Source organism: Salvelinus fontinalis, chromosome 12, assembly GCF_029448725.1.
Source record: "Salvelinus fontinalis isolate EN_2023a chromosome 12, ASM2944872v1, whole genome shotgun sequence".
In the NCBI taxonomy this organism is placed as follows: Eukaryota; Metazoa; Chordata; class Actinopteri; order Salmoniformes; family Salmonidae; genus Salvelinus; species Salvelinus fontinalis.
Window position 1 is genome coordinate 38,460,462 of NC_074676.1, and position 229,349 is coordinate 38,689,810.

Consider the following 229,349-nt stretch of genomic DNA (forward strand, 5'->3'; position numbering starts at 1 on the left):
CCAAGGCAGCGTCTCTGAGTCTTTCAAAAATAAGCAACACCTAGTCCTCGCACATGCAAAGAGGGTGATCCAGTGACCTAGAGTTCTTTTTCAAGTATTTGTTTCGGTATTTCACTTATGGGATATACTGACTCCTGTATTGCCAGACAAGCTCCGGACGACCGACTGCCCTGTGCGATATTTCACACAAATGGGCTTTGCCACCAGAAGATCCAACACGTAAAACAGTATGCGCCAGGGTCGGTGCAGTGACATCGAGCCTATAAAACTTCGCAAATGTATGAGGTGAAGTCCAACTCGCTGCTGAGCAAATATCTTGGATAGATATGGCCTTAAATAAACCGCAGAACGTAGCCATTCCTCTAGTGCAGTGGTTCCCAAACTCTTTACAGTCATGGCCAAAAGTTTTGAGAATGACACAAATATTAATTTCAACAAAGTTTGCTGCTTCAGTGTCTTTAGATATTTTTGTCAGATGTTACTATGGAATACTGAAGTATAATTACAAGCATTTCATAAGGGTCAAAGGCTTTTATTGACAATTACATGAAGTTGATGCAAAGAGTCAATATTTGCAGTGTTGACCCTTCTTTTTCAAGACCTCTGAAATTTGCCCCTGGCATGCTGTCAATTAACTTCTGGGCCACATCCTGACTGATGGCAGCCCATTCTTGCATAATCAATGCTTGAAATTTGTCAGAATTTGTGGGGTTTTGTTTGTCCACCCGCCTCTTGAGGATTGACCACAAGTTCTCAATGGGATTAAGGTCTGGGGAGTTTCCTGGCCATGGACCCAAAATATCGATGTTTTGTTCCCCGAGCCACTTAGTTATCACTTTTGCCTTATGGCAAGGTGCTCCATCATGCTGGAAAATGCATTGTTCGTCACCAAACTGTTCCTGGATGGTTGGGAGAAGTTGCTCTCGGAGGATGTGTTGGTACCATTCTTTATTCATGGCTGTGTTCTTAGGCAAAATTGTGAGTGAGCACACTCCCTTGGCTGAGAAGCAACCCCACACATGAATGGTCTCAGGATGCTTTACTGTTGGCATGACACAGGACTGATGGTAGCGCTCACCTTGTCTTCTCTTGACAAGCTTTTTTCCTGATGCCCCAAACAATCGGAAAGGGGATTCATCAGAGAAAATGACTTTACCCCAGTCCTCAGCAGTCCAATCCCTGTACCTTTTGCAGAATATCAGTCTGTCCCTGATGTTTTTATTGGAGAGAAGTGGCTTCTTTATTGCCCTTCTTGACACCAGGCCATCCTCCAAAAGTCTTCGCCTCACTGTGTGTGCAGATGCACTCACACCTGCCTGCTGCCATTCCTGAGCAAGCTCTGTACTGGTGGTGCCCCGATTCCGCAGCTGAATCAACTTTAGGAGACAGTCCTGGCACTTGCTGGACTTTCTTGGGTGCCCTGAAGCCTGCTTCACAACAATTGAACCGCTCTCCTTGAAGTTCTTGATGATCCGATAAATGGTTGCAATCTTACTTACGTGCAATCTTACTGGCAGCAATATCCTTGCCTGTGAAGCCCTTTTTTTGCAAAGCAAAGATGACGCACATGTTTCCTTGCAGGTAACCATGGTTGACAGAGGAAGAACAATGATTCCAAGCACCACCCTCCTTTTGAAGCTTCTAGTTTGTTATTCGAACTCAATCAGCATGACAGAGTGATCTCCAGCCTTGTCCTCGTCAACACTCACACCTGTGTTAACGAGAGAATCACTAACATGATGTCAGCTGGTCCTTTTGTGGCAGGGCTGAAATGCAATGGAAATGTTTTTGGGCGATTCAGTTAATTTGCAATGGGACTTTGCAATTAATTGCAATTCATGTGATCACTCTTCATAACATTCTGGAGTATATGCAAATTGTCATCATACAAACTGAGGCAGCAGACTTTGAAAATGTATATTTGTGTCATTCTCAAAACTTTTGGCCACGACTGTATAGTCCCGTACACCTTCAAACATTTAACCTCCAGCTGCGTACCCCCTCCAGCACCAGGGTCAGCGCACTCTAAAATGTTGTTTTTTGCCATCATTGTAATAAGCCTGCCACACACACACAATATACGACACATTTATTAAACATAAGAATGAGTGAGTTTTTGTCACAACCCAACTTGTGGGAAGTGACATAGAGCTCTTATAGGACCAGGACACAAATAATATAATAAATCATTATGCTCTTTATTGAACCATCTTACGTATGAAACCTTATTTGTTAATCGGAAATTGTGAATAACTCACCACAGGTTAATGAGAAGGGTGTTCTTGAAGGGATGCACATAACTCTGCAATGTTGGGTTGTATTGGAGAGATTCTCAGTCTTAAATCATTTCCCACACACAGTCTGTGCCTGTATTTCGTTTTCATGCTGGAGAGGGCCGAGAATCCACTCTCACATACAGTGCCTTGCAAAAGTATTCACCCTCCTTGGCATTTTTCCTATTTTGTTGCATTACAACCTGTAATTTAAATGGATTTCATGTGATGGACATACACAAAATAGTCACATTTGGTGAAGTGAAATGAAAGAAATTACTTGTTTAAAAAAAGAAACAACAGAAAAGTGGTGCATGCATATGTATTCACCCCCTGATCTGTCACATGATCTCAGTAGATATACACCTGTTCTGAAAGGCCCCAGAGTCTGCAACACCACTAAGCAAGTGGCACCATGAAGACCAAGGAGCTCTCCAAACAGGTCAGGGACAAAGTTGTGGAGAAGTACAGATCAGAGTTGGGTTATAAAAAAATATCCAAAACGTTGAACATCCCAGGAATCACCATTAAATCCATTATTAAAAAATGGAATGAATATGGCACCACAACAAACCTGCCAAGAGAGGGCCGCCCACCAAAACTCACGAACCAGGCAAGGAAGGCATTAATCAGAGAGGCAACAAAGAGACCAAAGATAACCCTAAAGGAGCTGCAAAGCTCCACAGCGGAGATTGGCGTATCTGTCCATAGGACCACTTTAAGCTGTACATTCCACAGAGTTGGGCTTTACGCAAAAGTGGCCAGAAAAAAATCCATTACTTAAGAAAACATAAGCAAACACGTTTGGTGTTTGCCAATAGGCATGTGGGATACTCCCCAAACATATGGAAGAAGATACTCTGGTTAGATGAGACATAAAATGGAGCTTTTTGCCCATCAAGGAAAGCGCTATGTCTGGCACAAACCCAACACCTCTCATCACCCCGAGAACACCATGCCCACAGTGAAGCATGGTGGTGGCAGAATCATGCTGTGGGGATGTTTTTCCATCGGTAGGGACTGGGAAACTGGTCAGAATTGAAGGAATGATGGATGGTGCTAAATACAGGGAAATTCTTGAGGGAAACCTGTTTCAGTGTTCAAGAGATTTGAGACTGGGACGGAGGTTCACCTTTCAGCAGGACAATGACCCTAAGCATACTGCTAAAGCAACACTCGAGTGGTTTAAGCGGAAACATTTAATGTCTTGGAATGGCCTAGTCAAAGCCCAGACCTCAATCCAATTGAGAATCTGTGGTATGACTTAAAGATTGCTGTACACCAGCGGAACCCATCCAACTTGAAGAAGCTGGAGCAGTTTTGCCTTGAAGATTGGGAAAAAATCCCAGTGGTTAGATGTGCCAAGGTTATCGAGATATACCCCAAGAGACTTGCAGCTGTAATTGCTGCAAAAGGTGTCTCTACAAAGTATTGACTTTGGGGGTTGAATAGTTATGCACGCTCAAGTCTTCTTGTTTGTTTCACCCCCAAAAAATATTTTGCATCTTCAAAGTGGTAGACATGTTGTGTAAACCAAATGATACAAACCCCACAAAAATCTATTTTAATTCCAGGTTGTAAGGCAACAAAATAGAAAAAATGCCATGGGGGGTGAATACATTCGCAAGCCACTGTAGGTTGCAAAGGGCATCAGTGTCTTAACAGCACGATTTGCCAAAGCAGGATACTCTGAGCGCAGCCCAATCCAGAAATCTGGCTGTGGCTTCTGATTAAATAAAATTTTCCCAGAAGCGCATGTTGCAATTTCGATGAGGCTCTCTTGTTGAGATATCGGTAAGTGGACTGGAGGCAGGGCATGAAAGAGATAACAAATCCAGTTGTTTGTGTCATCAGTTTCGGGAAAGTACCTGCGTAATTGCGCACCCAACTCACTCAGGTGTTTCGCTATATCTCATTTGACATTGTGCGTAAGCTGGAGTTCATTTGCACACAAAAAATCATACAATGGTGGAAAGACCTGTGTGTTGTTCTTGTTAATGCAGACAAAGAAGTGCTCCAACTTATTAATCATAGCCTCAATTTTGTCCTGCACATTGAATATAGTTACGGAGAGTCCCTGTAATCCTAGATTCAGATCATTCAGGTGAGAAAAAACATCACCCAGATAGGCCAATCGTGTGAGAAACTTGTCATCATGCAAGTGTTCAGACAAGTGAAAATTATGATCAGTAAAGAAAACTTTAAGCTTGTCTTTCTAAACAACAAAAAAAATGTCAATACTTTGCCCCTTGATAGTTAGCGCACTTCTGTATGTTGTAAAAGTGTTACATGGTCGCTGCCCATATCATTGCATAGTGCAGAAAATACACGAGAGTTCAGGGGCCTTTCTTTAACAAAGTTAACCATTTTCACTGTTGTGTCCAAAAAGTATTTCAAGCTGTCAGGCATTCCCTTGGCAGCAAGAGCCACTCGGTGGATCCTGCAGTGTACCCAGGTGGCGTCAGGAGCAACTGCTTGCATGCACTTTACCACTCCACCATGTCTCCCTGTCATGGCTTTTGCGCCATCAGTACGTTTACCAACATGAGCAGCAGGAGCTACGTTTGGCTACATACAGACCATTAGTGGAATTCCCACGAGAGAGTAATGGTTAATGTGATTGGATGTTAATTATTTGACTAGGCAACCTGTATCTGACATTGTGTTGTTATTTCGCTGAAAACTAGATGGTTTAATTTTATTTTTGGCAGTGAAATGAGGCTACTCCGGCGAGAGAAAAAACTCACCCAAATGTATAACCCCGTTGGAAAATATACATGGACTGTTTGAAAATGTGAAGAAATAAAAAATATATATATACGCGCAATGCCGTACCCCTGACGGCATTGCGGGTTCCCCAGTTTGGGAATACCTTCTCTAGTGGAATGAGCCTGTAGGCGAGCAGGAGACTGAAGACCCATAGTTGTGTAGGCCAAAGGATAGCCCCCACTATCCAGTAGGAGAGGTGTTGTTTAGTGAACGCTTTACCTGTTCACATTTTCTGAATCCCTTAGTCCTGTCCATGTAGATTGTCAGAGTGTGTACTGGGCACAACATATGCAATTGTTGATGTTCCGGAGTGGAAAACGGTGGGGGATAAAATGCTACCAGCCGCAATGATACCCTATTACTGGGTGCAAATTGTGCACATGGTGAGTGCACTGAGAGTGCGTGAATGTCACTTACATGCTTGACGGAGGCCAATGTTAGTAATAGCAAGGTCTTAAATTAAAGCCTCTTCAGTTCCACCTGATCCAGGGGCTCAAGCCATTTACAATTATAAAGGGACCTGGTGGATGAGGCTCTGGCACTCTGAATTGTCAAATTACATTTTGGGGAAGGCCAGCATTGTTCAAGTTGAACCATTCACGGGCCAGGCCCAGAGTGCCAACCGTTCTGGTTGAGGATGGAAAATCTACCCTCGCGCCTGGCACAGTAGGTCCCGACGCAGGGGAGGGGCCACGAATGAACGCATAGTAGGTGAGTGATCTCCACTAACCAGTGTTTCTCTGGCCAATGTGGGGCTATTAGTATGAGCGATAGACCCTTCTCCCGCATCCTGGCTAGGGTGGGGGAAATCAGGGCTAGTGGGGGGAATGCAAACAGGAGGATGCGTGACCACCCGTGCGCCAATGCGTCCACACCCATCGGTGCATCCCGATCCCTCAGGGAAAAGAACAGTGAACACTGAGTATTCTCCATTGATGCATAAAGATCTGCTGGCATGCCAAAGTGCATCCAAGCCTGATTAGTTACCTCTGGGGGGAGCTTCCACTCTCCGTATAGAGGGTTCCCCCTGGAAAGTAAATCTACCCCCAGATTCAGTACTCCCGGTACATGAGTAGCTCTCAGTGACTGGAGATGCACACTGCTCCACATAATCAGTCTGTGTGCCAGTGTGTGTAAGTGAGGGGATTGCAGTCCCCCGTGTCTGTTTATGTAAGCCACAACAGTGGTATTGTCTGTTCTGACTAGAACATGACGACCCTCCAGAAATGGGAGGAATTACTTTAATACTAGGGACACTGCACGGAGTTCCAGGCAGTTTATGTGAGTAGATTGGAGATGGGGTCCCCACACCCCGTTGACTGTTCTGCCATCATGGGTCGCACCCCAACCCGAAAGATGAGTCCATTGTGACTACGTTTCTGGATAAAACAGTGGCCATCTGGGCACCCTGTGACAGAAACGTACGGTGTCTCCAGGAGGACAGTGCTACCATGCAGTCAATGAGATCTACACGGTGATGTTTGTGACATATTGGGGTCAGACCTAGAGAAGAGACCCAGCCTTGAAACCCTCCCATATGCAACCATCCTAATGGGATGACTACTGATGCATCAACCAGCGGCTTTCAGCAGACGCAGGTTGAGATCTGTGGCAATATAGATCTCATCCCACAGACCTGGCTCCGGTGTGACCGCTAGCTCCTCCTGTAGCTCAGCTTGGTATGCCAAGAGCATGGAGGCGGTGCTGAGAGCCCTCACCGATGTGGCGACCGATCTGTAGACCTTCCCTGTTGCAGAGGACTGGAAGCACTCGTACTTGGTTGGTAAGGTGGGGCCAGTCAAGGTCATTGAGGACTTCTGGCTAGGGTGTAGATGGGAAGCCACAAAGGGGTTCGATGGGGGGCATGTAGGCAAGCCCAATCCCCACCATGTCAACACAGTCCAACACCGACCCACCTTGGACAGGGTACTTGGAGGAGAAAGGTGTACTCCAGGTACGGGTAACCTCTTCCAGGGATTCTGGGAAGACTGGTAGTAATTGCCTGTTTTCCCATTTTATTTTTGGGTAGCGGGGCGTGGTGGTCTCTGCTAACACATTTGCCAGGGAATCACTAGTTTATTCGCAGCGCGCTTGCACACGTCCTGCAGGTTCACACCAGGAACTGGTAGGGATGGCGCCCCGCCTGCGTGACCGGTTTCAGATTCCCCGGCAGGAGGCTTGATGGTCTGACGGGGATGAATGAGTCTTTGTCTCCATCTGATGATTCTGAAAGAAGGCTGTCGCAAAACCCTGTGGAGTCGTTATCATCTCCAATCAGGAAGCCTGGCAGGGAGTCCTCCAACAGCGGGGCAATGGCGTTGAGCTGGTCGCCCCAGCTAGCATTAGCCGTCGATCCACGATTCCACGTGGGGATATCCATCGCCTCTGGTGAGCCATCGGGGACGCCGGCCCCCATGTTAGGGCCCTGTTGACTCAGGCTAGCTTGGCGTGCTAGCCTGCGATGGAGGCTCTTCACATTGAAGAAGGCACAGCGTGGACAGTAGCCAGGGGAGGCTAAGGCTTCCTGGGCATGTTGCAGCACAAGGCAAGCAGAGCACACCGAGTGGGTGTCTTTGGGCGATATCTTGTTTCCACAAGAGCAGATTTGTGCCAGGAGCTTCTCCTTATTTGGGGTGGGAGATGCTTTTGTTGTCATAGCTTGGATGCTATGTTTTTATTTTAGCTGTCAGAAAAACACTAGAGTTGTAGGCTAGTCCAATAGCTAGCGATTAGTGGGTTATGTGCGACGGTGGCACTCGGTGTGATGGCCGGATACCGTTTTCAAAACAACAGGTTAGAAAAGATAGCTTGGTGTAGCTATCAAAAATGTTTTTTGTCGAAGTAAAACCACAAAAGCTAGCTAGCGTGGTGGCTTGCTTGCTAACGACTAGTCGCTGTTTGGATACAGCTAACTTGGTTGTGAACAAGTTAGCCGTGTCACAGCTGTACCCGTTCCTCCCTCAAATAATTTCCTCTAACTATGGTGAAGGAAAAGGAAAATTGTGACCACCACACAGTCCCGATGAATAGCGCCCGGTGAGCGAGTTGTAAGCTCACGTCTGTGGACAGTTTAGCTAGTTCTGGAAAATGCAGTCGTGTCGAGGTGAGTTTTATGATGAAAAGCGAGAAGAAGTGTTTGAATGACTCAGAGATGCTGCATTGGACCCTTTATAGGGTAGGAGGGACACCCTTCCCCGACGCACATGTCTCGACGTCCAGCCAATCAAGGCAGGCGAAGTGTAATAAAGGCTTCTGATGAATACGCTGGGGGCATATCCCATAAGGGAAATACCGAAACGAATACTTGAAAGAAAGTTGCGCACACGTCAGTTATGTGGCAAAACAGACAGGGTTGGCTTGGATTGCGGACAACATATAAATTATATTTTGGCTCCAATGTTCGTTGAAAACAAATACATTTGCACAAGGAGCACTTGTTGTCTCTCAAATTGTCACGCCCTGACCATAGTTAGCTGTTTTTCTCTGTGTTGGTTGGGGCGTGATAGTGTCTAGGGTGGGTCATCTAGGGTTTTTTGTATGTCTATGTTGGCCTGATATGGTTCCCAATCAGAGACATCTGTTTATCGTTGTCTCTGATTGGGGATCATATTTAGGTAGCCATTTCCCTTTTGTGTTTGTGGGATCTTGTCTATGTCTAGTTGCCTGTCTGCTCTATTTGTATAGCTTCACGTTTCGTTCGTTAATTTTGTTGTTTTTTGTGTAGTGTTTATTCATTAAAAGAGAATGTACGCATACCACGCTGCGCCTTGGTTTCACTCATACGACGATCGTGACAGAAGATCCCACCCAAAATGGACCAAGCAGGAGGAGTGGACTTGGGAGGAGATCCAGGATGGAAAAGGACCCTGGACGCAGGCCGGGGAGTATCGCCGTCCTAAGGAAGAGATAGAGGCAGCAAAAGCGGAACGGCGACGTACCGGTCGCCGGTCCCACGCATCAGGTCTCCAGTGCGCCTCCACAGTCTAGTAGGTCCTGTGCCTCCTCCCCGCACTCGCCCTGAGGTGCGTGTCATCAGCCCGGTGCCACCTATACCGGTCCCACGCATCAGGTCTCCAGTGCGCCTCCACAGTCCAGTACGTGCTGTGTCTCCTCTCCACACTCGCCCTGAGGTGCGTGTCATCAGCCCGGGGCCACCTATACCGGTCCCACGCATTAGGTCTCCAGTGCGCCTCCACAGTCCAGTACGTCCTGTGCCTCCTCTCCGCAATCGCACTGAGGTGCGTGTCATCAGCACTGTGCCACCTGTACCAGTCCCACGCATCAGGCCTCCAGTGCGCCTCCACAGTCCAGAGCTTCCGGCGACAGTTCCCAGTCCAGAGCTCCCGGCGACAGTTCCCAGTCCAGAGCTTCCGGCGACGTTTCACAGTCCGGAACCTCCAACGACGGGCCACGGTCCGGAACCTCCAACGACGGGCCACGGTCCGGAACCTCCAACGACGGTCCACGGTCCGGAACCTCCTGAAACGGTCCACGGTTTGGAGCCTCCAGCGACGGTCGGCGGTCCGGAGCCTCCAGCGACGGTTGGCGGTCCGGAGCATCCAGTGATGGTCGGCGGTAAGGAGCATCCAGCGACGGTCGGCGGTCCGGAGCCTTCAGCAGGGGTTCTCAGTCCAGAGACTCCTGCGACGATCTACGGTCCGGAGCCTCTGGCAACGATCCACGGTCCGGAGCCTCCGGCGGCGATCCATGGTCCGGTGCCTCTGGCGATGACCCATGGTCCTGACAAGGCCCAAATCCCCGTTATTCGCATGAAGAGAATCCGCCGATACAGGGCACACAGGTCCGGGTGCCTTGTGAGAATTAATTTGCGAGTGGGTAACCCGCCATCTGTCCTATTGGCCAACGTGCAATCATTGGAGAATAAACTGGATGAGTTCCGTTCAAGACTATCCTACCAACGGGACATTAAAAACGGAAATATCTTGTTTCACCGAGTCGTGGCTGAACGACAACATGGATAATATACATTTGGCTGTTTTTTCCGTGCATCGGCAAGACAGAACAGCTGCCTCCGGTAAGACAATGGGTGGCGGTCTTGAGGTTTTGCTCACCTGAGGAAGAGTATCTCATGATAAGCTGTAGACCACACTATTTACCAAGAGAGTTTTCGAAGCTGTGTATTTACCACCACAAACCGATGCTGGTACTAAGACCACACCCAAGAAGCTGTATAAAGCCAGAATTTTTTTCTGAAAATTCTAAATGGTGGAAAATCCTTCACGGTGAACCTTATGGGTTCTTGAGGCAAATGTGTTCCTTATGAGGAGATGGACCCACAGTATGTACCATATTTCATGACTAGGTCACACAGGGTGAGGGGCATGGCCTTTCAAAGTTTGCATTTTCAATCGCTTGTTATAGGCCCACCATGTTGCCAATTGTCATGGCATTGCATGGGAGGGTGTGGCTTTCGGCCCTTTACCATCATGCCAGGTTGCACCCTTCTGGGACTTACCTTCTCACGAAATGTGCATGTGAATTTCGGCCTTACAGAAGATTAAACAGAAGAATGAACCGGAACAAAAACAACAGTGTTTCACCAGCTTTGCTGCTTGAACCCCTAACTAGCTGAAACGATCCACCTACGATTCCCTATATGGCATCTTCTTGTCATTAACCACGTTTCCACTCAATTTTTATGCAAGAAAAGTCATACCGGGCTCCTGAATGGCGAAGCGGTCTAAGGCACTGCATCTCAGTGCTAGATGTGTCACTACAGACCCTGGTTCGATTCCAGGCTGTATCACAACCGGCCATGATTGGGAGTCCAAAATGGGTGGTCCTATCGGGTGGCACACAATTGGCCCAGCGTTAGGGTTTGGCCATGGTAGGCCGTCATTGTAAATAAGAATTTGTTCTTAACTTACTTGCCTAGTTAAAGGTAAAATAATACTGTCATGACAGCTGTGATGGGAATAGGAAGTTTCGGTCAAATCTTATAAATGCCGACACATAATTTGTTCGTTTGACATGGTGGGATCTCTTTGTGTCGGTAATTAATTATATGAGAAATCTGCCTTTATGCGCAAATATTGACCAAATAACCATCATATTGAAGTAAACTTGGAGTCACGTGATGGTATGGCGTGTGGCCTCCCACTGCGACTCTTGAAACCATGCTGTTTATTAGGCTGCAGATTAGATACAGTACATTGGGGGTGGTGAACGTGCACGATGATGAGCTTGATGCTCATTTCCAATAAATATTGAGGTTCTTATTCTGGTGACATGATGATGGATGCTTGACTGCTTTTTGACAAATAAAAATATTCTCGCTCTTATCCATAATAATATCATCATGTAAACTAGCCTACCCGCACCGTATCTGCGAGCTGTTGGCTAGAGCGCACGTAAAACCAGAGTATGCACATTTGCTATTTAACGCAACCGTTTTTGTTGCAAAACTATCCGTAGAGGTGAAAATCAGATGCAAACAATTCACTTTAGATATTTATTCGGCACATGAACACGAAAAAGTACATTTTGGTTACACTATGTCATTCATCAAGCAATGATTTCTAATAGCAACAAAACAGTTTGTTGGGAACACCACTTTTTGTGGTGTTCCCCACAGATTTTTGAATATTCGCATGAAAATCTTTCGCCAATTGGATGGAAACCTAGCTATTGTTACGAACTATCTGGTCACACAGAATCACAAGACCCAGACTTTTGACCCCTTGAAGCGTGCGCATCTAAATTTATCCACCATCTTTGATAATATAGTCAATGAACAAAAATATAAACACAACACATAAAGTGTTGGTCCCATGTCTCATGAGCTGAAATAAAAGATCCCAGAAATGTTCCACGTTCTTATCTCAAATTGTGTGCACAAATTTGTTTACATCCCTGAACATTTCTCCTTTGCCAAGATAATCCATCCACCTGACAGCTGTGGCATATTGAGAAGCTGATTAAACAGCATGATCATTACAGGTGCACCTTGTGCTGGGGATAATAAAAGGCCACTAAAATGTGCAGTTTTGTCACACAATGCCACAGATGTCTCAAGTTTTGAGGGACTGCAATTGGCATGCTGACTGCAGGAATGTCCACCAGAGTTGTTGCCAGAGAATTGAATGTTCATTTCTCAACCATAAACCGCCTCCAAAGTCATTTTAGAGAATTTGGCAGTACGTACAACTGGCCTCACAACCGCAGACATGAACGGCGTCGTGTGGGCGAGCGGTTTGCGTTGTGAACAGTGTCCCATAGTAGTGGTGGGGTTATGGTATGGGCAGGCATAAGCTACAGACAATGAACAATGGCAATTTGAATGCAGATACCGTGACAAGATCCTGAGACCTATTGTTGTGCCATACATCCGCTGCCATCACCTCGTGTTTCAGCATGATAATTCACGTTACCATGTCGCAAGGATCTGTACACAATTCCTGGAAGCTAAAAATGGCCCAGTTCTTCCATGGACTGCATACTCACAAGACATGCCATCGATTGAGCATGTTTGGTATGCTCTGGATCGATGTGTACAACAGCATGTTCCAGTTCCCGCCAATATCCAGCAACTTCACACAGCCATTGAAGAGTGCGACAACATTCCACAATCAACACCCTGATTAACTATATGTGAAGATGTAGCGCTGCATGACGCAAATGGTGGTCACAACAGATACTCACTGGTTTTCTGATCCACGCCCCTACTTTTTTTTTAAAGGAAGCTGTGACCAACAGATGCATATTTGTATCCCCATGTGAAATCTATAGATTAGGGCCTAATTAATTTATTAAAATTGACTGATTTCCTTGTATGAACAGTAACTCAGTAAAATCTTTGAAATTGTTGCATGTATATTTTTCAGTATAGATTTTACAACCAAACCAAAAATTTCAAAGCTGGAACTAGAGCACCCTTGGGAAAACTGCCCTTCGAATTTCTAGAGAAAAAAAGTCACCCAAAAGTTCTGTGCCATGATAATGTAGTTAGGCTAATGATAGGTAAAATAATCTTTCATGATGGCTATTCCACGGTATAAGCATGAGACCAACTGGGTTTGAAAATGTGTGGTCTGCACAACGCAGAATTGTTAGCCCGCTGAGCCTATTGGCATTACCTTGGGAGAGAAAACCATTGACATGTTCAGTGTTTATATGTATGCAAATATATATTTTTGATAATCTAGGGGGGCCTACCTGATTGGGTGTGACAGAACATTCAGGTTTTAGTTGATATAGTAAGTGAAACATGGTCCATTATTATAATTCCACTGTATTTCACCCTTGAAAATGTCCATGGATGTTTTTTGCCCAGACTGTGGCCCTGTCCAGAAACACAGCTCCTACCCCTTCATGATTCATGTAAATACAAAATAATTTGATAGGTGTAAGCAACATGGTATTCAATCCAAGCTGATACCAAACATACAGTACATTGTGATACTAGATCATTATTTTTAGCACTGGTACGCCATCTACTGATGATTGTCCAAATCATTCACTTCCATGGAGGACTCAGCAGTTTAAATGCATCATATTGTCAGGGTTTAGGAAAATGCTATTATCTGGCTATTAGGCTATTATCTGGCCTAGTAAGTCATTTGTACAACTTTAACTCCACACTATGTGGTCTTTTATCTAATTTATTTTAATGGTTTTAGTCATTTTTGTGTAGTACAGGTACGGTAGTGCATGAGTAAGTAGCCTTGCACGAGCCTTGGCTTGTCCAAGTCGGAACAGCTCATAGGGCAAGAGCCTAAGTGCCAAGCAGAGACGCATCAGGTCCCATTTTTACAGTCTTCGGTATGACTTGGCCGGGGAACAAATGCACAAACTTCCAATCTCAGGGTAGCAACACTAACCCCAAGGCCACTGGGGTTAGAAGAATCCGGTAGTCTTAACCAATACCTAGTAGTTATACTCCAACGTATTTTGTGACATTTAAGTTGAAGCATTTATGGCCAAGATGCAGGACACCAACAAGAGGCAGGATATCTTTTATTTGAAATAAGTTCCTTTTCTTTTTGCATAAGTGCAAAATGCACTCAAACAGCCACCTGAGGGAAGTCTACATCTTTAAATAAAAAACAAGCAAAGTGTACATTTTTAGTACAAAATTGTCTTAAAAAATTGCACAAATTGTGTATAATATATATTCATATTTTCCATTTTAAACAAACTTTAAAATAAAGGCTCAGAAAGTAAACAAAATCCACCAAATGAAAAATAAAAACATTTTCCCTAGAATTTAAAGCTGAGGAAACTTGAGACCCTGTTTTCATTTCTGTATCCAGCATAAATATACATATCCTTATATATATATATATATATATATATATATATATATATAATTTTTCCATTCTCTGTGCTATTGTTTGACCAGAAAATCAAAACCTATTGCAAAGTAGTTAAGTCCTACTATAAAACATGGGGGGAGAAACAAAGGTTCTTTCATTTCAACAGGTTATGCAAAAGTCCTACATCAACATTTACATCAAGTGACATAGTAACAGAAGTAATTGGAATCCCTGGTTTTATGAGTTCACTTTTTCTCAAATTGTGTGTATTTGTGTTCCAAAAAACATCAATCCAGAAATCCAGTTTTGCTTATCACCAGAACACATTTCCCTGACTTTAGAACTGAGCGCTGTGGCGGTTGAAGACGCTCAGCGCCGGTATGGATGGAAGCCCGTTACGTTGTGATTCTGTACTCGAGCAAAAACGGCTGCGGTAGCCTGGGGTCCCACTGCCGGTTGTGCTGTTGGTGCCCCGTAAGGGGCAGTCTGCTGGCTGGGGTCTGCGAAAGTATGCCCAAACCCACTCAGGTCCTGACCATAACCTGTGAGGGTGGGTAGGTGGAGAACAGGGAAGAGAGGTTCATTATCAGGATCGTAAATGGTGCTAAGTGAAAGTCCCTTATTTGACCTATAATAAATACATTAATCATAGTTTCAGAGCCTTCTAATGTTCATGTTAAATATTGTATTCCTTCCTTCGTGAGCCTCCATGAACCTACATTCAGAGTTTGGTTAGCCAATTAGGAATGAGCGCTTCCAGTGTAAATCAATTGACTTATAATTGAGGATTCAAAGATGTAATCTAAACTCTTGTGAAAGGCATAAACAAAAGGAAAACAGTATAACAAATACTTAAATCAGTTTTCAGTCACACAAGCACACACGTTTTTTCCCCCCAGACACTGGATGGCACCATCTCCCTGCAATCCACTGTAGTCAGAGAAGCAGGGAACTGCATACATTCAGTGAAGACAGGTCTGAACAGTTCCAACTCATGTCGGACAGTACAGAGTAACAAAAAAATTAATGAAATGAAACAATAGAAATGGTAGAATACAAGGCTGGAAGAAAGAATTAAGAAGAGCTAATAGCAGAGGGGCTAATATGACCAGAGAAATCAAATATAATTGGGTATTCGTTCACCAGCCAAAAGTAATTTTTGCTTCATACCCTTAGATTATCATTCTTTTAGCTGTCATAAGGAGATGGCATATGAAAAACAACAAGTGAATTGACTGCCATCACATTGAATAACAGCGCAAAATAACAGAGAGCAAGATAAAAAATAAACAATGTTGAACATAGTACACCACGAACGCATTTTGCCAATTAGATCATCCCCTTTATAACAGCAAAGCTATGCAGAGAGAGAGTGGACAAAGTGAGGATGCAGATGTTGTTAGTATAACAAACTACAGCTACTATAGGAAATGAGATGTGTAACAGTTAGATTTAATATTCATACCTTGAGATATGGACAAAAAGAACTCAACCTCAAGTCAATGAATACTGTAGCTGTATTTTAGTATACTCTAGAACAGTGGTATTCGAAGTCGGGGTCGTGGGGGAACAAAAGGTCATGTGTAGAGATTATTGAATGGGACAATATACAAATGTTTTTGAGAAGGAATTAGAAAAGTTATTTATTGGTTTATTTTAATTTTGATAAGAGATGAAAATTAATGTAAGATAATTTGTTGATGTAAAATGTTAAAGTTAACAATTTTAAGGCTGTGTCATTAGATTTGGGGTGGGGTCCCTAGAAATTCTGGAGGGGGAAAAAAATGGGGTGCCCGCTGAAAAAGTGTGACTACCACTGATCTAGGAGTATGTACTTTGTATGCACAAACATACCAAAGTACATGCAGGGCAAAAGTATGCAAGGGAACATTAAAGTTGCAGTTATATGTCTATGTACTGAACTGTACTTTTGGTGGTTGGAAAAGACGATGCTCACACCTACCTGCACTATTTTCTCCCTGCACATCCTGACCATTACTGTGAGAAGGACGCGTTGGTCCGTAGGAAGAGGGCTCCTGAGGGTAGTTACCCAAGCCTATCAGGGAGACGAGGAGACTAGGTTGACTGAACCCAGATAGAGAGTCTACTTTACTTTAAAATTGTCCCCTTCTTAGACCTGCCACCTGGGGCTTGGCTTAAATTAACACTATCTCTGACTGCTGTGAGACTCCTGCTAAAATCAGTGCACCCATCCTTATTACACACTCTCTGACTGCCGTGAGACTCCTGCTAAAATCAGTGCACACATCCTTATTACACACTCTCTGACTGCCGTGAGACTCCTGCTAAATCAGTGCACACATCCTTACACTCTCTCTATCTGCTGTTAGACTCCTGCTAAATCACATACATCTGGAATTAGAAACACATAGGGTAGATGGGCTACTTGCTAATGCCCTTTGCTGCCTGTGGCTATGGTTACTGTACTAAATTATTCTAAAATCAGTCAGCTGACGCTAATGGTTAAGAGCAGGATGGGTATGCAAAGCACAAGCATGAAACACCGAACAAGATGGGAATCTCACACCTGACAGTTAGAGGGAAATATACAATTTATATAGTCAAATATAAATTATGGTAGAATATAGATATACACACAGTGACCAGTTTATTAGGTACACCACCCCGTTCACGAAAATGGTTAGCTCCTACAGACAGTGAGTCATGTGGCAGCGGCTTGCTATATAAAGCAGGCAGACAGGCATCGAGGCATTCAGTTACTGTTCGATTGAACGTTAGAATGAGCAAAATGAGTGACCTAAGCGACTTTGGGCGTGGCATGATCATTGGTGCCAGTATCTCAGAAGCGGCCGCCCCCTAAGGCTTTTCACGCACCACAGTATCTAAGGTATACCAAGAATAGTGCGACAAACAAGAACACATCCAGTGAGCGTCAGTCCTGTGGACGAAAACAGCTCCTTGATGAGAGGTCGAAGGAGAATGACAAGAATCGTGCAAGCTAACAGGTGGGCCACAAACAGACAAATAATGGAACAGTACAACAGTTGTGTGCAGAAGGGCATCTCGGAACACACAACTTGTCAGTCCTCGTCACAGATGGGCTGTTGCAGCAGACGACCACACCGAGTTCCACTCATATCAGCTAAAAACAAGAAGCGGCTCCAGTGGGCACCTGATCACCAACATCGGACAATTGAGGAGTGGAAAAAACATTGCCTGGTCCGACGAATGCCGGTTCCTGTTGCGCCATGCTGATGGCGGTCAGGATTTGGCGTAAGCAGCATGAGGCCATGGCCCCATAATGTCTGGTGTCAACGGTACAGGCTGGTGGCGGTGTAATTTTGTGGGGAATTTTTCCTGACACAAGTTAGGTCCCTTGTTACCAATTGAGCAACATTTGAACGCCACACCTTGTAGGATCCATGCCCCAAATAATATGGCTGTTCTGGAGGCAAAGAGGGGACAGACCCAGTACTAGATGGATGTCCCTAATAAACTGGCCACTGAGTGTATACTGTCTTGAAGAGCTATACACTAACAAAGCAATATATCCAAGTCTGTGTCTCCCCATTGTATTTAGTTTACGAAGGATAAATGCCAGTAGGAAATGAGGGGGAACACAGAATGAACTAAATAGGCTACATAAATTAACCTTCCAAAAAGCAAGGATTTACCAATGCATTTTGTTTAAAGAGGGAGAGACCTTGTGCAAAAGCCCCACAATTGATGACAATGCTGGATTTATTGGTACAATAATTATAATTGGAGAGTAATTGGAAAAATCCTGATACATTTCATACTGATGTATTGCATTGAGTCTTCTCATAACAGCTGTAATCGGTTTGTAGGAAAATATTGGTTTCAGGACAATTACGCTCAAGAGAAAAATAACATGCAGGATCCATCGACACCATCTGCCAGGAGAGAAAAGCCAACCAAGTCAGTGACAAAAAGGGAACAGTTGGCCAAACTGCCTGTCACTTTTGCTAGTAAAATATCTACCTGGTTTATCTGCAGTTTGGTGGGCATTCAAACTCCTCTCAAAAACATTGAGGCAGGATGATCAAATTCAAACCTACCATGGGTTACCCATCCCCATTATTCCACAGCCCCACCTGGAAAAATGCTGAAAAAGGTGGCACTGAAGATTCCTGGGTATGGTGGGACTTCTATAGCATCTCCATGGCCTGGAGGGTATGTATGCAAGCGTGTGTATGCTTGTGATGCCATTAAAGCTAAATTGTACCAAAAGGCAAGCTCCTGCTTGTTTGAGGATTGCAGTAATGAGCTTTGGCAAGGGAGCGGTTGACCCAATAAAGCATCCAACATAATGGATCCATCCAGTATAGGCCATAATAACAGTAGAGTTGAGGGCGGGGCTGAGGACTGCATGGAGGCTCTACTTACCATACTGGCTGTAAGGGAAGTCCGGCTGTCCCGTGGGTGCTTTGCTCATGTCCTGAGTAGGTGTGGTGGCTGGAGCAAACCCTAGCGGCCCTGTTCCTGGAGTCGTGGGCGGGGGCGGCACTCCTTGTGGTGCATACTGGTCACCATGAGGCGTGCCAAAACTGTACCCTAAACCAGTGCCAGATGGAAGAATCATTATAATGTTGTACATTCTGAACTATCAATGATAAAATGTTAATATCTCATACAGGTTATAATAATCAAAAGAAACATAACATGATTATTGTTGTAGGAGATGCAACCCTAGGCAGTAGGGTTGGGCGATATTAGGATATTATCATATATTGGTAATATAAAGTAATATATTGTGAAGACTATATTAACGTTCTTGTGAAAACAACATTAAAATATATTTCAGAACCATAAACGTGTGTGTTACTGTTGGTGTTGCAGCACTGCTAGTGCTGCAGACCTGCTATCAATTTCTTCAAGACAAAGCTGGCAGTGAAAGTACAATGATTTTCCTCCTTCATTTTCTGTTTTAGCTGACTTTCATCAATGCCTGTATATGAAACTCGCACGGACCTTTCAGAGATACTTAAGAGGTATTTGTAAATGTGTGTAGATGTTTTTAACAAAGCAAAACACTGCAATCATAATTTGGCCCATAATATTGCTAATCACAATATTTACGATATGAAAACAAAATAATGTACATAAATGTAAACACTTTTTTTTTTAATGACAATACAGCACAGCTACTGACCAAACTGAGGTGGTGTACTGTATCCCTGTTGAGCGTAGGCCTGAGGTGCCCCAAACCCCCCCGCCGGGGCCGCTGTGACGAGGAACGCGTTGAATGGCGAGGGGGGCTGTGCGGGAGCTCCACGACCCGCAGATAAAGGGGGCCCGTATCCACCTGAGACAGAACACAACGTATAGTTACGTATATACATACACACACGATGACAGGTGTCTATTGCTACATGTTCAGTCTCAGATATACCCTAGATGAAACCGACCGTCAGTAGACACTGCACATTAGACAATATTTTCAACATGGGGAGAACAGTGTCAAAAATAACAAAAATGCAACTTGTATATGAATGTGGTGCATTCTAGAACTCCAGCATTAAAGCTACAATAGCACTTGCTTGACCTAAGATACAGGAACACCGCTAGGATTGTTTGGGGGTTGGTTGTATGATACATGACAAGCGAGGGTGACGGGAGGTAAGAATCATTAAGCCCATTATCTGTCTTGAGGGAAATGAGCAGTGACCTCAGCCATTACAGCTGACACCGTGATAACACTGGTGCTTAACGGACAATACCTAATTGGTCAATATGGAAAATACAAAGTGCAAGGCAATGTCTGTCACAATACTTTCTTGATAAGCTAACTGTCACAAGACAATTTACTATTTAAAACAGCAAGTTAGTGAGATGTCTGAAACGGTCAAGTGATTCAAGGACAAAACATACCCAAGGGCTGGCCTGTAGACACCCAAACTCCTTCAAAGAGAAAATAGTTGACAGTTTATTTATGCTGGCACAAAACCAATCTTGCCATATGTAATTGGTAACTACGGTACTGTTGTCAGTAAGTTGACCATTCCTCAAAGTTACATTTCAGTGCTGACCCAGAAATACAATGTTAATGTTATAACATAAGGCATCAGACATTGTAACAGTTTCCAATGCTATCTTTCTTCTAGTTATAAAATAATGTCATGTTCCTGGTCTGAGAGATCGAGCCGTGCCTGGCTGGTCTCCCACTCACCCGGAGGCCCATAACTCTGCTGCCAGCCCTGGGCAGGCTGTGCCGACCAACCATTGGCTGCACTCAGGATGCCTCTGGGTCCCCATTGGTTAGGTCCAAGCTGGCCAGGAGCGTTGCTGTCCCGAGGTTCAGCCTTTTTCACTTCCACCTGGACAAAGGACAAGGAGGACACACATTGCAAGACCAGTAATTTATCTCCAAAATCGCTTCCTTATCTAAACTCACCCATTACAAATATTTATCTTTAACATATCAGCTTGAGAGGGGTTCTGTTTTACATCTTACCTGGGCCAACACTGCTGCCTAATACAGATAAAAAGTTGCTTAACAATATGTTTCTCAGGTATATCAGTCACAATAGGGTTAAGATAAATCAATTGCATAAAAATTATGTAAAATGGTGCTAAAAACGTCATGAAAACTACAGTACAGCTGGTCTACCTGAGAAACATAGAATTCCTATTTCCTGTTTTTTTATGCCCTTTAATTTTTATAAAAACATCTAATGGAAGGTCAAGACTTACCTTTCCCGGGCTAACGCTTAAATAATCTCAATTATGTTTAACTTGGAGTAGAATTTCAGAGGGAAATGGATGTAGAAAGAAATGTGTATCATATCTATCAGAATAAGAGGTAAAACATGCAGACAATAGAAATGGATAGTCATAAGTCAATATAGAAATGAATCTTCATACCGTGTCAGATAATGGAGAAAATTGCAATGGTGCTTAATTGACTAATACCCATCTGATTTGCTCATCTCACACAGAATAGAAGCACCTGGTATTGGACTGGTCTAACATTCAATGAGGTTGAAAAGCCTGTTCTTTTAACATGCCAGATGGTTTGCGAGGCTACCAGCCATTATCTGCCCTAAAAAAAAAAAATATGGTAGTGTCACTTGCTGTAGCTAGCCAGCAACAGCGATACCAGCAGTTTACCAGAGCGAAAATGGGTTTAAAACTAGGGGGGAGACTAGATAGAAATAGACTAGGCTCTATAGAGGTTGAGTTATTGGGGTCACCTTGCATGAGGAAAACAAATTGCAATTCTTCCCCTGCTTTAAGGTGGTGCTACTTTCTTTGGCTCCCCTCTTTCTTCTCTGTCGACCTAATTACAGGCACGTTTCCATGAGTGGCCCCCCCGCCTATAGCGCAGATACCTGGGTCCTCTCCCTCGGGCATCGCAGCTGGAGTGATGGATACAACGACTTCGGTACACTCCAACAGCAGACCTGGGATTTGTGCCACAGTTTGATGTGCTCCACTTTCTAATTTTATAACTTTTATTCCCCAAAGCCCAGCCTAAGGTAATGTCAACTCAAGAAAAATATCTCAAGTCGAGCCCCAATTCCTGCTGGAAATCAGGACAAAGTCAAGGAGAGTCGGTATGAGTACAGCAGAATGTAGGTAGGGTCTCATACATCAATTCTGAACAGACATGGCTTTAGTTTGTACATTTAACGAGGTCAGAAAGGGTTAAACTATGAAACATTTGTAAATAAGTCAAAAACATTTAATGTTCTCTTCCAATAAAAGACGTTACGTATCCTCGCTTGGGGGGGCGGAGTATTGAACGCAATTTTTCCCAAATGTTTAAAATTGATTTTGTCAAGATAATTACTGCTATAAGAGAGAATGTCTCAGAAGTAGCTAAGCTAAAGTGTTTTGTTAAAACTATAAATGACGAATAAATAAACTCTGCTGGTATCACAAAAATTTGGCTTTAGGCACCCAATTAGCTAAGAAATCTCCATTGGGAGAAAGTAGTGAATGAATAGGGGCTTCAACTAGCCCTTGAAAAAGACCCACCCATTTTGGTTGTCAGAATTGATCGACACAGTATGGAGATTCTTAAACTGAGGTCACTTAATTGAGGTTGTTTCACTTTTTAACAAGTTGAATAGGAAATATATCAAATAGCTCAAAAAGTAAGTGACCTGCCAACAAAATAAGAAAAAAAATATAACTGAACAAGACCAATCCTTTAGGTGATTTCTTTGTGGTAAAATACACACTTATCTCCAGGGGTGAAAGTAAGCCGGTACGTCTTCCCGGCAAAAGAAAGTGGACTTACACCGTACCGGTAAAACATGAGCCTATCACAATAATTAAAACAAAATGTCAAGAAAACTGTAGGCTTTTACAACATTTATCATGACAGCATGTCAGCCGGATGAAAAATTAGCGAACGGACTTGAAAATGGGTGGTATACAGGCTTACGATGCAAATGCGGTGGTTCAACGAGAACACTGACATTTCTATAAAGGCAGATGACTGGCTGAGACTGACATGCGCAGACATCAATTCAGGCTACAAGTGTAGGCATAATGATAGCTGAATGTCATTACATTTTTGGTGTTTTAAAGGGATAGTTTGGCAATGTGGCCCTTTATCATCATCTTTTTGGCAATGTGTCCCATATTATCATCATCATCTTCCTTTTGGCAATGTGTCCCATATTATCATCATCATCTTCCTTTTGGCAATGTGGCCCATATTATCATCATCATCATCTTCCTTTTGGCAATGTGGCCCTTTATCATCATCATCATCTTCCTTTTGGCTATGTGGCCCTTTATCATCATCATCATCTTCCTTTTGGCTATGTGGCCCTTTATCATTATCATCTTCCTTTTGGCTATGTGGCCCTTTATCATCATCATCATCTTCCTTTTGGCTATGTGGCCCTTTATCATCATCATCATCATCATCATCTTCCTTTTGGCTATGTGGCCCTTTATCATCTTCTTCCCGAGTCTGATGAACTTGTGGATATAAATGTTTATGTACGGTGGAGTTCAATATGATTGACACCCTTGATACAGATTAGCAATTATTATACTGAGCTATATTGTATTAAAAAAAAAATCATTATTTTATACTAATACAATTGCCCAGAGAAATAGATTTAGTTGAACAAGTCACACTTTTTTTCCTCACAAAAAGGTTACGGTCAAAATATGACACCCCTTTTTTCAATACCTCACCATGCGAGAATAACAGCACAGAGTCAATTAACAATTTCTTCATGTGTGCTTGCGCTTAATGTCTTGCCAGAAGATCCACTTGCGGACAAGTTTCAGCCTCCTGGAAGAGGCAACCAAGTTTTTGGATAAAATGTCCTGGTACTGCCTCCCGGGTGGCGCAGTGGTCTAGGGCACTGCATCGCAGTGCTAACTGCGCCACCAGAGTCTCTGGGTTCGCGCCCAGGCTCTGTCGCAGCCGGCCGTGACCGGGAGGTCCGTGGGGCGACGCACAATTGGGCTAGCGTCGTCCGGGTTAGGGAGGGTTTGGCCGGTAGGGATATCCTTGTCTCATCGCGCTCCAGCGACTCCTGTGGCGGGCCGGGCGCAGTGCGCGCTAACCAAGGGGGCCAGGTGCACGGTGTTTCCTCCGACACATTGGTGCGGCTGACTTCCGGGTTGGAGGCGCGCTGTGTTAAAGAAGCAGTGCGGCTTGGTTGGGTTGTGCTTCGGAGGACGCATGGCTTTCGACCTTCGTCTCTCCCGAGCCCGTACGGGAGTTGTAGCGATGAGACAAGATAGTAATTACTAGCGATTGGATACCACGAAAATTGGGGTGAAAAGGGGATAAAATAAAAAATAAAAATAATAATAATAAAAAAAAAATAATAAAAAAAAAATAATGTCCTGGTACTGGGTAAAGTTCATGATGCCGTTGACCTTAACAAGGGCCGCAGGACCAGTGGAAGTAAAATTATCCTCGTAAGGTGAATTATTGAAAGGTATTGAAAACAGGGGTGTCAATTTTTACACAAAATTATTTTTTTATGATTGTCAAACAAAATCTTTCTCTGAGCAACAATTAGCATAAAATAAAAAAATGTTGTATACAATAACTCAGTATTTTAATTAATTATTTTACAGTCATTTTTGCTAATCTTTATCAAGGGTGTCAATAATTTCAGACTCCACTGTATCTGCGTCCAGTATGAAGGTAGAGATAGTTTCGCGAGCCAACACTAACTAGCATTAGCACAATGACTGGAAGTCTACAGGAACAGCTAGCATATGTTTGACAATCAGATTGAAAACATCATGACTGGTTGTGTTTATTTAAAATACATAAATTTAGTAAAATTATAGATCCTATTAAATTAATAGGGATTCTATTTATAATTCTATGATCAGGCCCTCGTAATCGCGTGCAAACATATGAGATCCCGTACCGGGAAGAAATAAAATCTACTTTCACCCCTGCTTATCTACCATTATATGCTCCAAAACTGGCAACTTGAATCTCCAATGCCAGAGTAAATATTGTATTTTAAATAAGATATGGAATACCTTTAACACCCTAAAGGAGAGGTCAAAATAAACAAAGCCTTGGGCGACTACAGGAGTTGTACATAATATTTCAGAGGGGAGACCAAGTCTTATTTGCAGCAAGTACAAGGCCAACCAGGCCATTGACAGGTTGCAGCCAAGAAAAAAAATTGTGCCCTGATCTTTAGGAAAATATTTGGAGTACAAAATTTCAGTAATCTTCAGCCGTGTCATTATCATGAGGTTTACAGGAGCTTTAGGCATTCATGAAAGAGGAACCAACCTCATTGGTGGCCCCTGGAAATAAGAGCTGTAACTCCAAAAGGTAACAGCGCCAAACAATGCTTCCCGTCGCCCAAGCCTCTGTTTGATCTTGAGGGTAAAATAAAACTACAACTACACACTTTTTTGCCCATGATGTCGTGAAAATGCATGTTGACAGCCTGGTCCACTGATTGTTCGGCCTCGAAAGTAATAAATCCAAAACCTAGCCAACGACCAAGAGTGAATCAAGGTAGCAGGGTGTTGTGACAACACAAGATGAAGAACAGTATTGGGGTCAGCAAGACAGGGATCCATCAAGATTGAGCTGGAGGCTCCTGGGGCTTGGATGCTCCTGGGGCTTGGATGCTGTCGCTGACTTGCAGCAATACACAAGTTTAAGTTTGGGGGCAGAGGCACTTTTATCATCCAATAAACTGTGCACTAATCCTCTCCATGCTAACTCTAGGGTTTCAGTATTTTAAAATATTTGTAAATACTTCTAACATAGCAAAGTAAATTTAAGTAACATTTGCTTGTACTGCATTCATGTATTATATAGGGGATTGAAAATGTAATTTATATACAACTGTAATATATTTACATGCAGTGTAGTCAGTGGAACTACTGAGGAATATAAAAACTATAGATTGAGACACATTTGAGTGGTCTCAAAGCATTCATTTCTATATTGGATTCCAATTTGACCTGTGCTATTGATGTGACTTCATGCCGTTTCATCCAAACCCCACCTTGATCTACCCCTTGGCATATTTCTGTGCAGCACAAACTGGCAGCATCCAATGTTAATGCATAACAAAAAATGGAGAAACAGAAACTGTACAATGTCTAAAGATTTCTCCAAGCTTTCCCAAATTTGGTTTTATGTTTTGAGTCAGCCAGGATAAGCCTAAATGGAAAATTACAATATTACTTACAACAGCAACACAAAGATATAGGCCATTTTGTCTTCCGAATGTGTAAGTAACAACTATTGATGCTGTCAAGAGTTTACATGGGGGATAAACAAAGTTCCCTTCAAAACAAGGAGAAAAACCGCACTCTGTGAGGATTTAACACTTACTATATAAAACAAAAAAAGTGAAATTAAGTAGCAAATCAACAAAGGCTTGATAAAGGATTGATGGTGAATCCTCTGGTAGCTTTACATTGAAATAGACAAAGTCTAACATAGACCCTAGGTTATTCTCACACCCTTTAAGCACAATGAATAGTCTCTTCATGATATGAAAAAGAGCTCTAGCTGAACTTATGGATATACAGCACTGTAATTTAGCATAGCCATACCATCTTTGATTCAACTGTACATTTAGAAAGCAAACATTGGCAAAATGTCCTGGTTCTGATAAGGTCTATGGGGATTTCACATCCAAGGCTCTAAAAAACTTTTCAGAGTTTGCCATTGCAAAAGCACACAACACTGAACCAGTTTAATTTTGATGAATGTATACCAGTGGCAGAATTGGGTTGTGAGAACATCTCCACTGAGGGACCTAACCTGATTCCAATTCAATGTCCTTTGAGACAAAATAGATTTTGAAACCTCTAATATCATGTCAAGCCTTCCCAAGCCGCCTGATCTACAACTAAAAATACCATCCATCGATGACCTGTCCTTATTCTAGATTCAAAACTTAGTTCAAGCATTTAGAGACATATTGGTAACATTCAAGTCGAACATTTGCTGCAAACTGAAAGCCGCAAACATTCCTAGAAAATAATACAAGTGTCAAAACATCCTAGGTCCTGCTCAGCGCAACAAAACTCAGTTCATATGATGATTCTAAACTTTGTATACACCCCAAATTGACAGCCTGCACATTCCATTTGGGGATTTTACATCTGGCCTGTACCTCTGTGATACCACTCAGTACACAATAACCTAAAGGAGAAAAGACAAATCTTAAGAGACACCATTAATCACATTCAAACCATTCACAAGAAGGAGAAGAGAGAAAGAAAAATAGAAAGGGCTTACTTACAAAAATACTTAACTTTCTACATACGGGAAAACACATGATATATATATTTTTTAGATATATCAGACATGTCTAAACTAAAAAAAAGAAAACTTAGTTCAATGCCGGACTTTAAATATATTTTATTAAAAGAAAAGTCTGGATATTATCCTTGATTATCTTAGGGTTATTGCTGTGTATCATCGTGTAAATTCAGATGACAAACTATTCTGTTTGTCTCCCCAAAGAGATCAATGGATTCTGAAGGAGAAGAGGGGGGAATAAATTATGGAATTCATTCATGACCACTGCATCATTGCTATGTAGGACAAGTGCAAAAGAAACAGCTCTGAGCAAACATACCAAACTAATGTATATTTAAACTGTTCTGAGAGAACTGACCAGCCTAAATTACATCAACCCATGCTTGTCTTGTCATTCTAACTGTCAACTAATTTAAACAGATGGAACTGAGTAAGGACTTCCACTTAAAGCATGTGTCAAACTCATTCCACGGACGGCCGAGTGGCTGTGGGTTTTCGCAACACCCTTGTACTTAATTCATCAATCAAGGTTACTAATTAGTAAAGAACTCCCCTCACCTGGTTGTCTGTCTTAATTGACAGGAAAAAACAAAAACCTGCAGATACTCGGCCCGCCGTGGAATGAGTTGAACACCCCTGACTTAAAGGGATACTTCGGGATTTTGGCAATGCACCCTTTTATCTACTTCCCAGAGTCAGATTAACTTGTGGATACCATTTGTATGTCTCTGTGTCCGGTATGAAGGAAGTTAGAGGTAGTTTTGCAGAATCATCTGCATAATTGTCCTTGTTTTCTATCAATACACAGGTGAAGCTCTGTTATTTCAACATTTAAGTCAAACTAAACGAGGAATGTTAGCACTTACGTCAAAGAATATGAAAGTTTGAAATGAGACCCAAAATCTATTCACACATCTTGAATAACAAAAAACAATAACCTTCATCTCAATAAGCTTATTTCATGTTAACATGTTCCTAATTGAACAAAAACTTCTAGGGGCTACGTCTACACAGGCAGCCCAATTCTGATATTCTTGCCACCAATCAGATGGGCTCTTTAGCCAATAATAGGGCAAAAGATCAGAATTAGGTTACCTGTGTAAATGTAGTCTATACGCATCAGAAGCTGATTCTGTCACACAAAGTCAAGGGAAGATGTCTTAAATGAATGCCAACGTCATTCAACTTTCTCACCATGTAAACAGGTCTGCATGGGGAAAGTTCAATGGTTAAGGATGAAAAAGATGTTCCACCACAAGACACAGGGGATATAGTTATAATTGAGGGTGGGGTGGAGGGGGAATGAATGTGCTTATCCTATTTGGGTCAGAATAGTTTGTCATGAGATTTAGAGATGGGAGGTATGGAAGAGAAAAACGAGATCAGCTTTTACCTCGGGGCCTCTGTTTCTCCGCGTCATAGATCATTACCACCTCTGTGACCTTGGATTACACAAAGGAGAACATGGGCTGCATTAGGATTCAGACTCACTAGTATTGCCATAGCATGCATCTCTCAGTTGGAACCATAGAATTAGGAATTAGAATACTAATTTAATAGGATCTCTATGGTTTGAACACTGACACGTTCTACATCCTCAAATTGATGGCATTTAAACAGAAAATTTTATTTTTCCTGTGGTCTTCCAAGAAGCAGTTCCTGTATTGGATCCTGGTAACTGTTTTAGGTATAAAACAAATATATAAAGCTATACAATACAGTATACAGCATCTTAACAAGACTCACCACTCCAAATCTATTGAAATATTCCCGGAGTTCTGGTTCACCACAGTTATGGGGGATTCCACCGACAAATATCTTCTTTGATTTATTGCTGTCAGCTTTGCTGCCCTTCTGAAACAAAGAATGGGGTCTCAAAGCCAGATCGAGAATCACACTGAAGACGAGGCAATTCACCATCATCTAGCTAGACAGTCGAGAAGAAATTAGCTTCTCTCTCCTTTTGCCCTGAGGTATAAATGTCACGTCGATGCAAACACTAGTCCACACAGATCAGGGTGCACTAGTGCCTTCGCTTCAGCATTACTGAGACAAGCTATTTCAGGATTGCAGCGTAATTCATTTTTACAGAATCACTTAGTCTAACAATTACATTTTAAGCTCTTTAGCAGAAGTCATGTTAACAGCAATAAGCCTCAGTGTGACAGACGCGATTTCTAGAGGCAGATAGGACCCAGCTTATCAAAGGACAAAAAGGATCCAATTCAATCCATTCTACCCAGGCGTGGTGCCCTATTTCTATAGAGGACATAGAGTACCTAGCCTCCGCGAAATGAAATACGCTCCTTACCCAGCCGTCCTTGGTTCGTACTTTTTCAGGTTGCATTCCTCTGGGGGTACATGGCTTGGGGTCAATCTAAAGGCAAAGGATGAAATCTCAGCCTTCATTGAAAAAGCACCTTCAAATGTTCTCTACAATTTATCAGGTGAATTATCCTACTCAATAAGGCCACGTACAAATGGAATAAATTAAATATGTGCAATACAATTAACTTGTAAATCACAATTTAAAATAAATCAATTTAATTGCAAGAAAATAACCTTCATTATAGAAAAATGGCCATGTTCATATTGGTGCATATAAAACGCACTGTCTGCAGTTAATTATCTGTTACATGTTGTTAAGCATCTGAACAGGCAACATTCAGCCTGCTTTACATATAGCTCATCAGAACAGTCCAGGGATGTCCTTCAGAGAGCCAGCCTTTTGTTTTCTGAAGATGCCAGTGTACGCTATGGGTTCACTATTACTTCATTAGCTCTGTGTAATACTTTACTGAAAAAAGTCCCCATTCCCATTCAGTGCTTAATCCTTCTCTCACACTTTACAAAAGACATCATCGGAAAGACACGTATTTCACACTCACATTTCTGCCATCGAGATTATGGGGTTTGGTCTCCAGTACAGTCCGGACACAGTTGGGGTCTTTGAATTTGACAAAACCAAAGCCCCGCGACTGATTTGTGGTTTTGTCCTTCATGATGACACAATCAACTACTTCCCCATACTGCGAGAAATAGTTTCTCAAAGTTTCTGATAGAAAAGAGGACATTGACATGAGTCGGACGATGCCGTTACAGAATCCTTCAGGGATATATACATTGCCTAGTGTCCTGACATTATGGGTAATGTGTTCAAAAGTTCACTGGATGCAAAGCATGAATAATACATTTACATTACAGGCATGTATCTTTGGAGGCAGGGCATAGAGATTTCAACAAATAAGAGTCATATCATTCACATTGAAAGCCCCCCCCCCCCCACACACACAAGGTAATCCCAAGGAAGGACACACAGAAATACATAGTACTGTGGCTACTGCTCATAACTTCAGAAAACACTGTCAGAGTGAAGAGTGTGGCGCAAAGACACACACTGTCTAATCAAGCATGATACAGAGAAGGGCTCTGAATGCCTGTGGCTGAAGACAAACTCATGTAAAGCTACTAGGTCTGAGCAATTATGAGAAAAGCCTGCATGTGTGGTTTAACTGCAATACATGATAACATGCAACCCTTTGGGTACTCCAGAACAACATTTCCATGCAGACACTTTCATGTACAAGCACAACACTATCTGCATTGCAATACACCTAATATTGACAGGTTGGTAAGTAGACAGCTGACTCACCCTGTGTTGTACTCCAGTCCAAGCCACCCACAAACAGTTTCCTATAAAATTAAGAAAAAAGCCGTCCTTTGAGGACACTTGAGATGGTCCATCAGTCCTTGGACACAATAAACCATTCTCAAATGGTTTGTGGCGTTAATGTGTGACTATTAGTTAAGTGACTGTGCCACATAGCTATACTTTTTATGCAACCTTACAATAGCTTGAGTTGTATTTGAGCGGGTGTTTCTGTAGGTAGCTGATGATTCGTATCAACACAAAACGTCCTATTAAAAGGCTGGAATATAGAGGGTGACTTGTTTAGCCCCGACAATACTTCAGGTCTTTTTTTGTTTTATTCCTCCTGCGACGTATCCAGGGCAGGCTAAAATAAACCAGGCAAGAGAGACGTTCGCTAGCTAGCTAAAATACATGATCCCCGCTGGATCTTGAAAATAGCGCTAACTGCACATCGATCTAGGCTAGCTAATGTTAGCTACATATTTGACATTATACTCTTATCAGCTGTATGCCGACATTCAAAACTAGGCAAGTTACCATAGCCTCAACTATAATTTCGTATGGATAATTTAGATAGATCAAACCAACATTATCCAAATCCTCTCAATCCAATGCCCTGAAAGAGTCCTCTATCAAGTTCATCAAGTGAGTAACAGGGCAATAAAACTCGCGCCAGCAACCAGCTACAATTGAAGACGTTAGCTAGCTAACGTTAGCTAGTTGTCTAATATTTTTTGGGGAAAATCTGTTAATCTGTCAACTTCAATCAAACTTCTACCATCACACTCAAAATAAATTGGCAACAACTAACGTAAACATGAAGATAGCAAAGCTTCGACCCCTGATGGTGCGGTGCCCACATTTTTACAACACAATAGCTAACGTTAGCTAAATATAGTAACTTGCTAGTTAGCCGCTAACATTGTAGCTGCTGACTCGTTTCAGTTTCTATTTAGCTAGGTGGCTTGTTAGCTAAATAGTTGAGTTGTTCAATGAATTATTCAATGACAACTTGAAAAGTAATGTTTAAATGGTATCTAAACCAATGTCATGCGTTTCCAAATGATTAGCTAGTAGTAGCTAGGCTAAAGTCAACTAACGTTCGCTTACTATCTAGCTAGCTACCAGTACATTTACTTAACAAAATGCTAGCTGAGTAAAAGTGGTGATGCGGGTGAGATCTATCACAGTAATAATTGATTCAAGTTCAAATGTATATAGCTATTTAACTAATTGTCATTAATTATATGGAGATCACATCTTACCCAACTTCATCTCCGGCTAAGTTGCTGTTCATTTCTAGGCTAGTGTGCAGGGAACTGGTGTGCTGTCACCTGTTCGGTGTATTGCTTCAGTAGCTACTACCGCCCCTCTACTGTAGCTACTGTACTGATACCAGAGGAAGGTCACTCTGCTTTTGGTTCAAACTGAATCTGCGCAATGACGACATGTTTGCCACGGGGCCAGTTCTGGGATATGTAGTTGAAATTCAAGATGTAGTCTCTTCATTTACAAATTAGATCAGAAAATAAAATAATACTGACCTGCACAGGCACATATACTGAGTGCATGCCCTTGACCATGGACCAAGGAGATAGAATGGGTGACTTTGTAAGCCTACTAGCCTACCACAAAATAAGCAGCCTGGTTGATTTTGTTCCAGTAGGTCAGGAGCTACATTTTTCACAAGGATCCCTTTAACAATAGTTTATAGCTTATGTTTTCTTCACAAGGACCCTTTAACAATAGTTTATAGCTTATGTTTTCTATGAGTGCAGATTATTGTGTAGTAGGCCTAGATCTACATCAATCAGGGGTGCAGATTTAGTTGATCAAGTCTTGACTCTCCAAGATGACAATCTTGTATCACACTCAGTATCCTTTCATTGCTCTTTGATCTGATTGACAATGACAGCATTATCATCAAAGAGTTCACTGCCAATTGCAACCATTGCTACACAGGTGACTGATTATACCTCTGACCTATTACAGTGGTCAACGTGGTCTTGCACTTTGACGCGCATTCATGGATTTACCTGAGAGGACAGCAGTGGAGGCCATGCAGTGACTTGGCTCTGAAGGGTTGACATAATGATATACATTGAACAAAAATATAAACGCAACATACAACAATTTCTAAGATTTGACTGAGTTACAGTTCATATAAGGAAATAAGTCAATTGAAATAAATTCATTCGGCCCTAATCTATGGATTTCACATGACTGGGAATACAAATATTTGTTGGTCAAAGATACACTACATGGTCAAAAGTATATAGACACAATTAGTGGATTCAGCTATTTCAGCCACACTCATTGTTGACAAGTGTATAAAATCGAGCACACAGCCATGCAATCTCTATAGACAAACATTGTCAGTAGAATGGCCCGTACTACAGTGGCTTTAAGCATGGCATCGTCATTTTTATTTTGTATTTTTATTTAACCATTATTTAACTAAGCGTGGCACCGTCATAGGATGCCACCTTTCCAACAAATTAGTTCGTCAAATTTCTGCCCTGCTGTTATTGCGAAGTGGAAATGTCTAGAATAGAATAAAACTAGGAGCAACAACGGCTCAGCCGCTGAAGTAGTAGGCAACACAAGCTCACAGAACGTGACCACCGAGTGCTGAAGTGAGTAGCGCATAAAAATCGCCGTAATTGGACTCTGGAGCAGTGGAAACATGTTCTCTGGAGTGAGGAATCAGGCTTCACCATCCGGTAGTCCGACAGACAAATCAGGGTTTGGCGGATGCCAGGAGAACGCTACTTGCCCAAATGCATAGTGCCAACTGTAAAGTTTGGTGGAGGAGGAATAATGGTCTTGGGCTGTTTTTCATAGTTCGGGCTAGGTTCCTGAGTTCCAGTGAAGGGAAATCTTAACGGTAAAGCATACAATGACATGCCAGACGATTCTATGCTTCCAACTATGTGGCAACAGTTTGGGGAAGGCCCTTCCTGTTTCAGCATGAGGTCCATACAGAAATGCTTTGTTGAGATCGGTGTGGAAGAAATTGACTGGCCTGCACAGAGCCCTGACCTCAACCCCATTGAACACCTTTGGGATGAATTGGGACACAGACTGTGAGCCAGGCCTAATCGCACAACGTCAGTGCCTGACCTCACTAATGCTCTTGTGGCTGAATGGAAGCATGTCCCCGCACAAGGAGTCACTAGAGCGCGATGGAACAAGGACATCCCAGCCGGCCAAACCCTCCCCTAACCCAGACGACGCTGGGCCAATTGTGTGCCACCTCATGGGTCTCCCCGGCTACGGCTGGCTGTGACACAGCCTGGGATCGAACCCGGGTCTGTAGTGAAGCCTCAAGCACTGCGATGCAGTGCCTTAGACCGCTGCGCCACTCAATGATTTTCACATTACTTGTGTTCCATTTCAGACAGTGATCATTGTTTTGAATCAGTTTAGTAGTAATTGACACACTCAAACACACCGCAAACAGGCCTTTAATGATTAGGTAGTCTAACAATAATAATAATAATGTAAACCTTCACTGTAATTACCTGCCTACAAGACTATGTAGGCCTAATTACTGTATTTAAAATAAACAGAATATATCTGGTGTGAACTTCAGGGGACTGGTTTATGATTAGGTGTTAACAATACGTTTTTCTCAGTGTTAGTCAATGGCAGCCTAAAGACTCCCACCGATGATTTATTCACTTCCTAGGATTTTTTTACTCCCTTACAGTCGGACAGACGGTATAGGAGCATGAGGTCTGATATCAACAGGCTCAGAGACTGTTTCTATCTACAAGCCATAAGACTGCTGAATAGGGTTGCACATTTTGGGGAATATTCAGAGGTGGAAACTTTCTGTGGGTATTAACGGGAATATATGGGAATTAACATGAATATGTGGGAATTAACAGAAAAATATGCAAATTAATATTAATACCATTTAAATGTAGATTTTTTTGCATTGGATATATTTACCATATCATATGGAGACAGAAACATAAACCTTTTACCTTATCATAAGTAGACATAATTGCAAATGATTAAATCCTTCCAATAGAAATAAAAACTATTTAGTTACAAATTGAAATGTAATTAAATGAGTTGACTCTTCACATGGGATGATTTCACTGAACAACAAAAGAAAGGGAATATTGAATGATCCCCAATGATCCATTGCATCTCCCAATAACATTTTCAACATACACCTGTAAAATAATAGTCTAGGAACTAAAGCCTTGGTTGTCTTCCTCTCAGGCTTCCATGTCTTTTCCCTGGACCTCCTCAATGTCCACCTCTTGAACATCAGACTCTGAGGCCTCATCTTCACTGTCACTTTCCATCCTTGTTGATGATGGCTCGTTGTCAGGCTCAAAAAGCCTCAAATTTGCCCGGATGGCCACCAATTTTTCAACCCTTGTATTGGTCAGCCTATTGCGTGCTTTGGTGTGTGTGTTCCCAAACAAGGACCAGTTGCGCTCTGAGTTGGCTGATGTTGGTGGGATTTGGAGGATGATGGAGGCAACAGGGGAAAGAGCCTCAGATCCACAAAGTCCCTTCCACCAGGTGGCTGATGAGATATGTTGGCACAACTGTCATATTGCATCTCCATCCCAAAGCCCTTGCTTGGAAGTGTACTTTGCCAGACTGCCAAGACCCTTGCCCTCATCCAGGCCAAGGTGACGAGGCACGGTAGTGATGACACCATAGGCGTTTTTGATCTCTGCACCAGACAGGATGCTCTTGCCAGCATACTTGGGGTCCAACATGTACGCTGCAGTATATGGGCTTCAGGCAGAAGTCTTCACGCTCTTTGATGTATTTTAGAACTGCAGTTTCCTCTGCTTGGAGCAACAGTGAAGTGGGCAGTGTAGTACAGATTTCTTCTCTTACATCTGCAAGCAGAGTCTGGATATCGGACAGGATGGCATTGTCTCCCTCAATCTGTGCAATGGCTACTGCTATAGGTTTCAGGAGTTTCAGGCTGCTTACCACTCTCTCCCAAAATACATCATCCAGGAGGATCCTCTTGATATTGGCAGACTGTGATATGGCCATTTCTTGGAGAGACTCCTTCCCCTCCAGGAGACTGTCAAACATGATAACAACACCACCCCAACGGGTGTTGGTGGGCAGCTTCAATGTGGTACTCTTATTCTTCTCACTTTGCTTGGTGAGGTAGATTGCTGCTATAACTTGATAACCCTTCACATTCCTAACCATTTCCTTGGCTCTCTTGTAGAGTGTATCCATTGTTTTCAGTGCCATGATGTCCTTGAGGAGCAGATTCAATGCATGAGAGGCACAGCCAATGGGTGTGATGTGAAGGTAGGACTCCTCCACTTTAGACCAAGCAGCCTTAATGTTTGCAGCATTGTCTGTCACCAGTGCAAATACCTTCTGTGGTCCAAGGTCATTGATGACTGCTTTCAGCTAATCTGCAATGTAGAGACCGGTGTGTCTGTTGTCCCTTGTGTCTGTGCTCTTGTAGAATACTGGTTGAGGGGTGGAGATGATGTAGTTCATTATTCCTTGCCCACGAACTATCGACCACCCATCAGAGATGATTGCAATACAGTCTGCTTTCTCTATGATTTGCTTGACCTTCACTTGAACTCTGTTGAACTCTGCATCCAGCAAATGAGTAGATAAAGCATGTCTGGTTGGAGGGGTGTATGCTGGGCAAAGAACATTCAGAAATCTCTTCCAATACACATTGCCTGTGAGCATCAGAGGGGAAACAGTTGCATACACAGCTCGAGCAAGACATTCATCAGAATTTCACTGACTACGTTCCTCCATTGAGTCAAAAACACTTCTGATTCCAGGAGGACCATGAGCTGTTGCTATCGATAAGGTGTCTGATTCATCATTTTCACCTCGAATAGAAGTAGCGGGACTTTTGTCAGAGGTTGCTTGTTGTGAGCGCTGAGGGAACTTTATGCACTTGGCCAGATGATTCTGCATCTTTGTTGCATAATTCACATATGATTTGGCACAGTATTTGCAAATGTACACAGCTTTTCCTTCTACATTAGCTGCAGTGAAATGTCTCCACACATCTGAAAGTGCCCGTGGCATTTTCCTGTAAAGATTTGAAAACAATTAGGAAAACCCTAATACAATTCCATGTACAGATAAATAGTTAAGCATTTAGATTAAACAACTCCTTTGTAAAATAAATGTTTTAAAATGAAATGTATGGAAACCGGTGAATTAACACCCCGCAGTTAGCTGGCTCAAGCAAGCTAAAACCCACATGGTAGAAAAACTAACTAGCAGAAATTGTTAAGAAGTTAGACATTATTTAAACACACTTTGCTGTAGGCTACTATTTACTAGTTAACAAAAAATCATGTATGTCATATAAAATATATTCACCCCACCCAGTATTGTAATCAAAACCTTAAAAGAAAGCATGTAGTTCTTGGCTCAGACAGTGTAGTAGTGTGGGCTCAATAGCATCTCATTAGTGTGCAAGATTTTGAGAATCAGCTGTACATGTGATGGAAGAGTGCAATGCACATGTGATGGAAGAATGTGTAACGGATGTGAAATGGCTAGCTAGTTAGCGGGTACGCACTACTAGCGTTTCAATCAGTTACGTCACTTGATCTGAAACCTAGAAGTAGTGTTGCCCCTTGCTCTGCAAGGGCCGCGGCCTTTGTGGAGCGATGGGTAACGATGCTTCGTGGGCGACCGTTGTTGATGTGTGCAGAAGGTCCCTGGTTCGCGCCCGTGTCGGGGCGAGGGGACGGTTTAAAGTTATACTGTTAGATTGATGCTGTTGACCCGGATCACTGGTTGCTGCGGAAAAGGAGGAGGTTGAAAGGGGGTGAGTGTAACGGATGTGAAATGGCTATCTAGTTAGCTGGTACGCGCTACTAGCGTTTCAATCAGTTACGTCACTTTCTCTGAAACCTAGAAGTAGTGTTGCGCCTTGCTCTGCAAGGGCCGCGGCCTTTGTGGAGCAATGGGTAACGACGCTTCTTGGGTGACTGTTGTTGATGTGTGCAGAAGGTCCCGGGTATGGGCGAGGGGACGGTTTAAAGTTATACTGTTACAAATGCACTGTGCATGCAGAGGGTTGCAATTCCATTGAATGGGGGATAGTTCAACCAAAATATGCCACAATACCTAGAATTGCCTAGTGAATCCCACAAAAACAGGTTCACTGTTATAAGCTAACTTTTTTCATGAATTTAAGCAAAATTCCCCAAATTCCCGGGCTTAATTTACCATGGGAAAGTTTCCTGAAATTTCCCGTAAAGTTTCCGACCCTTTGCAACCCTACTGCTGAACACAGGAACTGGACTGACCACCTGCTCTGATTCTCCGCACCTTAGCACACACTCACTCACGCACACATCCACACAGACATTCAGTACACACATCCATCTATACACACACACACACATCATAACTGCTGCTACCACTCTTATTATAATAGCTAAATACTGAACAATTTAAACATGGCCACCAATCTCCTCTTCCCTAAAATACGTGTAAATATTGGACTATAAATTGTGCCTTCCTGTATTATACTTAAAATGCTAAAATATGTATTATATTATATTCTACTGTGCCATTTCGCTACACTTGCAATAACATCTGCTAACCATGTGTATGTGACCAATACAATTTGATTTGACAGTTTGTATTCTTATCTTATATTATTTATTTTTGTTGTTGCATTGTCAAGAAGGAACCTGCAAGTAAGCATTTTGTTGGACGGTGTATTCCATGTGTGTCCTGTACATAAGTCTAATAAAACTTGAAACGTATGTGAAAGTTAGAAGAAAAAAGTGATGGCAATGGGGATCGCTGTGGAAACTGCTGGTAGATACAATTTGATAATTGCAGACCTCTCTCAGCCTGCTCCACTAAAAGGCTAAATTAGTTCTGGTCAGTATAATGTTGTTAATGAAATAGTTATAGTTGTAAATATGTAGCCCATCATACTTTCAAATTAATTGTACTTTTTATTATTCTGTGATTTTATGTTTTATGTAGCTGTCTTTTACCAAATAAATTTCCCCCTGTGGGATAATAAAGATGATCAAATAATCTAGACTAAACTAGGGTGCAATACAATGCTGTAAAACAGACTGTAATATGCCACGATTATGAAAATACAATGCATCATGTTTTTTTCCTCTCAGTTTTCCACACTAAGGACGTCAGTGACCCCGACGACACTCCTTGGAATGCCACCTATTGACCGGCAGTAGTACGCCTCGTTGACATTGCAAACACGTCTTGCAGAGTCAGCAATTCTGACCCATATAAATCCACACCGCCGCAAAATCTCACTTTCCTCTGGCACGACGTGGAAACAGCAACCGTCTATTCCCCAGCGATTAGAGAAAAACAATCACCAAAATGACCACGGGACAACCCATATTTTCCAAGGGAGAAGACTGCAAAGCTGGTTGGCACGACGCTAGTGCTGGTTACAATGAGACCGACACTCATCTCGAGATTTTGGGCAAGCCTGTAATGGAACGTTGGGAAACTCCGTACATGCACTCGCTGGCAACTGTAGCCTCCTCAAAAGGTACAACGCACAATGTGCAAGCTGGTGGTCCCTATGAACGCACTGGGACCACTAGATAGTAATTAATTCCAGTATTCTATGATAATTTATAGTTCTATAATAACCTTTTACATTATTGTAATACTTTTTTCTTACAAATGTGTGAAATAAATAAGCCGTAAAGGACAGCCTATTTGCCTATAGCGTAATCATTGGCTAGGTTTACACTTAATTCAGAGCTGCAATATAGTCAAATCAGATTATCAATAAATCAGCAATTAGGCTATTGGGAAAAGTTTATGAAACAAATGCATTGACTTTCTGTATTACTTCTGAGTTGTTTCAAGCAATGTACATGCTAGTGGAGTTTAAAATCATGGTGGAGTTAGACATATGTTGGACATAATGCTTGTGGTTGCAGCAGGTGTTACTCTACCCATGGAATCGTGCCAAGTGAGGACTTGGGAGTGCCAATCATTTATGACGACATGCCATTCAATACGTTTTATAACTACAACTGTTGATCACTGATTTGACTTTTTATTGCACACAATACGAGCACAGACTAGAATTCAAGGTTTTGCACGTAAAAGTTGTTTTGGAGTTGTTTGCGCGCTCATGTCACCATAGCACACACGTTGCTGCATGTAGTAGGAATACAGTCCATTGAGTTTATTAAATAGGGTATTATACTTTCTTTATATTGCTTTATATTGTAAAATACTCATATATGGTGGACATTTGAGTATAAGCCTGATAATAGTATAGGTCGATGCAAAACCAAATCGTCTTTTTCTCTAAATAATTTTTACACATGTATTTTATTATTATTATTTTTTTATCTTTATTTTAACAGGGAAAACAGACTGAGACCTGGATCTCTTTTACGGCTGTGCCCTGTGTAAACATCACTGAAAGACTATTCTATTCTGTGGAAATCCTTGAAGTGGCCTTTCTATCACGTGCCACCACCTCCTTCTTTCCCCCATACATTTCTATACTGTGGTTCTCAGAGAGGTCTCTCAAATGAACAAAAGTCCATTATTTTTGTTTATTGTTGTTTTGCTTTTCATGAAGGGTGCCACAGCATTGGAAATACTTCAATACAGGTCAGACCTGGGTTCAAATACCATTTCACGTATTTAAATTACTTTTCAATACATTTCAAAGCAAGTACTCAGATAACCTTTATTTGGAATAAGTAAGTAGTTGAATATTGGAATGTATTTGGAAATGTTCAAATACACTGAATCAAATGCGCTATGCATTTAACCTCGGAATTTAAAATGACAAATTTGGTTGACTATTTGTTTTTTACAAATAACCATTCAAATACTCAAATAAAAGTATTTGTTTTGGGCTATGTATTTGAAAATACTCAAATACCAAGAACAAATATTTAATAACAAATACAGGTATTTGAAACCAAGTCTTAATACAGGTAGATACTTAAACACCAATTGAGATCCTTGTTCTGCTTTCCCCCACAGGTGGACGGGTTCTGGAGATTGGATTTGGCATGGCCATCGCCGCAACTAAAGTCGAGTCCTTCCCCATTGAGGAGCACTGGATCATTGAGTGCAATGATGGAGTGTTCGCGAGATTGCAGGAGTGGGCCAAGGCTCAGCCACATAGAGTGAGACATCTTCAACTTCACATTAGGATCTATTTAGACTTTTCTCTCATTTAATGTGAATAAAATGTATCTAAATTATTCTCCACTCATAGATTGTGCCCCTCAAAGGACTGTGGGAACAGGTAGTGGGCGGCCTGCCTGACAACCACTTTGATGGTACGTTTCAAAAGGCATTCTATTGGCGTATCCATTGTATCTTTGTATTCTTAAGCGGGTAAATTGCTTCAGACACATAACTAAGTAATTTTAATAATGCCTCTTCTATCAAAGGCATTCTGTACGACACATACCCTCTGTCTGAAGACACATGGCACACTCACCAGTTTGACTTCATCAAGGTAAGTACAACACTTCTATGACAAAGACTGCACATTACAAATATATTAGCAAAAGCACCAGAACCAACAGCGGAATGGGGATTTCTCCTGTATTAAAAACTGTATAAAACACAAACATGTTTGGTATTACATATGATATTGTAGCTGAATCCAACGCAAACATATGGCAGATGTTTAGGGTGGCAACCAAAAGGTTGCTAGTTCGAATCCCAGAGCCATCAAAGAGAAAATAAACTGTTGATGTGCCCTTGAGAAAGGCACTGAATACTAATTGCTCCAGAGTTGCCATTGCCCACTTTTCGAGGGTGTCTCGGGGAGAGTTGGGATATGCAAAAAGCACTTTTCCAATTCACACATATGTATTAATACACATTTGTACATCTGAAATAGGACAAATATAAGCACCCACAAAATGAATTAATAAACAAATTAATCCAAATGGAATGAGATATTTCTTAATGGAATCTGATTCCTATCACTCATTACAAACATTGCCTATCGTGTCACAATGACATTTCCATTATAATAAAATGTTTGAATTGTGTCTCTATAGGGTCATGCTCATAGGCTGCTGAAGCCCGGTGGTGTCCTCACCTACTGCAACCTAACCTCTTGGGGTGAACTTCTCAAGTCCAAATATGACAACATCGACAACATGTTCCAGGTGAGCCGGCTCTCAGCCAATCAATGATCAACAACACCTAATCTCTCTGTGAGGTGCTTGTGTACACGTGTCCTCTCGGGCATGACACATTTCATTTCTTTGCACGTATTCTGTCCTTGTCTCAGATAGTACTGCACTTACAGTACAAGTCTGGTACAGTGTAATTGCATATCTGATGTTATACCGCTAATCGTTACTGTAGTATAACATGTCATTTAAAGTGTGGCCCTCCATTTTGTTTGGTTTGATGTTCATTAAATCATTAACCCATTTGTTTCATTCACGTGCAGTGACTATTTGTCTGTTGTATTTTTCTTATTTGGTCTGTCTGTAGCTTCAGTACTAACTAAGTTGCCTGCTACATGCTTCCACCATTTCTTTATAGTACATTTGATTTTGTTTACTAACTGCAGTACAACAGTAATTGGTTTAGTTTATCTATCACCGGCGTCTGCCATTTACTATTACCATTTGTATTGCACTTGGTTGTGGCACTGTTAGAATGTGTCCTCAATTACCTTTCTTGACTAAACAAAGGTAATAATTTGACCTTAACTACAAGATCTGAGAATTAAACTTTATTTTTTTGTGTATATATATATATATCATATTTTTTACAACCAAATCCCCCAAGAATAGGTAAATGGGATGTTATTGACAGGTCCAGACACTTTCATCCTCGTTGTGCAGTACGGGGCGCTGAAAAAAACATTAATAAAGGCTCCAAAAACATGCAAAAACGTAATTTTAGAAACGGAAAAGGTCTCAGTATAATGATGCAGGTCTTCAGATGTTGTACACATGAAATTGTGTCATTCCATTTTGTTGCTACTCGAGCAATAGCTCTACGTCCATTCTTGCAGCAGGCTACACAGAGAATAGCTGGATAGGGGAAACCGTTTGTCTCACAAAATGGAGTATAACGTTGCGGATAAAGTTTGGAATGACACAAGTTCATGTGTACATCTGAATACCTGCATCATTATACTGAGAGCTTTTCCGTTTCTAAAAATGACGCATTTGGATGTTTTTGGAGCCGTTCATGTTTTTTCAGAGCCCCGTACTGCACAACGAGTAAGTGACCCGCTGGTTGGGGTAAGTTTCTCAAAAACAAGTGAAATCGCAGCAACAACAAAAAGTATCTGGACCCTTCTATAACATGCCATATACATCAAAAATAGAGATTTGGTTGTAAAATGCAAGTTTCTCCTATGATGATTTTTCAGGAGACCCAGATGCCTCACCTGCTCGAGGCTGGCTTCAAGAGGGAGAAGATTAGCACCACAACCATGGATATTGTTCCTCCAAGCGAATGCAAATACTATGCCTTCCGCAAGATGATTACACCCACCATTCTGAAAGAGTGAAGTGGCTTGATGCCACCGTAATGTTTTTATTCCTTTAATTCTCAAGTGCCTCCATTTTAAAAGCCACATTGGTTTACTGTCAAAAATCCATAAGCACTCAGCGATGTCCATCTTACAATAAACCAATTGAAATAACATGTCCACTCTGAAAATGAATTTGTTTGGGTATCACCACAAACAATTTTGCACCTCTTGCTATGGAACCTCTTGAAATTCGTTACAGAATGCATTACATTTGAACTTCATTGCAATGTTAATGAGCACTATATTTTACATAATACTAAGTCTGCGTTTACACAGGCAGCCCAATTCTGATCTTATATCCAATTTAATTATTGGTCTTTAGACCAATCAGATCCTATCTTTTGCCAATAATTGGGCAACATATCACAATTGGGCTGCCTGTGGAAACACTTTCGATTGGCCACTTAACTAAATGTGAATCAAAATTTCATTAACATATTTCACTTCTGAAATAACAATTATTTCCTGAGGGGCTGCAAAATAAGTCAAAAACATGATTTTCCTGTTTTCAATGATATTTCCACACTAGGAGCATGAAATAACACTCAAATTGTGAAAATGCCAATGCCCTTGGCATTTGCAGCTTTTTGAAAAACATGCCTGGAATTTCAGCCTGTTCACCTGGGATGGAGTTTTGGCCCACAGCATATCACAATGAGATCAGATTATTTTGACCAATAACCAGTCATCTTTTATTATACACTGCTCAAAAAAATAAAGGGAACACTTAAACAACACAATGTAACTCCAAGTCAATCACACTTCTGTGAAATCAAACTGTCCACTTAGGAAGCAACACTGATTGACAATAAATTTCACATGCTGTTGTGCAAATGGAATAGACAAAAGGTGGAAATTATAGGCAATTAGCAAGACACCCCCCAAAACAGGAGTGATTCTGCAGGTGGTGACCACAGACCACTTCTCAGTCCCTATGCTTCCTGGCTGATGTTTTGGTCACTTTTGAATGCTGACGGTGCTCTCACTCTAGTGGTAGCATGAGACGGAGTCTACAACCCACACAAGTGGCTCAGGTAGTGCAGTTCATCCAGGATGGCACATCAATGCGAACTGTGGCAAAAAGGTTTGCTGTGTCTGTCAGCGTAGTGTCCAGAGCATGCAGAAGCTACCAGGAGACAGGCCAGTACATCAGGAGACGTGGAGGAGGCCGTAGGAGGGCAACAACCCAGCAGCAGGACCGCTACATCCGCCTTAGTGCAAGGAGGTGCACTGCCAGAGCACTGCAAAATGACCTCCAGCAGGCCACAAATGTGCATGTGTCAGCATATGGTCTCACAAGGGGTCTGAGGATCTCATCTCGGTACCTAATGGCAGTCAGGCTACCTCTGGCGAGCACATGGAGGGCTGTGCGGCCCCACAAAGAAATGCCACCCCACACCATGACTGACCCATTGCCAAACCGGTCATGCTGGAGGATGTTGCAGGCAGCAGAACGTTCTCCACGGCGTCTCCAGACTCTGTCACGTCTGTCACATGTGCTCATGTGCTCAGTGTGAACCTGCTTTCATCTGTGAAGAGCACAGGGCGCCAGTGGCGAATTTGCCAATCTTGGTGTTCTCTGGCAAATGCCAAAAGTCCTGCACGGTGTTGGGCTGTAAGCACAACCCCCACCTGTGGACGTCGGGCCCTCATACCACCATCATGGAGTCTGTTTCTGACCGTTTGAGCAGACACATGCACATTTGTGGCCTGCTGGAGGTCATTTTGCAGGGCGCTGGCAGTGCACCTCATTGCACAAAGGCGGAGGTAGCGGTCCTGCTGCTGGGTTGTTGCCCTCCTATGGACTCCTCCACGTCTCCTGATGTACTGGCCTGTCTCCTGGTAGCGCCTGCATGCTCTGGACACTACGCTGACAGACACAGCAAACCTTTTTGCCACAATTCGCATTGATGTGCCATCCTGGATGAAATGCACTACCTGAGCCACTTGTGTGGGTTGTAGACTCCGTCTCATGCTACCACTAGAGTGAGAGCACCGCCAGCATTCAAAGTGACCAAAACATCAGCCAGGAAGCATAGGAACTGAGAAGTGGTCTGTGGTCACCACCTGCAGAATCACTCCTGTTTTGGGGGGTGTCTTGCTAACTGCCTATAATTTCCACCTTTTGTCTATTCCATTTGCACAACAGCATGTGAAATTTATTGTCAATCAGTGTTGCTTCCTAAGTGGACAGTTTGATTTCACAGAAGTGTGATTGACTTGGAGTTACATTGTGTTGTTTAAGTGTTCCCTTTATTTTTTTGAGCAGTGTACATATCCTACTTTGGGAAGTAAGTGGGTAGGCTCTAGAGCAGGGGTATTCAACCCTTACCCTACGAGGACCAAAACCTGCTGGTTTTCTGTTCTACCTGTTAATTGGGGTGGCAGGTGCCTAGTGGTTAGTGTTGGGCCAGTAACTGAAAGGTTGCTAGTTCAAATCCCCGAGCTGACAAGGTAAAAATCTGTCGTTCTGCCCCTGAACAAGGCAGTTAACCCACTCTTCCTAGGCCGCCATTGTAAATAAGAATTTGTTCTTAACTGACTTGCCTTTAATAAAAAAAGAATTGCACCCACCTGGTGTCCAAGGTTTAAATCAGTCTGATTAGAGGTGAATGTAAAAAATGCAGTGGAACTGGCTTCGAGGTCCAGAGTTGAGTTTGAGGGCTCTAGAGTTGAGACGGTCCTATCCGACAATCAGGGCTGTGCATGTACGCTCACATGATTAGACTGAGCATTTCATTAAATAAAGTCATTTATTAGACATACAGTGATGCTTTAAACGGACTGCATGGGAGCTTTAAGAAAAGAGATGGAAAAAGTCCCTATCTGGTTAGAACTTGTTAATCATTAATTGAAAAGTTGTCATGGCACATTGCCGATCTCATTGCAGCTGGTAGATAAGTGTTAGTCATATCTTCCCCAAACTATGTTTTTTTTCATAGAAAATTGAGAACAGTAGGACCTTTGAATATTGGCCAACCGTCATAGCAGATCTCACAAGAATTTAACTCAATCTATACACATTTACTATTGGGTCACAAATCCTTAAGCCTAGTGAGATGAGTTACTGAAAACACTGAGAAAGTACATAAATTGTATTTATGATGCATGCTACATTTCTTGCAGATTTAGAGGGTGATTTATATATATATTTTTTTTTAATGTAGATTGTGTGATTTGTCACTATAAGTTACATCCAAAGGGTGTGTCTTTGTGCAAATATAATGTTAAAACGGTTTACACCTTTCAACTTTCCTATAAAATATGAACAGCTACACCCTGGTTCCTGATCGGCTAGGTGGAATAGCACCCCTATTGCTACCTTCCAATTATCTAAGATGTACACAAGTGCATACAGGGCCGGGGTCAATTTGGGATTGAATTTTGGTGAGTAGAACCAAAGACTGGCCCTGAGACAATACTCTTAAATTGTATCCATCCACATGTACTCTTAAGTAAACAGTGATGACATAATTGGTCAAAGCACTGCAAAAAGAAAGCATGCTTACACCAATTCAATGTCAGGTCAGTGATTACTTCAAGGAAGAAAGGAAACATTTAGGAGTATTTCAAAAAGGTACTCTACTCTCTCTTTGGTAGTCCCAGAGCTAATAGAAGTAAACGTCTAAACTCTGAATTTTTTGGGGTGCCAAGTACACCATCTACTGGTTCAGAATATACACACATAGAAAGTCTTCAAAACAAAGGAGTACACCAACATACATAACAAAAACTAATGGACTACTAAAGAAAACTGAGGTGACTTCCATCTACATAGTAATGACCATAATGTTTAAAATGCTCAGTTAAAATGATTATTGATAAATGTATTTAAATCCCTGCCAGTATCATAATCTGTGCAAGGCCAAGAACAGTGATACAAATGACAAGAAATTCCTTTAATGTTTCTGCAGAGAGGTGCCAGAGCTCAACCCAGAGTGATTCCTGAGGATATTGCCAACCGGTTTACTGGCTGATCAGACCACCAATAAATACAACATTTACAAAAAGCCAGACGTACATCATTTCACTTGCGATACCAAATCCTCATTTTCTTCTCTCGCTTTATTTTCTTTTGCAACTGTAGCGTCCCGTAGAGAAGGGCCTCTGCTGTGGGTGGGCAGCCTATGGGAGGACAAGTAAAACAGTCACTTAGAGTGAAATGTTTTCTATAAAAATAATAATTAAAAAAAAGGTAAATAAGATGATCTTCACAGCTATTATTGTGATTTGTTTCTTTTCCACATTGCTGATCATACAGTGCCTTCAGAAACTATTCACACCCCTGGACTTTTTCCACATTTAGTTGTGTTACAAAATTGGATTAAAATGGATTTAATTGTAAATCTTTGTCAATGATCTTCACCAATGTCAAAGTGGAAGGAAAATAAAACACTATATCTTGATTAGATAAGTATTCAACCCCCTGTGTCAATACATGTTAGAATTACTTGCGTCAGCAATTACAGCTCTGAGTCTTTCTGGGTAAGTCCAAGAACTTTGCACACCTGGATTGTACAATTTTCCCCCATTATTATTTTTTAAACTCTTCAAGCTGGTTGCTGATCATTGCTAAACAGCCATTTTCATGTCCTGACAAAGATTTTCAAGCAGATTTAAGTAAGAAAATGTAACTAGGCCACTCAGGAACATTCAATGTTATTCAATTATATGGCCTTGTGTTTTAGGTAATGGCCCTGCTGAAAGTTGAATTTCAAATCAAATGAACATTTTATTTACAACAGGTGTAGACCTTACCATGAAATGCTTACTTACAAGCCCTTAACCAACAATGCAGTTAAAGAGTTTAAACAAGTTTTAAAAAAGAATAAAAATGAACAATAAAATAACAAGGCTATATACAGGTGGTACAAGTACCGAGTCAATGTGCGGGGGTACAGGTTCGTCAAGGTCATTGGTACATGTAGGTAGAGGTAAAGTGACTATGCATAGATAATAAACAGCGAGTAGCAGGAGTGTAAAAACAAAGTGAGGTGGGGATCAATGTAAATTATCCGGATGGCCATTTGATTCATTGTTCAATCTTATGGCTTGGGGGGGGGGGGGGGGGGGGGGGTAGAAGCTGTTAAGAAACCTTTTGGACCTCGACTTGGCGCTCCGGTACCGCTTGCCATCCGGTAGTAGAGCGAACAGTCTATGACTTGGGTGACTGGAGTCTGACAATTTTTTGGGCCTTCCTCTGACACTGCCCAGTATATAGGTCCTGGATGGCAGGAAGCTTGGCCCCAGTTATGTACTGGGCCGTACGCACTACCTTCTGTAGAGCAGTTGCCATACCAGGCGGTGAAGCAACCGGTCAGGATGCTCCCGATGGTGCAGCTGTATAACTTTGAGAATCTGGGGACCCAAGCCAAATCTTTTCAGTCTCCTGAGGGAGAATAGGCTTTGTCGTGCCCTCTTCACGACTGTCTTGGTGTGTTTGGACCATGATAGTTTGTTGGTGATGGGGACACGAAGGAACATGAAACTCTCGACCGGCTCCACTACAGTCATATAGATGTGAATTGGGGCGTGTTCGGCCCATCTTTTCCTGTAGTCCACGATCAGCTCCTTTTTTTTTTTTCTTGCTTGCTCAGCCCATCTATAACTTAGCCCAAACAACTACCTCTTTACCTACTGTATTTATTTATTTTGCTCCTTTGCACCCTATTATTTCTATCTCTACTTTGCACCTTCTTCCACTGCAAACCAACCATTCCAGTGTTATTTTTTTTACTTGCTATATTGTATTTACTTCGCCACCATGGCCTTTTATATATTTTTTAATTTATTTATATATATATTTTGTTTGCCTTCACCTCCCTTATCTCACCTCACTTGCTCATATTGTATATAGACTTATTTTCACTGTATTATTGACTGTATGTTTGTTTTACTCCATGTGTAACTATGTGTTGTTGTATGTGTCGAACTGCTTTGCTTTATCTTGGCCAGGTCGCAATTGTAAATGAGAACGTGTTCTCAATTTGCCTACCTGGTTAAATAAAGGTGAAATAAAAATAAATAAATAAAACGTTGAGGGAGAGGTTGTTGTCCTGGGACCACACTGCCAGGTATCGGACCTCCTCCCTATAGGCTGCCTCATTGTTGTCGGTGATCAGGCATACACTGTTGTGTCATCAGCAAACTTAAAAATGGTGGTGTTGGAGTCATGCTTGGCCACACAGTCATGGGTGAACAGGGAGTACAGGATGGGACTAAGCACGCACCCCTGAGGAGCCCCGGTGTCGAGGACCAGTGTGGCAGATGTGTTGTTACCCACCCTTACCACCTGGGGGCAGCCTGTCAGGATGTTCTGATCCAGTTGCCGAGGGAGGTGTTTAGTCCCAGTGTCCTTAGCTTAGCGATGAGCTTTGTGGGCACTATGGTGTTGAACGCTGAGCTGTAGTCAATGAATAGCATTCTCACATAGGTGTTCCTTTTGTGCGATTGAATCATCGGTGGATCTGTTGGTGCGGTATGCAAATTGGAGTGGGTCTAGGGTTTCTGGGATAACGGTGTTGATGTGAGCCATGACCAGCCTTTCAAAGCACTTCATGGCTACCGACGTGAGTGCTACGGGGCGGTAGTCATTTAGGCAGGTTACCTTCGCTTCCTTGGGCACAGGGACTATGGTGGTCTGCTTGAAACCTATGCATCAGGGAGAGGTTGAAAACGTCAGTGAAGACACTTGCCAGTTGGACCGCTCATGCACCGAGTACACATCCTGGTAATCCATCTGGCCCCGCGGCCTTGTGAATGTTGACCTGTTTAAAAAGGTCTTGCTCACATTGGCTACGGAGAGCATGATCACAGTCGTCCGGAACAGCTGGTCCTTTCATGCATGCTTCAGTGTTGCTTGCCTCGAAGCGAGCATAAGAGGCATTTAGCCCGTCTGGTAAGCTCGCGTCACTGGGCAGCTCGCGGCTGTGCTTACCTTTGTAGTCCATAATAGTTGTGCAAGCCCTGCCACATCCGACGAGCGTCAGAGCCGGGGTAGTAGGATTCAATCTCAGTCCTGTATTGATGCTTTGCCTGTTTGATGGTTCGATATGAGGGCATAGCGGGATTTCTTATAAGCGTCTGGATTAGTGTCCAGTTCCTTGAAATAGGCAGCTCTAGCCTTTAGCTCAGTGAGGATGTTGCCTGTAATCCATGTCTCCTGGTTGGGATATGTACGTGCGATCACTGTGGGGACGACGTCGTCGATGCACATATTGATGAAGCCGGTGACTGAGATGGTATACTCCTCAATGTCATTGCACGAATCCCAGAACATATTCCAGTCTGTGCTAGCAAAACAGTCATGTAGCGTTGCAACCGCTTCATCTGACCACTTCCTTATTGAGCGACTCACTGGTATTTCCTGCTTTAGTTTTTGCTTGTAAGCAAGAATCAGGAGGATAGAATATTGGTCAGATTTGCCAAACGGAGGGCTTGGGAGAGCTTTGTATGCGTCTGTGTGGAGTAAAGTTGGTCTAATTTTCCCTCTGGTTGCACGTGACATGCTGGTAGAAATTAGGTAAAACGGATTTAGGTTTGCCTGCATTTATCTCCCAGTGTCTGTTGGAAAGCAGACTGAACCAAGTTTAGGATTTTGCTTGTGCTTAGCTTTATTCTGTTCATTTTTCTCCTAAAACTCCCTAGTCCTTGCAGATGACAAGCATACCCATAACATGATACAGCCACCATCATGCTTGAAAATTTGAAGAGTGGTACTCAGTGATGCGTTGTGCTAGATTTGCCCAACGAATACACTTTTGTATTCAGGACAAGCGGTGTGAATACTTTCTGAAGGCACTGTATATCAGGGCCAGAACAAATTTGTTTTATAAGAGTAAAAAAATAAAATACAAATTACAGAATGATACATACCTGGAACGTATATGTCCACTGGTACGATGCGGTCACACCCTCGGACCACGGCGTAAGAGTAGTGGTAGTAGCCACCCCCATTGGCACAGCTTAATAAGGACAGAGTAATAAGATATAGTGTGGCTCAACTAACAGCTGAATATGAAAAACGTCAACAGACACTGTAAAAGCAGTGTGTGTAATGCTAAAACAGTTTGGGGAATTAAATCCCAATAGGTTGGCAGTAATCTTTATATTAAACAATCAGGCATTCTTAAATGAAGTTAAGGACATCATGTGATCCATTTCAAACTGTACAACCACTAAAATCTTTCTGCTTGAACCTAATATTAGGACAACATTTTACCTGCCCATGGAAATTACATATCTTGGCTCAGGCATCTGGTCATAAACCTATGGGAAAATAAGCATGTTGAATTCATAGTCAATAAAAGACTAACTTGATTTCAAGCAAATGCAGAACTCCTTTCTCCAAAGAAACTTCAGTCAAATACCTTGCGCAGAGCGGGGGCCATCTTGTTGGTCAAGGTGCCTGCCACAATCATGACGTCGGCCTGTCTGGGGCTGGCTCTGAACACCACTCCGAACCGGTCCATGTCGTATCGAGGAGCCGCCATGTGCATCATCTCAACCGCACAGCATGCCAGGCCAAAGGTCATGGGCCACAGGGAGCTCTAATGTAGAAATCCACAAAAACAGATTAGATCAATTGTTTTGTTAACCTAACTGAACAAAGATCATTCAGTCAGTCAATCTTTTTCCCTAACTCTTCCTAACAATCCTCAACTCATCTTGAGAAAGGTGAAAAGGAAAGGTCAAGGAATAACATTTAGACCAATGGTTCTCAAACTGTTTATAGTCCCGTACCCCTTCAAACATTCAAACTCCAGCTGCGTATCTCTAGCACCAGGGTCAGCACACTCAAATGTTGTTTTTTGCCATCATTGTAATCCTGCCACACACACACACTATATGATACATTTAAACATAAGAATGAGTGCGAGTTGTCGTCACAACCCGGCTCGTGGGAAGTGACAAAGAGCTTTTATAGGACCAGGGCACAAATAATAATAAATCTATAATTTTTCTTTATTTAGCCATCTTATGTATTAAACGTTATTGTGAATAACTCCCCACAGGTTAATGAGAAGGGTGTGCTTGAAAGGATGCACATAACTCTGCAATGTTGGCTTGTATTGGAGAGTCTGTCTTAAATAATTTCCCACACACAGTCTGTGCCTGTATTTAGGTTTCATGCTAGTGAGGGCCGAGAATCCACTCTCACATAGACACGTGGTTGCAAAGGGCATCAGTGTCTTAGCGCGAATTTCAAAGTCAAGAAACTGAGCGCAGCCCAATCCAGAAATCTGGCAGTGGCTTCTGATTACATTTTCACAGAATCGCATTTTGCAATTTCAGTGAGGCTCTCTTGTTCAGATATCGGTAAGTGGATTGGAGGCAGGGCACAAAAGGGATAACGAATCCAATCGTTTGTGTCGTCCGTTTCGGGAAAGCACCTGTGTAATTGCGCACCCAGCTCACTCAGTCAGGTGCGTCGCTATATCACATTTGACATTGTCCGTAGACTTGAATTAATTTGCACAAAAAAAAAAAAAAAAATCATACAATGATGGGAAGACCTGTGTGTTGTCCTTGTTAATGCAGACAGAAAATAGCTCCAACTTCTTAATCATAGCCTCAATGTTGTCCGGCAGATTGAATATAGTTGCGAAATCACTGTAATCCTAGATTCAGATCATTCAGGCGAGAATAAACATCACCCAGCTAGGCCAGTCGTGTGAGAAACTCATCATCATGCAAGCCCCCTGATAACCAGTACACTTCTACACGTATGTTGTAAAAGCGTTACATGGTTACTGCCCATATCATTGCATAATGCAGAAAATACACAAGTTAGTCTTTATTCTCGCCCAAAACACTCCTGTGGCTTATTTTTCAAATTGTCATGTTTTGTTTATAAATGTCTGCGAGAGAGTAACGGTGAATGTGATTGGATTTTAATTATTTGACTAGGCTACCTGTATTTGACATTGTGTTGTTATTTCGCAGAACATTAGTTCACTGGTTTAATTTTATTTTTGGTAGTGAAACAAATCTACTCAGGCAAGAAAGAAAAGAAACTCATCCAAATATAGCACCGTTTGAAAATATAAAATGTACTGTTTGAATACATGAATAATTATTACTATGATTTTTTATTTATTATTGCCCCAGTTTGGGAATACCTGGTTTAGAGGAATGACCCCCCCCCCCCAAAAAAGTATTATTTGTGAAGGCATTGGCTGGAATTTTACTTCAAATTAAATGGAATTACAGGAGTCAGAGACAACTTCTTAATTTTCCCCCAGCAAAGGAGACTCAATATGGAAAACGTGAAACCAGACTATGCTTCCCTCTGTAGTTAGTTTAATCATTTTGACAGTTCCTTGACTGACAGCCAGCTGACCACATACTGTTTGTTTAGTAGATTACAAAGAGAAGTAAAGAAGGATGTGGATGGGCCTCACGAGTGGGGCAGTGGTCTAAGGCACTACATCGCAGTGCTAGCTGTGCCACTAGATATTCTGGGTTCGAGTCCAGGCTCTGTCGCAGCCGGCCGCAACCGGGAGACCCATGGGGCAGCGCACAATTAGCCCAGCGTCGTCCGGGTTAGGGAAGGGTTTGGCAGCAGGGAGGTCCTTGTCCCATCGCACACTAGTGATTCCTGTGGTGGGCCAGGCACAATGCACGCTGACATGGTCGCCAGGTGTACGGTGTTTCCTCCGATACATTGCTGTGGCTGACTTCCGGGTTAAGTGGGCATTGTGTCAAGAAGCAGTGCGGCCTGGCTGGGTTTCGGTGGACGCACGGCTCTCGACCTTCACCTCTCCCGAGTCCGTACGGGAGTTGCAGCGATGAGACAAGACTAACTACCAATTGGATACCACGAAATTGGGGACAAAAACATTTGATAAAAGTTCTATAAAAGCCAAATTGACACTCAAAACATACAAAAGGTACCATATGCCACTGCAAAAGAGAGATATTGTGTGGCATTGAATCTGAGCCCTAACTTACTCTGCGTGCCCAGTTCACCAGATCATCCAGTTTAGTGATGACATATTCTCCCTTGCTGCTTGCTACTGCAGCGGGCTTGGCAGCAGCTACCGCTGTGCTTTTCTCTCTGACTGGAACCACACTGGAGGGAAAGGGAATATTAAGTACTCGAGCAAATCTTCTTTATAGTTCTTGACAAATTCAGATGTTCACTGGATTTCCATTACCTTGTAGCATTGTCGCTTTTAGCAATGTGGTGTAGCGCTCTCTGTTGTATCGCAAATACTGAAATGGGTCTGTATGGTAAAAAAGACCAAGATTGGATTGGCACTGACAACTTTGTGATAACTGCTGATGTAAAAGAGGTTTATAAAATAAAGTTGATTGATTGACTGACTTACTGGCCATCAACACAAGCACAATGGCACTGCACAGAAATAACACAATACTCTAAACTATAACAAATGGAGCAAACATATTTAATGTAGACTACTGGTGCTTCCAAAACAGAAAGAACCTCTATGTTGCAAACTATAGAAAATGCCAGACCTGTCTTGGACAAATTACGCACTTGATACGGTGATTAATTAAAACCAGACTGCCAGAGACAGCAGGTATGCGTTCATAAATAATATCAGATTAAACTTTAAAAAGCATCCTTACCTTGATGAAACATTACCAAACGCGGCAAGGCGAGGGACTGCTAAGAAAATACAAAAAAAAGCACAGCTAGATTTCAACAAATGCAATTAACTCATTACGCCACACCAAACTCTCTAGCTAACACAATTTACTGGGGGGATAACGTTACTGCACAGGTTGTCATTTGTTACAACAGCCTAACCCAAAATCACGACCAAAAAGCGTATTTTTGTTTGAATGAATCATTACGATAGACAATATTGACATGTGTGGCTGTAGTAACTAGTGGAAACCCACTGACTGGCAGTCAATGCGCATTTCTTGAGTGGCATAACAAACAGCCGTTTGTGATATGGCTAGTTGTAACTTAGTCAAACTGACTTGTATCAAGTATTTGCTTATATAAATATTACAATGTATTTGCCATTAGATGACCATTAGCTAAGAGGTTGATCACACTGCATGTCTGACTGAGGAACTTAACGTTCCACGCGTGCTAGTTAGCTATTTACAAACAAAAATTTTCTCCCTGGCTAGCTAACGTTTGCTAGTTAGCCTAGCCAGAGCCGTTTCTGTTCAGATTTATGCCAGATATAACATCTAGCTACTTATAGCTAGATAGCAAGGTCAGTGATTACAACCGATGGTGGAAGCATACAATGACAAAACCTAGATAATACATTAATCAGGTGGCATAGGAAATACTGTAATGTTAGTGGGATAAATAAGTCGGATATTTAGCGGAACGATATGTCGCAGTAACTTGGGAACATTGCATATTATCCATAACATCACTCACCCACCAACGCCGCCATCTTTCGCTAAGAATGAGAAGACTTCCACTGACTGTGGTTACGTGATAGAACGGTCCGTCCTATCTGTGATCCTTGGGACGTCCCTACTTCTTTGAAGTTGACATTTAAAATGGTTAGGTTCAGGGTTGGGACGTCCCAAGGTTTCATAAAAAAATATATAGCAGTTAATTATAGGGGCTTACCGGTATATATTTTTTTGTTGACAGGGAGAACAATGTCTAAAGTAAGAGTTAAACGTATTGATTGGTCTGAACTTAAATACCAAAGATGTGGGAAATAATTTCACATTTGCAAGTGGTTCCATGGGGTGATCCAGGATCACTTTTTACAACCCAATCAACCGAGGTAAAGCTAGTTTCAAGTAGGATATTCGACGGATATTCGCGCTTTCAAACCTCAATAGCTTTCAAACCACTTGAGCCACAGACTCCAAATAAGTGTCATTATGTTGTAAAAAATTGCGCACAACATTGCACAGGTCTTATTTTCACGATTTGGACATTAATTGGCTTTCCAAAGCTAATAAACATGTGCAAATGTGAGCAACATGTTGAATTAGTTCGGGAGCGTAAACAAAGTACAAACCTTTTTTACATTCAAATTTCAATAGCTCCTTGGTCATGTGACCTAGGGACTTCAAACAAGGTTTAGAATGTACACTGACTGCCCTTCTATATTGCACACCCTTTAGTTTGACCATTTTCATCTCACATGGTTTTACATTAATTTTTCCAAACGTAGAATTTCAATAGCTCCTTGGTCATGTGACCTGGTGACTTCAAACAAGGTTCAGAATGTCCACTCCGTGGGCCTACACATTGCACATCCTTTAGTTTGTCCATTTGTATCTCACATGGTTTTACATGATTTTTTCAACATGTAGAATTTCAATAGCTCCTTGGTCATGTGACCTGGTGACTTCAAACAAGGTTCAGAATGTCCACTCAGTGGCCTTACACATTGCACACCCTTTAGTTTGTCCATTTTTATGTCACATGGTTTTACATGAATTTTTCAAAATGTCAAATTTCAATAGCTCCTTGGTCATGTGACCTACTGACCTCAAACAAGGTTCAGAATGTCCACTGACTATATCTTCATATCGCACACTCTGATGTGTGTCTACTTTCATCTCATGCTATTAGACGTAAATCTGTAAGCTTTTACAGGCCTTCATTTTACATGGGTGTTAAAAAAAAAAATTGAAGTCAACAAATGTTCCATCCTCGCAATAACTATCTTTCACATGGACACTGGAAAGATCTGCAAATGGCTGTATGTGGTATGGATCAAGGACAGGAGAGGTGTTCAAACAGAGGTGCTTAAAGGAAGGTGCACAGGTAGGCCTCATGAAAAACAATGTTTCATATGCTCTTTTTAATTACAGTAATAGGCAATGATTTGTCAGTCACAGTGAGCTTGATAACATGAAATAATCATTTTCATAGCATCACTTTCATATAGCCAGCAGCATACCACCCTGCATACCACTACTGGCTTGCTTCTGAAGCTAAGCAGGGTTGGTCCTGGTCAGGCCCTGGATGGGAGACCAGATGCTGCTGGAAGTGGTGTTGGAGGGCCAGTAGGAGGCACTCTTTCCTCTGGTCTAAAAAATATCCCAATGCCCCAGGGCAGTGATTGGGGACACTGCCCTGTGTAGGGTGCTGTCTTTCGGATGGGACGTTAAACGGGTGTCCTGACTCTCTGAGGTCATTAAAGATCCCATGGCACTTATCGTAAGAGTAGGGGTGTTAACCCCGGTGTCCTGGCTAAATTCCCAATCTGGCCCTCAAACCATCATGGTCACCTAATAATCCCCAGTTTACAATTGGCTCATTCATCCCCCTCCTCTCCCCTGTAACTATTCCCCAGGTCGTTGCTGCAAATGAGAACGTGTTCTCAGTCAACTTACCTGGTAAAATAATGGTAAAATAAAAAATAAATAAATATACTGTACATTAAGACAAATCCTTCTACGTTGAGTATTAGAACGCAGTTTACATAACCTTATAATGACTTGATATTTGAGTGCATTCACAACAAGCCACCTGCAGACAACTTACAAAATGCAATATTGCATTTGAGGGTTCGTTTTTCTGATGAAAATAGTTATTTGATGCATGGCCTACTATTTCTAACTGGGAAAATAAATTCCTAAAATCCTTTTTCCAAAATTGATTTAGGTACATTTTTATGAAGAGGTATGAGGGTTGTGATATGGGTCATTTCATAGTCAACTCATTTAAGGGATCAATACATTTCTATATTGCTTCCCCAGTATCTACATGAACCATCAGGCCAAGTGTTTTTGGTTGACCCTGCTGGACAGAAAGAGAAGGAGGAATCGGAACACGCTGCATTCAAATTCAGGTCTTAGTTATTCCATTGTACTGGATCAAATAAACATTAGCATTTTACATACATTCATAAGTGTAATACCTTTTTATGACATCCTGTGAAAAACTCTTGGCTGCTGGCTCTGTCACTTTCAGACATGTGCAGAGCAGACTTGAACCACAGGGGTTCTCTGTAAAGAGAGAGTAATCCAAAAGGCAAAGACACACCCCTTGACTTTCAATTGGCACCGTTGACCTGTATGTATTCTCTCCTGATTGGCTCTGTGGTGCACAGTCTGGCAGTCTGACTAAAGTGCAAGAGGTATGAGGAGAGACATCTTCCTTTGTGTTTATGGGAACAAATATTTCCCAACACTTTGGATCCTATTCTTGGACAGTTAGAAGACACAATGCATCAATGCAAAAAAATATATATTACTAATGACTGTCCATCAGTAACATCAACCTTGTGGGTCTATGGGTGTTTGGGCCAATAAAGTGACAACTCAATTCTACCAGTGACTAGTCTCTCATGCCCCTTAGAACGGAGACACAGGGCAATAGTTTTGAATCTAAACCAGCCCTTTTTTACTGGAGTACACTAACCCCTAATTGGGGCTCTTTTCTTGACACATAGTAGCACTTTACCAGATAAGAAGTCAAGAAGATCAAAAAGTAGATTGTTGTAAGGGTGTATTACATCCTGTGCTGGCCCCATTGTCACATCCATTCTGGATTCTGAGTGGTAAAATCATAGCTGAAAAAATGCCTCAATGTACAGTATGTGTATACATTTTCCGCCAAGACAGAACTGCCAAAGGGCGTGGAGTTGCAATCTACTGCAGAGACAGCCTGCAGAGATTTGTCATGCTATCCAGGTCTGTACTCAAACAGTTCGAGCTTCTACTTTTAAAAATCCACCTTTCCAGAAATAAGTCTCTCACAGTTGCCGCTTGTTACAGACCCCCTTCAGCCCCCAGCTGCGCCCTGGACACCATATGTGAATTAATTTCCCCCCATTTATCTTCAGAGTTTGTACTGTTAGGTGACCTAAACTGGGATATGCTTAACACCCCGGCCGTCCTACAATCTAGATGCCCTCAATCTCACCCAAATTATCATGGAACCTACCAGGTACAACCCCAAATCCGTAATCTCGGGCACCCTCATAGGGTGCCAGGTCGACCATCCTGACCAACCTGTCCTCTAAATACACCTCTGCTGTCTTCAACCAGGAACTCAGCAATCAGTGCCTCATTGCCTGCGTCTGTAATGGGTCCGCAGTCAAACAACCACCCCTCATCAAAGTCAAACGCTCCCTAAAACACTTCAGCGAGCAGGCCTTTCTAATCGACCTGGCCCGGGTATCCTGGAAAGATATTGACCTCGTTCCGTCAGTAGAGGATGCCTGGCTATTCTTTAAAAGTGCTTTCCTCACCATCTTAAATAAGCATGCCCCATTCAAAAAATGTAGAACCAGGAACAGATATAGCCCTTGGTTCACTCCAAACCTGACTGCCCTTGACCAGCACAAAACATCCTGTGGCGTACTGCATTAACATTGAATAGCCCCCGTGATATGCAACTTTTCAGGGAAGTAAGGAACCAATATACACAGGGAGTTAGGAAGGCGAAGGCTAGCTTTTTCAAACAGAAAAGTGTATCCTGTAGCCAGGGGCGAAAATCTGATATCAACCTTGGAGGGGACAATTACATGAAATTTTCTCAGGAGCAATTCCTGAGGGGGACACCAAAAGTAGTGCTGTAACACATAGACTTTGTTGTAATATGTTAAATGTATATTGAGGGACCATAATCACTACTACTGGATAATTGTTAGGTACAGTAGTTAACTGAAGGGTTGTCCCAACTTGTTTAAATCATTATAATACTACTAATAATAATAGTTATAGCAATGTTCCTTATCAGTGCAGTGTTCCTCTCTCTTGAAACGTTTGCAAGAGTTTGCGGTTCTATAAATTGTGGGTGTGGCTGATATGGTTTTGTGTCATCACTGAGGTAACTGGACGATGCTGTGCCACTGTCCCCTATACTGGTGCTGCTGGCAACAAGGGTGACACCTGGTCCTGCCGTGGCTGTGACACTGTCCTCAAGTCTCTCTCCTTGGCTCTTTCCCTTTCACCACCCTCACTGACTCACAGTCTGTCTCCTAGAAAAGAAATAAGGTGTTTGCTGTACTCCTAACTACCGGTACCCAAAACTACACAATTAATCACAACAGCAATACCATTGCCTTAAACAAATCTTGGTTCAGTCACCAGTTTAAATTGAGAGTGGGGGTATTCATGGCATTTTCCAATTATGTCCCTATTTTACAAATCAAAAAAATTGAGAACCTTTCATAATGTTGCCAAACAAAGACTCAACAAACTTACCTGAGACTCCCTGTCTCTGCCAGTCTGTCCCTGCATATCTGTCCCCAGCTCTGCTGTCTGTGTGCCATCTGTTGCCTGCTCTGCCTAATGACATCATTGTGAAATATTTCCATTAGCATTTCACTTCTTTCTTATGAACATTTTATCAACTGGTCTTTGAGATATTAGGCTACTAGAGTTCTTACTTTGCGTTTTGGTGTACTGAAAAATACTCTGATGTCCGTCTTTTTACTTTTTTCTGACATTTTTCTACCTGGCTGGCTGGCTGACCGGTCTAGCTGCACACACACATTTACACAACACATGCTGCAACGTTTTGAAATTTTAACATAGTTTGTTTCATATTGGCAGGCTTCCAACAATAGCTGAATTTGCAAAGCTAGCGAGCACCAATTCCGTTTCTGTGGTGTTTGCTATAATCTTTGCTACCTGGTTAAAGGTGAAAAAAAAAAAAAATTCACTAGCGACAATTTAGCTTTTGCAACGAGACCATTAAATATATTTAAGACAATGGTATAAGAGAGTGTAGTTTTGTTCAGTTTGGACTTCAGTTTATCGCTAACCTTATCACAGGGACTTTGAAGCACTACAGCTGCATGCTAATCTTGGAATAAACTGACGATAGCAAATATTCCATCTTTGACGACGCCACATAAATGGAATAGGTACTAGCTAGCTTGATAGTTAATGTTTGCTTTAGTTTGCGCGCTAGCTCTGCAAATTCAGCTAGTGTGTGAACCCTGCAACATGAAAAAAATATATACATTGCTAAGGCGCAATTGACTGGATTACCTCACGTCAGTTACGTACATTGAGTGCCTTTCGGACAGTAGATACGAGCCCTCTATTACCTTGCCAGCTAAAGAACTGGCAGTGGATCAAACCATTGTGAGGCAAAGGGCGGGGGGGTCGCAATCTTGTGAAATTTAAAAACGCGCTATTAAGTGTCTATAATCAGTACAAGTGCTTTCATTGCGTATTATTAATATTATTGAAATTACATAGTTATGTTTACAGTGATATATTGGGGGGGACAAATCATATTTTCCCCAGGATGGGGGGGTCGTGTCCCCCCCGTCCCCCCTGGGATTTCCGCCTATGCCTGTAGCACAAACTCCAAAAAGTTCTGGGACACTGTAAAGTCCATGGAGAATAAGAGTACCTCCTCCCAGCTGCCCACTGCTAGGAAACACTGCCACCACCGATAAATCTACGATTATCGAGAATTTCAAGAAGCATTTTTCTACGGCTGGCCTTGGTTTCCACCTGGCTACCCCTACCCCGGTCAACAGCTCTGCACTCCCCACAGCAACTTGCCCAAGCCTCCTCATTTCTCCTTCACCCAAATCCAGATAGCTGATGTTCTGAAAGAGCTGAAAAATCTGGGCCCCTACAAATCAGCTGGGCTAGACAATCTGGACCCTCTCTTTCTAAAATTATCGACCGCAATTGTTGCAACCCCTATTACTAGCCTGTTCAACCTCTCTTTCGTATCGTCTGAGATCCCCAAAGATTGGAAAGCTGCTGCGGTCATCCCCCTCTTCAAAGGGGGAGACACTCTCGACCCAAACTGTTACAGACCTATATCTATCCTACCCTGCCTTTCTAAGGTCTTCGAAAGCCAAGTTAACAAACAGAACACCAACCATTTCGAATCCCACCGTACCTTTTCCGTTATGCAATCTGGTTTCCGAGCTGGTCATGGGTGCAACTCAGCTACGCTCAAGGTCCTAAACGATATCATAATCGCCATCGACAAAAGATAATACTGTGCAGCCGTACCCATCGACCTGGCCAAGGCTTTTGACTCTGTCAATCACTGCATTCTTATCGGCAGACTCAACAGACTTGGTTTCTCAAATGACTGCCTCGCCTGGTTCACCAAAAACTTATCAGAAAGAGTTCAGTGTGTCATATGGGAGGGCCTGTTGTCTGGACCACTGCCAGTCTCTATGGGGGTGCCACAGGGTTCAAGTCTCGGGCCGACTCTTTTCTCTGTATACATCAATGATGTCGCTCTTGGGGCTGATGATTCTCTGATCCACCTCTACGCAGACGACACCATTCTGTATACTTCTGGCCCTTCTTTGGACACTGTGTTAACTAACCTCCAGACTAGCTTCAATGCCATACAACTCTCCTTCCGTGGCCTCCAACTGCTCTTAAATGCAAGTAAAACTAAATGCATGCTCTTCAACCGATCGCTGCCCGCATCTGCCCACCCGCCTAGCATCACTACTCGGGACGGTTCTGACTTAGAATATGTGGACAACTACAAATACCTAGGTGTCTGGTTAGACGGTAAACTCTCCTTCCAGACTCATATTAAGCATCTCCAATCCAAAATTAAATCTAGAATTAGCTTCCTATTTCGCAACAAAGCATCCTTCACTCATGCTGCCAAACATACCCTCGTAAAACTGACTATCCTGCCGATCCTTAACTTCGGCGATGTCATTTACAAAATAGCCTCCAACACTCTACTCAGCAAATTGGATGCAGTCTATCACAGTGCCGTCCGTTTCGTCACCAGAGCCCCATATACTACCCAACACTGCGACCTGTATGCTCTTGTTGGCTGGCCCTCGCTTCATATTCGTTGCCAAACCCACTGGCTCGAGGTCATCTATAAGTCGTTGCTAGGTAAAGCTCCGCCTTATCTCAGCTCACTGGTCACCACAGCAGCACCCACCGTAGCACGCGCTCCAGCAGGTATATTTCACTGGACACCCCGAAAGCCAATTCCTCCTTTGGCCGCCTTTCCTTCCAGTTCTCTGCTGCTAATGACTGAAACGAATTGCAAAAATCACTGAAGCTGGAGACTCATATCTCCCTCACTATCTTTAAGCATCAGCTATCAGAGCAGCTTACAGATCATTGCACCTGTACGTAGCCCATCTGTAAATAGCCCATCCAACTACCTCATCCCCATATTGTTATCTATTTTATTTTATTTTTTCTTTATTTGTGCTCCTTTTCACCACAGTATCTCTACTTGCACATTCAGCTTCTGCACATCTTACTCCAGTGTTTATATGCGAAATTGTAATTATTTTGCCACTACGGCCAATTTATTGCCTTATCTCTCTCATCTTACTTCATTTGCACACACTGTATATAGACTTTTGTATTGTGTTATTGACTGTACGTGTAACGATTGTCGTCTGGAGAAGGAGAGGAGGACCAAGGTAAGTGGTCATATTTTTTTATAAAATACGAAAACACTTGACAAACAACCAAAACGACCAGTCCTGAAAGGTGACACAAAACACTAAACAGGAAACAACCACCCACAAACAAAAGTGGAAAAACAGGATACCTAAATATGGCTCCCAATAAGAGACAACGATAGACAGCTGCCTCTGATTGGGAGCCACACCAGGCCAAACACACAGAAACAGAAAACCTAGACCTACAACATAGAATACGCAGACATAGAATACCCACCCACATCACAGCCTGACCAAACTAAAAATAGAAACATACAAAGCAATCTACGGTCAGGGCGTGACAGTACGTTTGTTTATTCCATGTATAACTCTGTGTTGTTGTTTGTGTCACACTGCTTTGCTTTATCTTGGCCAGGTCGCAGTTGTAAATGAGAACTTGTTCTCAACTGGCTTACCTGGTTGAATAAAGGTGAAATAAAAATGACATGACCAAAGAGCTATTGAAATTCTACATTTTGAAAAATTAATGTAAAAACGTGTGAGATAAAAATGGACAAACTAAAGGCTGTACAATGTGTAGGCCCACTGAGTGGACATTCTGAACCTTGTTTGAAGTCATCAGGTCACATGACCAAGGAGCTATTGAAATTCTAAATTTAGAAAAATTCATGTAAAACCATGTGAGATGAAAATGGACAAACTAAAAGGTGTGCAATGTGTGTCTATGCCATTGGGTTAGCTACAACTTATGAAAGTGTTAGGAGTAATGGTTATAGAGCTATTGAAATTTCAAATCAAATCAAATGTATTTATATAGCCCTTCTTACATCAGCTGATATATCAAAGTGCTGTACAGAAACCCAGCCTAAAACCCCAAAGAGCATTCAATGCAGGTGTAGAAGCACGGTGGCTAGGAAAAACTTCCTAGAAAGTCAAAACATAGGAAGAAACCTAGAGAGGAAACAGGCTATGAGGGGTGGCCAGTTCTCTTCTGGCTGTGCAGGGTGGAGATTATAACAAAACATGGCCAAAATGTTTTAAATTTGAAAAATTTGATTTGTCACTATGTTGACGGTCCCTAACTGCTGTTGGTGGACGTAAGGAAAACTACAGGCGAATATCCGTCGAATATCTAACTTGAAACTGTCTTTATATCGGTCCCAAATCATAGTCTTGTCAATGCCGTTACCCAACGCAAAAGTGACCAAACAATGCACAGATATTTGCGCGCCAGTCTTGATTATCCGTGGCGGGAATATTAGTTATTGTTCACGCTCGTGTAGTAGGCCTATTCGAATGTAAAGCTACAACCGTTAGTGATGAAACTGTCAACATCAGTTAAAATCAAGTTGTAGACATGAGAGTTAGCGAAATGAAAGGGTTGCTTCTCTATGACCAACAATGTATCAGCTGAACAGTTCAAACAGCAGACAGAATGAGGTATATCAGTTGCTTCTTGTGTATGTTTTATGTGTGCACAATGTATGCCGAGGTCATCTACACTAACATTTGGGCTTTACATTTGAATTGCACTCCTGGACAAATCAACAAGATTGCAAAGAAGCATGGTTTCCATAACCTGGGAAAGGTAAAACAATGTTAGTTCACTGTTTATGTCATATAATGATTTGTATTTTTATGTATAGATCTTTTGACATATTATGACTAGCTCATTTCTTCTGGCATATTATATTTGTAGATATTTCCAGATGGCAACTATTACCATATGGAGCAAAGACAGGTGGCAAAACAATCATTGCAGGCACAATATTTGCATAATCTTCGACTCAAAATGGACCCTAAGGTGAATAGCCAATAGGTCAATACTATTCAAAATTGTCTGGAATAACCAGTCCCAGCATTTCTCTTATTGTAATGAGTGTGATGATGTACTTTCTCTTTCTTAGGTGCTTTGGTTTGCACAGCAATCTGGAAGGAGTAGAAAGAGAAGACACTCTTTCACAGTACCAACTGATCCATTTTTCAATCAGCAGTGGTACCTGGTATGTCAACATTAAGCTTCCATTTTTGTTTGAAGTATATTTCCATAATAGAAGCTCTTTACATTTTTATTCAGCCTGTTTTAGTTTTTTCTTCCTTGAGTGAAAACAAATGGTTATCCCTGTTTTAAAACAGAAAAAATTATTTATTCAAACTGCTTTTCCAGAGTGAGGCCTTTGATCAGAATGTGGTGGCTGCATGGGCTCGAGGCTACACAGGAAAAGGGGTGGTGGTGTCCATCTTAGACGATGGCCTAGAGACAAGCCACCCAGACATTGCTGAAAATTATGTGAGTTGTTATTATACATTTTTTATTTCACCTTTATTTTAACAGGGAACACATTGAGACCTAGGTCTCTTTTACAAATGTGCCTTGTATAATACAACATAAATATACAGATTATACCCTATATATATATTAAAATACAAAAACACATTAATGGGAAGCACAAATCACCCAGAAAAAGTTACATTCCTCCACAAAAATGTCCCCAATCAATACTTTAAATTACCCGAATGGCACTAGAACATCAATATGAAATGTATTTAGAATTTTGTTCCAGCAATACACTGCTGGAATACATACATACATAATAAAATACAAGTGGCAAAGGATCCTTATAAAGACCTAATGTATTGTACCTGTAGGATCCACAGGCTAGCTATGACATGAACGATAATGACCCCAACCCAGACACTCAATACTCTCTGACCAGACCGAAGAGGTAATTTGCTGTGATGTTAAGATTTTAATGCAAGATATTACATCATGTATCATGTATGAAGTGCACTATGTGACAACATTCTGTATGGATGAACCCCTTTTGTCTTCTGTTCTATAGGCATGGAACACGGTGTGCTGGGGTGGTGGCAGCGGTGGCAAATAATGGGGTGTGTGGGGTTGGAGTGGCATATCAGGCCAAGATCGGAGGCAAGTATTACCCATACATTCACTCATTCAGTCTCTTTTAATAGCATATAGAACTGTACTGCAATTATCCTGCTTTAATTTGCATCCTGTTACTTGTTCTGTTTTGTCCAGGAGTTCGAATGTTGGATGGACAAGTGACTGACCTGATAGAAGCCATGTCCTTAAATTTGAATCAGCAACACATTGACATCTACAGCTCCAGCTGGGGACCTGAAGATTTGGGGACGAATTTGGAGGGGCCAAACACATTGGCCCAAGAAGCCTTTATCAGAGGCATTACCAATGTATGATACAACTTGTACTGGTTATCCTATATTACCTGTTTCATCAGTAGTGTCCATTTTGTTAGATAAGATAAAACAATGTAATCGGCATGGCAACTAAAGCGGTAAGATCATACAATAAGTCTTAAAAAACATATTCAATACCTTACAGGGCCGAGGTGGCTTGGGTTCCATTTACGTCTGGGCTTCAGGCAATGGGGGCGCCAGCTTTGACAACTGCAACTGCGATGGCTACACCAACAGCATTTACACATTGTCTGTTGGTAGTACCACTGAGAGGGGAACACTGCCCTTCTACAGTGAACCCTGCTCTGCCATTCTAACAACAACCTACAGTGGTGGCAGCTTTCATCACCGCAGTATTGTACGCCTCTTTGTCCCCAACTCATCCCACGTGTTTTTAACATTCATATAATTCTTTAAAAATATGCATTTAGAGTGACAAAGCATTCTGTTAAATCTTTGACTAGTTTAGCTTTAGTTTAATTGTGCTTAACAAAGTAGTCACATGAATGCAAAGGTTTGCTTAAGATGTGTGGAACTCTGAAAAAGGTCAATATTTATCTCACATGTACCACCTACAGCAACAGTAAGCAAAGCCTCAACAAAATACCTGGATGTTGTTTCCCTTCCAGGTCACCACCGACCTGCATCAATCCTGCACCTCAGACCATACTGGGACCTCTGCCTCTGCCCCTCTGGCTGCTGGAATCATTGCACTGGCTCTGGAGGCAAAGTAACCAGTCTCTTGTCTCTGTGCACCTGTAACTCAATAACCTATTTGTTGTAAGTTTGAGGCTTTGAGTCATCGAGAAAGATGATAATATCCCAACTTCTCCCACAGCCCGACACTCAACTGGCGTGATGTGCAACACCTCGTGGTACGAGCATCTAGACCGGTAGATCTTCGAACGCATGATTGGCGGACCAATGGTGTTGGAAGACCTGGTGAGACATAAAGCACTACCTTCTAGTGTTAGGTAGTTGACCATTACCCAACTGGGATGTGATTTGCTAAACTGTAGGGCCAGAAATTGAGTTGAAATGAATGAACTGGGCTGCTTTTAGACAGGCAGCCCAATTCTGATATTTTTTTCACTAATTGGTCTTTTGACCAATCAGATTGGTCAAAAGACCAGTTAGTGGAAAAAATATAAGAATTGGGCTGCCTGTGTAAACACAGCTATAGCATCATACACCTGATTTGCTTTATTGTAGTCAGCCATTACTATGGATATGGGCTACTGGATGCAGGGAGACTGGTGGAGTTGGCCAGTAAATGGAAAGCAGTCAAACCTAAAAGGAAATGCACCATTGACCTCATTACCAGAGCCATGTAAGGAAAACACCCTTGTCCTTTCATCTCACTTATGGATAGTTAGTAGGAAAACAGCCACTTAGTGTGTTCTATAGCTGTTTACAGTAAACATAAACATGATCTTCAGATTTTATTGAGCATAAACAGAAGTGGAGGCTGGTGGGAAGAGCTATAGGACGGGCTCATTGCAATGGCTGGGATGCAATGCTTGGAACGGAGTCAAACATGTGGTTTCCATTTGTGTGGTGTGTGATACCATTCCATTAGCTCCTCCCACCTAGCCACCACTGATAAAGTAATTCCACTAATTCATAATGCCAACTTGGCCAGTTAGATTTGTTATACCTGATGCTCTGTCTGTCTGATAGTGAACTCCGCAGGAAACTGACATTGAGGTGGAATGTGAAAGCTTGTCACGGCACCAGGAACTGGATTCGGTCTCTGGAGCACATCCAGGCCCGTCTTACACTGACCTATAGCAGACGTGGAGATCTCTCCATCACCCTCATTAGCCCAAAGCAGACCATCTCCAATTTACTCACAACCAGGTAAGGCACAGCCAAGTCAATGGACAGAAAGATTGAAAGCAATACATAGAAGTGATTTAAAAAGTCATAGTCAATCGATTAATAATATTATAATACTCTTAGCAAAAAAATGTCTTTAATTTACAATATGTAGAATCTATGAGAATAGAAAGGTTCAGAACTTTTGTGAAACATCAGAGCACAGTGGAAAAATATATGTTAAATAGAAATCAAAACTTGATGGTGTTCAGAGATAGATGGGAGGGGTTTAGTGGATGTCACGATCGTGTGGCGGATTGACGGACCAAAAAGCAGCAGTTGGAAAATAAGCCATCTTCTTTATTAAACAACACGAAGATGAACACGACACAAAACACTTTACAAACTAACAAAACAACAAAACGACCGTGAAGCTACAAACGTTGTGCACATACATACAGGCTACAAACGTTTTGACATAGACAATTACCCACAACCAATGAGAGCCTATGGCTACCCTAAATAAGGCTCCCAATCAGAGACAACCGAAATCAGCTGTCTCTAATTGGGAACTCATTCAGGTAACCATAGACTCTCCTAGATAACTAACCAACATAGACAACGCTAGACATATACACTCAACACAAAACCATATACTCCACCCCATAACCCCTTTACCAAATAAACACCCAAAACCAACAAAAACATAAACATTCCCCATGTCACACCCTGACCTAACTAAAATAATAAAGAAAACAAAGAATAATAAGGCCAGAGCGTGACATAACCCCCCCCTTGAGGCGCGAACTCCGGGCGCACCATACACAGTCTAAGGGAGGATCTGGGTGGGCTCCCCTCCACGGTGGCGGCTCCGGCTCTGGTCGTAGTCCCCACGTCACCACAGTACCTAACCACCTCCTAGGCTTCCTCCAAACGACCCCCCTCCACATTAACCCCATTGCATTAAGGGGGAGTTCCGGACTAAGGGACAGCTCCGGACTAAGGACCAGTACCAGGGTAAGGGGCAGTACCAGGGTCAGGGGCAGTACCAGGGTCAGGGGCAGTACCAGGATAATGGGCAGCACCAGGGTAAGGGGCAGCACCAGGGTAAGGGGCAGCTCCAGGGTAAGGGGCAGCTCCAGGGTAAGGGGCAGCTCCGGACTGAGGAATGGCAGCTCCGGACTGAGGGACTGCAGCTCCGGACTGAGGGACTGCAGCTCCGGACTGAGGGACTGCAGCTCCGGACTGAGGGACGGCCCATGGCTGGCTGACAGATCTGGCTGCTCATGGCTGGCTAACGGATCTGGCTGCTCATGGCTGGCTGACTGATCTGGCTGCTCATGGCTGGCTGACTGATCTGGCTGCTCATGGCTGGCTGACGGATCTGGCTGCTCATGGCTGGCTGACGGATCTGGCTGCTCATGGCTGGCTGACGGATCTGGCTGCTCATGGCTGGCTGACGGATCTGGCTGCTCATGGCTGGCTGACGGATCTGGCTGCTCATGGCTAGCTGACGGATCTGGCTGCTCATGGCTAGCTGACGGATCTGGCTGCTCATGGCTAGCTGACGGATCTGGCTGCTCATGGCTAGCTGACGGATCTGGCTGCTCATGGCTAGCTGACGGATCTGGCTGCTCATGGCTAGCTGACGGATCTGGCTGCTCATGGCTAGCTGACGGATCTGGCTGCTCATGGCTAGCTGACGGATCTGGCTGCTCATGGCTAGCTGACGGATCTGGCTGCTCATGGCTAGCTGACGGATCTGGCTGCTCATGGTTAGCTGACGGATCTGGCTGCTCATGGCTAGCTGACGGATCTGGCTGCTCATGGCTGGCTGGCGGCTCTGGCAGATCCTGTCTGGTTGGCGGCTCTGGCAGATCCTGTCTGGTTGGCGGCTCTGGCAGATCCTGTCTGGTTGGCGGCTCTGGCAGATCCTGTCTGACGTACGGCTCTAGCGGCTCCTGTCTGGCTGGCGGCTCTAGCGGCTCCTGTCTGGCGGACGGCTCAGTGGGCTCATGGCAGACGGGCGGCTTTGCAGGCTCATGGCAGACGGGCGGCTTTGCAGGCTCATTGCAGACGGATGGCTCAGATGGCGCTGGGGAGACGGATGGCTCAGATGGCGCTGGGGAGACGAGCAGTTCAGTCAACGCTGTGCAGACGGCAGACTCCTGCCGGCTGAGGCGCACTGTAGGCCTGGTGCGTGGTGCCGGGACTGGTGGCACCGGGCTGGGGACACGCATCTCAGGGCTAGTGCGGGGAGCAGCAACAGGACGCACAGGACTCTGGGGACACACAGGAGGCTTGGTGCGTGGTTTAGACACTGGTGGTAAAGGGCTGGAGACACGCACCATATAGCTAGTGCGTGGAGGAGGCACTGGTGGTACTGGGTTGGGGCGGGGAGGTGGCGCCGGTAATACCGGACCGTGCAGGCGTACTGGCTCCCTTGAACGCCGAGCCTGCCCAACCTTACCTGGTTCTATGCTCCCCGTCGCCTGACCAGTGCGGGGAGGTGGAATAACCCGCACCGGCCTATGTAGGCGAACCGGGGACACCATGCGTAAGGCTGGTGCCATGTACGCCGGCCCGAGGAGACGCACTGGTGACCAGATGCGTTGGGCCGGCTTCATGACATATGGCTCAACGCTCAGTCTAGCCCGGCCGATACGTGGAGCTGAAATGTACCGAACCGGGCTATGCACGCATACAGGAGACACCGTGCGCTCTACTGCGTAACACGGTGTCTGCCCGTACTCTCGCTCTCCACGGTAAGTACAGGGAGTAGGCGCAGGTTTCCTACCTGACTTCGCCACACTCCCTTTAAGGCCCCCCCCAAGAAATTTTTGGGTTGTACTCACGGGCTTCCAGCCTTGTCTCCGTGCTGCCTCCTCATATCGCCTCCTCTCGGCTTTCGCTGCCTCCAGCTCTTCACGAGGGAGGCGATATTCTCCAGGTTGATCCCACGGCCCCTTACCATCCAGTATCTCCTCCCATGTCCAGAAATCCTTTGTGGGTAGGTCCTGTTGCCGCCTTCCATGCCGCTTGGTCCTATGGTGGGTAATTCTGTCACGATCGTGTGGCGGATTGACGGACCAAAAAGCAGCAGTTGGAAAATAAGCCATCTTCTTTATTAAACAACACGAAGATGAACACGACACAAAACACTTTACAAACTAACAAAACAACAAAACGACCGTGAAGCTACAAACGTTGTGCACATACATACAGGCTACAAACGTTTTGACATAGACAATTACCCACAACCAATGAGAGCCTATGGCTACCCTAAATAAGGCTCCCAATCAGAGACAACCGAAATCAGCTGTCTCTAATTGGGAACTCATTCAGGTAACCATAGACTCTCCTAGATAACTAACCAACATAGACAACGCTAGACATATACACTCAACACAAAACCATATACTCCACCCCATAACCCCTTTACCAAATAAACACCCAAAACCAACAAAAACATAAACATTCCCCATGTCACACCCTGACCTAACTAAAATAATAAAGAAAACAAAGAATAATAAGGCCAGGGCGTGACAGTGGAGCTGAAGGATGGTACTAAAAACAAACAAAAGATAACTATTGTAAACCATACTGATTCTGTAAAATGTATAAAGTATGTATAGGCTTCTACTTCCAGCTTAAGTGTTGTCGTCTACTACTTTACTCTAATTAGGTGAGGGATTGTAGGGTTAAGTGTGCCTTGAATTGTAAATAAATCACTGACAGTGTCACCAGCAAAGCACCCCCACACCATCACACCTCCTCCTCCATGCTTCACGGTGGGAGCCACACATGCGGAGATCATCCGTTCACCTACTCTGCGTCTCAGACATGGCGGTTGGAATCAAAAATGTCAAATTTGGACACATCAGACCAAAGGACAGATTTCCACCGGTCTAATGTCCATTGCTTGTGTTTCTTGGCCCAAGCAAATCCCTTCTTATTGATGTCCTTTTTTAGTGGTTTCTCTGCAGCAATTCGACCATGAAGGACTGATTCACACAGTCTCCTCTGAACAGTTGATGTTGATATGTCTGTTACTTGAACTCTGTGAAGCATTTATTTGGACTGCAATTTGAAGCTGGTAACTCTAATGAACTTATCCTCTGCAGCAGAGGTAACTCTGGGATCATCCTTTCCTGTGACGGTCCTTATGAGAGCCAGTTTCAACATAGCGCTTGATGGTTTTTGCAACTGCACTTGAATAAACTTTCAAAGTTCTTAATTTTCCGCATTGACTGACCTTCATGTCATGATGGACTGTCGTTTCTCTTTGCTTATTTAAGATGTTCTTGCCATAATATGGACTTGGTCTATTACCAAACAGGGCTATTTTCTGTATACCAACCCTACCTTGTCACAACACAACTGATTGGCTCAAATGCATAAAGAAGGAAATAAATTCCACGATTTAACTTTTAAATAGGCACACCTGTTAATTGAAATGCATTCCAGGTGACTACCTCATGAAGCTGGTTGAGAGAATGCCAAGAGTGTGCAAAGCTGTCATCAAGGCAAAGGGTGGCTACTTTGAAGAATCTCAAATATGAAATGTATTTGTTTTAACACTTTTTTGGTTATTATATGATTCCATATGTGCTATATCAAAGTTTTGATTTCTACAATGTAGAAAAGAGTAAAAATAAAGAAAAACCCTGGAATGAGTAGGTGTGTCTAAACTTTTGACTAGTACTGTGTGTGTATATATATGCACACACAACTTATTGTGGGAAGCTTGTAGAAGGCTATCCGAAACGTTTGACCCAAGTTAAACAAATTAAAGGCAAATACTAATTGAGTGTATGTAAACTTCTGACCCACTGGGAATGTGAAATAAAAGCTGAAATAAATCATTCTCTCTACTATTATTCTGACATTTCACATTCTTAAAATAAAGTGGTGATCCTAACTGACCTAAGACAGGGAATTTTTACTAGGATTAAATGTCAGGAATTGTAAAAAACTGAGTTTAAATGTATTTGGCTAAGGTGCATGTAAACTTCCGACTTCAACTGTATATTGAGCATTCAAGACACAATGTGCAGAAATAAAGGGAGGAGCTATGAATATTTTCCACAATGGAAAGATCAGCTGACTCCCTGGCTTTCTAGAAAAAGACATTATCTCTAAACTAGACTATGTACAAATCATAAACTCAGAAAAAAAGAAACGTCCCCTTTTCAGGACCCTGTCTTTCAAAGATAATTCGTAAAAATCCAAATAACTTCACAGATATTCATTGTAAAGGGTTTAAACACTGTTTCCCATGCTTGTTCAATGAACCATAAACAATTAAAGAACATGCACCTATGGAACGGTTGTTAAGACACTAACAGCTTACAGACGGTAGGCAATTAAGGTCACAGTTATGAAAACTTATGACACTAAAGAGGCCTTTCTACTGACTCTGAAAAACACCAAAAGAAAGATGCCCAGGGTCCCTGCTCATCTGCGTGAACGCGCCTTAGGAATGCTGCAAGGAGGCATAAGGACTGCAGATGTGGCCAGGACAATAAATTGCAATATCCGTACTGTGAGACGCCGAAGACAGCGATACAGGGAGACAGGACGGACAGCTGATTGTTCTCGCAGTGGCAGACCACGTGTAACAACACCTGCACAGGATCAGTACATCCGAACATCACACCTGCGGGACAGGTACAGGATGGCAACAACAACTGCCCGATTTACACCAGGAACGCACAATCCCTCCATCGGTGCTGACTGTCCGCAATAGGCTGAGAGAGGCTGGACTGAGGGCTCGTATGCCTGTTGTAAGGCAGGTCCTCACCAGCCATCACCGGCAACAATGTCGCCTATGGGCACAAACCCACCGTTGCTGGACCAGACAGAACTGGCACAAAATGCTCGTCACTGACGAGTCGCGGTTTTGCCTCACCAGGAGTGATGCCGGGATTTGCGTTTATTGTCTAAGGAATGAGCGTTACACCGAGTCCTGTACTCTGGAGTGGGATCGATTTTGGAGGTGGAGGGTCCGTCGTGGTCTGGGGTGGTGTGTTACAGCATCATCGGACTGAGCTTGTTGTCATTGCAGGCAATCTCAACGCTGTGCGTTACAGGGAAGACATCCTCCTCCCTCATGTGGTACCCTTCCTGCAGGCTCATCTTGACATGACCCTCCAGCATGACAATGCCACCAGCCATACTGCTCGTTCTGTGCGTGATTTCCTGCAAGACAGGAATGTCAGTGTTCTGCCATGGCCAGCGAAGAGCCTGGTTCTCAATCCCATTGAGCACGTCTGGGAGCTGTTGAATCGGAGGGTGAGGGCTAGAGCCATTCCCCCCAGAAATGTCCAGGAACTTGCAGGTGCCTTGGTGGAAGAGTAGGGTAACATCTCACAGCAAGAACTGGCAAATCTGGTGCAGTCCATGAGGAGGAGATGCACTGCAGTACTTAATGCAGCTGGTGGCCACACCAGATACTGACTGTTTTTGATTTTGACCCCCCCCCCCCCCCCCCCCCTTTGTTCAGGGACACATTATTCCATTTCTGTTAGTCACATGTCTGTGGAACTTGTTCAGTGTATGTCTCAGTTGATGAATCTTGTTTTGTTCATACAAATATTTACACATGTTAAGTTTGCTGAAAATAAATGCTGTTGACAGTGAGAGGATGTTTATTTTTTTGCTGTTCATATATATATATATATATATATATATATATACGGCATAATGGTGAAGTATCAGGGTTTCAATATGCAACAAGAAGTCCAAGTGTGACTTATATTGTCTTCAGTGTACTAAAATATTCTAATCCAATGTTGCTTCACAGGCCTTACGATAAAATGTCTACAGGTTTCTCAGACTGGGCCTTCATGAGTACACACTGCTGGGATGAGGATCCCTGCGGATATTGGGTTCTACGGATAGAAAACAACGGAGATTCAACCAACAGAGGTACACTGACAAAAACAAAGATTTTTCTATTTGAGGTGTCAACTTCAATAACACAGCGAATGTCTTAAAACCCATCTCTAGTATTTCAATTCAATTAGTTACTGAAAGAAATAGTACACAACATTAATTAGAAACAGAACATTTGTCATCTTTAACTAGTATTAGAAATCAAATGCACTCAGTGCTGCTGTCACGCCCTAACCTTAGAGAGACTTTTTATTTCTCTATTTGGTTAGGTCAGGGTGTGATTTGGGTGGGCATTCTATGTTTTCTGTTTCTTTGTTTTTGGCCGAGTGTGGTTCCCAATCAGAGGCAGCTGTCTATCGTTGTCTCTGATTGGGGAGCCCTTTTTCTCACCATTATGTTGTGGGATCTTGTTTTCTGTTTAGTTACTGTTGCTTGACAGAACTGTATGTTTTTGTTATTTTGTTTGAGTGTTTTTTAAATTAAAATCATGAACACTTTCCACGCTGCGCCTTGGTCTACTCTTTCTACCACCAACGAGAGCCGCTGATGTGACGGAGGCTGGCACGGTTTGGCTCTCGCTTTCTTCTTTTGTAGTCCTTCCCGTTCAAGCGAACACCTCATCAAAAGTACACTATGTACTCATGACATGAAAATTATTTGTTATTGTTCCATAATTTCTCACACAGTTACAATTTAGGACAGGATGTGTATGCTTTAGATTGTGCAATGGACATTTTCTACAATGTACTCAAGCACAAACTCGTTTTTTTTTCTTTGTCCATAGGCGTCCTGTTGAAATTTCATCTGGAGTTGCATGGGACAGATGAACGCATGGCAGGCCGTCGCATGGAGAGGGCAGTGATACAGCAGTGTGCAGTGGGGAACTCTGATGGCAGCTGTGAAGGTAGGCAGCAACATCAACCATACCCTGGATTTATACTGAACAAAAATATAAACTCAACATGCGGAAAATTAATGATTTTACTGAGTTACAGTTCATTTAAGGAAATCAGGCAAAAAAATCTATGGATTTTAACTTGAACTGGCAGGGGCGCAGCCATGGGTGGGCATAGGCCCACCCATTGGGGAGACAGGCCCAGCCTATCAGAAATAGTTTTCCCTCACAAACGGGCTTTATTTATTTTACGGTCTCCTAACCAATTGTGCTATTATGTGGGGTTTTTTCGCGATATTTGTAAATTATTTTGTACATAATGTTTCTGCAACCATATCTTACGGAAGAAAAGAGCTTCTGGATATCAGGACAGCGATCACTCACCTCGGATTAGACGAAGATTTCTTCAACAACAACAACAGCAGCAAGCAGGACTCACACGATATTCTCCAAACACCCCACAGGGCAGATATCCCAATTATTCGCAAAAGGAAGCGACGAAGAGCCGGATGCCTCGTCCGTACCCGCAGAAGACAACTAGGAAAGCTGCCATTACCGTCAATATTACTCGCCAACGTGCAATCATTAGACAATAAACTAGACGACGTAAGATCACGAATATCCTACCAACGGAACATCAAAAACTGTAATATCCTATGCTTCACGGAATCGTGGCTGAATGATGACATGGATACACGCTGCACCGGCAGGATAGAACAGCACACTCTGGTAAAACGAGGGGGGGAGGTCTGTGCATATTTGTAAACAACAGCTGGTGCACAAAATTTAAGGAAGTCTAGATTTTGGGAAGGCCCTAAAGATTATCAGACTCCAGCCACCCTAGTCATAGCCTGTTCTCTGCTACCGCACGGCAAGCGGTACCAGAGTGCCAAGTCTAGGTCCCAAAGGCCTTCTTCACAGCTTCTACACCCAAGCCGTAAGACTCCTGAACAGCTAATCAAATGGTTACCCGGACTATTGCATTGCCCCCCCTCTTTTACACTTCTGTAACTCTGTTATCTATGTATAGTCACTTTAAATCTGCCTACATGTACATATTACCTCAATTACCTGAACTAACCTGTGCCCCTGCACATTGACTCTGTACCAGTAGTCCCTGTATATAGCCTCGCTACTGTTATTTTGCTGCTGCTCTTTAATTATGTTATTTTTTATTCATCCATTTTTTAAAACTTAACACTTATTGTTCTTAACTGCATTGTCGGTTAAGGGCTTGTAAGTAAGCATTTCACTAAGGTCTACCCCTCTTGTATTCGGCGCATGTGACAAATACAATTTGATTTGAAATACACTTTTTGTGGATATGGAGAATATCTGGAATCTTTTATTTCAGCTCATGAAACATCAGACCAACACTTTACATGTTGCGTTTTTATATTTTTGTTCAGTATATTTTACAATTAAACAGTTGCACACTGTAATGTCACATTCTATAAGACAGTTTGAAAATGTTACTAACCAAGTAAGGATCCTCCTTTTTTTTTTAGAGTGTGTCTACCCATTGTACGTGTTTGAGAGCATCTGCCTGATGTCCTGTCCACCTCACTACTATGAGTCAGATGGAAACAGCACCCGCTCCCATCGGAAGTGCTTACCCTGCCATCACAACTGCCACACTTGTTTTGGGAAACAGGACACAAACTGTCTGGACTGCCCTCCGTATTCAATGTTGGATTTTCGTCTTGGTACCTGTAGCCCCCCTGTCTACCCCTGGGACCACAGAGGTAAAGTGACCAGTGGCATGGAGCGGACGGCAGCAGTTCTTGGTATCCTGATGGGAGGGCCGCTGGTGATTTTGTGCATCATGTGGGCGATTACATGGATGGTGAGCAGGGCGTTCCTTCCACGTGTCGCTGCCAGGAACGAAGTGGACAGCAGCACCAGTCATAGCAGCAGTGAGGAGGCTAGGGATGTGGAGATGGTGGTCTTCCGTATTACAGAAGACCAGGCAGAGAACAGCGAGAGAACATCTACATTCACCAACATTCCCAATACTTCACTTTAAGAGGAATTTGACTCGCTTCAGTCAACATTAAAGTAGCCAAAAATCAAATTATGTCGACTAACAGAAGCAGAAGAAAATATTTTCCAAATAGCTTTTATTGTTACTTCAGTATCATTTACAAACTTTTGGATGGATAAAATAAATGTCTATTTTGGACCCAAGTTGCATTCAGTGGTTTTTATAAGAACACATCAATTGGTAGAATATCCATCCATTTGCAATTATAACTTTTAAGTCAAAGTACTTCACAGAACATTAAATATAGGCACTGGAATAGCTTAAAAGGACACACATTTAGAAGTAGAACATTGTTCAAAGACTTCCTCCACAACTAAAGGGAGGAACGGCTCTTGCATTTCAGATAATAAGCATGAATCCACATAAAAAGGTCCTGTATATGAGGAGCAAAATACAACTTAAGCCTTTACAGACTTAGAGGTTAGTGGCATTCTGTGAAGCTCTGCTGAACTTCAGACCACAGGAATGGGCTATTTCTGGGTTCTAAGCTTTCTCTTTAAGTTATAAGGGACAGTGCTCTCCTCCTTACTGAGTTTCCAAGATGTCCGTGGGTATGACACTATCTGATTTGCCACTGGAGCTCTGTGACACCTCCAGAGGCCAGGATGAAGGGGTGGTCTGATAATAGAGTGTGTCCTCCGACCCAAAGAGCAGATGTCTGAGGCTCAAGTCGTACAGACAGTACAGATTGAAAGCCGCCATGGCAAGAAGTGGGAAAAAAGTGAGCCCCGATCCAAAGCCTCTCCAGGGGCTACACATGTGGAAGCAGAGCCAGTAGATAAGCCTATAGGAATAAAATTTGGATAAAATTAAAACATGTTCAGCTTTATAATAATTAATAATTAGGTGCTTACATTTGTCCTATTTCACACATGTACAAGTGCAAGATATTTGATTTTTGCATATCCCACTCCCCCGACACCCTTGGAGAATGGGGTCAGAGCCAGGGATCAGCCATTATTCATGGGCACCCTGGAGCAATAAGGGTTACGTGCCTTGCTAAAGGGCACAGACAGATTTTCCACCTAGTTGGCTCGGGGATTTGAACCAATAACCTTTCGGTTACTAGCCCAATGCTCCTAACCGCTAAGCTACCTGCTGTCCATTCTAGAGCATAGTGACACGTCACTCTTTTCTCTCACTGAGCAATCAATGACTTTGAAATCACTCACCTCCCACCAACGAAAACTCCAGTCAAAATGGGCACCACCCGCAGCTGGTCTTGAGGCAGGAATGTAGCCAGAACCAACAGATTGAGAACATAGAGAAACAACTGCTCCATAGACGCAGAGACAAACAGCTGTTGAATGGCCGCTCTTCTGTGGAGAGCCTCAGCTGGATTTAAAGACCGAGTGCAGAACTGGCACATAGCACCAATCAGCATAGCTAGAGGGGGAGTAATAGGTATGTTAGTATTCGAATTTGGAAACACAACACAAAACACCTAATGGTCTGTTTGATTTTGTCTGGTATTATGAGTCTTCAGCATCCTAGTTTGAAGAAAAACTGCTTTTGAACTGATGCTTAGTCCAGTCTTTGATAATACCCTACTTTTCTGCTTGAACATACGACTACTAATACTTGAAAACCGATGTTTCCTGCTTGAACATATAACATTCGACTAATAAAACTCGAAAACCAAATATGTGAAAGGATTTGTTTTTAGCCATGTTGCTTTCTACAGTCAAGTCATTTCAGTAGAAAGAAAAGGAGATGAGGAAAGTAATGAGAAACTATTGGGACACTGCCCAGGAGACTGGAGAACTAGTTACCCTCATCTTTTCTATTCTAGTTTCCATGTTAAGCTATTTATAAGAAAGGGGAGGAAATTGCCAGTGCTTCAGTAAGACTTGCATTGCCTTGAGGTTGAATGTGTTGACAAAGACTAAGCCTGAGACAAATTATGAGACCTGGACTACTAGAAAACCTAAAATCACTTAATACTGCATTCAAGAGCTTTTTGGGAGATTGATTGCTCCAACTAAATAAGTAGGTTTGTAGAGCTCAATATAAAAGGCACCCCACTGAGCAAAAACTGGTTGAATCAACATTGTTTCCATGTCATTTCAACAACAAAAAATAAAATGTGATGACTGAATCAATGTGGGAAAATGATTGGATTTGCAAAAAGTCATCAACGTAAGAGGATTACATATTTTCACCCAACTTTTTACCTAAATCTAATGACGTGACATTTTTTTTGATTTCACATTTGTTGACAACCAAATTTAAATCTAAACTAGATGTTGAACTAATGTCTGTGCCCAGTGTGACAGTTGTGTTGTTTGAGTCGCATATGAAAACAATTATTCAGACATACCCAACAAGATGGGGACTGCAGCTACGGCACAGCAGCAAAGTGTGAAAGTGAGGCGGCTGACCATGTCAGGGCAGTCTGGGGAATCTATGGGAACATAGAAATAAAGTGCATAGAGAAGCCCTGCAGTAAACAGAAGGGAGGCCAGGACTGAGCACACAGCAGGAACGCGGCCACTTTGGCAACATCTACAGCAGCACCACAGTCTCTTGTCTGCCACCTCTGGGACAGCCTCACAAGTCTCTTGATCTTGGGAACTCCACATAGTCAACTCTATGCTCTCCGGTGGCAAGCCGAGCAACGGTTGGCCTTCATCAATGGTGGACTCCAGATTGTTGGATTCTGGACTCCATCTCTGTGTGTCTGTGCCATTGGGAATGTCTCTGCGAGAGGCTGGATTTGGAGTGCTGATGCAGTTTTCCACCGGATCTTCCAAATTGTGCACAGGAGCAATCGGACTTGAAATAGTTCGATCCTGAACTCCCTCTTGCGGTCTTCGCTCTGCTTTGAAGCCCTCGCTGGGTTGCTGGTGGCAGGAATCAAGCTCTGTACAAAACAAAGCACAATCAACATCTTTCTGCCACCATATGTTCAATGTTGTGAATAATGAATGTCACCCATTCTGCACGTTTAATTAGTGGCACTCAAATAAAAAATGTGTTTGTTCGATTATCACTTACGGACAAGTTGATCGGCTGGCAGGGCTTCCAGGGAGTGATGAGAGCCAATGACTGAGTGAGAAGAGGAGTGGAGCTCCTCCACTGAAGATTCAGGACTGTCAGACACTGGTGCTAAAGAGATTTGGGTGTCCAGGTCGAGAAATGGAGAGAATGACAGCCTGGCAGGGTCAATATCCTGCAGTTGATTGATGATGTCACTGATGGACTCCTTCACACTGTCAATCTCTTTGCCATCTTCTGGGTTGGTGGCTTGACGCCCCGTCATAGTCGCACAGCCTACAGAACTAACTGCAGATAGACAATTTCACATTTACTATGTGAACCCTACAATAACATGACAATATCGGTCGTATTGATATTGTTTGCATCTCCGCACGCGAGGTTCAAAGGGTCCACCCAATTCGCGCCAGGCTTTATTATGAACATCTGGGGATTGAATTTGGAATCGGCCCTTGGGGCAGCGCCAATCGTGGAGGGCGGCTAGTCGTCTGATTTTAGGACTGACACGCAACTAAACCAAACACGTCACGACTGGGGTTCATTCTCCAAACAAAAGACGGATTTACTAGACTATCATAACATTTTGTGCAGTTTTTGGAAAGTGAGGCATCGAATTGAAATTACCAATTGACTCAAACGGAACGCGCATGTAACGGATGTGAAATGGCTAGCTAGTTAGCGGGTACGCGCTAGTAGCATTTCAATCAGTTACGTCACTTGCTCTGAGACTTAAGTAGTGTTGCCCCTTGCTTTGCAAGGGCCGTGGCCTTTGTGGAGCGATGGGTAACGATGCTTCGTGGGCGACCGTCGTTGATGTGTGCAGAGGGTCCCTGGTTCGCGCCCGTGTCGGGGCGAGGGGACGGTTTAAAGTTATACTGTTACATTGATGCTGTTGACCCGGATCACTGGTTGCTGCGGAAAAGGAGGAGGGTGAAAGGGGGGTGAGTGTAACGGATGTGAAATGGCTAGCTAGTTAGTGGGTACGCGCTAGTAGCATTTCAATCAGTTACGTCACTTGCTCTGAGACTTAAGTAGTGTTGCCCCTTGCTTTGCAAGGGCCGTGGCCTTTGTGGAGCGATGGGTAACGATGCTTCGTGGGCGACCGTCGTTGATGTGTGCAGAGGGTCCCTGGTTCGCGCCCGTGTCGGGGCGAGGGGACGGTTTAAAGTTATACTGTTACATTGATGCTGTTGACCCGGATCACTGGTTGCTGCGGAAAAGGAGGAGGTTGAAAGGGGGGTGAGTGTAACGGATGTGAAATGGCTAGCTAGTTAGCGGGTACGCGCTAGTAGCATTTCAATCAGTTACGTCACTTGCTCTGAGACTTAAGTAGTGTTGCCCCTTGCTTTGCAAGGGCCGTGGCCTTTGTGGAGCGATGGGTAACGATGCTTCGTGGGCGACCGTCGTTGATGTGTGCAGAGGGTCCCTGGTTCGCGCCCGTGTCGGGGCGAGGGGACGGTTTAAAGTTATACTGTTACACGCACGCAAGAGAAAATGTGCATTTGCTGTTCTGTTGCAGATTAATTGTTGCCAGTTGCATTCATTGATTAGGATATTACCATTTTTCTTTGAATAGGATACTTGATGATTGAAGTGGTAGTTTATTGATCATAAATAATACGTACATCTAATATTCCCATATCAAATTACTAATAATAACAAGAGGAGAAATATAAACGATAGCCTCATCATTTAGGTCTGATGAAGCCACTATTCAATAGCTTAGTTTATACATAGTCATATGGACAGACAGTCAAAATCCATACAGAAAATGTAGCCTACGCACTTCTATTCGATTAAAAGATGCTTAATACACTTACTTTTTCTAGGGATGCAGAATTACTGTTGTTTCAATTTCTTCGTTTTTTTCCTTCCCCCAACTTTTGTCTTCTAGAATCTGGTATACAGTCTCAACTTCTGAATCAAATTTCAAGACGGACAAAATACTACGTTTTAGCCCCCGCCCACACACTTTCTGGGTACCATGTCACACAGACCATATGGAGCAAATAAATCCAAAACGGATACACCGGGGGGTTTGGGGCTCTGCTGTTGGGTCCAGATATTTAGAAAATAAAACATTACTTAAAACTTAAACAGGAAGTCACCTGGAGTTGATCATCAAATAAATCAGCCTCCCGTAAAGTGCTATAGTACACACAGAGAATTAAAAACAAATCACATGCAAAGTTATTTCATCTCAGATTTGCAAACTCTAGACGGGTTTCCAAAAGCAGTATGAAATTAACCCACTCAGACCTTAGTGTCGACTGAAAGGTGAACAGTTGCCAACCCCTGAGACTGATTTGTGAAGCATGTTGAAACTTTAGAAAGGTAAGACAATAGCAGTCTTTGTGTTCCTGCCACATGTGGGGGAAACTGGCATTAGAATAGGATTTCACTATAGCTTTGGTGGGAAGGTCCGTTTAATGGGAGGGGTAAGTTTAGTTTCTGAATATTCATTCTTGGGGTAAAAATGTAATGTCAAAATGCCATGTACAAAAACAAAACAAATAGGCTAATCATGGAAGTCATAGGACATATGACATTTCTAGTGTGCTAAGGCACTGTAAAGGTAACTAGAATAGATTGACCCTATGCCTGCTTACAGCTGCACTGGGGTCGGACAGGATTCCTATTTAGATAAAGACACCGTGGAGCCGGAGTGAGATATGGCTCAAAAAAACATACCTCAGTCCAGGGATGAGAAATACGTTGTACTCCGAATTGTCCCATTATCCCAACTGTTAGATCGAGATTGACTGAGCACTAGTTTTTCCAGAAAATGGCCCTTTCCATCCTCATGCTAAGTAGCAGAAGCTAAAGCAGCCATTTTGGAATGGCAGTGTCAACTAATCAGCTACTTTGTTCAACGCTACGTGCCATTCCGTAATGACTGCGGTGGGTACCGATAGCTAGAATGAGGACAAATAGCAGTTTACTTAAACTAGCAGCCGTTCAATGATTCTCGGTGTAACAGTTTGGATAATGGGACAATTCGGAGAACGCATTTCTCATCCCTGGATTGAGTTGTTTTCCGAGCCATATCTCACTCAGGCTCCACTATAGCTTTGGAACAGGAAGCCTGTCCGACCCCAGTGCAGATGTAAGCAGTAGTGTCAGAATCTAGTTTGAAAAGTGTAAAGGGAGATATGCACGAAAATGCAAGAGGTCATCCAGACAAATAAGACTAAATTCATCGGAGACTTCTCAAATGATTCTGAAAAAGACCAGCATGGTTTAAGTTGTTTTATTATTTACAGATAAACTTGTTCTGGCTTTTGTTGAGGTGAAAAATCCAATAATGTCACTAAAATAATCAAAATATTTACATAACAGCTTCTAAAAAGCTATTTTCTGTCAATAAATTAGGATTATTAAGTATGAAGAACATATTTTAAGTTGCATCATTATATTCAAATAGTTCATTTTTCAACTATTAGCAATTTATTGCTGGGCTGAGTGAGAAATGTTTGGGAACGATATAGAATCTCTGCATTTTAAATTGACACACTATAAGAAACCCATTGGTCATTCAGGGATTATACAGAAGGACTAGAATAGTAGATCTAGTTCATGTTTGCAATTAAAACATTTATGGAAGGATGATCAGAAGCCTTTTCTCAATCTTCAGAGAGCAGTCTGTGAAAGTGGTCTGTCCTCCTCTTCAGTACCTCCCGGCAATCATCCTACAGAAAAATGGTGCCTTCAAGTTAGTAAAAACAGCCACTATTTATTTTGTAGAACACTGGTGCTGTTTCTTGTGGAATACAAGTAGTTGCACAGTCTTTCTGAATTACATTTCCAAACATACGATAACAGTTTTAACTTGTGGTATTTGTAGAATACTAGCCAAGTATTTGAGATTGACTCAAGGTTAGTTTTTCTGCTTTTTCCACACCCCAGGGGTATACCCACTTCCCAAATGAGATCTCTGTTGCACGTGTGATGTTTGTTTTGTCAAACAAGATTTAATCCTAGAAGACACCTAACTAGGTTGTGAATTATGGAAATTGCAACAAAAAGAAACACTACAATTTAATAAAAATAATACTTTGTATGCCACCGGAGGTGGGATACCAAAACACTGTCAACGTACTGTTCCGGACACTCTCTCAAGATACGGGATGAGCTTCTGAAGTTCTTTGTCCTCCTTATCCCCAGACCAGCTCTTGATGGGAAGCATATTCATCAGCTGCAGAAATAAAGCAGGAAGTTTAATAAAACTCCACTCTGCTTCCAAAGAAAAAAAATATGCATCGTATAATTAAGTGAACATCATCACAGTAAACACACATGGTAGGGGTATGTGTGTGGAGCATTGTCCAAAACCACCGTTTTAGCAAGGTCCCTCTCAAGTACGCCCAAATCCTTGACATAGTGCCCAAGAACACAGGTACAGTCCTGTTGATACAAACGGTGTCTACAAAAGAAGATATCAGTTACGTACATGATATAAACAGTGTCTACAAAAGGAGATATCAGTTACGTACATGATATAAACAGTGTCTACAAAAGGAGATATCAGTTATACACATTTAAAGTACAACCTAATATCAACTGAAATCTATTCCTCAAATTATTCAAAGTAGATGAGATTGTCAGCCTGTCTCTGGTACACAGAACTCTGCAGCTGCAATATCACTAAAACAATAGAGCAAAACAAGCATGGCAAAAGGACAGCAACCAAAGTTTAAAAAAAAATACTTCTCATACCGAAACAGCCTTCTTTTCGGGTCCAAGATGTCCAGTATTTTCTCTGCATATTCTTTCTTTGCAGATGTATAAACAAACATCTGCGAAAAACACATTTGAGTCATTCAATTACCTGGCTTCTTAACAATAAACATATTACACATAAATGGGGGAAGTTAAACATGTAGCAAAAATAAAATCACATGGCTACTGCACACATAATAACTTGAAAACATACCTCAAAATGTTTTGTCATGGCTTCCAGAAATTCTTTCACATGTGGTCGTAGAATCATGTAGACCTATTGAGGTAAGAGAATAAAAATAGTACAATATTTTATGTTACCATCATTAGACAGACATTCATCCTATTAAAAAAAATAAACACTGGTCATTCAAGCAAAGAATAAAAGCCCCTATCACTGCCTTCCTGCTGCCTTATAAGTCTGAAATAAACAGATTGATTCACTAACTTTGTACTGATTGTCCTGGAAGCATGTGCGAAAGGTGTACTCTGCATCCTCAATCCGGTTCAGAGAGCTGTATATGAGCGTTTCATCCTAGAACACAAAAAATGTCCAAGCGATTGGTACCCCATAGTGTTTAATTTTGATGGAATGATAATATAACTTGGTAATCATCATGGAAATACAACCTACTGATACATGAATATACTAAGTAAATATCAGACTGTAAACCAGACCCGCCTAAAAATATATATTATACTTTGCATGGGAATTACACAAGTAAATGCTTTGATTAGTCACTAATCTCAAAGGTAAACCCAACACTCACCAGATCTAAAACTAGAGTGGCTTGGGGCGTACTCCTCGTCTTAGGTGGGATGTCTCGTATGCACGGTTTGGATTGCTGGGATTTGGATGGAATGTTCTTGATGAAGGTAAAGCTAAATACAACAATGCAATGGATTAATTACTTTCAGGAAAAGGGAGTCCTTGAGAACCACATACATTAGGAAAGCAAGTATGGGCAGTGGATTATTTCAGCAGAAGTGCATCACAAACCAGGAACAATTATGTTGGCCAGCCTGGCCAGCTTCTTTAGATGCCCAGCTGTTGATTATCTTATCAGAGTTATTTGACACCAATGAACGGTTTGCTGGTAACTCTTTGATCCTGCATTATGACATAGCCCCAAGATGATCCAGAGGTGATCTAATTCGTCAAGTAGACACATTGTATTTCATAATATGTTATGGCATGCAGCCTTAGAATCGTATACCACAGAACCAAGAACAAAAAAACGGAAGAACCCACGGGCTGAAAACGTCATCGTTGTCCTCATCTCCAGCGAGAAGGCTGATGGAACCATAGCCAAACACACACTGCTCTGGGCTCATCACATCACCACTGCTGGGGGTTCTCGCATCTGAATAGATAAAAATATACACAAAAAACAGCCTTGATTCAAATGAACAAGACTCATTCACCCTGGACCAATTGAGCCATTACTGTGCTGACCTCATCTACTCTTGCCTCAATAATCACATGCAAGTCCTTGCTAGCCTATACAGTAGTTTGTTTATTAGAAACCGAAAGTGACAGTTTCTTTGTAAACAAATAGGCCTACCCAATGGACTCAGGAAAGTGACAAACCATGATGGCCTATTCTCCAAGACAGAAGAATGTCTGTTCGGTTCTACACAATACAGTTCTATCTGAACACAAACACTGCACACCCATGAATTATCCCCTGGCCTTCCAGGCAGGCTACCCTACTTGTAAAATACATACAAAAGCCAACACACACACTCGGGATTGCTTACTAAATATGTGCAAGTACGCAATTTCAAACATAGCCCAACCAATCCACCTGTGATGTACTTACTTTCCTTGGTAGGTGTGAGGAACCGGACCATGGGGGAGTAGATATTTCGCACAGTGGAATTGAGGGGAGAGGAGGGGTTTAGCTCCGACAGCACCCGGTGATGGTGCACATTAACGGGGGTCTTGAAGCCCAGATCTAGAAATTAATACAGAATGATTGTCAGTATTTAGTTGCCATCTTGAAATAAACAACAATAGAGCAATTCCATTCACCAAAATAAATGGGTACCTTCTCTGTCTTCATAGGCAGGGGCTGCCACCCTTTTCCTCCCACGCCCTTGTACAAGAGGGCGCTTTGTAGCGGTGGGGATATCATCATCAGGGTAGAGTGACTGGTTGTCTGGCTGTTGTACATCTTCATCCTACACACAGAAAATATAATTGTGACCGTCTCAAAAAGTAGCTAAAAGCTCACATAAAAAGGATCAGAATTACCCCCACCAACTGTATGTCAGTAAAGTATTGGGCACTAGTATAAAAACATGCAAGTTGTCTCACATACAGGCTGACCCAAACCTTGATGAAAAAGGCTTTATCCAAAGCGACTTACAGTCATGCATACATACATTGTATGTACAGGCGGTCCTGGGAAAAGAACCCACTATCCTGGAGTTCCAAGCACCATAATCTACCAACTGACCTACTAATGACCACATTATTATGAGTCTTTGTCCTATGGAGGATTCAATTCAATCAATCAGTGTGTATACTGACACTTAACAACATCTAGCTACAGTGATAGTAAAAACAGAGCGCACGGGCGACATAGATACTAGTTCAAGTCCCTCCCCCTCGACCTACTTGTGATGGGTAATCTGTATCCTCGATGCCAGACACTACATCCGTGGAGCTATTTCAAGCGAAATGTAAGACATGACTACCTGCCTGTATCAACAGGAGTTGATGATAAAGCCAGTCTGATGCTTTGTCAAATTAAACAAAAACATGGGTCACCATTTAATATTACAGACAGGTAATGTTCAATTATTATAAATGAGATGATAAAATATTGCATATATAGTTTTGGGTAAGAACGACAAATACATTCAGGGTGGCCAACTGGTCAGTTGAACTGTGAACAAGAACCCATTGCAACATTGTCCGTTGTAGTTTGCCAATTTTGCCAGCGAGTGAGGATACTCTTTTCACGCCACTTCGTTACATCTACAACCGGAATTAACTTTTTCGTAGTAGGTTAGCAGAATTTATGCAGCATGTTGAGAATTAACATATTCGGGTTATGATAATTAACGTGTCAGGTTAGGAAAAAGGTTAGGGTTAGCGAAAATGTTCTCATAACCTGCCATGAAAATCACTTCCGGTCGTAGCTGTATCGAAGTGGCGTGAAAATAATGTCCTAGCGACTAAGAGCATTTTCCTAGCTACTACAACATCATTGTTTACGGTTGTCAAATCGGATAGCTAGTTAGCAAGCGATTGTGAGGTCGTCTAGCAAATTTGTTTAAGCCAACGATAATGCTTAATACGCATTCAAAGTTCAGCTTATTCCAAGATATTTGGTCAAAACAAGCTCATTGATTTACCTTTTCCGGAGTTACGCTCTGAGCCGCTCTCTTCGAGGACCGCCAACCGTTAAACTGTGCTGATGAAGGGTCAGCAATACTTCGAGACCGAAGTCTCATCTTCACAAAATGAAATGTTCACAATGTACACGGACAATAATCGTTATACAGCCCGTGAAAATAATCCTTGTACCTACTAAAAAAGTCGAGATCAGTTCCTGTTTGTGGTTGCTTTTCGTCCTTTATTCCATTCGTTCTCGTGCTGTTTTGTTTCTGTTCATTTAAATCTACCGGGAAGGTCTACTGCTGTAGCTAGCTGTAATCAAGGGGCGGAGCTTTTAAAAAAAACAGTCAACGTGATAGCCAAGTCACGTTGCAGATGGAAGCCTAGTGGTGGCAGACAATTTCTAGATAGGGTAATAGGGCTTTTTGTTTACAGTTAACTTCCGATGTTTTATTGTTTTGTGGATAAATAGATGGTGTATGACAAAGTGTAAACTTTCGAGGTGTACTTTTGCGAACCATTAGTATACATAAAATGTTTTGTAAAAATTGAGTAAGAATGTACATAATGTACATCAGTAATAAGACAGGGTTCAATACAAAATACAATAAAACACACCCATTTTATTTAAGATTGTATACTTATGTTTTTCCTCCCATTTAAAATCCAGGCAGATAGACCTACATCAGATACATTATGTCTTAAACTTTTCCAATGTAAAGGCTGATGGATAACAATTTACAATTGTGTTTAAAGATATAGAATGTAATCTTTCCAAGTTTAACCATGCCATTCAGTTGATACCAACATTCAATGTAATCTGTTTTAAAGAAACTCTGAAACATTCATTGTCTCTTTGTGCTGAAGTATTTATCAATGCAATTGTGGTGTAAAACCTCAGCTGACATTCTAGGAAAATGTTATATTTATTTAAATCCGAAATGAATGTATTCACACAAACACATTGATTAAATAGGCAAGAATCGTTCTTCACCCCTCAGAAAAAAAGCATTAAAAAGAGATCACATGTTCTAAAACCGTGTTGTTGGATCTGTTGTTTGGGCACTACACCTTGCTAAAAACTGGTCACTGAAGAGGCACAGAATGTCACCCTCAACTTCACTTGTTTCCTTGTATTTTGGGAAACATCCCATTCAGTGGAAAAAAGGTTAATCATAGAAAATAATGAGAAAAAATATCACACATGCACAAAACTAACTGAAAAATACTTTTGTGCCTGTATCTATAAGAAGTAGTTGTAGGCTGCAGCAATAGTGTTTCAATATAGCAGTTTGTTGCCTTTTGCAAAATGCAAAAGTGCTACATGAAAAATAATCTGTAACACCAATGAAGAGAAAGAGAGAAATACAAAGCGCAACAGCATGTGCACACACTAACCTGTAACTTTAGCCCTAGCAGGGATACATCCATAAAAATTGGAGGTAGAAGTATATTCCTGAGAAGTAGAAGAAAAAAGCCAAATTTATATTCTAAATTTCCAAGTACTGCACATGACAACAAATAGTTAACAAAACCAAGGCCAGTGTGTCAACCTAGCGGTTTCCCAAATCACAATATTATTTTCATTAATATAATAACTATTGTTATTAATATCATGATAATAAATGTCATCAGCTGTAAATGTAATGTCTGTGCTAGGTTGCTATATCATATATTTTTTAAGAAAACTTCAATGTAAAGACAAAGTAATATAAGCGAGAGCCATCCAAAGAATTTTCAGAAGTGTATAATTACTTTTCAGAGGTGCTATAATTACAAGATTTCTTATGCTGTGACAATTCTTCTATGAATTAACCTGTAAATAGAACTATATATTTTCATTCACGATAACATTGTATTTTATTTAATCTTCACATATGTTTTGGTTGTCCCAGCCATGTACAATCTACCAAACAGATAGCTAAAGCAAGTGGTATGTCTTATAATGTCTTAAGGCTGAACATTCATGGAAAGATTCTGATGAGAATCTCTCTCAAATCTAAAGGATATAGAATAGAAATCTATTAGCAAGCCTCTTCCATGATAAGTAGGTCTCATAACTTCTGTTGAGATTAAGAAATGATAGAATTCTCCTCAAAATCAAGTTGAAATCTAAACTGTGGGCCTTGCAATCAAATATAAAACAGAGGAAAGGCAGAGATTAGGCCTACCACAGAAGCTATAAACACACTATGCATCCCAAACTGTATCTGATTGTGTGCTGTAAGAAATAAATCAACTAGGGGGCAGCATCACCAAGGCAAAGTCAGTATTGCTGACAGAGGCTTCCCTGGTCTCCATTGCATGTTGCCAAAACAATCCAAAGGGATTGTCATCAATTATGATAAAGAAATGATTAAAGGCGTTAGACCAGGAGTGGGCAAACTTTTTGGCTCGAGGGCCACATCGGGATTTTGAATTTCAACGGAGGGCTGCATTTTTGGGGGGACCAATTGTTTGTTAAAATCAATTTGTGGAGCCTCCCGAGTGGCGCAACGGTCTAAGGCACTGCATCGCAGCGTTTGAGGCGTCACTACAGACCCAGGTTCGATCCCAGGCTGTGTCACAGCTGGCCGTGACTGGGAGAACCATGAGGCGGCGCATAATTGGCCACGTGTCGTCCGGGTTAGGAGAAGGTTTGTCAGGCCGGGATTTTCTTGTACCATCTCGCTCTAGCGACTCCTGTGGTGGGCCGGGCGCATGTACGCTGACACGGTTGCCAGGTGTACAGTGTTTCCTCCGACACATTGGTGCGGCTGGCTTCCGGGTTAAGCGGGCATTCTGTCAAGAAGCAGTGCGGCTTGGCTGGGTCGTGTTTTGGAGGACGCACGGCTCTCGACCTTTGCCTCTCCTGAGTCTGTATGAGAGTTACAGCGATGGGACAAGAGTGTAACTACCAATTGGGGAGAAAAAATGGCGGGCCGGATTGAAGTATACTTTGCGCCCCCCTTGCGTTAGACGATTGTCTGCAATAATCTATCCTTCCAACCATTTTGGATTATTTACCAACATCTGAATTATCTGACTACCATCTGTTTTATCTGTCAATGCATAGTATAAACCCATGTCATGAAGCTCAGAATAATATATAATACATTAAGTTTAATAGCAATATACTACTTCAATATCGTACTGTGTAATGGTCTTACAAGAGATTTAGGCAAAGCATAGCCTTGAGGTTGAGGCAGGTCCTACATTGAGGTCAAATGGATCTGCAGGAAAAAAGACCATGAGGTATACAATGTGTGTAACATCTCCTTATTGTTACTACAATAAAGTCAAAATCGACCTTCCCCGAGAATTCTGAAAAGTACTGAGTGTGAATCTATGTGGTTTCTTGAAGATACAGAAACAGCCTTCCGTCAGATTCTCCTCTCCACCCTCTCAGGGCTGTGCGTCTCAAACTCTTGGGACTCCTTCCTACCTGGCAGGCTGCTCTTACCAGGTGACGTGGAGAGGATCTGTGTCAGCACCATGTACTCTCACTACTGGCATGACCCAGGGCTCTGTTCTAGGCCCTCTCCTCTTCTCTCTCACTCAGCTCCGTCATATCCTCACATGGTCTCTCCCCTCACTGCTATGCAGATGACACTCAACTACTATTTCCTTCTCCCCTTCTGACACCAAGGTGGCAACACACATCTCTGCCTGCTTGGCAGATATCTAAGCTTGGATTTCGGCCCACCACCACAAGCTCAACAAGATGGAGCTGCTCTTCCTCCTGGTGAAGGTCTGCCCGCTCCAAGACCTGTCCATCCCAGTTGACAACTCCATGGTGTCCCCCTCCCAGAGTGCAAAGAACCTTGGCACAACACTGGTCAACATGCTGTCGTTCTCTGCAAACATCAAAGCAGTGACTCGTTCCTGCAGGTTCATGCTCTACAACAGAGTATGACCCTACCTCACACAGGAAGCGGCGCAGGTCTTAATCCAGGCACTTGTCATCTCCCATCTGGAATACTGTCACTCGCTGTTGGCTGGGCTCCCTGCTTGTGCCATCAAACCCCTGCAACTTATCCAGAACGCTGCAGCCTGCCTGGTGTTCAACCTTTGCCAGTTCTCCCATGTCACTCCGCTCCTCAGCACACTCCATTGGCTTCCAGTCGCAGCTCACTACAAGATAATGGTATTTTCCTACAGAGCAGCAACAGGAACTACCCCTCTCTACCTTCAGGCTACGTTCAAACCATACACCCCAACCTGAGCACGCCATTCTGCCACCTTTGGTCTCTTGGCCCTCCCACCCCTACGGAAGGGCAGCTCCCGCTCAGCCCAGTCCAAGCTCTTCTCTGTCCTGGCACCCCAATGTTGGAACAAGCTTCTCTCTGAAGCTAAGACAGCAGTCCCTGCCCATCTTCTGAAAACATCTGAAACACTTTACTTTTTCCCCCCTTGCTAGCTCTGACTTTGCTGATAGCTACTTTATTTAGGAAAAATGTACTTACTGTGATATGTGGTTATCCCACCTAGCTATCTTAAGATGAATGCACCTTAGCAGTTAAAATGCAAATATCTCAGAGCTGCAAATCAATGGATATCTGATTAAAAAAAAAAAAAAAAAAAAAATGAGAAGATGCTCGGATGGGGATGCTTGCCTTGGGGACAAAGTGGTAAAAAGATCAAATTGAAGAGCAGTGCTGACCCAAAGTCAGGAATTGATTGGGTGTTTCCACCCATCCTTTAAACCATAACACAGCTCTATGTTATTCTTAGCCATTTATTGGAATAATAATTGGCTATGACTTTTATCATTCACTGAGAGAGCTTTTCCCCCCAGGGTCTAGCTGGCGAGGACAGACTCCTTCATACGTTTCAATGAAAATTGTTTAATAGAACAACCATTGTTGTGTTGCTACAGGAGCATGATTACTATGCAACTGTGTTATATACAAAAACTGTACTTCTGATAACTGAAATTAAGTAAAGCAGATGGAACAGATATCTGTCAATCCCACAGTATTCTCTGTAACATCTTCTATTGTCATTAAACTGGCCTCCTCTGACTCCTCAACAGATTGAAGATAATGGTATAGCTGTGAATATAAGAAGCACTTGGATATAAGCAGCACTATATAATGCAAGCATGTAGCTAAATTCATTAATGCTTAGTCGTTATGAAGATTTCACATATCAAGGTGTAGGCACTCTTGAGACATTATGATGACAAGCTTCTAAATAGAGTCACTTCCAGCACCAAACCTCAGTGTTAATGCGCACAATGGCAGAGCTAAGAATTCCTGCACATATCAATCCCCTACTCTGTGTCGTCTCAGAGTGATCAACCTTTAAACTAAAAGCTTTAAGTAGAGTGAAGATGATCCCACTTCTTATAAAAGTACAGAGTACCCTGGGTAATTGATGAGACAATCTAGAAGAAAAAGAAACGCACACCTATCAAGGCGAGGTGCTGGCTAGCGGAGTAGAAAACTTGAAAATAAAGGAGCCGCACACTCTAGGAGCTCAGATGCAAAAATGTAATTACCAACTTTTCGACAGCCAGGCTGTCTTCATCAGGGTATAATACAGTCAAGCTTTCGAAACGTTGGTAATTACATAATTGATGAGACAACCTGATAGAAAACAAAATTCTACATGAAAATCAAAAAAAATATGGTTGAAATGTGTCATGAGAGAAACAAACACTCAAACCAGGAAATACATTTGTATAATGTGTGGCTATGACAGAAACATATAGCAGTTAAATACAACGTTATTGTTTCACAGCAATCTGGCGGACACCTGAGAAAAACCTGCACATATTCTAAAGCCCAATGAGCATTAAGAATTCCTGTTGACTTCTACTAGAAAAAAATGCAAGACAAAACCTGTGTCTGAGCAATTAATAGAAAATCTCAGCAAAGATTGATTTGTTTCCAACTGCATCATGCAAAAGTAAAAGAGGAATTCTATAACATGAGGTCACAATGGTACTTTGTTATACCCTGAAGAAATAACATACTTTAAAGCTTTTCTACTTAAAATACAAGAAATGTAAAATGTTCTGCTTTATAGAATCCTAAATATATATTTTTTTGCAATGAGTATATTGTTAGTGATGATGATAATAATAATAACAATGAGGAGAATGATAATGTTACAAACAACTTATTTTTCCTCTTGAGAAGAAGCTGCATTGTCAGTCAGTAGCTGTGTTAAATGTTTAAACAGTGCATTACCCTTCCAATGTATTCTTTTTCTTTTGTTCTCAGATAATCTGTACATTTATGTAGAAATAAATTATTCATAGGCTGTGCAAATATCTATCATATACTGGCTCCTTGTTGGGTTATTCAAACTTATTTAGGCTAAAGAACAAAAGAGGGAAGAATATATGAGAGGACCTGAGAGTGTACTTCAAGTGGTCTGAGTTTCAGTTTGTCTTGCCATATATATGTATTTTTTTGGCATAGGCTAAGTAGAAAACGAGGTTTATTTTTGGCTTTAGATAGCATCAAAGATAGGTGGATGAGGTAGGTGTGTAGGGGAGCCACTAGGATCCACCATGCCCACCAGGGGCTTTGCTGTTACTTGATGATCCAGAGGGGCCTGACGAGGCTGACCCTGCTGCCTGAGCAAAAAGCACACCTGCAAGGGAACAGAAAACAGAAACACCAGTGTGAGACTTCTGTCATTGCAAAAAATAAAAGATAGCAAGTTGGTCCGAGTAACCTGACCTACATAAGTCAAATGTTGACAAACAATGTTGTGAATTCATGAATGATAGTTGTAGTAACACATACAGTACCAGTCAAAAGTTTGGACACACCTACTCATTCAAGGGGTTTTTGTTATTTTTACTATTTTCTACATTGTAGAATAATAGTGAAGACTTCAAAACTATGAAATAACTCATATGGAATCATGTAGTAACCAAAAAAGTGTTAAACAAATCAAAATATAAGTAGGCACCCTTGATGACAGCTTTGCACACTCTTGGCATTCTCAAAACCAAGGAGTTCCCACATCTGCTGAGTATTTGTTGTCTGTTTTCCTTCACTCTGCGGTCCAACTCATCCCAAACCATCTCATTTGGGTTGAGGTCGGGTGATTGTGGAGGCCAGGTCATCTGATGCAGCACCATCACTCTCCTTGGTCAAATAGCCCTTACACAGCCTGGAGGTGTGTTTTCGGTCATTGTCCTGTTGAAAAACAAATGATAGTCCCACTAAGTGCAGACCAGATGGGACGGTGTATTGTTGCAGAATGCGTTGGTAGCCATGCTGGTTAAGTGTGCCTTGAATTCTAAATAAATCACAGACATTGTCACCAGCAAAGCACCCCCACACCATCACACCTCCTCCTTCATGCTTCACGGTGGGTACCACACATGCAGAGATCTTCCATTCACCTACTCTGCATCTCACAAAGACACAGTGGTTGTAACCAAAAATCTCAAATATGGACTCATCAGACCAAAGGACAGATTTCCACCGGTCTAATGTCCATTGCTTGTGTTTTTTGGCCCAAGAAAGTCTCTTCTTCTTATTGGTGTCCTTAAGTAGTAGTTTCTTTGCAATTCGACCATGAAGGCCTGATTCACGCAGTCTCCTCTGAACAGTTGATGTTGAGACGTGTCTGTTACTTGAACTCTGTGAAGAATTTATTTGGGCTGCAAACTGAGGTGCAGTTAACTCTAATGAACTTATCCTCTGCTGCAGAGGTAACTCTGGGTCTTCCTTTCCTGTGGCGGTCCTCATGAGAGCCAGTTATCATAGCTCTTGATGGTTTTTGCGACTGCATTTGAAGAAATGTTCAAAGTTCTTGAAGTTTTCCATATTGACTGACCTTCATGTCTTAAAGTAATGATGGGCTGTCAATTCTCTTTGCTTATTTGAGCCGTTCTAGCCATAATATGGACTTGGTCTTTTACCAAATAAGGATATCTTCTGTATACCACCCCTACCTTGTCACAACACAACTGATTGGCTCAAACACATTATAATAGGGAAAGAAATTCCACAAATGTACTTTTAACAAGGCAATCTTTTAATTTAAATGCATTCCAGGTGACTACCGGGTTGAGAGAATGCCAAGAGTGTGCAAAGCTGTCATCAAGGCAAAGGGTGGCTACTTTGAAGAATCTCAAATATAAAATATATTTTCATTTGTTTCACACTTTTATGGTCACTACATGATTCCATATGCGTTATTTCATCGTTTTGATGTCTTCACTATTATTCTACAATGTAGAAAATGTAGAAAAGAAAAACCCTTGAAGGAGTAGGTGTGTCCAAACCTTTGACAGGTACTGTATGGTAACAAAAGACCGTGTTGTTGATTCTGTGACTGGTGACTCACCGGTGTACATGACTCCATTGAGTTCCACTGACATACTGATGCTGCTCATGCCATTAGTTGTGAGATTGAGAGCTGAGTCCTGTCGGCCATCTGAGAAAACACACACAGCATGTAATGTACACAACACTCATAGGTGATGTTTAACAGCAGATATAAGCATCAACATCTCAGGAAAATGTGTAAATATGAACAACCTCACTACACAAACATATGGGGCGGCAGGTAGCCTAGAGTTTCGAGAAGCGAGCCAGCAACTGGAGGGTTGCCAGTTCAAATCCTGGGTCTAAGCAAGTCACTTAACACCCCCCACAACAACTGCACCAGTGTGGCAGCCCCCTGCTCTAACCTCTCCAACCCTTATATGTATGTTTGTCTTTCAGAGGAGTTGGTCACATTTCGGTCGGACCTTGTGTACAATTGATGAATAAAAGGATCTTAAACTAACTGCACAAACAAACGTATAAATAAATGAATTGAACAATCTAATAACCTGTAATAAGGAATATCTGAATAAACAAACTAACTTCTGGAATAGCCTAACAAACAAATGGAACCCACCCCGCTCACTTGGATACATTATATCAATTCATGAGATAGTTTACCAACGTATCCAAGTGAGTGGACACCTAAGGCAATTGGTTCATGAATGGTTCCCACCTGATGTCCTCAGTTGCCCTTTGTGCCCGCTCCCATACCCTATCATTCTGTATTTCTTTATGACTGTAACTTGTATACAGTTAGACCAGAGAAGCCATATCCCTGACTGGCAGATGAGTGACAACTAACTTAAACGTTGTGAAAATTCTGTGCAACTTCCAGCACGCGTTTACTGTGAACACTGAGGCTGTAACCGCTTTCAGTTAGTTTTAACAGGGGCCAAGTAGGCTACTGTGGCTATTTGATCATAATGTTGGCCTACCAGTGACCTACCATGAGAGAAAATGCATCCCATAACATTTTAACATGGAAATAGCTGTTCTATCATTCAGCCTACAGTAGCAGCCAATGTGTGGTGTACAATGTAGGCCTACATTCCATGAGACTTTTGGGAAAAAACATGCATGGCTTGACATTAACCTGTTTATCCACTTGTCCTTCAGACAAGGACGTGACTGAACATGTTGTGTTGTTTGATGCAAGAAACCACTTCACAAAATAAAATGCATTATTATTAACATACCATTATTACAGCGAATCAGACAAATTATGCTAGCTACCCTCTGCCTATTGGCTATTTAGTTTATTCAAGCCTGTCTCAAAATACAACACTGCCCCTTTAAGACAATAAAAAAGCTCTGTACCTGACTCGCTTTCAATTTTTTTTAGAAATGAACACGTTTTGTGCTCTTGTAGTAAGCAATCACACCCCTATTGGTGACTACAAATGATCTATAACTAGGCTAATAAATCACTAACTAGCAAAGGATAGGAACAAAATGTGCACATGTGACTACATGCACCTCTTGCTTTGATCTCAAAACAAGCGCATCTACTCACTACCACAGCTGTAAACACAGTAGAATTAAAATGAAATGACACAGATCTATATATGGCAATGGTCTATTTGCATATAGGCCTTCTGCAGCTCTGATTGGTTATGCACCGGTCTGTGTAGAGTATGTAGAGTCAGTGCACAAAATAATCATACTCTGATGCCTTGTGCCTACAACAAAATCTCTTGCATAATTCGTTTTGTTTTTCCGGTATGTTGCATTGAATGTGGCTAATATTGCGTTGATTCGATCACAATGAAGTTCAATATTGTGCTTCTCTCAGTGGGCTGATATTTCTTCTGTGCTCGGGGCTACTGCGCACCCACGCATGCGTGCAGTTTAGAGGGAACATTGGTGGCAAACCTGATTAAAAGCACCTTCTGCTCATCGGTTGCTCACCTGTGTTCCCTACAAATGCTGTTTTGAATGAAAAAGCTTTGTACCTACACACTGAAGAAGGCTGAAAAGCTGAAACGTCTGTGTATGCTAATCCCTGGTGAAGTGAAAATAATAAAATAAAATAGAAAAATGAATTAAGCTGTATGCAACATCTTTTTGAGTGCGAACCCATCACACCTTTTTATTTATTAACTATACTAAGAAATCATTTATTTTACTGCAGGGAAGCAATGGTGGACCAATCTTGGTACTTTCAAATCAAATTTAACATTATTTAAAGTGCATTTAAAAATGGCAACAGGCTCTACCTTGGTTGTTGATGCGGATGTTCATGGGCATCTGGGCAGTCCTGGCCAGCAGATTGTGCTGCAGCGCTCTCTGCAGCAGCCGCTGGTGCTTCTCAGCAGGTAGGGCAATCTTCTTCTCCGGGGGCTCGCCTGCCTCCAGTCTGTCCCTCAGCTGCTCTAGAGCCGCTAACTGGGCCGCTGCTGCCTGCACCGCCGCCGCCGAATTACCAACCAGAGGGTGCCTGGACATGAAGCCCAAGCCGGACACAGGCTGGCCACCCTCCTCTTCTACAGGGGAGAGGGGAGACGGAGAAGTTTAGAGCAGGGTAGTTTTGGTCCAGGATGTGGTAGCTTTTCAAATTAAGTATCTGTTGTCTGATGTTATGGGTTACTGTTCACTTCAACCGTTCTGTGATAAGTATGAACCCTCCCAACCCTCGTGTTCACATTCACTTCAATCGTTGGCTTTATTCATGTCTGTGATATGAATGAACACACCTTTTTTTTATTTATTAAAAAATACAAATACATTTCCTCATCTCAATGCAGAATAATTGTCATTTAAAGATATCTGAGTATAGCAAAACACCTTTCTATCCATCAACACTATGATGTTCATCATTGGCTAGACGAATGCATACAAAGTTCAAAACCCCAACCCTTCCTTTTATGTACCTTTCTTGATTTTTTGGATGGGAGTGAGAGAGTGGCCTCCGTTGGTGGCCACGTTCATCCCCATGTTCTGCATGGAAATCTTGGGGGAGGACAGCATGGTGGGGGTCCCATTGGGGGAGTAGGTGAAGAGTGAGCTGCCGAAGCTCTGCCGGCGGCTCTGCCGGCGGCCCTCCCGTCGGTTACAGTCGATAGCTGCCTGGAGCTCGTTGGGGTTGCTGAGGCTCCTCTTGTCACATTCGTATGGATACAGGTACTTCATGTACCTGTGAAAAAGACATTTCAGTTGGAATTGGGATAATTTTATGAAATATGAAACTATTTGAAAAACACAGTATTACAATGGATAAGTATACCTTGAAACAAGTTTACAAATGATATGGGGGAATGTGTGTGTGTGTGTGTGTTCGGTGTGCATAAGTTTGTGCTCGCGCTTGTGTGTACTCACTGTGTCCTGAGAGTAAAGGCTGCACTGGTAATTGAGGTAGGCAGGTTGAGTCCTTTAGTGATCTCTCTCCACAGCTTCTTGTTGATGACCTCCACCAGGCCTCCCTTCTCTGTCACCAGCTGGTACAGCATGTACAGGTCTAGGACCTGCTTGGCCATGATGGGGATCCTGTTCACAGGGGTTCCTGGAGACGAGGAAAAGACAACTCACTGCCTGTCGCTAACACCATACTCTTTTGCTAGGTTTCCCTTTTGATAAGTTGCCATGGAACTGACTGTGAACTGAGAAAACTTTCTAGTGGTCTGAAACATTTGAATGCTTCAGGAGTACAAAAATATATTCAGAAATGTCATGTTCTATATTCTGGGCTGGACAGTAACTGATTAAATGTAATCAGTTACATGTAATCGGATTACCAAAAAACGAACTGTAATCAGCTACATTACAAACAATAAAAAAAAATCATATTAAAAATACTTTTGAAAAACCAGATGCTTACTTCTTGGATTACTTTTAAATTCAGAAAGGATGTTTGATTAAAAAAAAATACATGACACCTTGTTTTCTCATTGACATTCAATTCAGCACTGACAAAAAGGCGCAAGTTTATGCTTGTTACACCTGAGCGATCACTATGATGACACACCAAATGCATTTGATGGATTCTTTTTGTCTTCTTCTAATGCCTCTTATTTTTTTTATTTAACCTTTTTTTAACTAGGCAAGCCAGTTAAGAACAAATTCGTATTTACAATGACAGCCTACTCTGGCCAAACCCTAACCCGGACCATGCTGGTCCAATCACGACTGGTTGTGATACAGCCTGGAATCAAACCAGGGTCTGTAGTGACGCCTCTAGCACTGAGATACAGTGCCTTAGACCACTACGCCACTCGGGAGTAATAATAAAGTAAGGGGAAAGTAATCATAAAGTAACTGAAAGTAATCAAATTATGTTACTGAGTTTATGTAATCCAAAAGTTACATTACTGATTACAATTTGACAGATAAGTAGTAACTGTAACATATTACATTAAGAAAGTAACCTACCCAACCCTGGTTCTGGGTATTGTTTTCCTACGGAGAGTATCACACCTTTTCTTAGCACACAATACTTCAATACATAATCAATTGTCAATGCCATGTCTGTTTTGTTCTTGTTATGGTATTGGGTCTTATTGTGCTTTAAAAAACAAGATTTTTTTATAATTCTGAAAGAAAGCTATGGGGGAAAAAAGTGGAAAATGTTCTCCTCTCAGTCTCTTTTCAGTTCCCTATATTGTACCTAGAGGGCAGTGTCTAATTCTTTGAGTAACTAGGCACGCAGACCAGCCCATACATTTGTTTGAGGGCACAGTGTATAGTGTAAACATACCCTAAACACCCAATACTGGATTTTCCCACTGACTATCTTAACATAATAATATTTATTGCTATTACCTTCAACATGTTGGTCTTATATTTCCAAAGTAGAACTAGTTTGTGAATCAAAATTATACAATGTGCTGTGCTGTTTGCCTGAGGGCACACACTTAACGTGTTGTGAAATATGTTGTGAAATGTAATGTAATGTTTTTAATTGTATATATCTGCCTTAATTTTGCATGACCCCAGGAAGAGTAGCTCTAATGGGCAACCAGAATAAATACAAATAGAGTCTGACGAAGTGACGATCATTAATAAAAGATGCAAATGCTGAACCAAACAAACACCATAACTTAACAGAGCTACATAAAACCTCCGGCGCCTAAACATATACCTAAATACATTCCTAAGTTGATACATGCAGTCTCATGTACGCTTTAGTTTTAGACGAGCTGGGAACAGTGAAGGCTTGGCCGACCATAAAGCAATCATCTGCAAATGAATAAAGATCCACCCACGGAGGTGAAAGCTGAGAGTGGTGTTTCCTATGTCAGTGAAGGGGGAGGGGCGGGGGCAGGTGGCTAGAGAACACAACAGGGCCTCTCTACTAACCCACCAAGGCAAACAGTGAAATCGCTATCGAGTCATGTATTTTATTTGTATTAATGTGTCTCTGCTGCATGAGATACTGGGACAGAAAGGTACAGTACTGTCTTGCATATACGCCACTCCTTTTACAATACTCGCTCACCTCTCTTTTGCATGAAGCTGAATAGGTCATCCAGAAACTCTTTTCTCTTTGGGTCTCCATCTAGTTCGTAGAGCTGGAGAGGAGAGGAGAAGAGGGGGAGAGATAAAAACAGGTTACAGCTGGGAGTAGATTACCAAGGGGGTTGAGAACTATTATTGCCCCAAAATGGAGGATGGAGCCTCAGCTTTAGAATGCCATTAAGTCGAGAGAGGACGTCTAGTATGATGAAAACCTGATGTGGCCCAGCTGCTATGGCAGAGAGCTCCGGAAAGTTCAGTGAAAATGAACAGTAACAATGAAGCACATGGCTCATGGGAATACAGTGGGCTATTGTGGTAACTTAAATTGCGGTATGAAGATTGTTCACAAGAAAGATTGATTCACACTTGCTGGTGTGGAGAGTATCTTTTGACTGACTAACGTGTCAAACAAAAGTGTAGTTTACAAATCAAAACAATAATGTATAGCTGAGGCGGAATAATACATTTTGTTTCATCATTGGGTTTTAATTCTCTCTGAAATGACACATACCAAACTAAAATATAAATGCAACATGTAAAGTGTTGGTCCCATGTTTCATGAGCTGAAATAAAAGATCCCAGAAATACACACAAAATGCTTTAATTCTCTCAAATTTTGTGCACAAATTTGTTTTCATCCCTGTTAGTAAGCATTTTTCCTTTGCCAGGATAATCCATCCACCTGACAGTTGTGGCATATCAAGAAGCTCCTGCGTGGGCTCCCGAGTGGCGCAGCGGTTTAAGGCACTGCATCTCAGTGCTAGAGGCATCACTATGGACACCCTGGTTCAAATCCAGGCTGTATCATAACTGGCTGTGATTGGAAGTTCCGGTAGGCTGTCATTGTAAATAAGAATTTGTTCTTAACTGATTTGCCTAGTTATATAAAGCAAAAATTATTATATATATATAATTTTTTTATTTTAATAAATCTGATTAAACAGCATGATCATTACACAGGTGCACCTTGTGCTGGGGACAATAAAATGTGCAGTTGTTGTCACACAACACAATGCCACAGATGCCTCAAGTTTTGAGGGAGTCTGCTGATGTTTGCTGATGTCAACATTGTGAACAGAGTGTCCCATGGTGGCAGTGGGGTTATGGTATAGGCAGGCATAAGCTACGGACAACGAACACAATTGCATTTTATCGATGGCAATTTGAATGCACAGAGATACCGTGACGAGATCCTGAGGCCCATTGTCGTGCCATTCATCACCTCATGTTTCAGCATGATAATGCATGATATTGCAAGGATCTGTACACAATTCCTGGAAGCTGAAAATGTCCCAGTTTTTCCATGGCCTGCATACTCGCCAGACATGTCACACATTGAGCACGTTTGGGATGCTCTGGATCAACGTGTACAACAGCATGTTCCAGTTCCCGACAATATCCAGCAACTTTGCACAGCCATTGAATAGGAGTGGGACAACATTCCACAGGCAACAATCAACTGCCTGATCAACTCTATGTCTCTATGTGAAGGAGATTTGTTGCGCTGCATGAGGCAAATGGTGGTCACACCAGATACTCACTGGTTTTCTGATCAACGCCCCTACTTCTTTTTGTAAGGTACAGTATCTGTGACCAACAGATGCATATCTGTATTCCCAGTCATATGAAATCCATAGATTAGGGCATAATTTATTTATTTCAATTGACTGATTTCCTTACATGAATTGTAACTCAGTAAAGACTTTGAAATTGTTGCATTATGCGTATATATTTTTGTTAAGTGCACAAGATGCTTCATCAATGCAACAGTTCGGCCAAAGCACACAATGCAGAACTCTAGTCTTGTTCTGGACTTGGGAGTACTTTTTGCAGGCTCTTGCTGTGTAATCACAAACAGGCCATTCTCTTTGTGGCGTTTAGCGCCCATTAGTGATGCCAAGCTGCAGTTAGATCTTATTATCAGAAGGATGGGGGGCTGGATGACGAGGAGGGGGAGGGGCGGTAATAAATGTAGGGCTGGAGGCAAGGCCAGTCTTAATTACAGGATGCATGCATTTCTAGGAGTGCCGAGCCATAAATCGTCAAAATGCTCTCTCTCTCTCTCTCTCTCACTCATAGAAGTTCTAAAAGAGTAAAGACATTTCAAATGTCATATTATGTCTATATACAGTGTTGTAACGATGTGCAAATACTTAAAATACTAAATGGAAAACATGCTGTGATGGCACACCGTGGTATTTCACGGAGGAGTTTTTTTCAATATTTTATTTAACTAGGCAAGTCAGATAAGAAAAAAATGATTTGTGGTTCTGTGTAATCTGGGGTAAATATGTGTCTCTAATATGGTCATACATTTGGCAAGTTAGTAAGCACAGCTCAGTTTCCACCTCATTATGTGAGGCCTCTCTCAATAGCAAGGCTATACTCACAGTCTGTACATATTAAAAGTCTCTCTCTCTCTCTCTCTCTCATCTCTCATCTCCTCTCTCTCCTCTCCTCTCCTCTCCATCTCTCTCTCTCTCCTCTCTCTCTCTCTCTCTCTCTCTCTCTCCTCTCTCTCTCTCTCTCTCTCTTCTCTCTCTCTCTCTCTCTCTCTCTCTCTCTCTCTCTCTCTCTCTCTCTCCTCTCTCTCTCTCTCTCTCTCTCTCTCTCTCTCTCTCTCTCTCTCTCTCTCTCTCTCTCTCTCTCTCTCTCTCTCTCTCTCTCTCTCTCTCTCTCTCTCTCTCTCTCTCTCTCTCTCTTTGTTTGTGTCGTACTGCTTTGCTTTATCTTGGCCAGGTCGCATGCTAGAGAACTTGTTCTCAACTGGCCTACCTGGTTAAATAAAGGTAAAATAATATCAGCATTTTAATTTGGTAACATTGCACAGTGTGACATGTAATATTCGTAAAATACTGAATCGGACATATAGTTTGGGAAGACCTTTAACCAGGGGTCAACAAGATTAGTGATACCCTCCCTGACAAGCAGTATCAATCTACTTAGGTAAAGCCAGAGAGCAATAAATGGTTGACGTTCCTGACACAAGGTAGGAGAGGAACCCACCAATCAGGTTCCCTTCCCCACCTCACTCTCCTATCAACTACCAGTTCCTTTAGTTGGCCCCTTCTCTCTTGTAGTACTGGATACAGCTGCATCCTTTTCACGTGAACCTCTTAGAGACCCCCGCCACACACCCCTCTAACCCCCTCATTCTAACTCCCACCTACACACCCCACTAACCCCCCACACACCCCTCTAACCCCCTCATTCTAACTCCTACCTGCACACCCCACCACACACCCCCCTAACCCCCTCATTTTACCCCCCCCCCCCCCCGACATCACTATGGCAGAACACATCTGTTTATCTGGGACGGGTGGGGTTTGGGGCTACAGGTTTTCACATCAACTTAAATCTATAGTACACACACTGATAGGGCGTCGACCGTCTCCTTGTGTGCGACTGTCTCACAAAGAGCTGTGTCAATGAACAAAACGTTGGCAGTGAGCATAAACCTCGTTACATACATGCCACTACTGAGGAATTTTACGTGTTCTGAGTGATAGAAAAGCAGGCAGGCGTTTTAGAGTGAACTTTAAGAAGCAGGGAGTTTCAGTGTGAGCAGGTTTCCTGCCAGCACAGATTTCATTAGATCCACCCAGAATGTTACAATGTGAAAAGGCCAACAGATAGTCAAAGAGACTACTTCAATGCATTGCCTGTGTGAGCTGCATAAAACGTTTGAGCAAGGTTTGTTCAGGCTGCTGTTTATGACTTCATGTTTTTTTGTTCGTGTCTCGTGGATCATTGATACAAGATCAGCAACGTATTCATTTCTGAATGCTTTAACTATGCAGGTCAAGCTTGTTGTTTTCCTGTTGGGTGAAACACACACAAAAATCTGTTTTATGTCAAACATCATGAATAATTCCAGCACAAGTAGTCACGGTTACTCAGAGGTTGCGAAAAACAACAGCTATCAGAGTCCCATGCGAGTCATCCAGGCACCTCGCAACAAGTGTCACGTAGCACATAATTGGGCCTAGCTATTGAGCCCTGTCCCCACATGGACATTGAGAGGGGATCGCATGGAGCTAGTGTGTCACACGAGCTGTTGCCTATGAAACACACCCATCCTTTCACACCTGCCAGGGCTGACTGACACACACACACACACACATACACACACACACACACACACACACACACACACACACACACACACACACACACACACACACACACACAGAGGAGGGCAGTGGGGGAGGGGAGAGAGAGGCCAGGAGGGGGATGGGAGGAAGCGAGCATGCAGCTTGACTTCACCGGTGTGAGGGGGTGCTGTATATGGATTGTGAACCTGGGCACATGATCTCTCTTATTTAAATAGTGTATAGTTCCTAGCTGTGTCTCTCCCATGCTAGTTTCCTGCATTTTCACACGCTTATCAAGTGAACAAGGACAATTCAACAACAAAATGTGGCGCAGACTGCTCCCTTTGACTCATTATCACACTCATACTTTGATTTCCAACTCAAAGAGATATAAAACCACAGCTCCACCTAAGAAACCACAGTAATGGCAAAGCATCGCAGTGAGGAGAGGTATCTAGCTCCTGCTATGCTGGCTGACTTTGCCAGCTTACTAAATATGTATTGAATTAAAGGAGCAACTGTTCAGAATTTTTCATTTGTGATTAGTGTGTAGAAACAGATAAGCCAGGATTTGTGTCGAGCATTATACCACGCGGTTACCATATATGTTTCACAACCAACAGCCTACATTTCTTTATTAGAAGAAATTGCTCATAATGCTAATTAGGTCCACATTATCGGAATTGGCTAGATTTATCGCAGCAAGCAATTTCACTGCTTGCCTTCTTGAGAAGATTTCCACCCAAGAGGAAAATAATGTTAAACTTTCAATAAGCTGTAGGAACAGGAACTGGAGACTACATAATACACTGAACAAGCTCAAGAAGAGGGAACCAGCAAAGTACACTGTAGTTTTTTTAAAAGTAAAGTTTAAAGTATGTAGTATGTAAATAAAATAAACCCCAACCTCTACTTTTTTTTGTAAATGGTTGTTTCCCTTTTGTAGTGTGAAGAGATTAGCACAGTAAGAAAGAACATGGTTCACACCTGTGGATGGTCAATGAATGAATAGCAAGAGCAGTTCCACTCTCTGTTTGAATGAGCCTGAAACTAGTCTGACAAAAAAATGTTATATTTTTGTCTTCCCTGTCTGTCTCTACCCTCTTTCTTCACCCCATACATCATACTGTTGTAACACATTACCAACCTTCCCACCACAACCAGTTAGATATTCGACATTTAAAATAACGGAGAAAATGTTCTGAATTTTTATTTGAGATTTATCTGTTTCTACACACCAATCACTTAAATCCACAACACGCCTCATTTTAATGAGAATACATAAACCTCCTCACAGACATTTTGTCTTGTTTACAAACATGAAAACAAATTCAGCCTTTCCACATTTACATTTTAGCAGACACACTTTTCCAGAGCAACTAGGGTTAAGTGCCTTGCTCAGGGGCACACAGCTTAACCACTAGGCTACCTGAGCACTATACCTAGAGACAGAACCACTGTTGAACATGGCAAAACACATTTAAAAAAGGTGTACTATGTAGAAATCGCTCCCCCATTTCCTGGTTGCTAAAATTCAAATATTTCACGTACTTTTAGTTTATGTGACAAACAAGCAAAACAAGTATAGTGTAGAGAATCATTGTACCATCTAAACAGCTGTGAAATATCTTTTCAACAACCAAAAATATTGTACTTTCAACTGGTGTACAAAACCGAAAGTAAAATAATCAAAAACGAAACGTAAGAATGGGAAGCTTCATAGACTTGCTTTCAGAATGACAGATCTATAACTTACATTTCTATGTGAATTTGGTTGGGTCGCCCACAAAGTTACACATCCTGACTGAATTCCTGACTTCATAATCCAAGATTCACCTAATGGATAGTGGGTTGGGACAGTATCAAAGGATTTAGACGCAAGCAAATACTCAGAGAAGCAAAAACAAAGCTGTTCCTCCCAGTGAGTATTGCAGCATTTTCTAAGAATTGAAGAGAGATTGGAGAGGATTGTAAAAAAAATAACAACGAACTACTATGCTTGGATTAAGAGTGATATGGTGATACACAATGCAAAGGGTAGCATAGCAAGTGTAATATGTTTGAATTCGGTCAATTAATGGAGTCAATGAAGGAATCCTGCATAGGGCCAACGTCAAAGTAATAATCATGTCTTTCATTGGATATATTTACAGTTGATGTGAAAATAGAGTGAACACCACTTGACGATACATGACATGGAAATAGAATGAACACTATTCAATGACACACGTATCCCGTTCCCACTAACCTCAGCTGTTCTTACATTACATACAGCCTGTATAGACTTTAATAAGAATGTGGAACAGTTGGCAGCTTGTGAGAGCGTCTAGATTGCTAACTGTATGACGATGTATTAAGGGCCTAACCTAACTACACAGTCTAATGAATAGTATCAAGTTTATAAATGCCAAAGAAGGTAGGGCGGAACTTTGAGCAAGCTGCAGTTTCACATGTGAGTGGATGGGGAAATGTTTGATTGGCACGAACAAGAACAGACTCTAAGAAGACAACATCACCTAACCAAACAAACTGGTCCCAGTGCCTGCGTTACCAAACAGGACCGGCAGACAATCTGAAGGGAACAGAAGACATGTCTGGCGAGAAAGGCTCTGGTTGTTAGCAGAGTGTCAATCAGAATGATTGATGACCTTGGCTATGAGGGTGATGGATAACGACAGCCCAGGTCACGCCACCCTCAGCAGCACTTTCCATGTGGCTCTTTAGGGAAGGAGATGTCCTGGTCAGTTGTCACTAGTTACCACAGCCACAAAGTCAAAATTGGCTATATCGCATAAGTTCATGAAATGGTCTTCATTTCATGTTATGGTTAGGCATAAGGTTAGCAGTGTGGTTAAGGTTAAGTTTAAAACCAGATTTTAATTAAGATAATTGTCAAAATAGGTGGGGTTTAGCCATCATTTTGTGGCTGTGGTAACTAGTGATATCTGCCCTGGTCGTGTTGGCCGGGCCATCCAGATCAATAGGTTGGATGGGTAAAACGTTTAACCTCTGCTGATACTTGATCATAGGGCGCGAACAATTGGTCCAGCCAGCGTCGTAAGGGTTTGGCCGGTGTAGGCCGTCATTGTAAATAAGAATTTGTTCTTAACTGACTTGCCTAGTTAAATAATGGTTAAATATATATATTTTTAAAATAAAATAAAACTGTCCTCTCCTTGTCAGCTGCCATGTTGTGGGACCTACCTGAATTTGTCGAATAGAAACACATTTTTTCATTGCAAAACATTTTCAGTTTGTAGTAAATGGCAGTAAATGTTTTGCAACAGAATCAGCGTAATGAATACACCCCAGGGGAGTCATGACAATGCCCACTGTTGTGACTTGAATCCTAACCATCTTTCAGAAGTGGATGGGATCAAAACAAGGTGTGGCTGGTTAATCTCACACATCATTCTTTGTATGACGGTCAAGCTTATAATAGCTATTGAATTGTACATTTACATTTTCCCCAACTGACATTTTCCCCAATCTATTTCAAATAAGGTGGATTCAGAAATACCAGGTAGTGTGAAACATATCTGTGTCTGATCTATTTCCCATTGATTTCTTAAAGAATGCAACCTTTTAATGCCCAAGGCTGATGGAGCACTGTTTCAAGGTATTTCAAGGCGACAGAGCACAAACATGGTCTTTGTAAGGATATGGATGTTTCTATAGATTACTTATTTCAAAGACGTCATAACTTTGTTTGTTGACACTTCAAACGTAACCATTCAATAGTAATCACATTTTTACCAGAGTATTTTGGCACAAGATTACATTCTAGTCTTTCATACCGTAAGAAGCTTGAGCCTTGTATAGAAATGTACAGATTAGACACGACAAACGACGCAGGTCATCCACAAAGAAATATATATGGTTTGAGAGGCTGGGCTCAAAGCAAATGCATGTAGTATATATCTCAATCCACTACCTGACAATGTATTAGTTGATAAGTCACGGTTAAATCAAATCACTTTCTGAATAAATACAAAGCTAGGTTTTCCCAGATAACTAAAGACACTGTGTAGATGCCTTGAAACTATACAAAAAAGGCCAAATGCCGAAATGGGAACACAGAAAAAGAAATGCTGACCTTTATGCAATCATTGTTTACATTCCTGCTACTAGCTACCCCCCTTCAAAACCATATTGAGTGCCTGCCAATTTCCAGAATCCCCTTGGCTGCACAGTTCTTACATCAGCTGCAAAGCAACTAGATACTGGACACTTTAAAACACTCCACTTCACAGCCAAAAGCCAGTATTCACTACACTTGTACTGCTTGGCTGCTGTTCAAACTGCTCTCTCCCTCGCTCCCCCCCACACCCTTTAGTTACATCCCTCTGTTTCTCCTTGACTCAACAGGAAGACTTTAATAGGTCTTCCAATGCCATTGTTTGTTTTGTTTAAGCCGTTGTTTTTATGGAATGCCTAGTTCCATTAACCCTGTTCTTTCTTTGTGTTAAAACAAAGTCTGTCACACACCCAAAGGTTCCCCAGGGCACTTCATGGCCGATAGTTTGACGACAGAATTTTTCAACAGGCCTTCAGCATACCCTCTAATGGTCTGCCGTGCACTGCACACAAATAAATGCTGTGAGAACTGGATGCAATACATCACTGACTTTGCTTAAGTCTGGATTTTATTCATTTACAGTGTCCTCTGTAATTATTGTGACAGTGAAGCATTTTTTATTATTTTGGCTCTATACTTCAAAAGTTGGGATTTTAAATCGAACAAAAATCAAAAAAGCATTCAGAACTTTTACTCAGTACTTTGTTGAAGAACCGTTGACAGTCTTCTTGGGTATGCCATGATTGTTTTTAATTTTTTTTGTAAACATTTAAAAAAAACTGTTTTTGCTTTGTCATTATGGGTTATTATGTGTAGATTGATGAGGGAAAAAACTATTTAATCAATTTTAGAATTAGGCTGTAACGTAACAAAATGTGGAAAAAGTCAAGGGGTCTGAAAACTTTCAGAATCCACTGTATAGGTTACACATTTCAGGAGTGAACATCAAGGAATGCCATCGATATAGGAGTAGTATCAGCAGAATCACGCTGGCGAGCAATCCCAATAAGTGTCACTTTGTGGCATTGGCTCCAATTCATCCTTCATTTCCTGGAGTCACCGCCCTTCCCCCATTCCGTGTGTTGGTGCGTGCAAACCAATATTTAATTCCAACTCCCTGATAATAATGAGTGCAATACATTTTAAACATATACTCTATTTACTGTCCATCTGTGTTACATCTGCCCTGCTGTTTGTATTTAAAAACAGGACAGGGTACATCAAAGTCTTTTCTGCTTTTGGAGTTTTATAGCCGGAGGATGAATGTGTAATGAAAGGAGAAGGGGTAGGCAATGGACAGTGGGGAGGTCAACACTCTCTGCCTCGTTTGTGGATGAGCAACAGATTCCCCTTCAACAAAATGACTGTTGTGGTTAGTCAACTTCAGGAAAGAGGAACATGGTAATTGTCATCCTAAAAGGCCCAAAATTGGAGGTTTTGTCTGGAATTGTGCTATAAAAGTAGGGGCCTGGTGGATTGTCAATTAAGATGCAATTTTTTTACTGGAGTATTTCTCTGTATTTAAAAACAGCTTGCAATTTATTTTCTCACATTTTTGGAGTTGGGCATGTTTGTTACAGAGGTCTGAATGCACGGCATGCTCTGATAATAATTAGTACATGTTTCAAGGTGTTAAAACAAAATACAAGAGGTGAATATGTAAGTCTACACGCTAGCTGCATGGTTAATGAGCTGCAGGGTTAATGAGCTGCAGGGGGTAAAGCCAGTTCTGAACACAACAAACAAGACTGTAATTTAAACATGGGAGGTAAAACATAGAGTTTACCCTCTGGTGATTGAGCACCAAGCTGCTTCTGAAATGGCACCGTATTCCCTACACAGTGCACTACTTTCTGGCCAAAAGTAGTACACTATATTTTTATTTAACCTTTATTTTGACAGTGAAGACATATTGAGACCTAGGTCTCTTTTCCAAATGCGCCCTGTATAACAAAATATAGAATACACTTAAACTAACACCCCCCCCAAAAAAATATACCAACAAGGTGCATTCAGAAAGTATTCAGACCCCTTGACTTTTTCCACATTTTGTTACGTTGCAGGCAAGAACCTGATGGTCACTCTGACAGACCTCCAGATTTCCTCTGTGGAGATGGGAGAACCTTCCAGAAGGACAACCATCTCTGCAACACTCCACCAATCAGGCCTTTATGGTAGAGGGGCCAGACGGAAGCCACTCCTCAGTAAAAGGCACATGACAGCCCACTTGGAGTTTGCCAAAAGGCACCTAAAGACTCTCAGACCATAAGAAACAAGATTCTCTGATTTGATGAAACCAAGATTGAACTCTTTGGCCTGAATGCCAAGAGTCACGTCTGGAGGAAACCTGGCACCATCCCTACGGTGAAGAATGGTGGTGGCAGATTCATGCTGTGGGGATGCTTTTCAGTGGCAGGGACTGGGAGACTAGTCAGGATCGAGGGAAAGATGAACGGAGCGAAGTACAGAGAGATCCTTGATGAAAACCTGCTCATGAGCGCTTAGGACCTCAGACTGGGGCGAACATATACCTTCCAACAGGATAATGCAGAAGTGGCTTCAGGACAAGTCTCTGAATGTCCTTTTCATACATTTGCAAAAAGGTATAAAAACCTGTTTTTGCTTTGACATTATGGGGTATATTATTGTGTTTAGATTACTGAGGAAAAAAACTATTTAATCCATTTTAGAATAAGGCTTTAACGTAACAAAATGTGGAAAAAGTCAAGGGGTCTAATTACTTTCCGAATGTACTGTATACACACACACACGCGCGCACACACACACACACACACACACACACACACACACACACACACACACACACACACACACACACACACACACACACACACACACACACACACACACACACACACACACACACACACACACACACACACACACACACACACACACACACACACACACACAAATAAAACATCACAAATAGGAAATAGGGTGACATTTTGGACAGTGGAAGTAGGCTAGCCCAGAAAGCACCAGATTCTCGTGCCATGTTATTGTGATAACGAACAGGTATGATGACCTCTGCCTTATCAGATGTTGAACTGTAACAGATACATGTAGGCCGACAGGTTGGGAGAGAAAAAAGAAAAAGATCATCCCTCATGTGTTTGATGGAGTAAACAACAGTGAATGGAAAGAGGTCCGGGTAGTAATAAAAGAAGTGCTGCCATAACAAAATATCAGGGGGCAGGTGTATGTACAGGCGCCAGGGGGTAGGGATGGGTGTCACTAAAATAACACAGCTCAAATGGCACTCTACCAGGGGCAAATCAGTTTCGTTGGCAAAAAAGTATCCACTGCTGGTATAATTTGATATCCACCCAACGAATCCTTTTTGTAATTCAGCTGCCTCCTTATGCCGGCGGCAGATATCTTCTATCAGAGGCTACGGGCAACCTGCCTCGCCTCAAAATTTTGATTAATTGATGACAACATTTTTAATCAGACCTCTGTCCCCACCACATGGGGGCTAATTTTGTCTGACCTTTCCACAGCCAAGATGATACACTCCTAGGCTGCAAGGCCAGGTTTGGCTAAAGGCAGCTATACACTGGCTGTCATCTAGCACTTACCTGAATGTCTAGTTTTTAATGCAGGGCTAACATTTCTGTTTGGAATGGTTCCAACTGACAGACTGATAGAGACATGTAACATTTCTGAGAGGGTCTGGGTCCTGAATGGCCAGATTAGCACTCTCCCTCAGGCACATTCCAACTGCCTCCACCCACCTGCCCAAAATAAATGGTACGGTCTTAACCCCTTCCTCCCCATGGAGAAGCACACGCCAGACCATCACAGCACTTCTACTCAGCTACTATCAACAAGAAAACACATTTAACATGTGTTTGTATAACATAAAAATTAAGGTGGAAAATACATAAAGTTTGAGTTCATGTTCCTTACAGAGTTCCGTGTGGGGGGGAATTATGCAGAGAAATAAACTGAATTCCGCAGTGAGTCATTAACATTGGATTGCGTAACATTATCTGAATGGACAAGGTACTAGTACAGGAACTATTTTTTATTTATTTTTCCTTTATTTAACTAGGCAAGTCAGTTAAGAACAAATTCTTATTTTCAATGACAGCCTAGGAACAGTGGGTTAACTGCCTTGTTCAGGGCCAGAATTACAGAATTTTACCTTGACAGCTCAGGGATTTGATCTTGCAACATTTCAGTTACTAGTCCAACGCTCTAACCACTAGGCTACCTGCTGCCCAGTTATTGATTATATAACTGTCAACAATATAATATAGATTCTGGGGTAACCATGATATAACTCAGATTGTTACGGCAACGCTGACATGTCATGATAACATGTGGTAGAACATTCTAGAACTGTCACGGCCGTTAACAGAAGAAGAGGACCAAGGTGCAGCGTGGTGTACGTACATTTTTCCTTTTATTTATAAAAATGACGCCGAACAAAAAAATAAACACTACAAAAATAAACCGTGAAGCTTAAGGCTATGTGCCATCAAACAAAGTTACCTTCCCACAAACACAGGTGAGAAAAAGGGCAGCCTAAGTATGGTTCTCAATCAGAGACAACGACAGACAGCTGCCTCTGATTGAGAACCACACCCGGCCAAACACAAAGAAATAGAAAACATAGAACATAGAATACCCACCCCAACTCACACCCTGACCAAACCAAAATAGAGACATAAAAAGGATCTCTAAGGTCAGGGCGTGACAAGAACATGCCCAATTCCATACATTTTGCCTTGGATCTCTTAACACAGAGACCCATGTATTAAATTATTTCACCAAATACGCAAGTACCGAAATTATATTGTCATTATTACATAACTTCCGAAGTCTGTGTAAAAATGACAATATGTGTAGCAAACATTTAACTTGCATTTCCCTATTTTTCAAAAATACCCTGCGGCAGCATTTTACAGAGGCTGGCTTATGTAAAATGTGCATATAGCAGCTAGGTATATTTAAATGGTTGGTTGAACTTTGTTTTCACACAAGAGATATTATAATTTATGTTTAAATAATGCAATTCACATGTTTAACCTATACCTTTTCCACTTCTACCCTTTATCAATAGCTAACCTAACCTTTAGCATTAGCTACAATGGAAACATACATGTATGTAGTGTATTATGTTCTCTTCTTTCTGGTCCACCTCGACATAGCCCTATCGCTATGCTCGAACACAGCTTCTCACAACGGAAATACTTCACATGAAAACAATCCCACTGTATCTATACAACAATTTCAACAGGGTCTCCAAACCATATCAAAACCAATGCAGTGTTTACAGTAAATATGAGCCTGCTAAGGACGGTTAAAAGTAGACTCAGCAATATGACATCATACACAGCTAGGCGACTTCCTGCTTACATCAACAGCATTCAAATTTCCTAAGACCCTTTCCAATGTGAGCATGCCTCAAGGGAGGGAGGTTTCAAATTGGAGAGCCGAACTGAAGAGCTAATAGTGGCATTCTTGGTAAATATTGTCTTCCGTTGATGTCTGGAAGCAGGAAGTCAACCCCGCTGTGGGTATACCTACCTACATGTACCTACCCACTATAACCCCCCCCCCCCCCCCCCCCCAGGGTCCTACCTGTCTAAACTGCTCTTCGTAAGTCCAGTCTCCGTGGTCCTGGCCTCCCAGCTGGCTGTGGAATCCGTGTGGGGGGAGGATGGCCATTCTGGGCTCCTGGTCTGGGCAGGTCCCGGTGCGGGGCCGGGCCTGCTTCAGCAGCTGGGAGTGGGCGTACAGTTGGCGGTGGGGCAGCAGCAGGGCCAGCGCCTCCCGGCCCGTGGGAAGCCCCTCGTCCACCAGCTCGTCCTCATAGTCCTCCTCCATCTCCCCCTCAAAGTCCTCCTCATCCCACTTCTGCTTTCTGCAGCCGATAGAAAGAGCCATGCCAGCGACGTTACAACACCGTACACATACTGGTATATAACAATGTACTGGTGTTTGGGTGACTTGGAATGATCTCCAAAAGTCCTTAAAGGATTTGGTGCCTCTAGGGCAATTCAGGCATATGTTAGAGGGCCTTTTTACGAAAGAATGTGTTTGTTTCATATTATTGTGTTTTGATTTTCATGTTTTGTGTTTGCTTTCATGTAGTGTGTAATTGATGAGTATATAGATATGTATTGTGTAATTGATGAGTATATAGATATGTATTGTGTAATTGATGAGTATATAGATATATATTGTGTAATTGATGAGTATATAGATATGTATTGTGTAATTGATGAGTATATAGATATGTATTGTGTAACTGATGAGTATATAGATATGTATTGTGTAATTGATGAGTATATAGATATGTATTGTGTAAATGATGAGTATATAGATATGAATTGTGTAAATGATGAGTATATAGATATGTATTGTGTAAATGATGAGTATATAGATATGTATTGTGTAAATGATGAGTATATAGATATGTATTGTGTAATTGATGAGTATATAGATATGTATTGTGTAAATGATGAGTATATAGATATGTATTGTGTAACTGATGAGTATATAGATATGTATTGTGTAATTGATGAGTATATAGATATGTATTGTGTAAATGATGAGTATATAGATATATATTGTGTAATTGATGAGTATATAGATATGTATTGTGTAATTGATGAGTATATAGATATGTATTGTGTAACTGATGAGTATATAGATATGTATTGTGTAATTGATGAGTATATAGATATGTATTGTGTAAATGATGAGTATATAGATATGTATTGTGTAAATGATGAGTATATAGATATGTATTGTGTAAATGATGAGTATATAGATATGTATTGTGTAAATGATGAGTATATAGATATGTATTGTGTAAATGATGAGTATATAGATATGTATTGTGTAATTGATGAGTATATAGATATGTATTGTGTAATTGATGAGTATATAGATATGTATTGTGTAAATGATGAGTATATAGATATGTATTGTGTAATTGATGAGTATATAGATATGTATTGTGTAATTGATGAGTATATAGATATGTATTGTGTAATTGATGAGTATATAGATATGTATTGTGTAATTGATGAGTATATAGATATATATTGTGTAATTGATGAGTATATAGATATGTATTGTGTAAATGATGAGTATATAGATATGTATTGTGTAAATGATGAGTATATAGATATGTATTGTGTAAATGATGAGTATATAGATATGTATTGTGTAAATGATGAGTATATAGATATGTATTGTGTAATTGTTGTTTATTGATGTGTTGGACATGGTCGTCATTGTAAATAGGAATTTGTTCTTAATTGACTGACCTGTATAAATAAAAGGTAAAACATTTAAATAAAACTTGTGTAAGCACTCGTGTAATCACGAGGGCAATAATTATTTTGATCGAAAGCCAGCTAACACACGATTGAAACTTTAAAAAGGTGTTGCGTGACAGTATATAGGCTAGGCTAAATGGTAAAGATTGGGAACATTTTAATAAACTTACAAAGGTCAAACAAAACCCTAGACCAGAGCAAAGCACCCAGTCAGACATTCAAGGTTAGTCATTTAGCAGACACTCTTATCCAGAGGGATTTATTAGGGTTAAGTGCCTTGCTCAAGGCTTGGGGATTCAAACTAGCGACCTATCGGATACTGGCCCGGTATAAGCATGTATAAGCATGAGGCAGTCCTACTCACATCATCTCCTCTTCCTCAGAGCCCATCATATCTTTGTACTGTTCCCCTTCCTCCCTCTCGTCATCATCCTCTTCTTCCTCATCCTCTCCCCCGCTGCTGCGCTCTGACATGGGGCTGTCTGAGGCCCTCTGCAACCCGGCCGCCACCGCCCTCATGGCTGCCAGGGCCGCCATCTGGGCGTGCTCTGACTCCGGGGCGGGGCTTCCCATCAGCTGGTCCCCAACGCCAGCGGTGGTCCGGCCGTGACCCTGCGGAGCGCCGTCCTGCTGCAGCTGCTGTTGCTCCAGTTCCAACAGCAACTTGGCCCTCTGCTGCCTGTGCAGGTTCTCCATCACGGCTTGAAGCTTCATCTCAAGGGAAAGTGTTGCACCGGCCGGGGGTCTCCTTCCCCTCCTCCCCCTGAATAGCTCCAGTCACAGGGGCTGGTGGGGGCTGCCGCCTCGTTAAGTCCTGATGCTGAGGGCCTGGATGAAATGCCTGACCAGCTAACTCAGCGGCAGGAGCGTTCTCTTGACGGGTAGGTAAGTTAGGTCCTCGAAGAGCGGGAGGTGTTCTTAGAGCAATGAAACATTCACTCGGACACTGTCCACAGCCAGAAGTCTCTAGTACTGTTTCTCTGTGCAGGGAAGGGAAGGCCAGTGGAGAGTCCCTGTGAGCGCCGTACTTAGGTACTAGCGGCTGAAGTGGTGGAGATCTCTATGTGGACCACACCGTAATGGCTTTACCAGGGCCTGTGGGAAAGAGACGAACGTGAGAAAAAGATCTAGCCACTGCTTCAACATTGTTTCTCATGTTGGTTAGCCAATATGGTTGGTTGGTTGCAGACAGTCTACATGCTGGTTTCAGTTGATGTGTCAAATTCAAAAAGTATTCAAAGAGAAAGTAAAAATAGTAACAAGTGTGTTACATAGATAAACTATTTTCTATATTTCCCTCACTATATATTTCCCTTTAAAAAAAGAAGGATTCTAGCCAATCTATCTATGGGTAGCAGGGTTGACGAGTTATTTGTATTTATTATGGATCCCCATTAGCTAAGTGTGTGCCCACTAAGTATTATGCTCAACACACTCAGTTTTCCCAACAAAACACCAGAAAATAGCCAAAAAGAGTAGAACCAGCGAACTGCTTTCACACTATGATTTGACAATTAGATGTTCAATGTTTGTTCTGATTTAGATACATTTTTTAAGGAATAGTTTTACCATAATAAAATGTTACAGGGTTGACCTTAAACCTGAGGGACAAATGGGAATAATCATTAAATCACATAAAAAAAATATATACAAGGGCATTCATACCCCTTAACTTTTTTGTTTTTACTCAAACCTTATTTCCTGCAATTCTATACATTATGCCATTGAGTGAAGGGAAAATGTTGAAGTTTTTAAGCTAATTTCCTGCAATTCTACAAAGACGTTTTCTGTTTTTGTTTTGTTTTTTATTGGGGGGGGGGGGGGGGGGGGGGTCTGTCTTGGCCCTGTTCTGGTTCCGGATCCAAATGAGTATGGCTGAGTTAGAGTATAGATGTATATGATCCATCAAAAATAAAGGTAAGAACAAATTCTTATTTTCAATGAAGGCCTAGGAACAGAACTGCCTTGTTCAGGGGCAGAACGACAGATTTGTACATTGTCAGCTTGGGGATTTGATATTGCAACCTTTCGTTTAGTAGTCGCTCTAACCACTAGGCTACGCTGCCGCCCGTGTCTAAAGAATGTAAAACGCACCCTATTCGTGGAACGACCCATAAGTCAGACATCTTTTTTTTTTCAGTCAGAAATGCAAATATAAGGGGGAAATCTATGGCACTCATGACTGAACAGCCCTGGCTTACATGACTACTATGCAATTTGTAGAAAATGTTGCTCAGAGCATGTTCTAGGATGACCATGATCTTTTTGTACTATTCTCAAGTGACTCACACCACAGCAATTCATAAGAAGGCATGTCAAGCTTGGCATGACTGTAAGCTAGAAAGACCTAGCACATGCTATAAGGGGAAAGGTCTACATTTCGATTGAATAAGACCTGGGTCACATCTAGGTCAGAAAAAACATAAGCTTAACACAGTGTTCTCGAATAAATAGCACACACTGACAGGGATATGAAGACACCTTCTCCAAGCAGGTGTTGAACAGACTAGGTTGCCTCTGAAATGACACCCTAGCTAGCCTATAACTATAATGCACTACTTTTGACCCTAGGCCTATGACTCCAGCCATGATAGTGTTCATGATGCTTCTCTACTCACTGGCAAAAATGGCACTGGCAAAAGAAAAACGGCACTGGAAAAACTTGTCACTTCCATGGGCTTGTGTTTCAGAAAACGTGCAAGAAATAACCACAAGATGAGCAGTTTTATTAGTAGAAGTGAGTCATTCAATATCGACTCACTCAATATGATTTTCTGGCACAGAGAGCAACTATGTCACTCCAGTTGTTGGATCCAAAATAGTAGCAATATGACATCATATCATATTGTATCGGCTTTTATTGCACTATGGTAACAAGACTATTGTCTGTTCATTGCAACCATAAAACAAGACATTTACATTTCAGCATATTCTGGTCTGTAAGATTACAGGCTATGGACCAAAAATGCTATGTTGATTTACATTTAAAATAATATCAAGTTAAACAGACATGTTGAATCATCCAACAGTCGGATGCATTGCACCATAATTATTTATCTTATGCCAATTTGCTGCACCCAATGTTTCACAATAAAATTTCATAAGCCAGTGATTAAGCTTCACGACAGTGGTTTTCAGCAATGGTGCACAAAATGTGCTTCCCTATATTTGGAAATATTCCATGACAGACAGACCATGGCAGAACAGCAAACTGTTTTCCTGTTCCTGAACAAAATACATTTAGTTGGGGGAGGTGTTTGTGGTTCCTCTGCCTCAAATGCCTTTTTTGGTGTCCAACACCTGTGATTTCCCACAGAAATGGCAAGATACAGCAAGGAATGAGTTAGGTCATCGATTCATCATTCTGATTGGGACTGTATGTGTTAGGTCATCCATTCATCATTCTGAATGTTAATAGGGAACATTGAAGCGTTGCATCATATGAATCACCATTATATCAACAACTTTGGGACTATGTTGTTTATGTCTATGATTCATGTGATGGTATAATTGCTGATGATGTCGTGACTAATTCAGTTTCTAACGCCAAGACTAACAGGCTGAAAAATAGGTTTCTAGCCATGGACAGAAAAAACAAGCCTGATCACATAGGAACTATATTTTCTCTGTGTTATGCAATACTGATGTGCAGTGTGGTAAGCATTGTAGAGCAAACAAGCTACTTTGCATCACAGGTAGACGCAACCCACTGGTGGTGAACGGCCAAGGCGAATTGAGTAACTTCACTACACTACACACAATGTGAACCACAACCTTAAGTCAATCACTTGATCATTGCAACCCGTTTACATCTCATATGACTTTCCTCTCAAATGTCTTTTGGCTTCAAACCAAAGCAATGGACACCCATAAGTGATCTGACCTTAGGGTTATTGGTGTAGGCTAGATGAAACTGGCTGAGGGGGAGCTGTCACGAAGCCAATCTAGTGGACAGACGGTTTAAATGAAGGATAAGGGACGAATGATATGTTATTGGGTTAATCCTTTACTTACCTACTGGCACAGAGACAGAGGGAGGGGTGAGGGTGGAAGATAGTGAGGTCTGAACAAACAGGACAAAGAGATAAGGAAAGCGCTAAGGGTCTAATTCCAAAGTGATAAAGGGTCTCTGCCACCTCACATAATGGGTGCTCCAATATTCAACTATAGTCTCCTAAAGAATAAACAAGACCAGTACAGAGCATTGAAATTGTGCTTTGGTAACGTTTGAAATGTGCAGTGTATATTTAACCGGCATGCCGGTAATGGACAGAAAAGAGCTAGTTGAGTTCGGAAGTGTGTAGCGATCTCTCCAACATATCTGCGACTACGGACCACTTCTTGACATCATTTCCATTTTTGCTCAGAATACAGTTGGACATTTGGGAGGCCTTTTTCACACTGTACTGAACATAAATATAAACGCAACATATAACAATTTCAAATGTTTTACTGTTACAGTTCATATAAGAAATCAGTCCATATTGTAACGGCTGATTTCCTCCTCTTCGTCACAAAACACACGTGAAACCCCGGCTGCCTTGGTATGATTCTCAATCAGGGACAACGATTGACAGCTGCCTCTGATTGAGAATCATACCAGGCCGAACACAAAATCCCAACCTAGAAAATCACACATAGACAAACCCACCCAACTCACGCCCTGACCATACTAAATAAATACAAGACAAAGGAAAACAGGTCAGGAACGTGACACATATAGTCAATGCCATATAGTCAAGGCCAACGACATTGACCAGCTTTCTATAAGAGGGCTATTACAGTGGTTATCTAAACTGAACAAAAATATAAACGCAACATGTAAAGTGTTGGTCTCATGTTTCATGAGCTGAAATAAAAAATCCCAGAAATGTTCCATATGCACAAAAAGCTTCTTTCTCTCAAATTTTGTGCACAAATTTGTTTACATAATTGTTAGTGAGCATTTCTTATTTGCTTATTTGGGCAGGATATTATTTGCCACGCTAATCCATCCACCTGGCAGGTGTGGCATATCGTTGTTTTAGAGGGTCTGAATACTTTCCGAATGCACTGTATATTTACTATAATTTGTTCATGTGTTTCACCTAACCTCATGACCAAAAACACACATTGCTCAAAACGTCATAACCCTCTGAAAGTCTTCAGTGGTGTTATGTGGACTGTGTCAATGTGCATTCCATGGGAAGTGCACCCCTATTGATAAAACTAACACAAATGTATGGTTGTATTGGACATGTGAGGCATGCACTTCTATGTTTCCGTTTCACTCTCTGGATGATTCCGACTGTGTATCTTTCTTAGTTGGGCAGGATATCAACCCTGATAACATGGTCTTTAACCCATTAGATATCAATGAAGCCAACAATAGATATAATGATTGATTCAAACTTCCTGAAATTGACCAGAAATAAGTCTATCACTTGCGATTAATATAATGTTAAGAAATTTAACAACCTTTATAGCAGATGATTTAACTTCTTGCAACTATAGGGGGTGCTGTTTCGCATTAGCATAATTTGCTCTACAGATTAAACTGCCTAGTACTCAATTCTTGCTCGTACAATATGCATTTGATTATTATTATTGGATAGAAAACACTCTCTAGTTTCTATAGCCGTTGGAATTTTGTCTCTGAGTGAAACAGAACTCAATCTACAGCACTTTTCATGATAGGGAGTCAGATTTCAAACATTTTGGCCACTGATCTGGAGTCAGTTTAAAGGTCACTGTAAATGCTATGGAGAAACAGACACTGCTTACGTCTTCCCCTGGGTGTCAGTGCATGATGACGCTTTGAATGGAGTCGATTGCGCAATCAGTGCCTCCATAAATCACAAAATACCGGAAGTAGCGTTCTTTTGGACTCTGCGCTCAACGCAAGAAGGATATCTGACTGGCCTTTTTCCAAGCCTTGGTTTAGCCAGTAATATAGCGTCGGTCATGTTTTTACTCGTTATAGGTGTTAGAAACATCATAAGGTAGTTAATTTAAACCGTTTTATAGCAATTTATATCCGTTTAGTGCGATTTTGAGGCATTTCTATGTGATGCTCTTTGAAGAGCCGGGCACGTTTCGGGGTCCCGGTCGAACGTTATTGGGCATTTCGACGGACAGAGGGCATCTTTCGAGCAAAAGAAGATTAGACCCAAGAAAGGATACATTGCCCAAGAATCTGATGGAAGATCGCCTCATAGTAAGAAATATTTAAGATGATAAATCGTTGTTCTGTCAAAAAAATTTAAACGCATATTCCGCCATTTTGTTTGGCATAGCTTCGCTTGGCGAACCCTGTATTGCACAGTAAGGATAATTTTAGAAATGTAATTCAGCGATTGCATTAAGAACTAATTTGTCTTTCGATAGCTGTCTAACTTATATTTTTTTGTCAAGTTTATGAATAGATATCCATGAGACAAGATCACTGTGAAAGATGGCGACCGACATTTTCAGGCTAGTTTTGCTAGTATTGTCATTGTATAACCACGTTTTTTTATGGCTAAATATGCACATTTTCGAACAAACTCTATATGTATGTTGTAATATGATGTTACAGGAGTGTCATCTGAAGAATTCTGAGAAGGTTAGTGAAAAAAATAATATATTTTGGCGATGATAACGATATCGCTCTCGTTGGCTTGAATCAATGGTCGGGTAACGTTTGCATATGTGGTATGCTAATATAACGATTAATTGTGTTTTCGCCGTAAAACACTTAGAAAATCTGAAATGTTGTCTGAATTCACAAGATCTGTGTCTTTCCATTGCTATGTGCTGTGTATTTTTAAGAAATGTTTTATGATGAGTAAATTGGTAATACAAGTTGCTCTCTGTAGTAATTCTAGTCGCTTTGGTGAGATTTGTGATGGTGGCTGCAATGGCAAACTATGATTTATACCTGAAATATGCACATTTTTCTAACAAAACCTATCCTATACCATAAATATGTTATCAGACTGTCATCTGATGAGGTTTTTTCTTGGTTAGTGGCTATCAATATCTTAGTTTAGCCGAATTGGTGATAGCTACTGGTGGAGAGAGAAAATGGTGGACAAAGAAAAATGGTGTCTTTTGCTAACGTGGTTAGCTAATAGATTTACATATTTTGTCTTCCCTGTAAAACATTTTAAAAATCTGAAATGGTGGCTTTATTCACAGGATCTGTATCTTTCATTAGGTGTCTTGGACTTGTGATTTAATGATATTTAGATGCTACTATTTAATTGTGACGCTATGCTAGCGATGCTAATCAGTGTGTGGGGGGGGGGGGGGGGGGGGGGGCTCCCGGATCCGGGGTTGAGGCTCGTGAAAGGTTAATTCCAAGAAATGCTTATTTCCTACCTTTATAATGCTGTTCACCAGTGTAGAACATCAAGAGTGGGAGGATGAGTGTCCATTTTTGTTCATAAACGTTTTCAATTCTTTGTAAGAGAGGACCTCACACTTACATCTGAAAACAAAGTATAAGAACAAATTTACTCACCTACTTTGGATATCCCCAAAAATATATTTTACTAACAAATTCCAAGAAACCTTAAATAACATAAAGTACTTGGAAAATCCTCAATCAACAGTTGAATAAGAAAAAAAGGCATCTACTACTATCCCATCTCAATTTATTTTTGGAAATAAGACCTATAGTGATCCTGATGTTATTTCATGTGAATTTAATAACTTTTTTGTGAATGTGGGTTCCTGTCTGTCATTGAAAATTAGCAAAACTGATGGAAATGGGGCCTCCCGAGTGGCGCAGTGGTCTAAGGCACTGCATTGCAATGCCAGCTGTGCCACTAGAGATTCTGGGTTAGAGTCCAGGCTCTGTCGCACAATTGGCACAGCATTGTCCGGGTTAGGGGAGGGTTTGGCCGGCAGAGATGTCCTTGTCCCATCGCGCACTAGCGACTCCTGTTGCGGGCCGGGCGCAGTGCACACTAACACGGTCACCAGGTGTACTGTGTTTCCTCCGACACATTGCTGTGGCTGGCTTCCGGGTTAAGTGGACATTGTGTCAAGAAGCAGTGCAGCTTGGTTGGGTTGTGTTTCGGAGGACACACAGCTCTTGACCTTCGCCACTCTCGAATCCGTACGGGTGTTGCAGCGATGAGACAAGACTGTAACTACCAATTGGATACCACGAAATTGGGGAGAAAAAGGGGAGAAAAAAAATACAAAAATAAAAACAAAAATAAAATACTCATGGAAATCCCTTGGATTATATTAAGGGACATTTCCCTTCTCTGCTCAGTTTGACCCTCCTGAGGTGATGGAGGTAATTGGTAACTTAAAGATATCAGCAGCAGGTCATGATGAGAGTGGTGCCTCTGGTGAAATCAGTGTCTTCCTTGACTACTGAGCCTCTAATGTATATCTTCACCAAATCTATGGTATTTTTCCTAAAGATTTGAAAATTGCCAAAGTTATCCCCATCTATAAAACTGGGGATCCAAGATCTTTTACAAATTATCGGCCAATATCTGTACTGCCGTGTTTTTCTAAAATCCAAGAAAAATTGGTGTATAAGAGAATGTTGAAACATTTAAATCAACACTGCATTCTATATGAGCACCAATTTGGTTTTCGTAAAAACTACTCCACAGATATGGGTCTTTTGCAACTTGTGGATAACATATTTACAGCCCTTAACAATCAATACGCTCTTGGCATCTCTTTACATGTATCCAAAGCGTTTGAAACGGTTGATCATGAAATATGACTTTCTAAATTGCATTATTACGTGTTTCATGATTATACATATAATTTATTATAGAGAACACTTTGTTTATGCAAACGGGTGTGCATCTACCAGGGCCAAGATATCCTGCGGCGTGCCACAGGGTTTGATAATTGGACCTTTGTTATTCCTAATCTATTTCAATGACCTTGCTGCTGTGCCTTCTACCGTACTTCCCATTCTCTTTGCTGAGGATACCAATTTGATTTTATCACACAAGAATTTTGATTCACTAATTAATGAAGCCAACTCAGGCATGGCCACATTTTCTGAATGGTTCCAGATAAACAAATAATCTTTAAATGTAAAAAAATCCTACTTTATTGTATTCACTAGTAAGAAATATTGTAAATATATTGTGTTAAGTGTTTCCTCCAAATAGCTTAACTCTTACACACTCACACACACACATTTAAACAAAACAAATACCTTTTTTCCCTCGTGATTACTGATCATACATTTATAATTAGTAGGTTTTGTTATCTGTTTTAACAAAGCTTTTGTATTTATGTATTGTATATTGCGCTTCCAACCACACTGTTTAAAAAAAATGCATTTGTTTTTATCTGTATTGTTGTTAATCACTTGTTTTCTTTGGCAAATAAATTAAACTTCTCCACATTTAATTTTCCCCATAGGGGATTTTAGAAATACTTAGGGGTGGCAGGTAGCCTAGTGGTTAGAGCGTTGGGCCAGTATCCAGAAGGTTGTTAGATCGAATCCCCGAGCTGACAAGGTAAAAATCTGTCATTCTACCCCCAAACAAGGCAGTTAACCCACTCTTCCTAGGCTTTCATTGTAAAAAATTGGCCCAGCATCGTTTGGCTGGGGTAGGACGTCATTGTAAATAAGAATTTGTTCTTAACTGACTCGCCAAGTTATATTTTAAAAATAATGGCTCTGTTTCATGGTGTTATGCTCTGATAAATGTAAATGTAAAGATTTACATGGTTAAGTCATTTAGCAGACGCTCTTATCCAGAGCGACTTACAAATTGGTGCATTCACCTTATGATATCCAGTGGAACAACCACTTTACAATAGTGCATCTAAATCTTTTAAGGCGGGGGGGTTAGAAGGATTACTTTGTCCTATCCTAGGTATTCCTTAAAGAGGTGGGGTTTCAGGTGTCTCCGGAAGGTGGTGATTGACTCCGCTGACCTGGCGTCGTGAGGGAGTTTGTTCCACCATTGGGGTAACAGAGCAGCGAACAGTTTTGACCGGGCTGAGCGGGAACTGTACTTCCTCAGAGGTAGGGAGGCGAGCAGGCCAGAGGTGGATGAACGCAGTGCCCTTGTTTGGGTGTAGGGCCTGATCAGAGCCTGAAGGTACGGAGGTGCCGTTCCCCTCACAGCTCCGTAGGCAAGCACCATGGTCTTGTAGCGGATGCTAGCTTCAACTGGCAGCCAGTGGAGAGAGCGGAGGAGCGGGGTGACGTGAGAGAACTTGGGAAGGTTGAACACCAGACGGGCTGCGGCGTTCTGGATGAGTTGTAGGGGTTTAATGGCACAGGCAGGGAGCCCAGCCAACAGCGAGTTGCAGTAATCCAGACGGGAGATGACAAGTGCCTGGATTAGGACCTGCGCCGCTTCCTGTGTGAGGCAGGGTCGTACTCTGCGAATGTTGTAGAGCATGAACCTACAGGAACGGGTCACCGCCTTGATGTTAGTGTCTTTCTAGGACAAGGTGACTTTTATAAATATATTCACCCCCCCCCCCCCCCCCCCCCCCCCCAAAATGAAATGCAAATTAGGTGCTAATGTGGCTATCATAAAGAACTACAAATGACACGACGATCTGGACGAGACTGCCAAATCGAGGCAAAGGTAAGAATCTCTGGATTAACAATCTAATGTTAGATAAATGTAGTAATGAATAAATTGGCTACATTTGTTTAAATTGACAATTCTGTGAACTGTCTTGTGCAAGTTTAAATGTATGCAATACCTGTTAGCAATGGTGGCAACTGGAGATGACTGGCACGGTTTTGAGTTTTGCATGATGTCTTCATCAATTAGCATTGACTGCTAGATTTTATGGGTATTATGACATCTCCACTGTGGGGCTCTATGACAATCTGCGAATAAACTCCTTGATGGACACCTACACATGTGAAGCTGTGTTGTTATCCAGGCAGAGACATGCAAGGATAGCCTGGATGACTGGCACTCTGACTTGCAATTCAACTGAAATCGCAGTTGTCCACACAAAATATATGTCAATGTTCTCATAATTTGTAGAAAAAGCTGTTGCGCAGCAACTCACTGCCTTCCTGAAGACAAGCAATGTATACGAAATGCTTCAGTCTGGTTTTTGACCCCATCATAGCACTGAGACTGCACTTGTGAAGGTGGTAAATGACCTTTTAATGGCGTCAGACCGGGGCTCTGCATCTGTCCTCGTGCTCCTAGACCTTAGTGCTGCTTTTGATATCATCGATCACCACATTCTTTTGGAGAGATTGGAAACCCAAATTGGTCTACACGGACAAGTTCTGGCCTGGTTTAGATCTTATCTGTCGGAAAGATATCAGTTTATCTCTGTGGATGGTTTGTCCTCTGACAAATCAACTGTAAATGTCGGTGTTCCTCAAGGATCCGTTTTAGGACCACTATTGTTTTCACTATATATTTTACCTCTTGGGGATGTCATTCGAAAACATAATGTTAACTTTCACTGCAATGCGGATGACACACAGCTGTACATTTCAATGAAACATGGTGAAGCCCCAAAATTGCCCTCGCTGGAAGCCTGTGTTACAGACATAAGGAAGTGGATGGCTGCAAACTTTCTACTTTTAAACTCAGACAAAACAGAGATGCTTGTTTTAGGTCCCAAGAAACAAAGAGATCTTCTGTTGAATCTGACAATTAATCTTGATGGTTATACAGTCGTCTCAAATAAAACTGTGAAGGACCTCGGCGTTACTCTGGACCCTGATCTCTCTTTTGACGAACATATCAAGACTGTTTCAAGGACAGCTTTTTTCCATCTACGTAACATTGCAAAAAATGAAATTTTCTGTCCAAAAATGATGCTGAAAAATGGATCCATGATTTTGCTACTTCTAGGTTAGACTACTGCAATGCTATACTTTCCGGCTACCCGAATAAAGCACAAAATAAACTTCAGTTAGTGCTAAATACGGCTGCTAGAATTCTGACTAGAACCAAAAAAAATTATCATATTACTCCAATTCTAGCCTCCCTACACTGGCTTCCTGTTAAGGCAAGGGCTGATTTCAGGGTTTTACTGCTAACCTACAAAGCATTACATGGGCTTGCTCCTACCCATCTTTCCGATTTGGTCTACACGTACATTACGGTCACAAGACACAGGCCTCCTAATTGTCCCTAGAATTTCTAAGCAAACAGCTGAAGGCATGGCTTTCTCCTAAAGAGCTCCATTTTTATGGAATGGTCTGCCTACCCATGTGACTCGGTCTCAACCTTTAGGTCTATATTGAAGACGACTCATCTCTTCAGTAGGTCCTATCATTGAGTGTAGTCTGGCCCAGGAGTGTGAAGGTGAACGGAAAGGCACTGGAGCAACGAACCGCCCTTGCTGTCTCTGCCTGGCCGGTTCCCCTCTTTCCACTGGGATTCCCTGCCTCTAACCCTATTACAGGGGCTGAGTCACTGGCTTACTGGTGCTCTTCCATGCACCCCTCCTAGGGACGGCATCACTTGAGTGGGTTGAGTCACTGACGTGGTCTTCCTGTCTGGGTTGGCGCCCCCCTTCTTGGGTTGTGCCATGGCGGAGATCTTTGTGGGCTATACTCTGCCTTGTCTCAGGATGGTAAGTTGGTGGTTGAAGATATCCCTCTCGTAGTGTGGGGGCTGTGCTTTGGCAAAGTGGGTGGGGTTATATCCTGCCTGTTTGGCCCTGTCCGGGGGTATCATTGGATGGGGCCACAGTGTCTCCTGACCCTTCCTGTCTCAGCCTCCAGTATTTATGCTGCAGTAGTTTATGTGTCGGGGGCTAGGGTCAGTCTGTTATATCTGGAGTATTTCTCCTGTCTTATCCGGTGTCCTGTGTGAATTTAAGTACACTCTCTCTAATTTTCTCTTTCTTTCTCTCACTCGGAGGACCTGAGCCCTAGGACCATGCCTCAGGACTACCTGGCATGATGACTCCTTGCGGTCCCCAGTCCACCTGGCCGTGATGCTGCTCCAGTTTCAACTGTTCTGCCTGCGGCTATGGAACCCGGACCTGTTCAACGGACGTGCTACCTGTCCCAGACGTGCTGTTTTCAACTCTCTAGAGACAGCAGGAGCGGTAGAGATACTCTCAATGATGGCTATGAATAGCCAACTGACATTTACTCCTGAGGTGCTGACCTGTTGCACCCTTGACAACTACTGTGATTATTATTATTTGACCATGCTGGTCATTTATGAACATTTGAACATCTTGACCATGTTCTGTTATAATCTCCACCCGGCACAGCCAGAAGAGGACTGGCCACCCCTCATAGCCTGGTTCCTCTCTAGGTTTCTTCCTAGGTTTTGGCCTTTCTAGGGAGTTTTTCCTAGCCACCGTGCTTCTACACCTGCATTGCTTTCTGTTTGGGGTTTTAGGCTGGGTTTCTGTACAGCACTTTGAGATATCAGCTGATCTAAGAAGGGCTGTATAAATACATTTTATTTTATTTGATGTTATTGGTGGACAAATGACATGGCTCTTCCCACAGTAAGGGTTTCCACTAGTTACCACAGCCACAGTTAAAATTGTCTATATTGGACTAATTCATAAAAACAAAAATGAGCTTTTTAGTCTTTATTTAAGATTAGTCATAAGGTTAGCATTGTGGTTTAGTTTAGGTTTAAAATCATATTAAGAAGAGAAATTCTAAAAATAGGCGGGGTTTATGACTTTGTGGCTGTGGTAAATAGTGACGACCCACAGTAAGATCCTGACCAAGGCTCCATTCCACCTACAGTATCTCACTATCAGCCGGCCGGGATTCCCTCATGTCTCAGACTAAAAGAGTGATGTAGTGATTTTCTTATTTTTTTGGCAGGAGAAACAGAAAATGCTTCCGTGCCAGGAAGACACTTAGGAATGTGGGTTTTGGCAAAGCAACAGCTGAAAACGAGCAAACTCACAACACTTCCCCCTTAAAATGTCAAGGAAACTACAGGAGTGAAGTTTAGAGGCAAGCAGGTGGGAACCAGACACACACAATAGCAATAGAAGATGACATACGATATTAAAACGTATAGAAGACAACAGAAGCCCGCATGTCCATTTAAAGTTTATAGTAGCAAATCTGAGCAACAAGATTATGACAGTATGATCACTACAAATAAAGCTCTCAGTTCAAGCCTAGAGTATTTGACAGAATCTTCTTTTAAAACAAATACTTATTTCATTGGCCTTGTGGTTACCGTTACCTCTTGACATAACTCTGAGCAGGCTTATTCAAATTGGTTACTTCGGGGGTGGTTAAAGCATTAGGCCAGTAACCGAAAGGTTGTTGGATCGAATCCCCTGAGCTGACAAGGTAAAAATCTGTTGTTCTGCCCCTGAACAAGGCAGTTAACCCACTGTTCCCTGGTAGGCCGCCATTGTAAATAAGAATTTGTTCTTAACTGATAAATTAAAAAAATACTTATCTGCTATGAATGTTTTGCAAATATCATGGGATGTAATTCAGCAAAGTTAAGTGGATTTAGATAGGACTGTCAACCTTTGTGATATGAGAAACCAATTACACTTTTGCGCAGCAAAAGCCCCAGCATCAATCTTCGACATACGGTACTTCTTCTTCTTTTTTAGCACGCTACTCGGCCTACACCGTTTAAGCTAGAAACGCCGTTCCAACATTATAATGTGCAGAATGGTCTCACTCGAGTTGTTTGTATACAACCTTTGATATCTTTTATACTTTTTACGTTATTCGTTTTTTTTTTGTCCTCCATCCGCTTGTTATGGCATTTCCTCAAAATTCTAAAGCTCCCTATTGTGACATCATCACTTCCAACTGACATTCTCTGTAAATGCAATAATACAACCTTTGACACAAATCATCTACTTTGACCACTTTGCAACAACTTATAAAAAAGTTTGAGCGTTTACATCATCGTCTACTTCTCTGCTACTCAAATCTGCCGTTTGAACCAAAAAATTTATATTTGTTTTCACAAATGTTTTTCAAGAGCACATAATGAACATGTACCATAAATACACAACATATCTTTGCTGTTTTTTACAAAAAATATTTCAAGAGTATAAATAAGAATACAAGTTGGATAAAGCCACAGAAAAATAACAGAAAAAAATGACAGAATAAGACCTGTATGATATGTTAGGAACTCTGACCAGACACCTTCATACCTATGCTGTTGTCACGTTCCTGATCTATTTCTGTTAGTTTGTTGTATGTGTTAGTTGGTCAGGACGTGAGTTTGGGTGGGCATTCTATGTTTTCTGTTTCTATGTTGGTTTAAGGGTTGCCTGGTATGGCTCTTAATTAGAGGCAGGTGTTTGGCGTTTTCCTCTAATTGAGAGTCATATTTAGGTAGGTTGTTTCACAGTGTTCATTGTGGGTGGTTGTCTCCTGTGTCAGTGTTTGTCTCACCATACGGGACTGTTCGGTTTGTTTTGTTCATCGTTCTTTTGTGTAGTCTATTTTTCCCTGTTCGTGCTTTATTTGTAAGTTCGTATTGTTCAGGTCTGTCTATACATTTCGGTTTTGTTATTTTGTAGTTTATTCAAGTATAGGTCATTTTCTGTCTTCATTGTTTTATCGTGTCTTTATTAAATTATGTATTCACAACCCGCTGCGCCTTGGTTCAATCACTACTCCTCCTTTTCGGTTGAAGAGGAGGAGGACTACCTTTACAGAACCACCCACCAAATAACCAGAACCAAGCAGCGGTGTAGAGGGAGGAAGGGACAGCGCAAGAAGGAGGAATGGACATGGGAGGATGTTTTGGACGGTAAAGGTTGCTACACATGGGAGGAGATCCTGGCTGGAAGGGATCGCCTCCCATGGGAACAGCTGGAGGCACTGAGGAGAGCAGAGGCAACCGGAGAAGGGAACCAGCGTTATGAGGGGACGTGTCTAGCACGGAAGCCCGAAAAGCCTGTGAGTACTACCCAAAAATTTCTTGGGGGGGGTGGGGGCTAAAAGGTAGTGGGCCAAGGGCAGGTAGGAGACCTGCGCCCACTTCCCAGGCTAACCGTGGAGAGCGGGAGTACGGGCAGACACCATGTTAAGCAGTAGAGCTCACGGTGTCTCCTGTACGCGTGCATAGCCCAGTGCGGGTTATTCCACCTCCCCGCACTGGTAGGGCTAGATGGAGCATTGAGCCAAGCGCCATGAAGCCGGCTCTACATATCTGGCCACCAGTACGTCTCCTTGGGCCGGCTTACATGGCACCAGCCTTACGCATGGTGTCCCCGGTTCGCCTACATAGCCCGGTGCAGGTTATTCCACCTCCCCGCACTGGTCGGGCGACGGGGAGCATTCAGCCAGGTAAGGTTGGGCAGGCTCAGTGGTCAAGGGAGCCAATATGCCTGCACGGTCCGGTATTTCCTGCGCTACCTCCCCGCCCCAGCCCAGTACCACCAGTGCCTACCAGGCTTCCAGTGCGTTTCCAGAGCCCTGTTCCTCCTCCACGCACTCTCTCTATGGTGCGTGTCTCCAGTCCGGTGCCTCCAGTTCCGGCACCACGCACTAAGCCACCTGTGCGTCTCCAGAGCCCTGTACACACTGTTCCTTCTCCCCGTACTCGTCCTGATGTGCGTGCACTCAGCCCGGTGCCACCAGTGCCGGTACCACGCACCAGGCATATAGTACGCTTTGAGAGTCCAGTGTGCCCTGTCCCTGCTCCCCGCATTAGGCTTGAAGTGCGTGTCTCCAGTCCGGTGCCTCCAGTTCCGGCACCACGCACCAGGCCTACAGTGCGTCTCAGCCGGCCAGAGTCTGCCGTCTGCCCAACGGCGCCTGAACTGTCCGTCTGCCAAGCGCCGCATGAACTGCCCGTCTGCCATGAGCCTACAGAGCCTTCCGCCAGACAGGAGCAGCCAAAGCCTTCCGCCAGACAGGATGAGTCTGAGCCATCCGTCTCCGCAGCGCCATCTGAGCCATCCGTCTCCGCAGCGCCATCTGAGCCATCCGTCTCCGCAGCGCCATCTGAGCCATCCGTCTCCCCAGCGCCATCTGAGCCATCCGTCTCCCCAGCGCCATCTGAGCCATCCGTCTCCCCAGCGCCATCTGAGCCATCCGTCTCCCCAGCGCCGTCTGAGCCGCCCGTCTGTCCCGAGCCATTAGAGCCGCCCGTCTGTCCCGAGCCGTCAGAGCCGTTAGTCAGTCAGGATCTGCCAGAGCCGCCAACCAGACAGGATCTGCCAGGGCCGCCAACCAGACAGGATCTGCCAGAGCCGCCAACCAGACAGGATCTGCCAGAGCCGGCAACCAGACAGGATCTGCCAGAGCCGCCAACCAGACAGGATCTGCCAGAGCCGCCAACCAGACAGGATCTGCCAGAGCCGCCAGCGAGCCATGAGCGTCCAGAGCCGTCAGCCAGCCATGAGCGTCCAGAGCCGTCAGCCAGCCATGAGCGTCCAGAGCCGTCAGCCAGCCATGAGCGTCCAGAGCCGTCAGCCAGCCATGAGCGTCCAGAGCCGTCAGCCAGCCATGAGCGTCCAGAGCCGTCAGCCAGCCATGAGCGTCCAGAGCCGTCAGCCAGCCATGAGCGTCCAGAGCCGTCAGCCAGCCATGAGCGTCCAGAGCCGTCAGCCAGTCATGAGCTGTCCCTCAGCCCAGAGCGGCTATTTATCCAGAACTGCCCCTCAGTCCAGAGCTGTCTCTCTATCCTGAGCTACCTCTCTATCCTGAGCTACCTCTCTATCCTGAGCTATCCCTCTATCCCGGTGCTGCCCCTTGTCTCGATGTTACCCAAAAGATTAAGTGGGTGTAATAGGAGGGTGGTCATTTGTAGGGGGAGATGTAAGCTGGGATTGACTATGGTGGGGTGGGGACCTCGCCCTGAGCCTGAGCCACCACCGTGGTCAGATGCCCACCCAGACCCTCCCCTAGACTTTGTGCTGGTGCGCCCGGAGTTCGCACCTTAAGGGGGGGGTTATGTCACGTTCCTGACCTATTTCTGTTAGTTTGTTGTATGTGTTAGTTGGTCAGGACGTGAGTTTGGGTGGGCATTCTATGTTTTCTGTTTCTATGTTGGTTTAAGGGTTGCCTGGTATGGCTCTTAATTAGAGGCAGGTGTTTGGCGTTTTCCTCTAATTGAGAGTCATATTTAGGTAGGTTGTTTCACAGTGTTCGTTGTGGGTGGTTGTCTCCTGTGTCAGTATTTGTCGCACCATACGGGACTGTTCGGTTTGTTTTGTTCATCGTTCTTTTGTGTAGTCTATTTTTCCCTGTTCGTGCATTCTATTTGTAAGTTCGTATTGTTCAGGTCTGTCTATACATTTCGGTTTTGTTATTTTGTAGTTTATTCAAGTATAGGTCGTTTTCTGTCTTCATTGTTTTATCGTGTCTTTATTAAATTATGTATTCACAACCCGCTGCGCCTTGGTTCAATCACTACTCCTCCTTTTCGGTTGAAGAGGAGGAGGACTACCGTTACAGCTGTCTATGTTGCAAGATTGATGTAATTCTCTCCACGTCAGCAAGTTCCCCGCATAGACCTAACCGCATATCTTTTGAAGGTGCATGTTTATTTTTCCAGCATTTTGTTACACATTTATTTCCTTTCAGCTACTGAAAGATGATCTATCAATTTAAATGGAGAGGATTGGAGTATATCCACAGGAACAATACCAAGAAGGAGATGACATGGGTCTAGTTGAATAATAATACCTGTGATGTCCTGAATAACATGGAGAATTTCAGACCAAAAATACCAAAAATTATATTCTGATAAAAGTTACAGCTGTTTTAGTAACCGCATCAACATTTTCTGTAACTTTTTTGCAAACAACTGCCGTTTTGACCACTACCCCAACAATTTAGACAAAAAGTTAGAGGGTATGAAATCTTCCTCTACTTCTCTGCTATTCATATCTGTTTGCGGAACCAAAACATTCACTACAGATCTTACGGTACAGCTGTAATCGAACCCACAAATGCTGATGCGCCAGATACACAACTAGTCTAAAGAAGGCCAGTTTAATTGCTTCTTAAATCAGAACAACAGTCTTCAGCTGTGCTAACATAATTGCAAAAGGGTTGTCTAATCATCAATTAGCCTTTTAAAATGACAAACTTGGACTAGCTAACAACGTGCCATTGGAACACAGGTTTGATGGTTGCTGACAATGGGCCTCTGTATGCCTATGTAGATATTCCCTTAAAAATCTCCAGTTTCCAGCTACAATAGTCATTTACAACATTAACAATGTCTAGACTGTATTTCTGATCAATTTTATGTTATTCTAATGGACAAAAAATAAATAAATCAAAAACAAGGAAATTTGTAAGTGACCTCAAACTTTTGAACAGTAGTGTACATCACGTTTTGAAGTTCACTTTCCTTGCTTTGTCTAACAACACTATCATGAATCTAGCAAATTAGTTTTGTGGGTCAGAGTGCAGTATTTAGTTCATATAAAAGCACAAATTTACTGTATGTTAGCATGTTTCCTCACACTTGCTTAAGCCAAAAGAGAGCAGTGTTGTCAAGGCTACTGTTGCCTAGCAATGCTTGACTGCTGGAATGAATGTTTTTCATAGCTCTTCAAATTCCCATGATTTGTCAATCTGTTTCAGAACAAACAAGCTAGCGTTAAGATTAAGAATACTTTCCCAGTCTGGACAACCTGGAACGATAAAGAGAACATTTCTAATGCTTACTTGCTTCATCCTCCTTTTCCAGGATCATGTTCCATGCTCTAAATAACTCAACTGGCTAGTTCAAGTTAGCTTTATTGTTCCAATTGGGAAATTTGTTCTGCAGTCAGGGTTAAAAAAAAAAAAAAAAAAACATTAAAAACAGTGACGACCGTACGACTGATATACACATAACATGAAACAAAGAGATGGATAAAAAGGAGCAATCATCGTGCAAAAGTGCAACAATAAATAGACATTTCATTTCGTGTGCAGATTCAGAAAGTTTATGGTCTGTGGGATAAAAGAGTAATTGTATCTGTTGCAATTGAGTTTGGGAAGTCTAAAACGATGACCTCAGGGGAGAAGCTCAAAATGGTCAAGGAGGGGGTGATCAGGACAGTCTAGGATACTGTCAGCTCTCCTCACCACCTGCGTTCTGAATGTCACTGAGTGCTGTGCCTGTTGCACAACGATGATCTTGCTGGCCACCTTAACCACCCTGTCCAGACTATTTTTGTTGCAAACATTAAGATTGCCAAACAACGCCACCATCGAGAACATCAATACAGATTCAATAAAACTCCTGTAAAACAGTTTGCTTGTCTCTAAAGAGAAGAATGGGCTGTACCCCTCCGATTGGATAAAGCAGATTAGGAATAGCTCCAACCAATAAAAAGTTACAGCTGTTTGTCGGAGTTTAGAGTGACAAAAAGTTGCTAGCTGACGTCTACCAACCGGTCTCTGTGTCATCACTGAGCAGCCTAAACGGAGCCGTTGCTATGGATACTCAGACACAGAGGGCAAAAATGATTCCTTCCAGTTCTCTGCTGCCAATGACTGGAACGAATTGCAAAAATCACTGAAGCTCGAGACCCATATCTCCCTCACTAACTTTAAGCTCCAGCTGTCAGAGCAGCTCACAGATACCTGCACATGTACATAGCCCATCTGTAAATAGCCTATCCAACTCCCTCATCCCCATACTGTTATTTATTTTTTTGCTCCTTTGCACCCCAGTATCTCTACTTGCACATTCATCTTCTGCACATCTATCACTCCAGTGTTTAATTGCTAAATTGTAATTATTTCGCCACTATGGCCTATTTATTGACTTTACCTCCCTTATCTTACCTCATTTGCACACACTGTATATAGACTTTTTTTCTCTATTGTGTTATTGACTGTATGTTTGTTTCTTCCATGTGTAACTCTGTGTTGTGTGGCACTGCTTTGCTTTATCTTGGTCAGGTCGCAGTTGTAAATGAGAACTTGTTCTCAACTGGCCTACCTGGTTAAATAAAGGTGAAATAAATCCAATAAATAAAAATGACAAAGGTGAAGAGAGTGACCACAGTTACTGACCACAACCACACAAATGTTGACCACACAACAACTAAATCACACAACTACAGACCACAACCACACAACTTCTGACTAGGGCTGTTGCGGTGACCGTATTACAGCCACACCGGCGGTCACAAATCATGAAGGCAGTCAAATTCCACATGACCATTTAGTCACGCTAATTAGGCTTCTCCAAGCTCTGATGCTGCTGCTGGTCATTAGTAGCCTACCAAACTTGATAACTGTTGCTATTGTCCCTCTAACCACTCTGACAACAATGCAAATGTATTTGAATCTAAAATCTAATTAAACACTTAATGAGAGCCCATGAGCTCATGTTAAGCAACATTTCTATAGGCTATGCAACTGCTGGAGAAAACAGAGTGATGGCCGCTGACAAAAAGACGAGGATCCCATCAGCTTTCTATAGGCTAGGCCTACTATATTTATTCCTCAACTTTCCTAATATTAAGCACATAGCTTCTCTTTACAACAGGAGTATAGCCTACCTGGCTGGCATGAAAATAAACCATGGTGAAAAGCGTCTTCCATTCACTATTTAAGTGCTTGTGAATTATATATTATCACTTGTGAATTATGTCCAGCGTAAGAAACAATGCCTTTTTTAGCGACTTTTTCTAATCATAATCGCACACCTCATGTAGCCTTGCCCATATGCCTATATGTTTTAATTAGTTTGTATCACAACTAAAGTGGCCAAATAACTTCTTAGAATTAAGCACATTAAACCGCTTTACAAGGGGTGTAGAGCCTAACTGGCATACATAAGCAGCGTGTGAATTTCAAGTTTGGTGAAGATCATTTTCACCATAAAAATGCACCCTTATAATAAAAGCATTACATGCATAATTGCATTTGCGGTCACTTTTGATAATGGTGTTTTCCGCTAATGGAACATTTGTGCTTATAGCCTACTACCATGTGTGCATTGCTGCACTTATAATGTGAAGAAATAGCCTAATAGTTTATCAACATTTTAAGCTAAACGTTCTGATCTGTTGCGTCAGCTACATTGCATAAAAAGTTTTTGGGATGCTAGTGGTTGTATTCACTTGGGATTTATCGCATCCCACAACTGTCACAGACTATGTTTGGAATATTTATTTCTAGGACAGAATAGGTCGACTTTTGTACTATGGGGGATAGTAGACTGACATAGGCTAGTGGTGTTGCTGTTCATTAGGCCTACTCATCTTGTTGGCTGACAAAAAGTAAATGCGGACAGTTCTTCCAATACCTTCAATATGCACCTCAGAATTGGATAAGGACACGTGCAGTTGCATCCCTGATGTGTCTGTCTTCACTTGTAGCCTGCAAGAAAGACCCGACCACTTGACAGAGAGACATGTGAGTGAGAGTCGCTTCGGAATGTGCGGCACTCAGGCCCGCAAAAGGCATGGAATTTTTTAGGGTGCATTACGGCCAGAAAGGCGATACAGCCGTGAAATTCAAGGCATATTAAGTGCTTGTCAAATTATGAATGAGAGACTATTGAAGTGTACAGCCTGCGCAAAAAAACAAAGCAGAGCTCATGCCTTTCAAGCGACCTTTTTCAAATCATCATTCGAGTCTCATCATTCAGCCTTACAATGTATTAAAAATCAAAACATATAGCCCAACGTTTGTAGAACAACTAAAGTTACATGCTGACTAAACCGGACACGTGCGTGCGCCTGTGTGCGCCATCGCGGGCATGTTGATTTTGTACCCCAAAACCAGACACGATTAGGACACGCAGGTTGAAATATCAAAACAAACTCTGAACCAATTATATTAATTTGGAGACAGGTTGAAAAGCATTAAACAATTATGGCAATTTAGCTAGCTAGCTTGCTGTTGCTAGCTAATTTTTGTACTGGGATATAGACATTGAGTTGTTATTTTACCTGAAATGCACAAGGTCCTCTACTCCGACAATTAATCCACAGATGAGAAAGGAATTCGATTAACCGTTTTGTCATCTCTCCTCCTTCCTCAGGCTTCTTTTTTACTTATTTGAACCCTTTATATGGCGGTTGGCAACCAAATTTACGGTGCATTACTACAAAGGACTGGAGTGTGGATGTCAGTTCACCTTTCAATCACCCATGTGGGTATATGCTCCTAAAGACCAACGAGGAGATGGGAGAGGCCGGACTTGCAGAGTGTTTAGCGTCACAAATAGAACATATTTCTATTTTAGTGCCTGGCCACGCAAACGCTCGCTGAGGCGCCCATTGTGATCAGCATTTTACATTAGGAACTCGAAATTAAGCATATACGAGTACCTATTTCTTTGTTAATCGCTCAACACAGAATAGCTTTGTTCAATTGTATTCTTTATACTATAAAATAATGGCACTGAATTATAAGCAAATCTTGTTTGCTTAATGAACTACAGTATCCCAGTCATTTGGCATAGCCACATCGGGACCTAACATAAGGACAACGCAGAGTATGCTATTCATTTCTTCTGAAATAGACTACACTTTCTTCATATCATGTGTAACGATAGTCTATATCGTCCTCCTCATCGGACGAGGAGAGGCGAGAAGGATCGGACCAATATGCAGAGTGGTTGGTTTCCATGGTAATTTAATAACACGAAAACAAATATGTGATACAAAAATAACTAAATGAAACTACCGTGACAGTCCCGTGTGGCGAAACACTAACAAGGAACAAACACCCACAAAACACACGTGAAACCCCGGCTGCCTAAGTATGATTCTCAATCAGGGACAACGAATGACAGCTGCTTCTGATTGAGAATCATACCAGGCCGAACCCACAAAACCCCAACATAGAAAACAACACATAGACAACCCACCCAACCCACCCGACCATACTAAATAAATACAAAACAAGGGAAAACAGGTCAGGAACGTGACAGAACCCCCCCCCCCCACCTCAAGGTGCGAACTCCGGGCGCACCACCTAAAACTCTAGGGGAGGGTCTGGGTGGGCGTCTGTCCGCGGTGGCAGCTCTGGCGCGGGACGTGGACCCCACTTTAACAATGTTTTTGTCCGCCTCCTTAATCACCCCCGTGGCCTCCTAACAACCACCCTCCATATCAACCCCACTGGACCAAGGGGCAGCACCGGACTGAGGGGCAGCACCGGACTGAGGGGCAGCTCCTGGCTGGCTGGCTCTGGCAGCTCCTGGCTGGCTGGCTCTGGCAGCTCCTGGCTGGCTGGCTCTGGCAGCTCCTGGCTGGCTGGCTCTGGCAGCTCCTGGCTGGCTGACAGACTCTGGCAGGTCCTGGCTGACAGACTCTGGCAGGTCCTGGCTGACAGACTCTGGCAGGTCCTGGCTGACAGACTCTGGCAGGTCCTGGCTGACAGACTCTGGCAGGTCCTGGCTGACAGACTCTGGCAGGTCCTGGCTGACAGACTCTGGCAGGTCCTGGCTGACAGACTCTGGCTGGTCCTGGCTGACAGACTCTGGCTGGTCCTGGCTGGCTGACGGCTCTGGCTGGTCATGGCTGGCTGACGGCTCTGGCTGGTCATGGCTGGCTGACGGCTCTGGCTGGTCATGGCTGGCGGACGGCACTGGCTGGTCCTGTCTGGCGGACGGCTCTGGCTGCTCTTGTCTGGCGGACGGCTCTGGCTGCTCCTGTCTGGCGGATTGCTCTAGCGGCTCGGGACATACGGGCAGCTCTGACGGCTCGGGACAGACGGGCGGCTCTGACGGCTCGGGACAGACGGGCGGCTCTGACGGCTCGGGACAGACGGGCGGCTCGGGACAGACGGGCGGCTCTGACGGCTCGGGACAGACGGGCGGCTCTGACGGCTCGGGACAGACGGGCGGCTCTGACGGCTCGGGACAGACGGGCGGCTCAGATGACGCTGGGCAGGCAGGCAGCTCAGACAGCGCTGGGCAGGCAGGCAGCTCAGACAGCGCTGAGCAGGCAGGCAGCTCAGACAGCGCTGGGCAGGCAGGCAGTTCAGACAGCGCTGGGCAGGCAGGCAGCTCAGACAGCGCTAGGCAGGCAGGTACACCTGTAGGGAGGAGACGGAGAGACAGCCTGGTGCGGGGGGCTGCCACCGGAGGACTGGTACGTGGAGGTGGCACCGGATATACCGGACCGTGAAGGAGTACACGAGCTCTTGAGCACCGAGCCTGCCCAACCTTACCTGGTTGAATGGTCCCCGTAGCCCTGCCAGTGCGGCGAGGTGGAATAGCCCGCACTGGGCTATGCTGGCGAACCGGGTACACCATTTGTAAGGCTGGTGCCATGTACGCCGGCCCGAGGAGACGCACTGGAGACCAGATGCGTTGGGCCGGCTTCATGACACCCGGCTCGATGCCCAACCTAGCCTTACCAGTGCGGCGAGGTGGAATAGCCCGCACTGGGCTAAGCACGCGTACTGGGAAAACCGTGCGCTCCACCGCATAACACGGTGTCTGACCCCTGACACCCTCTCACTCCACGGTAAGCACGGGGAGTTGGCTCAGGTCTCCTACCCGGCTTTGCCACACTCTGCGTGTCCTCCCCCCCAAGAAATTTTTGGGTCTGACTCTCGGGCTCCCAACCGCGTCACCGCGCTGCCTCCTCATACCAGCACCTCTCTGCCTTCGCTGCCTCCAACTCCGCCTTGGGACGGCGATATTCCCCTGGCTGAACCCAGGGTCCCTTGCCGTCCAGGATCTCCTCCCAAGTCCAGGAGTCCTGTGTCTGTTTCTGCTGCTGCTGTCGCTGCCCTTTTCCACTCTGCTTGGTCCTTTGGTGGTGGGTGTTTCTGTAACGATAGTCTATATCGTCCTCCTCATCGGACGAGGAGAGGCGAGAAGGATCGGACCAATATGCAGAGTGGTTGGTTTCCATGGTAACTTAATAACATGAAAACAAATATGCGATACAAAAATAACAAAATGAAACTACCGTGACAGTCCCGTGTGGCGAAACACTAACAAGGAACAAACACCCACAAAACACACGTGAAACCCCGGCTGCCTAAGTATGATTCTCAATCAGGGACAACGAATGACAGCTGCTTCTGATTGAGAATCATACCAGGCCGAACACACAAAACCCCAACATAGAAAACAACACATAGACAACCCACCCAACTCACGCCCTGACCATACTAAATAAATACAAAACAAGGGAAAACAGGACAGGAACGTGACATCATGGTTCTTTAGACCCGTCGAAAATAAATAATGGATTTATTGTGATGGTGTAGGCTATATTACATGGATTTATTAGACATGGATTTATGTGTGGAAGCCAGGAGATGCTTAATTAACGGTCAATTACCGTGAGACCGACAGTTATTTGCTTGACAATCACCGGCTGATGAAATGTCGTGACCACCACAGCCCTACTTCTGACCACAACCACACAACTTTTTTTTATTTCACCTTTATTTAACCAGGTAGGCTAGTTGAGAACAAGTTCTCATTTGCAACTGCGACCTGGCCAAGATAAAGCATAGCAGTGTGAACAGACAACAACACAGAGTTACACATGGAGTAAACAATAAACAAGTCAATAACATGGTAGAAAAAAGATAATCTATATACAATGTGTGCAAAAGTCATGAGGAGGTAGGCAATAAATCGAATAATTACAATTTAGCAGATTAACACTGGAGTGATAAATCATCAGATGATCATGTGCAAGTAGAGATACTGGTGTGCAAAAGAGCAGAAAAGTAAATAAATAAAAGCAGTATGGGGGGTGAGGTAGGTAAATTGGGTGGGCTATATACCGATGGACTATGTACAGCTGCCGCGATCGCTTAGCTGCTCGGATAGCAGATGTTTAAAGTTGTTGAGGGAGATAAAAGTCTCCAACTTCAGAGATTTTTGCAATTCGTTCCAGTCGCAGGCAGCAGAAAACTGGAAGGAAAGGCGTCCAAATGAGGTTTTGGCTTTAGGGATGATCAGTGAGATACACCTGCTGGAGCGCGTGCTACGGGTGGGTGTAGCCATCGTGACCAGTGAACTGAGATAAGGCAGCACTTTACCTAGCATAGCCTTGTAGATGACCTGGAGCCAGTGGGTCTGACGACGAACATGTAGCGAGGGCCAGCCGACTAGGGCATACAGGTCGCAGTGGTGGGTCGTATAAGGTGCTTTAGTAACAAAACGGATGGCACTGTGATAAACTGCATCCAGTTTGCTGAGTAGAGTATTGGAAGCTATTTTGTAGATGACATCGCCGAAGTCGAGGATCGGTAGGATAGTCAGTTTTACTAGGGTAAGTTTGGCGGAGTGAAGGAGGCTTTTTTGCGAAATAGAAAGCCGACTCTAAATTTGATTTTGGATTGGAGATGTTTGATATGAGTCTGGAAGGAGAGTTTGCAGTCTAGCCAGACACCTAGGTACTTATAGATGTCCACATATTCTAGGTCGGAACCGTCCAGGGTGGTGATGCTAGTCGGGCGTGCGGGTGCAGGCAGCGAACGGTTGAAAAGCATGCATTTGGTTTTACTAGCGTTTAAGAGCAGTTGGAGGCCACGGAAGGAGTGTATGCCATTGAAGCTCGTTTGGAGGTTAGATAGCACAGTGTCCAAGGAAGGGCCAGAAGTATACAGAATGGTGTCGTCTGCGTAGAGGTGGATCAGGGAATCGCCCGCAGCAAGAGCAACATCATTGATATATACAGAGAAAAGAGTCGGCCTGAGAATTGAACCCTGTGGTACCCCCATAGAGACTGCCAGAGGACCGGACAACATGCCCTCCGATTTGACACACTGAACTCTGTCTGCAAAGTAGTTGGCGAACCAGGCAAGGCAGTCATTAGAAAAACCGAGGCTACTGAGTCTGCCGATAAGAATATGGTGATTGACAGAGTCGAAAGCCTTGGCCAGGTCGATGAAGACGGCTGCACAGTAATGTCTTTTATCGATGGCGGTTATGATATCGTTTAGTACCTTGAGCGTGGCTGAGGTGCACCCGTGACCGGCTCGGAAACCGGATTGCACAGCGGAGAAGGTACGGTGGGATTCGAGATGGTCAGTGATCTGTTTGTTGACTTGGCTTTCGAAGACCTTAGATACTGCTGACCACAACCACACAACTACAGACCACATCTAGTGACCACAACCACACACCTGCTGACCACAAACACACAATTACAGACCACAATTACCAACCACAACTTCTGACCACAACCACACAACTGCTTACCACATCTAGTGACCACAACCACACAACTTCTGACCACAACCACACAGCTGCTTACCACATCTAGTGACCACAACCACATAACTTTCGACCACACAACTTCTGACCACAACCTCTGACCAGATCTAGTGACCACAACTACTGCCAACACAACAGAACTTCTGACAACAACCAAACAACTGCTTACCACATCTAGTGACCACAACCACACAACAACTGACCACAACATCTGACCACAACCACAGAACTTCTGACCACACAACTACTGACCACAACCACACAACTGCTGACCACATTGAGTGAACACAACTACACATCTACTGACCTCAACCACACAACTTCTGGCCACATAGAGTGGCCACAACAACTTATGATCAAAACCACACAACTTCTGAACACAACCACACAACTTGTGACCACAACAACTTATGACCATAACCACACAACTACTGACCCCAACTATTGATCACTAAATACCACAAATACTGACCACTACTGAACAAGCAACAGACACCATACCAACTTTCACATGTTCAGGCTATCCTAACTTAATAATTTTGGGGTGGGTGTTTATAATTTGTCCTATTTCACACAAGTAGAACTGTAATTTCACTGTAGAGATAGAGGTAGATAGCCTAGCACTTAAGAGCAGTGGGCCAGTAACCGAAAGGTCGCGGATTCAAATCCCCAAGCCGACTAGGTAAAAAAATCTGTCCATGTGCCCTTGAGCAAGGTACTTAACCCTAATTCCTGTAAATTGCCCTGGATAAGAGTGTCTGCTAAATTACTAAAATGTAAATGTGAGATTGGACAGTAACAATATTTTTACGCATGTCATTTCTAGAGTTGTCACAATAGCTAAAACGGATATAAACTCAACCACATTGAGATATTTACGTGTCTATAAAAACACAACATTTAACAGGCAAATATAAGACCCAGATTTTTTCCCATATTTTGCCTGTGTTTTCATAAACAAGTAAGCTGTTAGGTGAGTGTACTTCCACTGTGCCTGGAAAGAGACCGTTGAATAGAACTATTGGATGAATCATAGCTTAAAGACATAGATCAGTTGCCAGTTTAAACTGGTTTTAGATACTGTAATGTAATGACAAGGATGAAGAAGTTCTCGCTGTTCTACAAATTGCCCTTGTTTTACAACTTTTTCATAAAATGTCTGCAGATTGATGCTGGGTGTAACGGCTTTCTTCTGTGGACGAAGGAGAGGACCAAAGCGCAGCACGGTTAGTGTTCAACATGTTTTAATAAAGACGATAAACGTGAACACTACAAAATTACAAAACAACAAATGTGAAAAACCGAAACAGTCCTATCTGGTGCATAGACACAAAGACAGAAGACAACCACCCACAAAACCCAACACAAAACAGGCTACCTAAATATGGCTCCCAATCAGAGACAAACGACTAACACCTGCCTCTGATTGGGAACCATATCAGGCCAAACACAGAAACAGGAAAACTAGACACACAATATAGATTAACCACTCAGCTCACGTCCTGACCAACACTAAAACAACAAAAACACAAAAGAACTATGGTCAGAACGTGACACTGGGAATGTTGTCAGCAAAAATATATAATATATATAATTCCAGAATTTGTGTCATGTGTTAAGTGGAAATACTGAATAATTATGTTATAACACAAAATGTACAGTTGAAGTCAGAAGATTACATACACTTAGGTTGGAGTCATTAAAACTAGTTTTTCAACCACTCCACAAATTTCTTGTTAACAAACTATAGTTTTGGCAAGTTGGTTAGGACATCTACTTTGTGCATGACAAGTACTTTTTCAAGGCCTACCTTCAAACTCACTGCATCTTTGCTTGACATCATGGGAAAATCAAAAGAAATTAGCCAAGACCTCAGAAAAAAAATTGTAGACCTCCACAAATCTGGTTCATCCTTGGGAGCAATTTCCAAATGCCTGAAGGTACCACGTTCATCTGTACAAACAATAGTACACAAGTATAAATACCATGGGACCACGCAGCCGTCATACAGCTCAGGAAGTAGACGCGTTCTGTTTCCTAGAGATGAACGTACTTTGGTGCGAAAAGTGCAAATCAATCCCAGAACAACAGCAAAGGACCATGTGAAGATGCTGGAGGGAACAGGTACAAAAGTATCTACAGTGGGAAGAACAAATATTTGATACACTGCTGATTTTGCAGGTTTTCCTACTTACAAAGCATGTAGAGGTCTGTAATTTTTTATCAATTTTTTATCACTTCAACTGTGAGAGACGGAATCTAAAACAAAAATCCAGAAAATCACATTGTATGATTTTAAGTAATTAATTTGCATTTTATTGCATGACATACGTATTTGATCACCTACCAACCAGTAAGAATTCCGGCTCTCACAGGCCTGTTAATTTTTCTTTAAGAAGCCCTCCTGTTCTCCACTCATTACCTGTATTAACTGCACCTGTTTGAACTCGTTACCTGTATAAAAGACACCTGTCCACACACTCAATCAAACAGACTCCAACCTCTGCACAATGGCCAAGACCAGAGAGCTGTGTAAGGACATCAGGGATAAAATTGTAGACCTGCACAAGGCTGGGATGGGCTACAGGACAATAGGCAAGCAGCTTGGTGAGAAGGCAACAACGGTTGGCGCAATTATTAGAAAATGGAAGAAGTTCAAGATGACGGTCAATCACCCTCGATCTGGGGCTCCATGCAAGATCTCACCTCGTGGGGCATCAATGATCATGAGGAAGGTGAGGAATCAGCCCAGAACTACACGGCAGGACCTGGTCAAAGACCTGAAGAGAGCTGGGACCACAGTCTCAAAGAAAACCATTAGTAACACACTACGCCGTCATGGATTAAAATCCTGCAGCGCACGCAAGGTCCCCCTGCTCAAGCCAGCGCATGTCCAGGCCCGTCTGAAGTTTGCCAATGACCATCTGGATGATCCAGAGGAGGAATGGGAGAAGGTCATGTGGTCTGATGAGACAAAAATATAGCTTTTTGGTCTAAACTCCACTCGCTGTGTTTGGAGGAAGAAGAAGGATGAGTACAACCCCAAGAACACCATCCCAACCGTAAAGCATGGATGTGGAAACATCATTCTTTGGGGATGCTTTTCTGCAAAGGGGACAGGACGACTGCACCGTATTGAGGGGAGGATGGATGGGGCCATGTATCGCGAGATCTTGGCCAACAACCTCCTTCCCTCAGTAAGAGCATTGAAGATGGGTCGTGGCTGGGTCTTCCAGCATGACAACGACCCGAAACACACAGCCAGGGCAACTAAGAAGTGGCGCCGTAAGAAGCATCTCAAGGTCCTGGAGTGGCCTAGCCAGACCTGAACCCAATAGAAAATCTTTGGAGGGAGCTGAAAGTCCGTATTGCCCAGCGACAGCCCCGAAACCTGAAGGATCTGGAGAATGTCTGTATGGAGGAGTGGGCCAAAATCCCTGCTGCAGTATGTGCAAACCTGGTCAAGAACTACAGGAAACGTATGATCTCTGTAATTGCAAACAAAGGTTTCTGTACCAAATATTAAGTTCTGCTTTTCTGATGTATCAAATACTTATGTCATGCAATAAAATGCAAATTAATTACTTAAAAATCATACAACGTAATTTTCTGGATTTTTGTTTTCAATTCCGTCTCTCACAGTTGAAGTGTACCTATGATAAAAATTACAGACCTCTACATGCTTTGTAAGTAGGAAAACCTGCAAAACCGGCAGTGTATCCAATATTGTTCTCCCCACTGTATATCCACAGTAAAACGAGTCCTATATCGACATAATCTGAAAGGCTGCTCAGCAAGAAAGAAGCCACTGCTCAAAAACCGCCATAAAAAAACAGACTACGGTTTGCAACTGCACATGGGGACAAAGATCGTACTTTTTGGAGAAATGTCCTCTGGTCTGATGAAACAAAAATAGAACTGTTTGGCCATAATGACCATCGTTATGTTTGGAGGAAAAGGGGGAGGCTTGCAAGCGAAGAACACCTTGCCGACCGTGAAGCACGGGGGTGGCAGTATCATGTGTGGGGGTGCTTTGCTGCGGGAGGGACTGGTGCACTTCACAAAATAGATGGCATCATGAGGAAGAACAATGTATCCACATAATTTAAGAAATATCTTGTGACATCAATCAGGAAATTAAAGCTTGGTCACAAATGGGTCTTCCAAATGGACAATGACCCCAAGCATACTTCCAAAGCTGTGGCAAAATGGCTTAAGGACAACACAGTCAAGGTATTGGAGTGGCCATCACAAAGCCCTGACCTCAATCCTATAGAACATTGTGGGCAGAACTGAAAAAGTGTGTGCGAGCAAGGAGGCCTGCAAACCTGACTCAGTTACACCAACTCTGTCAGGAGGAATGGGCCAAAATTCACCCAACTTATTGTGGGAAGCTTGTGGAAGGCTACCCAAAATGTTTGACCCAAGTTAAACAATTTAAAGGCAATGCTACCAAAAACTAATTGAGTGTATGTAAACTTCTGACCCACTGGGATTGTGAAATACAAGCTGAAATAAATACATTTTCTGTCACGTTCCTGACCTATTTCTGTTAGTTTGTTGTATGTGTTAGTTGGTCAGACACACGGTGTCTCCTGTACGTGTTCATAGCCCGGTGCGGGTTATTCCACCTCCCCGCACTGCTAGGGCTAGATTGAGTATTGAGCCGGCAGTACGTCTCCTCGGGCCGGCTTACATGGCACCAGCCTTACGCATGGTGTCCCCGGTTCGCCTACATAGCCCGGTGCGGGTTATTCCACCTCCCCGCACTGGTCGGGCGACGGGGAGCATTCAGCCAGGTAAGGTTGGGCAGGCTCAGTGTTCAAGGGAGCCAATACGCCTGCACGGTCCGGTATTTCCGGCGCTACCTCCCCGCCCCAGCCCAGTACCACCAGTGCCTACACCACGCACCAGGCTTCCAGTGCGTTTTCAGAGCCCTGTTCCTCCTCCACGCACTCTCTCTATGGTGCGTGTCTCCAGCCCAGTGCCTCCAGTTCCGGCACCACGCACTAAGCCACCTGTGCGTCTCCAGAGCCCTGTACACACTGTTCCTTCTCCCCGTACTCGTCCTGAGGTGCGTGCCCTTAGCCTGGTACCACCAGTGCCGGGACCACGCACTAGGCCTATAGTGCGCTTTGAGAATTCAGTGTGCCCTGTCCCTGCTCCCCGCACTAGGCTTGAAGTGCGTGTCTCCAGTCCGGTGCCTCCAGTTCCGGCACCACGCACCAGGCCTACAGTGCGTCTCAGCCGGCCAGAGTCTGCCGTCTGCCCAACGGCGCCTGAACTGTCCGTCTGCCAAGCGCCGCATGAACTGCTCATCTGTATTGAGCCTTCAAAGCCCCCCGTCTGCCATGAGCCTGCAAAGCTGCCCGTCTGCCATGAGCCTACAGAGCCTTCCGCCAGACTGGAGCCGCTAGAGCCTTCCGCCAGACAGGAGCCGCTAGAGCCTTCCGCCAGACAGGAGCAGCCAAAGCCTTCCGCTAGACAGGATCAGTCTGAGCCATCCGTCTCCGCAGCGCCATCTGAGCCATCCGTCTCCTCAGCACCGTCTGAGCCATCCGTCTCCTCAGCGCCATCTGAGCCATCCGTCTCCTCAGCGCCATCTGAGCCATCCGTCTCCTCAGCGCCATCTGAGCCATCCGTCTCCCCAGCGCCGTCTGAGCCATCCGTCTCCCCAGCGCCGTCTGAGCCATTCGTCTGTCCCGAGCCATTAGAGCCGCCCGTCTGTCTCGAGCCGTCAGAGCCGTTAGTCAGTCAGGAGCCGCTAGAGCCATTCGTCAGTCAGGATCTGCCAGAGCCGCCAACCAGACAGGATCTGCCAGAGCCGCCAACCAGCCATGAGCGTCCAGAGCCGCCAGCCAGCCATGAGCGTCCAGAGCCGTCAGCCAGCCATGAGCGTCCAGAGCCGTCAGCCAGCCATGAGCGTCCAGAGCCGTCAGCCAGCCATGAGCGTCCAGAGCCGTCAGCCAGCCATGAGCGTCCAGAGCTGTCAGCCAGCCATGAGCGTCCAGAGCCGTCAGCCAGCCATGAGCGTCCAGAGCCGTCAGCCAGCCATGAGCGTCCAGAGCCGTCAGCCAGCCATGAGCTGCTTCTCAGCCCAGAGCGGCCATTAATCCTGAACTGCCCCTCAGTCCAGAGCTGTCTCTCTGTCCGGAGCTGCCCTTCAGTCCGGAGTTGCCCCTCTATCCTGAGCTACCTCTCTATCTTGACCTACCTCTCTGTCTTGAGCTATCTCTCTGTCCTGCGCTACCTTATCCTGGTGCTGCCCCTTATCTTGATGGTACCATGTAAATTAAGTGGGTGTAATAGGAGGGTGGTCATTCTAAGGGGAAGACGTAAGCTGGGATTGACTATGGTGGGGTGGGGAACTCGCCCAGAGCCTGAGCCACCACCGTGGTCAGATGCCCACCCAGACCCTCCCCTATACTTTGTGCTGGTGCGCCCGGAGTTCGCACCTTAGGGGGAGGGTTATGTCACGTTCCTGACCTATTTCTGTTAGTTTGTTGTATGTGTTAGTTGGTCAGGACGTGAGTTTGGGTGGGCATTCTATGTTGTCTGTTTCTATGTTGGTTTAAGGGTTGCCTGGTATGGCTCTCAATTAGAGGCAGGTGTTTGGCGTTCCTCTAATTGAGAGTCATATTTAGGTAGGTTGTTTCACAGTGTTCGTTGTGGGTGGTTGTCTTCCGTGTCTGTGTCTGCGCACCACATGGGACTGTTTTCGGTTTGTTTTGTACATCGTTCTTTTGTGTAGTCTATTTTCCCTGTTCGTGCGTTCTTCGTGTTATTTGTAAGTGCGTATTGTTCAGGTCTGTCTACACATTCGTTTTGTTATTTTGTAGTTTTCTCAAGTATAGTTCGTGTCATTGTTTCGTCGTGTCTAATAAATCATTATGTATTCAACACCCGCTGCGTTTTGGTCCTCCGATCCTTCTCTCCTCTCCTCGTCTGAGGAGGAGGATTACGACACCCGTTACATTTTCTCTACTATTATTCTGACATTCTTAAAATAAAGTGGTGATCCTAACTTACCTAAGACTGGGAATTTTTAATTGGATTAAATGTCAGGAATTGTAAAAAACTGAGTTTAAATGTATTTGGCTAAGGTGCATGTAAACTTCCGACTAAAACTGTATATTGAGCATTCAAGACACAATGTGCAGAAATAAAGGGAGGAGCTAGGAATATTTTCCACAATGTAAAGATCAGCTGACTCCTCGGCTTTCTAGAAAAAGCCATTATCTCTAAACTACACTATGTACAAATCATAAACTCAGGAAAAAAAGAAACATCCCTTTTTCAGGACCCTGTCTTTCAAAGATAATTCGTAAAAATCCAAATAACTTCACAGATCCTCATTGTAAAAGGTTTAAACACGGTTTCCCATGCTTGTTCAATGAACCATAAACAATTAATGAACATGCACCTGTGGAACGGTCGTTAAGACACTAACAGCTTACAGACGGTAGGCAATTAAGGTCACAGGTATGAAAATGGAGACCTTACAACGGACTCTGAAAAACGCCAAAAGAAAGATGCCCAGGGTCCCTGTTCATCTGCGTGAATGTGCCTTAGGCATGCTGAAAGGAGGCATGGGGACTGCATATGTGGCCAGGGCAATAAATTGCAATGTCCGTACAGAGGCCTGTACTCTGGAGCGGGATCGATTTTGGAGGTGGAGGGTCCGTCATGGTCTGGGGCGGTATCATCGGACTGAGCTTGTGGTCATTGCAGGCAATCTCAACGCTGTGCGTTACAGGGAAGACATCCTCCTCCCTCATGTGGTACCCTTCCTGCAGGCTCATCCTGACATGACCCTACAGCATGACAATGCCACCAGCCATACTGCTCGTTCTGTGCGTGATTTCCTGCAAGACAGGAATGTCAGTGTTCTGCCATGGCCAGTGAAGAGCCCAGATCTCAATCCCATTGAGCACATCTGGGACCTGTTGGATCGGAGGGTGAGGGCTAGGGTCATTCCCCCCAGAAATGTCCGGGAACTTGCAGGTGCCTTGGTGGAAAAGTGGGGTAACATCTCACAGCAAGAATTGGCAAATCTGGTGCAGTCCATGAGGAGGAGATGCACTGCAGTACTTAATGCAGCTGGTGGCCACACCAGATACTGACTGTTACTTTTGATTTTGACCCCTTTTTTGTTCAGGGACACATTTTTACATTTCTGTTAGTCACATGTATGTGGAATTTGTTCAGTTTATGTCTCAGTTGTTGAATCTTGTTATGGTCATACAAATATTTACACATGTTAAGTTTGCTGAAAATAAACGCAGTTGACAGTGAGGACGTTTCTTTTTTTGCTGAGTTTATAATAAATGGCACATGTAAAACCATCAGTACCTGCTTGTTTCCTACTCACAATTTCAGTTACACTACAAAAGCGCTCCCTTGGTGAGCCCAGCTTGGACTCTGAGCACATTCCAAACATCATTTCCTGTATACAACAACAGTGGCCAGCAGTAACGTAAACTCTGCCTTAACAAGGCATGTTATTCATTAGACTGCATTCATTATGCAAAGACATCGGGGTTTTAAGACCTGAACTTGATCGCCTACCATACGTTTATAATCCACAGAGGTCCAATCACTGAGCAAATCCCCCTTTTCTTAAAGAGGCCTCATTGCAGGCAAATAAGGAAAATGGCCCTCCATTGGAAAAGGGATGTGCATGGGATGCTGAGTTACAGTAGGCTATAAATCAGTGGAGGTCAGAGCCGTTTAAGATGAGGGAGAACGATTTTGTGTTTTTCATGAGCATGGCCTTATTTCTATTACAGCATATTAAATGACTGCCATTCATATTCTGTTCACCCAGTTCAATGTAACATAAATAGGTTTAGGCTACTACGTGATAGTAGAATTTTCCCATCATGTGATTTCTACAACCTAGTCTACGAATTAAATTTTCCAACGTAGGTGCACACAGGTCAAGAGGAGAAATGTAGGTGACAGACAGTGACACATGGACAGAGAGTGACACATTCAATACCGCCTTGCACACTCTTTCCTGCATCTAGCTGATCAAGGGTGTGATCATTAGTCCAACATAAATGTTTTTCAACATAATCGGCAGAATGACTTACACCTCTAATCAGGCGTAAAAACAGTTCACATTCATAGCAGCTACGTTGTATTCCTTCTATGCGCTCTCCTCCTCTCACCTTGTCCCTTCGTTTGTGGACTTCAATGCACAACACATCAGCTGCTGCAAAATGAATTGCCTCTCTGAGCACATTAAAATTCTCTGAATCTGAATGTGACCAGGCGAAAAAACCTTTCCAAGCCGAACAATATCATAACCGCTACACACAGCCTACATTGTTGTCACTATATTAGCTAAAGTAACATCATAGTCAACAGAACTAACGTGTTAGTAAACCCACTACAATCATGCAGTAACTTTACAGTGTATAGTCAGTAAGCAGTTTATATTGCTTCTTCTTCATTTTTGAAGAAATTAATTTGTTCAAAACTGTTCAACTATTGACTTTCTCTTTGAGTCAACTACTCACCACATTTTATGCACTGCAGTGCTAGCTAACTGTAGCTTATGCATTCAGTACACATGATCGTTCTCTACTCCTTTGATTGGGTGGACAACATGTCAGTTCATGCTGCAACTTCCTCCGGAAGTTGTCATAATTACTGTGAAAGTCTATGGAAGGCATGAGCCTCCTAGGTTTTGGACTGACGTCAATGTACCCAGAGGAGGACGGAAGCTAGCTGTCCTCCGGCTACACCATGGTGTTACCCTACAGAGTGTGGTTGAGGCTACGGTAGACCTTCATTGCAAAACAGTGTTTTAATCAATTATTTGGTGATGTGATTATATTTAGTATAGTTTTATCTAAAAAGGATAACTTTAAATGTTTAAAAATGTATATTTTAAATTAAATTCACTGAGGAGGATGGTCCTGCCCTTGTTCCTCTGAGGAGCCTCCACTGCAATATGGACAGGCACAAAGTGATCCACTATGGTTTCATCAGTCTCTTATGGCCCCAGGTAGATATCATTAACATGGCAAAATGGGTAGAATTGCAGGAAATAAGCTGTACAACTTTTTTCTCTCTCTCTGCCCCATGGCAAAATAAGTAGTTGCATGAAATGTGTAATAAAATTGCACTAAAATTTAAAATAATTTGCCATGCTGTCCAAAACTTTCAAGTAGAGATACTGCCTTGGAGGCTGGGTATGATAGGGAGAGAAAAGCCTGTTTTGGATTGATATTTGTCTGGTTAATATGAAATTAAGACATATTAATAACCAGTTATTCAAATCAGCTACGTACCGCATCGACGTGTGCCACCCAAATGTTGTAAAATGGGCTCCATATAGCTCCGCATTGACATGATTGGTTGACGACAGGTTGGGGGCGGGAGGTCCAGTATAAACACAAACTCCCCTTCTTGAAAACTTATACACAACACCTCTGTTCAGCAAAGCCCAAGAAGTATAAATGCCCTGACTTCTGCAGAGCCACTATCGCAGTAAACGCTGTATGGCAACTGCAGATATCAAATTGACCATGCAAAGCCTTTTACGTGACGCTCCTCCTATCCCCTTGCAACTTTTATATATATACAAAAAGTCAATTCAAAGACTATTCTGAAAAGGACCAATTAATTCTATGCAATCCATCTAATGTAATTCACATGATAAATATAATAGGTATTTCGTTTTTTATGTTTATAACTTTCATGAAACGAATATATGCCCACATATAGAATGATCATCATATGCGTTTCAAGAAATGAGCAACTAAAATTATGTATTTATCAGTCGAGTTGTGGCTACTTTGTAGCCTACTTAAATGACTCACTAAACAAATAGGCTATATTGTCTTAAATGTGGTGGAAAACATCAACACAAAAAGCAGGTCAATTGAACGCTTGACAGTTCTATTTAATTTGACTTTAGGAAATGTAAATACCGTTTCCAGAATCTTTTGGCAACTTCCCAATTCCTACAGCCAATGTGAGCAACAGGTAGCCTAACATAGCACACTAAGCTACGATACAACATATAATAGCTTTTTATATATTAGAAAGTATATGAGTGATGTACTTTACTATTTGCAAATGCAAAATCAACCCAAATTCTAAACGATCATTTAATTACTTGGAACATCGCCACATATGCGGTGTGAGGTGTTGCAGAGGCTCCCCTGGTAGTGGGCTTTTTAGGACTGCTACTGGGAGTGGTGTTCTTACTGGCGCTTTTACAGCCGCCAAAGCATCACCCAGGTGGACGATCCAGCCTACCTACAGAGGAGGAGCTGTGAACATCGAAAACGAGGTTCCGGATGGAGAACTCCGTGGCCTGTCTGTCAGATGTCTCTAACTCTCTGCGTACTGTACTATCAATGCTCCATCCGCTCAAGATTCTACCTTTACGCACTGCCCATCATCTAAAACTGTGGAAGACCATCGACCAAGAACTGCCAGATACTCCTACTTTTGTTTTGTTAAATTGTTTTCTGCTTGTTTTGTTTTTAAAGCGACTTTGAGATTCAACGTGTAATGAAAAGCGATATATAAATAAACATATTCTTAAATATCAAAAGGGGCATGTACACATTGGGCTGTATCCGATTAGTCAAGTTGAATCAGACATGATATCGTATCTTAATTATCCCAGGAACATATACAACATCATTAGGCAGGATAAGACTCCTGCTTGTATAATGAATTCCAGACCGAGCGTGCGAGTCGCAATAAGAGAAAAAAAATACTTACCAAATCAGCTTCCGTTTTATTTTTGCATTCTTGGGAACCGGAAGAAATATTCCTGATTTCCTCCTGAATCTAAGGCGTTCTGGTGGTTAACGATTGTATATTTCATATATAGTAGTAAACTGATATCAATTGATTGTGGTATTTCTATTCCGTTACACACATCTAATCCGATTTCAATGTATGGCTTGATTCACAGGTTACATTGTATCTTGACTAATTTAAGGCGTGCTCACGGTCGTAGAGTCAAATCATTGGTTGACAAACAGCAATCAGATGCAAATTACCTCTGAATCATTGGGGGCCAACCTATACATGCAAAGGGAATGTCGGCAAATGTAAATATATGTGCAGTCAATGTGGGGGGAAATAATGGCATTGTATTATAATAGCTTCTAAGCTTCATGTTGGTGAAATATGTATGAGATGTTGAAACGTGTGTGTTCTATACCTCGAGGAAGAGGGAAACTATTTCCTCCCTAAGCACATCTCGACGTATGAAACTTGGCAGATTGTCCCTTGTCATTATAATGAAAGACTTACCTACCCCATTTGAGCTTTTGGCGACGTTCCCTTAGGTTGTGAGCGATCTCTTTTCACCCTACAGCAGGTGGGTGGTGCCAATATTCTGCTGCTGGGGTCTGCAACTGGCGGCCCAAACTGGCCCCACAAGCAATTTATTTTGTTTTGTAGATTTTTTGTTGTAAAATATATATATATAAAAAAGACTAAAATCACCAGGAATTCAGCAAAAAATTATGTTTAATTTAGGAAATGTGTTGCCAAGTATTCCCACGAATAAAAAAAGAGATGTGATCGTGTCTCAATTTTCAAATACAATTTCTTTCTGGGCTTAGTTGTGGTCAACTTGCAATGTTCAAATTATTATAATTTTGTTCTAGCCCTCGACCATCAGCTCTGACTAAAATTGGCCTGCGGCTGAATCTAGTTGCCTACTCTGCCCTACTGACTAATGTATGCTCGTAGGACATAAAATAAACAAACTGAATGAAGATGATGAGACCACGCGTCCTAATTATCACTTATAAATTTCGCTAACTCCTTTGCTTTTTCCCCTCATCAAAATTCCCATGTAATAAATGTTATGGTGGAATTTCCTTGGGAAATAAAATTATGTCATTATTATGACATAATTCATCATTATTAGTACCATCATTAATGCGTAACAGTTATAAGCCGAAACATTGCGTTTCTGCATCAGTTACTTGTATCAAGGGGTAGCCTATGCATTTTAATCACACAGCAAAGGTCAGCAACAATGCAGCTATATGTTATTATAAACACCAATTAATAAACAGAATCTAATTTATGTCTAATTTAATTCTAAACAGTATCAACACTTTACCTATTACATATTTGGCTGCATTTAATAAATAAATAAAACACATAATTTATTGTAGTTTACTAATTCCTTATAAAATATTAACAGACGCATTACTAAGATTAGGCTGCCATCTAGTGGATAGATGCATGAATCATGCCGGCTCTCAAAATAGAATACTCTACTGTATCTTGCAAACAATTTAGTTAGCTATTGCAATGATCACCATCATAAAATATTATAAATGTTTATTTCACACTTCAAAACAGGAGTAATTACTGCAAGTAATTGCCCAACTGTCACAGGTGTGACTGTGCACCTAGGCTCCTGGCTAAAACTTACTATGTTTAAGTGAACATTTAGTTAAACATACACCCTGAGTTTGTACTTTTGTCATTATTTATAAACTTGACACAGTGTAAAGATATACTGTAAAAGCCCACTTTCACGTTTGGATGTTGCAGCAGATCATTTTATTTTGATCCAAGATCTATTGACTAATTGCTCAGTTTTAGTTGAGTTCAGGTTTGTAATTGGTAAAAAAAGTTTAGTCTTTCACATTGTGGTACCCAACTCAGAGAAATGTTTTGTCAGAGGTATTGCATTCTTGTGGCATATTATGTGGACATTTCCTCACATTTGAAGCTCAATTACATTCCACATTTCCTGTTATGCAATACATTCTTTAAAGATCCCGTGCAATAACTTTTTTTATTACATATTAAGTGTCCATCAAGCAGTAACATTAAATGTAAAAATTGTCAGGGAGTCACACTGCGTCATCATACTGCTACCATTTGTCCATTTAACGTTCCAAATGCAAAATTAAGGCATATACATTTTAAGATGTTCATGAAATACTGTCTGAATCGATGATTAAATAATCAAGTCATTTAAGAGTCATTGAACACTTGAGTTAACATTTATTAAAATGTGTCTATTCAGACATGGTTTTCGGCACTTTCAGTAAGGATTACACAACCAACTACCTAGACAATAGGAGAAACGTTTACAAACTAAACTACTACATAATCATTTGTTGACTGATATAATTATGTACTGACATTACTTAAGCTATACACTCTTGCATCAAACAATCATTGAAGGAAACATCCATTCATATCACTGTAAAAAGCTTTAAGTTAAGAGAATACTACGCAGAAACAGAACTTTTCCTATCCTGTGTTGTTGGCACACATTGAACATGAGTTCAATTAATTAATGTTGGGGCTTAATATTTACAGCAGTACTAGTAATAAACAAGCGACAAAGTTGACAAAAAAAAATTGCACCACTACATACAGTAGAGGGTTGTTGGTTGTAATATTCAAAAGAAGTTAAGCTTCTCGTATGCATACATTACTTGTGAAATCACAAAAGACATTCATAGTGAGTGGTTGAAAGCCTGAGAAACTAAATGTACGGGCACAACAAACTTTGGTTATCGACACAGATGCACCGGCAGGTCAAGTTTCTTCATACCATTTTTGATAGTACAAATAAAGTTATGGATATTTTAAATAACCTGGATGGATGCTTTCAAAAAGTCATTAGTATAAATGTATAAATACATACACAAATACACAGAAATAGGGTTGCCAGAATTCCTGGAACTTACAATAAATTCTGTTTTTCCCAAAATCCCAGTTGGAGGATTCCCGGAATCAGGAGGGAATAAGCAGGAAATCCGAATCCATTCAGCCAGGATTTCTGGAAAAGCAGGGAATTTATTCAAAGTTCCAGGAATGCATTTGTAAGGCAAAAGTGCTAGTCCAGGGGTGGTTTATGATAGAAAAGAGTGCCTGAGAGGCAAAGCACAGAGCAGGTTTGCTGTCCAGTAAGAAGGTTGTGTTATATTAACTCATTAGTACTGCACATTATCGGTACAGTACTTTTGATTAGACATTCCAAACCAAATAGGTGTTGAAAAAGTCTATGAAGAAGCTGTATATACATTTTTTGAAGTTGACCTGTTTCATTGTCAGATGGTAAACTTACATAATTTTCTAAAGAATGTAAAGAATGGGAGAATAACAATGTACCTGCATTCAGTACAGTAGAACACAAGGTCTATGCATGCAAGTATAAAAAGCTGCCAAATGGTATACATCTTTGACAAAACAATTGAAAAGTTTTCTCCCCCAAATAAAACACAATCATGCAAAGTCAAATCGGAAAGTGCCCGATATCTTTTTGGATAGAGTTATATTTTTGCAAGAATGTGAATATTGTGCCAAGAGAGTTTGCAAGTATTTTTTTTTTTACCAGTACAGGTAACAAAAACCATAGATATACCTCCAAAGCCGTATACATTGATAAATGATCATGGTGATGAGTTCTGTGCTATAGAATAGTTCCCGATCACGCTATTTCTGCACTCTCAAGTTGCATGAAAAGGTCCAAGGGTTTTAAGCCTGGTCCTACCACTAAAGCTGTTTTTTTCCCCAATTCAAAGAGGCTAATTAAATAATCAGTACAAATACAGTAGGTGAACTGCATACTTCCTCTCTGGCCCAGTTTTATTCTGATCTCTGCCCCCTTACCCTGGTGGTTATCAATTTTAAGTTCACAGATAGATGAAGATTGGATTGGATAGTTAAGAGCAATATGACATCCACAAAGCATTTGAGTGGACTAGGTAGTCAACACAACTTACTTAAATGTGGACATCCATGTTAGCAACACTGCTGATTTTCATTCTAACAAATCATGGACAGATTCAGATTTTTGACACCAGTTGAGTGGAATCTCTGGCTAATCAGTGACATCAAACCAGCAGTACTCTGGACTTCCAGAATCGTATTTGAGTACTCTTATATACACACTAACTTATGCCTATCTGTACCTTTCAAGTCTGCACTTATGGGGCTAGGGAGTGAAATGGAACCAGGCCCATCTGTCCAGCGGTGTGACCGTCTCTCAGCTCATGTGCTCCAGGTAGGCAGAGAGCATGGGGCTGGGAGGCTGGAACAAGCCCTCCTGTTTGTTCATGACATCAGTCTGACGAGCACCGTTGCAGTCTGAGCCTGCAGCACAAAGACAACATAAAACATTTCTCAATACATACCTCATTATAGAGTAACACAGTATGAGTCATAATACCCATAAAACCTAGCGGTCAAACAGGGAAATAGTTCCAATCGTTTTTACACCATACATTTTTCCTGTTGGCGATTTTAGAAACACTTATAATAAGGGCTGTGTATTGTGTAGGCTTACCCTGGCATGATGTTTTGATAACCGTGTAAATCTCTCTAGGACAAGGTTTTATGAGTATTATGACACCTCCACTGTGGGGCTCTATTTTCATGTTACTAACCACATTTCCATCCACAGTTTTTATACGAGTAAAGTCATAAAGTACATTTTTTTAAATTAGCTGTTGGTACAATTTCATAAATGTCGACAATTTGTTTGTTCAATATGGTGGGATCTTTTGTGTCTGTAAAATGAATTATGCTACAAATTTCGGTGGAAACAATTTCTTGGGTAATTGTTGATAGAATAACCATCATGTCGAGGTAAATTTGCAGTCACGCTATGCTTTGTTGTGTGGTCTTCCAACTACAACTTGACAAAGCATGCACATTAGGCTACAGATGAAATAGATTGAAATGAACTTCACAAGGTGGTGAAAGTACACGTGATGAGCTTGTTGCTTCTTTCCAATAAATATTTAGGGGTTTTATTTGTATACTAGTGACATTATGATCGGTGCTTAGCTGCCAATTAAGAAATAAAAATGATCTTGCTCTTATCCATCTCATCATATAACGTAACATGCCCATTATATCGGCGAACTATTGTCTAAAGAGTATGCGCAAAAAACGAGAGTGGGCAAGTTTGACATTTATCGCAACAGTGTGTGTACCAAAACCATCGATAGAGTAGAAAATGCAATGGAAATTGAGCTTCTGTTTTTTTATTCGGCACATGAGAACTTTAGTGCAAAAGTTTTTTTTAATGTGCACTACGTCAACACACACAGTCTTTAAACTGCAACAAGCCAGTTTGATGGAAACAAACCTCTGGTGGGAAAAAGTGCATATTTTTTTTAATATTCGCACTCAAAATATTGGAGAAATATGCTATTTTCCACAAGAGTAGGTTAGGTGCCAGTGTCACTTTAAAAGTCATAAATAACTATAGAAATCACATATTGCGGCCTCCTGAGTGGCACAGCGGTCCAAGGCACTGCATCGCAGTGCTTGAGGCATCACTATAAACCGGGTTTGATACCAGGCTGTGTTGCAGCCGGCCGTGACCGGGAGTACCATGAGGCGGCGCACAATTGGCCGAGCATCGTCAGGGTTAGGGGAGGGTTTGGCCCGCCAGGATTTCCTTGTCCGATCACGCTCTAGCGACTCCCTGTGGCGGGCCAGGCACCTGCAAGCTGACTTTGGTCGCCAGCTGTACATGTTTCACACATTGGTGCAGATGGCTTCCGGGTTAAGAGAGCAGTGTGTCAAGAAGCAGTGCGGCTTGACAGGGTACGTGTTTCGGAGGACACACGGCTCTCAACCTTCGCCTCTCCCGAGTCCGTAGGGGAGTTGCAGTGATGGGACAAGACTGTAACTTCCAATTGAATATCATGAAATTAGGGAGAAAAAAAGGGGTAAAAGTACACCAAAAAAAAGTTTTTTTAAATTAAACATATCTCATGGTCATTCTACTACTCACTTGCTGAAACAAGGTCCATGTACTGGCAGACGGCATGAAGCAGTAGCCTCTCAAAGCTAGTAAACAAAACACAAAATCAGTAACATCCAATTAATTCATAATTGGTATCTATACAAGTCCAAATATTAGCCCAGAAGAGCTTCTCAAATGTGTAAAGAACACTTCTGATAATTATGTTTGGGGAACATTTTCAGAGGGAAAAAAGTACCTGCTTCCAAGGTTGGTGGTGTAAACAGAGTGAGGTTGAGCACCAAAGAAACTGAGAAGGTTCTCTTCAAGTACCTCAAGTGTCCCCTAAACCAATCAGAGGGGAGAATGGCAATGAGACAGAGAGAAGTTAAAGTGTGTAATTAAGTGTTGATGAAGACAGGTGTCACTAGCACGGATAACAGTGTCTTTACTTTAGGTTAAACCATGATTTACATTTACATTTTAGTCATTTAGCAGACGCTCTTATCCAGAGCGACTTACAGTAGAGTGCATACATTTTTTTTTATTACATTTTACATACTGAGACCAAACCCTCCCTAACCCGGACGACGCTATGCCAATTGTGCGTCGCCCCACGGACCTCCCGGTTGCGGCCGGCTGCGACAGAGCCTGGGCGCGAACCCAGCCCAGCCTGGGCGCGAACCCAGAGACTCTGGTGGCGCAGGTAGCACTGCGATGCAGTGCCCTAGACCACCCTAGACCACTGCGCCACCCGGGAGGCCGATATGGTGATATGGTTGACAAGCATTTCTCAAAATCTCATAATGATGAATGTTGATGCTTACAATGGGAATTTGTTTGCGTTTCAGCGTAGCACGCAGCCTTCGATCAATCCTCTGGAAGTAGTCTTGAGCAGTGAAGGCTGGATTCACGGCAGAGTAGAAAAATGTGATCAGTTCATATCAAATATCCCCAAATCCTGACAATGAGCATGTTTAAACCAATGATGCACTCATTTTCATCATTTACACATTTTATTTCCTGGCAAACATCGCTGTTCACTGACCTGTAGTAATAAAACACATCAACCGAAACATACGCTTGGTAATGAACTTTCAACAGCATAACGCTACAAGCTTTGTATATAGGGCAGCGCATGTTGGGTGTGTGGCAGGCATTTATCCTGGGCTCTCACCCTCTCTCTGGTCCTTGGGGAGCTTGTTGGAGTTGCTCCTCTTGGCCTCCTCTTCCAGAAGGGCCAGAAGCTTCTCCTGCTCCTCTCCAGAGCGATTCATGAAGTCATTCCATTGCTGGGAGACAAACAAGGGGACAATGAGCTACAGTTTAGGGGAAAACATTTACTTAGGGGTAGTGGTGGTAAAACGTTCAGCGAGTCTCACTTGCAACAAGCGAGGCCTGATTGAAGATAAATTGTTGGGACCAGTAGAATCCTACCTCCACGTAGTTGCCATTGGTGCAGGCCTCAGTAAAGATAGAAGGGAGGGCAGGGTCACTGCATACCTCTGCCTCGTCTTTGGAGCACTCATCTTTTTCAAGTAGATTTGCAAGGTAGCGACCTTTTTTGGGGGGAGATAAAAAACGAATAGGCAGCATCGTTAAATCATGTTGATAAAATACTGTTTGGCTAATGGCTATGACTATTGAACACGTTCAGACCAGCTGCTATCAAGCTAGTGGGTAGTAAGAATATGTGCTGAACAGGTGTCTTCCATCTACAGCGGAGTGAAATATTCCCACTGACAGACATGAGAACTTACTGTTCTCCTGTCGCCTTTGGCTCTTTTTGCCTTTGGCTCTTGGTGTGAGGTCAGAGTTGCGTATGGCCTGGTTGATGAAGAACTGTTTCTTCTTGGTTGGAGACACACGTTTGGCTGGGGAGTTGGGCAGAGAGGTGCATTTGCGCTCCTCTATCAGGCTGAGAGAAATAGAGAGCAAGAATTAGTGTGTTGACTTATGTGTTCGGAAGGTGACCTCTTCACAAAATATGTATTTGTTCATGTGTGGCTAGTAGCTAATATTGAATGGCCTTACTAATAGAATAATCTCGCTACCGCTATACTGACCACAGAATAGTAGGCTAGATGTAGGTTACATGACACCCCACCTTAAAAAGTGGGTCAGTGGGTTTAGATTTCAAAGCCACGCCCCATTAAGATTCTCGAGCTCTGAATGGTCGATTTTCACTGTTACCACTTTTAGACCAGACGGCAACATTGTAGTTAACGTCCTATCATAGTCATTGCATCATACTGACAGAAGTGCACAAACCAACAAATTGCTCATGCAAATGTTAGTAAGATTGATGATCTGTCATAAAGAAGTACATTATTGGTTACATTAGTAACAGCTATAGTTAGGTGTGTGTAAAAGAGGTCTCGTCAGAGAATATAACGATTGGCTACAAATATTTTTGCATGAGTAGAACGAGAGCAGCAGAGGTGTTAACAAACGACACAAGCAAAAAAAACATCCTGTTAACCAGTTTTACATCTTACTAACTAGGGTCAGCCACTTGAAATGGCGTAAATGTAACATCTACACAAGCCAGTTGTAATAAACTTAGTTCACCTTCATCAACGGAAGCCAGCAAACCTACACACATATTTTCGACGTGTACCACCACCAGCTTGCAAGCTTAGCTTGCTAACAGTAGCTATCCATAGTGTAGCGTTAAGCCCAAGCATATTAATATAGCATTCATTTACACAAATGTGCCTGGTATCTAAACGGGCAAAATCTACGATACAGACTAAGTTAGCTATCAAATATTCAATGTTTGAAAACAATGACTAAAATGTGCTTGTCGATTACTGCTAGCTAACGTTAGCTCTCAAGTTCCCACTTTAGTTAGACTTTTTCACTCACATAATATCCTGTTCCTCATTATTATTTGTCAAAACAACCATCTTACGCAAAGAACAACAAACGAGGGGTGAGAACAAAAACAGTAGCTACGATACACACAGAACTAGCGTAGGCGTTCAGTTAGCCACTTGCTAGCTTGGCGCTGTCAGAAAAGGTACACAGACAACAGCAAAGCTTATCCCCGCCCTTCACAAAACCGAAAACGAGGCACGAGCTCTAGGTCATTAGAATCTTGATCGTCCACGTCAAACCAAGTTTTGACGTTTGCTACAAAATAACACTTTTTCGCCTTAACGTTTCTTTTTTTATTAGTAGCTAGCTACGCGAAAAATACATGCAGGCTCTATTTCAATGACATCGGAACATGTCTCGTAAAGTTCAGGTTGTAGACGTTTCCATAACAGCAATGTTTAACTGTGCCCTTCCAGAGGCAAGAGAGACAATTTACAAGCCAGAGTCCCAGACAGTCCCATCCGGCTAGACAGTCAGTAGCCTACTGTTCTTGTTGTTCCTTGTTTGGGGATAGAATTGGGAAAAGGCTACTTTTATCTTTTGGATATCTTTCTCAGGTATGTCCTGGTGTTTTCCTTTGTAGATGAATACTTATACTAGTATCAAATGTTTTAGAAAAGCAGCTTTTGCTTACATAATATTAGAGCATCATGTTTACAGTGTGAACTTTTATTTAAGGCCAAATTGTAGACAAGTAGACATAGGAATGGGCCGGAGGAACCAACCAAGGGCAACAAGACCAGAAATAGGTGATAAACGGGTAACACCTGACCCTCTTCCAATGGTTGTTGGAGCAGTGAAATGTGTACTACCCAGGAAGACTGCCTTAAAGTTAATTAAGGCTTGTGAAGTAACCACAAACATAGGAAGTTCTGTCTCCAATACGTATGAGAGATTAGACAATAGAGTGGTGAAAATCTGTGTCAATCTATGGCCTGTCCTGGCTTCAGCCAAAGAGCCTGTAGAGGAAAGCAGTGATTCACTGGATGAAGAGGAACCTGGGACCAGCACAGATACAAGGACCTTCAACACATCAAAGTCTGGTGAGCAGCGTCCGAGAGACCAAGAAAGGAGACCCCACGTTAGACAAGAATTGGACAGGGCTAAAGCAAGCCGTCTAGTGAAGCCTATTTTACTACCACCCATAAGTAAACTATCCCCTACAACACGACTAGCACATTCAGAGTGCATGGGAATGCCAGTGTCACACACATCTCTGCCACAGATATGTGTATCAGACCAAGATGCCTTGGTCAAATCCTCCAAGGGGACAAAAGCCAATGAGAATAAGGCACCATTTCCCATGATCCTATTGCAGAAGACCAGCACTTTGATGGACAGCACCATTATCTCCCAATGTGTAAGGATCAGCTGCATTTTCACCACCTTTCAAGTATTACAGAATTACTTAATTGGTAAACAGAGCATCAAACCTTGTCAAAATCCACTATAAATGTACCTAATTTATTCCACAAATGATCTAAGGGAAACAAAAAAGTAATCCATTGTGTATCAAATACTGAATGAGCAATTACATCCACCATTGAAGCAGTTACATCTAAATCTTCATATTGTCTCTATTCAGAGGTCTGCCCAGGTTCACCTCCCTGAGATCTCAGTGTCCAGTATAGAAGGTCTGCTTCAGAGAGTTGCAGAGCGAGTGGGAAGGAGAGAGAGAAAGAGGGATGAGACGTCGGGACTGAACAATCCTGATCATCTTCTCATGGCTGGCGCACTGCGAAACCTGAGAGAGAAGAGGCTCCAGCATCGGGGAGACTATAGCTCAGAGTACTGTACCATCAATAGTGCTTACAATGGGAAGGTTATCCTTTAACAATTTTACATTTTAGTCATTTAGCAGACACTTATCCAGAGCGACTTACAGGAGCAATTAGGGTTAAGTGCCTTGCTCAAGGGCACATCAGATTTTTCACCTTTCTAGTTCTTGGCCCAACGCTCTTAGCCTACTAGCCATCCCAACAATGATCACAGAGACCCATCATAATTCATGATCATTGTTGTTCTATTGTGGCAATTGATTGAGATGAAGCCCCTTTTAATGTCTAACTAATTTATTTTAACCTTTCCCAGGGGAGCGGTAAGATGTCCAGAGGTCAAGCCAATCGGTGGGCAGAAAGGGACCACTCTAGTAACAGAGAATGGTATGCAGAACCCTGCCTCACTCTGCAATAAAACCAAACTGCCTGTCATCCTTAGTATGACCAAAGGCAGCCTTTGAACATGGATGAATCACCATCAACAATAGATAAATTGTACTTGTTAATAAAGTTGTTAGAACAAAATACCCAAGATAGACATATCCCCATTTAAAGGTTTATTACTATATGTTCTGTATACATCTAGTTGTATGTACACATAAATAATCATACACACAATCAAGTATGAATGTTCAAGCATAATATAGTACATCATAAGACCATACATTCAATTGTATGTATAGATATTCTACACATGCCTATCAGTTATTGTATCTCTCCAATACGTCAGACTGCAGTACAGCTCAGTAGTAAACTGCTTTGGATTTACAGCTACATATTATTTTTTTTTCAAGTTCCATACAGTATAACATGAGCCCAATTAAAAACAGATTAAAAAAACTATAAAAACAACAGTTTACCTAATGAAGGCAGTGTTTGGAGTCTGGTATGCAGTTTGGTAACTGTACATCTCAATGTTGTGCCAGTGCAAATAAACCATGTTTTTAGCATCAAATAATAAACGTGACTGGACATCAGAAAAATATATTTTTTTCTCTCTGTGCAAAACATGAGCCCAATGTGAAAAGATATTGATGATTTTGTTGCCCTGAACATCTTCAGTGATAATTTAATCATCATTTTGTGCAGCATTTCTCAGTTAAAGTGCTTTAGGCAAAATGCAAATGCTAAGATATTGAAACTCGATGATTGACCCATGAGGAATACCACTATTCCATCATTCATTTTCAAAACATTTGGAAATTGAAATGACAAATAAAAAGTAAATGATAAGCAAAAGACCTGACCAATGAAAGTGCATGTATGTAATTGGAGGTAAATACAATTCGTTTGGATGTATTGGAGCACTACAGTATAGCTGTGATGGAGAATGAACAAGGCACCACACCCAGAAATTAGAGGAGCTATCCGGTAGTACTTTCCCCCCTCTCCTAGAGGGCACAGCGCTCCCGGTCTGTCCATTAAGGGGGCTGTTCCCCAATAACTTTACACACTGCTGTCTTGTGTGCTGCTACCCACTAGGAACAGACTGGTCGGATCCTTATTGCCTGAAGTCTCCCTTGTGCCCTTGGATCCGTTGGCGGACGATTCTTTGCTTGACTTCCGACTACTCAACTCTCTCCTGCTCTCTCCCCTGCTCGACTGGGGCCTCTCCTGTGGCCTGCTTGTCATCGCCATGCCACTGTCCGTGACCCCGTTTGGCTTGGTCTCTCTGGGTCTGCCGTCTGAGGACTTGACAGACTGGGGAGGCTTGGTTGTTTGAGCTGGTTTGGCTGTCTGCCCTGGTTGGGTGGGCTGGGCCGCTCTTCTGGGTTGAGGTGCTGGTGTCCCACCGTTGACTGTCACTTCCCTCAGCAGGTCGTCATCGGTCTGCTCTTTGGCAAAGTTGACAAACACCTGCAGGGTGGGGGAGAGGAAGTAATGTACATACATCGAAGGGTTAACACGGGCATAGTTTAAGATGAGATGCAAATGGAAGTAGGTGCTTGGAGGGAGGAAGAAGTGCCCTGTTCAAGTGCCTCACAGTGAATAAGTAGAAAATGAATTCTGAAGTGTTATATAGGTAACTACCAAAATAAAGGAAACACTTGAGTAAATAAGGGATACAAAGTTTATTGAAGGCAGGTGCTTCCACACAGGTGTGGTTCCCGAGTTAATTAAGTAATTAACATCCCATCATGCTTAGGGTCACGTATAAAAATGCCCAGTTGTCCATTATTTTGGCTACCATGGCAGAGAGGAAGTGAGAGGTTTTAATCTCTCATAAATCTGTCTAAAATACATTTCTATGGGATTATTTTGGACCTAAGCTTGTCACCTGCCATCCCACCTTTGGGACAAGGACTCCCATTGTTAGGGAGGAGACATGAGCATCTCTGACCATGGCTGGAAGAAGCGATCTCAGTGACTTTGAAAGATGGATCTTAAAGGAGCATAGGGGGTTTAAAGGGTGTGTGTCTCAGTCACCAGATTTGAACCCAATTGAACACTTATGGGAGAGAGTGGTGCCTGAGACAGCTTTTTCCACCACCATCAACAAAACACCAAATTATGTAATTTCTCGTGGAAAGATGGTGTCGCATCCCTCCAATAGAGTTCCAGACACTTGTAGAATCTATGCCAAGGAGCATTGAAGCTGTTCAGGCGGCTTGTGGTGGCCCAATGGGCTATTAAGATGCTTTATGTCAGTGTTTCACTTACTTTGGCAAATAACTGCTAACTTCAGTGTAATCTGACATTTTATAATCTACTTCTTCCCTCCCTTCTCTCCCCACATTGGAGTCTTTGCTACTGATTCTATGAAGGAAATCCCCCAGCCTCAACCTTTAATCATCCCACGTGACTGACACCTGAATGACCTCTACCTGATCCAGGGTGGTCTGTGACACTGAGTAGTCGGCGATGCCCAGCTCCTCATGGTTGTTGGAAAGCACATCGAAGACCCGCGCCAAGGAGCAGGAGTGAGAGGGCAGCTGGTACTGCAGCACGTTCTGGTGCCTCTCCTTTAGCTCGATGCCCGGGAAGGAGCCCTTGATGTAGGTGTCCACCGGGCACGGATCCTCGGGAGGCTTGGTCCCCAACAGGCGCAGGACGATCGTGTAGCCGTCGCCGAACCTGTGGAAAAGATGACAAAGTGGAAATAGGGAGAGGAGAGGGATTTGAAAGTCTTAAGAGTGCCGGTTTAGATACTGTATTAAATCTGTATGGAAATTTGTATTGTGTGTTAAATTGTATAATGGGTTAGGTCTGTATCATAATGATATTGGCGAGTGAAGGCCTATAAAAAGGACAGTATCACTGAGTTTAGGCCAATTTGAAGTGTGATCATATCTATACATTGACAGTGATCATGTATGTTATACTAAGATACCTTATAAAGAGAGTCAAATCAGCAGTAAACTTGTACCTGTTCTTAAGGTGCTGAACGGAGCCCAGACACTGGAACCTTCCGTTCACCATGATGGCCATTCGTGTGCAGAGAGCTTCGCATTCCTCCATACTGCTCACACACACATACAGCAAAACACCCCATTATTAGCCAATGTTCATACCGTACAAGTGTTAAGACTTCAATTAAATAGACCAAGTTTGAGGCCTAGGAGGGTGCGTTGTTGGCATGAATAGCACCACTTACCTGTGGGAGGTGAGAACAACGGCCCTTCCCTCCTTGATGACGCTCAGGATGCAGTTCCACAGGAATCTCTTGGCCTTGGGGTCCATGCCAGTGGTGGGCTCATCCTATAAACAACAGGAGTGCAGACGTAACTGTAGGTTAGAGGAGATATGAGAAAAGGAAAGCATCATCTTATTTTAGAAATCCACTCACTCCTTTCTCTCATACCTACCAGGAATATAACAGGAGGAGCTCCGATCAGGGAGATAGCAGTGGAGAGTTTGCGTTTGTTGCCTCCACTGTAGCCTCCGGCCTCTCGCTCTGCGTACTGGGTCAGCCCCAGCTTCTTCACTCCCCATTGAGCCACCTTAGAGGGACACAAGTTACATTTGTCAGGACATTTTCTAAGACAAATGCTATGGGTGAATTGCTACCCTATTCACTTGGTGTGTAGCTAGGTCGTGTGTGTGTGTGTGTTTTTGTGTGCGTGGGTTTTAAGTACCTTGGCCACAGACTCCTCTGGCACCCCTCGGAGCCTAGCGTAGAACTCCAGGTGCTCCCTGCCAGTCAGCAGGTCACAGATGGCATCAAACTGGGGGCAGTAGCCCATCAGCTGGTGGACCCGCTCCATCTCCGTCAGCACACTACATATCACATAGTACAGGTATAATGTAGGGTTAGTGCGGTAGGAATTATCATTATGGATACAATGAATGTGGGAACAGCATTTCTAGACTCACTTTCACTCTCTTCACCTCTTATGTCATTGAGAGTAATTTTATTTCTTCCATGATAAATTATTTATATTAGTTTATTTTTCACAGCTACTCAGCATATGAATAATGTCATAAAATAGCAGGAAGGAAAGCGCAAACATATTTGGTATATCTACAGAGTAAATGGTGACCGCTTAATCAAACTGGTCTTACTTACCTGTGATGACTGAGAAATGCTTCTCCATAGGTGATCGCAGTGTCTCCAGTCAGCATGCGAAACGTGGAGGTCTTCCCAGCCCCATTTACCCCCAGCAGGCCAAAGCACTGACAGGGAGAGGCAGAGAAAATGCAACACTCACAGTCACACCTATCTAAAACATGTATAGTGTGCTACTCAATGCCCTCGCTAAGTGCTCTATAGAGTCAACAGTAGATTTGTGGGTGACAGAAACACAGCTCTATTTCTCACCTCTCCACGAGGAATACCCAGACACAGACGATCTACTGCTGGCTTCTTGCCAGCTTTGTACACCTGCATAAACACAGGGTAATCCGTTTAAACCCTTTAGAGATGATATCCCATGCATTTAAACCTAAAATACAGTAGATGACCCAAATTTTTCATCTACAAGTCCAAAGTTGGTTTTACTTGCCTTACTCAGGTCCATCATGGTGAGTATATCGGCTTGGGCTTTCCCACTCTTCACTCTCTCTCTCTCCCTGGCGATGTCCTCGTCCTCCGGGCCAAGAGGCGGCAACTCAGGCTCAGAGCAGGGCCTGGAAGAATAGACTTATGAGTAAGATGACCTGAGAAGTACTGAGCCCATAAAAATGTTATGATTTCACTGATCTGACACTATGGAGAAGAGGTAAAGATTTCACCTATAATGATAGCAATACTATAGTAATGTGTTTATGTCGTTTTCTTCACTAGGTCATAAAGTGCTTTTGCATTGTGTCGGAGTGCCTCACTCAATATACCTAATCACATTGTGATCAGGAATAATTTTGAGCAAAGAATTAGGAAAGATGCATCTGACAAGCGCAGTATTTGAAAAGGGATCTATGAATGAGATTACATTTTACCAACTGAAATACCAGCAGCAGAGGTCACAGTACCTACCTGCAGTTGACAAAGAATTTGTACTGTAGCAGGATTGTGAAGAGAAAGAACACAACACCCTCCACAGCCATGGCAAACAAGTTCTTCCCCACAAAGTCCCATTCCAGGGGGTCCAGGGTCTGCTTTGCGCCTGTGGACATGGGTACCCACATGGAAACAATGAATTCACTTCAAACCAGATGATGTCGTTGGCACTGATTTGATGTTGACAATTTAGACGAGTATTATCATTAAGAACTCCTCTTCTCTCAACAGAGAAAGCCACATTTTACTAAACTATATGGAATTCTTCTAAGAAGGTCATACCAAGGATCATTTAGCTATATGATTTAGAATTTTAAGACCCCTTCAGGTATTAAAAAAAGATCAATAAAACGTTTTTTTAATGAAAATTGTAATTTGGCCTTAAATTTGCTATTAGCCCATACAAAGTCATTGATTTACAGATTCACTACAATGAACGATAGATACTCCTCCCAAAATATCTAAAGGAAGTTTGTTCTGAAGTGTCGGTTATATATCTGAGAGATGTTAGTAAGATCAGAAAACATGTTTTTATTTTAGCCCTTATTTCTGGCACTATCCCTATATACAGTACCTATCAAAAGGTACCTACTCATACCAGGGATTTTCTTTATTTGTACTATTTTCTACATTGTAGAATAATAGTGAAGACATAAAAACTATGAAATAACACATATGGAATCATGTAGTAACCAAAAAAGTGTTAAACAAATGAAAATATATTTTACATTTGAGATTCTTCAAAGGAGCCACCCTTTGCCTTGATGACAGCTTTAGTGTATAGCCCAAAGTGTTCAAACGCTGCAGATTGACTGTACTGACTTCAGACGAGTCCCAAGACGCTTTTTGTAGAGCAAAATGGAGAACACCATCGAGTTTGTGAGAGTCTCATCGTTCCATAGAGGGGACATAGTAGTTTGTAGGCCAAACCGTTCGGACGCTACAGGCGATTTTGTGAGAATACCGATTTTCGGGATGTCACCTTTCACTGCAGATACGGAAGTGCAACATCAGTGGATGCGATGGATTGAGATGTATCCAATGCAACAAAAAAAAAATCAATTTTTTATAGGGATTTTTTATTATTATGCTAATTAGATTTCAACGGGGCCACAAAATCGACTCTATGGGGTTTTAAAGTCACCATTAGTCTCAAGGTAAAATCCCTGAGAGGTTTCCGTCCTCTCCTTTAACTGAGTTAGGAATGACACCTGGGTGACACTGAGTTAGGGACTGGGTGTATTGGTACACAATTAATAACCTGACCATGCTCAAAGGGAAATTCAATGTCTGTTTTTGTTTACCCATCTACCAATTTTGGGGCGGCAGGTAGCCTAGTGGTTAGTGTTGGGCCAGTAACCGAAAGTTTGCTGGATCGAATCCCCGAGCTGACAAGGTAAAAATCTGCCGTTCTGTGTTCCTAGGCCTTCATTGTAAATAAGAATTTGTTCTTAACTGACTTGCCTGGTTAAATAAAGGTTAAATAAAGTAAAAAAATTGGTGTCCTTTGCGAGTCATTGGAAAACCTCCCTGGTCTTTGTGGTTGAATCTGTTTTTGAAATTCACTGCCCTGAGGGACCTTACAGATAATGTGTGGGGTACAGAGATAAGGTAGTAATTAAAAAATCATGTTAAACACTATTATTGCAAACAGAGTGAGTCCATGAAACTTGTTAAGCACATTTTTACTCCTGAACGTATTTAGGCTTGCCATAACAAAGGGGTAGAATACTTATTGACTCAAGACATTTCAGCTTTTCCTTTTTAATTAACTTGTAATTAAAATATATATATATTATGGAGTATTGTGTGTAAGCCAATGACACAAAATCTGAATTTGATCCATTTTAAATTCAGGCTGTAACAACAAAATGTGTATAAAGTCAAGGGGTGTGAATACTTTCTGAAGGCACTGGATATGCCAATCCCTCAGCCAGGAAATATCTGCTCTGCTCCGTTCAGAATCACTAGAAGCAGCAGACAAGGCAATCCAATTTCACCTTTGCTACTCTTATTATCCATGGAACCCCTGGCCCAGGCAAATTCATCAATCGAATGAAATAACACCAATTTCCCTCAAATCTACTGATCACTTCTCATTAAAAACAGACAATATTTTATTATATCTAGACCAGGTATTCCCCCAGGGGTACACGCAATGCCATCGGGAATACGCAAGATAAAAATGTGATTCACAATTATTTTATATATATAATATATAAAACCTCACATATATTTCATATTTACATTTTTTAAACGTTGTTTTTTCTTCACATTTTCAAACAGTCCATTTATGTTTTTCAACAGGGCTATACATTTGGGTGAGGTTTTTTTCTTACCCGATTAGACTTGTTTCACTGTCAAAAATAAAATTAAACCATCTAGTGTTCAGCGAAATAACAATGTCAAATACAGGTAGTGTCACGTTCCTGACCTTATTTCCTTTGTTTAGTCTTGTTTAGTTGGTCAGGATGTGAGCTGGGTGGGCATTCTATGTTATGTGTTTCTATGTTTGGTTTAGGGTTGTCAACTAGCCTGATATGGTTCTCAATCAGGGGCAGGTGTTTTACGTTTCCACTGATTGGGAACCATATTTAGGTAGGCTGTTCTCACTGAATGTTTGTTTGGTGATTGATCCTCTTCATTGCGTTCTTCGTTGTCTGTATCTTCACATGTTCAGGTCTGTAGCGTCGTTTGTTTCATTTCCGTTTATTGTTTTGTTCGTTTTGTCAAGTGTTCCAATAAATATGGAAACGTACCACGCTGCAATTTGGTCCTCCTCTCTTCCACCTAACGACGAGCGTTACAGGTAGCCTAGTCAAATAATTAACATCCAATCACATTAACCGTTACTCTCTCGCGGGAATTCCACTAACAGTCTGTATGTGGCCAAACGTTGCTGCTGCTCATGTTGGTATCTGTACTGATGGCGCAAAAGCCATGACAGGGAGACATAGTGGAGTGGTAACACGCATGCAAGCAGTTGCTCCTGACGCCACTTGGGTACACTGCAGGATCCACCGAGTGGCTCTTGCTGCCAAGGGAATGCCCGACAGCTTGAAAGACGTTTTGGACACAACAGTGAAAATAGTTAACTTTGTTAAAGCAAGGCCCCTGAACTCTCGTGTATTTTCTGCACTATGCAATGATATGGGCAGTGACCATGTAAAGCTTTTACACATACAGAAGTACGCTGGTTATCAAGGGGCAAAATATTGACACGTGTTTTTGAATTGAGAGATGAGCTTAAAGTTTTCTTTACTGACCATAAATTTCACTTGTCTAAACACTTGCATGATGACGAGTTTCTCACATGATTGGCCTATCTGGGTGATGTTTTTTCTCGCCTGAATGATCTGAATCTAGGATTACAGGGACTCTCCACAATTATATTCAATGTGCGGGTCAAAATTGAGGCTATGATTAAGATGTTGGAGCTTTTCTCTGTCTGCATTAACAAGGACAACACACAGGTATTTTTGTGTGTGCAAATGAACTCAAGCTTACGGACAATGTCAAATGTGATATAGCGAAGCACCTGAGTGAGTTGGGTGCGCAATTACGCAGGCACTTTCCCGAAACAGATGACAAACAACTGAATTCGTTATCCCTTTCATGCCCTGCCTCCAGTCCACTTACCGATATCTGAACAAGAGAGCCTCATCGAAATTGCAACAAGCGGTTCTGTGAAAATTGAATTTAATCAGAAGCCACTGCAAAATTCCTGGATTGGGCTGCGCTCAAAGTATCCGGGCTTGGCAAATTGCGCTGTTAAGACACTGATGCCCTTTGTAACCACGTACCTATGTGAGAGTGGATTCTCGGCCCTCACTAGCATGACAACTAAATACAGGCACAGATTGTGTGTGGAAAATGATTTAAGACTGAGACTCTCTCCAATACAACCCAACATTTCAGAGTTATGTGCATCCTTTCAAGCACACCCTTCTCATTAACCCGCGGGGAGTTATTCACAATTCTTGATGAACAAATAAGTTTAATATGTAAGATGGTTAAATAAAGAGCAAAAGGATTGATTATTATATTATTATTTGTGCCCTGGTCCTATAAGAGCTCTTTGTCACATCCCACGAGCCGGGTTGTGACAAAAACCTCACACTCATTCTTATGTTTAATAAATGTATCGTATAGTGTGTGTGTGTGGCAGGCTTACAATGATGGCAAAAAACAACATTTGAGAGTGCGCTGACCCTGGTGCTAGAGGGGGTACGCAGCTAGAGGTTGAATGCTTTAAGGGGTACAGGACTATAAAAAGTTTGGGAACCACTGATCTAGACAATGTATCTCAATCCCTCCCAAACACATTGAAGATTACAGATTATTTTATAATTTGAAAAAAGCTGAATTTAACTAAATCAGCCCTACTGAATCTCAAGACCCCGATGGAGGACTCCATCTCTAATTATGAAATCCCAATTGTTTCCCATTTAAAATATTTAGGAGTATATATAAATAAAAATAGAAAAACCCTTGAATGAGTAGTTGTGTCCGAACTTTTGACTGGTAATGTATTTCCTTCTTTAGATAAAACCATTGCCAAAAACTTTAACAGAACGCTCAATTCAATTCAACTTCAGTAGATAGAATAATATTCCAGTTGCTTTAACCGACAGAATATCTATTGTCAAAATGAATATATTGCCACGGCTGAATTTCTGTTGTTCAACGCTTCCCATGGCTCCCCCCTTCTGGCTATTTGGATCAAATTCATAGTGCGGTCTCAACATTTATAGTGCAATCAGAAAGTATTCAGCCACCTTGACTTTTTCCACATTTTTTTAGGTTACAGCCTTATTCTAAAATTAATAAATAAATAAAAAATCCTCATCAAACTACACACAATACCCCATAATGACAAAACAAAACAGGTTTTTAGTACAGGTTTTTATACTTGGGGGAGTTTCTCCGATTCTTTTCTGCAGATCCTCAAGCTCTGTCAGGTTGGATGGGGAGCGTTGCTGCACAGCTATTTTCAGGTCTCTCCAAGAGATGTTAGATCGGGTTCAAGTCCGGGCTCTGGCTGGGCCATTCAAGGACTTCTCCCGAAGCCACTCCTGCGTTGTCTTGGCTGTGTGGTTAGGGTCGTTGTCCTGTTGGAAGGTGAACCTTTGCCCCAGTCTGAGGTCCTGAGCAGGTTTTCATCAAGGATTTCTCTGTACTTTGCCTCGATCCTGACTAGTCTCCCAGTCCCTGTCGCTGAAAAACATCCCCATAGCATGATGCTGCCACCACCATGCTTCACTGTAATGATGGTGCCAGGTTTCCTCCAGACTTGACATTTGGCATTCTGGGCAAAGAGTTCAATCTTGGTTTCATCAGACCAGAGAATCTTCTTCTTTAGGTGCCTTTTGGCAAACTCCAAGCGGGCGTGCATGTGCCTTTTACTGAGGAGTGGCTTCCGTCTGGCCACTCTACCATAAAGACCTGATTGGTGGAGTGCTGCAGAGATGGTTGTCATTCTGGAAGGTTCTACCATCTCCACAGAGGAACTCTAGAGCTCTGTCAGAGTGACCATCAGGTTTTTGATCACCTCCCTAACCAAGGCCCTTCTCCCCCGATTTCTCAGTTTGGCCAGGTGGCTAGCTCCAAGAAGAGTCTTGGTGGTTCCAAACTTCTTCCATTTAAGAATGATGGAGGCCACTGTGTTGTTGGGGACATTCAATGCTGCAGACATTTTTTGGTAGACTTCCCCAGATCTGTGCCTCGACAGAATGCTGTCTCGGAGCGCTACAGACAATTCCTTCGATCTCATGGCTTCGTTTTTGCTCTGACATGTACTGTCAACTGTGGTACCTTATATAGACATGTGTGTGCCTTTACAGATCATGTCCGATCAATTGAATTTACCACAGGTGGACTCCAATCAAGTTGTTGAAACATCTCAAGGATGATCAATGGAAAAAGGATGCACCTGAGCTTAATTTTGAGACTCATAGCAAAGGGCCTGAATACTTTTGTAAATAAGGCATTGTTTTTTTATTTGTAATAAATTTGCAAACATTTCTAAAACCTATTTTCCCTTTGTCATTATGGGGTATTTTTTTATTTAATCAATTTTAGAATAAGGATGTGCCGTGCTGCTGGCCTCAGGACTACCTGGCCTGATGACTCCTTGCTGTCCCCAGTCCACCTGGCCGTGCTGCCGCTCCAGTTTCAACTGTTCTGCCTGCGGCTATGGAACCCTGACCTGTTCACTGGACGTGCTACCTGTCTCAGACCTGCTGTTTTCGAGCGGTAGAGATACTCTGAATTATTGGCTATGAATAGCCAACTGACATTTACTCCTGAGGTGCTGACCTGTTGCACCCTCGACAACCACTGTGATTATTATTATTTCACCCTGCTGGTCATCTATGAACATCTTGGCCATGTTCTGTTATAATCTCCACCCGGCACAGCCAGAAGAGGACTGGCCACCCCTCATAGCCTGGTTCCTCTCTAGGTTTCTCCCTAGGTTCTGGCCTTTCTAAGGAGTTTTTCCTAGGCACCGTGCTTCTACACCTGCATTGCTTGCTGTTTGGGGTTTTAGGCTGGGTTTCTGTACAGCACTTTGTGACATCAGCTGATGAATTCGATTGATACGGTATCAAAATGTGGAAAAAGTCAAGGGGTCTGAATACTTTCCGAAGGCACTGTATATGGCAAGTTAAACAATCTTGGAAAAAGGGAAGGACGTAGGAGGACTATCCGTACCAAACTTTAAATGGTATTTCCAGCTATGATGGCCTATGGAGTCCCTTGGAAAACCCAACTACCGAACCATCCAATGATGTGATTTATAAATAAATTATCCTGAAAGAACTGATCTCTATAATATATAAACAACTTTTGGAACGCTCGTATTATGAGATAGCCATTACAAAAGTATGGTCCACAGATCTAATTGAATCTGAACAACCCTGTAACTGGAACAGAATATGGAAAAATATTTCCTTGGCATCCCTTAATCCGAACCACCAATTTATACATTTTAAGTTTGTTCACAGACTATTTAACACCAAGGAAAAATTTTACGATGAAATGGAGAATGCGGACTGTTTTTTTTGTACCTGTAAGCCCTCCCTCTGGGAAAAAAATACTAAACTAAATAAAAAGTTGGTCACAATAAAAAACTGTATTATTATACCCAGTCTCTGGAAAGCGTCCGACATAGCCTGGTTCTTAGCCATGTCGATGAGGCCTCGACCCAGACAGAAGTGGGGGAAGATCAGGAAGACTTTCTTTAGGATCTTGTTGATATCGTTCAAGTGCTGAAAAGCAGACAGACGAGTTCATGTCTGAATACCTTAGTAAAATAACATTCAATTCTGATTTGTTAATCTGCAGCCATGTTCGCTTCCAGTAACAGTGGCAAACATTTTGCAATTGTAGTGGTGCAAGCAAGTTGAAAAAACAACAACATTTAAAGTAGTACACTGTTGTACCATGTAACCAGACAGCCTCAGCTGATCGAGTGTTGGTTGTAAATCTAAATATCAGCAGAGCCCTGAGACTAATCAGTAGCCCTGATATAATATCATAGTCAAGTGCATGACCCACCTGATCTACAAACAGCTCCAAGACAAAGGTGGCTATGCTGCCGTTGATGCCGATGAAGAGGTTGATTGAGGTGAGGACAACATAAGCAGTGCTGGGGACACTGAACAGGAAGGAGGCTGGATACATGAGAGGAGTGATAGACCAGCTGAAATGGAGGATAGATACATTCTAATCAGTAAGAAGGAATTTGTTGCGTAATGCACCATGAACTTTGCTAAGAACAACTCTATGTAACATTCTTTAAAGGAGACCTCAGCTATTGAAATAAAATAAACATTGATATGACCACTCAAGCAAACATACTGTCGTAGTGATGTTTGAAAAGATAATTCAGAATTTTTATAATTGTTTATTACTGAATGTAATAAAGTGCACATACAACATCATTAGTTATGAGTGCAATGATAACAAAGCCACTAGTGTCCATGGCCCTTACCCATAAAGCAAGAGCAACAGGACCAGAGCAGGGAGGTTGGTTTCAGACACATAGGACTGCTGCTGGAAGCAAATGAAGATCAGGACCACCATAGTGGCCGGGACTGTATAGTTCAGCTGGGAGAAAGTAGAAGGCCAGTTAAGTACAATTCAATAGAGATGAGACTTATCCCCTGGGTCCAGTTTTTCAAAAGTTATCTATCAGGGATTTCACCTATCGGATATGGTTAAATGCATAGAAATATAATAAATAGAACAAAGGCAAGTCAATGATTCGGCCATTCTATTTCTATGCATTTAATTTGATCCGATAGGCGAAATCCAGATCGATAACTTTAAAAAAATTGTGCCCTGCAGTTACAGTACATGCCACTGATTGATAGAGAGACACAAGGATTGAAAGGAGACGTTTTACTGTCAACATTATCAGGCTTCTGAAACATAGACAATACATGCCTACTTTCATTCCCCTTGTCTCTTTTTCATCAGTTATATTATTCATAAATTATTTATCTTGCATGTATTGTTTTCTATTGTTAGGTATTACTGCACTGTTGGAGCTAGAAACATAAGCATTTCGCTACACCTGCGATAACATCTGCAAAATGTGTACACAACCAATAAAATTGTATTTGATATGATTTGATATAAAGTTGATATTTGAGCCAAAACTCAAGGTAACTAGTGAATAAGGCTCTGGAGTGTACCTTTAATATTAGTGCTAACAAAACAGGTATCAGTTAAGCCTATCAGGATGGTGGGAGACTAACCATGTCCCAGGTGAAGTTAGCCAGCCAGTAGAGAATGGGCCGGACTCCGCTGACAAACTGAAGGTGCTTGGCTTTGCTGACCCTCTCCTCGATGAGAAACAGCACAAAGCTGGCCGGCACAAAGGACATGGAGAAGATCACACAGATGGACACCAGAACATCTACTGAGGTGGTCATCCTGAAAACAGAGAGGCAATGAGTATGGTAAGCACAATTTATTTTGTATTTTGATGGCAGAAATGATTAGTCACTTTTAAGGCCAGTGGGGTATCATGTTTTCCTACCTATCACATTTTCATACTAAGAGTACTCAACCTGCTCTGTACAGTACAATTATTGTCTAATAGTGCTTACAACAAGCAATTCCAAAAAGAGGGATTTGATTCGCTCCGACACACTAAGCTTAGGCTTAATCAATTGGTGTATTGGTGTGAATTGAATAGGAAACTAGAGAGACAGAGAGCTTACATGGCAATTTCAGTGAGCTGTTCCTTGGTGAGGTTGAGAGGGTGGTTGTAGACGGTTATGCCATACTTCATTCGCTCTGGCCCTGGGGGCAGGCTGGCACGGAGCAGGCCATTGTTCATGACATTGACAAACGATGCCATGGCGTGCCAACCCTTGTTGTTATACCACACCTAGCAGGGGTGAGGTAGAGCTTAGGTAACGGTGAAACAAAACACAGATGCACATGCATACACACACCCACAGTTGCTCACACACACTCATCCTTTGACCTCTCACCTTAACATTGTTCTGACTATTCAGTCCACCCAGAAACTCTGGTAGGCGACCCAGGAGCTGATCCAATGAGCTATTCTGTGAGAAAGAAAGAACCAGACATTAAATAGAGACAACAAAGAAACTAAGAGGAAACTTGACGTTGAGGGTGTAAAAGATTTCAACTCCTACCTGTGCCACTTTGTAACGTGATCGTATAGACATGACTGAGTCCTCCATTTGGTAGGCCTGTGGGACAGCCTGAGTACCTCTGCCCCCCAGAGAGAAGCCCCCATATCTATAACAGAAACAGACATCACATTTACATCAGAGTAGATGGACTGTAATGTATTAGTAATCTCTCTTGGACAGCATCTGACCAAATTATGCAAGATTTTAGTTCTGGGTTAACCGAGATTAGGGCTGTAGATAAGTGATGTCTATGATTTTACATGGTGAGTAAGTATCCCACTCCACTTACCTGAATTCATTGATCCACTTCTTAGTGGCTGAAGTTAGGCTGAAACAGTAATAAGATTGTAAGAATAAATTAATTTGTAAGGTGGAAAAAAACAGATTTAATCACAGTAATACTTTCCAACAAAGAAAACAATCAAGTGAGAGCTATAAGAGACCTTTTCTTCATTATCTGAGGGTAAGTCTTGACCAGGTAGTCCGAGATATTGCGGCCGGTCATATTCTGCAGGATATCCCCTGTCAATCTCTGGACCTGTGGAACATAGAAACAAGTTCCAGTACACACAAGAGTATGTGGACATTTAGGTATTGGATATTTATTTAGGCAGGTAGCTAAGTCATTGAGAACAAATTCTCATATTTTAATGAAAGTCTGTCATAGGAGATTAGTTACAGTACCATTATTTATGCAATGTTTAACCACTGAGAACAAAGTAACAGTATATATAATGCAATGTTTAACTATAAGAAGAATAAAGTAAAAGTGTTTATTATGAGGTATTGACCTGTGGAGGGGGGATGCCTCCGGCTCCTTCGGGGCATTCTGGTAGCATCCTGCGGACCTCCTCAGAGCTGCACTCACAGTCAGGAGATGGCTTGTCTGCAGTCCAGTTGCCCCTGTTGAAGAGCTGCCAGGTGGAGTAGAGAATCTGGGGCCTCATGAACATGCCTTCCTCCTCCTGCAAACACTGAGGATCCCTGCAGGGGACACATCCTAGCGTGAACATGCAAAATACGCCACGACACCCAATCGAGGAAACATAGGCCCATCTTAAATCTCTTATGTTCATGCTAATATGCACTGTCCCTCCAGCAGTGTCCTTGGGAAAAGTCAATAGCACTAAGTCACAAGTCATGTGGGGAACCTGGTGAATGACAGGTCCATAATAGAATGAACCCTCTTTCTCATAAAAACACACCTTTACGTGCAAACGAACTGAGAAAACATTGAGACAACAGAAAAAACCTAGTTGGTAATGCCGATAATGAAGATAGTGGTTTACACTTTAAAATAACACATAAGTGTCTGCTTTCCTTTGTGGTTGCAACTGGACTAGCCAGGTAACACAGTGTTGTGTTTCTACAATACGTGTTGCTTTAGTAGAGGAGAGAACCGAGGAGAAGGCCTTACGTGCTGTTTTCCATGCACTTGGTTCCAAATCCAGGCCGGTCCAGAAGGGCATCCAGCAGATTCTGAATGGCAGGATCCCCAGGGGCATCGTTGCTGGAAAGAGGACACCACACAGATAAGGTTCAATACAAACAAAGGAAAAATAGGAAGACAAAGCAGAATCTGGCAACATGGGAACAACTGACTCCTTGAAGCTCCAGTCCAAACATCTATTAGAATGTTAATCTGATAATTGCCAATCAAGACTACAGATGTAGGATCTTAATGTGATCACCCTGTTGGAGGAGAACTAAAACTTGTAGAATATTTGAGGTTTAAAAAGGCTTCTGTAGTTTGTCATTTTCGGACTTGATTTTCCCTTACGAAAAATGTATTAACCCCTACAAAAATGTCCATTAATTATAATCCACATAATAATCCACATTTCCTGTTGCTGCAGGATTATTTTCATGCTGTAGAAAACTGGCTCATATTATGATCCTACATCTGTACTTGAAATCAATAGATGTAGGTCTTTACCTGAAGAAGGTGTACTGTTCCCCATACATCCAGGGCTGTAGCTGGAGCGAGGGGTACTTTCCGAACGGAGGGACGATAAGGCTGAAAAGGAGAGCGATCAACACAAACACAGCAGGCAGCACGATCTGAAACACAAGGACATGGTGTCACAATAGCCTGTCATTGGTCTCTCTTCATTGCATCACATGCTTGTATTTTAGTTCATATCAGACCTTTTATTTGATAAGGTCAACTGATTGAGAATAAAGTCAAGTTTATGAGTCAGCACCTGAGCGAAAAAGCCCCTGCGACTGCGGAGGGCATACAGCCACCTCTTGATGAAGAGCGCACGCAACTGCTGCCACGTCAAACCCCAACCGGTCAGAGGGACACCGCCATGGCCATCCCCACTCAGCAGGTCTGTCTCCTGGGGCTCTGAGTGCAGGAAAGGCCCAAGCATGGTGGAGAGAAAGAAACACATTGTTCATTGAGCCAAACGACTCTTATTCCAACTGCTGCAGTTAGTGTTAGGGTTAGAGAGCTGAGCTTCTGAAAAAAGGAAGTTAAAGGCCCACTACTGTAGGTACCTTGCTTGCGAAGCCGTTTTCTTCCTGGCAGCAGTGCAAAGAAAGAGTCAGAAAGGAGGACAGACCATGTTAAATAACAGCACAGGAAGACTGTGTTTCTAGGCGTGTTTCTATGTGTGTGTGTGTGATTATGTTTCCCCTTGTGTTTACCTGGATCCTCAGATGGCTCTCCAGAAAAGCCCTGTCCTTGACCCTGCCCATGGGGTATGTCGGCTTGTCCTGGGCTGTCCTCTGGGTCCACGTCCACCCCTGTCTCCTCAGCCACTCTCAGAAAGATCTACAGGAACAGATGACATTTTAAAACATCTTCTGCCTTGTGTGTTGGAATCAAGTAGATAATTGTCATGTTTCAATTAAGCAATAAGGCCCGAGGGGGTGTGGTATATGGCCAATATACTACGGCTAAGGGCTGTTCTTATGAACGACGCAACGTTTTTTGGACATATACCACAAACCCAGAGGTGCCTTATTGCTATTATAAACTGGTGACCAATGTAATTAGAGCAGTAAAAATAAATGTTTTGTCATACCCGTGGTATACAGTCTGATACACCACGGCTGTCAACCAATCATCATTCAGGGCTCACAGTTTATAATAACTAATAGAGAACTCAGAACTCTAACACAAAAATGCAAAACTCTGGGGAGAGAAAGGATCTGCTTGGAGCCAACCTATTGACTTATCAAACGGGATCTTTTCTGGTAATCGTGGTAAGCTGGCAGCCTAAGCACATTACCGTGACAGTAACTCCACAAATATACTATTCCGTGTAAACCCTGCTTAATCTAGTTAAAGCTGAGTTTTAACTGTCCACAAGAGGTTCAATGGATGGCTTGTAAATACAGGTCAGTTTAGTGCAGTCATGACTATATTTAGGATGAGCTTCATGTAACTTTGGCCCGTTACACGCTAGTGTCTACGTAATATAGTGCTTAGAACAACTTCTGACGCAAAGCCTCTTTAAGCCCTAAATGTGTGTGAGAGAGACTGTGTGTGTGTTATGTGTGTGCTAATGCCTGTGTGTGTGTGTGTATGTGAGAGAGAGAGTGTAGCCCATTACGAGCAAGAATGCTGACCTCATGGCCAGCATGGGCTCCGGTCCAGACCCCCCCCCCCAGCTGTGTCTTTGTAGTGTGTGAGTGTGTGTGTGTGTGTGTGTGTGTGTGTGTGTGTGTGTGTGTGTGTGTGTGTGTGTGTGTGTGTGTGTGTGTGTGTGTGTGTGTGTGTGTGTGTGTGTGTGTGTGTGTGTGTGTGTGTGTGTGTGTGTGCGTGTGTATACAGTGCATTCGGAAAGTTGACTTTTTAATTCCGTTACAGCCTTTTCTAAAATGGATTAAATAATATTTTTCACACAATACATTTTTGCAAATGTATTAAAATTAAAAACAGAAATACCTTATTTACATAAGTATACAGACCCTTCACTATGAGACTCGAAATTGAGCTCAGGTGCATCCTGTTTCAATTGATCATCCTTGAGATGTTTCTACAACTTGATTGGAGTCCACCTGTAGTAAAATCAATTAATTGGATTTGGAAAGACCCACACACCTGTCTATATAAGGTCCCACAGTTGACAGTACATGTCAGAGCAAAAACAAGCCATGAGGTCGAAGGAATTGTCAATAGAGCTCCAAGACAGGATTGTGTCGAGGCACAGATCTGGGAAAGGTGCCAAAAAAAGTCTGCAGCATTGAAGGTCCCCAAGAACACAGTGGCCTCCATCATTCTTAAATGGAAGAAGTTTTGAACCACCAAGACTCTTCCTAGAGCTTGCCGCCCGGCCAATTTGAGCAAACGGGGGAGGAGGGCCTTGGTCAGGGAGGTGACCAAGAACACGATGGTCACTCTGACAAGAGCTCTAGAGTTCTTCTGTGGAGATGGGAGAACCTTCCAGAAGGACAACCATCTCTGCAGTATGCCACCAATCAGGTCTTTATGGTAGAATGGCATACGGAAGCTACTCCTCAGTAAAAGGCACAAGATAGAACTCTTTGGCCTGAACGAATGGCGTTGGCAGCATCATGCTGTGGTGATGTTTTTCAGCGGCAGGGACTGGGAGACTAGTCAGGATCGACTTGATGAAAACCTGTTCCAGAGCGCTCAGGACCTCAGACTGGGGCAAATGTTCACCTTCCAACAGGACAAGGACCCTAAGCACACAGCCAAGACAACGCAGGAAAGGCTTCGGGACAAGTCTCTGAATGTCCTTGAGTGGCCCAGCCAGAGCTCGGACTTGAACATGATCTTACATCTCTGGAGAGACCTGAAAATAGCAGTGCAGCAAAGCTCCCCATCCAACCTGACAGAGCTTGAGAGGATCTACAGAGAAGAATTAGATAAACTCCCCAAATATAGGTGTGCCAAACTTGTAGCATCATACCCAAGAAGACTCAAGGCTTTAATAACTGCCAAAGGTGCTTCAACAAAGTACTGAGTAAAGGGTCTGAATACTTATGTAAATGTGATATTTCAGTTATTTTTAAAGATTTCTATGCTTTGTCATTATGGGGTATTGTGTGTAGATTGATAAGGGAAAAAAACAATTTAATCAATTTTAGAGTAAGGCTGTAATGTAACAAAATGTGGAAAAAGTCAAGGGGTCTGAATACTTTCCGAATGCACTGTATATGTGTACCTCCTTTTCCTCACCTCCTCCAGGGTGGTGTCAGACAGGCCGTAGCTGGTGATGCCCAGATCAGCCTGCCTCCTGTCAAGCTCTGTGAGGAAGATGGCCAGACTGCTGTCCTCTGCCGACTTCTGGGGCAGGTTGATGACCGCCTCACGCCCCACGTCCTCCACCAGCCGCGCCCCGGGGATGTGACGCTGTGCCAGGGTCAACAGGGCAGCCAGGTCTGCAGGGGAGAGGGAGCGGGAGGGAGAAATAATAACTATCAGAGGAGGTTTGAAACTTCACTGTCCAAAAACATGCCCTAACCCCACACTAGATACTTGTGTAGACCGATCTGATCCCCTCAGATCAGTCTGTAGGGGGGGGTAGAGGCTCGCCATTGGGTTAGCTATGGACGAACAGAACAGCCAAGCAAATGGTTGTTTTTTCAGGTGTCTACAATAATGACGAGCTGTCAACACACAGCTAGCAGGATGTCACTAAGTGACTTTGGGTTGGAGACCCTACCTGAGCCGCTAACATCACTGCCCAGACCTGTGTCGTCACTCATGGAGGAGTCGCTGTCCTGAAATAAAGAGGGAGAGCCAATCAGCAAAGGGGTCATAGTTCAGTGATAAAAGTAATAACCTTTAGAATCCCACAGTATACATAGCCCTATTGCGATAGTCTACAATAACCTCCTCATCTCCTCTCTGAAGTAAATGAGACAAGGAGAGCCACTTTTGACTATTAAGATGCACTGGTAAAATGGTCTTCAGGGCCCATATTCACAAAGTGTCTCAGCGTTAGAGTGCTGATGTAGAATTAGTTTGGTCTTTAAGATCTTAATTATGAGGACAGGGGGACCTGTTCCTAGATCAGAAATCCTATTCTGAGACGCTTTGTGAATAAGCACAATGTATTCCTGAGAAAATGTCAATTGCAGGGGTATACACAATCTCTCACTCACCTTTGTGGCAGGGGGCAGTTTGGTAGCGCTGGCACTACTGGGGGTTCGAGTATCCAGTCCCTCCTTCTTGACGACGGTGAGGTAGTAGCCCATCCCCAGCTTGGCCTTGAGGAAGAGGGGGGAGCCGCAGCAGCACAGCTTCCCCTGGGAGATGATGGCTATTCGGTCTCCGAGAAGGTCAGCCTCATCCATGTAGTGGGTGGAGAGGATGATGGTGCAATCTGATGGAGAGAGAATGAAAAAGAGAAAAAGAGAGTGAAAAGATCTAGTAGATTAAATAGTATTCAATTTAATTATATTTCACCTGAATTGACATGAAATGATAAACTCCGCCACCAAGTTAGACCAGGGATTTCTGGAAATCCTGGGAATTTTGGCAAAGTTCACAGAAAATGTTGCAACCCTTGACACAGTTCAGGGCTAACCTTTGCGGTACTTGAGCAGCAGGTCCCAAATGCCTCGACGGGAGTAGGGGTCCACCCCAGCTGTGGGCTCATCCAGGACCACCACCTTCGAACCCCCCACAAATGCTATGGCCACCGACAGCTTCCTCTGCATACCACCTGAGAGTAGAGGCAGAGACAGGGGGCGAGCAGACACAGAGAGACAGACACAGAGAGACAGAGAGTATGGTATTATATATGTAGTGGCTGTTGAAGGATATATTATATTGTAAAGTATACAGCTGAAGGCCATATTTGTAATGGATGTTGAGTAGTAGAGGGAGGGAGCCATACCAGACAGGTTCCTGGTCTGTTCGTGGCGTTTGTGCAGCAGGCCCACATCCTCCAGGAGAGTGTCCAACTCCTTCCTCACCTCATCGCCTGATAGGCCCTTCAGACGACCATAGAACCACACATGCTCCTCTACGGTCAGACTATACAAAAATAACAAGGTTAAAGTCAGAGGGCTGATTAAGTAACATCAAACTCTTTTACATGTACAGTGGGTAAATGTTTTAAGATGGAGCCTGAGAGGCAAGAGATTAAGTGAATGGGGCCTTCGTTATCTTGATTCCCTCTACTGATTATTCATCTTTGTCATTGTTATATCAGTTATATAAAGGTGCAATATGCAGAAATTGCCTGATTTCCAAATATCTGATTTCCTGATTTCTAAAATTTGAATAGTCCGCCCTAATTTCAATTTATGTGACAAAACAATAATCACTGGACCATCTAAACCGCTGTGAAATATATTTTCAATATCCCAAAATATTGTATTTTCAGCTGGTGTACAAAACTAAACGCAAAAGACGCAAAAACGAAACTTAAGAACGGGAAGCATAGAAATAGCACACATAGAACAGATCTACTGATTCTTAGACTTTCTTTCAATGAGAAGAACAGATATATAAACTCACATTACTCAACATGTCCAAAAAGTTAAATATTGCAGATTTAACATTACCAAGGAATTCATTTATGTCGGAAGATAGAAAACAAGCACCACAGATAAATGGAGTCAACATGGTATGCACTACAATATAATGAAATAGGATAAAATACTTAATGACATGTATTCAAGAGATATAGAGTAGAAATATTAGGGAAAGGGGGATAACTAGTCAGTTGTACAACTGAATGCCTTCAACTGAAATGTGTCTTCCACATTTAACCCAACCCCTCTGAATCAGAGAGGTGCGGGGGGCTGCCTTAATCGACATCCACGTCTTTAGCGCCCGGGGAACAGTGGGTTAACTGCCTTGCTCAGGGGCAGAACGACAGATTTTTAACTTGTCAGCTCGGGGATTCGATCCAGCAACCTTTCGGTTGCTGGCCCAACGCTCTAACCACTAGGCTACCTGCAGCAGGGGCTTACATGTCAAAAAGGACATTGTGCTGAGGACACACTCCCAGGGTCTTCCTGATGATGTCCATGTCAGTGCGGATGTCCATGCCCTTAATGTACACAGTCCCAGCCGTGGGGGGAAACAGACCCGTCAGGATAGACCTGTCAATGGAAATGAACTGCGTATTATGCATTATAACCAGTGGAGGGTAAAAGCATGTAAATAAAACTTACCCACCTTTTTGCTGAGAAATGCATCGAAAGTATAGAAATTACTTTACTCACCACGAACGGCAGAGCTTACCCATTTGTTCTTTAACTACTACATCACCAATTATAAATTAGAACCCTACATTAGAGCTTCAAAGCACATTCATAAGCAACTCATAACACCTACATAAGCACCACAAGTACAAGGGCCCTAGATTAGACCTGTCAATGGAAATGAACTGTGTATTTTAGCATGATAACCCTAAATTAGAGGTTCATAGAACATTCATAAGCAATACATAAGCAGTACAATGGCCCTCAATTAGCACGACGGTATGTACCACATTCATAAGCAATACAAAACACCTACTGTACATAAGCACCACATTCATTTCTATGTGTCTGTAATGTAGGTGCAGGTTTACATGGTGGTGTTGGCTGTTGTACTTCATTTTAAAACATTCTATATTGATTCAATGGTTCTTAAAGCACAGCCTTTACATGGTGGTTGTTTTGCCAGCACCGTTGTGCCCCAGGAAAGAGGTGATCTGCCCTTCATAGAACTTGAGATTGAGGTGGTTGACCGCCAGCTTGGCACCTTGCTTGTAGATTTTGACCAGGTTGCGGATGGCCACACCGAGTATGAGGTGAGAGGGGTCGGCTTCGATGCGATCTGAGACAGGTACAGAGAGGGAACCTCAGGACCATAAACTGGTGTCAGTTTTTTTTTACATCATGTGTTTTTGTGTGTGTTTTTCTTACCTCCTCCCTGTCCCCTGGGAGCCGGAGGGATGGGCATGCCGGCCTCTAGAGGAATTCCTCCCCAATAGTTCAAACTGAACACGAAGTTCCATGGCCTGGGGACCCCATATTCACCTGGACAAAAGATCCCAACAACATGTGTTTAGTCAAACCAGTATAAGTGCAGTTTTACTATCTGCAAAGGTGCACTGGCATTGCAGTTATATGTTCATTATAATATGTATTTTAATATGCACTTCTATGCAAAATTCCATGAAACCATAGAGCAGTTAGAAAAAAATTACTTAAACCATTAATTTCCTTACCTGGGAAAACAGCTTCAACGTACCATACCTGGGAAAACAGCTTCAACGTACCATACCTGGGAAAACAGCTTCAACGTACCATACCTGGGAAAACAGCTTTAATGTACCTTACCTGGGAAAACAGCTTTAATGTACCTTACCTGGGAAAACAGCTTCAATGTACCATACCTGGGAAAACAGCTTTAATGTACCATACCTGGGAAAACAGCTTTAATGTACCATACCTGGGAAAACAGCTTTAATGTGCCTTACCTGGGAAAACAGCTTCAACGTACCATACCTGGGAAAACAGCTTTAATGTACCTTACCTGGGAAAACAGCTTCAATGTACCATACCTGGGAAAACAGCTTTAATGTACCATACCTGGGAAAACAGCTTTAATGTACCATACCTGGGAAAACAGCTTTAATGTACCATACCTGGGAAAACAGCTTTAATGTACCTTACCTGGGAAAACAGCTTCAATGTACCAGGTGGCCAGAGCGTAGATACATGCATCGATATGCAGCATGATTATGGAAGTGGTGAAATTATAGGTGTCTCCCTCCATGGGGCTGGAGTGCAGGTTGAACCACTGTATGCCCACTCCTTGTTCCTCGTACTGGGAGAAATACTCACAGCCAAAGCCAAAGGCCACAGGAGAAAACAGACTCTGTTGGGAGAGATGATAATCTTAATGGATACTGCAGTATTACCAGATTGGATGGGTTCATTTCATATATTTATACAGGTGTTTCCATTGAGATTCCAAACCTCATTTAAAAGAGCGACTTATCAGCAGCAAGTAATGGGTTTAATACAGTACCATAATCATTCTTCCTTATAAACAAAAAACGACTTGTGCAAACCTTAACAAAACACAACAAAGAGAATGTGTAACATGATTACTCACTGCTAGGACACGGTGTGTGGTGGTGAGAATGTGTATTATAAGGACTCACTGCTAGGACACGGTGTGTGGTGGTGAGGTGGTCTCTCCAGGCCACACACAGCACATATGGCAGGTAGAGGGCGAAGTAGATGAGGCCTCCGCAGGCGGCTGCCAGGTTGGCCCGGGAGAAGAAAGTGCTGATGAGGAAACACTGCATGATGGTGGCCGTAGCGAAGGCCGTCAGGAAGAAGAACACCACAGCCGGGTTGCTGTAGGGCAGGATGTCCCCCCACTGGAGGAAGAGAACAACACAATACAGGAAGAGATGAGGGTGAGACGACAGTGATACACCTCTGTGATGTTTCATTGTCTTAGTACTATATCTTAGTTTGTCCCTAATGCAATGCCTTAAAACTATACAGAGTGCTGTAATGAACCCAGTCATTAATCCAGGGCATTATTCTAGGACAACTGCATAGTTGTGATGTGAATACTTTTCATTCGTGCCAAAAGACAGCAAATACAAAATGGCTTGATAATTGGCTTGATAACATATAAAGCAAATAAACAAGCTGTGCATGGTCCCGGGCAAAATAAACAAGTGACTAAATTATCAACACAAGGCTATCGCTGTTTGAAAACTGTTTTCTGCCCCTCCCAAAATATAGAATTTGTAGATAATTGGCCCTCTTTCTGGGACTCACCCACAAACAGGACCAAGCCTGGCCTGTTGAGGAGTGACGGACTCCATCCTAGCTGGAGGGGTGCTCTCATCGTATCTACGAACACAGACAGGGCTCGAACTCCTCTAGCTCCACAATGAGATAGCCTGCTGCCTGACCTGCACCCTGTTAGCCAGTCTGCCAGCTTTGTGGAGTCTGCCACTAGCACAGTCAGTGTAGTCAGCTCAGCTATCCCCATTGAGACCATGTCTATGCCTCGATCTAGGTTGGGCAAAACTAAACATGGTGATGTTCGCCTTAGCAATCTCACTAGAATAAAGACCTCCTCCATTCCTGCCATTATTGAAAGAGATTGTGATACCTCACATCTCAAAATAGGGCTACTTAATGTTAGATCCCTCACTTCCAAGGCAGTTATAGTCAATGAACTAATCACTGATCATAATCTTGATGTGATTGGCCTGAAACATGGCTTAAGCCTGATGAATTTACTGTGTTAAATGAGGCCTCACCTCCTGGTTACACTAGTGACCATATCCCCCGCGCATCCCGCAAAGGCGGGGGTGTTGCTAACATTTACGATAGCAAATTTCAGTTTACCAAAAAAACCGACGTTTTCGTCTTTTGACCTTCTAGTCATGAAATCTATGCAGCCTACTCAATCACTTTTTATAGCGACTATTTACAGGCCTCCTGGTCCATATACAGCGTTCCTCACTGAGTTCCCTGAATTCCTATCGGACCTTGTAGTCATGGCAGATAATATAAAACATTTTGGTGACTTTAATATTCACATGGAAAAGTCCACAGACCCACTCCAAAAGGCTTTCGGAGCCATCATCAACTCAGTGGGTTTTGTCCAACACGTCTCCGGACCTACTCACTGCCACAGTCATACTCGGGACCTAGTTTTGTCCCGTTAAATAAATGTTGTGGGTTTTAATGTTTTTCCTCATAATCCTGGACTATCGGACCACCATTTTATTATGTTTGCAATTGCAACAAATAATCTGCTCAGACCCCAACCAAGGATCATCAAAAGCCGTGCGATAAATTCTTGGACAACCCAAAGATTCCTAGATGCCCTTTCAGACTCCCTCCACCTACCCAAGGACATCAGAGTACAACAATCAGTTAACCACCTAACTGAGGAACTCAATTTAACCTTGCGCTATACCCTAGATGCAGTCGCACCCCTAAAAACAAAAAACATTTATCATAAGAAACTAGCTCCCTGGTATACAGTAAATACCCGAGCTCTGAAGCAAGCTTCCAGAAAATTGGAACGGAAATTGCGCTACGCAAAACTGGAAGTCTTCCGACTAGCTTGGAAAGACAGTACCGTGCAGTATCGAAGAGCCCTCACTGCTGCTCGATTATCCTATTTTTCCAACTTAATTGAGGAACATAAGAACAATCCCCCCAAAAATGTTGATACTGTCGTAAAGCTAACTAAAACGCAGCATTCCCCAAGAGTGGATGGCTTTCACTTTAGCAGTGATAAATGCATGAACTTCTTTGACGAAAAGATCATGATCATTAGAAAGCAAATTACGGACTCCTCTTTAAATCTGCGTATTCCTCCAAAGCTCAGTTGTCCTGAGTCTGCACAACTCTGCCAGGACCTAGGATCAAGGAAGACACTCAAGTTTTTTAATTCTATATCTCTTGACACAATGATGAAAATAATCGTGGCCTCTAAACCTTCAAGCTACATACTGAACCCTATTCCAACTAAACTACTGAAAGAGCTGCTTCCTGTGCTTGGCCCTCCTATGTTGAACATAATGAACGGCTCTCTATCCACCGGATGTGTACCAAACTCACTAAAAGTGGCAGTAATAAAGCCTCTCTTGAAAAAGCAAAACCTTGACCCAGAAAATATAAAAAACTATCGGCCTATATTGAATCTCCCATTCCTCTCAAAGATGTTAGAAAAGGCTGTTGCGCAGCAACTCACTGCCTTCCTGAAAACAAACAATGCATACGAAATGCTTCAGTCTGGTTTTAGACTCCATCATAGCACTGAGACTGCACTTGTGAAGGTGGTAAATTACCTTTTAAAACTTCTTATGGCTGGGTGGCAGTATTGAGTAGCTTGGATGAAAAGATGCCCAGAGTAAACTGCCTGCTACTCAGGCTCAGAGGCTAAGATATGCATATTATTATACTATCCAGTATATCTGGATAGAAAAAACTCAGAAGTTTCTAAAACTGTTTGAATGATGTCTGTGAGTATAACAGAACTCATATGGCAGGCAAAAACCTGAGAAAAAATCCAACCAGGAAGTGGGAAATCTGAGGTTTGTAGGTTTGCCTATCCAATATACAGTGAGATATTGGTCATTTTGCACTTCCTAAGGCTTCCACTAGATGTCAACAGTCTTTAAAACATTGTTTGATGCTTCTACTGTGAAGAATGAGGGAAGGAGAGCTCTTTGAGTCAGGTGTCTGGCACGAGATGAACATGCGCAGTCACGTGAGAGCGACCTGTTTGCATCGCATTTCTGAAGAAAAAGGAATTCTCCGGTTGAAACATTATTGAAGATTTATGTTCAAAACATCCTAAAGATTGATTCTATACATCGTTTGACAATTTTCTACGAACTGTAATGGAATTGTTTGACTTTTCGTCTGAACTGCGCGTCATGAATGTGGATTACTGGACTGAACGCGCGAACAAAATGAAGGTATTTGGATAAAATGATAGACTATATCGAACAAAACAAACATTTATTGTGGAACTGGGATTCCTGGGAGTGCATTCTGATGAAGATCATCAAAGGTAAGTGAATATTGTGATACTATTTCTGACTTCTGTTGACTCCAAAAAATGGCGGATATCTTTATGGCTTATTTGGGCTCTGTACTCAGATTATAGCATGGTGTGCTTTTTCCGTAAAGTTTTTTTGAAATCTGACACAGCGGTTGCATTAAGGAGAAGTTTATCTAAAGTTCCATGTTTAATACTTGTATCTTTTATCAATGTTTATTATGAGTATTTCTGTAAATTGATATGGCTCTCTGCAAAATCACCGGATGTTTTGGAGGCAAAACATTACTGAACATAATGCGCCAATGTAAACTGAGATTTTTGGATATAAATATGAACTTTATCGAACAAAACATACATGTATTGTGTAACATGAAGTCCTATGAGTGTCATCTGATGAAGATCATCAAAGGTTAGTGATTCAATCTATCTCTATTTCTGATTTTTGTGACTCCTCTCTTTGGCTGGAAAAATGGCTGTGTTTTTCTGTGAATAGGTGCTGACCTAACATAATCGTTTGTGGTGCTTTCACCGAAAAGCCTATTTGAAATCGGACACTGTGGTGGGATTAACAAGAAGTGTATCTTTAAAATGGTGTAAAATACTTGTATGTCTGAGGAATTATAATTATGAGATTTCTGTTGTTTTGAATTTGGCGCCCTGCACTTTCACTGGCTGTTGTCATATCGATCCCGTTAACGGGATCTCAGCCGTAAGAAGTTATTAATGGCGTCAGGCCGAGGCTCTGCATCTGTCCTCGTGCTCCTAGACCTTAGTGCTGCTTTTGATCCTATCGATCACCACATTCTTTTGGAGATTGGAAACCCAAATTTGTCTACACGGACAAGTGCTGGCCTGGTTTAGATCTTATCTGTCGGAAAGATAACAGTTTATCTCTGTGGATGGTTTGTCCTCTGACAAATCAACTGTAAATTTCGGTGTTCCTATCTGGAGTCTATCTAGAGTATTTATCCTGTCTTATCCAGTGTCCTGTGTGAATGCAAGTATGCTCTCTCTTTCTCTCTCTCGGAGGACCTGAGACCTAGGGCCCTGCCTCAGGACTACCTGGCCTGATGACTCCTTGCTGTCCCCAGTCCACCTGGCCGTGCTGCTACTCCAGTTTCAAATGTTCTGCCTGCGGCTATGGAACCCTGACCTGTTCACCGGACATGCTACCTGTCTCAGACCTGCTGTTTTCAACTCTCTAGAGTCAGCAGGAGCGGTAGAGATACTCTGAATGATCGGCTATGAAAAGCCAACTGACATTTACTCCTGAGGTGCTGACCTATTGCACCCTCGACAACCACTGTGATTATAATTATTTGACCCTGCTGGTCATCTATGAACATTTGAACATTTTGGCCATGTTCTGTTATAATCTCCCCCCGGCACAGCCAGAAGAGGACTGGCCACCCCTCATAGCCTGGTTCCTCTAGGTTTCTTCCTAGGTTCTGGCCTTTCTAGGGAGTTTTTCCTAGCCACCGTGCTTCTACACCTGCATTGTTTGCTGTTTGGGGTTTTAGGCTGGGTTTCTGTACAGCACTTTGTGACATCGGGTGATGTAAGAAGGTTTTTATAAATAAATTTGATTGATGGATTGATATTAGACCACATGCCTTGAGCAGAGCAATGAGAAGGCCGGCGCTGACCAGGAAGGGCACCAGGCTGCTGATGAACCAGCTGACCCACAGCTGGCCTGTACCAAGCCCCATGATCCTCATGGTCTCCTTGAGCCGCGCCTCCTTTTCGTACACCACGCCCTTGATGATCATGGCCACAGAGTAGATCCACGCCAGCGTCATGAATAGGGGCAGCGAGCGGTTCAGCACGCGTAGGAAACTGGAGGAGGGATAGAAGAAAAGAGAAGGTAAGGAGGGAAGAGAGGTATGAGGTAGTATGGGTGAGTAATAGATAGTATGTGAAAACGTTTCATAGAGCATGAAAAAAAGGAAAAGTTAAGAGCGAGAGGAGGATGGGTGGGGAAAAAAGTTGATAAGGAGGTTGGGGAGGTTTGAGTCCTACTCACACGTCATCCACGTAGCAGGGGTAGGGCATCTGCTGGATGTAGAGGCCAGTGTACTGCTCCACACCACTCAGCACACGGGCCACAGCTCTCTCCACCAGGTCCTGTACGTACACAAAGCCCCCCCAGATGTAGCGCATGTCACTGAACGGGTCCGCTGCTGGGCCCGGGTCCCAGAACCTGGGGGGGGGAAACATTCCCATGAACATTATATTGGTATTGTAATGCAGCAGCACCATGGTTGTATCTAAAGCAATAGTGGAAGTCTATCAGGGGATAATGTACCCACAATTATTTTAGGCAGGGGGCAACAGAGCTAGCCAGGGTTACCAGCCCTCATTCTTTGTATCAGCAACTCAACTGATACCTCGACTAACCGGTGCCCCGACACATTGACTCTGTACCGGTAGCCCCTGTATACACCCTCGCTACTGTTATTTTACTGCTGTTCTTTAATTATTTGTTACTTTTATTTTTTACTTAACACTTATTGGTTAAGGGCTTGTAAGTAAGCATTTCACTGTAATGTCACCTGTTGTATTCGGCACGTGACTTCTCACCGCGGTCGGTCGGATGGTCCAGCAGTCGCACTTGTACGAGCGTTGCCACACTCCCGGAATCCAACAGAATGTGGCTGTTATGACCATTGACTTTCAACGGGACCATGGGTGCTGGTGGTTCGCTGTGGGCCCAACAGGAGGTGACGTAGTTTATTGCATGGCCCGCTGATGACATCGACTCCTCTCGAACCGGAAATTCCATGGGAGGTGTTCCCGGGCGCCACACTCAAACACCTCCTTTAGTCTTCATCCACCTGGGGTCGTCGGCGGAGGGTCGACTCTCCAACCGGCTGTCTCTCCGCGGGTCTGCAGTCCTTTAGCCTGGCTGACTGTCGGATTGGGGAGTACAGTGGTGGGGTCCCCTTCGACGGTTCCCGGCCTCGGCCTGCATCCCCTTCAGCAGGGCCTCAGTATTCTGGTGCGTCTCCACGGCTCCCAAGAGGTCCAAGGTCTGGGGCGTGCGTAGGCTCATCGCCCTCTTCATGTCGTAAGGTAGCACCCGAAAGAAGGGATCCATGACCACTTTGTCGATAACGGGGAGGGTGGCTATGTCGGTTAGGAGTCATGCTCTGGTGATGTGCAGTAGGTCGCTCATCTGGGCTCGGGGGGAAGCTTCGGTCACGAACCTCCAGTTGTGGACCAGTTGGGCCTGACGTGCCAGGCTGTACCCGTAGCGGCTGAGTACCTCACTCGAGACAGTCATAGTTTGCCGCCTGTTCGGTGTTGAGGTCATAATACGCCTTTTGGGCGTCTCCGGACAGGAACGGGGCCTTGGGCCATCCATCCCGGAGTGTCTGTTCGAACGTGCAGAGGTAGATCTCGATGTCGCCATCCTCCGCTTGACTAAGAACTGATTAGGATGAGATTCGGTCTGTGTTTCTCCTCACAACTTCCTGACTTCCTCCAGCAGGCACTCCAGCAGGCACTACAGAGGGTAGTGCGTACAGCCCAGTACATCACTGGGGCCAAGGTTCCTGCCATCCAGGACCTCTATACCAGGCGGTGTTAGAGGAAGGCCCTACAAATTGTCAGACTCCAGCCACCCTAGTCATAGACTGTTCTCTCTGCTACCGCACAGCAAATGGTACAGAAGCGCCAAGTCTAGGTCCATAAGACTCCTGAACAGCTAATCAAATGGCTACTCAGACTATTTGCATTCCCCCTCTTTTAAACTGCTGCAACTCTGTTTATTATCTATGCATAGTCACTTCAACTCTACCTACATGTACATATTACCATAATTACCTCGACTAACCGGTGCCCCCGCACATTGACTCTGTACCGGTAGCCCCTGTATACAGCCTCGCTACTGTTATTTTACTGCTGTCCTTTAATTATTTGTTACTTTTATTTTTTATTTAACACTTATTGGTTAAGGGCTTGTAAGTAAGCATTTCACTGTAAGGTCTACACCTGTTGTATTCGGCACATGACAAACCTAGTTGATGACCCAAAATACAACCAATAGCATTGTTCATATCAAACATTCCCCTCAGTGAGTTTACCTGTCCTTGATCTTGTTGGTGCGTGCGACATCGTCGATGTCCATGCGGATCTTGTAGGTGACATGAGGGGGCAGACCGGGTAAAGACGTGTTGGGAAGGAGGAACACTATCCCAGCCCAGAACTCTCTCTCTTCCAGCAGCTCCAAGGCCCTGTCAATCATCTGTCCCTCTGTGGCAGCACCCTCCAGCTTGTTCAGGGAGAAACACTGAAGGATAACAAGGACATGAGTAACGTTACAGTACAAAACAATGTACAAGATAAACATAATGTCACTCAATGTGAGGGAATGGGTGAAGTTATACACGCTGTAATAACTACATACACAATGGCTGAAACCACAACTGTAGACTAGTGAAGCTAACTCAGACACAATGCCAATGAGGACTCCTAATTCAGTGGTAGAACAACGAAACTAATTAGACTAATTAACGGTTAAGTAAAAGTTACACTAATCATGGCCTTGACAAGCTCTTCAGAACCAGGGTTGGTGATCACTAATCTACAATACGCAGCATAGATGGTTGAGTAGGAGCAGGGGTAGCTACCTGGGTAACTTGAGCCAGAGTGGTGATGGTGTTGTTCAGGTCGGAGTACACGTCCAGCCAGGTAGGGGGCGCTCCTTCTTTCCTGGGTTCATTGGGCGTGGACAAGAAGCGGGCAATGCGCTTGGCTGTCCAGGAAGTGTTCTCCAGCTGCAGATTAACCAACACGGCCACCTCCGGCCGCCTCAGCAGATCCTGTCACACAGAGGAAGTGACACGGTTGGCCAAAGCTGCCAAATGAGGAGGATTTCAATGGCGAAGGCCAGACTAGAAATAGTACCACTCTCACGAGGGAGGCTCTAATTTCTAGAAGTTCTGGCTTGCTGGGTCCTATGGCTCTTCATTTACACAACATACAATAATAATAATAGTGACCATGCACTTTGGTTGCGACGTCATAGCTACAGACACACAGTATTCACGATGACATTTTCTTAATCTCCAGGTTTGTTGGCATTTTTAATGTGTGCAGTACCTGCAGCAGCTGTATCTCCACACTACTCTCCATGTAGGTCTTGATACCAGGTGCCACCTCCATCCAGGCACCATTCAGCTCCTCTAGGATCTGCAGGTCCTGGAAGGTCTTGTTCACCTACGAGTGAAGACAGGGATCATAGAATAAAACCGAACATATTTAATGAAAAAAAAAATGTATTACAAACATAGAGCTAAGAAAAAATTGTATAACACCAATAAATACAGAGCGAATGGTATGAGTGTGAAAAGACAACAGAGGCTTGATGTACCTCTTTCATGACATCGCGTACGGCAGGGGTGTCTGGTGTGTACAGCAGTTTGCCAATAAACAGGGGCTTGATCCCTCGCCACACGATGCGAGACAGTGGGTTGGACTCCAGGCTCTGGATCAAGCTTTTACAGTACGGGGCTGGGAGAACCAACACAACACCCATGTTAGGTAGGTTGTCGGCTCATCAGCTCACCACTTATTGTAAACAATACACCTTTTGAACGTACATCAATTCATCCACCATCCAAAAAGAAGAAAACACATGTCAATCTAATTATCAAATCCCCTTTCATCCAAGATGATCTACAGTTATGCTAGTTTTGATTTTCATTAGTATTAGCTAATGCTATCACACATAAACCCTATAGATATCTAGTGAACTTTGAAATCTTTCTCTCACTGGTGACGTTGTCCTTGTCCATGTCGTTGTCCTCGGTGCCGTTCTTGCCCAGGAAGGACTTGATGTCGTTGTCCTCGTACCAGTTGAGTGAAGGGATCCTCTCGCCGCCCACCTCAGGGTGGCCACACATAATCCTGGAGAAGGCCCTGAAGCTCTCCCGTGGCAGGGTCGAACGGTTCTCTGGCGAGAGCAGACGCAGCTCCAAGTTCAACTCCCTAAAGCTAGCGAGAGAGGACAGCTAGCGGGAAAAAAAGAGCGAGTAAGAGAGAAAAGAGGAAAAAGAAAGGAGAGAGCGAAGAAAGGCGAAGGGGAGATGCAACATTAATGGATTTTCCTGCAGGCGGGTGTGAAGCATTGTTTTGCTAATACTGAGTGAGAATGTGTTTTAGGCAGTGTCACAAAGCTATCAAGGCAGGTATTCAAGTTGAACGGCTAATTATCTCATTCTCATTTACCTAAGAAATATAAAAAAGAATAGAAGATGGTATTCTTACGTCATCCATGAGTACTGCCAACTCCTTGGACACGGAGGTGACCGCTTGACTGATGACCCGGAGGTCACCGGCGTTGGCCCTCAGTCTGTCTCTCTGAGGGAGGAAAGTAGAGCCAGGATTAACCTTAGGATTTAGCTCGATCTGTGATCCACATCTAGAGACTAAAGATTGGAGATTCTATTGTGCGCAATGATATTCTATGTTAGTGTTAAGAGTATAATGCTACATTAGCACAAATGCTATAGTAAATTAGCTTTCTAAAAACCTTCAAACAGTTGAATTCCCCAATAGAAATGAATTGAGCTCACCTAAACATTTCTAATTAAAGCCACATAATTGCAGAGGGTCCGCTCATATAATAATCTAATCCAAAAGTAAATGGCCAAACTGAACAAGCAATTTACTCCACATTTCTTATAAAATTCCGTGGATTATATAGGACAGACTATTATTTTCCACTGCTACTGTGAATTAAGTGCATATTTAGAAAGCGCTTTAATGTAGTCCCTGTAACTAAAGTCTTTTGGAAGGTGGATGATAGACAGGTGCTCTTAGCTTGTTCACAGCTAAGAACATGACACAGCAGTTGATTCATTAACTTCATGCATACAGTACTTGATTCTTGGAAGACAATAAAAAGCACCTGTTGTCAGGTAGAATTAATCTATAAAAGAACAAGCAGACATACTATGTGACCCATTGTTATAGCATAGAAAAATATATTTTCCTCCAAAGGTGGCTGAATATTTTTGTACATCAAGTTAATTTACATGCACTTCCGATAGGAAAACAGCAATATATTTTTCCTTTCACAACAACATGAACAGCCACAGACAGAGAGTGTGCGACCTCAACTGACCGTGAAGAACTTGCTGAAGTCCAGCTGGGAGAGGAAGAGCTGCTCTGCTTGCTGCAGGGTGTCGGCTGGGATGGCACAGAGCTGGCTCTGCAGCTCCGCCATAGAATCCTCTTGATCTACAGTGAGGAACTGGCTCAGCACAGTGGCATTGCACACAATGTCCTTCAGCATCACCCCAGTGCCTGCCAGAGACACCTACAAATCAAATCAAATTGTATTGGTCACATACACATATTTAGCAGATGTTAATGCGGGTGTAGCGAAATGCTGTGTTCCTAGCTCCAAGAGTGCAGTAATATACATCTAATATAATATCTAACAGTTCACAAAAATACACACAAATCTAAAAGAAAAATAATGGAATTAAGAAATATATAAATATTAGAACGAGCAATGTCGGAGAGGCATTGACTAAAATACAGTAGATACATATGAAATTAGTAAATATGTAAACATTATTAATGTGACTAGTGTTCCATTATTAAAGTGGCCAGTGATTACATGTCTACATAGGGTAGCAGCCTCTAACGTGGGAGGTTTAGTAACCAGGTGGTAGCCGGCTAGTGATGGCTATTTAACAGTCTGATGGCCTTGAGATAGAAGCTGTTTTTCAGTCTCTCGGTCCCAGCTTTGATTCACCTGTACTGACCTCGCCTTCTGGATGATAGCGGGGTGAACAGGCAGTGGCTCTGGTGGTTGATGTCCTTGATGATTTTTTTGGCCTTCCTGTGACATCGGGTGCTGTAGGTGTCCTGGAGGGCAAGCAGCGTGCCCCTGGTGATGCGTTGGGCAGACCGCACCACCCTCTGGAGTGCTCTGCGGTTGCGGGCGGTGCAGTTGCCGTACCAGGCGGTGATACAGCCCGACAGGATGCTCTCAATTGTGCATATGTAAAAGTTTGTGAGGGTCTTCGGGGCCAAGACAAATTTCTTCAGTATCCTGAGGTTGAAGAGGTGCTGTTGCGCCTTCTTCACCACACTGTCTGTGTGGGTGGACCATTTCAGATCGTCAGTGATGTGTTGAAGGAACTTGAAGCTTTCCACCTTATCCACTGCGGTCCCGTCGATGTAGATAGGGGTGTGCTCCCTCTGCGTTTTCCTGAAGTCCAAGAACAGCTCCTTCGTTTTGTTGACGTTGAGGGAGAGGTTATTTTCCTGGCACTACTCCACCAGGGCCCTCACCTCCTCCCCGTAGGCTGTCTCGTCATTGTTGGTAATCAGGCCTACTATGGTTGTGTCATCTGAAAATTTTATGATTGCGTTGGAGGCATGTGGCCACGCAGTCATGGGTGAACAGGGAGTACAGGAGGGGGTTGAGTATGCACCCTTGTGGGGCCCCTGTGTTGAGGATCAGCGAAGTGGAGGTTTTGTTTCCTACCTTCACCACCTGGGGGCGGCCCATCAGGAAGTCCAGGACCAAGTTGCACAGGGCGGGGTTCAGAACCAGGTCCCCGAGCTTGATGATGAGCTTGGAGGGTACTATGGTGTTGAAGGCTGAACTATAGCCAATGAACAGCATTCTTACATATTGTAGGTATTTATCTTGTCCAGAGAGATACATGTGGTCAAGAAGATACCCAAAGACACAGATGTAAAACAAGTGGTCCCGTGTGGCTCAGTTGGTTGAGAATGGTGCTTGCAACTTCAGGGTTGTAGGTTTGATTTCCACGAGGGACCATTATGAAATTGTATACACTCACTACTGTAAGTTGCTCTGGACTGTCTGTTAAATAATGTAAGTAGGCATGTATATAGTCAGGTTTATGTTCACCGCTGATTCAATTAGTTTTTTTTTCTGTGCATACTACCTTGGTTGAACTCATGAGATACTTTTAGCCTGACTGGGAGTTAACATGTGGTTTAATGCAGTGCTTACCACCTGAAAGTTCAGGCGAGCCCTGAACAGCTGGTCTAGGGCAGAGGGAGACAGGCTGCCATTGGTCAGGAGAAAGTTGGAGAAGGTCTGATTGGCTCGCAGGTATTCTCCCACAGGAAGATCTATAACGCAAACAAAAAACATGAATCAGGACATAACAGGACAACAAAACAGCACAAACAGACAGACACTTGACACTTCATTGTTTTCTCCTGTTTGAGACAATCCACAAAGAGAATTTGCGGACTGCAATGCTCTGATCCGTATTCACTGTCTCAAGACAGCCACATACTTGGCCAGGCGCCTGGCCTCTCTCCAAGTCTCCGTATAGTGTCTAGAAGGTCCTGAAAGCCAGAGAAGGCTGTCTGGTTGCCACTGTAGGACAGAATTGTCTGCGAGTCCACTAAGAGTCGAGAGAGTCTGCAGGAGGGAAAAAAAACACTTGGGGTGAGATGGAGAGATAAAACAGATTTATGGATTGGTTGTTATACAATTAAAGCTTCATATCAAACAACTCAATGGCATGCAGTAGGGTTGGAAGTCAACTCCAATTCAGTTTAAATAAAAAATAAACATGTTGAAATGTTCTGATTCCAACACATGCCCTAAATCATTTACCGGTACTTTAACTGTATCACATAATCTGGCTTAGAACACTTTTATCAGAAAACATTGAAACAGAACTGGCCCAAATCCCTGATGTTCAACAACCACCAATTAAGTAGTTTGGCCACACACAAATACACTGCAGTTCACCCACATGGAGTTGTCAAAGTTGCCCACCCGCCCTGGGGTCTCCCCCTGAGTGGGGTTGTGGAAGCAGGGGTTGTTGATGTTGCAGATGATCCCCTGAACCCATGGCAGGGTGCCTGCTGAGGGAAGTGCCTTGTTGGGGAAATGACCTGGAATTACACACACACACACACACACACACACACGTTAGATGTGGGATTGACCTGTGACATGCAAAACACTGTTGAACTGTTACCCAGTTCCTGTGATAGATTTTGATGTGTGTAATAATCACACTCCTTTCAACACAGTAAGATTGGCCTAGTCTCTGAGATGTCTGGCAGAACATTGTTAATCCAACGAGTCCCACCTTCAAACCCCTTTTAAACATTGTGTGTTTGAACTACAGACAATCAGAATCGCACATAGCTGCTGTCACATACACCACACAATTGTCACTGACTAGTTGGATATTCATTTCCCACTGAGAAAACAATTTCTGTACTTACAGCATTCATATACATTCATTTTTATCAGGTTTTTGCTTTGGCTAATCTTATTTTTATTGACATTTGTCAATAAAGCTCATGAATGCATGTCTATGTCAAATTGTGTTGTGTTCTACTTGTTGCCCTGGTTGTCCTGAAAAGAAAAGGGTAAAGCACTTCATTGTGAGGCTAAATATAAGGTCTGGACATGCAGATACATTTATTTGCTATTTTATTAGGATCCCCATTAGCTGTTGCAAAAGCAGCAGCTACTCTTCCTGGGGTCCACACAAAACATAATAGACAAGAACAGCTCAAAGACACAACTAAATAAAAAAACGATTTTAAAAAAGTCACACGCAGTCTACATATCAATACATACACAAACTATCTAGGTCAAATAGATACATTTAAAGCTCATTTTTGCTGGGGTCTCAAGACTGATAGGATTCATGTGAGAGGAAACCAGTCATGATGTGAACCATGGACAAATGTAAACACTGAGATTGAGTTAAAATATATACAATGTTACGACTGTGAAATTGACCCACTGCATGACAAGAGTCCACAAATAAGCAAGATGACGATCAAGAGCAGAACAGGCTGGAAAAAGTCTGGCGGCACCCAGAATCACTCTCACCTAGCTAATCAGCTTATGTGGTTGGCTGGAAATTTCTGAGGCAGGGAGGGAGAGCTTAACCTGTGTGTTACAGCAGAGCTGGTAGGCAGTTGACACGAGAGCAACACTGTCAACACAAGAGTAGAATGACTGATGGGCACTCACATTGGCTCTGTTTGTAGGGAGGATGAGAGTGACGCACTGAGATGAGGATGAGGAAGAGGAACAGAGGCCAGACCAGCTCGATAATCAACTGGACCTGGAGGGAGGGAGGGATTACATCATCACACACATTAGGCTAATAGTGGCTAGTAGCTACCACTGCCTTTTTTATTTATTTATTTTTTATTTTACCGTTATTTTACCAGGTAAGTTGACTGAGAACACGTTCTCATTTGCAGCAACGACCTGGGGAATAGTTACAGGGGAGAGGAGGGGGATGAATGAGCCAATTGTAAACTGGGGATTATTAGGTGACCATGATGGTTTGAGGGCCAGATTGGGAATTTAGCCAGGACACCGGGGTTAACACCCCTACTCTTACGATAAGTGCCATGGGATCTTTAATGACCTCAGAGAGTCAGGACACCCGTTTAACGTCCCATCCGAAAGACGGCACCCTATACAGGACAGTGTCCCCAATCACTGCCCTGGGGCATTGGGATATTTTTTAGACCAGAGGAAAGAGTGCCTCCTACTGGCTCTCCAACACCACTTCCAGCAGCATCTGGTCTCCCATCCAGGGACTGACCAGGACCGACCCTGCTTAGCTTCAGAAGTAAGCCAGCAGTGGTATGCAGGGTGGTATGCTGCTTTGATGCCTGCCTTATGTTAGGAGTCTTAAGACAACAGATTGCACCTGTAGCTTAATGGTCAAAAAGGCCTAATTAATTTGTTAGGTTACATCATGGATATCAATTTCATTCATGATTAAAAAGGGGACATGGTCAATAGGAACGTTAGAATCAGAAGTGGTACATAGAGACATGTTGGCTTTACATAAGTGGTACACACATACATGTTTGCTCTTTATAAATTGTGGTACATTGAGACATGTTGGCTCTTAATATCCTAATCTCATCTGTTAATGTGATGTAGGGCCAACTACTGAACACGTGCCAGTTCAGTTCCCACCTTGTTCCTCCTGCGGTAAGTGATGTTCTTCCAGAGCAGGAGCAAGAGCTGAGTCCCGATCCCCATGTTGTGCTGCAAGGTGCTACCAAGCCATAGTGCAGCACTATAGGAACAAAACATGAGGGAGAGCAGTTGGACACCTGTGTCTTGACTAAAAAAGTATTTTCTGACCAAAGAAAATGAACTAAACAACAGCAGTGTGAGCACCTCCACTTGGAAATTTAAAATTAGCCAAAAAATTGGGATATTTGCCACAGTACATAGCTAATTCAGGTGCAGACGGGAGCACACTGTCCTGTAAGTCCCACATCCTCACAGGGAGTCTGAAGACACGGATAGATCCCGACAGGCCAGCTTAATCCAGACAATAAACATTCTCTTTTTATAAACATCTGTACTTCACAGATGCAGTGTAGCTTCAGTTGGAAAACTTTGAGTAATGTCATCTAATGCGGGATAAATATTTAACAAAAACAATGAAATAGCATGAAGATGAGGGTACTACGCTATTATGTCACAGAGGAGAAAACATTAATCTGCTCAGGACTCCTCCTAGGTTGATCCTGCAATCCTCATTATCCCAATTGGTTTACGTGATTCTGAGATTTCTAAATTAACTTTTGCTCAACAAATGCTTCCACGTCTTATGATTTGTTGATAAACAGCATTATGTCATCTAAATTAATTCACCAGCAAACAAGTGTGATTTCACTTGCAAATTCACCTCCCTCATTTTTCATAGGCCTATCCCTAGTGCCGAGCTATTATGTGTGCATTCATCTGTGTACAACGATGCACTTTATCCGCAGTAAACCTTTATAACATGCTCATTATCATAATGTGCAAATAAATGAATACATGCTCAATAAGTTCCTTTTCTTTAAAAATCTCCACAACAACCAGATCAAAATGGTAAGGCTGATGTCAGACATGGAATTGACTATATGAAACACAATTCAATTGAGAACCCAGATGGGCCCTGGATGAATGACACTAGTAGAGATAGAGCAGTAGAGATACTCTGAATGACCGGCTATGAAAAGCCAACTGACATTTACTCCTGAGGTGCTGACCTGTTGCACCCTCGACAACCACTGTGATTATTATTATTTGACCCTGCTGGTCATCTATGAACATTAAAACATCTTGGCCATGTTCTGTTATAATCTCCACCCGGCACAGCCAGGAGAGGACTGGCCACCCCTCATAGCCTGGATCCTCTCTAGGTTTCTTCCTAGGTTCTGGCCTTTCTAGGGAGTTTTTCCTAGCCACCGTACATTGCTTGCTGTTTGGGGTTTTAGGCTGGGTTTCTGTACAGCACTTTAAGATATCAGCTGATGTAAGAAGGGCTTTCTGAATAAATTTGATCTGAAATTTGATTTGACTAGAGGTCGGAAGACAAATAGGCCTACCCCCATAGAGAATATTAACTGACCTGGGCTAAAATTATATACCGCACCCTAAAATGAATAAGAGAGACATTACTAAATGTTTGACAATGGATGACCACATATTTTGAAAGTATTCTCAACATTTCACACAATTTGGGTTACACACCTGAGAAAGAACGTATGTCAACAACATTCCATACCAGGCAATGCTACACAGCGATCACTCAAATGTAGGCTAACACGTTCATTACTAATGAATTCAATTCAAATTAAGGTCTTAATCAAATTATAACTAAATTAAATGTAATCATTTACAGGGCTATATACCAGTGTTATTCATTCAAACACAATTTTTTTTTAAATGTTCATATAATCAAACTATAAAAGCAGACAAATAATTATGTAACATTAAAATAAATGACTGGTTATACACGTTATCATAGCTACAAAAATGTACAGACTATAACAATTGTACATGCACTTCTCCCAAAGTGGTGCTAACGTGTTTGGGATAATGCAGCCTACGCAGTATTAAGGATTAAATTAGGTAATTTAGCCGAAAGAGAGGCATCCCGGGACAATAATGTAATAGGCTCACCTTTTGCATGAATGACAATATTCCTATTTATCAGTGTAGATGTACCAAATAAGTATTTTCGGTACCGCATTGACGTAAACTGTGTGTGTGTGTGTGTGTTTCTCGTGTGTTTGTAATTGGAGATGAAATCTACAGACTGCACGCCCACTGGTGGATGTTCATTGGCTAAAGGAGGATTATGACAGAGGTTACAGAAACCGGTTTCCTGTCTCATTGGTTGCAACACCGTCAATTCTACCGCTACCAAAGTACACAAATGAAGTTGATTGGCCAGGAGTATGACACGTACAGTGTTACACAAGGTCGATTACTACTACATAATATTGGTCTCTTTCAGAATGATCCATAAGTATTACCCTGCGAATCATTACCTGAAGAAACTCCAAAAATCCATTAACATTGATTGTACTTTTTGTGTTGAGCATCCAGAAACAGTTTCGCATTTATTTCGGCATTGTCTACATGTAAAACAATTATGGAAGATATTCACAGTTTTATAATTGTTAATATTCTTGTTGACTTTAGTTTTTTTATGGGATAATGTACTGCTCGGTTTCCTTAATCATAATAAAGATAAAGAAAAACAATTTTACCTCATAAATCTAATTGTGCTAATGGAAAAATGTAATATTCATAAATGTAAATTCACTAATAAAAAAACACTTGTGTTTTCTATAAGGAATTCGAGCAGTACATTAAGACCATTCAACATTCTTCTAATAACAAAGCTGTTAAAGCAATCAATATGTGTGCTTCTTTTAAGGTCTTTGTATAATCTGTAATTTGTTATATCCCCTATCATATGTTATCATTGTCTAGTTGTGTACGTCTTGTATGTATACAGACTTTTCTACATTATCATTTAATTTACATTTTTTTTAACTACTACATAATATTAACAGAAAAAGGTAGGGGAATACATTTTTAGGTGTAGACTAAAGCAATATAACCCAACATTTCAAAACTAAAATTGAGACATGTATAGACGGTTTACAAATATTTTAGAGGCTGTAACAATTCTCGTCTGGTGAAGGAGAAGAGGACCAAAATGCAAAGTGGTAAGTGTTCGACATAATTTAATTGAAAACTGAACACTACACAAAAATAACAACGAGGAGAAAACGAAACAGTTCTGCAAGGTGAACAGACAGACACTACACAGAAAATAAACACCCACAACCAAAATGGGGAAAACAGGCTACCTAAGTATGATTCTCAATCAGAGACAACAATCGACAGCTGCCTCTGATTGAGAACCATACCAGGCCAAACACAGAAATATAACATAGAAAAAAGAACATAGACTACCCACCACAACTCACGCACTGACCAACCTAACACAAGGACATAAAAAAGGTACTAAGGTCAGAACGTGACAGTGGCAATATACATTCTTTTTACCTGAATTTTATCAGGGAGTAATACTGAGACCAAGGTCTCTTTTACAGATCAGCCTGAATTAAATAAATTACAGAAAATACACATCAATATAAATACAAAACGCAAGCAGAAAATAATAATAATAATCAGTAATAAGGTCCTCAGTCAGTTTTCTGAATTACCCTAAAGGCACCGAAACTTCACATTTAAGAACATTTTGAAGATTGCACCTTATTTGTTGAACAAGAAAACTAAAAGCTGATTTACCTAAAACAGTAGAGACTAAAACTTCCAGAGTTAACCATCCCTGAGACCGGGTGTGGTAACTCATATGTCTAAAGTTTAGTAAAGATATTAGGTACAGTGGGACTTTTTGTAAAAGGGCTTTATAAATGAAAACATAGCAATGTATCAACCTATGTGACATCAAAGAGGGTCAACCAACTTTCTAGTAGAGAATGCAGTGAGGAGTACTACAATTGTTGCCCGTAATAAAGCGCAGCGCTTTAATTCTTTAATGAAGAAGTAGCTGCTTTCATATAGATGAACGATAGGAACGTCGACTGAATAATCTGCTTTCTACTATTCAGCGAGAGGCTAGACCTATAGAAGCCCATTTTTATTCTCAGTTTCTTATCTAACTCATCAATATGCTTTTTAAAAGACACCTTTTCATATATCCAGATATTTGTAAGCAGGGACACGATCAATATGGACACAATCCAAAGTACATATTAAGTTATGTTAGTTATGTTATGTTAAGTTATTTCTATGCGCTCTAGAGAACATATACATAGTTTTACCTGCATTCAATACTAATTTCAGGTCAATAAAGTTGTTCTGTAATACAATGAAGGCAGACTGTAGTTTAGATAGAGCCTGGTTAACTATGTGGGCAAAAGCATATACAAGTGTCATCGTCATACAAGTGCAGGTTACAATTTTTACAGACTAACAATACAGACTTATGTAAACAGTCAAAAGTACAGGACACAGAATCAACCTCTGCAGGACACCTTTCTTAATATCCAGGAAACCTGATTTAACACCATCAGTAGATACACATTGAGTTCTATCTGTCAGGTCAAAAGCCTCTGAATTAGCAGTGAGTGATCAACAGTATCGAAAGCCTTTAACAGGTCAATGAAGAGTGCAGAAAAATGTTGCATTTTATCCATACATCATTTATAACTAGGAACACAGCAGAGATAGTGCTATGACCTGGTATAAAACCCAACTGATGTAGATTTAGAATACATTTCAAAGATAAGAAATATCTTAGCTGAGAATGAATCAAGGAGTCTAATATTTTAGCTAAGCAAGAAAGTAGAAATCGGGTGATAATTATTTAGGTCACCACCTTTGTGAAGGGGGAGTACATGGGCCGCCTTCCAACTTTGGGGATAGTAGCAGATATAATCGTCAGGTTAAACATATGGGTTAATGATTCAGCAACCAGGGGGGCAGAGCTGCAGCAAAAATGGATCAATCATATCTGCCTCAATGGATTATTATTATTTTTTTTAACATAAATCTCAAGCAAGGCATCTAGCACATCACAGAAAACAGAGATTCACTAGAAGTTGACGGGTTAACTGTTGAGTCAGCTAGAGGCTGGAAGAGGGAAGAGCAGTCAGGTCAATTAAAGCCCAGTTTCTCTCAAATATTTTGGATTTTGACCCCCCTTTGTTCATGGACACATTATTCAATTTCTTTTAGTCACATATCTGTGCAACTTGTTCAGTTTATGTCTCAGTTGTTGAATCTTATGTTCAAACAAATATTTACACGTTAAGTTTGCTGAATATAAACGCAGTTGACAGTGAGGATGTTTCATTTTTTGCTGAGTATATGAGCCAGGTACTGACCTGTAATGACCAATGTGGTGTTATGAATTTTATGAATAATGACTAAATGATGTATACATTTAACGTAGAACTATAACTAACAGAATTCTACCCTTTCAGGACAGTCTGTCACCACCCAGGGAGGGGAGAGACCTTGGGCTTGTAGGAGATTGTATAACAGGTGGCAGACAATGTATGAGAAGGAGAAGACTTGTGAACAATATTGTCATTGTCTTAGAGGAGGAGGGACAGTTATGACAAAATGAGAGGTATATAAACCAATGTACATGTAAGGATGGGCAGAGCTCTGGTAAATAAACATTCTGACTACTGTAGACTGGCCTCTGTCAGTTTTCATTTCTATCCGTATCCTACAAATCCTGATATAGCAGACTGAGTAGTTTAATGTAATTGGTTAATGAACATGAGAACATAATTCTCTTAACATGTGGCCAGGCCATATTCCTATCATAAGAATGATGCAGGGCGCAAGACGGCATTGACAGCCTCTCATTACTGTCCAGTCCAGCTCTGTCACTGTGGGGTCAGGCCTGAAACTTTTACAAAATAAGATCCATACATTGAAGATAATGCACCACCATACTGATAATCACACGTATGAGTATTCTAAGATGTTGATATGTCACAGGTTAGTCTGCACCTTTTTGTCAATTTTTGGATTAAATATAAAAAACTGTGGAGGTAGAGCAACAACAAAACATGTCACACAATACCATTAGAGAAACAGCCTACAATACATGGTTTAGTCACACATATCCCCAGTCCATACTCAATAAAAACAATGGAAATTGCCAGGGATAGATTGAATTTAATAAACATCCAAAACTGCAGTCATTAAAAATATCTCTTTCTAACGCTAAAAGTTACCTTCGATTCTGCAAATACAGAACTCAACATTATGAATTCTTCCAGGCACTGAAATGGGAATAGGGAATGGCATGCAAAATACATCTTTCAGCATTTCAATAGTACACCGTTCAGAGATAGTGTAATAACAATTTAAAACTCATGTAGTCAAATGTTGACGTGCATGTTAGTCAATGACATTGTCTAGCCGTAAAAAAAGAGATGCTCTGCTTTTTTGACATCACACTCCAAAAAGCAAGTTCTGCAGGCTCTAGTTTTGTCTAATCTTGATTATTGTCCAGTAGTGTGCTCCAGTGTGGCAAGGAAAGACCTAGTTAAGCTGCTGCTGGCCCAGAACAGAGCGGCACGTTTTGCTCTTAATCAGAGGGCTGATATAAATAATATGCTCTCTTGGTTAAGAGTTGAGGAGAGACTGACTGCAACACTTCTTTTTATAAGAAACATTAATGTGTTGAAAATCCCCAAATTGTTTGCATAGTCAACTTACACACAGCTCTGACACACACACTTGTCCCACCAGACATGCCACCAGGGGTCTTTTCATAGACCCCAGATCCAGAACAAATTCAAGAAAATGTACAGTATTATATAGAGCCCTTATTGTATGGAACTTCCTTCCATCTCATATTCCTCAAAAAAACAGCAAACTTGGTTTCAAAAGACAGATAAAGCAACACCTCGCAGCACAACTCCTCTCCCCTATTTGACCTAGTTTGTGTGTATACATTGATATGTAGGCTACATGTGCCTTTTTAAAAATGTATTTAGTTCTGTCCTTGAGCTGTTCTTGTCTAATGATGTTCTGTATTATGTTTCATGTTTTGTGTGGACCCCAGGAAAAGTAGCTGCTGCTTTTGCAACAGCTAATGGGGACCCTAATAAAATACCAAAATAGAATGAGGCGGGAAGCACGAAACAACAAGAGATGTCTTCCTTAAGGCTTTTCTCCATTAACTCAAGTTCAACGGAGGCACATCTGCAACTAAAGAGCGGTGGTGGAAGACAATAATTACACGTACTCATGCTGTTCCTGTTAAGATACTTAGTATAGTCGAAAAATAACCTCACTTTCCTATTGCCAATTTTAGTTATCATTTGCTTTAAAACATCTCATAAATATAAACTGAGTTTTACTTAAAAAAATCTAAATGTGCTGCATCATGTAATTCCAACATACATCAAATATTCTGTACAGGTGGAGAACCCCTTTATGTGTATCAATAGCCAGCTGATACAGTACAATTGTATATGGGTAGAAAAAAAATTGTATGAGGCTGCGAGTGAGCATGTGTATAGTTGTAAAATGGCCTGTGTATAGTTGTAAAATGGCCTGTGTATAGTTGTAAAATGGCCTGTGTATAGTTGTAAAATGGCCTGTGTATAGTTGGAAAATGGCTTGCGTATAGTTGGAAAATGGCTTGCGTACAGTTCGTTTGCTTGAGAGCGCAGCAGCACTCTTCTCCGTTCTCTCAGAGAAATACTGGCGTATCTTGTCCCGTTAGAAGGCGATATGTAGAGGCTGGCATTGTCTTCAAGTGAATCTGTTCAGAAAGATGAGCAGTTATGAATGACAAAGCTAATAAAGAGAAGGTAGGCTTCTTGAAATGAAAGTCAGTGTTAAATCTAGTGCTTCTGATTTGAGGTGGAATTCCTCTCACCTCCCCGACTGCGTTAGTCAAAATGTGGATGATCTTCTCGTGAGGAGTGGCTACCACACTCTGCCCGTTGATTTCAATGATGCGGTGTCCAACCCGGATGCCACCTCTCTCCGCAATCCCTCCACGCATCAGACTGCAGATCTGCTCAAGGCAACATGGGTAGGAGAAAGATACAGAATGAAAAGATACGCAAGAGAGTTGAGGTGATTGAAGGCTGTGAAGTGAAGCTATGAAAGTGGGCAATTTACCCTTTTTGCTTTACTACTATGGACTTTCATAAAATGGATGCCGTAAAGGTACTATTCAATCGAAAAATCTGTTTCAGACCACATTGATTTCAGATTAACTTTATTCAAGACCATGTTCGCAGTGAGAAACAAAAAATAACCTCAAATGCATAGTACTCACTGGAGAGGGCCTGAGCCAAATAAATATTGACATAAATAAAACATTAATAACTGAATGTTAGATCCTGTCTGGCAGTTGAATACATATACATCATTCTTATTTTTATAAAAATGTAGAGTAAAATTATACACAAAGTAACTGTCACTTACAATGCCGTCCTCCACACTGAAGCCCAACTGAAATTTTGGGTCCGGTCGCTTGATTATAGCCATGGTGACGGGAGGGCAGTGGACAATACTGAGCTTCACCTCGGCTTGGTTTTTCAAATCCTTTTATAAAAACAACAAAAAAAGGGGAAAATACATCATACAAATACTGGAGAGATTCCTGCAAACATACATTTCTATGTCTCCTTAAAGTATCCATTCACTATCTAATTGCATTCTGTGCTCCGTACATGATGAAAGGCATTCACAGAATGGGTATTGTGTGCATCCGTGCATGTGCGTAGAATACATTCAACAACATTAGGTGAAGAAATCCAACATCCTACCATCAAGTCCAACCTCATGCCGAAATTATACTTTAGAACGCAAACATTTCCACCAATTGATCTCCCACTCAACACGTCACCCGCATCAGTCTATGGCAGGGATCATCAACTAGATTATTTTATAGAGTAGATGGTCAAGGGGCCGGAACATAATTACAAATAACTTGTAGACTGCAAATTGACCTGAAGCCCAAAAATATATAATCTGTCATTTCAAACCTTGATTACATTTGTATACGATCATACACTGAGTATCCAAAACATTAGGAACACCTGCTCTCTCCATGACAGAGCACTCCACGAGGAGCCTGCATGGTAGGCTGACTACCTGTTACGCAAGGGCAGCAAGAAGCCAAGGTAAGTTGCTAGCTAGCATTAAACTTATCTTATAAAAATCTATCTTAACATAATCACTAGTTAACTACACATGGTTGATGTTTATATAAATCGATGCCTTGCATATAATCGAAGCGGTGCCTGTTAATTTCTCATCGAATCACAGCCTACTTCGCCAAACGGGTGATGACTTAGCACAGTCGGTGCACCAAACCTAACCATAAACATCAATGCCTTTCTTTAAAATCAGTACACAAGTATATATTTTTAAACCTGCATATTTAGTTGATAATGCCTGCTAACATGAATTTCTTATAATTAGGGAAATTGTGTCACTTCTCTTGCGTACCGTGAAAGCAGTCAGGGTATATGCAGCAGTTTGGGCCGCCTGGCTCGTTGCGAACTGTGTGAAGTCCATTTATTCCTAACAAAGACCTTAATTAATTTGCCAGAACTGTACATAATTATGACATAACATTGAAGGTTGTACAATGTAACAGCAATATTTAGACTTAGGGATGCCACCCGTTAGATAAAATACGGAACGGTTCCGTATTTCACTGAAAGAATAAACGTTTTGTTTTCGAAATTATAGTTTCCGGATTCAACCATATCAATGACCAAAGGCTCGTATTTCTGTGTGTTATTATGTTAAAATTAAGTCTATGATTTGATATTTGATAGAGCAGTCTGACTGAGCGATGGTAGGCAGCAGCAGGCTCGTAAGCATTCATTCAAACAGCACTTTCGTGCGTTTGCCAGCAGCTCTTCGCTGTGCTTCAAGCATTGAGCTGTTTATGACTTCAAGCCTATCAACTCCCGAGATTAGGCTGGTGTAACCGATGTGAAATGACTAGCTAGTTAGCGGGGTGTGCGCTAATAGCGTTTCAATCGGTGACATCACTCGCTCTGAGACTTGGAGTAGTTGTTCCCCTTGCTCTGCAAGGGCCGCGGCTTTTGTGGAGCGATGGGTAACGATGCTTCGAGGGTGGCTGTTGTCAATGTGTTCCTGGTTCGAGCCCAGGTAGGGGCCAGGAGAGGGACGGAAGCTATACTGTTACACTGGCAATACTAAAGTGCCTATAAGAACATCCAATAATCAAAGGTATATGTAATACAAATGGTATAATAGAGAGAAATAGTCCTGTAATTCCTATAATAACTACAACCTAAAACTTCTTACCTGGGAATATTGAAGACTCATGTTAAAAGGAACCACCAGCTTTCATATGTTCTCATGTTCTGAGCAAGGAACTTAAACGTTAGCTTTCTTACATGGCACATATTGCACTTTTACTTCTCACTCCAATACTTTGTTTTTGCATTATTTAAACCAAATTGACCATGTTTAATTATTTATTTGAGGCTAAATTAATTTTATTGATGTATTATATTAAGGTAAAAGAAAAGTGTTCATTCAGTATTGTTGTATTTGTCATTATTACAAATAAATAAATAAAATTGTTGGCCTATTAATCGGTATCAGCTTTTTTTGGTCCTCCAATAATCGGTGTCGGCGTTGAAAACCATAATCGGTCGACCTCTAATTGAGACATGAGTTGTGTATGTGCCATTCAGAGAGGGTGAATGGGAAAGACAAAATATTTAAGTGTCTTTGAACGAGGTATGGTAGTAGGTGCCAGGCGCATTAGTTTGTGTCAAGAACTGCAACGCTGCTGGGTTTTTCAAGCTCAACAGTTTGCCGTGTGTATCAAGAATGTTCAACCTCCCAAAGGACATGCAGCCAACTTCACACAAATGTGAGAAGCATTGGAGTCAACATGGGCCAAATAAAAATAACCCGCAGGCCGCCAGTTTGGGAACCCTGCTGTATGACTTCAGCAATACAGTACCATCTAGTGTGCATTCTAGGAACTACATGATAACAGTCACAGGAAATAATGAAACACAAAGGCACAACACAACACAACCCCCTCTTACCCGTATGATACTCTGGCAGGTGGTTATAGGGAGGCCCACTAGGCTGGTGCTATTGACAGACATGATGCGGTCTCCAATGCTGAGGGCCCCGCAGCGCTCTGCAGGGCCACCGTGGAGCAGGTTGGCCACCACCACCGTGGGCAGGATGGACCCCCAGCCCGACTCCACCACCGCCACCCCCACTATCTCCCCGGGAGCCTTGGAGATGGACACCTGGACAGACAGCAGGGAGGTGGTTTAAGAGAAAGATGGAATTTCATCTGGGTGGTGTTCAGTAGGGAAACACCTTTCAAGATGTAAAACAGTAGATAAGTTCAGGGAGTACCTAACCCAGTTTAAACATGTTTTTGTATTTACTGAACACAACTTTGATGTACATTTCACTAAAATCATGAAATGTATGGATCTGTTTCATTAGTGTCTTGAGGAAAAGAGTGAGTGGTTGTTGCATAGTGTAAAACCACAAATACCTCTGGTTTATTAAGGACAATATTATCTCCATGAACAACCAAATGTTGTTCATGTCATCTAAGCAAGTACTTCCCAAAGCTCTCATCAGGGACCACCAGAAGTTTCACACATTTGTTGTTTCCCTGAATTGGCAAACCTGATTTGATTAGTTAAGGGCTTCGTGATAGTTGACTAATTGAATTAGGAGTGCCAGTTAAGTGCTACAACCAATATGTGAAACGTCTGGTGGTCCCCAAGGAGAGGGTTGAGAATCCCTGCAGGGTAGGAGGAATACCGCATTTGTAGACCTACATTTAAAAGGACACCCCGGCTGGTCCTAACAACAAGGTGCTGAAATTGAGTGTTACTGTACCTCTCTGATGTTATCTGAATCAGAGAAGTGCACCAGGTCTCCGTTGTAGAGCTCCTGTGTGCCCAAGTAGTCACTGTACTCGCTGGGCTTTAGCTCGCTGGCCTTAATGCCGTTGGCGTGGAGGAACTGCTGGTAGGCCACACCGAAGGCCTGGCCAATCGCCTGAGCGATCACCTGGGCCTACATGCAGGAAAGTGACAGTGAGTCAGTGGGCGTGTTCAGACATGTTCCAGACTGGCAGCCAACAGTGTGGTAATCCTTTACATACCTGTTCCTTCTCACAGAGTATTTCAAGTAGCCAAAATAGGCTGTGGCTAACGTATTATTAAACCAAACCTTAACCTATAATAATGTAATGAACTGCTAATTAGTGTTTCCTCCTGTTAATCGACTCCTGGCATGGAAAAATAACCTGTGTGCCAGGCTGTTTCTTTCTGTATTCAACAAAGCTGGTTTACCTAGTTGCTTAGGCAAGACAACGACAAGTTGGCTCAAGTACTGTAAAAAAAGACTGGCACCGGAAATATATTTTTTTTTAAACAGCTCAACCTAATTATTTTCAACAAAAAAACAAAACATATTGGACATAAAAGTTGTACGGTTTCCACTTGGCTGACTCACATCATCGGAGTTAAACACATGGCAAATCATGCAGCACTTTTTCTGTGGCCCGGGGGAGTTGGCCCCAGTGGGGTTCCCCTCTTGGCTTTTATGGCCCACGGCCGGCTTCCTGCGGGCCATCAGGACCACGATGGTGCCGATGTCTGCGATGTAGGAGATCATCTGGAGAGGGTGGTCCATCATGGCCTCCTATAGGAGAAACAGGAGTGATGAATGTATAGAAACTGTTTACTAACACTTTATTTGGTCTTTTTTTTTTTATATGTACCCTTATTTAACTAGGCAAGTCGGTTAAGAACAAATTCTTATTTACAATGACAGCCTACCAAAAGGCCTCCTGCGGGGAAGAGGGCTGGGAATAAAAATTAATAAAAAAATATAGAACAACCCACACACATCACGACAAGAGACAACACAACACTACATAAAGAGAGAGACCTAAGACAACAACATAACATGGAGGCAACTCAACATGGTAGCAGGACAAAACAAGGGTACAAACATTATTGGGCACAGACAACAGCACAAAGGGCAAGAAGGTAGAGACAACACATCACGCAAAGAAGCCACAACTGTCAGTAAGAGTGTCCATGATTGAGTCTTTGAATGAAGAGATTGAGATAACTGTCCAGTTTGAGTGTTTGTTGCAGCTCGTTGCAGTCGCTAGCTGAAGCAAACCGAAAAGACGCGCAACCCAGGGATGTGTGTGCTTTGGGAACCTTTAACAGAACGTGACTGGCAGAATGGGTGTTGTATGTGGAGGATGAGGGCTGCAGTAAATATCTCAGATAGGGAGGAGTGAGGCCTAAGAGGGTTTTAGAAATAAGCATCAACCAGTGGATCTTGCGATGGGTATACAAAGATAACCTGTTTACAAAAGGAGTATAGAGTGCAGTGACGTATCCTATAAGGAGCATTGGTGGCAAATCTGATGGCCGAATGGTAAAGAACATCAAGCTGCTCGAGAGCACCCTTACCTGCCGATCTATAAATTATGTTTCCGTAATCTAGCATGGGTAGGATGGTCATCTGAATCAGGGTTAGTTTGGCAGCTGGGGTGAAAGAGGAGCGATTACAATAGAGGAAACCAAGTCTAGATTTAACTTTAGCCTGCAGCTTTGATATGTGCTGAGAGAAGGACAGTGTAGTGTCTAGCCATACTCCCAAGTACTTTTATGAGGGGACTACCTCAAGCTCTAAACCCTCAGAAGAAGTAATCACATCTTACCAAACCACATGACCTTTGTTTTGGAGGTGTTCAGAACAAGGTTAAGGGCAGAGAAAGAATGTTGGACACTAAGAAAGCTGTGTTGTAGAGCATTTAACACAAAATCCGGGGAGGGGCCAGTTTAGTATAAGACTATAATCTGCATATAAATGGATGAGAGCGCTTCCTACTGCCTGAGCTGTGTTGATGTAAATTGAGAAGAGAGTGGGGCCTAGGATCGAGCCTTGGGGTACACCATTGGTGACAGGCAGTGGCTGAGACAGATGTTCGGACTTTATAAACTGCACTCTGAGGTAGTTAGCAAACCTGACCAAAGACCCCTCAAACACCAATACTCCTTAGCCAGCCTACAAAAATGGAATGGTCTACCGTATCAAAAGCTTTGGCCAAGTCAATACATATAGCAGTACAACATTGCTTAGAATCAAGGGCAATGGTAAAATCATTGAGGACCTTTAAGGTTGCAGTGACACATCCATAACCTGAGCGGAAATCAGATTGCATACCAGAGAATACTATAGACATCAAGAAAGCCAGAATTGATTATTGACAAGTTTTTCTAACACTTTTGATAAACAGGGCAAAATAGAAATAGGCCTATAACATTTAGGCTAAGCATGATCTCCCCCTTTAAATAAAGGACGAACCTTGGCTGCCTTCCAAGCAATGGGAACCTCCCTAGAGAGAAGATACAGGTTAAAAAGGTCAGAGATGGGCTTAGCGAAGATAGGGGCAGCAACCTTAAAAAAGAAAGGTCTAAACCATCTGACCCAGTTTAAGGAGCTCCTTCAGCACCTTGGACTCAGTGACTGCCTGCAAGGAGAAACTTCGTAGCAGGGCAAGGGGAAAAAAGGGAGAAGCATCGGGGATAGTCGCATTAGAAGGGGTGGGAGATGAGGAAATGTTGGACGGGCAAGGAGGCATTGCTGAGTCAAATAGGAATCCTGACTTAATGAAGTGGTGATTAAAGAGCTCAACCATGTGCTCCTTGTCAGTAACAACCACATCAACATTAAGGGACATGGGCAGCTGTGAGGAGGAGGGTTTATCCTCCAGGTCTATAACCGTTTTCCAGAACTTCTTGGTGTTAGACCCACAGAGAGAGAACTGCTCCTTAAAGTAACTAACTTTGGCATCCCGGATAGCCTGAGTGCACTTATTTCTCATTTGCCTGAACGAGAGCCAGTCAGCGTGTGCCGAGTCTTTTGCCAAAAGCAATTCTTGAGTTGGAGTAACTCTGCAAGATCACGGTCAACCCAGGGGCTGAACCTTTAGGAGTAAGTTTACCACTAATGAAAAAAATCTATGATAGATCCATTCCCACTGGGTCTAATAACAAAGACGGCCAGGCTAGTTAAACAGCAACCGCTATATATCTAGGACCAGCCAGCCATTCAGAAGGGAAAAAGCTGAAAAACTGTCACAAAATTCGCTTGACTATTCAACTGTACAGGCTGAGTACGACTCAAAATAGAGACACTGCTATTCAAGAAATGACCTTAACTACTTTGTCATCCATTCAAACCAAACCTGTGTGTCTGCGCTGAGGACTTTGATGCGCTGAGTGGAGATGAAGAGATCCACCTCAGTCATAGGCTGAGACTCTCCCTCTGGGGCCTGGAGAAAGACAAGAGCAGATGTTTTGATGACACAATCTAAAGCAGATCACCGCATTTTAGCAGAATGGTGTGTCTGACCCATTCTGGCACCTCTGGCCTCTTGGCTCTCCCACTTTCCACTTATCCCAGTCAAAGCTGTACTCTATCCTGGCACCCCAATGGTGGAACAAGCTTCCCCCTAACGTCAGGACAGCACAGTCCCTGCAATCCTCCGACCATGTCTAAAAACCTACCTCTTCAAAAAGTAGAAGAGGGAAAAAAAACCTGCCATTGAACTCGCGCCAGCCTTTTCTTACTAGCACTGACTTTGCTGATAGTAAAACTTTTCCTCAATAAAGCATCTATGACTGACTGTAGCACCATCCCACAGCGGGGAAAAACAAGGTTCTGCCGCAGCGCACTCTAAACCCCAGCGGTCCCAATCGACTGAGATATGTGGTTGTCTTACCTTGCTACCTTAAGATAAATGCACCAAATTGTAAGTTGCTTGGGATAAGAGCATCTGCTAAATGACTAAAATGCCAAAAGTAAACTTACTTTGATCCTGTCCACAGCCTCTTGGGCCTGTTTCATTCGGGCGTTGGTGGAAGGGTTCTTGTCAGACTTGAGCTGGGTGGAGCCCAGGTACTTGGCCCCAAATATAACCCCATCCAGGAGGTCATCTGGGTCACAGGGGCCAGGCACTGACAAAAAACAAAGTGACTTATCAGAAATGTATTACTATTGTTATTAATACTATTATTATTAATATTGAGATTCCAATAAAAGAAGCACAGAAGTTTTACATAGCCTATGTTTAGCTTACCATCTTTATAGGCTGGGTGGTCCTCTGTGCCCTGTAAGTGAAGAGGTCAATGATAATTGAACAAAGTAAAAGACACAGCTCATTTGAACCAATCAATCATCAGCAAAATAATTGATACTTTACCAAACAAAAAATATTATGAAGTGTTGGTCCCATGTTTCATGAGCAAAAAAAATATCACAGAAATGTTCCATACACACAATAAATGTATTTTTGAAATGTTGTGCACAAATTGGTTTTTCATCCCTGTTAGTGAGCATTTCTTCTTTGCCAAGATAATCCCTCCACCTGACAGGTGTGGAATATCAAGAAACTGATTAAAAAGCATGATCATTACACAGGTGCACCTTGTAGTGGAGACAATAAAAGGCCACTCTAAAATGTGCAGTTTAGTCACACAACAATATCACAGATGTCTCAAGTTGAGGATGCGTGCAATTGGCATGATGACTGCAGGAATGTCCACCAGAGCTGTTGCCAGAGAATTTAATGTTCATTTATCTACCATAAGCCGCCGCCAACGTTGTCTAAGAGAATTTGGCAGTACGTCTAACCGGCCTCACAGCCGCAGACACGTGTAACCACGCCAGCCCAGGACCTCGGCTTCTTCAAGTGGGAGGGCCTATGCCCCCAAGGGCCTATGCCCTCCCAGGCCCACCCATGGCTGTGCCCCTGCCCAGTCATGTGAAATCCATAGATTAGGGCCTAATTAATTTTTAAATAGTTGAAATTGTTGCATGTTGTGTTTATATTTTTGTTCAGTATAATAACACCACCATTAATCATTAATAACCATCTTTCAGCATGTCAAACCTACCCGCTCACTGTTCTCTGCATCGTTGACCTCCTCTGGAGCCTCCTCCCCTAACTTCCTCCACACCGGCTCTGGGACCTCATCCTCGGGGTTAGAGTCCACGGAGTCATCTCTGTGGCGTAGCCGCCCGCTGTTCCCAAAGTGGTCCCAGAACCTCTCCCCATCCTCCTGGTTGTAGGAGACAGACACCACCGCATCCATCTCCTCTCTCCGGGCCATGTAAGGAGGAACCTGGGTATCAGAGGGACTGGGCTGGGGAACCCCTATCTCTGTACACCCCAGCAGCCCTAATAGGTCTCTCTGTTGACTCTCAGAGAACAGCAGCCCCGAGGCCTGGTTCAGGTTCTGCTCTGGTAGGAAAGGGCTGACGTCAGTCAACAGAGATGGGCCTGGAGGGTCAAAGTCCGAGGACTCAGAGAACGCTGATGGTGTAGGGTCAGCGGTTGAGTCCCTGGGGAGAGGGCTTTCTCTGATGACTTGGAGTCGGTTCAACAGGTGGTGGATCCGAGTGTGGTCTTCGTCACCTGGTCTCCAGACCTCAACCTTCTTCTCTTCCTCCACCACTCTTTCCTTTTCGCAAGGATCCAGGACCCGTTCAGTTGGGGTTCTATCCTCAGGAGCAAAGATGATTAGCTCCTCTTGGCTAACTACCACAGGTAAAGCTACAGTGTCACTGGTGTCCAAGAGAGGTAGGGACTCACCTACTCCATCCGCGGCAGATAGGGACTCACCTAGTACATCCTCTGGACTGTCCACAGGGACCGAGGAGGGAGGAAAGCTGGGGTCATCCATCTCTTCCACTGACCCTGCTTCACTAGAGTCGTCTGACCTCCAGTCCAGAGGAGGGGGCTCTATCAGGTTAAAGGAGACCAGATCCTCTGATTCAGGGTGGCAAACCTTGGTGGCAGCTTTAGGTGACTGGCTTTGACTGTATGGATCACCTACAGCAGGTCCACCACAAGCAGTGTTCTCCTGTTGAGGTGAGGAAACTGTTTGTTCCACCTTGTTTCCAGCAGGGCAATTATCAGCCTCCATTTTCTGGATAGGAGCACGGGTCATTGGCAACACATCAACAAGTTGACATGATAGACTCCACATACAAGCACCTTTCAATGTCTTGTGGGGTGTTTCGGAAAAGGTTGAGCCATTTAAAAGGGGTTACTATACTGTTTCACTGTGAAAGTAGACCATTTTAAAACATACATTAAAATATATTACTTGATAATAATTTATATTTACACCATCAAATTGCGTATAGTCTAACACTATCCAACAGTAATCAAAATTGTAAATGCTTTTCACTTCCCCCATTTCTTGTGCAGGGGATACTGAAAGCACCCTCTTTTTTCTGTCTTCATTGGCCTATGTCCAAGAAAGCAGTGCTGCTATTGCTTCAGGCTCAAAGTACATGTTATGGTCATGTGACATCAAGTCCCCTTTGTTTAACTAGCCTGACAATATGGTATGTTTGTATTCGTATTAAGCTACTGTCGTCATTGTAACATTTTCTCCATATGTAACAAAATAGCTGTAACCAATATAAAGCAATTATCAAAGCTAACATATAAGTAATTATGATGTGAGCTACTTAACAATTACAAATACAAGACACCAGTCTTCCGAATAATGACACTGAAAACATCTCTTTATGCTGCACTGCTGCTAGCTAGAGAAATTGCAGTATTTCATTGTCGTAGCCTGGCTGGATCACTAGAGCTAATTTGCTAACGTTAGCCAGCTAGCTTCGTTTAGCTTAGCTAACGCGTTAGCAAGTATGTCTAGCTACTCAGCTAACTTTCAGCCTATTTACAGCCAATAAGCTTTAGTAATCTTCCTGCTGGTTTGCGAACAAGTTAGGGACGTTTAGGGCGATATTGGCAGTAACACCCTAACTGACATGATCCAGATGCTCACCCTGTTAAATTCTGGATCCGATGAATGCTTGAACTTTACTGCCACGGATGAAGTTGACGTGGCTGGGAACTCTTTTGCACCGAAACAAGTCAGCAATATAGCTGTGTCTTCGTAGTAATAGCTACAACTGTAACAGCACTGTGCTGAGTCAATTAGCAGTACGCCCGTCTCGTGTATGACACATAAAATTCTGCTGTTGTATGCATCTCTGCTACAGAGTTTCATAAATTGTTTCGGTGGTCTTCTCTCTGCTGCTACAATGTTGATGTAGTGCGCATGCGTACGACTGATTCAAGTCATGCTCAATCTATTGTCAAACTGAACTTCATACAGTGCCTTAGGAAAGTATTCAGACCCCTTGAGTTATCCACATTTTGTTACGTTACTTATTCTAAAATGGAATAAACATTTTTAAATGATCTACACACAATATTGACAAAACATAAACAGGCTTTTAGAAAATGTTGCTAATTTATAAAAAATAAAAATAAAAATTACATAAGCATTCAGACCCTTTGCTACGAGACTCGAAATTGAGCTCCGGTGTATCTTGTTTCCATTGATTATTCTTGAGATGTTTCAACAACTTGATTGGAGTCCACCTATGGTAAATTCAACTGATTGGACATGATTTGGAAAGGCATACACATGTCTATATAAGGTCACACAGTTGACAGTGCATGTCAGAGCAAAAACCACACCACGAGGTCGAAGGAATTGTCCGTAGATCTCTGAGACACAGATCTGGGGAAGGGTACCAAAAAATGTCTGCAGCATTGAAGGTCCCCTAGAACACAGTGGCCTCCATCATTCTTAAATGGAAGAAGTTTGGAACCACCAAGACTCTTCCTAGAGCTGGCCACCCGGCCAAACTGAGAAATCAGGGGAG

At 42.6% G+C, this 229,349-nt stretch overlaps 11 protein-coding genes across 23 annotated transcripts; 3 read left to right on the forward strand and 8 right to left on the reverse strand.

Annotated features, from left to right (window-relative positions):
• Positions 1-14,001: 14,001 nt before the first annotated feature.
• dazap1 (DAZ associated protein 1) lies at positions 14,002-32,112 on the reverse strand. Of its 5 annotated transcripts, none has more exons than XM_055940685.1 (13): positions 31,980-32,112; positions 30,715-30,755; positions 29,951-30,117; positions 29,374-29,439; positions 28,809-28,913; positions 28,456-28,504; positions 25,183-25,265; positions 20,490-20,637; positions 20,192-20,221; positions 19,473-19,625; positions 18,707-18,874; positions 16,281-16,373; positions 14,002-14,859 (listed from the first exon to the last, which is right to left on the reverse strand). In XM_055940685.1, exons 1-13 carry the CDS (start codon positions 32,009-32,011, stop codon positions 14,687-14,689), a joined length of 1,308 nt encoding a protein of 435 aa, XP_055796660.1. In that variant the 5' UTR covers positions 32,012-32,112; the 3' UTR covers positions 14,002-14,686. The 5 variants fall into 5 exon arrangements, with proteins under 5 accessions (XP_055796660.1, XP_055796659.1, XP_055796661.1 ...); XM_055940684.1 differs by having other exon boundaries at positions 28,809-28,916; XM_055940686.1 differs by lacking the exon at positions 16,281-16,373 and having other exon boundaries at positions 28,809-28,916.
• Positions 32,113-38,881: 6,769 nt separating this feature from the next.
• gamt (guanidinoacetate N-methyltransferase) lies at positions 38,882-43,369 on the forward strand. The gene is made up of 6 exons (XM_055940689.1): positions 38,882-39,250; positions 40,720-40,865; positions 40,958-41,021; positions 41,136-41,203; positions 41,757-41,867; positions 43,094-43,369. The coding sequence occupies exons 1-6, from the start codon at positions 39,076-39,078 to the stop codon at positions 43,232-43,234; spliced, it is 705 nt and encodes a 234-aa protein (XP_055796664.1). The 5' UTR covers positions 38,882-39,075; the 3' UTR covers positions 43,235-43,369.
• A 3,773-nt stretch (positions 43,370-47,142) lies between these two features.
• Positions 47,143-55,760, reverse strand: ndufs7 (NADH:ubiquinone oxidoreductase core subunit S7). 2 transcript variants are annotated; one of them, XM_055940697.1, is made up of 8 exons: positions 55,632-55,760; positions 54,854-54,890; positions 54,418-54,486; positions 54,212-54,332; positions 51,628-51,807; positions 51,480-51,526; positions 51,134-51,222; positions 47,143-47,383 (listed from the first exon to the last, which is right to left on the reverse strand). In XM_055940697.1, exons 1-8 carry the CDS (start codon positions 55,645-55,647, stop codon positions 47,286-47,288), a joined length of 657 nt encoding a protein of 218 aa, XP_055796672.1. In that variant the 5' UTR covers positions 55,648-55,760; the 3' UTR covers positions 47,143-47,285. The 2 variants fall into 2 exon arrangements, with proteins under 2 accessions (XP_055796672.1, XP_055796671.1); XM_055940696.1 differs by having other exon boundaries at positions 54,854-54,893; positions 55,632-55,759.
• A 20,212-nt stretch (positions 55,761-75,972) lies between these two features.
• Positions 75,973-78,407, forward strand: LOC129867348 (proprotein convertase subtilisin/kexin type 4-like). Its single transcript, XM_055940698.1, has 3 exons — positions 75,973-76,052; positions 76,271-76,390; positions 77,890-78,407. The coding sequence occupies exons 2-3, from the start codon at positions 76,318-76,320 to the stop codon at positions 78,405-78,407; spliced, it is 591 nt and encodes a 196-aa protein (XP_055796673.1). The 5' UTR covers positions 75,973-76,052; positions 76,271-76,317.
• A 77-nt stretch (positions 78,408-78,484) lies between these two features.
• On the reverse strand, positions 78,485-83,972 carry LOC129867345 (transmembrane protein 79-like). Its single transcript, XM_055940692.1, has 5 exons — positions 83,243-83,972; positions 81,423-81,710; positions 80,746-81,288; positions 79,598-79,811; positions 78,485-79,209 (listed from the first exon to the last, which is right to left on the reverse strand). Exons 2-5 carry the CDS (start codon positions 81,685-81,687, stop codon positions 78,951-78,953), a joined length of 1,281 nt encoding a protein of 426 aa, XP_055796667.1. The 5' UTR covers positions 81,688-81,710; positions 83,243-83,972; the 3' UTR covers positions 78,485-78,950.
• A 685-nt stretch (positions 83,973-84,657) lies between these two features.
• On the reverse strand, positions 84,658-89,826 carry ctdspl3 (CTD (carboxy-terminal domain, RNA polymerase II, polypeptide A) small phosphatase like 3). Of its 3 annotated transcripts, none has more exons than XM_055940693.1 (11): positions 89,508-89,826; positions 88,193-88,325; positions 87,965-88,099; positions 87,394-87,505; positions 86,912-87,023; positions 86,590-86,676; positions 86,356-86,418; positions 86,139-86,218; positions 85,719-85,845; positions 85,522-85,617; positions 84,658-85,111 (listed from the first exon to the last, which is right to left on the reverse strand). In XM_055940693.1, the coding sequence occupies exons 1-11, from the start codon at positions 89,604-89,606 to the stop codon at positions 85,046-85,048; spliced, it is 1,110 nt and encodes a 369-aa protein (XP_055796668.1). In that variant the 5' UTR covers positions 89,607-89,826; the 3' UTR covers positions 84,658-85,045. The 3 variants fall into 3 exon arrangements, with proteins under 3 accessions (XP_055796668.1, XP_055796669.1, XP_055796670.1); XM_055940694.1 differs by lacking the exon at positions 89,508-89,826 and adding an exon at positions 88,530-88,732; XM_055940695.1 differs by lacking the exon at positions 89,508-89,826 and adding an exon at positions 88,514-88,603.
• Positions 89,827-90,093: 267 nt separating this feature from the next.
• On the reverse strand, positions 90,094-158,731 carry LOC129867344 (AT-rich interactive domain-containing protein 3A-like). Of its 2 annotated transcripts, XM_055940690.1 has the most exons (10): positions 158,497-158,731; positions 126,059-126,167; positions 119,082-119,812; positions 117,009-117,291; positions 103,204-103,276; positions 101,088-101,271; positions 100,643-100,905; positions 99,989-100,255; positions 97,789-97,878; positions 90,094-96,075 (listed from the first exon to the last, which is right to left on the reverse strand). In XM_055940690.1, the coding sequence occupies exons 3-10, from the start codon at positions 119,429-119,431 to the stop codon at positions 95,981-95,983; spliced, it is 1,605 nt and encodes a 534-aa protein (XP_055796665.1). In that variant the 5' UTR covers positions 119,432-119,812; positions 126,059-126,167; positions 158,497-158,731; the 3' UTR covers positions 90,094-95,980. The 2 variants fall into 2 exon arrangements, with proteins under 2 accessions (XP_055796665.1, XP_055796666.1); XM_055940691.1 differs by lacking the exon at positions 126,059-126,167.
• Positions 158,732-160,738: 2,007 nt separating this feature from the next.
• Positions 160,739-167,506, reverse strand: r3hdm4 (R3H domain containing 4). 2 transcript variants are annotated; one of them, XR_008761606.1, is made up of 9 exons: positions 167,333-167,506; positions 166,225-166,382; positions 165,902-166,023; positions 165,642-165,756; positions 165,292-165,368; positions 164,724-164,809; positions 164,516-164,571; positions 162,681-162,861; positions 160,739-161,545 (listed from the first exon to the last, which is right to left on the reverse strand). XR_008761606.1 is itself a non-coding variant. In XM_055940703.1 (8 exons), exons 1-8 carry the CDS (start codon positions 167,371-167,373, stop codon positions 162,755-162,757), a joined length of 762 nt encoding a protein of 253 aa, XP_055796678.1. In that variant the 5' UTR covers positions 167,374-167,506; the 3' UTR covers positions 160,739-162,754. The 2 variants fall into 2 exon arrangements, 1 of the variants encoding a protein (XP_055796678.1); XM_055940703.1 differs by having other exon boundaries at positions 160,739-162,861.
• Positions 167,507-167,510: 4 nt separating this feature from the next.
• Positions 167,511-171,948, forward strand: LOC129867350 (uncharacterized). 3 transcript variants are annotated; one of them, XM_055940702.1, is made up of 4 exons: positions 167,928-168,704; positions 168,930-169,132; positions 169,436-169,506; positions 171,865-171,948. In XM_055940702.1, the coding sequence occupies exons 1-4, from the start codon at positions 167,928-167,930 to the stop codon at positions 171,927-171,929; spliced, it is 1,116 nt and encodes a 371-aa protein (XP_055796677.1). In that variant the 3' UTR covers positions 171,930-171,948. The 3 variants fall into 3 exon arrangements, 2 of the variants coding, with proteins under 2 accessions (XP_055796676.1, XP_055796677.1); XM_055940701.1 differs by lacking the exon at positions 171,865-171,948 and having other exon boundaries at positions 167,511-168,704; positions 169,436-169,583; XR_008761605.1 differs by lacking the exons at positions 167,928-168,704; positions 171,865-171,948 and adding an exon at positions 167,812-167,901 and having other exon boundaries at positions 168,930-169,566.
• abca7 (ATP-binding cassette, sub-family A (ABC1), member 7) lies at positions 169,667-211,801 on the reverse strand. Of its 2 annotated transcripts, XM_055940699.1 has the most exons (50): positions 211,686-211,801; positions 209,697-209,799; positions 208,728-208,821; positions 207,484-207,625; positions 207,016-207,143; positions 206,724-206,845; positions 204,849-205,043; positions 203,990-204,082; positions 203,496-203,733; positions 203,094-203,233; positions 202,823-202,939; positions 202,351-202,542; positions 201,805-202,010; positions 199,743-199,919; positions 199,333-199,555; positions 194,331-194,552; positions 193,837-194,041; positions 193,084-193,197; positions 192,823-192,994; positions 192,142-192,273; positions 191,058-191,197; positions 190,746-190,883; positions 190,321-190,541; positions 189,879-189,936; positions 189,392-189,594; positions 186,889-187,015; positions 186,739-186,762; positions 186,441-186,586; positions 186,173-186,297; positions 185,654-185,746; positions 185,028-185,220; positions 184,680-184,774; positions 184,526-184,564; positions 184,237-184,342; positions 184,069-184,143; positions 183,793-183,962; positions 183,325-183,502; positions 182,556-182,671; positions 182,120-182,264; positions 181,707-181,830; positions 174,536-174,665; positions 174,066-174,189; positions 173,882-173,944; positions 173,630-173,736; positions 173,199-173,340; positions 172,929-173,063; positions 172,718-172,821; positions 172,490-172,582; positions 171,948-172,197; positions 169,667-170,979 (listed from the first exon to the last, which is right to left on the reverse strand). In XM_055940699.1, exons 2-50 carry the CDS (start codon positions 209,760-209,762, stop codon positions 170,569-170,571), a joined length of 7,053 nt encoding a protein of 2,350 aa, XP_055796674.1. In that variant the 5' UTR covers positions 209,763-209,799; positions 211,686-211,801; the 3' UTR covers positions 169,667-170,568. The 2 variants fall into 2 exon arrangements, with proteins under 2 accessions (XP_055796674.1, XP_055796675.1); XM_055940700.1 differs by lacking the exon at positions 186,739-186,762.
• Positions 211,802-215,721: 3,920 nt separating this feature from the next.
• LOC129867353 (amyloid-beta A4 precursor protein-binding family A member 3-like) lies at positions 215,722-228,911 on the reverse strand. The gene is made up of 11 exons (XM_055940704.1): positions 228,461-228,911; positions 226,550-227,720; positions 225,733-225,763; positions 225,465-225,610; positions 224,839-224,925; positions 222,081-222,269; positions 221,460-221,639; positions 220,637-220,849; positions 218,016-218,135; positions 217,459-217,599; positions 215,722-217,341 (listed from the first exon to the last, which is right to left on the reverse strand). Exons 2-11 carry the CDS (start codon positions 227,642-227,644, stop codon positions 217,270-217,272), a joined length of 2,274 nt encoding a protein of 757 aa, XP_055796679.1. The 5' UTR covers positions 227,645-227,720; positions 228,461-228,911; the 3' UTR covers positions 215,722-217,269.
• Between the last annotated feature and the right edge of the window lie 438 nt (positions 228,912-229,349).

Excerpts from the sequence above, each read along its gene's own strand:
- abca7 (XM_055940699.1), bottom strand. The coding sequence starts at position 209,762 with ATGGGGATCGGGACTCAGCTCTTGCTCCTGCTCTGGAAGAACATCACT. Across the intron at positions 202,011-202,350 it reads CTCTGGCTCAAGTTACCCAG|TGTTTCTCCCTGAACAAGCT; the intron begins GTAGCTACCCCT and ends GTTATCCTTCAG. Across the intron at positions 173,341-173,629 it reads GCATTTCTCAGTCATCACAG|TGTGCTGACGGAGATGGAGC; the intron begins GTAAGTAAGACC and ends TGTGATATGTAG.
- r3hdm4 (XM_055940703.1), bottom strand. The coding sequence starts at position 167,373 with ATGGTTGTTTTGACAAATAATAATGAGGAACAGGATATTAT. Across the intron at positions 166,383-167,332 it reads AATGAGGAACAGGATATTAT|CCTGATAGAGGAGCGCAAAT; the intron begins GTGAGTGAAAAA and ends TATTTCTCTCAG. Across the intron at positions 164,810-165,291 it reads AACGCAAACAAATTCCCATT|GGGACACTTGAGGTACTTGA; the intron begins GTAAGCATCAAC and ends TGATTGGTTTAG.
- LOC129867348 (XM_055940698.1), top strand. The coding sequence starts at position 76,318 with ATGGCAGGCCGTCGCATGGAGAGGGCAGTGATACAGCAGTGTGCAGTG. Across the intron at positions 76,391-77,889 it reads CTCTGATGGCAGCTGTGAAG|AGTGTGTCTACCCATTGTAC; the intron begins GTAGGCAGCAAC and ends TTTTTTTTTTAG.
- LOC129867353 (XM_055940704.1), bottom strand. The coding sequence starts at position 227,644 with ATGTGGAGTCTATCATGTCAACTTGTTGATGTGTTGCCAATGACCCGT. Across the intron at positions 221,640-222,080 it reads ATGTGTTTAACTCCGATGAT|GCCCAGGTGATCGCTCAGGC; the intron begins GTGAGTCAGCCA and ends TCCTGCATGTAG. Across the intron at positions 218,136-220,636 it reads CCTGCCAGAGTATCATACGG|GATTTGAAAAACCAAGCCGA; the intron begins GTAAGAGGGGGT and ends TTTTTATAAAAG.
- ctdspl3 (XM_055940693.1), bottom strand. The coding sequence starts at position 89,606 with ATGAGACTTCGGTCTCGAAGTATTGCTGACCCTTCATCAGCACAGTTT. Across the intron at positions 88,326-89,507 it reads AGAGCGTAACTCCGGAAAAG|GATGAAGATGTACAACAGCC; the intron begins GTAAATCAATGA and ends TTCTGTGTGTAG. Across the intron at positions 85,846-86,138 it reads CCGAAAAGAAGGCTGTTTCG|ACACCGTTTGTATCAACAGG; the intron begins GTATGAGAAGTA and ends CTTCTTTTGTAG.
- dazap1 (XM_055940684.1), bottom strand. The coding sequence starts at position 32,011 with ATGAACAGCAACTTAGCCGGAGATGAAGTTGG. Across the intron at positions 29,440-29,950 it reads ATAATCTCGATGGCAGAAAT|ATTGACCCCAAGCCATGTAC; the intron begins GTGAGTGTGAAA and ends CTTTGCCTTTAG. Across the intron at positions 18,875-19,472 it reads CAGTACACCACCTCAGTTTG|GGTACAGTTTTGGCACGCCT; the intron begins GTCAGTAGCTGT and ends GCACTGGTTTAG.
- LOC129867350 (XM_055940701.1), top strand. The coding sequence starts at position 167,928 with ATGAATACTTATACTAGTATCAAATGTTTTAGAAAAGCAGCTTTTGCT. Across the intron at positions 168,705-168,929 it reads GCACCATTATCTCCCAATGT|AGGTCTGCCCAGGTTCACCT; the intron begins GTAAGGATCAGC and ends GTCTCTATTCAG. Across the intron at positions 169,133-169,435 it reads CGGGGAGACTATAGCTCAGA|GGGAGCGGTAAGATGTCCAG; the intron begins GTACTGTACCAT and ends AACCTTTCCCAG.
- ndufs7 (XM_055940696.1), bottom strand. Across the intron at positions 54,333-54,417 it reads AAAAGCGACAATGCTACAAG|TGTGGTTCCAGTCAGAGAGA; the intron begins GTAATGGAAATC and ends CTTTCCCTCCAG. Across the intron at positions 51,808-54,211 it reads TGGTGAACTGGGCACGCAGA|AGCTCCCTGTGGCCCATGAC; the intron begins GTAAGTTAGGGC and ends TTTCTACATTAG.
- LOC129867344 (XM_055940691.1), bottom strand. The coding sequence starts at position 119,431 with ATGAAGCTTCAAGCCGTGATGGAGAACCTGCACAGGCAGCAGAGGGCC. Across the intron at positions 100,256-100,642 it reads CATCCAAAAAATCAAGAAAG|AAGAGGAGGGTGGCCAGCCT; the intron begins GTACATAAAAGG and ends TCTCCCCTGTAG. Across the intron at positions 97,879-99,988 it reads CATCCGCATCAACAACCAAG|ATGGCCGACAGGACTCAGCT; the intron begins GTAGAGCCTGTT and ends GTGTTTTCTCAG.
- LOC129867345 (XM_055940692.1), bottom strand. The coding sequence starts at position 81,687 with ATGACGGGGCGTCAAGCCACCAACCCAGAAGATGGCAAAGAGATTGAC. Across the intron at positions 81,289-81,422 it reads GCCAGCCGATCAACTTGTCC|AGCTTGATTCCTGCCACCAG; the intron begins GTAAGTGATAAT and ends TGTTTTGTACAG. Across the intron at positions 79,210-79,597 it reads GGAGTTTTCGTTGGTGGGAG|GCTTATCTACTGGCTCTGCT; the intron begins GTGAGTGATTTC and ends TTATTCCTATAG.
- gamt (XM_055940689.1), top strand. The coding sequence starts at position 39,076 with ATGACCACGGGACAACCCATATTTTCCAAGGGAGAAGACTGCAAAGCT. Across the intron at positions 39,251-40,719 it reads AACTGTAGCCTCCTCAAAAG|GTGGACGGGTTCTGGAGATT; the intron begins GTACAACGCACA and ends TTTCCCCCACAG. Across the intron at positions 41,204-41,756 it reads ACCAGTTTGACTTCATCAAG|GGTCATGCTCATAGGCTGCT; the intron begins GTAAGTACAACA and ends GTGTCTCTATAG.